The 240695-nt window shown below is 42.7% G+C and overlaps 2 protein-coding genes and 1 long non-coding RNA gene across 8 annotated transcripts; 1 reads left to right on the top strand and 2 right to left on the bottom strand.

The window, feature by feature from the left end:
- Window positions 1–64380: 64380 nt before the first annotated feature.
- Window positions 64381–143567, top strand: FANCL (FA complementation group L). The gene is made up of 14 exons (XM_034764287.1): window positions 64381–64584; window positions 67382–67440; window positions 68317–68377; window positions 69608–69664; window positions 76293–76390; window positions 94867–94963; window positions 109460–109528; window positions 120985–121135; window positions 122047–122130; window positions 122769–122814; window positions 122900–122981; window positions 142168–142284; window positions 142893–142964; window positions 143430–143567. Exons 1-14 carry the CDS (start codon window positions 64396–64398, stop codon window positions 143463–143465), a joined length of 1218 nt encoding a protein of 405 aa, XP_034620178.1. The 5' UTR covers window positions 64381–64395; the 3' UTR covers window positions 143466–143567.
- Window positions 125216–132521, bottom strand: LOC117874312. 3 transcript variants are annotated; one of them, XR_004644944.1, is made up of 5 exons: window positions 129599–132521; window positions 127444–128739; window positions 126770–126942; window positions 126387–126473; window positions 125216–125535 (listed from the first exon to the last, which is right to left on the bottom strand). It is a non-coding gene; the product is annotated as an uncharacterized LOC117874312 (long non-coding RNA). The 3 variants fall into 3 exon arrangements; XR_004644945.1 differs by having other exon boundaries at window positions 125219–125535; window positions 127243–132521; XR_004644943.1 differs by having other exon boundaries at window positions 125220–125535; window positions 127444–132520.
- VRK2 (VRK serine/threonine kinase 2) lies at window positions 143073–207413 on the bottom strand. 4 transcript variants are annotated; one of them, XM_034764284.1, is made up of 13 exons: window positions 207190–207413; window positions 205878–206018; window positions 195267–195322; window positions 194605–194674; window positions 193766–193853; window positions 193503–193611; window positions 190359–190451; window positions 180399–180531; window positions 166300–166420; window positions 162858–162916; window positions 154981–155162; window positions 147888–148061; window positions 143073–143776 (listed from the first exon to the last, which is right to left on the bottom strand). In XM_034764284.1, the coding sequence occupies exons 2-13, from the start codon at window positions 206011–206013 to the stop codon at window positions 143534–143536; spliced, it is 1464 nt and encodes a 487-aa protein (XP_034620175.1). In that variant the 5' UTR covers window positions 206014–206018; window positions 207190–207413; the 3' UTR covers window positions 143073–143533. The 4 variants fall into 4 exon arrangements, with proteins under 4 accessions (XP_034620175.1, XP_034620174.1, XP_034620176.1 ...); XM_034764283.1 differs by having other exon boundaries at window positions 207093–207413; XM_034764285.1 differs by lacking the exons at window positions 205878–206018; window positions 207190–207413 and adding an exon at window positions 205844–205862.
- Between the last annotated feature and the right edge of the window lie 33282 nt (window positions 207414–240695).

The following is a 240695-nucleotide window of genomic DNA, read 5'->3' on the forward strand; positions in this document are numbered from 1 at the left end:
CTGGTAACTCGTTCCCACGGCAGGTCATTCAGCAGGAATTTTAGATGTGCACAGAACACAGACAGGATTGGTTCCCATATGGTTACAGAACTGCAGTAAAGTGGATCAATTTTCAGCTTGTGTGATTGGAGGATATCTTGATGCATATTATAAGACTGTCCTACATAAATGAGGAAAAGTTGAGGTGCCTTTATTATTCTTTTGTTCCACTCTTTCTTTCTATGGGGATTGTCCCAGTGCAATATCACTGTCTTCCTTTTAAACAAACAAACAAACAAACAAACAAAAGGCAATGGCTGTTGAAAATAGCAATTCCAGTCCTAATAGCCACTGAGAAGCATTTCTTGCTCAATTTTATCCTACTTTTTCTACAGCAAGTTACAGTGGATCAGTATATTTGGTTTGGGAGAAATGAAGTAACAGCTGCCCAAACTGAGCTTGAGCACTCCTGAATTTTGAGGTGTTCAAATCTGAAAGGCAGGTGCTGGGCGGGAGGGGGAGCCTGTGGCTCCCCAGGGGAGCACGGCAGCATGTATGCAGCAGCGTGTCTGCCGCTGCACGAAGCGAGACACGGTGGTCGGAGTGGCACGGTAAGGGGGTTGGAGGGTTGGAGAACGGGTAGGAGGTTCCGGGGGGAGCAGTAAAGGGACAGGGATCAGTGGGGGTTGGATGGGGCGGAGGTTGGAGGGGGCAGTCAGGGGCAGGGAGAAGGGGGGGTTAGATGGGTCAGGGGTTTGGGGGGGCAGTTAGGGGACAGGCAGCAGTTGGATAGTCATGGGAGTCCCAGGGGGTTGTCAGGAGACAGGTAGGAGGTGGAGTCTTAGAGGGGAAGTTGCAGGGGGGTCTCAGGAAGGGGGAAGTTGGGTACAAGGACCAGTGGGGCTTAGATAGGAGGTGGAGTCCTGCGGGGCAGTTGGGGCAGGGGTCCCGGGAGGGGGTGATCAGCGGACAGGGAGCAGGGGGGTTGGATGGGTTGGGGTTTCTGTGGGGGGCAGTCGGAGGGAGTGGATGGGGGCAAGGTGGGGCTACCCCCCCTCCCCGTGGAGTGTCCTATTTTTTGAATGTTAAAATATGGAATCCCTACTCACAGCGCAGCTCTCCATTCACAGCAGGCTGCAGCATGAGGTCTCAGCTTCCTCACTCCCTCCCCGTCTTTCCTGTTGGTAGTGGCCAAGGGAATGCTGGGAAATGTAGTTCTTTCCCTGCTCCAGGGCTGGCTCTATAGGCAGGGAGCTAACCAACGAACTACAGCTCCCAGGGGCCACTGTTGGTTCTCAGCTCCCATGCTGGATCCCTGCCGCCCCTGCAAATGGGCTGCCCCAAGCACGTGCTTCCTTTGCTGGTGCCTAGAGCCTCCGCTGGCCCCAGCCCCCCAGGAGCTGGCAGGATTGGCTACCCTGGTCCAGGAAGGTGGACTGGAAGTTCCTCCCAGACGAGACACATGGGGTGGTCACGTGTCCTCCCCTTTACATTGTGCCTCCCCCCGCAGTATCACAAGTCATGAGTCATCTACGCCTATTGGGACCCAGTCTCTGTCACAGCCACCTCACCCTGGGCTTTACTCTCAGAAACCCCCATATTCCCAGGCACAGGGTCACCATTCCCAGGGGCAGCCTGCCTCCTCTTAGGGAACTGATTGACCAAATGTGTCCGATTCCTGCAATAAAAACAGGCCATGTCCTCCCTGGCAACAAGCACAATGTCGTCACACTCCCCAATCCTGTATTTCAGGGAAACTTTTAACACTTTGAAAACATTGTTTAATATTATATAAACCTGCCTACGAAAGGGCAAGACATGCCAAACTTCTGGTCCATTACAACCCAAAGGAATCCTCCTAATGGAGCTAGTGATCTCACCATAACTCGTCAGGTCTCTAGCCAGTTGCTCACATCTTAAAAAAGGAGGAACATTAAAGATAGTGACTTTAATAGCAGATGCAGAGAGGGCACTACAGTGACAAAAGCACCCCACACAACAATCCCCTCCACAACTACCTGCTCAACAAAGCTAAATGTGGCAACAATGCAATAACACCTTTGCTCATATGGGAGGGAGGCAAACCTCACATTTTTAAACCAGTCACCTTCCCCACAGAGGCAGAGTGTGGAGGCAAAATCCACAGCCCATGGCCATGGGTTAAACCCTCAGAATCCACAACAAACTGTGGTCTCTGCCCCCTGGACTGTCCAGAGAGCAGACAAAAGCCTGCAAAGACATCCTGAAATTTAACCCACAACAACCACAAATCTAAACACACAAGAAAGAAAACCCCATTTTCCCAACAGAAGGAAATGCAGAGAATAGCAAAGCACACTCACTCGCAGCCTCACTTCCAAAGTGTGTGTGTGCACGCATGTGCATGTGTGTCTGAGTCTGTGCAGTAGCTTGGTGCTTAGGGCTCTCATCTGGGATTTGGGAGACACAGGTTCAAGTGCCTGTTCTGAATTTCTCCAGTTGGAACTGTTCCATTAAATATTGAGAGAGAGAGAGTCTGGCTGTATAGCCTAGGGCACTCACATGGGATGTGGGAGATGCAGGGTCTCCCTTGGTCCAAGGTAGTGCCCTAACCACCAGGCTAATAGCTATTCTGGAGTGGGCCTCTTCTTGTGAAAAAAGTTCAAAAGGTCTTTGGTTTTGTTCTGCTGTGGAACAGGGAAATTTTGTGAAATCTCAAAAAAATTTGTGGGACAGGAATCTATTTCCTACCCAGCTCTAAAAGAAACAGTATCAGCTACTATGGTATTTTTAAACAGACTTAGGACTTGTACAGAGAACATGTTGTTTAGAGCAATTTTTCCCTTGCTCCTTCCTGCCATGTTCCCTGTTCACTCTGCCTCCTTCCCCAGTGTGGCCAATTGGGCTGCACAGGGTTTTTGCAGTGGGACTTGAAACCACTCATGATTTGGTGAAACATTCTACATAGCTGCTTTTTCCATGAGATTTTCTCTCCTCTCCATTGCACAGAGGGTGGAGCAAAGGGGCATATCTGATTAATCCTTTTCACACTTGAAAGCTGTGCAAGTTTATTACAGGATGACACTATTATGAATAGCTCATGTTAAAAATACTCTTTGATATGAAGAAATATATTTAAAAGTTTGCCTGCAATACAGGGTAAGAGGAAAGCTAGAATATTTGAATGAGCCCTTTGAAGCCTGCAATTGCCTGAGTTCATTGTCGTCCAAGGCTCTAGTTCAAGATGACTGGAGCTGCTCCAGGCTTTGCAAACTTATTTCAATCATAGGTGAGTTGCTATCATATTGAAATGTCCATTAAAACTTCAAAGGATAAGCTTGATCTGAGTTTTACTTGTCATAATGTAGAATACTTATTACAGGGAGATTTATTAAACTTTTCTCATTTTATGGTCTGAATCCCGTGTAAGGTCATGTACCATATTAAGGTTTTTGACCAGCAGTAAAGAGCTCCGATTTTCATATTTTACTATTAATGACCTTGGGACTACATAAAATGGCAGCCGCCTTTAATTCAATCCAGTTGTGCTTAAGCACAGCAGCACTTGTGCTCCACTGATGTTTCCATAGACAATAGGTACTATGGGCTAAAGCTAGGGCTGGTTTAGACGGTATTTTAGGAAGCTAGGCAATGTAACATTGGCACTGCTAGACAGAACAGAGCAAGATGTAATAGCGAAGATGGTAAGGCATTTTATGGTACAATAAATGGAGTAGAATTAGCCTCATTGCTCATGTGTGTGTGAGAAGTAGGAAGCATGGGCCTGATTTTCCTCTAAACTCTCACAGGAATAAACTAGTTAATGGAGATACACCAGTGTAAGTGAGAGGAGAATCAGGCCTCTTAAGACCAAAAAGTGGTATGCCAGTACAGACAAGGGAAATTCACCATGCAAAATAGACTTATTTACATCCTGCAGTCATATAAGTGGGGGAAAGGGCATCTAAATCAGAGATGTAAATTTGAGTATCTCTGCCCCTTCCTAAAATAAGCTTGGTTCACATGCACAGAAAAGAGCAATGCAGCCTACCAACCCAGCCTAATAGCAAAGTCTTCACTAAAACAGTGAGGACTGGCAAAGTCCGTGGATATCTCAGTTATTGTATTCCTAACTATGGTCAATGAGGTCACCTACTAGCACAGGCCCTCTGTGACGATGAGGCTAATAATAATAACAGATACTTTGCACTTATAGAGCACCTTCCCACTTAAGTATTCAGAGCACTTTACAAACATTACTAATTAATTAAGCCTTATAACATCCTTGTGAAATATAATTATAATTCCAAATATACAAATGGGGAAACAGGTAGAAAGAGGTTAAGTGACTTGCCCAAATTCACACAGCTAATCAGCTGCAAAAGTGAGACTACACCCCCCTGAGTGATGCAAGTTTCAGTGCTGTAAAGTGGCAGTGTAGATAGTGCTATAGTGCTGGGAGCCATGCTCCCAGTGCTGGTAGCTATTCCCCTGTGGAGATGGTTTTATTACAGCGCTGGGAGAGCTCTGTCTCAGTGCTGGAGCTGCAACTACACAGCCACGTTAAAGCTCTGTCAGCTGTGTAGACATACCCTATAACTCAGATTTCCTGGCTCCGAGTTGTGTACCATTACCAGAAAACTGTTTTGTTTTATATAAAACATGTGCCTGATACAGTATGGAGGTAACATGGAAATGGCTAAGGGCAAAATATAACACTGAAGGGTCAATTATTCACCCTAGCCTAGCAGGTCACCAGGGAACAAGGTCAAAAACTGAAGATTGGGAATCCAAACAAAGCCACAACACAGTGGACATCTGCCTCTGCAGGGAGAAGATGGCAATGGCAGGATGGCAAAGTGGTAGAAAATCATATTTGGCCCTATGGAAATCAAACAAATGCAACACCATTGCCCCACCATCACATCTAAAGCATGACATTAGATTTCAGTGCTATCCTCGTGATAGTTGCCTTTGCAGTCTCTTGATTACATTCTGCTGTCTGTTGTAGCAGTGTAAACCTGCAGTAACTCCATCAAGACATTGGAGACCAACATTATCAAAGACAGGCTAGTCAACATTTTCAAACATTTCATTCCTAGTTTCGGACTCACCGTTTGAGACAGTTAGGGCCTGGTTTTTATGGGTGATGCTGAGCACCCACAGCTCCCATTGACTTCAGATGGAATTGTTATTATTCAGCATATCTGAAAACTAGACCTCCGTTTCTCAAACTGGGCATCCAAAAACTGAGGAACCCTAACCTGATGGACACTTTTTAAAATTTGAGCCTAAATACATAATCCAGTGGATGGAGTTACTGTAGGGATATTAAAGAAGGTACTAACAGTGATTCCCCCAAGTGACAGTGACCCCCTCATAATTTGTCCCCCACACTTTAAAATCCAACAGTTTCACCAAGTACAAAAATCTCTTGGGTCTTCTGTTAAAACTTGTAAGCTACTATCTGTAGAAACCATTGATTATATCTATCCTGTGAAAGATACTTTATTACTATGTAAAACTTACAAACAAGTTAATTGACTTTGTTCTTGAAGTAATTGATACAATGTAAACAAACACTATAAGCTGTTAAATGACTTTCACTTCATTCAGCGGCTCCTAGGACAGACCCCTACCCTCTGTGATTAAAGGGCCGGGAGTCTCAAATAAATTAGCACACACCCCAAAAGTGGTGGAGACAGTAAATTAAAATATGGTTAAGATATGGAATGTATGCTGATGAATGCTTGATATACATGAATGGTTAGGGAGGTGCCAGCGTAGAAAGGGAGTATCCATTGGCCGAAGAATGTGTCAAGTGGATGACCAGACAACCCCTGGAGGGTAAACTGGGATCCACCCCATCACCTGGAAGGATGAGAAACACAAACTTTGGACAGTTTGGAGCCACCAGGAATGTGCCCAGGAATGTGTCCAGGAATGTACCATCTGCTGATTGAGTCAGCAACAGCAGAATGAAACAGCTCCCATAGACTAACATAGGAATTAAATCCTATAAGAATGGACTCTCAAGACTGAGGACTTTGAGTCTCTGGTTCTGCTACCAACCTCCAGGAGCATCAGGTGCATCTGACACAGACTCGGCTCCATCCTCATGACCAAGATACCTGGCCAGTAAGTTGGCATGAGCAACTTCTAGGCTGGTAACTATAACACCTATACAGAACTTGAATGAATGAACATATGTATATATATGTGTGTGTGTGTGTGTGTGTTTGTGTATAAGGAATAAGTAGTGATAGGAATAAGTAGTCAAAACAACGTTGTTTACTTTTATCTTTTGCTTTATCATTATATTTACAATAAATGTGGCATCTTTGCCTTATCCCTCTTAATAAGATCCTGGTTTTAATTCTATTGGTATAACATTACTCTTGATTTGTACTCATCCAAAGGTTAAGTGAAGGGGTGGGTGAGAATGGCCTTCTGCCATTTTTTGTTTCTTTATGTTGTATAAAACATGATAGAGATATATATAATAATTTGTTTGGTCTTTGACATCATCCTACAAGTATGCGGTCAGTCTTGTTAGTTAGCCCCTCTATTTGATTTGAGCCACCACTACACTCAGGGCAGTTTATTTTTACTTTATTGTAGGATATCTCTTCCAATTTATATAATTTAGGGAGTCAAGTTTACACTAACTAAATTCTGCAGTCTAAAATCCGTGGATTTACAAGAGTGTAACTGAGAGCAGAATTACAGCAGTGTCTTTACTTATACCATTTTTACATGGGATTTTCAGGATTTTATTCATTCATAATTTGCTACTGGGTAAATATTTAGACACATGGACTTCCTCTATGTATCTATACAGAATTATTTTTTTAAATTTTTCACTGCTTGTACTACTGTATTTTCTTCTTTTTTGTAAAGAGCAACCTTTTGTCTAGTGTCCTGAAGAATTTATTAGTTTTTGTGGGTTCATTTCAACCTTCAAGTCATTGTAACAGTTTTGTGTATTTAATATACAGTGAGTGTTAATATCATGGACAGTTTTATAATAACATTATAACATACACCATTCTCTCCAGATTTTTATGGACATCTAGGCATCTGCATTAAACTACTATAGCTTGAGAATTTACAGCAGAATTTGAAAATGAAACCTCATGAAATGCCTTTTAAATTGTGTTGTATACATCCACTGCTGTATATTTCTTGCAAAAAGACTAAAATGTAGGCAAGTCTTATGCGATAATTTCTAGCATCCTATCTATACAAGAGCATAGCATTATCATTCCGCTAGACAAACCATAAAGGAGAAAAAATTGCAGTACAGTAGAAAATCTAAATTCATCTTTTTATTTGAAAGTCAAACAATTACTTGATTTTCAGAAAAAAAGGTGAAAGACATGCATTGTTAGTTTAACAGAGGTAGCATTTCAGATTCTAATATAGACTAATACAGACCAGCTAGAAAAATAAAAGCTGAAGAGAGCCAGGAAACATCCTTTCTTTTAATGCAGACCTATGCCAGAAAATAGATCCAAGTGGTAGATAATTTTACCATCACAAAACAGCCTAATTAATCATTGTACACTGAAGACATGTAGAGAGTCTCAGATTGAGAATTAATATCATATTTTTAATGTCAGTTTAATGCAAGGGGCAGCATTTCTTGCTACATTTGTAACCAAACATTTTAAAAGCAGAAAAGTCTGGATTTGTCTTTTACCCTTAAAAACATACAGAATTTACACTGAAAAAAGTGATTTACAAAGATGACACAAGCTGTACTCCGTGTTATCAGAAAATAACACCATTGCATCACAGAGAGCCAACTCAAGTTGTCATTTCTGGTTACTATTATTTCTTAGGTAAAAAACCACTTCTAGTTATTGTGGGCTGATGTGACATGGCAGTGTAAAATCATATTCCAGGTTGTGTTGACCAAGATGATAACGTGTGTCACCACTGTACTAAACCTGTGAAAATCCCTTGGAATTCTTATTTGTTAAACCCCATGTTCACCACAGTAGCCAATGAAGAAGCCACAACAAGATGCTATGTGCTATAAATTGCTACCGTAGCTTCATGCAACAGCAGTCTGCCTTAAACAAGCTAATAAAAAACTTCACTTGAGGAAACACTAATGAGGATTTTTAAAAATTCCAGTATGTAAAACCAAGCTTACCAGGGGCAGCTCTGCAGTTGTGTGCCTTACATATTTGCTTATTACCAATTAAACTGAACTCCAACACAATGTAAACATTAGTTTTTTAAACACCTGTTGGCCCACACTAAAAGCAAATACATACAGGTACTGCTACATGACCTTTGTATTATATTTTATATTTTCAAACTCCTTTCCATACCCTTAATCCTTCTTGTCACTCATCCCTGAACTTCCTCTAATTTTGCAAAATCCTTTTGGGATGGAGTGACCAATACTGCACCAGATGATGGTGAACCATTGTTGTTATTGTTTTTTTATAAAGGCATTATAATGTTTTCTGTATTATTCTCCATCCCATTCCTCATGCATCCTAAAAAAAAAAAAAAAATTGACCTCAGGTGCACATTGGGCAGAGGTCTTCACTGAGCTGTCAACAATGGTGTCCATGGCCTTCTCCTAAGTTGATATAATTAATTTGGAACCCAGTATGGTCTATAAATAGATAAAAAATTTCTCTCCAAAGTGCATTAATTTGCATATATCAGCATTGAATTTCATCTGCCATGAAGTTGCTCATCCACCTAGCTTGTTTATTTCCTTATGATGTTCCATATAACCCTCTCTGGACTTGATTAACCTGAATAATTTTATGTCACCTGCATATTTTACTATATCAGTGTTCATCCCGTTTTCCAGATCATTAATAAATAAATAATGCCAGTCTTACTACAGAACATGTGGCACGTCAGAGTTGAACTTTTTGCCCGGATGAAAATTGAGTATTTATTCTTAGTATTTGTTTTCTGTCTTTTAGCCAAAGTAATCTGTAACAATACATGGATGAAATTTTGCCCCATTTGGGAGTTTTGCCAGGGGCCTACATCGCTCACCTCTTGGCTACTTAGTTTCTTTAGTATCCTCTTGTGGGAATCCTTGTCAAAGACAATATGGAGGTCTCAACTTTTGTCAAGTGATTCTCCTTTATCACCCACTTTACTGATGTGTTCAATGAAGTCTAGTAGATAGAGATGCATGATTTTTCTTTTTAGAAGCTACACTGATGTACCATATGTATTGTGATTTTATTTTAAATTATTTCGACCTGCTTACCGAGTATATAGGTAAAGCTTACTGGTCTGGTAATTCTTGAATCACCTTTAGAGTCTTTTCATAAATAGAGGTGCAACTTTTGTCACTCTCTGATCCTCTGACAAAATAGTTGCTTTTAATGTAACAATTTGCTCCAGCACTTTTTTTTGACACCTTAATCTCTGAAAGCTCTTCATCTTTGCTCCAGAAAAGAGCAATTCAGGGGTAGAAATCTCCACAACATCTTCTGTATCAAGACTGATACTAAAAAATCATTTAGCTTCTCAGCTGTGTCCTTATCTTCCTTAATTGCTCCCTTTAACTCCTGTTGATCGCAGACTTGACAATTCTTTTGCAGGCTTCTTGTTTCTGATATACGGTACTTAAAGAATTTCTTATTTGTTTTCATACCTTTAGCTATTTGCTCTTTGAAATCCATCTTAGCCCTTCTAATTTTCTTCTTACATAGTGCATGCTGCAGTTTATGCTTCTTTTATTGTCTTTACTAATTTAGATCCTGAAAGTTATTTATTTTTATTATAAGCATCCAAACTCTTGACCTTTTAAAAGTTTCCCTGCTAATAGATCTGCATGTAGTTTGGCTGATTTGCTGTGTGCATTTACATGTAGTTTGGCTATTTCATATAGGAGGGGGTATATGTTTTTAAATTTTGCTTCTTCGTTGGTCAAGTATATAAATCAGGAGAATCAGTTCTGCTTTAAGTACACTTTAGTCTTCTGATAGGAAAAAATCCAGTTAATCTGCTACACAGATTAGCTATTGGTTAATCATGGCAAAAATACCAACAACAATTATACTTCCAAATCTCTTCTTCGGCTCTGGATGTCCTAAATTTGAAGTCATATGGGCTTCATTCTTATTCAGATTAAGATCCTTAAGTAAGTTAAATCCATTTTTTTCATGTAAATATCACAGCAGAATTTTTAGAAGCAATCCATTGCTAGCTTGAAGCATGCAGCAGCTGATTTCCCAGTGGTATGTAGCACACCAGCTATCCATCTTCTTGCTGGTCATCCCCACTACAATGACCCCCTGCCATTGTTTCCATAACAACTTTCTAATATTATATCTGTCTCTACATCTAATGTGACCAAAGTACGTAAACTTGAGTATAATTTCCTTTAAGCACTAAACTGGCCTTAGTATAAATGAGAATCAGGTCATTATGACTCCAACTAGCATGTGCAAGATATACTAAAGAACCATGGTACTTCCGCATATATCCCTGCAAACTTCTATGTCCATCTGACCTGGTGTGTTTTTATGTGTATGCAGCTGTGTATATTATAAACATATGTGAGTTTATGTATACTGATCCATCACTCCTAATCTTCTCTTTACAAGCCAAAATGCCAGTGTTATCTATTAGGGGATTTTCTCAGTAAATGGGAAAATTGGACTTCTGATCTAGATGTATCTGAAGAAGTGGGTTTTTAACCAAGAAAGCTTATGCCCAAATAAATCTGTTAGTCTTTAAGGTGCCACCAGACTCCTCATTGTTTTTATGAATACAGACTAACACAGCTACCCCTCTGATACTCGATCTAGATGTAAATTTTGAAAGCTGATATGCAAAGCTTTTGAGGGAATTTTTGCGCACTTGACATTTTGTAACAAAGAAAGTTGATGTCTTGAAAATTATGCAAAATTAACTAGTGAATTGAAATTTTGCATGTTTTGTTTTATTTTAAAACAAGTTTTGATTACCCCAATTAGATAAAATACTTTATTTACATTCAAAAGGTCATTCCTCCTTTGTTACCTCCAAAATGTAAAGAGACCTTCTACATTTTATCAAACTAACCCCACTCACTATAATTATTTTCTGTAAACACTGCATTTTTTTGAACTGTTGGAAACCATACTCAAATCTTGGACTATGCCAAAATATATTTATTGTTTGTTTAGCTTTAGGGGTCAGTTAACTAACTAGTGCCTTGTCAGTTCCAGTGATTGTAGTTCTCCCCCAAAAGCAGTGATGTAAGAACCTCAAATAGTTCAGAATTCATATTCACTTTGAATGCTAATCTGAAGCTTAATTGAACCTTTGAGGACTCCACTAGAACTGGTGACCCTACAGGCCATGACTTCCCCTATCTGTTGTTTGTATCTGAGAGGAAACTCAGCAGCTTGGAACCTCTTTCTAGCATTACTTCCTCATTTTTAGGGGTAATCAAGCAACCTGTTTCCCTCTGTGACATCTGATTGCTCCACAGCAGGGGCGGCCCTAGACTAGCTGCCAGCAACTGGCGCCCTAGCCGAACCATGCATTCGGTGCCCACACCCCCAAACCTCAAGGGCAGATCTAGGCTGAGTTTTTTTGTAAACTGGGAAACATTTTGCCCCCTTTTTCCTTTTAATGTTTTTTAAGCTTTTTTTTTTTTTTTTTTTAAGCAGAGGCTTAATTATTCGGTTTGTCCATCTGTCCATCTGTCCAACCAATGTTTCCGAGATCAGATAAAATAAAGACACGAAAATTTTCAGAATAGATTTGTAAACGACAGCTAGGTGATATTTCAGTACGATTTCAAATAAAAATGCATTAAAATGTTAATTATAATTTTTATTATTACAAATCCAAAATTATCCATTATGCTATCCTGCTTTAACTGCCATTACCACCACATCCAATATAAAAAGAAATAAGAAAACTCTTCAATGAACTTTAACCTGTATTTACAAAACACTCTGAATAAAAAACATTCTGTGCTTTTAAAACATGACTTTTCTTGCTTTAAGTTTTGAAAATTAAGTCACTAGTTCTTCTAGATCTAGTTTTCCAGCTATTTCATGCTCTACTGACATTTTGGTAAGTCCAACAAGTCTCTATTGCACCATTGTTGAACACAGATATGTTTTTATCAATTTTAACTTTAAGAAGCTACATTCCCCACTAGCGTCAGAAACTAGCAACGTTAAAAGAATGCGTAGAGCTATAAAAATGTTTGGAAAACTGTCTGAGAGTTCATTTTCACAAACAAACTTCAGTACTTCTTCAGGAGTGGAATGTTTCTTAAATCATCTTGAAAAAGCCTGAAGCTCACTACACAAATCTGTAGCATCAATGTCTTTTGAATTTTCATGAGTCAATGCCGACTCCAGCTTTATACAAAATTCTCTTATCTGTTTTGCTGTTTTCTTTTGCAAGCTGTGGATATCGTATAGAAAGCCAAATACTGACTCTAGCTGCTGCATCTGTTGAAATATTTCGTCAACCGAATAAATAGCAGTATCAAGGACTGCAAAGTAGAAATTCACTTTGAATCTTTGTTTTGGGTTCTGAATGGGTGTGTCTCATCCTTCATACAAAAACTGCTGTTTCTTTTGCCGAATGCAAACCTTCTCTGGTTCAAATTCAGTTGGAAAGTCTATTTCTTCAGCAAGCTCAAGACAATCTATCAGTGTTCTTTTGAACCCTTCATCACTTCATAATTCCTCCAGAATATTTTTAGTTTGCTGCAGTTTTTGAATAGCAGAATGTATGTTCAAGTTCTTTTCCTGAAGCTGCTTACTAGTGAGGTTAATCTCGAAAAGGATATTATACCACAAAATGAGTGAAGTTACAAATTTGAACTTGGAAAGGCCATTTGCAATAGCTTCTGCATCTGAACGTGCCGTATTGCCAGATGATCCAGTAAAGGTAGTATCATCAGAAATTTCAATTAGGGCATCATAAATGTTTCCAAGTTCATAGGGAAGAGGCTTCAAAGCATCAATATGACTCTCCCATCTTGTCTGACTAAGTGGCTTCACAGTTAGAGAATTCACATGGCGAGTCAGAATTTCCCAACAGCGTGTTGAGCCTGAGAAAAACACATAAATACGTTGCACCAGGTCAAAGAAACTGCTTGCCTCCAAACAGTATCTAGCAGCATCATTGACAACCAAATTCAGAGAATGCACACTGCAAGGAACGAACAAGGCCCTAGGATTGATTTCCATCATTCTCCTTTGCACACTATTTTCTTTACCCTTCATATTACTCTCATTATCATAACCTTGGCCACGTAAGTTTTCAACAGATAATGGCATTGTTTCAAGCTCTTGTAGAATAGGTTCAGTCATAAATGCTCCGGTCATCTCCTTCAATGGTATGAAACCCCAAAAATGTTCCTTTATGAGCACTTCAACATTATCTTCATCTACAGACTTTTCTGTATCCACAAAACGTATGATTGTCATTTGTTCAACATGACTCACATCTGGTGTACAGTCCAGTATTATTGAAAAGTATTTTGCAGAATGGGCAGCTTCTACAATTTTCTTTTTAATGGCATTTGCTAGGATTTGAATCAGTTCATTCTACATATTTTTTCCAAAGTAATGAACCTGTGTTTTATGATCAGTTATTTTGATCAAACAAAGCTAGGCATTCAACTAATTTTAAAAAGTTTCTAGTACCTGGAGTGTATAATTTTTCATTTCTACCGCGGCCATGGAATGCTAAATTTTGCCCACCAAGAACTCGCACTAAAGCAATCAGATGCTCTAATATTTGTTGCCAATATTCTTCTTTTTCCTTGATCACATGTAAATTTTCTTCATCAATAGTTTTTCCTTTTTTCAATCATAATTCAAGTTCTTTCCAATTTTGAAAACATTCCAAATGTTCTGTACTTCTTTCATATGAAGAGAGAATTGAAGATATGTTTTTCCAGTCCTTTGAACCATTTTCGAAGTGTACCAATTGCTTGATTTTTAAACAACTTGCAGCAAAAGCGAAACACAGAGTCCTTCGACAATGAATATTATAACCAGTTTTCATGAATTTCTTCCCCATTAATGAGTTTCCTCTTGTAATGCTGAGCAGAGAATTTTCTTTTATTTCCATCCTTAGGGAAGGGAAATTCATGACGCCTTAGGGAAGGGAAATTCATGAACTTGTTCAGGTCCATGTTCCATGAGAATTTGCCGCACACTGTCATCACATCTAGGCCATGAAGTTGGGTCCTGATACTGTAACTTGTTTGTAACTTCCTCATCCTTTCTTCCTTCTACTTCATTTATTTCAATTTCTGCATGTGTCTCTGAAGGTGAATAAATTTTCTCCATTTCCATATGTCTGATGCTGTGAGTTCCCTTCATCTAGAAACAAGTTTCCATCATCTTGAGTTTCCAAACTGCTTTTTTGTGGATATGAGCTACCCTCATCTTGGTCCTTTTCCTTCTCAGCCTTTCATTTACGATACTCAGCTCCTTAGGGTTTTCTTTTTCCTCTTTCTGCCATGGGAAATTTGAATATTGTTACATACTGTGCTCCCAACTGCAAGAATTATAGCGTTAAGAATGGCTGACACACCACCACATGGTTGGCAATTTAAACCACATTGCAGCCATCCCAACACATCCTTTCACTGCTTAAAGATTTAATGATTAGTAACATACACTCACTTGCCTATTAAAACAGTTAGTTACAGAGTTTACATGGAAACAAAATGACCTTTTTCGACATTATAACCCGACACCGATTGTTTAGAAAATAATCCCCTTCCTCACAGTTACCCACTTGGAGTGTGACAGCATCACTTTCATAGTCTATTAAGCGTTAACGCTGTTACTTTTCTTTTATGGACCCTTATTTATTACATGTGAATCAGTTATAACAAAGAAAAATTCATAATTATACAGCCCAGTAATAACGCTAAGGTTTAATAACACTTAAAGATACTCACATTTTGGATTTATAATGCTGAAAGACATTATTCTTTATTCTTTGGCACCAGGAAACACAATTTTCCACCGTATTCACTTGATTCTTAACCATCTACTTGCAACATGTGTTAAAATGACCATTTGACATGTATCAACTCGCAATATCTCCGCTCTACATGAATTTCCGGCTATGCGACCTTGATGTATATTTGAGTTAGGTGTCACGAGCATTGCAGCTCTTGCTGCTGGTGGATGTATTTCATTGTGGCTGAGTTATTGCTTATCCAAATTGTTAAGTGGGTCATCTTGACCCTACATTGCAAATTTAATTTTTTTTTTGCTAAAATATTATTTATTTTTGCAGTAAATAAAAGATATGACATATTAATAAATTCTCAGAAATGTAGATAAATGAATTATAATTCATATTCCCTCCATATATGCACAGGAATTGAAATAATAACATCTTCATTATTTTATTTGTATTTTTTTTCATCTTTTTCATTTTTATCTTTTTTTTTAATTTGATTTTTCCCCTCAAATTTGGTGCCCCATTTAACTTGGCACCCCTACTCCACAGAGTGGCATGGCAAACCTACTCACTGCAGTAACAGAGAGGCGAACTTTCTTGTTCTTATGCACAGGGATCAGCATCCATTATTTCAAAATTAAAGTCTTTTACATTTTAAAAAGGCATTTCATGGAATTCAGATTACTTGGTCTATTGCACCAAATGAGATAGCAAGCCACATGGTTACTCCAGAAGATGCCTGAATGGACTGAAAAAAAGGGATCCATCAGGCTACCCCTGTATTCCAGGGGAATGTGTCTGGGTTACCTGACTGCCCTCTGAAGATGAGGGTCTGTTCTTGGAAAGACATCAAGGTTCCATTTCCTCTACATACTGTAAGAAGGGGGTGAAGGGAAAATGGTGGAAAAGTCTACGTACAATGTTGGAACCTCTTATATCTCCCTCTTTCTCCGAACAATGGGTTGGGGGGCTTAGTCTTAATTTCCCAAAGCTCAAAGAAGGTTTGGTTTGAGGAATGAAAAAAGGTTGGCAGGGAACAGGGAAGGATTTTTCACTGAACTGTTTCTCTCACCCCTACTGATAACCAACCAGCCAACATCAGCACAAGAGTCTACATGAGAGCGCTCCATGGGTACAATCAATATGTCCAAAATATTACAGACTACATTTTTTCAGTGTAGTATTAGTAACCTTATATACAGTACTTCCTTATTCAGATCTCCTCCAATAGATATTAGGATAATTTGTTGAGCTCTTTTTACAGAATACTAGATACCTACGTGTTTGGTGGAGAAATGTACTCAGAAGCTATGAACATCTCCAAAGAAAAATACAGATTTCACTGATGTTTCCCCAAACTAGCAATCAGTCCTCTAAGTTAAATTAATATTCAATGTCATTTTTTAAAAAGGAGTTTCTTACTTTTTCCCAGGAATATGGTCTTTTCTATACTATATGCAAGATCAATGTCTCTGTCTGGTAATTATATATCATCCATATAACACAGTTTATAGGGAGTTTTCCTCATGCCTCAGTGATTTCTGGATCTTCAGAAAAGCTGTGGAGAATTGCATCATGGTGAATCAAAATACTTTTACAGTGTGTCAAACATATAATGACTAGCTCTTTGGTGGACTACCTGCTTTTTGCAAGTTCATTAATGAAAAATACTGATGAATTTATATCTCACATCAAGTTGAATGATTAATATTTCAACTGTTTATACCCCTTAGCTTCTAAGCTAGATGAATTCAAACTGGAAATAAGGCTTACATTTTTAACAGTGAGAGTAATTAACCAAGGGTCATGGTGGATTTTCCAGCACTGTCGATTGTTAAATCAAGATTGGATTTTTTAAAGATTATGCTCTAGTTCAAAAGGAATTATTTTGGGGAAGTTCTATGGCCTGTGTTATACAGGAAATCGGACTAGATGATCACAATGGTGCCTTCTGGCCTTGGAATCTATAAAATTCCCTATTAAGCCAATATTAAAAATCTAGTAAACAGTCTCAACACACTTAAGTTGAGATAAACTTGAAAAAATATTTTGGGCTAAATTCTACTCATTTTATTCATATGAGACTAGCTTTAGTAAATTCCAATTGGACTGTTCAAAGGCTAGATGGTTCTCCTATTTACACTGATGTATCAGAGTATCTTCACTGAATTCAGTTGAATTACTCTGGAGTAACATTAGTGTAACTTAGAGCACAATTTTCATACATGTAAGTAAAGTGAGCAGGATTTAGAACAATGTGCTCATAATCTCTGTCTTTATAGTTCTATCATCAGTAGGTGCATTTAATGTAGACTAAAGTTCAGAGAAGCAACAGTAACAATCTAAATTACTTCTGCAGTCAATTACCTACTCCACAAATTTAAGTTAGCATATTTATGTATTTAAATATTAGTCTGCTGTGATCACATAGAGGAAAATAACATTTTAAGGATTGCCATGAAATATGTTTCACTACGCAGAAACAACAATGAACAATTCTCTTAACTGCAGAGAGAAATTGTCCAGAGGAGTTTGAGTGGGAATTTGCAAGGGGAGTTTGGGGGGAAGACTATGAGAACCAGGCAGAGGAACAGACAGGCTAGTGAAGGAGTGTGTGGTGTTCTGGCGGTGTTGTGGTGCTCACTGGGGGTTTGTTTTGCTATGGGTGGTGGTGTTTTGGTTTGGTTTGTGTTTTCCTGACTAACAGGACTTAGATGGGAAGGCTATTACAGATACAGAGGCAGCAGTGGTAGTGACCCCAGCAGTGGAAGACACAATGAAGATGACTGGATGTGGAAACTGTGGTATGTACATGATCCTGGAAAAGAGTTTCATCTGCATGAAGTGTCACCTGATAGAGCTGATGGAAGAAAAGATCCGAGATGCAGGTGGAAACTCTGGTTGAGTTTAGAAGGGGGTTTGAGCAGATAATGGAGCAAAGTCATGAGGAGGCTGAAGGGAAAAGCTCAGACTTCCAGATGGAAGCAGGACCAAAGAACTCTGAGGGGAGACTGTTGGGTGAGGAAAGTAGACAGCAGAAGCATGTGACTAAGAGGAAAAGATGGGCTAATGAAGGAGAAATAGAGCTTAGGAACAGGTTTGCGGAGTTGGAAAATGAAGAAGGGGCATGGCAGGTGGTCACTGAAGGTGAGAGGGCAAGGAAGAAGAGAAGAGCAGCTAGTTCTATAGGAAGAGGGGAAGAGTCAATGGAGATAACACCAAATATGAGTCCCAGGAGGATACGGGATGGGTTGCGGAGGATTACAAGGGACAATAGAAATCGAGAGGACTTGCACCCAGAGGGAGCAGGGGATAGACCGGAGAATCGCATTGTTACCAGGAAAAGTCTGGTTTACGTGATTGGGGACTCCTTACTGAGAAGAATAGACAGGCCTGTAACTAGACCTGATCGAGAGAACAGAAGGGTGTGCTGTCTGCCGGGTGCTAAGATACAGGTTGTGGACCTGAGGCTGAAGAGAATCCTAACAGGAGTGGGAAAGAATCCACTGATTGTCCTTCACGTGGGAACAAATGATATGGCTAGATTCTCACTAGACTGTATCAAGGGAGACTATGCCAGGCTGGGGAAGACTCTAAAGGAAATCGAGACTCAGGTGATCTTCAGTGGGATTCTGCCTGTTCCTAGAGAAGGGCAATAAAGGTGTGATAAGATTATGATGATCAACAGATGGCTCAGGCAGTGGTGCTATAAGGAAGGCTTTGGGATGTAAGGCCACTGGGAGGCACTCATGGACAGAGGACTGTTCTCTCCGGATGGACTTCACCTGAGTAGGGAGGGAAATAGACTTCTAGGATGGAGGCTGGTGTAACTGATTAAGAGAGCTTTAAACTAGGAATTGGGGGGAGATGGTTGGGAGATAGCCAGGTAATCTCCACTCCATATTTTAACATTGAGAGGGAAGAAAACAAAGTAAGAAAGGATACAGCCGTGGGTAGGAGAATGGACATAAGGAGGAAGGATAGTGTAAATACCAGTCTAATAGGTGATACTGGCAGTAGAAAGTCTATGCTTAATGGGGTAAAGAATGTGAGCAAAGCCAAACAGCAAAAATTAAGTTGTTTGTACACTAATGCGAGGAGCCTAGGTAACAAAATGGAGGAACTAGAGTTACTGGTGCAGGAAGTGAAACCAGATATTATAGGGATAACAGAAACATGGTGGAATAGTAGTCATGACTGGAGTACAGGTATTGAAGGGTATGTGCTGTTTAGGAAAGAAAGAAATAAAGGCAAAGGTGGTGGAATAGCATTGTATATCAATGATGAGGTAGACGGTAAAGAAATAAGAAGTGATGGGATGGATAAGACAAAGTCTGTCTGGGCAAAAATCACACTGGGGAAGAAAGCTACTAGAGCCTCCCCTATGATAGTGCTTGGGATGTGCTATAGAACACTGGGATCTGATTTGGATATGGATAGAGACCTCTTTAATGTTGTTAATGAAGTAAATACTAATGGGAATTGTGTGATCATGGGAGACTTTAACTTCCCAGATATAGATGGAGGACAAGAGCTAGTAATAATAATAGGGCTCAGATTTTCCTGGATGCTTTAGCAGATGGATTCCTTCACCAAGTAGTTGCTGAACCAACAAGAGGGGATGCCATTTTAGATTTGGTTTTGGTGAGTAGTGAAGACCTCATAGAAGAAATGGTTGTAGGGGACAACCTTGGTTCGAGCAATCATGAGCTAATTCAGTTCAAACTAAATGGAAGGATAAACAAAAATAGATCTGTGACTAGGTTTTTTGATTTCAAAAGGGCTAACTTTAAAAAATTAAGGAAATTAGTTAGGGAAGTGGATTGGACTGAAGAACTTGTGGGTCTAAAGGCGGAGGAGGCCTGGAATTACTTCAAGTCAAAGTTGCAGAAACTATCAGAAGCCTGCATCCCAAGAAAGGGGAAAAAATTCATAGGTAGGAGTTGTAGACCAAGCTGGATGAGCAAGCATCTGAGAGGTGATTAAGAAAAAGCAGAAAGCCTACAAGGAGTGGAAGATGGGAGGGATCAGCAAGGAAAACTATCTTATTGAGGTCAGAACATGTAGGGATAAAGTGAGAAAGGCCAAAAGCCATGTAGAGTTGGACCTTGCAAAGGGAATTAAAACCAACAGTAAAAGATTCCATAGCCAGATAAATAAGAAGAAAACAAAGAAAGAAGAAGTGGGATGGCTAAACACAGAGGATGGAGTGGAGGTTAAGGATAATCTAGGCATGGCCCAATATTTAAACAAATACTTTGCCTCAGTCTTTAATGAGGCTAATGAGGAGTTTAGGGATAATGACAGGATGACAAATGGGAATGAAGATATGGAGGTAGATATTACCACATCCGAGGTAGAAGCCAAACTCGAACAACTTAATGGGACTAAATTGGGGGGCCCAGATAATCTTCATCCAAGAATATTAAAGGAACTGGCACATGAAATTGCAAGCCCATTAGCAAAAAATTTTAATTAATCTGTAAACTCAGGGGTTGTACCGTATGACTGGGAATTGCTAACATAGTTCCTATTTTTAAGAAAGGGAAAAAAGGTGATCTGGGTAACTACAGGCCTGTTATTTTGACATTTGTAGTATGCAAGGTCTTGGAAAAAATTTTGAAGGTTAAAGCCGTTAAGGACATTGAAGTCAATGGTAATTGGGACAAAATACAACATGGTTTTACAAAAGGTAGATCATATCAAACCAACCTGATCTCCTTCTTTGAGAAGGTAACAGATTTTTTAGATAAAGGAAACACAGTGGATCTAATTTACCTCGATTTCAGTAAGGCATTTTATACGGTTCCACATGGGGAATTATTAGTTAAATTGGAAAAGATGGCGATCAATATGAAAATTGAAAGGTGGATAAGGAACTGGTTAAAGGGGAGACTACAACGGGTTATACAGAAAGGTGAACTGTCAGGCTGGAGGAAGGTTACTAGTGGAGTTCCTCAGGGATCGGTTTGGGGACCAATCTTATTTAATCTTTTTATTACTGACCTTGGCACAAAAAGTGGGAGTGTGCTAATAAAGTTTGTGGATGACACAAAGCTGGGAGGTATTGCCAATACAGAGAAGGACTGGGATATCATACAGGAAGATCTGGATGACCTTGTAAACTGGAGTATTAGTAATAGGATGAAATTTAATAGTGAAAAGTGCAAGGTCATGCATTTAGGGATTAATAACAAGAATTTTTGTTATAAGCTGGGGACTCACCAGTTGGAAGTAACAGAGGAGGAGAAAGACCTTAGAGTATTGGTTGATCACCGGATGACTATGAGCTGCCAATGTGATATGGCCGTGAAAAAAGCTAATGCGGTCTTGGGATATATTAGGCGAGGTATTTCCAGTAGAGATAAGGAGGTGTTAGTATGTTATACAAGGCACTGGTGAGACCTCATCTGGAATACTGTGTGCAGTTCTGGTCTCCCATGTTTAAGAAGGATGAATTCAAACTGGAACAGGTACAGAGAAGGGCTACAAGGTTGATCCGAGGAATGGAAAACCTGTCTTATGAAAGGAGACTCAAAGAGCTCGGCTTGTTTAGCCTAACCAAAAGAAGGCTGAGGGGAGATATGATTGCTCTTTATAAATATATTAGAGGGATAAATACCAGGGAGGGAGAGGAATTATTTAAGATCAGTATCAATGTGGACACAAGAACAAATGGATATAAACTGGCCATCAGGAAGTTTAGACTTGAAATTAGACGAAGGTTTCTAACCATTAGAGGAGTGAAGTTCTAGAACAGCCTTCCCAAGGGGAGCAGTGGGGGGAAAAGACATATCTGGCTTCAAGACTAAGCTTGATAAGTTTATGGAGGGGATGGTATGATGGGATAGCCTAATTTTGGCAATTAATTGATCTTTGACTATTAGCAGAAAATATGCCCAGTGGCCTGTGATGGGATGTTAGATGGGGTGGGATCTGAGTTACTACAGAGAATTCTTTCCTGGGTGTCTGGCTGGTGAGTCTTGCTCACTTGCTCAGGGTTTAGCTGATCGCTATATTTGGGGTCAGGAAGGAATTTTCCTCCAGGGCAGATTGGCAGAGGCCCTGGGGTTTTTTTGCCTTCCTCTGCAGCGTGGGGCACAGGTCACTTGCTGGAGGATTCTCTGCACCTTGAAGTCTTTAACCATGATTTGAGGACTTCAATAATTCAGGCGTAGGTTAGGTGTTTGTTGCGAGAGTGGGTGTGTGAGATTCTGTGGCCTGCGTTGTGCAGGAGGTCAGACTAGATGATAATAATGGTCCCTTCTGACCTTAAAGTCTATGTATACAACATAGTAATAGCCTCATTGATGCAACCGATGGCCCATCCAACTTAATATTCTGTCTGCAGCAGGAGAAAAATTCAAAACTTCTAGGATGCTTCTAACTTTGGGGGAAATTTCTTCCTGATGATTGGCTTAAGCACTGAATCATGAGGATCCTTAGCTCTTGTGATTTTACCTTAGCTAGTTTCACTTTTAAAGAAAACATGTGTGTGTAAATCTTTACACATCTTAACTATTCTTAGGCCTTATGATTTTATGTTAGTTAATTAAAACAGAGAACGAGTAAATGTGAGTGAATGTGTGTATAATATGTATGTTAAGGAGGAGAAGAAAAGCAGATCTGAATATTTAAGACTCTGATAAACATTTGGAAGGTTGGTGATCTGAACTTTGACTATCTACTTCCTCAGTAACAGGTCAAAACAAAGTCGTTAGTCCAAATTTACTTATATGTTTGGAAAGTTTGGATTCAGATCCAATATTTACAGCTTGGTCTTCTTCCTTCTGTATATATTTGGACCCAGGGTTTTGGCTCAGCCTATCATAGAGGCACGGGACAACTACAAAGTTTAGATGCGATGAAGTTTGGGAATTTTGGTGATCTATGTATCTTATGAAGGAGAGAGAAAAGAAAATTTGGTCATTTTGCTGATACAGCTGAAGTAAGCTTTCATTTTCTTGTCTCTATGTAGTTAAATTCCCAAGAATCCAATTTTGTTGGTGAGAACATGACAAATGGTTTAATAATGACTATTATTAAAGATAATTGGTAATGTCTGATTTATTTTTCTAGTAAATTCATTAAAATAAGTTATTAAAACCTTATGTTCTCTTGTAAAGACTGCCTTTGTCTGTAACACAAATATGTCATTTTCAAGAACAGCCAGATGAATATGTTGCAGTAGTGGTATTTAAAAATAATTTTGGAAGGAATTCTCAGCTCATTATTTAACATTAGATATGTTTTCCCCCCCATCTTCTGAATTACCAGTATTAAGAATAGGAAGACGAGACCTCTAGCTTCTATTTAAGCAACATGAGGGACATCTTGAAAATAGAACACAATCGAGAGAGGGAATGTTTATGAGTCAGAGAGGCATGTGCTACCAGAGCCAACATTAATAAGATGTATCAGATGTTTCTGGTGATGAAAACCTTTTTGTAAGGTGAAATGGGCCATATTCCATTCCTTTTATTTCAAAGATAAGAGGGAATTGTAAAATCTACCTGGCTCCTTGATGCAAGGACTCACCACATGAGATAATCTCCAGCATATTACTGTTGGCAAGCAGATCTTTCACCCTTTTTTCCTCCAGGCATTACAGAAAATATTAAATCAGTTTGGTGTCCATACAAACTTTTGATCCTAGAAACAGCCTAGGGTACTATCATTATCTTCAGGAGAATCATTTGTAGATCTTCAGTAAGTAGTACTAATTTAATTTCTTTGCTAGAGAAAAAGTGACTGATTTTCTAGATCAATATTTGATTGAATATGTTTGAAATGTTGGCAGATAAAGGCCCCTTTTTCTGGTCCAAAGACTTTTTGAACCACAGAGGTATACCGTTCTAGCTCCCCTGGGATCTAAGTGGAAGGAGGACTCAAAGATCTGTAAGAAACCTACCTGCTGTTCCTTGTGTTCTTCCAGCAAAACTTTCTAAAGGTTGAGATGAGAAGAAAAGAAGATCAAGAACCAAAATGTCCTTATATCAATTTTTAATCTTTCTTTGTGCCTTTCTCAACTAAAAATAATTGTTTATAACACCAGTTTACAAAAACTCCTGTAACAATATCATGTGAAAGGAGAAAAAATGTGAAGGCTAGTCCTTCATATTTGCTTTAAGGAGATGCTCCAACAACTTTTGCAATGCATTTGAGTGTTTTCCCCCCTTTCATGACACTAATTAAAGTGGCATGTCAATGTATCATCATGTTGAAAGAGATTCATTAAAGAGAGAGACTGAGAGTGGAAAAACTGGCATAATGGACATATACATTAGAACTTCAGAAGAAAAGTTGTCTAGTTATGCTAGAAAATTGCAGAATTTTAAAATAATTATTTCACAGAAATAATGTAAGAATACATTCTCTGATTCTTAAACAGTAGCTAGACATACCGATGAAAAAAATTGAGATGTGATATATCAACCAGCTTATATCATATTAAGACATACCGTACATACACTACATTGTAACAGTGGTATTCTTGTTTTTCAAATTAATGTTTCTTTAAATCTTCAGGAGTTTGATTAGCCATAAACATTTTTAGACTAAGGGTACGTCTTCACTACCCGCCGTATCGGTGGGTAGCAATCGATTTATCCGGGATCAATATATCGCGTCTAGTTAAGACGTGATATATCGATCCCCGAACACGCTCACCGTCGACTCCGGAACTCCACCAGAGCGAGCGGCAGTAGCACAGTCGACGGGGGAGCCGCGGCCATCGATCCCGCACCGTGTGAACCCCAGGTAATTCGATCTAAGATACTTCGACTTCAGCTACGCTATTTGCGTAGCTGAAGTTGCATATCTTAGATCAATTCCCCCCCCAGTGTAGACCAGCCATAAGACTTGATATAAAATCCTGGATTGAAATTTGACCTAGCACAAGAACAAATTATATTAAATTAGCCTAGAAGTTTTCATAATACACAATTTTAAAAAAATGCTTATTGGCTTTAAGATACTTTTGTGTGCTCAACATAAATAAGGTTTAATTTTTTTTTAAAATGAGAAATACTTGATCCATACTATTGTATTTAGAGTTTTATTTTTTTTTAAGTATTTACAGCTTATTGGCTGATGTTTATGCACTGTTTTTCAACAACAACAACAAAACACACAAGAACTTTTATTACTCAGATAGTGTGTGGTATCATATTAACTCTATAGACTACAGCAGCTTCCATGAAGCTACTACAACCTTTATAGTCAATTATCTGTCATCTTTGTAAGATCTACATTGTTACATTGGATTACATTAAAAATCTGCTTTATAAAGGGCCTTGATTTAATTAGCCAAAGTAGTTAAAATGTACAGTACTTCCACAGGCCAAGTATGTGTAAGCCACTCAAATAGCTCCAAAGGAGAACAGTATTTTAGTTTTATACTTTGTTTTGTTTGTTGTTTCAGTGAACTTGAGAGAGACTTTAAAGGAATTGTGGTAAAGCAACCATATTCCTGCCTTTTTGATCTCATGGGAAACAGAGAAAATCCCTAACACTCTTGTATTGACCATCTAATTTCAAGTGATGCTAGAATAACTCCAGTGTCCATTCTTGTATGTAAATTGAGTGTTGAATGCTTGTTAAATCTTGGGGGGAAAGTTTTAGCAGTATGCCACCAACTATTTCTGCAACATGCATAATTGCTACATTATTTCAGAAACATCTCATCCAGTTACCGTACCAGACACTACTAACTGAAACCATAAGCACCCAGCAGTGATGTTGGATAGGCAATAGACTCTGCAAGGATCAAAATAAGCCAAACAAAATCTATGTTTTGTACCTGCTTCCAATACGTTTGGGAAGCACTGATAATGAGAAATGAGGTTGATGTACCTATCACACATTTTTGGATTACTGTTCAGCACCATTAATCTGAAACCTAATGAAACTGAGACCACCTACAGTGGAGGGATATTGTGTCCATCTGACAAACTGCATCCAATTTACTAACTGATGGTATGACACAAGCTGCCACTGGTCATATGATTTTTCTGTTTTTGATTGGTCATACATTAAGCATTAGTAACAGGGCAGTGCCATTCCACTGTAGTTCTCTGGCAAGAGTAATAGTATTGCACAGTACACCGTAATTATGTGACAGTGATAACATGTAATGTGCAGTTTTCCACCCACCATGGACACAAAATTGTAGGAATCTTGGCTTCTCAAGACTGTATTTATGGAATTAGAAAAGAATAATTTGCTGGCCATGATGTATATTGAATCTTTTCAGTTCACTTTTGCGTAACTTTGTGAACATGTTTTATTTATGTCACAACAAAACACTGAAGGAAGAGATAAAATAATACATACATCACACAATGCACAACCTAGACTCCAACCTGCATTGCACAATGGGGTTTTTAAAAGAAAAATGCTGACTCTCCAAGTGGAAGATGCTTTTCTTTCTGCACCTGTTTTCGCTAGTAGCTGATGTTAGGGATTCCACTGCAGTATACACTTCTACTGTAGGTCAGTAGAAGCAAAATAGAGAGAAATTATGATAGATATTAGTGATCTTCTTGTGATTGGTAGATATGATTATTGCATTTTCCTGCTTGGGCTCCCTCAGTGTATTCATAACAGAGTGCAGCTTATTAAAAAGCACTGCTGTTAACATTTTACTGGCATAACTATCAGTGCTCACTTTATGGCTGTTCACAAGTCAATTCACTAGTCCCCTGTCAGATTAAATGTAAAGTTTTTTTTAATGAATTTTAAGGTTCTTCATGGGTTTGCTCCATCACTCTGAACTTGTCCACTTGTATGTTCATGCTCATTATTTATACTTAGCAGGTGTTGGTCTGTTATGGGTTTCTAAATGTTGGCTTCATACTGTAAGGAGGGCTGGGAAGATGTATTCTGGGTGTATTGTATTCTGTATATTGTTCCACAACTGTTAAATGGCTTTCCAGCTGACAGTCAATGTACTGCTATGTGTTAAATCACAATCCCCCATCCCTATATCTGGAAGTAAGGGTGAAGGATTGGGAGCACAGATGGTGTTCTCTTCAATCCTTCCACTCCAGAGTAGGGATCCAGGCAGAGACAGATGCATCCTGGAGGTGAATGCCTGGGTGCTAAGATGGTGTCACTGGAGGACTTTGGCTTCCTTGACCATGGGATGCTGTTCCAGGAAGAAGGACTGTTAAGCAGAGATAGGGTCCACCTATCGAGGAAGAGGAGGAGCAGATTTAGATACAGACTGGCTAACCTAGTGAGGAGGGATTTAAAATAAGTTTGAAGGGGGCAGGTAACCAAAGCCCACAGGTAAGTCAAAAACATGGAGACCTGGGAAATGGGTCAGACTTTGGGTGGAGCATGGGCTGTTATAGCAGGGATAAAGGAGAGAAAAGACAGAACTGGAAGGGGAGGAAATGAAATCAGTATCTTAGATGTCTGTATAGGGAATGAGCAGGAAGAACTCAAAATGCTAGTAAATAAACACAATTATGACATCGTTGGCATCACAGAGACTTGGTGGGATAATACACATGACTGGAATATTGGCATAGAAGGGTTCAGCTTGTTCAGGAAGGACAGGCAGGGAAAAAAGGGAGAAGGTGTTGCCTTATATTTTAAAAAAAGTACACTCTTGGACTGAGGTTGAGATGGAAATAGGAGGCAGACTTGTTGCAAGTCTCTGGGTAAAGATAAAAGGGGTAAAAACCAAGGGTGATGTCATGATAGGGGTCTACTACAGACTAACCAGGAAAAAGAGGTCGATGAGAATTTTTTTAAACAATTAACAAAATCACCCAAAGCACAGGACTTGGTGGTGATGGGGGACTTCAACTACCCAGATATCTGTTGGGAAAATAACACAGAAGGACGCAGATTATCCAACAAATTCTTGGAAGGTATTGGAGATCATTTTTATTTCAGAAGGTGGAGAAAGCTACTAGGGGAGAGGGTGTTCTAGATTTGATTTTGACAAATAGGGAGGAACTGGTTGAGAATTTGAAAGTGGAAGGCAGCTTGGGTGAAAGTGATCATGAAATGGTAGAGTTCATGATTCTAAGGAATGGTAGGAGGGAGAACAGCAAAATAAAGACAATGGATTTCAAAAAGGCAGACTTCAGCAAACTCAGGGAGCTGGTAGGTAAGATCCCATGGGAAGTAAGTCTAAGGGGAAAAACAATTGAAGACAGTTGGCAGTTTTTCAAAGAGACATTACTAAGGGCACAAGAGCAAACTATCCCTCTGCGTAGGAAAGATAGTAAGTATGGCAAGAGACCACCTTGGATTAGCCAGGAGATCTTCAGTGATCTAAAAATCAAAAAAGAGTCATACAAAAAGTGAAAACTAGGTCAAATTACAAAGAATGAATATAAACAAATAACATAAGTATGTAGGGACAAAATTAGAAAGGCCAAGGCACAAAACGAGATCAAACTAGCTAGAGACATAAAGGATAACAAGAAAACATTCTACAAATAAATTAGAAGCAAGAGGAAGACCAAGAACAGGGTAGGCCTGTTACTCAATGAGGGAGACAGGTTAAAACAATAATAGAAAATGTGGAAATGGCAGAGGTGCTTAATGACTTCTTTGTTTCGGTTTTCACCAAGAAGGCTGGTGGTGATTGGACATCTAACATCGTGAATGCCAGTGAAAATGAGGTAGGATTAGAAGCTAAAATAGGAAAAGCACAAGTTAAAAAATAAATGTCTTCAAGTCACCAGACCAGGGCCTGATGAAATGCATCCTAGAATACTCACGGTCTGACTGAGGAGTTCTCTGAGCCATTAGTGATTATCTTTGAAAAGTCATGGAAGATGGGAGAGATTCCAGAAGACTGGAAAAGGACAAATATAGTGCCCATCTATAAAAAGGGAAATAAGGACAACCCGTGGAATTACAGACCAATCAGCTTAACTTCTGTACCCGGAAAGATAATGGAGCAAATAATTAAGCAACCAATTTGCAAACATCTGGACGATAATAAGGTGATAGGTATGGATTTGTCAAGAACAGATCATGTCAAACCAACCTGATAGCTTTCTTTGACAGGGTAAAAAGCCTTGTGGATGGGGGGAAGTGGTAGACATTGTATATCTTGACTTTAGTAAAGCTTTTGATACTGTCTTGCATGACCTCCTCATAAAGAAACTAGGGAAATACAACCTAGATGGAGCTATAATAAGGTGGGTGCAAAACTGGTTGGAAAACCATTCCCAGGGAGTAATCATCAGTGGTTCACAGTCATGCTGGAAGGGCGTATCGAGTGGGATCAGTTCTGGGTCCGGTTCTGTTCAATATGTTCATCAATGATTTAGCTAATGGCATAGAAAGTACACTTATAAAGTTTGTGGACGATACCAAGTTGGGGTTGCAGGTGCTTTGGAGGATAGGATTAAAATTAAAAATGATCTGGTCAAACTGGAGAAATGGTCTGAAGTAATTAGGATGAAATTCAATAAGGACAAATGCAAAGTACTCCATTTAGGAAGGAACAGGCAGTTGCACACATACAAAATGGGAAATGACTGCCTAGGAAGGAGTACTGCGGAAAGGGATCTGGGTCATAGTGGACTACAAGCTAAATATGAGTCAACAGTATAACACTGTGCAAAAAAAAAAAAAGGAAAAATCATTCTGGGATGTATTAGCAGAGTGTTGTAAGCAAGACACGAGAAGTAATTCTGCTCTACTCTGCGCTGATTAGACCTCAACTGGAGTATTGTGTCCAGTTCTGGGCGCCACATTTCAGGAAAGATGTGAACAAATTGGAGAAAGTCCACGTAAGAGCAACAAAAATGATTAAAGGTCTAGAAAACATGACCTATTGAAAAAACTGGGTTTGTTTAGTCTGGAAAAGAGAAGGCTGAGAGGGGACGATAACAGTTTTCGAGTACATAAAAGGTTGTTACGAGGAGGAGGGAGAAGAATTGTTCTTCTTAACCTCTGAGGATAGGACAAGAAGCAATGGGCTTAAATTGCAGCAAAGGAGGTTTAGGTTGGACACTACGAAAAACCTCCTGTCAGGGTGGTTAAGCACTGGAATAAATTGCCTAGGGAGATTGTGGAATCTCCATCATTGGAGATTTTTAAGAGCAGATTAGATAAACACCTGTCAGGGATGGTCTAGATAATACTTAGTCCTGCCATGAGCATGGGACTGGACTAGATGATCTCTCGAGGTCCCTTCCAGGCCTATGATTCTGTGAATATACCTACTGATGCAAGGAAATTCAGTTAAGGATGATACTCCATTATTAACTCACTTGAGCTGTGCCTACATATACATTATATTATGTATACCAAGAATCCTGCAATAGGTAAACAAAAGCAGGATGCTTCAGCCTTCACTGTGAATGTCTTTTATGTTCTCTGAATTCGATCATTTGTGATTTTACTCTTTCCACTCTTAAAAAATGTTGTTATAAATGTTCACCGATAACAAGAATTGGTATTGAAATGCCTCCAGTGATCTCTTGTATAAATACACACAATTCGTGAAGAATTTGTAAAATGTGTGTTATTCACAATAAACTGCATTGGTCTATCATGCAAATAGGTACTGCAAATTTTAAAATGCACATTATTTACCTAAATGTAAAAACTCTGTCAAAGTTATGGTCTGTGTTATAAATATGTATTTTCTCTATTTTTATACACATTAACATGGTAGAGGATAAGCATTGCTGTGGAGTAGTGGATTGTTATGATTTAATCACAATATAGAGCCTATGGACGATAGTGTATCAATACAGAGTATAGGATATAATAATCAGCATATTTTTCCCCAGCCTGTTCTAGTTTCTGCTCCTTCTGCAATCTCCAGGGACATGATCCACAGCTTACTGAAGTCAATGGAAAGATTCCAATTAACTTAAGTGGGGTTTGGGTTAGGCTCCAGGTAGCCAAAATAGTGATTTCGGCCCATACTGTGCCTAGGGAGAGAGGAAAAGGAAACAGTACAGTTCCCTAGTCGTCCTGGATTCTCCTGTTGGTTCTGTGCAGACAGAGCAGGGGAAATGTGTGCAAGGAGCTACCCTTCAGGAATCCAGGAGCTGCCTAGAAAGCAGCTAAAATTTATGACTTCACAAAAAATCCACACAACTTGAGTGGTCTGGATACCATTATATTCTGGTAACTGCATTTGTTAGTGTCACCAGGTTCTATCTTAAAAACCCATTTTAAGGTTTTCTGTGATAACTCCACTGCACTAAGCTTTGCTTCAGACTGAAGCTTGAATACCAAGTCAAAGCCTAAAAGCAAATTTGGTTTCAGATTTTTCCAAAAAAAGGTCAGATCAGCAGTTTCAAATGAATACAAATTCAGAAATGTAAACATGCCATTTTAAGATGCTTTTTATGTTTGTGTAACTCATAAAAAGCTAAGCTTTAAAAATAATAAAGTATTACGGACTATACTAGCCTAATCACTTCTGAATGTCTGAAAACCATGTTTTTCAAAGAGGTGTTTTTATTTCTGTCTCTCTCTTTTTCCTCCAGAAATAGGTCTTACTTTGCCAATGGCACAGTAATTTATTCACATCCTCAAACATCTTTCCATCTCTCATTTTGGCCATATCGATTACTCAAGGATGGTGCTCATCTCTCCAGTGCTGCTTGCTGTGCTTTTCCCTGATGTTTCCTGATTCTAATTCTTATTACAGTCTCATATTGTCATTCATGCAAGGTCACTATTTACTGGCATATTCTGTGGGCAACTATTAGTGCTTTTTGTGGTTCCTACCTGTCTACATTGTGACACTGGAGAGCAGTGACATGCTCTAAAATGGAAAGAAGCCACAATGCAGCCCCCCCAAGAATCTGGGGGATATTGTTTACTATTCAGCTATTCAGACACATTGGGCCACTGCATTCTCTCTGTGTTATTTTATTTATCATGTTACTTTCCTTCTTATCATTGTGATATATACAAGAGCTGAGATTGGCTGTCATTTGCCAACAAGAGTTGTTGCATTTGTTGTCAATAGCCTACCTGCTGTTTTGACAATAACTGTCCTGCTTACTTGTCTTCTATGCTCACTCATAGCACATGATGGCTGATTTAAATGATCTTTCGAACAGTACTACTTACCAGTATCTGTTAGCTGAATTTGATAACTCCAGTTTGGAAAAGGTATTATTTATTTATTTGAATTTTTACTACATTGTAATAAAAGAGTACCAATTCAGTGCTCTGTGCTCCCATGACAACCTTTTGTTTTATAGTAGTAAAAATATAAAACAGATCTTCCACTTACCCCAGGATCAAGTGAAATAATCCAACAACATGAATATAACAGAAAATAGTTACTGCCACACACAGTGTTTTAGCCTGCTCCCCTGAAGTAAATGGCAACATTTCCTATTGACTTCAATGGGAGCAGGTTCAACCCCCAAATCCCCACCCAGGTCCCACTCTACCCAGCCCTATCAATCACCCATCTTCTTATAGGAAAGGCCTTTGTAATATATCTCGAAGGCTAAAAAACTTGGGCTCTTATGGACCAGGAGGAAAGCACTTTCTAACGGTCCAGGGCTATAAGGATTTAAATATCAAAAAGACTGGAGGCATCTGAAGATGAAGGATACTGGGGACCATCTGATAGTAGCGGTATCGGATACTTTGGTTTATCTAATTCCTTCCTCTCAGTGGATAGATATAGCTGGACAGCAGCTGGGTTGGAAAATCCAGGTGGAAATCCAGAACTGTGTCCTTCATTCTATTAATATGGCAACTCTCGGATTGTCAGAGAAAGAACTTTATGTCAAGGAGGCTCTCAGGGCCAAGCAAGCTGCTCCCTTTCTCTTCTCTACCCCTAGCTCAATATGTATAACATCTAGGCAACATTACTCTTTTAGGGATGTAGAATTACAAGGAAATCCCTTATTTTCTATGGTTCCTGTTTACATTAACTCTAGGATAAAGCTCAGTCACTACATAAGAGGTTACATTCTCCATGAACCTAGCCATCTCATCAGCTCAGTCCTATTTTAAAACTAGAGCTGGTTGGAAAACAGTATTTTCTGTGAAAAATTTCTAAAGAAACAAACAAACGAACAAAAAAGAGGAGGTCTCTAACTTTTTCATGACTCTTTTTTGGTTGTGTTTTACTTCAAAACAAAACAAAAATTGCTTTTGAAAACCAAAACTTTTTTCATTTCATTTTCAAAAACTGAAAAATATGATAATGTGGTTTATGAAAAAAAATGGAAAGTTTTAAAATAAAAAATTAAAACTGGAGAGAGACCATTTTTATTAAAAAATTGTTTTTGAATGTAAAATGTTTTATTCATAGACTCATAGACTCTAGGACTGGAAGGGATCTGGAGAGGTCATCGAGTCCAATCCCCTGCCCTCATAGCAGGAGGGAATACTGTCTAGACCATCCCTATGTTGACCACCTCTACTTTAAAACTCAGAAGTGGCTTCCTGTAGTGGTATGTCTACACTACCCACTGGATCGGTGGGCAGCGATCGATCCAGCGGGGGTTGATTAGACACAATAAATCGATGCCCGAGCGCTCTCCCATCAACTCCTGTACTCCACCGCTGCGAGAAGCACAGGCAGAGTTGACGGGGGTGCGGCAGCAGTCGACTCACCGCAGTTGAGTAAGTTGCGTAACTTAGATCGATCCCCTCCGCCCAGTGTAGACCAGGCCTAAGATAAGCAGAGTTGTGTAGAGATATTAAAAACTTATAAGAGTGGCACACCTAACTAGTTGCCTTCTTTCATAAGATGTTTCCAGGTCCATGTTAAAATCAGAACACATATTTAGTGTATCCCAGTTACAAACTTGGGGAAATGGGGTGCTACAGCATTTGGACTATGCCCTTGGACTAAAGAATTTTCTATCTATTATGTTCAGAATGTCAGTCAGTATTGACATTCAAAAGCAGATTGACCACATTCTCAGAGATTTGCAGCACACTTTTGGGGGTTGCCTGGAAATACCACATACTCTTGTTCTACTTTCTGAGGGCTGTTTGTGGCTTCCTGCTTCTTCAGCTGGGATGCACTGATAAAGAGAATGATATGGCCCATTTCCTACTTTACTTTCTATGCTTCTCAAACTTTCTGCGCTTACTTCCATGTACAATTATTATATGGCCATAGTCATGTAAGACCTGAAATAGGCCATTTTACCACCTAGATAGAGAATTAGGCATATATCAACAAATGGAGCACAGGCACACATAAATTCTTAAAAGGGTAATTCAAGCACAAATGAGGCTGCTGTGTGCACTTGGGTATGCTTAATATTTGAACATTGTGGCATGACCAAGGGTTTAGGTGTCCAATAGGGAGTTTATAAGAAGAAACACCATAACTAAAATTAGGCACTGAAAAGAGAAGTCCTTCCAACACACGCCTAAATTGTCAGAGCTGGACAGGAATTTTCTAAGCTTTTTTGTCAGAAAATGTCTATTCATCAAAACTGAAGCTGTTTGAGAGCCAGGATCTGTTCTGATGAATCTCCTGATTTGAAAAATTAAAGTTTCACAATTGTCAAACTTTCAATTTTTACATTTTTGAAATAAAAAGTTTCATTTGTCTTTTCAGAATAATTTGGTTAGAAATTTTAGTTAATGTATACCAAAAGTTTACAAATTAAAAAAAAAGGTTGAAGTGAAACATTTCAAAATTACCAAAATAAAACGTTTCAATTGACCTGAATTTTTGTGTTGTTTTTTTAAAATCGGTTCACGACAATGAGATTTTAACTTTTTGTCCTGTTTTGATATGGGAAAAAATCTTGAATTCTCAGACTCTTGCAGAATGGGAAAACAATTTCTCAGCCAGCTCTAGTCTTTAGGCACTGGCCCAAGTTTCTCCTTGGCAGCAGATCAGTGCTAGATAGGCTGTCTGATAGAGGGAAAGGGTCAGTGCCAGATAATGTGTTAGGTGTGCTATTTTAACGCAAAATTGAATTGAATCTAAAACTTTAACTTACATACTGAGGAGCCAGAAGAAAGTGTAAGCCACACTAGCATAGATTCTCATCCCATCAGTGAAATGCTTGTAAGGAGGAATCAGGGAGTTTTACTAAATGTAAGGGAGTTGGGTGCAAAAGAGCCCAATCTTACACAAAGTTGTTGAAGCTGGGCCATTCACTTTTGTGGATTTTCTTCTAATTTACACTCCTATAAAAATAGCCAAATCAGGCCCAATGTTCCAAAACACTAACATGGGACACCTGTCCACCAGCATCTGCCTGTGTTTTTGTAAAAATTGGGTTCTGGTACTGTATTGCAATAGAATCCTGCAAGTCTGCAGTAATGATGCACACAGATCATGAGGGGGGGCTTTTTCCTATGGTATTCGGAGTCACTTCACTTTTAAATGATGCTAAGTGGGAAATTAGCGTTGTCCCTCAAAGTGCATGAGATTAATTGTCACAGTTTGGGGGCTAATTATATAAAAATTGATATTAAAAGAATATTACTTGATTGAGTTTTGCAGTTCATATTTAATTTTCAAATTACTTGAGTTGAAAGGCAGTGGTAAGAAATAATAAAAAACCATTCAAAGCTGCTAAAGCAAATTAAGGTTTACTAGTCCTTTGAAAGACAAATAATCCAAATGTTGTAATGTAGGGAGGGCAGTAAAAATGTTCCTGACATTTACTACACATTTAAAATATCAATTGTTCTAGGATGCCATATATTGAACATAATTTTTTCTCCCAATTTCTGTTTAGGTGAGGGCTTTTTTTATTTTTAAGAAAGGTCTTTTTTTAGCTATATTTACGTTTTTGCAATATGAGAATTTCTAGATTACTGTAGAGAGGCTACTGGAGTCAGTGCATACTAACCCCTAAAATTTAACATGTGTATGTACCATGTAAACATGGCCTATGTCATGTGAATTGAGCCAGAAAATAAAAAAATCCATCTTTTTACCATCACTCTGGCACATCTAACTTTTATTTCATAGTATCAGAAGCCAAAAGAAAAGAAAGCAAACGAAGGCACCAGAATTACTCATAGTGGAAGGGAAAATGTCAGAGAACTAGAGGAGGCAGCAACATTCCCAAGTTTTCCTGGAAGTATTTCAGAGAAATCAAAGAGGTGCATATACTCTGTACAGTTGCAGGCCCAGAGGCTTCAGATATCTGCTATACCAGGTCTTCCAGTGGGACCCTGAAGAGGATTGCAAATTGCAAGATAATCATTTAAAATTTCATAAATACTCTGACATGCACATAAAGTCACTTGGGAAAAGCACTGGAAACCAGCAAGGTGAGATCATTGACCATGGTGTTACATAGATGTGTAACAAAACTAAACCCTTTAGATCTGAATAGTTAACATACAGACCAATTAGTAGAGCTGGCCAAAATTTTCAAATCAAAAGGTTTTTAGTCACAAAATGGTTCTAAAAAAAATTGATTATTTTTTGTGAAAAATTTACACCTTTTCTACAATATTTTGTTTTTTTAATTTATTTTATCAGTGTATAGAAAATATTATGGCAATGGTTAAATTTCTCTTTTACAAAACAAAAATAAATGGTAAACAAAGATAGTAATTTCAATAACTTTCAATTAAAATTGGATAAAATTTGATTAAAATGTGAAAAAAATTGAAAATGAAAAATGGGTGTTTTTTGAACCCTATGACTTAAAAACAAATTAGAAATTTCAAATATTTTTTAACCTGCTACACTAATTAGAGACTAAATTATATGTGGTGTAAGTAAAAACCACAAAGTTACTTTACTGGATGAAGTGGATTTGATGTGGCAAAGAACAGTGAATATTTGTAAGACTAATGAAAAATGATTTGCAAATGAAAGGGTGAAAGAACTGAATTGCAACTAAATGAAAATGCATACTACTGCATAGAAACAAAATTCATGGTTAAATAGAGGCCAGTTTTGTTTGTAACCGATGTGGGGGCAATCACAACATGATAGAAAGGTGTTGAGCACAAGGACTGACAACCTCAAACATTCAAAAAAATATGAATAAGGCAACAAAAAATCATGAAACTGGCACAAAAATCAGATTTTAAAATGAATAAATTTGGAGTTCTTGCTATTTATCTGCTAGCGTTGGAGATTTAGAATTAATGTTTTCAAGCTATTATCCACAACCACAAAAGCTAGCAACTTACTATTTTTAATGAATGCTATGATTCTCAGATAATAATCTTGATTCCAACAGCTAGGCCTTTAAAAATACATCAAAGTTGGCTGTTAATATCATGCATGCAATGAAAGCAACCTCTTAGCAAAATTGTTTTGCTGTGAGTAACAATTGCAGACATACTCATGAATGTATTTTGGTTTTGTATACAAGCAGGGGACAAAGCTATGATCATCATGCAGAAACAGAGTTAGTTGTTCTGTTTCTAAATAAGTGTACAATGCACGGCCCTGCAACAGAATGGTTGGTGACAATGGAAATAAACGAACAAAACACCAGTTTCACAATACATATTGGAGACAAGTACAATGTAATAATGGAAAATGTATACAGAAATAATAATGACTGTCCAGTGTTAAAATAGAAAACCAAGCTTGTTTCATACAATGGGCACAAGCTTGGGACGCAATGCCCCACTAGCATGTTTGTATAGACACCACTTGGTAGAGTTTGGAACAATGGAACAGGAAATTTTATTTGTGCTTGGGTCTAAGAGCAGTCTACAGATGCAGATGACCAACATTTTTGTTCACAGATATAGATGCAAAAGATGATAGTGAATTTGATGATATTTTTAAACAGATTGGGATGCATTAAGGATATTATACATCACACTGCTGTAGAAGGAAATGTGCTGTCAAAAGTATATGCACCACATAAAGTCCCATTAATATTGAGAGAGAGTAAAAGCTGAACTTCACTAGATGATAAAATTGGATGTTACGTGAGTGAATTCAGACAAAAACTGAATGGGGTAACAGTATGGTTACTACAAAGAAGTTAAAAATTTGTAGAGATCAGAAAGATATGAATAAGCCATTAATGAAAGCACTATCCCAGGAGAATAGTTAAGGTGATCTTGTCTAGACTTCAAAATGCAAGAGAGTTTTCCGTTTTGGACGCAAGCCAAGGGTTTTGGCAGGTCCAGTTCTACAGAGAATGTGCAAAATACTGCACCTTCAACTGTTTTGGCAGATATGAGTAAAAGTGAACATCTTTTCAGGATTCTCTCAGCACCTGAGTTTTAAGAACACATCATTTCTCAGATATTTGAGGATCTAGATGGGACGGAAGTAATTGCAGCTGATCTGAAGTTATAATGATCAACTCCACAATTAGAAGAAACCTAATATTCTCTATGCCAGAGAAAAGAACTTTAAATTGAACAGAAATAAATTCTAGATTAGGCTGAATGAGTTTAATTATATTGGACACAGTCAGTGACAAAGGAGTTTGACTTAACCTAATAAATGAGAATTGTAACAATGGAAAGACACAGAACCAAGGAGCCCTTTCAGAGATTCATGGCAAGTTAACTTACCTAAACAAATTCATCCTTATTTTGTCATGGTTAAGTGCTCCTCTGAGAACGTAGTTTGAGAACAGTACACAACAGCACTGGCTTGATTGGCAAGAGAAAAACCTTGAAAATGAAAAGAAGTTTACCAGAAGCATCTGTACTGAATACGTTGAGATTAACCAAAAGCTGATGATCCCAGTCAATGAAAGCTCACCAAGGCTTTCATTCATCCAATTGTGGAGGTAAATAGCATGCGTAGTTAAGCAGGTGGGGTCGGAGAGAGGGCTTTGGATTCTTCGACCATAGGATGTTGTTCTGGCAAGAAGGATTGCTAGGAACAGATGGTATCCACCTAACAAAGAGAGGAAAGAGTGTCTTCACAGGCAGGATTGCTAACCTAGTGAGGAGGGCTTTAAGCTAGTTTCGCACGGGGATGGTGACATAAGCCCTGAAGTAAGTGGGGAAGTGGGCTACCGGGAGGAAACACAAGGAGGAGGGTGCAACAGGGGGGCCTCCTGATTCATACTGAGAAAGCATAGCAATCAGCTAGTTATCTTAGGTGCATGTACATGAACGCAAGAAGCCTGGGAAACAAGCAGGAAGAATTGAAAATCCTGGCACAGTCAAAGAACTATAATGTGACTGGAATAACAGAGACTTGGTGGGGTAGCTCACATGACTGGAGCACTGTCATGGATGGGTATAAACTGTTCAGGAAGGACAGGCAGGGGAGGAAAGGTAGAGGAGTTGCACTGTATGTAAGAGAGCGGTATGATTGCTCAGAGCTCCAGTATAAAACTGAAGAAAAGCCTGATAAGAGTCTTTGGGTTAAGTTTAGAAACGAGAGCAACAAGGGTGATGTCATGGTGGGTGTGTACTATAGACACCGGACCAGGAGGATGAGGTAGATGAGGCTTTCTTCGGACAATTAACTGAAGTTTCCAGAACACAGGCGCCGGTTCTAATGGGGGACTTCAATCACCCTGACATCTGCTGGGAAAGCAATACAGCAGTGCACAGACAACCCAGGAAGTTTTTGGAGAATGTTGGGGACAACTTCCTGGTGCAACTACTGGAGGAACCAACTAGGGGCCGTTCTCCTCTTGACTTGCTACTTACAAACAGGGTAGAATTAGTAGGGGAAGTAGAAGTGGGTGGCAACCTGGGAAGCAGTGACCATGAGATGGTTGAGTTCAGGATCCTCACAAAAGGAAAAAAGGAGAGTAGCAAAATACGGACCCTGGACTTCAGAAAAGCAGACTTTGACTCCCTTAGGGAACTGATGGCCAGGATCCCCTGGGAGGGGGAAAGGAGTCCAGAAAAGCTGGCTGTATTTTAAAGAAGCCTTATTGAGGGCGCAGGAACAAACCATCCTGATGTGCAGAAAGAATAGCAAATAGTGAAATCTTCGGTGAGCTTAAAGACAAAAAGGAAGCTTACAAGAAGTGGAACTTTGGACAGATGACTAGGGAGGAGTATAAAAATATTGCTAGCGTATGCAGGAGTGTAAATCAGGAAGGCCAAAACGCAACTGGAGTTGCAGATAGCAAGGGATGTGAAGGGTAACAAGAAGGGTTTCTAAAGATACGATAGCAACAAGAAAAAGGTCAGGGAAAGTGTGGGACCCTTAATGAATTGGAGAAGCAACCTAGTGAAAAATGATGTGGAAAAAGCTGAAGTACTCAATGCTTTTTTTTTTTGCTTTCACAGACAAGGTCAGCTCCCACACTGCTGTCCAGAGAAACGCAGTATGGGGAGGAGGTGAACAGCTCTCAGTGGTGAAAGAACAGGTTAAGGACTATTTAGAAAAGCAGGACATGCACAGGTCCATGGTCCAGATCTAATGAATCTGAGGTTGCTCAGGGAATTGGCTGATGTGATTGCAGAGCCATTATCTTTGAAAACTTGTGGTGATTGGGGGAGGCCCCGGACGATTGGAAAAAGGCAAATATAGTGCCCATCTTTAAAAAAGGGAAGAAGGAGAACCTGGGGAATTACAGCCTCACCTCAGTCCCTGGAAAAATCATGAGCAGGTCCTCAAGGAAACCATTTTGAAGCACTTGGAGGAGAGGAAGGAGATCAGGAACAGTCAACATGGATTCACCAACGGCAAATCATGCCTGACCAACTTGATTGCCTTCTATGATGAGATAACTGGCGCTCTGGATATGGGGAAAGGAGCGGATGTGATATATCTTGACTTTAGCAAAGCTTTTGATACGGTCTCCCACAGTATTCTTACCAGCAAGTTAAAAAAGGTATGGATTGGATGAATGGACTATAAGGTGGATAGAAAGCTGGCTAGATTGTTGGGCTCAACGGCTCGATGTCTAGTTGGCAGCCGGTATCAAGTAGAGTGCCCCAGGGGTCGGTCCTGGGGCTGGTTTTGTTCAACATCTTTATTAATGATCTAGATGATGGGATGGATTGCACCCTCAGCAAGTTTGCAGATGACACTAAACTGGAGAGATTGAGGGAGCCCCACCTCAGAATATTTTATAGCTCAGTGGTTAGAGAACTCTCCTGAGAGTTCAGATCCTTTCTCCCTATCAGGCAGAGAGTGAGGAGTTGAACCTGGGTCTCACACATCCCAGGCAAGTGCTCTAACTACTGGGCTAAAAAAATTATAATGTGGGTGGCTCCTCCTCTGGTCGTTTTGAGTGGAGCAAAGCAGGTGCCTAACTCATTCTCTCAAAAAGCTGTTCAAGTGCCTAAGCCACCCGATTCTAAAGGCTGACTCTCGTGTAAGGATTGCTAAACTGACACAGGCACCTCTGTGCACAGGGGTGGCTCTAGGGACCGGCAAAGCAAGCATGTGCTTGGGCAGCCCATTTGCAGGGGCAGCAGGGATCCAGCATGGGAGCTGAGAACCAACGGGGGGCCCTGGGAGCTGTAGTTCCTTGGTTAGCTCCCTGCCTATAGAGCCAGCCCTGGAGTAGGGAAAGAACTACATTTCCCAGCATTCCCTTGGCCACTACCAACAGGAAAGAGGGGGAGTGAGGAAGCTGAGACCTCATGCTGCAGCTTGCTGTGAATGGAGAGCTGCACTGTGAGTAGGGATTCCATATTTTAACATTCAAAAAATAGGACACTCCACAGGGAGGGAGGGTAGCCCCACCCTGCCTCCATCCACTCCCTCCTACTGCCCCCCCCAGAAACCCCAACCCATCCAACCCCCCTGCTCCCTGTCCCCTGATCACCCCTGCCCCAACTGCCCCCCAGGACCCCACCCCCTATCTAAGCCCTACTGGTCCTTGTACCCAACTTCCCCCTTCCTGAGGACCCCCCCCCCAACTTCCCCTCTAGGATCCCACCTCCTACCTGTCCCCTGACAAACCCCTGGGACTCCCATGCCTATCCAACTGCTGCCTGTCCCCTGACTGTCCCCTCCAAACCCCTGACCCATCTAACCCCCCCTTCTCCCTGCCCCTGACTGCCCCCCCGATCCTCTGCCCCATCCAACCCCCTCTGCTCCCTGTCCCTTGACTGCCCCCACCCCAGAACCCCCTACCCCTTCTCCAACCCCCCAGCACCCTTACCGTGCCACTCAGACCAGTGTGTCTGGCTTCGCGCAGCGCCGGACACACTGCTGCATACATGCTGCCGTGCTCCCCTGCAGAGCCACAGCTCCCCCCCACCCCAGCACCTGCCTTCCAGATTTGAACACCTCAAAATTCAGGAGTGCTCAAGCTCAGTTTGGGCAGCTGTTACTTCATTTCTCTCAAATCAAATATACTGATTCACTGTAACTTGCTGTAGAAAAAGTAGGATAAAATTGAGCAAGAAATGCTTCCCAGTGGTTATTAGGACTGGAATTGCTATTTTCAACAGCCATTGCCTTTTTTTTGTTTGTTTGTTTAAAAGGAAGACAGTGATATTGCATTGGCAAATTCCCCACAGAAAGAGTGGAACAAAAGAATAATAAAGGCACCTCAACTTTTCCTCATTTACGTAGGACAGTCTTATAATATGCATCCAGATATCCTCCAATCACACAAGCTGAAAATTGTTCCACTTTACTGCAGTTCTGTAACCATATGGGAACCAATCCTGTCTATGTTCTGTGCACATCTAAAATTCCTGATGAATGACCCGCCCTGGGAGCGAGTTACTAGTGACCCAGGGCTGCGGCGGAAGGAGGGTGCAGGTTGGGGGGGGTGAGCCCAGGGCTGGGGCGGCAGGAGATGTGTGTGTGGGGGCAATGGTGGGGGAGTAGGGGGAACCCAGAGCTGGGGCGGCAGGGTGTGTGTGTGTGGCGGGGAGGGCCCAGGGCTGGGGCGGCAGGGGGGAGCTGGGGGGGGGCGGGGGGGAGAGCCCAGGGCGGGGGAGGCAGGGGGGTGCAGGTCGGTGGGGTGAGAGCCCAGGGCTGGGGCAGCAGGGGAGTGCGGTGAGGAGCCCAGGGCTGAGATGGGGGGCATCCAAAATTTTTTTTGCTTGGGGTGGCAAAAACCTAGAGCTGGTCCTGTCTGTGCAGCCTAGACTTAGGTGCCTATCTCTGAGAGGGGCAGAGCTTAGCACACCTCCTTCTTGGCGGCATCTCCCAATGACTAGCTTAAGCAGCTCCTCACCTAGTGCGCTGGCTTTTGTGGCTTGCATTCTTGGGCCCCTATCTCTCCCCATGCATTGTGTAGGGACCCTGGGAGCTAATTTCATTTTGTGGATCACAGTGTTGTTCCTGTGATTTTCTAGGTGCCATGACACTCAATGTTGCAACCCCCAAGTCCCTTTTTGGATCCTATCCCTAGAAGTGCAAGGTCATCCTAAAACCAGAACTTCTTTTATTTACAATCCTTCTTCTCATAGCTGCACTCATACACACCACCTAGTAATGCAAAGCCATTGCAATGTTGACCAGACCTCACCCAGGGGTTTTTGAGCTTCCACTTATACAACAGTTCTAGGGCGCTATGGTTTGAAGTGTGAGACTTCAGAGATCAGTCCCAAACAAAGGTCTTCCCATGTTGTTGCATTTTTAGCAAAGTGTCTCCCCCTTTTCTTTGTCTTTTCCATGAGTTAGTTAGAAAGATCTTTTTAAAAGGCTTATTTTACTATAGTAGTATCACATCTGCATTTTCAACAGTATGCTGTTTAATCACATTGGGTAATAAAAGTGAAACTCTCAGTACTTACTGTAATATCTAGTGAAACCCATACATTTGGTCTTTTAGTGTCCCTGACTCATCAGCTGATATTTGTTCATCAACACTTTAACAGCCACTCTTAAAAATGTGATTTAGTGGGTAGTTCTCTAAACCCCATTTAGTTTTGTTATTTCTTTAAAAAGTTCTCTCTGCATATGTCTTTCATTCTCTTATTGTTGCACCTGAAAATAATTCTCTACATTCAGATATACAGAACCAAACCCTTAGCTGGTTTAAGGTCAACATCAATGGAGCTGTCCCAATTTATATGACATAAAACGTGGACTCAGAATTTTAAAAAAATACACTTAATTCATAAATTCATAGGTTTTTAAGATCCCAGGGACTATCAGATCACTTAGTCTATTGTCCAGTATTTCACAGGGCATAAAATTGCAGCCAGGTACCCCTGTACTGAGCCCAGTAACTTTTGCGTTACTAACGCATCTTCCAGTCTTGATTTGAAGCCATGAAGAGATGGAGAATCTATCACTCCAATTGGAATTTGTTCCAGTGGTTACTTATGCTCACTGATAAAACCTGGTGCCTTATTTCTAAGTGGAACAATGTTTTTAGATACCAGGACTTTTTTTTTTTTAAACTTTGATCAGAGTGGATAAAATCAATGATTTTTTTTTAAATCAAAAAATTTGATTTTTTTGATAAAATGCTTTTTGAGGAAAAAACCTATTTAAGATAGTTTTAATTAAGATAAATTATAGCTCAAAGGTATCTCATCCTAGAATAGGAATTATAAATTCTAATTCTATAGTACGAGACAATATATTCATGTAATGTTTAATAAAAGTTTTGTAAATGAGTTTCAATAGTTCATGGATTAGGGACACCATTTTATGGAGTTCCAGGCGCTTCTGTATAGATTATTTAGCTTAATCTTTCTATCTACCCAATGGAACTCAGTGCTCAGTCTAGAAGATACCATCAGAGATGCTTAGTTTTGCAGTCCTCAAACTGTGGATTTGTGTGTCCAGAGATAATATGTTTGTTAACAGCAAAAATGTTTTAAAATAAATAAATAAATAATATATAGAGGTGAGAAATAACAGACCTCAATCCTACTGTCCCTCTGCAAATTTGTGTATACAGAGCCAATCCATTACCTCTCTCTAAAAGTGCAAAGTTTCAAATAGTTCAATGAATAGAAGATTGTTGGGGGCGGAATAGAACTGGACAAGGAGAAGAAGTCTGGTGATAAATGTGAGAAGGGAGGGACAGGCAATAGAAACAAAAGTGAAACTGTTTGAGCAGCATATTCCAGAAGTCTTGAGGTCTTTCTGAGTGTAGCCTTCATTGATTTGAGATCTACAATACCATTCTCTTACTAGAAGGGAAAACCTACAATGGCAGCAGTCCGTAAAAGAGACCCAGTTTGGGAATATTTTAACGAAGTTCCTCTACCTGTGGGTAAGGCAGGCATGCGTGTTGCAATGCAAACAGTGCAACAAAGAAATGCAAGGCCTATTTGCCTAAATGAAACAACATCATAAGAAGTGTTCCTTCTCAGGAGGAAGCTGCGTTGAAGATGATGAATGGAATATGTCTGAAAATGTGGGCTCTTCAGGTTGGTCAACTTTTTTATTTCATACTTCTTTCTTAAGGACTGCCTTTCTTCCTTCTGGACAATACTTGAATTCTCATGTTTGAGCAAAAAATATAGTTGTTACTCTATAGTACTATCATTTTAGATGCAGTTGTGATAAAAAAAATAAATATCTGAAATAGGCAGATCTTCCTTTTAGTTTCACCTTTAAAGTAGCATCGAGTGTCAGTGAATGCAATGAGTAATACTAAATGAGAAGGGTAATAATTTAATAACTGCACTGACTTATTTTGTTTAGGAGAATCCATCCTCAACATACAGGATTCTGAAGACTATCCACCTTGATTTTCTATAATTTCAGAGTTATTGCCAATGCTAGTGTTTCAGTCACACCATGTATGTCACATAGCCACAGTATATCACCTGTAGCAAAAAGAAAAAAAAATCTCCATCATCCGGAAACAACCATAGATAAGTTTGTGATAAAAACCAGCAGATTACAAAAAGAGGTAACTGATGAAAAAATTGCTTGGTTTGTTTATGCAACAAACTCTCCTTTCCGTGTGATTGAGAACCCACACTTCATTAACATGGTTCAGTTATTAAGACCAGGATACAGTCCACCCAACAGAGCAGATGTTGCAGGCAAATTGCTGGATAAAGTGTATGAAAGAGAAATTGAGCAGTGTGCAAAAGGTCTAGAGGGTAAAATTGTTAACCTGAGTCTTGATGGGTGGGGCAATGTCCGCAATGATCCTGTTGTATGTGATTGTGTGATGACAGAAGAAGGGAATGTCTTCCTTACAGAAACAATTAATATATCAGGAAATGCACACCCAGCACAATACTTACAAGAAGTAGCAGTAAAAGCTATAACAAACTGTGAAAAAAAATTAAAATGTCTAGTGCACAGCTTGGTCACAAACAATGCTCCAAATATATCCAAGATGAGAAGAAATTTAGAAGAGAGTGAAGAGTCCCAAGCTAATAACATACGGTTGCAGTGCTCATTTGATGCACTTCCTATCCAAAGACTACAGTGTTCCAGAAATAAAGGCTAATATTGTTGAAATTGCAAAATACTTCCATAACAACCACTTTACAGCAGCTGCTCTGCAAAAAGTGGGAGGAACCAAGCTAACTCTCCTAGAAGATGTGCAATGGAACTCAGTAGGGAACAGTTTTGAGCACTATATCAAGAACTGGCCTAATCTGATGATAGGTTGTGAACAAAATCATGAAAAAATAGATGGCACTGTCACAGCCAAAGTTCTCAACATTGGGTTAAGAGAAATGTTGAACACATGCTGAGTACCCTGAAGCCTATTTCTGTAGCCTTGAACAAAATGCAGGGAAACAGCTGTTTTATTGCTGACGCTGTTGAAATTTGGAAGGGACTGAGTGAGATCTTAAAAAGAGAAATATGCAATGACAGAGTTAAATTACAAGCATTTAAAAAACAAATGGGACAAGCACTGTCTCCAGCTCATTTTCTTGCAAATATTCTCAATACTCAGTACCATGGTCAAACCTTAACTGCTGAAGAAGAGGAGTTGGCTATGACATGGACATCCCTTCATAATGCCAACTATAATAAACTTCAGAGCTAAGGGTGAACTATTCAAGAAATATATATTTGCTGATGATGTTTTAAAGAAAGTCACACCAGTGAACTGGTGGAAGTCACTTAAGCACTTGGATTCAGAGACTGTTGAAGTGATAATCTCACTTTTAACAGCAGTAGCTTCTTCTGCCGGTGCAGAAAGAATATTTTCTTCCTTTGGACTAATTCATTCCAAACTGAGAAAACGTTTGGGACCTGAAAAAGCAGGAAAGCTTGTTTTTCTTTTTCAGATTATGAACAAACAGGAAAATGAAGGTGAAAATGACTGAGTTAGCTGCAGAAGCCAATATTTTAAGTTTCTCATGTTGACCTGGCTGACATAGTCAATTTAATGTGTGCTGTTTTTTTTAATTCATTTAACTATTTTATTAAAACAACTTTAACAAAAACAAACCTGATTTTAAAAAACTTGAATGTTTAACTAAATTAAAAAATTCATATGCTTGTTTTGTTAAAATATTATATGTTTGCTGTTAAAGGAAAAAAATCCAGAATACATAACATTGTTATTTTAGTTAAACAAAACAATTTAAATGTCTGTCTGGTGATGTTCTCCTCCTAATACAGCACGGCAAGAAAATCCTCTAAATATTAATGATTAACCTGTTGAATTGGAGATATTTATGAAGTCATTGGGAGGTGAACTATCTGCTTCAAGTATCAGAGGGGTAGCCGTGTTAGTCTGAATCTGTAAAAAGCAACAGAGGGTCCTGTGGCACCTTTGAGACTAACAAAGGTTTGTTAGTCTCAAAGGTGCCACAGGACCCTCTGTTGCTTTTTATCTGCTTCAGTTACCTTTGGTAAATGAAATAACCAATCGTTTATTTTCTGATATAGCTGTAAAACTAATCTGAAAAGTTTTCAAAATAAATCACTTTAAAAATGTATAGTGTGTACTTTCTAAAAATGAAACCTACATCTATCTCTGAGTTGTGAAGAATATGTATTAAGGTTATAACCAAGAAGAATGCACTTTTATGTAGAAATCCATGATTAAATTGAGTTTTCCTGACTAGTAATTTAAATCAAATCGACCCTGAGTTTGATACACATTGGTTTATTTAACGTATACATTTTAATACACAGTGTGGAATCAGCATGTCCGATTAGACCAGAAAACTAGCAGTCAAGCCTCCTGGTTTCTATTCCTGGCTCTGCCGTTGACTTTCCCTGCGAACTCAGGCTAACTTAAGTTAGGAATCTATAGCCATATTTGGATTCCTGAATAAGTGGTTTGATTTTCAAAGTTATTGAGCATCAGTAGCTGTTGAGGTTTGATTCATTTGATTTTATTGATTCACTTAAGCAGATGCTTAACTTTGATCATGTAAGTCCATACCTATTCAGCAAAGCAGCTAACTACATGGTTAACTTTGCTAACAATAGGCCTGATCCAAAGCTCATTGAAGTCAAATCAAGTTAACAGAGACTCCCAGAGACTTTGAATCAGGTCATGGGCCCTGATTCAGGAAAGCACATAATTAAATGCAGTGCAGTGGGGTGGCTGTTTACTGATCACCCCATTGTGGCCAGGGGTCCCTTTGCAGGCACCCTGCCCCTTTTAGCCCCTCTTGTGGATCCCTTAAGAACTGCACAGAGCTTTCATGGTGGATAACACCACCCCATAACATAAATGATTCTTAACAATCCTTAGGGTCACAAAATAAAGTTCATCACCACACAACAGCCCATACTTAGCTTTGATACAAAAGAATCAAAATACATTTTGGAGGGGAACCTTCCTTAAAGCAAGTTATTTAAAAAGAAAGAAACACTAATTGTAGCTTGTTCTTTTATTTAAGAACAACTGATTTTGGCTGACTCTATCCCTTTCCTCCGAGATGCAAAAGCAAGTAACTCAGCTGCATTTAGAAAAATGGCTTTAATGAACAGGAAAACGGCAGCATTTAATCTTTTTTGGTGCATCCTGCATTTTATGAGTAAATTCTGGAGGAAACTGTGTAAATGGAGCATAGTTATTTTTAAAATAGAAGCCTTTGTTATTAGTTGCATAACTATCATGTGAACATAAAGCACCCTGCTGTATAGACAAAAGACTGAAAAAGTTACCTGGAGAGTCTCTGCTATTGAAAGACTAAAAATTGAAGCAGTGGGATGAACTTTTGGTTCACAGACTCAAATACTGAATGTTAAACCTGGCTGAGAGAAAATCACTTTAGTCTGATAACCGGATTACTTAGAACAAAAATAGAGAAAATTAAGAACTGAAGAGCAGAAAATTAAGGTGGAATGCAATTTAAAGACTAAGTAGATGATGTAGGCTTTCATTTTCATCCCCCCCAGTGTCCAGCTAATTAAAATTATAATCAAAATGAAAGACTCCAAACTTGTAAATATCTTTAGCTAATGATTTTGTCTTTTTAATCATCTTCACATTCAAAGACTTTATTTTATTCATTTAGAGCTTTACAATAAAATAAAATTGTTTTTCTCTAGTAAAATCCTCTTAATTTTTTTATTTGTTTCCTTTTACATCATATTATATATTTCTATTTTGTCTAATTTCTGCACAATGTTGTCTGTACTCTTACAGTCTAAGCTCCTATTCCTATTTACTTTCTTGAAACTATTATAAAGTTATATATAATAAAGTGCTTTAGTTTCAACCTTTTATTTAATATACAGTCATAATGCTGCATCTATTGGTTTTAAAATGTAGTGTCCACAAATGCTCTAGCCCCATTATAAAGATATATAAAAACATACTATATTACCAAGACACTGGTCACATTAAACTCGGAAGTTTACATTGAATGTTTCCTCTTAAAGAAAAGGGTGAAGTTTCTGAGTATTTTCAAGTAAATCTGTTAAATAGTTCATGAGTTTAATTAAAAAAGGCCCTTTAACATACTGTCTCTCACCTTTTTTGTACTCCTTTGACTTAAAGATCCCCCATCCACAACCTGGGGCTCTTTCAGATAAATCTTTCAGATATCAGCCAATGTTCACATTTTAAAAATATAGTTGCCCTTATTTTTACTCCATTATGAAGTTCACAAATTAATAAAGTCAGTCCCAAATGGATGCTCCAGAATCTAATTGGTTAGTATATGAGTTTCTAGCTCTCATGGGTGTGCAGAAAACCTTGAAAATGTGAACTAAGCACTGCTCATTCCTATGGCTCTATGTCCTTGCTACATGCTGGTTATTCCTTCTGTTCACGCCAAACAGAGTATTTTTACATGGTAATTTTTTTATTACTTCGACAACATTGATTTACAATGGCTTAGCACTATAATTTCAAGATCATAACCTGGCTAATCACAGCATTATATTTTAGCACAGTATTAGTAAAATTTCTATATAGTAAAATAGCTTACTTAAATTTCATATTAATCTGTTTGACCTTGAATCTGAATTGTGTAATATGATTTGTGCACTTTAGCTCTAAAGTGTAATACTATTAAGTTTCCAAAAAGAAGTCCTTTGATCCATATCTTTCTGCCAATACAAATGATGTCTCCAACTGATTCAGTTGCTTTGATTGTACCCTGGACAAATGCAACTCACTAAGTACTCTACCATGATTATTGAACTTTCACAGACTCAATTACTTCTTCTCACCTGTAAAAACCCCAGGAACCATCTATTGTCCTCTTATATATGGCGCTTTTCTTCCAATGATTATAAAATGGTGTTAAAAAGTTATTGTAGATAAACTAATAAGCAATATAGGCCACACTGCAATTGTTTTAAATTAAATGTTTAAATTTTAAATTTGTATGCAAAAGTGCAAATGTAAAATACCCAATCCCTGTGCACACATAGGAGATGTGCATATGCATATACTTTTGCATAAAGGCAACTCCAACGTGTTCGCACTGAATGTTTGGTGTGCATAACTCATGTGTACAAAACTCCATGTGCAATATAAGAATTTAGGTCACTGTAGCGTTTATATTCTTTAAAACTATCTATGTATCTTAGAAAAAAGCAAAAGAGAGCCCTGTGGCACCTTTAAGACTAACAGATGTATTGGAGCATAAGCTTTCGTGGGTGAATACCCACATGTATCTTAGGGTTTTATACTGCTACCCATCACCATAGCATCTGATTTTACTTTCCACATAAAATCAATCTCTAGTCAACTTCACAGAGTCTTTTGCTCTTCTCTTTCTTGGGTTATAAAAACTCTGCAGAAGATTTTGGTTTGTTTGCTTGATTTGTGAGCTTGGGGTTGGTGTTTTTAGGGGTCAAGGATACAGAAGAAGTGGGTCTTACTGTTGTGAATGTACTCCTGTTATGGAGGAAAGGCTTTGTCAAAGAGGAAGGTTTTGTAGCATTTCCTAAATGACATCAGACTCCAGATATGTCTAGTCTCCTCTAATAGCTGTAGCAATATTTCCAGACAAGTACAAAGATGTGTAACTGGTGCAATATGATTATATATATTGGAAAGGATTCAAGTATCTGGTATAGAATTATCATATTCACTTAGGTACACATATGGACAAAACCATGGTGAATTCAGTAGATCTAAAACACCCACTGATGACACGTGTCAGAATTTGATGTTTACACAGCTGTAAATCCAAAATATTTCCATTAAAATTAGTTGAAATAATCTGGCTTTACACTGGTGTGATGTCAGATTTTGGCCTAATACTGTAGCTTCTTTTGGAATCTCAGAACAACACACATCCACTGGTTCTGAAAGGCAACTTTCAGCTGGCAGTTTGGAAGATCTCCAAGAGTTTGTGCTCTACAATGTTTGAAAGGGATTAACTGCATACTCTTGAGCCTTTAGAATCAATACAACATATGGATGGGCCAGGTCTTCTTGAATTACCAGTGTCTGTTAAGGGAATATTTATATAATTCGGGAAGATGTAAATTGGGTTTTAGAGCGCCTATCTTCTTTATGTCAAGAAGCTAATTTGTATGGATGCATCAGTGTTCATACAGCAGTCACTTCAGTGGGTCATCTGCCAAATAGAAGGGATGGGTTCCAACATCCTTTTGCATACATCTGCACAGACAAATGTAGGTTGGCAGATCCCTATAAACCAAAGTCTTAGAAATTTTAAAATGCTAAAAAACAAAGTTATTATGGTGAACTTTAGGACAGAAGAGATTGTCAACTAATTCATCAATGTGCTTGCTTTTGCTGCTGATACATTTACTTCTGATATTAAGCTCCTACATAAAACAAAAGAATCATAGACTCATAGACTTTAAGGTCAGAAGGGACCATTATGATCATCTGGTCTGACCCCCTGCATGCTGCAGGCCACAAAGCCGTCCCTACCCCTTCCCTCGACTCTGCTGTTGAAGTCCCCAAATCTTGTGGCTTAGTGACTTCAATTGGCAGAGAACCCTCCTGCTAGCGATCCCTGTCCCATGCTGCGGAGGAAGGCAAAAAACCTCCAGGGCCTCTGCCAATCTACCCTGGAGGAAAATTCCTTCCCGACCCCAAATATGGCGATCAGTAAAACCCCGAGCATGTAGGCAAGAGTCTCCAGCCTGACCCTTGTTAGCCATTATACTATTTATCTGCCATGGCACGGTATTCCTTTGGCTAAAATCATGTTTTTCCATTAAACCATTCCCTCCATAAACTTATCTAACTTAATCTTAAAACCAGACAGGTCCTTCGCCCCCACCGTTTCCCTCGGAAGGCTGTTCCAATATTTCACCCCTCTGACGGTCAGAACCTTCGTCTAATTTCAAGTCTAAACTTCCCCACGGCCAGTTTATATCCATTCGTTCTCGTGTCCACATTAGTACTGAGCTGGAATAATTCCTCTCCCTCCCTGGTATTTATTCATTTAAGATCGTTAGAACAAAGACACAACAGCAGTAGTGAAGTATTTGAAAACCTAGGGCCAGATTCTCTGGTCCACCAAGGCCACTTTGTGCCATATAAATGATGCAAAGTGGCCTTAAAATAGGTGGAGATAAAGAATTCCCATTGTGTAAGGGAACTCCTCACCAGTGAAAAGCCATGCCCTGCACTTGTTGCCCTAGTATAAAAAGACTGGGGGGAGGGCAGGAGAAGTGACTCTGGCATTCCAGTGGCAGGTCATGGGAGAGAGGGCCTATAGTAGAACTGAGCTCCACTATGCCTGATCTTTCCCTGGAATAGGGTCAGGGTGAAAGTTAGAACAGGCCCCCTGCTGCTCTAACTTCTACCAGGACCAGATGGTTGAGGATCACGGAGCTATATCTAGCTCCCTGAGACCTACACTCTCTACTATGCTTGAGCTGTGCTCAGATGTACAGAATCAGGCTTCCTGGCCCAAGAGAAGAAAATTGCTTACTTGTATTTAAACCAGGCTTATCTTTTTTAATTTTTTGTCTAAGTCCTAGAGAGAGAACGTAGGTGATATTTTGTCTGAGTCCTCACCTCTTCATGTTGTTAAAGTTACAGTCTGTCCTGATCAAACCTGCTTTTGGGGGTGATGATGTTCATAATTAAATGCCTCTGATTGGGCTTCATTTGAAACAAATCATTAAAACCACAGAATGCTCAAGGCATTCCTTCACTGTTATTTAATTACAGGCCATTAAAAAAAAAAAAGTTTTAGCCTCTTCAGACTTAACTAGGGTAGGAATTCTTAAACTGGTGCCGTACAGATTGCTGGCTGGTCGCACGCTGCCATCTCTCTTCCTTGTTTTTAGTTGTTACATTGCATTAAATACAGCTAAAAAGAAAAGGACACTTGGGAAAGATTAATAAGATGACACTGAGTTCTGATGAAGATCAGAAGTAACAGTGTTTATAATTTTGCATGTTTTTAATTGATAATTCTATTGTCTATTTGTAACTTTATGGTGGAGATACCAATACAGGCAATTAATGTTATAGTATTTCTACTTTCCTGTTTTTCACAAAATACTTTGATTATATTTTATTCCCTGTAGGCCTTTCTTGGTTACTGAATGGTTTTCAAATGAATCACAACTTTTGTAAACTTATTCATTGGTGGTAACTATGGCGGGGCAACGAATCACCGGTGCGGCACCTCCTGCTGGTCGTCTCAGGAATTAGTTCTTTTCCAGCTCTGGAGCACCCTCTGCCGGCTGATGTCTCACCTGCCACTGGCCCTCTATCCTTCCCAGACCCCGGTGCCCTTTGCCCAGGGGTTCTGCCCACCACAGTACCCCCTCTGTCTGGGTCTCCCCTCCCAGGGGAACCCCCAACCCCCACCTTGCCTCAATGACTACTGCCAGTCATCACCTCACCCCTGCTCCCTTGGGCAGACTACAGTTTGTAAACCACTCATCATCGACAAGGGGGGTTGGACCAGCTGCCTCTGCCTATATCTGGGTTACCCCTCTGCAGCCCTAGTACCCTTTTGTGGGCCGTTAGCTTGGCCTGCAGCCTGGGGCTTTGCTAGGCTGGAGCTCCCCAGCTCCCTCTGCCCTTCCCAAGCACTGCTCCACCCTAGATACCCTTCTCAGCTTCCCAGGAAGCCAGGTCCTTTTCCCTCAAAAACTAGAGAGCGACTTGTTCCTCAGTCTCTGGCCCTCAGCCCTCTTATAGGGCCAGCTGTGGCCTGATTGGGGCGTGGCCTTACCTATGGCTGCTTCCCCCAACCAGCCTAGCATTTTTTCCGCCACAGCCCTCTCCAGGGCTGCTTTAACCCCCTCAGGGCAGGAGCTGTGTGACCATCCCGCTACACTAACTGTTTACTGAAAAGTTTTGATGAATAATTCCCAACCTACTAGCCGTTTAAGAACTGTTCCTTTTGAGTATCTGGTCTTTATATTGTGTACTTTATCATCCAAGTCACAAAGTATTGTTTCTGCTCTTTAACTAGATGAATGAAAGATTTAAATGGGTAAATAATGAATAACAAACTTTTATAATGACTTTTCAGATAATTTATTTGTGATAAAATCTGTGAAATTTTGTAGGAGTCAAACATCCGAGTAAAAATTGAATAGTTATAAATAACATAACCCCACAAGTCAAAGCAAACAGAACTCAATGCTTTGCTCCCTCCCCTCCCACCGGGGGCTCAGGCAGGCGCAAGTTTCGGTCCCCCCTCTGGGGGTCAAGTAACTTTAGTAGGGGAAAGTATGATATCAAAAATTTCTGTATTGGAAATGAGAGAAGATGTTGCTATGGGACAGTGAAACAACTGGAAATTGCTACTTATTCAGTGAGTTATTTTCAGTGGCTGCACTAGCTTTCTTTGCTAGTATCATGGACTGTGGTCTGAGCCAGTTAATAGTTTTGGGTAGGCTGCGTGCTCACTCAGGGTTTTTATGATCTTAATTCATGAGTCTATTTAATTGGATCAAAGGGTGACCTATGGTTGTGAGATTGGCTCCCGATACCTATTTTGCTGTAAGAACCATCTTCTTTAGTACCATTTTTGGTTTATTTATTTAATGAACACTGAGTCTTTTATGCCAAATCAACCAGCATGATGTGAGATATCCTTATTCGGCATGTTCCAAACAAGCACACTAAAAATAAATTGTATTTTTGTATCAAGAAACTTGATGCTTAAACCTGTAAGGAGTAGATAAACAAATTATGTTTATAATAATGTTCACTAGGTAGAGTATAAAAAATTTCTTAGGCCTGGTCTACACTATGAATTTAATGCGAATTTAGCAGCGTTAAAACGAATTAACCCTGCACCCGTCCGCACAAAGCCATTTATTTTGAAATAAAGGGCTCTTAAAATCGATTTCTGTACTCCTCCCCGACGAGTGGAGTAGCGCCAAAATTGATATTGTCATTTTGAATTAGGGTTAGTGTGGCCGCAATTCGATGGTATTGGCCTCTGGGAGCTATCCCACAGTACACCATTGTGACCGCTCTGGACAGCAATCTGAACTCGGATGCACTGGCCAGGTAGACAGGAAAAGCCCCGCGAACATTTGAATTTCATTTCCTGTTTGCCCAGCACAGGAGAGCACAGGTGACCACAGAGAGCTCATCAGCACAGGTAACCATGCAGGTCGATAATTGAAAAAAGAACACCAACATGGACCGTACGGGAGGTACTGGATCTGATCGCTATATGGGGAGAGGATTCAGTGCTAGCAGAACTTCGTTCGAAAAGACGAAATGCCAAAATTTTTGAAAAAATCTCCAAGGGCATGATAGAGAGAGGCCACAATAGGGACTCAGATCAGTGCCACGTGAAAGTCAAGGAGCTCAGACAAGCCTATCAGAAAACAAAGGAGGCAAACGGTTGCTCCGGGTCAGAGCCGCAGACATGCCGCTTCTACGCTGAGCTGCATGCAATTCTAGGGGGGGCTGCCACCACTACCCCACCTCTGACCGTGGATTCCGAAGCGGGGGTAATTTTATCAGCCACACCTGAGGATTCTGCGGACGGGGAGGAGGAGGAGGAGGACGAGCTTGCGGAGAGCACACAGCACTCCATTCTCCCCAACAGCCAGGATCTTTTTCTCAGCCTGCCTGAAGTACCCTCCCACGCCTCCCAAGCCAGTACCCAAGACCATGACCCCATGGAAGGGACCTCAGGTGAGTTTACCTTTTAAAATATAAAACATGGTTTAAAAGCAAGCGTTTTTTAATTATTAATTTGCCCTGAGGACTTGGGATGCATTCGCGGCCAGTACAGCTCCTGGAAAAGTCTGTTAACGTGTCTGGGGATGGAGCGGAAATTCTCCAGGGACATCTCCATGAAGCTCTCCTGGAGGTACTCCAAAAACCTTTGCAGAAGGTTTATGGGCAGTGCAGCCTTATTCCGTCCTCTATGGTAGGACACTTGACCACGCCATGCTAGTAGCAAGTAATCTGGTATCATTGCATGACAAAGCCTGGCAGCGTATGGTCCCGGTGTTTGCTGGCATTTAAGCAACATCCGTTCTTTATCTCGCTGTGTAATTAAGGGGACAGAGATGGCCCTTCCTACTGGGCTGTTTGCCTGTGGCTGAAAAGAAATCCTTCCCTGTAGTAAGCCAAGCGCGGGGGAGGGGAGGGGAGGAGGGAATTGGCGCTGAGCTTTTCATGTGTGGTTAGCAGAGATCTTCCTGATACCAGCCACTCGGTGGGGGGAGGGATAAAGCGATCATCCAGAGAATTGGAGGGGGGCGTTAATTTGTTTTCTGCTTCTGAAGGTTAACAGGAAAACTGCAGCACTCAACGAGCTTTGCTTGGTATGTGGGAAAGGAGGGCGCAGAAGCCGAAAGACAATGGCTTACCATGACCGCATGCAAGCCGAATTCTGTTGCCTGGACCTGCGTCTGTGATCTTTAGCAGCAAAGCCACAGGCACTCAATATTAAGATGCAAAATGCGACCTTGCACAGAAATCACATGTGCTATGTAATGTGAATAGTGTTGTTCACCGTGAAAGAATATAAGCATTGTTCTGTAAAATGTATCTTTTTAAAAAATTATCTCCTTTTTTCCCCTCCCTCCAGCAGCTGCAATTTTTCAAGCCTCCCTCCTCCGTCCCGAAGGCTCTCTCAGATAAGGCGTCGGAAAAAGAGGATGCGAGACGAGATGTTTGCGGAAATCATGGAATCCACTCGCAATGAAAGAGCTCATCTGAATGAGTGGAAGGACACGGTTTCAAAGTATAGGAAAGATGCCAGTGAACGTGAGAACAGGAGGGACCAACGTGAGGATAGGAGAGACGCTCGAGCTGAGAGGTGGCAGCAGGAAGATCAGCGGAGGCAGGATGCAACGCTGGGTCTGCTGCGTGAGCAAACAGACATGCTCCGGCATCTGGTGGAGCTTCAGGAACGGCAGCAGGATCAGACTGCCGCTGCAGCCCCTGTATAACTAGCCTCCCCCCTCACCATGTTCCATAGTCTCCTCACCCAGACGTGTAAGAACGCGGGGGAGAGGGGAGGCTCCGTGCACCCTCCCATTCCACCCCAGTGGATAGCCCAAGCAAAGGGCTGTCATTATTTTAACCTTTTTTTAGTGGCCTTTTCCTTCCCTCCAATCCTCCTCCCAAACCCCACCCAGGCTACCTTCACAGTTCTCTCCCTCTTTTTATAATCAATTAATAAAGAATACATGATTTTTAAACTACAGTGACTTTATTTCCTTTGAAAGCAAGCTGTGATCGAAGGGGGAGGGTGGGTTCCTTACACAGAATGAATCAATAAAGGGGGCGGGTTTTCATCAAGGAGAAACAAACAGAAATTTCACACTGTAGCCTGGCCAGTCATGAAACTGGTTTTCAAAGCTTCTCTGATGCGCAGCGCTTCCTGGTGTGCTCTTCTAATCGCCCTGGGGTCTGGCTGCGCGTAATCAGCAGCCAGGCGATTTGCCTCAGCCTCCCACCCTGCCATAAAGGTCTCCCCCTTACTTTCACAGAGATTGTGGAGCACACAGCAAGCAGCAATAACAATGGGGATACTGGAGTCAGTAACGATCGCCAGCGACCTTTTAAATGGCTAAATGCACATTCTACCACCATTCTGTACTTGCTCAGCCTGTAGTTGAAGAGCTCCTGACTCCTGTCCAGGCTGCCTGTGTATGGCTTCATGAGCCATGGCATTAAGGGGTAGGCTGGGTCCCCAAGGATAACTATAGGCATTTCAACATCCCCAATGGTTATTTTCTGGTCCGGGAAGTAAGTCCCTTGCTGCAGCCGTTTAAACAGAGTAGTGTTCCTGAAGACGCGAGCATCATGAATCCTTCCCGGCCAGCCCACGTTGATGTTGGTGAAACGTCCCTTGTGATCCGCAAGTGCTTGCAGCACCACTGAAAAGTACCCCTTGCGGTTTATGTACTGGGTACCCTGGTGCTCCGGTGCCAAGATAGGAATATGGGTTCCATCTATCGCCCCACCACAGTTAGAGAATCCCATTGCAGCAAAGCCATCCACTATGACCTGCACATTTCCCAGAGTCACTACCTTTCGTAGCAGCAGCTCAGTGATAGCTTTGGCTACTTGCATCACAGCAGCCCCCACAGTAGATTTGCCCACTCCAAATTGATTCCCGACCGACCGGTAGCTGTCTGGCGCAAGCTTCCACAGGGCTATCGCCACTCGCTTCTCAACTGTGAGGGCTGCTCTCATCTTGGTATTCTGGCGCTTCAGGGCAGGGGACAGCAAGTCACAAAGTTCCATGAAAGAGCCATTACACATGCGAAAGTTTCACAGCCACTGGGAATCGTCCCACACCTGCAACACTATGTGGTCCCACCAGTCTGTGCTTGTTTCCTGGGCCCAAAATCGGCGTTCCACGGATAGAACCTGCCCCATTAACAATATGATCTATCAAAATTAAGAACTCAATAATAGCGGGGGGTTTCAATTATCCCCATATTGACTGGGAACATTTCACTTCAGGACGAAATGCAGAGATAAAATTTCTCGATACTTTAAATGACTGCTTCATGGAGCAGCTGGTACGGGAACCCACAAGGGGAGAGGCAACTCTAGGTTTAGTCCTGAGTGGAGCGCAGGAGCTGGTCCAAGAGATAAGTATAGCAGGACCGCTTGGAAATAGTGACCATAATACAATAGCATTCAACATCCCTGTGGTGGGAAGAACATCTCAACAGCCCAACACTGTGGCATTTAATTTCAAAAGAGGGAACTATGCAAAAATGAGGGGGTTAGTTAAACAGACGTTAAAAGGTACAGTGACTAAAGTGAAATCCCTGCAAGCTGCATGGGCGCTTTTTAAAGACACCATAATAGAGGCTCAACTTCAATGTATACCCCAAATTAAGAAACACAGTAAAAGAACTAAAAAAGAGCCACCGTGGCTTAACAACCATATAAAAGAAGCAGTGAGAGATAAAAAGACTTCCTTTAAAAAGCGGAAGTCAAATCCTAGTGAGGCAAATAGAAAGGAGCATAAACGCTGCCAAATTAAGTGCAAGAATGAAATAAGAAAAGCCAAAGAGGAGTTTGAAGAATGGCTAGCCAAAAACTCCACAGGTAATAACAAAATGTTTTTTAAATACATCAGAAGCAGGAAGCCTGCTAAACAACCAGTGGGGCCCCTTGATGATAGAGATACAAAAGGAGTGCCTAAAGACGATAAAGTCATTGCGGAGAAACTAAATGGATTCTTTGCTTCAGTCTTCACGGCTTAGGATGTTAGGGAGATTCCCAAACCTGAGCTGGCTTTTGTAGGTGACAAATCTGAGCAGGGCTGGCTCCAGGCACCAGTTTAACAAGCAGGTGCTTGGGGCGGCCAAGGGAGAGGGGTGGCACTTGCAGCAATTCAGGGGCGGCAGGTCCCTCACTCCCTCTAGGAGCAAAGGACCTGCCGCCGAACTGCTGCCAATCGCGGCTTTTTTTTTTTTTTGCTTGGGGCGGCAGAAATGCTGGAGCTGGCCCTGAATCTGAGGAACTGTCACGGATTGAAGTGTCATGAGAGGAGGTTTTGGAATTAATTGATAAACTTAACATTAACAAGTCACCGGGACCAGATGGGATTCACCCAAAAGTTCTGAAAGAACTCAAATGTGAAGTTGCGGAACTGTTAACTAAGGTTTGTAACCTGTCCTTTAAATCGGCTTCTGTACCCAATGACTGGAAGTTAGCTAATGTAACGCCAATATTTAAAAAGGGCTCTAGAGGTGATCCCGGCAATTACAGACCAGTAAGTCTAACGTCTGTACCGGGCAAATTAGTCGAAACAATAGTTAAGAATAAAATTGTCCGACACATAGAAAAACAAACTGTTGAGCAATAGTCAACATGGTTTCTGTAAAGGGAAATCGTTTCTTACTAATCTATTAGAATTCTTTGAAGGGGTCAACAAACATGTGGACAAGGGGGATCCAGTGGACATAGTGTACGTAGATTTCCAGAAAGCCTTTGACAAGCCCTCACCAAAGGCTCTTATGTAAATTAAGCTGCCATGGGATAAAAGGGAAGGTCCTTTCATGGACTGAGAACTGGTTAAAAGACAGGGAACAAAGGGTAGGAATTAATGGTAAATTCTCAGAATGGAGAGGGGTAACTAGTGGTGTTCCTCAAGGGTCAGTCTTCGGACCGGTCCTATTCAACTTATTCATAAATGATCTGGAGAAAGGGGTAAACAGTGAGGTGGCAAAGTTTGCAGATGATACTAAACTGCTCAAGATAGTTAAGACCAAAGCAGACTGTGAAGAACTTCAAAAAGATCTCACAAAACTAAGTGATTGGGCAACAAAACGGCAAATGAAATTTAATGTGGATAAATGTAAAGTAATGCACATTGGAAAAAATAACCCCAACTATACATACAATACGATGGGGGCTAATTTAGCTACAACAAGTCAGGAAAAAGGTCTTGGAATCATCGTGGATAGTTCTCTGATAATGTCCACGCAGTGTGCAGAGGCGGTCAAAAAAGCAAACAGGATGTTAGGAATCATTAAAAAGGGGATAGAGAAGAAGATTGAGAATATATTATTGCCCTTATATAAATTCGATGGTACGCCCTCATCTCGAATACTGCGTACAGATGTGGTCTCCTCATCTCAAAAAAGATATACTGGCACTAGAAAAGGTTCAGAAAAGGGCAACTAAAATGATTAAGGGTTTGGAATGGGTCCCATATAAGGAGAGATTAAAGAGGCTAGGACTCTTCAGCTTGGAAAAGAGGAGACTAAGGGGGGATATGACAGAGGTATATAAAATCATGAGTGATGTGGAGAAAGTGGATAAGAAAAAGTTATTTACTTATTCCCATAATACAAGAACTAGGGGTCACCAAATGAAATTAATAGGCAGCAGGTTTAAAACAAATAAAAGGAAATTCTTCTTCACGCAGCGCACAGTCAACTTGTGGAACTCCTTACCTGAGGAGGTTGTGAAGGCTAGGACTATAACAGAGTTTAAAAGAGAACTGGATAAATTCATGGTGGTTAAGTCCATTAATGGCTATTAGCCAGGACGGGTAAGGAATGGTGTCCCTAGCCTCTGTCAGAGGATGGAGATAGATGGCAGGAGAGAGATCACTTGATCATTGCCTGTTAGGTTCACTCCCTCTGGGGCACCTGGCATTGGCCACTGTCGATAGACAGGATACTGGGCTAGATGGACCTTTGGTCTGACCCGGTACGGCCTTTCTTATGATCTCCAAAGCACCAGGGCCCGCGGTTTAAGAGAATTCTGTGTCCGTGTCCATGTCCTCATCACTCTTGTCGCTGCGCTGCCATCGCCGCCTCTTCCTCGCCTCGTTTTTCTGGTCCTGGTTCAGCATAAACTGCATGAGAATGCGCGAGGTGTTTACAATGTTCATGACTGCTGTCTTGAGCTGAACGGGCTCCATGCTTGCCGTGGTATGGAGTCTGCAGTGTTCACCCAGGAAAAAAGGTGCGAAACAGTTGTCTGCTATTGCTTTTATGGAGGGAGGGGTGAGGCTGTACCCAGAACCACCTGCGACAATGTTTTTTTGTCCCCATCAGGCACTGGGATCTCAACCCAGAATTCCAATGGGTGGGGGAGACTGCGGGAACTATGGGATAGCTATGGGATAACTACCCACAGTGCAATGCTCCGGAAATTGACGCCAGCCCGGTACATGGACGCACACCACCGAATTAGTGTGCTTAGTGTGGCCGCAAACATTCGACTTTATAGAATCTGTTTCCAAAATTCAAATTCTGTAAATTCAGATTAATCCCATAGTGTAGACATACCCTTAGAAAGCTATTCATTTAAAGTTTCTTACTGTTAGAGTACTGTTTTTATTTATGAGTTTTACACAGTAACTATACAGGATTAGAGACACATGAATTAACATCTGCTGTAATACTGGAGACTAAAAGAACATGGCCAAAAGGAAGGATGGTGCTTCTTTAGTTTTGCATGAGATGCTATTAAGGCTAATGCCAACTCTGATAAGGTACACAGGAACCAAGTAATTAAATAAGGTAATTATTGGTGTAAGGTACACTTTGAGAGAAAATAGTTCAAGAGAATAAATGTTTTGATCCAAAGCACATTTTATTTATTAATTAAGGATGCAATTTACTGCGAAGCATCAGATTAACTGTTTGAGGTGAAATGTTGCATAATGAGATGCTCATAAACAGATGCAAATAGAAAGCATCTGTCACAAAGGTAAATTAAAGACAATATTACATCAATCTGTGGGGATCAGATGGCAAAAATGTTGCTTGAAATGGTTGGTAAAAATCTCACATTTTCAAGGATCATCTGAGGCAGGGGTTCCCAAACTTGGTTCGTGGCTTGTTCAGGGTAAGCCCCTGGTGGGCTGTGAGACGCTCCCAGTGGCCGTGGTTCGCCATTCCTGGCCACTGGGAACTGCGAGCGGCCGTACCTGCAGACGCTCCGGTAAATAAAGAGTCTTGCGGTCCGTGAGGGGCTTACCCTGAACAAGCCGTGAACCACGTTTGGGAACCCGTGCTCAGAGGCAAGGAAACTGAATAGTCTAAAGCAAACAAGCACCATCTGTAGAGAACTCAACTGCTACTACTATCATACTCAGTATCACCGATAAACTGAAGGTCTGGTGAGCTCCAATGACTTACCTATTTACATGTCAAAACACATTAACCAGCACCAAGAATATATGAAATCATAGACTGTTGTGACCACCAATTCTTGTAGAAGCTACCATAGGATCTTACAACAAGTCTTAAGACATAGGTATTACCTCTCATTTGAAATTCACCTAATATCCTGCTGGGGCTCTGCTTCAATATTTCCTCAGTGAGTTAGTGGCAGAATGGGAACAAAACACCAGAACCATGACACTAGTAGATTAGCTCTGTGCATTGGCCAGAGTGCAGGTGTCCCCATATTTGTTGTGCAGGAGGAAAGGCTGGTTTTGTTGTTAAAGCACTAGACTGTGAGTGAAGAGATCTAGGTTCAATTCCTGGCTTTGCAATAGCCCTCCTGAGTGACCTTGAAAAAAATCACTTAATCTCTGTCCTAATCCTAAAACTGTGCCTCAGTTCTCCATCAGAAAAATGGGAATACTACTACTCCCCTCCCCCCCCCCACCCGCACACACTTGCTCTTTGATTGTTTTGTCCATTTAGATTGTAATTTCTTGGAGACAAGGACTTCCTCTTCGTTGGTACAGTGCCTAGCACAATCGAGCCTCAAGGAGCTACTGTAATATAACAAATCAAAAAACTTAAGGAGCTATCCTATCCCTATCTTTGGTGCCCTACGCAGGCGCCAGGAACAACTGCATTTCTACTCTCCCAAGTGCACCTACTGGCTCCTTTCTAGTTACCCCTGCGTGCTACTGGTACCAAAGAGGTAGCGAGGGCTTAGCAAGAGCCTGTCTAGCCCAGCCAGCAGAGCTCGACTACCGGGGGGAGACGGGAATGCATTGCTAGTTTGCTACGCTCTGCTGAGGGGGGAAAGCCCTGGCTCTGCAGTGCAGTCAGCGTGCGCCCCCGGCCATGCACTGCTGCTGAATCGCTGACTGAACTGGACAATGGCTGAGTTGCACTGCCTGGGCCGGGCTCTCCCTCTCACCTTTCCCAGCTCTGATCAGCTCACCGGAGCCCACTGCAGCTGAGGCGCGCCGAAGGCCCATGGAGAGACCTGAGGGCATTGGCTCCGCAGCAGGGAGCGCAGGGGCACGCACAGGAGAAAGCTCTGAACGCCTTGCCTGGGTCTCACCCGCGGGGCGAGGGTCCGCCTTAAAGCCCAACACACTGCCTTGCATCAGGTCTCAGCTCAGCCCTACAGCGCGAGCCCGGGCAGCAGCGGCCTCGCGCAAACCTATAACCCGCCCCCGAACACAGCCACGCCCCCCCACCGCCCCTACTGCCCTCAAGCGCCGTACGCGCCACTTTGCCCAGCCAGAGCCCGCCGGCTCCCCGCGGCAGAAACTGGGCGCATGCGCGTAACCCGTGAAGAGGCGGGTTTTGGTGTGGCGCGTGGGATTCGATTCGATCAGGAGAACTGCGCCGTCAGCCCGCGCGCGCGGCGGGAGATGGCTGGCTCCGGGGCGCTGCTGCGCCACTGCCCGCTACTCCTGCCTCAGAACCGCGAGGGGACCGTCTACGAGGGGTTTGTCACCGTGCAGGTACCGGCAGCACCGCCCTAAGGGCGTGTCGTCCCCCTAGCGAGACGGGGGAGGCTTGTGAGGGAGTCTCCCCCTCCCCCAGTGAGCGGGGCGGGGTCAGTGTCGGCGCGGGGGTCCGTGCCCTGCAGTAGACATCATTACAAAATCTGGTCACTTTTGCTTCCTCTGCAGGTCTCTTACTTGACATGAGTAAACACTGACATGTGATACTGAGTACATACAACATACTGTAACTGCACAAAGAAAAGGAGCTCATGTCCCTTCCCTTCCTCCCACCTCCTCTCCTTGCTACCCCCAATATCTTTTCTATCTGAATAGCCTAAGTAGGTGTTTATATTTCTTTAATATGTGAAATCTTTAGCCAGAAATGTGACTTCCAAATTGACCATGTCCCTTTTAAAGTTAGTTACTTCTTGCTACCTTTCTGTACTTTAATGAAACAGTGTATCATAGTTATTTGACCTTTGAAAAGGTCAGAATTACCTTTGCTTTTTTCTTGGGGGAAAAAAGGACATTTAAGTTAGGGTTACCATATTTCCACAATCAAAAAAGAGGACACTGGGGGGAGGAGCCCTGCTCTAGCCCCGCCCCTGCCCTGCTGCCATCCACTCCCTCCCATTTCCCATTCCCTGACTGCCCCCTCAGAACCCCCAACCCCTCTTGCTCCTTGACCCCTGACTGCCCCCTCCTGAGAACCCCCCACCCTAACTGCCCCTCTAGGACCCTACCTGTCCCCTGAGTACCCTGACCCTGATCCACACCTGCACCCCATATTCACCCCCCCCACCCCAGACAGACCCCCAGGACTCCCCTGCCAACTGCTCCCTGACAGGACCCCTAGAACTCCCAACCCATCCAACTTCCTCTGCTCCCTGCCTGCCTCGACCCCTCTCCACACCTCCGCCCCATATCCACACGCCCTCCCCCAGACAGACCTCCGGGACTCCCACGCCCTATCCAACCACTCCCCATCCCCTGACAGGACCCCCGGAACACTTGACCCATCCAACGCTCCCTGTCTGTCCCACCCCCCTCTGCATCCCTGCCTCTCTGAAAGCCCCACCCCCACGAACTCCCGACCCATCCAACCCCCGCCCTTCCCTGTCCCCTGGTCTGATGCAACCCTTGATTCAAACCAGTGTGAATTTGTAGATCGGACTTAAGTCTTAATGACAAATTAAGATTTTAGGATGGCCTGTAATTATCCTTTTATAAAACATGAGCTTACATTAGGGTTTTGCAATGAATTCTACAGTAGCAAGGGGAAAGGAGACATTCAGCATGGAAGTATGTGGGTTTTTTGTTTTGTTTTAATCTTGGCTTTGTTCCAGATCTTCAGCAATGTCATTACTATGCAAGTTTTCTAGGTAGTTGCTTTCTTTCAAATGCATATTATTGTTTATAAAGTAGATTTTTTTTATGTTTAAGGTAAAATAAAGCCTGATATTTCAAAGACCGTGTTACTGTGTTTAACCTCACTAGGACTACTTACATGCATAAAACTAAACCTGACAATGTAAGTCTTTATAGGATGAGCTTCTACAGTTTGCAAAACTGTGTATTTACACACACACACACACACACACACACACACATTCTTGTGGACACAAAAATGATTCCCTACAAACTGGTTCCATTTTCCCGTGAAGCTGTGTGTTAGCTGGGATATCTCAGAGTGCAGCAGCTATTAGTTCATAACTGTGGGGGACCTAAAACAAAAATAAAAGCTAAAATTTTAAAATAGCTTGCATGCTAGATGCCTTTCATTTTGTACTGTTTGGAGTCTTTGGTGTGTAACTAATTGTAGAATTAACTTAAGAGTTGTAGGTTGCTTTTAAAAACAAAAATAAGGTGTCCTGTAAGAATTTTGTAAGAGCTTGCATTTCTCTTAGTGTACCTGTTTTGTTCAACACCTTTATTGCACCCTCAGCAAGTTGGCAGATGACACTAAGCTGTGGGGGAGAGGTAGATACGCTGCAGGGTAGGGATAGGGTCCAGAGTGATCTAGACAAATTGGAGGATTGGGCCAACAGAAATCTTATGAGGTTCAACAAGGATAAATGCAGAGTCCTGCACTTAGGAAGGAAGAATCCCATGCACCGCTACAGGCTGGGGACCGACTGGCTAAGCAGCAGTTCTGCAGAAAAGGACCTGGGGATTACAGTGGACGAGAATCTGGATATGAGTCAGCAGTGTGCCCTGGAGTATTGCGTCTAGTTTTGGTCCCCCCACTACAGAAGGGATGTGGACACATTGGAGAGAGTCCAGCGGAGGGCAATGAAAATGAGGGGGCTGAAGCACATGACTTACGAGGAGAGGCTGAGGGAACTGGGCTTGTTTACTCTGCAGAAGAGAAGAGTGAGGGGGGATTTGATAGCGGCTTTCAGCTACCTGAAGGGGGTTTCCAAAGAGGGTGGAGCTCGGCTGTTCTCAGTAGTGGTAGATGACAGAACAAGATGCAATGGTCTCAAGTTGCAGCGGGGGAGGTCTAGGTTGGATATTAGGAAACACTATTTCACTAGGAGGGTGAACTGAGAAAGTTTCAGAGATCTCTTACCTAAAGATTTTCTTCCTCTATCAATTTTGTTCATCTGAAAGATAACATACTGTACTGTACTGTATGATTAAAGAAACAATGTTTGGAATAATGCAGTCTCTGATGCAGAAAAAAAATCCGCATAAGATAAGTTTATTCCTCCATTTTTCTCATAGCAGCTTCCCTTTATGAGTTGTTTCTGTATTTTCTCTATTTGATACATCTGCAAACTTGCATTTTAACTAAACACTTATTTTCTAGGATAGAGACTTCCATATAAGGATACTGTTACCATCAGATTTTCAGCTTAAAAATGCAAGGTGAGGTAATATTTCATAATAAATACACTTACATTTGTTCTGACTTACAGTGGGGATGTATGAGTTTGTGTACATATATGAATACTAGTGTCACAGAGTAGCTGGCCTCAGGCTTCTTTTGCTCATTGTCTGATAAATATGTGAAAATTCTATCCAAATAATACTGTTTTCATTGAGTTGTAAGTACCTGAAAAAAAGTGTGTTTAAGAATGGTGGCGATTTAATATTCATATTGTAGTGTCCGGGAATCCAAATAGGTTGCATGCCCTTTGTCCTAGGAGTTATACAAATATATCCAAGTAATAGACCGAAAGAGCATACGGTGTAAGATGGAAAGTTTTTTCGACCATGTTGCTTTGATCAATATTGCAGTTAATATTCTTCTCTGAAGATTAGTAAAATAAGAAAATAATTTAACTTTCATGAGTTTACAATGCAATAACTAATTAGCTCTTGTAAGCTATTAATGCTTATTTCTTATATATATACTTTTGTCGTCATCTTCAATATCCCCACTAAAATGTGTGGCAGTTAACTCTGAAATTTTCAGGATTTTTTTTTTTTAATTCTAGTATCTGTTACGAAGCCATATTAACTTGTAAGAATTATGTTGTTGTTTTCAACCTAGAATAGAGACTGGCTTATAGGTAAATATCTACTTATTAATTTTGGCTAGAGAAAGTGACATTTAAAAATATAAGTAACTCATCTTAGTATAAAAAATTCAAAGTTGGAAAATATATTTTTTTCTTCTTTTTCTGGGAGGTGGGTGAGAGAGAACTTTGTAAATAGTAAGATGGACTTTTGTTTCATATGTTGTTTCCTTGTTTAAAGATCACTTGAATCAAGTTAAAATTATGAAAACTGTATTTCTAGGATACACTGTAGCTGGCGTCTAAAGAAGGTATTGCATGGGTATCACCAGATTGTGAAACAGGTATATTATTCTTATAAAACCATTGTGAGCTTGAAAAATATGAATATTAAATCTGAAAAGCTTTTACTCATCCACACCATTCTAAAAGTATTTAAGAAAAAAATCCATTAACTGTACAGTAAAGATGTATTGTTTTGCAGTGCTTAGGGAATTATAACTTACCCCGAAGAAAGATAAGTGAAGTCTTGTAAATAACTTTTTCATTTTCCTGCAAACTTCAGTCTTTGAAGACTATTAAGATGTACCAATGCTTTATATTAAAGCAGCTGACATCTTATGGGAAACTATTTTTAAGAAGCCCACAACTGAGAACAATTATGCTGTTGTCTTTTTCCTCTTGTTTTTTCTTATGCTCTTTATTACTAATAGTACTTAAATATAAAAGAGAGTTTAAAAGAACTGTCATAATAGGAGGGTTATATAGTTGCTTGTGTAGTCTGAACTTACCCTTATTGGCCCTATCTGGAAGAATAGTGGGCAGTCCACAGAAACTCTGTGGGGCCATCCTGGCTACAGAATTGTGATGGCTACTTCCATTTCCAAGATGGTATTACCCAGTCAGTCATGGTTTAAAAAAAAAAAAAAAAAAAAAAAAAAAGCTAGTCTACGGCTGTGTCTAAACTACGGACCTTACAGTGGTATAGCTGTACTGCTACAAATGCACCGCTGTAAGGTCTCCCGTGTAGCTGCTCTGTGCCCACTGGAGAGAGCTCTCCTGCCGGCATAATTAAACCAACTTCGACAAGAAGCACTAGCTATGTTGGTGGGAGACGCTCTCCCACTGACATAGGGTTGTCCACAACAGCGCTTTTGACAATGAAACTTTTGTCGATCAAGGCGGCTCCCAGCGCTGGGAGGGCACTGTTTACACTGGCACTTTACAGCACTGCAACTTGCTGCACTCAGGGGTGTGAAAAAACACACCCCTGAACGAAAAAGTTGCAGCACTGTTAATTGCCAGTGTAGACAAGCCCGAAGACTACTTGTTCTCATTGGCTGTCAGTTTCAGTTACATTATATGAAAAAAGTACTTAATTTATTCAGAAAAATTTTTGACATTGAAATTGGTTTGTTCTATTTTTTAACTGAAATATAGTTCAAATCTGTTGCATTTCCCCCATTTTACATTATCTTTGATTTATTACAATATCAGAAAATGGATAATGAAATTAAAATTGTTACTAAAACATACTGGATGGAGGAAATTAATTGATAACGTTTTCTCCCCAGAGGTTGCAACACTGTTCTGATCTGGTCAGTTTTATGGTGGAGCTTAAAACTATTTTGGTGAGTAATATATCCCAAGGAGATGTTCAAGTGGTCTTAATTTTCACTTTCTCATTACTTGCCTTTTTTTAGAAAGCTATGAATGAATGTTAGCTTTTTAAAGTTTAAAATGAACCTTATTAGAATATTTCAGTTTTAGGGCTATAGACAGCTAGTTGATATTTATTTAGTAATTATGGTATTTGGCATTAGTTCTTATTCATTGGACTACTTAGAGTGTTCCAGAAGTAATAACCCAGCACTTCAGCAAGTGGCCCTGTTATATTAAGCATCATATAGAAGGTACTTCCCTGATTGTGTGTTTACCTCAGGTTTTGGTTTGTATGGATGATACCCATCTCATACCCATGTAAAGGGATCATTCTCTTGATATTGTCTTCACAGGGGTTTTTCTACATTTAAAAACAAACAACTAAAAAACCCCATCATACTGGAGTAATGTGTTCCGTGTATTGTGATTTGGGAACACAATTCAAAATATAGTTCCATCCTGTCTGAGGTAGGACTGAACCATGATTAACTAAATTTTAAACAAGTCTACTGACTGACTGTGTTATGGGGTTTTTTACAGTGTAGAGTCAACCTTTGGGAGAGGTTTTTTTTGTGTGTGTGTGTGTGTGTGTATTTGTTTTATTCATAATTTGCGTTGTCTTGGGATACCAAAAGTATTTCTAATTAAGGTGATTTAACAAAATTGCTGACCTCATTTCAAAACATCCACTGATCCATTTCTCATTCAATGGCAATATCAAAATGTTAAAAGGAACATAAAAACAAACATGCACACAATTGTACAGTTTTCATAAAGGTCTGTTGGCAGATATCTACGCTACACTATTTTTTCTCCCCCCAGAATCTTCCTATTGTTGCTGCTACTAAGGCCTTGTCTATGCTACACAGTTTTGTCTGCAAAAGGCAGCTTTTGCTGACAAAACAGTGGAGGTGTACACACTACAATACGCCTCCCACTGGCAAGACTCTCTTACTTTGCCGACAAAATAAAACCACCTTGATGAGAGGCATAGAGCTTTTTGCGGCAAAGTTAGATCAGCAAAGCGTCAGTGTGGACGCTGCATTTGTTAGGTTGCCATAACTGGCCTCCAAGAGATATCACACCGTGACTGCTCTGCTCACTGTTTTGAACTCTGCTGCCCTACATCCAGCTACACAGGCATGTGCCCCTCCCCTTTCAAAGCCTCAGGAAGTTTTGAAATTCCTCAGCATGAAGAGCTCACATAACTACTGCCCAGCTGAGCATGCCCGCTCCAGCAACAAACACACTCCTGCCTGGACTACAGGGGAGGGGGTGGATCTCCTTGGTCTGTGGGGAGAGGAGGCTGTGATGGGAGAACTTGGATGGGAATCATGGTATCAGAACATTAACCAGAAACCCGCTCTCCCCAGCATTAGGATCACAGCAGCAGGCAGGCAGGCCGGGCTGCTGCTGGTGGGTGGGGAGAAGAGAGATTGCTGTGCTGTGCAGAGTCGGGGAGCGAGTGGGGGCTGATGTCAGGGTGTCCCCTCCCCCTTGCCAGTATACTATTCTCTGCTGAGCTGGGGTGGGGAGACCAGGGGATACCAGCTCTCTGTGCACCAGCTTTTGCCTCAGGATTGATTGCTTCTGGCTGGTGTCTGAACTTAGAGGCAGCATGCTGAACCATGCACAGTCCCCCCCCAACACACATACTTCCCATACACCAGGGATCCCCAAACTTTTCAGCGTCTTTACTCCTGTCCATGCCCCCTGGCCAGAGCTAGGAGTGGGGCTGCAGCTCCCGGGGCGGGGAGAAGGAGGACACAGGGACAGGAGTACAGGGGCTGCAGCTGGGGCGGGTCTGGGGCCGGGAGTGGGGCTGTGGCTGAGAGCGGGGCCACACCCGGGGCCGAAGCTGGGGATAGGCCCGGGAGCCAGGGCCGTGGCTGGGGGCGGGGCTGGTGAAGAGCTAGGAGCGGAGAGGGACTGGCTGGCACTCCCTTCCCTACCCCCCCGGGGGGGCTGGCCCAGGCCTGGCCGTGTCTCCCAATGTTCCTCCGCGCCTCACACTTTGGGGACCTCTGCCCTATACACATTCTGTCTCTGACTCTCTCTCACACTCACACTTCTGTCTTCCCAGCACACTTCTGTGGGTGTCTTGTTTTAGTGTTCAGCAATGTCAGTTTGGTCTTATTACCGAGTGCTACTTTAAAAAGTGATTCAGGCATACACAGCAGTCATTGCAAGGTTCATAGCACGGTGCAAACAAACAATGCCAGGTTCAGCATACTATAGCAACACACATTTCTGTGGCTCAATATTAATATGCTCCTTCAAGGCATTCCCCAGCCAAATAGTCCCCATGCCCCATTGGGATCCTCTTATAGCCTTGTGTTCATAATGCATAGCACCATACTAAAGAGCAGTGCAGGATCCATGCTTTCTGACAGATGGCTAGGTTGCAGGTTACCATGGCAGCTGAAAAGCTGCTGGCAATGTAGTAGGATGCCCATGGAATGATGGGATTGAGACCCTGTACCTGCCCCTGTGAGGCATTGCAAACCCTTCCCAAAGCACCCGGCAGTCAGTTGCACAGTTGGATAGCTACCCACAGTGCACTGCTTTCTCTGTCAGTGCAAGAGCTGCTATTGTGGATGCGCTCCCCCGACACAAGGAGATAGTGTGGACATCCAACAGTGGTTTAATTACAGGGGTGGCTGTATGTCAGCATAACTTGCATTGGCAAAACTCTTTTTAGTGTAGACAAAGCCTAATGCTACTAATCCATTGATGGTAGCAGCAGTGGAAATATTACCTTAGATGTGGTTCAAGCAATTTAACAACAGTGTTGTGGCTGATCAGATGACATGGAGGTTTAAAGATGCTGGTGACTGCTGGCACCTTGTTTACACCAGTACTTCCACTGGTGATGCTGCACTAGTGGTAGCAAGGATGGGAAATTAAGGAAATAAGTCTAGTGTAGAGAAAGTTTTGTTCTTTGCCATGGCTAGAACACAATTCCTTATCATGGTTATAAACCTATTTGGTCAAATAGGCAGGACACTCTTGTATTTAAGCATATTACTTAAACATAGGTAACAATTATAGTGCACACAAGGCCTTAGCAGACATATAATCAGAATTGTTTGATAAATGCAAAATTAAACTCCAGAGTGTACATTGGGTTGTCTGTATCTCTCGAATGAAAACAAATACTCTACAAACTTGTTAAATTTGGTAATAAAGAACCAAATGTCAATAGACAAATGGCTCAACTCTTTGTCTATACTGGAAGGTAAGTGGACAGTTGTTATACATCTTTGTCAGAAGAAGACTGAGAAGAAATATAGCAGAATGTCAAACAAATGGTTCATCTGACTTTTCTGAAACAATAGTAAACAGATTTTACTGGATAGTGTATACATAAAGCAGATATAGTTGCTAGAGTAAAGATTCTGCGACCATATTACCAAAATTGGAGCAATATACAAAAGTCATTTCACAATTCTGAATAAAAGTATCTGCCCCTCACCAGGCATTAATATACTGGAATTAGCAGATCAGATAAATTAACTCCAAGAAATAGAAACTGTACTATGTCTGAAAGCAAAACATTTTTTTTATTCAAAATGGAAATCTAACGGGCCTCTAGCTTATCTAGAAAGCTTTGTATGTATTGTGTCATACACAGTTTTGATGGAGAAAATAACTACTGGAGACAACAGAAAACAAAGGGACAATAAAATCTGATGTCATGGATTGTTTAATGCTGTTGTGATTGATATAAACATAGTTACAAATTTAATAACAGTTTGTTTTAACATACACTGATCATATGGGAAGTATTTATATATAAAATGGGCAGAATAGAATATTTTTCAGCCCATGTTTAGGTGTTCTTTCATTTATGCTGGATTAATTCATTTAAAATGAAATTAAGATGGAGAGAGCAATGCTTGAAAAATTGAGGTTAAATGATATCTTGTAAAGATTTGATCTCTTGAATCAAGTATTCTAAAATACTTTTGGGTCTTGGTGCATCTGAGGATTGGCTATACGAATCTGCTCCATTTTCATCAAAGTAAAGTAACTCTAATTTCTGAAGCAATGTGTTCAGTGGTATTTATTGCTTATCTAAGACCTAGCAGAGTTATTAGCCAAGGCAATGATGAGGGAGGACTGTGAGTGTGTTGTATGAGAAAACAAGTGTTGTGGTAACTGGGAAAAATTGTTCACAAAGAAATTCTGAAGAGCAGTTGACAGTTTGAGCACTGTTTTTGCACATTGCTGTATTACTCAATTGTACTCTTTCAGTCTTTGCCTGGCTGGACAACAGGGCAACTGTAGCCCATTTCTTTCTACTCTGTAAAAGGGCTGCTGCTCTTCTGTGAAACAGAGCAAAATGTTAACGAATCTGTTTCATGAATATTCTGTAGATTGGCTCAGCAGACTCTTCCTTCATCCAAAGTAGTAATAACTTAAATTGAGAATATTGCAACAAAATATGTGGAAATACTAACCAGAATTTATTATGTGGAACTGCTCTTTAAAGCCTTCCACTGGTTTTATTTTAAACTTCTTTGGGAAAAATCTCTTTGATGTCGATGTTGTATTTCTGTTATTTTATCAGTAAAATTACTATTTTTAATGGAAAATATGTCATTAAGTATCCCAGAATTTTTCTTCGTGATGCCAAAATTTCATTTATTCTAGCTAATAATGAATTTTATACAGAATCTATATTTACTTTAAATATAATCTATTAGTAAATGTTCTGTCTGGAAACTAATAAGGAGGACCTTGTTTGTTACATGATTCTCCACCCCTTTTTGCAAAATTGTGCTCCACTATCTGTTTTAATTTTGAAGTTTCTAGCTCTTGTTACAAAGAGACATCTAAAATAGAAATAGATGCAAACTGCTGCCAAATCCAGGAATCTTGCTGCACACTTTCGTTTTAGGTTGCTATGGAGTACACTGGGGTATGCTAATAAACACTACTTGTAGGGCTTTTGGGGAAGTCTTTGATAGTATTTTGAAGAAGGCATTTATTAACCAACTTAGAGCCAGAGTGAAAGAGTTATAAGACAATCTCCTAACTGTAATGGGCAGTTTTCCTGAGAAAATATGGCATTGTTGACTGAAGTCTTTGATCACAGCTTTTCATCCACAATTGCATTATTGAATGTCTAATTAATGGCTTGAAAATCCCCACCATATGACTAAGACATCTATTCCAAATTGGCATAGTATCTCTCCGCCAAAAAAACAAAACCTGGGACTCATTGCACACTTGTAGGAGTGTTTTTCCATTTGATAGGGGTAGGGGCATTCGTCCTTTCATTTCCCCCAATCCACCATTTAGTAGTCTTCATTTGAGTGGATTCTTTGTGTCTTTCTAATTGAGGTCTGTTAAAGTTAACTAGTGATATGGCTTTGGATTGCCTGGTGCCTTTAATAAAACTTTTTTGTTTCACTCTGAACTGAAGAGAGTTTGGGTACAATATATAGCAACAAACAATTGAGAAGATGAACAGTTTCTTTTACCGAAACTTCACCTGGTGCATTCATAACTTTCCTGAAGGGTGCTGCTTTCTGTACAAATCTGTTCTGAAACTTGATTGCCTTGGTCTTCCTTCGAACTGGGCTTTTTCTGCCTGTCCTATAGCCAATTCCCATTCATGATAAAGGCTTCAGTTATGTTTTCACATCTGCACTAATCCCCACCTCTTTCCTCCTCACCTCTCTTTCCTGGATTCTCATTTCAGTCCCTGACTACTTTCATACTTTGTGAGTGGGACTACCAGTCTTCCTGAGAAGAGAGTCAATGAACACCTCCAATCAGTGGTTTTAGATTGGAAATATACCTCCAATTTTATTTTTCTTTAAAATAATTTAACATTATTTTAAACATGCTTCTAGGAAATGAGTATCACTGTGAATGAACACAATATGGAACATATGGCCTGATTTTTCTATGGCCCTAGACTTCGTTGTCAGGGGAGATCGCTTACTAGGACATTTTTCAGAGTAGCAGCCGTGTTAGTCTGTATCCGCAAAAGGAACAGGAGTACTTGTGGCACCTTAGTATTCCTGTTCTTTTTACTAGGACATTGGAGACAAGCACTTGAGCAGCTCTTCCTCAACTTCATCCCCAAGGACTACGTGGTATTAACATCAGGAAATGGAATAGGGTTGGGTTGCTATATAAAGCCTTATGTACTAAGTTGTAAAGAAGACAGGGAGGATTTCATAAAGTAGTAAGGACTTGCCTTTGTGGCTTTGGAGCCCAGGAAGCAGCTGTGTGCTTAACAGAACCTTTTACTTTTTAAGTGAAGTGTTCTTTCAGTCAAGATGCCTGACTTCAAATTTATTAACTTTTTTAAAAAGCACACCTGATATTTACATGTGAAGACTACAGTGTCAACATCTGTTAAAAAAAATGTTTTGATCATCATTATCTGAAGCACTTTACCAAACTGCTTCTTTGTCTGCTTCATCTGGAGGCTAAAACAAAAGCAAATGTAATGTACAGTTAATTTTACTTAAACTTAATATTTTTGAATGAATTTTAAAATTGTATGACTGAACAGATGCAAAAATACTGAAATTGTGTGCCATTTATGATGGTGTGTTTTAATATTATTTTAAACAGGAAGCTGCTTTAAAGAATACACAAGAGCTGCATGAACCCCCGCCTCCAGAATACTACTCATACCTTGTCAGAGATATAGAAACATTGGGTTGGAATAAGTATGTTTGGTTTTCATTACTTAATAGAGGTTATCTTTAGAATATGTGCTGCAAAGTATCTTTGGTCAGTTAATTTAGTCTGTCCAGGTCAAACAGTTTGGTAGTGAGAACATCAGTCTACTGCTTTTGCTTTTCTGAAACTATTATATGAACCAAAAGGCCTATCACACTATTAAAAAAAAATGACCTTAAGGGTAAGATGCTACATATTACTACAAAGAAATCAATTTTTATGTGTGCTATAAACTGTCAGCATAGACAATATTTTTAATACAACTTCTTCTTTCTCCTTTTCTCTCCTGCTTTTTCCCTGAGTTGTATATCATTTGATTGTGACACTTTTCATTAAATAGTGAAAGATAAGTGATGTCACCATATCTGAGTTACATGTAGTAGGTAAAGCTACTGTTGCACCAGCAAATGGGTTTATCCTTTCATAAAAGCCTAGATGACACACAGTTGTTCTAACAAACTAGCACATAAAAGTACATTACAGTGTCTGAGGGCTGAATCTAACTCCTCCTTTGCAGCCATAAAGGGCTTCTGTGCAGGGAGGCATTGTGGCTCCACTGTGTAAAAGAGGAAGTGTGTGGATTTAGGGAGCCTGCTTGGGGTTGCAAACTGTCTGGGTCCATTCCAGCTCTTTCTGAGCACTGTGTGGCAGATGTTCATATTGCTGTGACAACATGGCAGGTCATTGGCAGCTCAATGGCAGGGGAACTCATAGAAGGGAATCAACACCAGGGAATTTGGTCTCTCCATGCTCAACTATTGCACATCAGTTCTCTGGAGATGAGGTTGGTCAAGTAGTATCCTATAAGGTCTTCATTCAACTGGCAATCAAGCCACCATTTCTTATAACATATTTTTAATGTAACTATACTGGACAGGGAGACAGCTGGGTATGCTTTCTATGTGAAGAAAGCTCTCCAGGTGGGGGAGTGGGCTCTTATCCATAAGACGTTCCTGCTTACTGCATATATAGGAACAAAGATGAAATGACACAAGAGCAGATGGATATAAACTGGCAATCAACAAGTTTAGGCTTGAAATTAGACAAAGGTTTCTAACCATCAGAAGAGTAGTCCTGGAACAGCCTTCTAAGGGGAGCAGTGGGGGTTAAAAACCTAACTGGCTTCAAGACTGAGCTTGGTAAATTTATGGCGGGAAGTGTCTGATGAGACTGCGTACAATTGCATGTGGCCCATCTGTGCTAGTAGCAGATATCTCCAACAGCTGGAGATGGGACACTAGATGGGGGAGGGCTCTGAGTTACTATGAGAATTTTTTCCCAGATGTGTCTGGTGGATCTTGCTGACATGCTCAGGGTCTAAATGACCGCTATACTTGGAGTTGGGAAGAAATTTCCTCCTAGGTCAGATTGGCAGAAACCCTGGGGTTTTCTCAACTTCCTCTGCAGCACGGAGCATGGGTCAGTTTCAGGTTTAAACTAGAGTAAATGATGGATTCTTTGTAACTTGAAGTCCTTAAATCATAATTTGAGGACTCCAGTACGCAGCCAGAGGTTATGGGTCTAATGCAGGAGTGAGTGGGTGAGGGTCTGTGGCCTGCAGTGTGCAGGAGATCAGAGTAGATGATCATGATGCTCCTTTCTGGCCGTAAAGTCTATGAATCTAATAGCATGTAGACCACTTTAGATCCCAGGGCTCTCAAGTTTATAAGGAAATCAATATTCCAGGTGGAAATACTGAAATCCATCATTACAGCATTATCATCCCAAAATTTCAGAATATGAAAATAAATCTCCTAGAGATACTGGTCATCAGTGTAGATACTGTACCCCATATATGGGAACATATTTGAACTCCTATAAGACTTGAAGGCAATGTCATCCAAGGAGGAGATATGTAGCATAACCTGTCTCATGTTATGACCCATCAAGTTGGTTAGTTAATTCAAGCAAATGCTTTTGCAGAAAAATGGTGTATATATAATTGCTAAAAGGCAAAAAACATTCAGGGTTCTACACTAAGAAAGAAAATCAGTTTTGGCTGTTTCAGGAAGACACATTAAGAACTAAGGGAGTGCAGTCTAGCCAATTTAGCCTTTCAGTGCATCATAGGTCAGAGTGGAAGCTTATTGATGAACCTATCTGTATTCAAGCTTGGAAAACTAAAAGAAGTACTACGTAAGGGAGAGACACTCGCATGCAAAGGTTGTGGCATCCTTATCTCAGAAGTGGGCTAAGTGGCTTCCTTTATTTCTTTCACTCCTCAGCCACTGAGAGTAAAGATTGTGAAGCAACAGGCCACAGTAATTATAATTATCTTCTCATTGAGCTTTAGGTCTTTTGTTCTCAAACCTGATTTAAATGCATCTGGAACCTCCTCTCCAACTCCTGCTCACATACAACCCCTCCCCACATAGTGTAGTCAGGGGCCTATCCTAATCAATATCCAGCGCTGCCTGGCTTGTCATCACCTGGGATGCTGAGAGGAAGAAACTACAGTTACTTATTCTAAGGTGACAAACATCTTGCCATGTTGGAGGACGTTTACAAATGATGTCTATGTATTGCTTGAAGTTTAGAGCTTGGTATTACAAGGGACACACATCAGGGCAAAGTCAGCTGAAGCAAAGGATATTCTAGTGTCTTTACAAGAGGTCTTGACAATGAGGCTCAAGGCCAATATTTCTGGGAAAGATGAGTAGCAACTGCAAGCGTATTGCACTTTAAAAAACCCATGAGAAACTCATCACCATTATATAAGATTCCTGAGTACCACCAATCTTATCGGTCCTCTGGCTATATGCAGATTCCGGTCATGATTTTGATCTGTGTGCTATGAGTCCTAATACCATCTATCAGCTTCACATTTGGTAGATCTCTTTGCCTTTTCACTGAAAGTATCTTTCCTATTCCCCATTTCTTGGTGCAACGGGGTTTCAGAGCTTGGTATGCTCTCCGTGAAACATCAGTTACACGTTCTAACAAATCTGGTGGTTCTGTAAAATAAAAGGGCTTCCATCCCCCAGTGTCACTGTGATGGGGTGTATTAACCCCACACCAGTGAAGCAGGGGTTAAGGAGCTGCTCTGTATGCATGAAGCCATACCCCCTTGCCTCTGCTGGGCATGCTTTCAGTGGTGGGAGCATTCAAAAGGGAGCAGTTTAGCTCAGTCTGGGCTGACCAAGGAGGAGAGCAGTTGGGTGCAGCTGCATCCTGCTGAGACTCCAGACAGTTGGGACCGAGCCTCCTAGCCAAGCCACTGGAATCCCATTAACCATAGGAACTGAGGATGACGACTCGCTGTCACCAGGGAGAAGGAGCTCTAGAGACAAACCAGGAAGGAAGCCAGGAGGAGGGATCCCAAGACTGATCCATGATGCCAACGGAGGTACAGGAAACAGGGATAGGAAGTGACCCGGGGGCGTGAGTAAGGGTACCAGACCCCAGGCCACCTATATGGTCTTCTGCTTTGCAGGGTCCTGTGCTGGAACCCAGTGGAGTAGGGTGGGCCTGGGTTGTTCGACACACACACACATTGGGACTATAGCTGCTATGCAGAGCGCTCCTTGACTCTCACCATTGGATGATGCTACTGTGGACCATAGTCAATAGGCAGAGTGGCCTTTGATTATCACCACTGGCAATGCTACTCTGGACTACAGCTGCTAGGCAGAGTGTCCCTGGAGATTCATCACTAGGTAGTACTGCCAGCCTGGGGCACCCAGGCAGCTCCCAACAGTCACCACACTCTTCATAGGATAGGAAGTGGTGTTATTGTCTTTCTGTATGAATCCAAATATACTGAGGAAGTAAAATGCATGTGAGATGTTTACAGAACCTACAAAGGAACAAAGGTGTATATAGGAGAGGCATTCAAAACCTCAGGTACAACTCCTCTGACTAAAATGCACTAGTGATTTTTGTGGGTGAAGAAATAACACACATCTTATGAGGCGGTCTCTAAGGCTGCTACAGGGCCTTTCATCTACACTTCTCAAACACTATACAATAGAAATTCAGAGTTACAAAGTGACCAGTCAATTGCAGAGACCAAAACATAACCAACCCAATGTGGTACAGTACTGTGTTAAATATAAACTACTAAAAAAAAAGATTTGACCAAGTAAGGAAACTGTTTCTGTGCTTGTTTCATTTAAATTAAGATGGTTAAAAGCTGCATTTTATTCTGTATAGTAACGTTTCAAAGCTGTATTAAGTCAATGTTCAGTTGTAAACTTCTGAAAGAACAACCAAAACGTTTTGTTCAGAGTTATGAACATTTCAGAATTAAGAACAACCTCCATTCCTGAGATGTTCATCACTCAGAGGTTCTACTGTAGAATCAATATCCTCACTCTTACTGATGCAGTGTTGGTAGAAGGGTGTTATCGAACAGAGTTCCCAACAATACCTAAGTTCCTTTTTCTTCTCAATTCTCCAACAGTAAGTTGAATCCTCTCTCTTCTCCTAGGGATGAATTACTGTTTTTTACAGCCCATTTTGAAGACTGTCTGACATGGAGAACACAGAGAGGGAAAATTCTACTCTAGGACATGCCATGTTAGACACTCTGCCCCTCCCTCCCTGCATTATATCCAAGGTAATTTTTTCCCCTTGCTGTTTACTTGTTAAGTAGTTTGAAAGGGAAGAGGATATTCCTCCAGGAAATTTCTAAATTCTTCTTCGAGTGATTGCTCCCGTGTATTCCACAGTAGGTGTGCATGCTTGCCATGGTGCCGGAAGTTTTTCCCTTAGCAGTACTCGTACTGGGGGAGCACCATGGCAACCCCTGGAGTGGTGCCTGTCTATCGCGCTATAAGGGGAGCCATGGGCTCCCCCCACCCTCATTTCCTTCTTGCCACCAGTGAAGGTAGTCGGAACTTTTGTGCTCCAGCTCTGCTGCAGCCCTTCTTTTCTACCTTAGTGGTACCGTTGTAGATTGTTCTTCAGTGGATAGAGCAGGCCTGGGGCATGCCCCGTGCCCCAGGCTTCAAGTCGTGCGATTCCTGTCGCCGTTCTATGCCAAGGAGCGACCCTCACATTGAGTGTCTTCGCTGCCTGGGTGAGACTCTCATCAGCGACCATTGCAAGATCTGCAGGTCGTTCAAGCCAAGAACCAAGAAGAAGAGAGACTTCAGACTTGGAGCTGTCCTGATGGAGTCAGCGCTGACTCAGACGCTGGTGCGCAGATTGGACTCCGGCATTGGCCACTGCGTCATCAGTACATAGCGAGGCCCCTTCGACCAGTTGGTGCCACTCTACCGCCACAAAGCAAGGAAAGAGCTCAGCCTTGCAACGCCGCCGCGATAAGGACACAGGGGAGACTGGTCCTGCGCTGGGCAGCCTCGATCCCCCGGGCTCTAAGGCTCCGACTCTTGTGGAGTGGAGCAGCCTGGTACCGTCAACCCAGGCATTCCCACCGGTACAGATGCCGTTGACGCCGGAGGCGGTGCAGGCTGCAAAGGACATTATGTCCCTGCCCGTCCCGAGCTCGCAATCGGGCATGGGCCCTAGGTCACGAAGCAAGCCCACCAGACTTCTCCGAGCAGCCGCAGTTCCTGCTCCGATGATCGCTCCCTGCACTGCTTGGCGCGCAGCAGCCGCTCTTCCGACAGCTCCCGGCCACCCTAGACGCCGCCAGACCGTCCGGGCCGCCGTCAGGACGGGAGTTGCGAGGACCCTCCATGCTGCTTGCCAGCGAGCGGAGGCACCGGGAATGCAGTTCGTCGTGTGGGTACCGTTCGTCGTCAAGATCCAGATTCCGAGTGAGACGACGCCACAGATGCCACTCCTACTGCTCCTGCGGCACTGAGCGTTCTTCAGCGGCCTCGGCCTCGGCACACGTCCACCCACCCTCGGCACGTGCCATTCCGCCGGGACACACATTGCCATCCCATGCTCTGCCGAACCAATAGCAAGGGACTCCGTGGCAAGGACAGTGATGCCAGTGGGCACTGTGGCCATTGGTGCCAGCCCAAGCGGAGGCCCGTTCAGTTGCTGGAGCGTCCCGGGCTCCATCGGCCTCCTCTGGCCGTTCACAAGACAAGTCGGCGGGTCATGAGTCGGTGGATCCGCGCCAGGACTCTGACCTTGGTATCGATGCCCTGGCACCGACCGAGGCGCCTGGCTCCGTACAGGCCCTCTCTCCGGTACCGGACGACACCATAGCGGCGCTTCCGCCATCAGTCCCGCAGGAGGACTTCAGGGTGCACCGGGACCTGCTAAAGTGGGTGGCTTCCAACCTCCAGCTGCAGGCCAACGAGATGGAGGGTCTGTCCGATTCCCTCTTTAATGTCCTGTCTCCTTCGGCGGGCCACATGGTCCTGCCTCTGCACCAGGGTACTGCCAACATTTCAAACTCCTTGGCCCCAATATCGAAAAAGGCCGAGAGGAAATACTTTATGCTGGCGAAGGACCATGAATACCTGTATTCACACCTGGCACCCAACTCGCTCGTTATGGAATCGGTAAACCACAGAGAGCGTCAGGGCCAGCCTGCGCCCACCCCAAAAAACAAAGACGCCAGGAGACTGGACTCCTTTGGCAGAAAATTTTATTCGTTGGCTAGCTTGCAGCTTCGCGTAGCCAACCATCAGGCCTTACTGAACAGGTACAACTTCAGCCTGTGGGAGTCCCTGCCTAAATTTGAGCCCCTCCTCTCAGACTGGGACAGGAAGGACTTCAAGGCCCTGGTGGAAGAGGGGTTGGCAGCGGCAAAAGTGGTCCTGCAAGTGGAATCCGATGCGGCGGACACGGCGGCCCGCTCAATGGCTTCTGCGATCACCATGCGCAGGGCGTCGTGGCTCTTGTTGTCCGGGTCGTCGACGGAGGCACAATCACTGATGCAGGACCTTCCGTTGGATGGCAAGGCGTTCTTTGCATCCAGACGGACGTCAGGCTGCATGGGATGAAAGATTACTGCACCACCTTGCAGACCTTGGGCCTTTATGTCCGTCCGGCTAAGGACAAGGCCAAATCGCTCCCGGCGGCTCAGCCTGCGAGGAGCAGATATGAGCCCCCATACAAAAGGCCCAGAGACCAGAAGCGTCGGTCTCAGAGGCAGTCCCACTCTGTGCTGCAGCCTGGTCCCTCTAAGGGGAAGAGGCAGGGCAAGAGGTGGTTTTGACTATCTGCAGGGGGACACCGGGCCGGTTGCCAGGGAGACCCCTCGATTAATAAAGTTTGTGTTCTGCAACTGATTGTTTGCCTTCCTCAGGGCGTGGTCCTGCATAACTTCGAACCAATGGGTCCTCAGTACCATCTCCAAGGGCTACATGTTGCAGTTCACCTCACCCCCACCAAATCACCCGCCACGCACGATGGCCCCGGGGGACCCGGAACGTGTCCGCCTCCTGCATCAGGAGGTGGACCAGTTGCTCCACCTAGGGACTATGGAAAGGGTACCGGTTCAGTTCCAGGGCAAAGGGTTCTACTCCTGGTACTTCCTGATCCTGAAGGCGAAAGGGGGTCTCAGGCCTATTCTGGACCTGCGCGACCTGAACAGGTTTCTAACCCGTTCCAAATTCCGCATGGTGTCCCTGGCCTCTATTATCTCCTCCCTGGACTCGGGAGGACTGGAACGCGACCGTAGATCTCCAGGATGCGTACTTTCATGTCCATCTTTTCGAGGGACACAGACGCTTCCTCCGATTCATGGTGGGGATGGACCACTACCAATTCATGGTCCTCCCCTTTGGCCTATCCACGGCTCCCAGGGTTTTCACGAAATGTATGTCTGTGGTGGCGGCCTACCTCAGGTGGGAGGGCATACAAATCTTCCCTTACCTGGACGACTGGCTTCTCAAGGGGGAGTCGCGTTTTGAAGTGGAGACCCACGTAGAGCTGCTCCTCTTGATATGTGCCGATCTAGGCCTGGTTGTGAACGAGACCAAATCAACATTAGTGCCTGTTCAGCACACAGAGTTCATTGGGGCCCTGCTGGACTCCTCCAGGGCCACAGTCTCTCTCCCCCTGGACAGGTTCGAGACCCTCAGGGATCTCATCGTCTCAGTCATGGCCTTCCTGGTGACCACGGCGAGGGCCTGTTTTCGGATCCTGGGACACATGGCGGCGTGCACTTACGTGGTCCGCCATGCCAGGCTGCATATGAGGCCTCTCCAATTATGGCTGGCGTCCCAGTTCTCCCAGGCTCGGGACAGTCTGGAAAAGGTTCTCACGGTCCCGTCCCCAATACTCGCTTACCTCCTATGGTGGTCCTGCCCAAGCAATATGTTGCAAGGGGCTCCCTTCACGGAGGCTAACCCGTCCATAGACCTGATGTCCGATGCTTTGGACCTGGGCTGGGGAGCCCACACGGGAGACGTGCAAACTCAGGGAACGTGGTCAGCCCCGGACTTGCCTTTTCACATAAATGTCAAGGAGCTCAAGGCGGTTCAGTTGGCATGCGTGGTGTTCCTCACGCACCTCTGCGGCAAGATGGTCAGAGTCCTCACGGACAGCACTGCCGTCGTGTACGATATCAACAGGTAAGGCGGGACTCGCTCCCTAGCCCTCTACCGGAAAGACCTGATATAGGGAGCCCACAATATCTTCCTGAGGGCAGCTCACCTCTCGGGCGTTCGCAATACGCTATGGACCGCCTCAGCAGGGTCTTCTCCCCCCAGTACGAGTGGTCGCTCCATTTGGAGGTTGCTCACTGGCTCTTCCAAGAGTGGGGAGCTCCCCAGATCGACCTGTTTGCAACCCGTCAGAACTGGCGTTGCCCCGGGTTCTGCTCCAGGGGAGGGATAGGGGAAGGCGCGATCTCCGATGCGTTCCTCCTGAGCTGGTCGGGCCAGCTCCTCTATGCCCTTCCTCCGTTCCCCCCCATGGCCAAGGTCCTTCAGAAGGTGAAAGCGGACAAGGTGAGAGTAATTCTCATAGCCCCAGCGTGGGCCCGCCAGCACTGGTACGGGCCCCTCCTACGCCTCTTAGCGGCCCCCCCGAGGGCGCTGCTGCTCCGCCTGGACCTCCTCTCCCAGGACAGGGAGCGCCTTCTCCATCCCAATCTGGCTGCGCTTCACCTGTCAGCATGGCTGCTCCGTGGTTGAATGAGGAGGAGAATCGGTGTTTGGAGCAGGTAAGGCGAGTCCTATGTGAAAGCAGGAAGCTGTCCACGCGTCAGACGTAAGTGGTGAAGTGGTCCAGGTTCGCCAGGTGGGCGAGTGAGCGGGGAGTGACCCCTTCCGCCGCACCTCTCCAGTTTATCCTGGACTACCTCTTATCCCTTAGGGCCCAGGGACTGGCACTTGCCTCAGTTAGGGTGCACCTGGCGGCCATATCAGCTTTTCACCCGCCAGTGCAAGCCCACTCGGTCTTCTCTCACTCGATGACCTCCTGTTTCCTGAAGGGCCTTGACCATTCGTTCCCGTACGCTAGGGCCCCCCATGCTGCAATGGGACCTCAACCTGGTCTTGTCCCGTCTCACGGGACCCCCCTTTGAACCCTTGGCCACGTGTTTCTGGTCACACCTCTTGTGGAAGGTGGCCTTCCTAGTGGTGATCACGTCGGCCCGACATGTCTCGGAGCTCAGGGTCTTAACCTCAGAACCCCCCTATACAGTTTTCCATAGGGATAAAGTCCAGCTCCGCCCACACCCGACATTCCTCCCGAAGGTGGTCTCCGCCTTCCATATGGAGCAGAGCATCTTCCTCCCCGTGCTCTGTCCTAAGCCCCACTCCCCTAACGAGGAACGCTCGTTGTGCATAGGGCGTTGGCTTTTTATCTGAATTGGACTAAGCTGTTCCGGAAATTCTCTCAACTCTTTTTTGCCTCGGCCGAACGGGCTAAGGGGCAACCCATCTCCACCCAGTGGCTTTCCCACTGGATCACCTCGTGCATACGCACGTGTTATGATATGGCAGGGATTCCCCCGCCACCGATTGTAAGGGCACACTCTACGAGGGCTTAGGCCTCATCAGCTGCCTATGTCGCCCATGTCCCCATCCAGGACATTTGTAGGGCGGCCACGTGGGCTCAGTTCACACATTTGCTTGGCATTACGCGATCATCTCCCAGTCTAGGGATGGCTCCGGGTTTGGCAGGGCAGTACTTCGTCCCGAACCATCATGAACTCCTCCCCACCTCCAACAGATATTGCTTGGAATCACCTACTGTAGAATACACAGGAGCAATCACTTGAAGAAGAAAGGACAGTTACCTGTTCCGTAATTTCAAGATGTTTTGCTCCTGTCTATTCCACACCCCGCCCTCTTTCCCCTCTGTCGGAGTTGTCTGGCAAGAAGGAACTGAGCCCGTGGCTCCCCTTATAGCACGATATACAGGTGCAACTCCAGGGGTCGCTGCGGTGCTCCCCCAGTATGGGTACTGCTCAGGGAAAAACTTACAGCACTGGTGCACATGGCGAGCACGCACATCTACTGTGGAATAGACAGGAGCAACACATCTCGAAGAACGCCAGTTACAGAACAGGTAACTGTTCTTTTTATGTCAAGGAGCTGCTGCAAATGGTTTGAGTTGAATACTCTTTTATATGGCATTTTTTCAGCTTTGGAAGCTATTGTTCTGGAGAGTTCTTCCAGAGGGGAGTTCCTAAATCCAGGCTCAGAGCAAACATCTGGCCTGCCCCCGTTGCCACTGAGATGGGTAATGCTCACCTTAGAAACTGTCTGACATGGAGGGTCCAAGAATGAATATTCACTTAAAACAGAATTTTCCCTTTCTGTTATTGTACCTAAATAGGTGGTCTGTGGAAATCTAAACGCACTGATGTCAAATATTTCTGGAAAGATGTACCCAATAACAATCGGTCAAATTTTGTATCCGCTTCAACTTCCGGATAGAAATAAGATGTAGCCCTATGTAGGGCACATTGCAGTAGTTTAGTTTGGCGTTAACAAGGCAAGGTTTGGTTTTGAGGAAAAACTGGCACGCTCTTCTGGTAGCACCAATCAGACTCTTAAATTCTGCACCTTGCCCTGTGATGCTACTTGAGCCCCTGAAGTAGATGAAGTGATATCATCTCTACCATCTCTTACATTTGTTTTCATCACCATCTGTGTGGGGGTGGGGGAGGGACAAAGAGGCCATACTTTCACAACGGGGGACTCTATCCTGGGAAGCAATGACTCTGACAAAGATTTAGGGATCATGGTGGATAATCAGCTGAACATGAGCTCCCAGTGCAATGCTGTAGCCAAAAGGGCTAATGTAGTCCTTGAATGCATAAACATGGGTATATTGAGTAGGAGTAGAGGGGTTATTTTATCTCTCCATTTGGCACTGGTATGACTGCTGCTGGAATACTGCTGGAATACAGCTGAGATATTGACAATCTGGCCAAGTAAAACTGTCAAGTGGTGATTTCTTCAGCAGATGCCATTCTAATACTTTCTTATGAGAAGTCATAATCTGCCCTCCCTTAAGCAGAGATGGGCAATTTCTATTGACAAAAGACCCAGTTCTTTTGTACAAGCCTTTTACTAGCCAAAAAGAACATGGTTCCTGCTTGTAATTCATAGGATGAAGTTTCCCCTGTATCTAAGTGAGTCCACTGGCTGAAATGCAGGCAAAGACGACCTAGGTAGAGTGAGTGTGTGTGTGTGTGTGTATATATATATATATATATATATATATATATATATATATATATATATATATATATATATATATATATAAACAAGATTTATATATATAACAACAAAACAACCTTAGAACTCTCCAATGCTGTGAACTCTCAGACAATACATTTAGTCTTCTTTTCCCATCTACTGCAATCATCATAATTTGGGAAGAGCCACATTTCTAGAAGCTAACAGTTCATGGTTGATGGAATGTACCTGAGATCAAACTCCATGTTCTGGAACTGAGAGCTACAAGCTGGGTTATAAATTTTTTTCTACGACTGTTCAAGACACTGACAAGAAGACAGTCAGGTGTTACATCAACAAACAAGGTGTGCAGTCCCAACAGCTGTGCGAGGGCATGGCTGTGTGGAACTGATGCCTAGTTCATCAAGTGCATCTTATGTTTGTATTTGGCAAGCATAGGTAGTGCACTAACAGAGAACACTGTGGACACAGTCTTCAAAGACAACATGACTAGTGATATGTCTACGCTACGGAGACTTTACCAGCATAGTTATGTCAGCATAAGTATGCTGGCTTAACCTTGTAGTGTAGATGCAACCTATGCTAATGGAAGGTTTTTTTCCATCAGTATAGGAACACCAGCTCCCTAAATGAAGTTAGCTACATCGGTGGTAGCATTCTTCCATCAACATAGCTATTTCTATGCCTACATCAACCAAACTTTTAAGTTTAGACCAAAGTTTGGGTCTGGGATCAACTGTGATAGATCTCTTATTCAAGAGATTTGTCATCAGACCTCTTTGACAAGTGTGCTGTGTCCTCATTTCTGCTCCAGAGCAGGTCTGGATACAAACAGTTAAACGAAAGGCACCACAACCCCCCCCATCTCCTCACTAAACCTTTACACTTTTCCACTAATCCCACTGGTGAGCAAAAATATGCCAGAAGAGCGCATGGATCATAGTAATTGCTCCAGCATCTAGACCAGGGTTCTCAACCCACAGCCCTCTTCTGGCTCAATCAGCACATAGCTGCGGCCATCGTGACTCCTCAGGGCCATACAGGTAGTATATACATTGTGTGGATGTGGCCCAAGTAACACACAGAGAGCCACATACGCAGCCCACAATGGTAAACAGGTTGAGAATCACTGGTCTAGGTTGTATTTCTATATGAATTTTGTGGGACCCTCTGTATCTCCTACTAATGTCATTGCACCTGCTGACTCCCAATCTGTAACTGTTCCACTTCACAGCCTATATCCTGGGAGATTGATTATTTCTGATTTGGCATGTTCTGAAGTGCAAAAGATTCTGCTGGAATCCGAAAAGCCATTTATGGTGAAATACTAAACTCAGAAATGGAAAAAAGTTTTCACTAGGGCTGTTGATTAATCGCAGTTAACTCATGCAATTAACTCAAAAAAATTAATCATGATTAATTGCAGTTTTAATCGCACTGTTAAGCAATAGAATACCAATTGACATTTATTAAATATTTTTGGATGTTTTTCTACATTTTCAAATATATTGATTTCAGTTACAACACAGAATACAAAGTGTACAGTGCTCACTTTATATTATGTTTATTATAAATATTTGCAATGAAAAAATGATAAACAAAAGAAATAGTATTTTTCAATTCACCTAATACAATACCATAATAGTCTTTTTCGTGAAAATGCAACTTACAAATGTAGATTTTTTTTTGTTACATAACTGCACTCAAAAACAAAACAATGTAAAACTTTAGAGCCTACGAGTCCACTCAGTCCTACTTTTTGTTCGTCAATCACTAAGACAAAAAAGTTTGTTTACATTTACGGGAGATAATGCTGCCGGCTTCTTATTTACAATGTCACCTGAAAGTGAGAACAAGCGTTCGCATGGCACTTTTGTAGCTGGCATTGCAAGGTATTTACATGCCATATATGCTAAACATTCATATGCCCCTTTATGCTTAGGCCACCATTTCAGAGGACATGCTTCCATGCTGATGACGCTTGTTAAAAAAATAATGCTTTAATTAAATTTGTGATTGAACTCCTTGGGGGAGAATAGTATGTCTCTTGCTGTTTTACCCACATTCTGTCACATATTTCATGTAATAGCAGTCTCGGATGATGACAGCACATGTTGTTTGTTTTAAGAACGCTTTCACTGCAGATTTGACAAAACGCGAAGACTGTACCAATGTGAGATTTCTAAAGATAGCTACAGCACTCGATCCAAGGTTTAAGAATCTGAAGTGCCTTCCAAAATCTGAGAGGGATGAAGTATGGAGCATGCTTTCAGAAGTCTTAAAAAGAGCATCACTCTGATGCGGAAACTACAGAACCCAAACCACTAAAAAAAGAAAATCAACCTTCTGCTGGTGGCATCTGACTCATATGACGAAAGTGAACATGCATCGGTCTGCACTGCTTTGGATTGTTATCTAGCAGAACCCCTCATTAGCATGGACGCATGTCCTTTGGAATGGTGGTTGAAGCATGAAGGGACATATGAATCTTTAACAGCTCTGGCACATAAATATCTTGTGGCACCGGCTACATCAGTGCCATGTGAACACCTGTTCTCATTTTCATATGACATTGTAAACAAGAAGCGGGCAGTATTATCTGTTGCAAATGTAAACAAACTTGCTTGTCTGAGTGACCGATTGAACAAAAAGTAGGACTGAATGGACTTGTAGGCTCTAAAGTTTTACATTGTTTTATTTTTGAATGCAGTTATTTTTTTGTACGTAATTCTACATTTGTAAGTTCAACTTTCATGATAAAGAAATTGTATTACAGTACTTTTATTAGGTGAATTGAAAAATACTATTTCTTTTGTTTTTATAGCACAAATATTTATAGTAAAAAATAAATATGTGAGCACTGTACACTGTTCTGTGTTGTAATTGAAAATGTTAGAACACATCCAAAAATATTTAATTAAATGGTATTCTATTATTTAACAATGCTATTAATCGTGTTTAATTTTTTTAATTGTATGATTAATCGTGATTCATTTTTTAATTGCTTGATGGCCCTAGTTTTCACTGTAGGTAGTGTATAACAACTAGCCTCCAAGCTCTGCTTCTCTGTTGTGGATTATTTAATATTAAAGTCTTAGGCTCTCTATCTCTAATCAAGGTGTATCTTTGTACTCTTTCAGTCTGTCATCCACCAGGGGAGAGTTCTAGAGGTCAAAGTTCATTATTTTCCCCCTTCCCAAGCTCTAAGGGGTAAGGATTTTCAGATTGGCTTTAAGTTCAATAGTACATCATAGAGGATTAGCATGGAAGATCTTTTCCAGCATTTCAAACTGTTAAGATGACAATTTAATTTTTTTAAAAAACAATTTTTTGCAAAGATACTTTTTTGTTCTAGAATTTATTGACAATATATGTGTGGAAAAGTGGGAGATGAGAGTTACTTTCTCTTGGATTTTTTTATATGGTAGGTGTATAAAGGTGTATTATTGCACAAATACACATGGTTTTCTCCATCATAGCACTCTTTCTGAAGACATTTCAAACTTTTGTAGTTTTTGCAGTGTGCCTAGTTTCCAACATTCAGGAAATTGACTGGAGGGTCTTTCCAAGCTAAGGTCTTGAATGTGATCATACTGCTGGTATGAAACTATTTATTTATAATCATTTTATATGTATTTTTTTAATTTTTAAAGGCACACTAAGGGTTGTTAGGCCTTTACAATTGCCCTACTTTGATGTTAATCATTTATTGGACTTACCGTAAGGATTCCAGTATTTTAAAATAAAACTTTGTCACAGCACTAAAGACTTATTTCCTTTGTAAACAACTGTTTGAGAGATAGAATATGTCCATCAGTTTCCAGTGAAGAGTAAACCAGTTTTGGATCTTGTTCTGAAATATACAAGGCAACTGTCAAGGTAGGTTAATCTTAAATCCTAACAACCTTGACAGCGTCTCTTTAATTTTTTTCTCTACTTTTTTGCTATCTGATCTGGTGATGCTTTATGGCAGGCACCAGTTATACTACATATTGGGCATGACACTATACATTTTTCTCTAGTATCCATTTCGTGGTTTAACTATATGAAATCATGTTTTGTTTTTCTCAGCAACTGCAAGTGAAGGATGGATTTAGAATCTCTTAATCTTCACTTTATAAAATCTTGCTATGGGGATCTGGTGCAAGGTTTTTGAAAAAGATGGGATTAATGATTTTCTGATTTAAAATGGATACGTAGACTCAGGGCCGGCTCTAGGTTTTTTGCCCCCCAAGCAAAAAAAAAAATGTTGGCTGCCACCCACCCCAGCCCTGGGATCCCCCCTGCTGCCCCAGCCCTGGGATCCCCCCCACCCCATGCCGCCCCAGCCCTGGGCTCTCCCCCGCAACCTGCACCCTCCTGCAGTCCCAGGCCTGGGTCACTGGTAACTTGCTGCCAGGGCAGGTCTTTCAGCAGGAATTTTGGATGTGCACAAAACATAGACAGGATTGGTTCCCATATGGTTACAGAACTGCAGTAAAGTGGAACAATTTTCAGCTTGTGTGATTGGAGGATATCTGGATACATATTATAAGACTGTCCTACATAAATGAGTAAAAGTTGAGGTGCCTTTATTATTCTTTTGTTCCACTCTTTCTTTCTATGGGGAATTTGCCAATGCAATATCACTGTCTTCCTTTTAAACAAATAAAACTCAAACAAACAAACAAAAAAAGGCAATGGCTGTTGAAAATAGCAATTCCACACCTAATAACCACTGGGAAGCATTTCTTGCTCAATTTTATCCTACTTTTTCTATAGCAAGTTAAAGTGGATCAGTATATTTGATTTGGGAGAAATGAAGTAACAGCTGCGCAAATGAGCTTTAGCACTCCTGAATTTTGAGGGTGTTCAAATCTGGAAGGCAGGTGCTAGATTCCCTTTCTGAATATTGGCTAAATCTGGAAAGGAAAAGTCAATTTCTGCTTCCATGGCTCACAAGTGGAAATCGACCTAAGTTCCTGGTACTGATCTAAAGCTGCCCAAGTACTCTAGCAGAGCCTCCCGACACTTACTTTTCATTTTAAATTCTAGTGGGATCCACGTACCTCCCTTGCTAGGCTTCAGATGGAGAGGTGCATTGTCCATTTAGTCCACCCAATTCCTTCTTTGGGGGCTGCAAGGTGAGGTCACACCAGTATCCCTAATCCAGTCTGGGGAAGTCTTCTACTCTTTGGGCATACTTGTTCCCCATTCACAGTGCCATCCCTTTCGACTCACAGCAAGCTGCAGCATGGCTCAGCTACCTCACTCCCTACCCCTCCCTTTCCTGTTGATAGCTGCCAAGGGATTGCTGGGAAACGTAGTTCTTTCCCTGCTCCAGGGCTGGCTCTATAGGCAGGGAGCTAGCCAAGGAACTACAGCTCCCAGGGTCCTGTGGGTTCTCCACTTCTGCACCATTGCGAGAGGGGATGAAGTAAGTGTTATGGGGCTCTACGGCGGGCCACCAAGCAAATAAAAACAAAACAAAACAAAAAAGGATGGCCCGAATGCTGCCCCCTGCAAATGTGCTGCCCCAAGCATCTGCTTGCTTTGCTGGTGACTAGAGCCAAATTTATACCGGGTTTAAATTAATGCAGCTCGATTGACTTAAGCTTAATCACACCTTCTCATATAAGTCCTGAATTCAACTCTTAAATTTTCTAGGGAAAATATTAGTGTCAAATTATCCAAAAGAACTTTGAGTCATTTGATATCGTACAAGAAAATTAGATGTCATTATTTCATGATTCATCCTTTTTCATATCCCCAACTTCTACCACTTTTTATATTTATTTTTTCCCAATGCCTGCATATTTGATTGTGCTGTGGAGTACAAATGTTTTCCTTATTTTTTTCTTTTCACTATTTTCTTCTGCTTCCAATCCAAGAGCATGCATATCCTTTAGTTCAGACCTATTTTTTTCTGCTTTAATAAGGCTTCCTCTGGCCTGCTTCTCCTGAAAGAGCCATTTTCCCAGTGTGCTGACTTCAGTGACTGGACTAGCATGTAATGGTTTTTATTTAAAAAACTGTTAGGCAGGTCAGCAGGCAGAAGATAGTTTTGAACTCTAATGGACCTTGTCATCAGTATAGGTGATAAGTTGTGCAATACACTTAGACTGCTTTGTATCTTTACAAGAGAATGGTATTGTAAAAGTGTCAAAGTATCCACATGCCCAGTTCACTAGTAAATATACAGCAAAGTTAGAACCTCTTTGGAAATAATTTAAACTACTCAGGGGACCTTATTTCCAAAGAATGCTGTTTTTAAAAATTTATTGGTCTCCATTGTAGTAGGAAACTTAAATCTGTGGCATCTTGAACAAAACTCCTGTATTTGTTACATGTTTAAAATCTTAGCAACCTTCAGTATGCACTTAACACTTGCTTGGGTACATGTATACTGTATAAAAAACTGTCATAACATGAAAGAAAATTATTGTAAATGACTTTATACCTGTTCTAATACTATATTTTCTTTAGAAAATTGATTTGAGTATATAAACCAATACCAACTGAATTTTCTAAAATAACAGTATTGATGATAATAAAAGAGAAGTTCATTGAGGAGAAAAGCAAACAGAGAACATAAGTCTTATACTGTAAGAAACTGCAGAAATGGATTAAGGAACTTGATAGAAAGTTTAATGTGTACATAAGTAGAGGCTGACAGGAACATGCTGTGTGTGTCAAAGGTTCCAGTGATGGAAAACTGAAACATAGTGCTCACTGACCACAGCATGAGCCTTGACACACATTGTAAATAACCCAGAGATATATGACTGCATTAAGCAGTAGACTGATGTATTAACAGCAGTAAATCTACAACAACAGAAATGTCTGGCATGCAGGACTTCCACTGATTAATATTTGTAACAGACTAATTAGGAATATAGCAAAGATTACGAGTTATAATTCCCTCTTATACTACCAGAGTTTTCTTTTCCTTTCAGAGTCGTATATGTAGATACTGGTCTTAATACCATCAAGCTAAAAGGAGAAGACTCGTGTGGTCGACAGCATCTAATCACACTGAAGTTAAATGCAAAGGTGAATTTATTTGTGGGAAAATACTTTAAGAAAATAAGACCAAAAATAATGGATTCCTCTCTTTTGTCTTTTATACTGAAGTTAGCGAACTGGTTTCTTTCCAAAATGTCTTGCGTGCTTGTCCTTTATCTTCAGGTGGTTTGAACAATGATTAAACCAGTGAATGTTGTTCCGAAGACTTTTTTTTAAGACCAGTTTAAAACTCTCAGTGCCTAATAGTAATCTATAAGTATCTTTTGTTATCAAGTTATACACCACTTGCAAAAACCTTCCGTTACAGGTTAGCATCCAGTGCCATTTTGGAAACCTTCACTCTTCAAGTGCTTGCTCATGTTCATTCCAATGTAGGTGTGCATGTGCCACATGCACTGACGCTGGAAAGCTTTTCCCTCAGTGGTATCCGTCAGGTCAGCTCTGGTGCCCTCTGGAGTCGTGCCCTCATGGTCTGCTGCCCCACTGCTCCCTCAGTTCCTTTTTACCACCCATGACAGTTGCTGGAACATACTCGTCTATTGCGTCTCGCAAGTGTTGCTCTCAGTGGACTTTATCTGTAAATAGTTAAGTAAGTATAATATAGTTAGCAGTGTTCCTCACCTTGTGGGGTAGCCTGCACTGGGCACCGGGATGTGCTTCGGTCCCAGGGTTTCAAACAGCGTGTGGTGTGCCACAAACTGATAGCGGTGAGTGACCTGCATGATAACTGTCTTAAGTGCCTGTGAGAGGCCCACATTCAAGAATGGTGCAAGATCTGTAGAGGTTTCAAACCCAGGATTAAAAAGGACAGGGACAACAGACTTAAGTTCCTCCTGATGGAGGTGGCTCTTCGTCCCACCTCGGAGCTTCAAGTGGAATTGGCACAGAGCACTTCGATGTTGGTCAGAAGTGCTCTGGCATCCTTGAAAAGAGGTATAGTGCCCTTCCTCCTCACCAGCATCAGGAAAGGATTGTGCGCTGGTGACCGGGACTCCTGGCACCGTCATTCATCCCTGGTTCACAGGAAACTGACATCAGCCTCTTCGCACTACTTGTCATCACTGGTGCCAAAGAAAAAACACAGGAAGACAGACTGGGGGCGCTCCCTGACCCCGAGACCTGTGAGCAATAGGAACTCAGAAAGAGTGCAGCCCATGTTGGGCCACTCTGAGGTGCTGACAGGGTGTGCGGCTCCGTCGACTTTTGGCCCTGGGAAGGGTGCCGTTGAGTCCAGTGCCAATGGATTTCCCCACCTAGGGAGAGCCACTGTGCCGCGTTGGCCCTGTCTTTACCATCAATGCCAGAGACCTTTGAGGCTGTGAGGAACTTTCTTTCACTCACGATGCCACCATCCCTGGCTGGTTGTGAACTGTCTGTTGCAGATCCGACATCACGGGACGCCAGGGCACCAAGGCAGGTGACTTCGAAGGGCAAGCCTGCAATGATGGCGTGGCACTGCTCTCCAGTGCCGGTCAGCACTGCACCACCATGGTCACCCAGGAGTGAGTCCTACGGCTTGGTTTTGGAGGCAGAATTCTATGCCTCGCCCAGGAGCAGACATTGCTCCGACCAGAGACGCCCAGCGTTGGACATGGGACAGGGTATAGCCAGAGGAGGAATAGGGGCTACAAGAGAAGGCCTACATCTCAACCCTCATTTGCCCAGATATCTGTCCCCTTGAGACACTTGGCGGGGTCCAAACAGACCTTTTGAGGGTACACATGAGGATGGTGTACCAGGACAGCCTTTAGATCCTATTTCCCCTATGTTTGTGGACCGGTTGTCCCACTTCCACCGGGCATGGACCTGCATTACCATGGGCTGTTGGGTATTGTGCATGGTGAAAGTGGGATATACCCTGCAATTCAGTTGTTCGCCTCCTTACCTTCCTCCCTATTCCTTTTCAGGGACCTTTCTCAGGAGAGACTTTTAGCCTAGAAGGTGCAGTCGCTCCTAAGGGAGGGAGCAGTGAAAGAGGTTCCAACGGCGCTAAGGGGATGGTGTTTCTGCTCCTGTTACTTTCTGATCCTAAAGGCCAACACACTGATTTTTAATCTGCGAAACCTCAACAGATTCATGAAGAAGCTGAAGTTCCGCATGGTCTCTCTGGCTTCAATTATCCCCTCTCTGGATCCAGGGGACTGGTGTACTTTGACTTAAAGGATGCGTATTTTCACATTGCTATCTCTCAAGGTCTCAGAAGATACATAAAATTTATGGTAGACCACAAGCATTATCAGTTCATAGTGCTACCCTTTGGTCTGTCAGCAACTCCTTGGGTGTTCATGAAGTGCATGGCAGTCTTTCTGAGGAGGAGAGGGGTGCAAGTATACCTCTATCTGAACGACTGGCTGATCAAAGGTCGATCCAGAGACCAGGTGGAGGTGCATGTCATAGATTCATTCATAGATTCATAGATTATAGGACTGGAAGGGACCTCGAGAGGTCATCGATTGATACAGTCAACTTTCCAGGATCTGGGACTGTTGATAAACATGCAAAAATCAACACTTTCCCCAGTTCAGAGAATAGAATTGATTGGGGGCAATCCTTGACTTGAAGTGGGCCAGAGTGTTTCTTCCAGAGAGCTGATTTATAGCTGTAGAGGCACTCATACGAAGTCTAAGGAGTCACCTCATCACAACAGCGAGGAACTGCTTGAAGCTTCTGGGACACATGGCATCCTGTACCTATGTGGAACATGCACGTCTAAATCCCCTTCAGTCATGGCTGGCATTGATATATACATACTAGGACGACACCATCTGAACAAAGTGGTCTTTCTTCCACCGTCGGTGATTTCTGCCCTCCTGTGGTGGTGGCTGGATCCGGAGATGCTGTGTGCAGGCATTCCCTTCTCAAGACCCTACTCTGCAAAGTCCCTGGTCACGGATGCTTCGAAGATGGGATGGGGAACCCACTTGGGGACCCTCAGGACCCAGTGTCTCTGGTCATCGGAGGAGCTAGAGTTACATATCAACGTGAGAGAGTTAAGGGCCATGCGTGTAGCCTCCCAAATGTTCTTACCCCACCTGGAGTGCAAGTGCGTAGTGGTCCTCACAGACAACACAACAGTAAGGTTTTACATAAACAAGCAAGGGAGAGCTCACTCCTCTCCATTATGTTAGGAGGACTTCTGTATGGCCCATTCCATTAACCTTGAAGCCTCATACCTACCGGGGTCGCAGAACGAGTTAGTGGATATCTCAGCAGATCCTTTTCCATCCATCACAACTGGTACATTCGCCCAGACATCTTGAACACTGTTTTCCAGAAGTAGGGATTTCCCCAGCTGGATCTATTTGCAATAAGGCAAAACAGGAAGTGCCCTCAATTTTGCTCTTTCGTAGGACACAGTCCAGGTTCACTCATGGATGCTTTTCTCCTTCCCTGGATGGGATGGCTCTTCTATGCATTCCCTTCCACTGGCCCTGTTCAAAGTCAGAAGGGATGGAATGCGACTGATCCTTGTAGCTCTGGTTTGGCCACGCCAGCACTAGTTCACTACTCTGCTGGGCCTCTTGGTAAACACACCAGTCTGCCTGCCACTGTTCCCAGACTTGATCTCTCGGGATCATGGTCACCTGTTCTACCCGAACCTCAAATCGTTTCACCTGACAGCATGGAAGCTCCATGGCTGAACCCAGCAGAATGGTCCTGTTCAGTATAGGTTCATGAGGTGCTCTTGGGGAGCAGAAAACTGTTGACTAGAGTCACTTACCTGGCAAAATGGAAGAGGTTGATGCGTAAAGGTGTTTCACCTACTGAGCCCTCACTGCACTTTATTTTGGATTACCTGCTTCATTTAAAGCAGTAAGGCCCAATTGTGTCCTCCATAAGAGTCCATCTAGCTGCGATCTCTGCATTTCACCCCGGATGGGTGGCCATCGCCTTGGCTAGATGGGTTTCAGAGATCCAGACCCTTACCTTTGAACCACCATACACAGTCTTCTTCAAGGACAAGGTGCAGTTGCAGCCACACTCATCCTTTCTTCCGAAGGTGGTCTCACAATTTCATAGTAATCAGGACATCTTTCTCCCAGTTTTCTATCCTAAGCCGCATGCAAGCAGGGAGGAACAGAAGTTCCACTCGCTGGATGTGAGACGTGCACTTGCTTTCTATATAGAGAGAACCAACCCCTTTAGAAAGACCACTAAACTGTCTATAGCCATTACGAATGGGATGAAAGCAGTCCAGTCTCAGCCCAGGGAATCTCATCATGGATCATGTTGTGTATTCTCACTTGTTATGACCTGGCAAAAGTCCAAGCTTCTCGTTTGAAGGCTTACTCTATGAGAGTGCAGGCGTCATCGGTGGCATTTGTGGTGCAGGTTCCAGTTGAAGATATCTGCAGAGTGGCGACCTGGTCCTCAGTCCACACGTTTGCGTCACACTACGCCATCACCCAACAAGCCAGAGATGATGCAGGCTTTGGCCGAGCGGTGCTGCAATCAGCATATCCATGAATTCCAAAACCCCCAGTTGCTTAACTGCTTGGGAGTCACCTAAATTGGAATGGACATAAGCAAGCACTTGAAGTAAAAACTGTTACTAACCTTTCCATAATTGTTCTTCAAGATGTGTTGCTCATGTCCATTCCAAAACCTGCCCACCTACCCCTCTGTCAGAGTTGCTGGCAAGAAGGAACTAAGGGGGTGGCGGGTTGGCAAGTCACTATACACTGCCATGAAGGTGCGATGCCAGCGGGCACTAGATCTTACCTGATGGATACTACTGAAGGGAAAACTTTCCGCCGGCGGTGCACGTGGCATGAGCATACCTGCATTGGAATGGACATGAGAAATGCATCTTGAAGAACAACAGTTATGGAAAGGTTAGTAGCCGTTTTTCATGATCACTCAGTCAGAAGACTAAGCCTGTAACAGCTGTTAAAAATGTTAGGTTGCTTCTTTAGCCACTTACTTTGTAATGTGTGGAGATGAAGAGTAGGTATGGGAGACTACAGTGGGGTCTTTGGGTAAAAAGAGAACTTTCAGCCTTTCTAGGCTAAATAATTGGTCTGTTTGACAGCATTCCCTTCTACATATTCTTACCTTCAGTAATTTATCCTTGTATCTTGTACTTGAGTGGCAAAAATTTCTGACTCTGACTGAATTTCATTATTTGAACGTTTTTGCAGAACAGCTATTTCTTGGAACAAGGTTGGGGAAAAGACTGTTCCTTCTTTCTGTTTAAAAACAAAACAAAACAACAACCTGGAAATTTTGAAGAGGAATTTTCAAATCTGAGATGGCAGAATAGCTGTTAAGTTCTACGTAAATAGCAAACAAGATTTTTGAGTTGTTGCAAAAACTGTTTATTTGAAGGACCCAGAAGATGCGAGACCTAGAAAACTCAATTATCCATGTAGATCAAATTCCTGTCGTACTCTGGTTCACCCCATCCCATTTTCCACCAGAGTGTTGTCACCTTCTTTCTAGGAAGCAGTGCTTCTCTAAAGCTGATGATAAACAATATTTCACACTTACCTTTTCTAGGCAGGTACCTTTTTGTCACCATAACTTGTCTCCAATGTTCTATCTTCTGTGTTTGTGAAATAATCCTGCCTTAATGTTCATAGAGGAATTGCTACATGAATCTCATCAAGTTAGAGACAGAGATTTTGCATTTGAATAAGAGACAACTTTTCGTACCTGTAAACGAGGGGTGGGCAAACTACGGCCACGGGCCACATCCCGCCCGTCAGACCTTTTAATCAGGCCCTCCAGCTCCAGCCGGGGAGCAGGTTTGGGGGCTTGCCCCGTTCCGCACGGCTCCCAGAAGCAGTGGCATGTACCCCCTCCAGCTCCTATGTGTAGGGGCAGCCAGGGAGCTGCTCAAGTGCCGGCTCTGCAGCTCCCATTGGCTGGGAACTGTGGCCAATGGGAGCTGCAGGGGCAGTGCCTGCGGACTGGGGAAGTGTGTGGAACCCCCTGGCTGCCCTTCCGCGTAGGAGCTGGACGGGGGACATGCCACTGCTTCCAGGAGCTGCTTGAGGTAAGCGCCACCTGGAGCCTGTACCCCGACCTCCTTCCGTGCCCTGACCTCCTGCCCCAGCTCGGAGCCCCCTCCTGTATCCTGATGACCCCCTCGTTTCTGGCCCCACCCTGGAACCTGCACCCCCAGCCCAGAGCCTGTACCCCCTCCCACACCCTAACCCCCTGCCTCAGTCCAGAGCCCCTTCCCATACTCCAAACCCCTCTGCTCCACCCCCAGCCTTGAGCCTCCTCCCACACCTTGAACTCTTCATTTCTGACCTCACCCCAGAGCCTGCACCCCCAGCCGGAGCCCTCACCCTCCTCCGCACTCCAACCCCCAATTTCGTGAGCGTTCATGGCCCGCCATACAATTTCCATACCCAGATGTGGCCCTAAGGCCAAAAAATTTGCCCACCACTGCTGTAAACAGTATTTCTGTGATTGAGAAGTCAATTTCTAACAACTATGCCATTTTAAAAATAATTTTCTGCTTTTACAGCTGTCTAAGAGGCCATCTAAGTTGTAGCAGTCTTTCCCCAGCTTCAGTAGTGCTGCTCAGAATCTTGGCCCCTCCCCCAATATGCACCTCTCTGCCCCTGGTATGTCCCCTTACACCAAGGTTTGTGAGGGGGTCTTAGGAAGACAGCCACAGGCTGTTCTCTGCAGTCCCAGCCCTGGGGAATTCTGGGGATTTTAGAGCTTTTATGTTGCTCGGTCTCTTTATTTAGTGTAAAAGGGCTGGAGCAAGGGTGAGGATCTGATGATCAGAATAGAGAATGCACGGGAATCCAATCCTGCATCAATGAGCATAGCTAAGTATCTACCAAGTTGCTCCTGTTGAGTAGATTAGGTACACATACTCCCTTTGGTATTTGGTATTATCTAAGTATCGCATTCGGATACTGAAGACCACATTTTAGCCCATGTGTCCTCAGATGTACCCTATCACTGTTCTGTATGATTACTTTGAGGATCAAGGCCATCATGTTAATGGACTACAGAGTATCTGATTAATTTTGTATACTCTTTTTAGTACAGTAATTTAAAAATCCCTGAGACTTCTAGTAGGAAAAGGAAGTTTTAGTATTTCAGTAGTTTCATATGCTGCTAACTGAGAACATAGTGCAATCACACCAGATTGTAATTCATAGCCATCAATCAACTCTTTTTCAGAAGATTATAGTGGTGAAATGATCAATTGTGTTTGTCCTTTTTAAAAATGTGTCTGACATTTAAACTTGCCACAAAAGAAAATTTATATATAAAACATGGTTGGTGACATAGGAATTTTGATTTTTCACTAGTACACGTTGAAAAAGAATGCTCATTAAGTTTTAAGGAAAGCTTTGTGATAGTCATTCATATCATCTTCTTTGAGAAATATCTTCTGCTTAATTTTTGCTATGTTGTCTCTATTGATAACATCAGTACTTGGGTTAAAAGCTTTTTACCTTTGTATTTGTTCCCTGAGCACATACTGCCTGTTCTCTTGTATGCTCTATCAAAGTGTTTAGTTGGCCAATCTTGTCTTCAGAGGCCATACAGAGAAATGGGTTTGTGTACTCCTTTTGTGCACACCCAATCAAATATTGGTTTGTACTGTAAATACAAATATTGTAAATAGCTGAATTAACTTGCCATGTTGAAGAAGAAATTGTATGAAGTGTAAGATGAAAATCTTCCAACACTTGTCTGGTCATTGCCTTTTTTCCCCTGGGATTCCTTGCTATTTGTCCCACATGGTACGCTTCATCTGCACAAACTTTAACTGAAGTAGCAGTCTCACTCTTTATACTCCATTCCCCACTACTGATTTCTTTTGCTACTTATGTTGGTAAGTATGATAAAGATTGGGGGGAGGGATAGCTCAGTGGTTTGAGCATTGGCCTGCTAAACCCAGGATTGCGAGTTCAGTCCTTGAGGGGGCCATTTAGGGATCTGGGGCAAAAATCTGCCTGGGGATTGGTCCTGTTTTGAGCAGGGGGTTGGACTAGATGACCTCCTGAGGTCCATTCCAACCCTGATATTCTATGAAGTTCTAGCATTGACCACATTGTCAACATTCTTTGGGTTTGTCTACACATCATAAAATGCTACCGCAGCACAACTGCTGATGCTGTGGCACTTCAGTATACAAACTACCTATGCTGATGGGAGGGGTTCTCCTGTCAGTGTAGGTAATCCACCTCCCCAAGAGGCAGTAGCTAGGTTGATGGAAGAATTCTTCTGTCAATGTAGCACTGTGTGCAAGGGGACTTAGATCACCTTAACTACTCCAGTCAGTGAGGTGGATTTTTCATACCCCTGATGGACCTAGTCAAACTGACCTAATTTTCTAGACCAGGCTCTATACTTTTTCAGGTACTGCTGATGTTCTCAAAAGAAAGAGAATTGGTTTTGAGGCATGGTGTGGGGTAGGCATGGAAATTAGGAAACAATTTATTTTCCTTTCTGTAGAGTGAAAGGAGAAAGGCAAAATGCAAATGAAACCAGACTTTTGCTGGTAAGAAGAATGATTTATTAAGAGTTTGGGGGCTCAGTTTAATTCAGCTTTAAAGGCTGAAAGTAATTGTCAGTATGTGTTGGTTTCTTGTGTGGGGATGTTTGGGTTCGGGAGGGTCAGTAACAGATATAGACCAGGGTATTTAGAGAATAGTTCTCCTTCATCAATTGTAAGTTGATATCTAAATAATAGATTTTAAACAGGTAGGAGAAAAGAAATTTCAGAAGACCAGGAGTACATATTTACATTAATATTCAGTACTTGTTTTTTTTGTTTGTTTTTTTATTGGCATATAAGTCACACAAGACTGAGTTGGATTGCTTTTTAATAGTCTTCAAGACCGCTAGAAATTATACAATTTTGTATCTAGTATTCTTGGATTGGATGTTCACTTTAAGATTAGAAGAGTAAAATTTTCAGGGGACAAGTTCTATCGTAGATGATTGAAGTACTGTGTTGTGTTAAATATTTTTTCATAAGGTCAGCAAGTGCCTTAGAAGAAATACCTAAATATTTTCTTATCCATCTTTTTTACAGTTTGAAAAAGTCCTCAAAATGCATCCATATCTCATTATCAGATAAACTGATGATTTCTAAATTACTATATCATCGCCTCGAGGAATTTTTTTAGTTAACATCTACAATAAACTAGCTGATTAAGTCATATATTTACTTAAGTATTTATCCTATGAGCTAGCTAGTCATTTATGTGGTTGAAAGAGGTGGAATGTTGTGAGGGTAGTGTATAAAGACACTAGAATTGAACCTGAGGTTGCTATTTGGAAGACAGAGTGTAGTTCAGTCAAAAACAAAGAACTGTGCACCAAAACTTGTAACAAATATTTGGTGTATGCCGGGGTGGGCAAACTTGTAATAGAAATTGTATGGGGGACCATGAATACTCACAAAATTGGGGTTGGGGTGTGGGAGGGGGTGAGGGCTCTGGTTGGGGGGGTAGGATCCGAGGTGGAGCCAGAAATGAGGAGTTCAGGGTGCGGGAGAGGGGTCTTAGGCTGGGGTGGGTTGCTGGGTAGGGGAATGAGGGCTCCAGCAGGGGGTGCGGTCTCTGGGGTGGTGCTGGGGATGAGGAGTTTGGGGTGTAGGAGGGTGCTCCGGGCTGGGACTGAGGGGTTCAGAGGGTGGAAGGAGGATCAGGGCTGGGGCAGGGGGTTGGGGTGCGAGAAGGGGTGCAGGCTCTGACTGGGGATGTGGGCTCTGGGGTGGGGCTGGGGATGAGGGGCTTGGGGTGCAGGAGGCTGCGCCGGACTGGGACCAAGGGGTTCAGAGGGCAGGAGGGGGATCAGGGCTGGGCCAGGGGTTTAGGGCATGGAGGGGTGCTTTGGGCTGGGATCGAGGGGTGGGAGGGCAGGAGGGGTTTCAGGGCTGGGGCAGGGTGTTGGGGCGCGGGGGGTGGTGCTTACCTCAAGCAACTCCTGGAAGCAGCAGCATGTGCCTTCTTCGGTTCTTAGAGGTGGGAGGGATAGCTCACTGGTTTGAGCATTGGCCTGCTAAACCCAGGGTTGTGAGTTCAGTCCTTGACGGGGCCACTTGGGGATCTGGGGCAAAATCAGTACTTGGTCCTGCTAGTGAAGGCAGGGGGCTGGACTCGATGACCTTTCAAGGTCCCTTCCAGTTCTAGGAGATAGGATATCTCCATTAATTATTATTATTATTATTATGTGCAGGCGTGGCTAGGCAGCTATGCGCGCTGTCCCGTCTGGAGGCACCGCCCCTGCAGCTCCTATTGGTCATGGTTCCTGGCCAATGGGAGATGCGTGGGTGGGGGCAGCATGCAGAGCGGAGCCCTCTGGCTTCCCCTACGTGTATGAGCGGAGGGGGGCCATGCCACTGCTTCCGGAAGCCATGTGGAGCAGCCCCCGACCCTGCTCCACAGCAGGAGCTCGAGGGCCAGATTAAAACGGCTGGTGGGCCAGATGTGGCCCGCAGTTTGCCCAAACCCTGGTGTATGCTATATCCCTTTTCATGCCCCTTATCTCTATCTTTTTTTAGGTTGCACGCCCCTGGCACATGTTGAAGCTCACTGAAAACTGAAGCAAAATTAGAAGTATTCAGTAATGCAGAGCTAGATGCTAAATCTTGTGTTACGGAACTTGATTTAGTTCTGTTGAAATAATAGGCCTTATGTCTCTCATTTAGCTTTTAGACAGTTTGGGTACATTTTTGAGGTTCTAGATAACTATTCTACAAAATGTAATCAGACTAGTCTTTTACTTCAGAAAATACTTGCTTTAGTTTATCTTACTCAAAAGTTACTTATTTGCATATTTAATTTGTATTTCAGAGGAGAAGGTGCTTTTCTGAGTTCAAAACACACCTTAGTCATGAATAAAACATTAAAAAAATTGATTTGATTTCTGTCAATATTTATTTTCGTCCTGTGATGGGCTGATGTCTGGATCAGCTACTTGTGAAGTTTTGAAGTGATATGCAAAAATTCTATCCTTACAGCAGGCACTTGTGGATAAAATGAAGAGTCTTCCGGCAGTAGTTTGTGGTAGGTTGGTTGTGGCTCCAAATATATTTTTTATATATAAATTGTTAGGCAAATACTCAAATATTCAATTAAAGCTTTTCTAAATTGGTAATTTAATTTGACTTGTAATACAAGGTGGTAGGGCTGTCAAACGATTACAAAATTAATCATGAGATTAAAAAATAATTGCAATTAATCACAGTTTTAATGGCACGGTTAATAATAGAATACCAGTTACTTAAATATTTTTGGATATTTTCTACATTTTCAAATCTATTGATTTCAATTACTACACAGAATACGAAGTGTACAGTGAACACTTTATATTATTTTTATACAAATATTTGCACTGTAATAAAGATAAAAGAAATATTTTTCAATTCACCTTATAAAAGTATTGTAGTGCAATCTCGTTATTGTGCAAGTGCATTAAAGGGGAGAGAATTACAGGTAGGACCCCATAAAGGTAAACAAACTTGTTTGTCTTAGCAATTGGCTGAAAAGAAGTAGGATGGAGTGGGCTTGTAGGCGCTAAAGTTTTACATTTGTTTTATTTTTGAGTGCAGGTATGTAATGAAAACCAATCTACATTTGTAAATTGCACTTTCACGATAGAGATTACACTACAGTACTTGAATGAGGTGAATTGAAAAATACTATTTCTTTTATCTTTATTACAGTGCAAACATTCGCAATAAAAATATAAAGTGAGCAGTGTACACTGTATTCTGTTGTAATTGAAATCAATTGATTTGAAAATGTAGAAAAACATCCAAAATATTTATAATAAATTGGTATTCTGTTATTGTTTAACACTGCGATTAATCACAGTTAATTTGTTTTGAGTTAATTGCTTGAGTTAACTGCTATTGACAGCCCTACAGTGTGGTGATCTCTAACTTGTATTTACTATTTATAAATGTAACTTTAACGTAAAGTGTGACTGAATTTATGTTCTTTATTATTTTGACAAGGTCTGTGGCCTCTGGATCCTTATAATTTACTTTTATATAGAGCCTCATACAACATGCTTTCCTAAATGATGTACCTTGGAAAAATGGTTCTGTTTAGTAGAAGTGTATAAGGTAGAGGCTGATAATTAGCATGATACTATGAGGTGAGAAAAGTTTGGCCAAGATATTTAGGGCAAAAAGTGCCATAGGAACTTTTTTAGTTCGCATAAAGCAAGTAGGAACCCAGTTTTCACCATCGCATCTGAAAGACCCCCGAAAAATGCATAGAATTCATTTTACGTACCTATAAAAGACAACACTAAAACTGCTGGGATTTTAACTTGTGCTCCCAACATTGATGCTGGTCCCTAGCATGGAAAACTTGTGTTGGCTTAGTTTGTTCATAATTTCAGGTATTGTGATCAAATTTCTTACCCTTGTAGGACAGCAAGTATACTTTTATACAAGCAATGAAATATTTAATGAAAAATGTAATGCCAAATTGCTAGGTTAAATGGCAAAATATATTGCTTCTGCAGGTGAAAGAACCCTGTACATGTTTCTTGCCCAGTTGTTTCAGTTCCCTTTCCCCGTGCTCATTTTTTAACTTGTCTGCAAGTCATGACTGTGACTGAAACCAGTGTGATTAAAATGGAAAAAGGCAAAAGCTTATTCAAGCAATAAGTTTCCTTTACAAAGTGGAAATCCAACAAGGAACTTACCTTTTCTGACTTAGTTTAACAGTTAGAAGAGCTAAGTGGAAATTTAAACAGTAAACTGATATATACTTGTTTATTTTTTTAATAAAAAATATAGCATGCATCAGTCAGTAGCCCAATAGACTAAAAGGGAGTCAGGAGAATGATCAAAGAGGATATGGATATTGCAGAGAAACAAAGTTTCTATACACTATTCTTTACCATAGAGGATAATGGGAAGCTACCTGGAGCAAGTCTAAAATTTGCAGATAATACAATGAGGTTTTCAGTTAAATTTCAGATGTCAGAAAAGGGGTTCTAACAAACTGATGATCAAAATTTCAGTTAGTCACCAGGACTAGTGATAAATTTATGGGGAAGATGGGAGAAGACTTGTATCATCTTTATAAGGCTGAACTATACTTTTTAACCAGTTAATTAGGGTCTCACTTTTTAAAGAAAAGTCTTATAAAATGAATACACCATTTCATTAATGAGGAAAACAGTTGTCCTCTTCTTTTGGTCTCTGCTCCTATTCCTCCCTCATCCATACCTTCTGTTTCCTTTTCAACTAATCATTGTCCTTTCTCCTAAAGTGCTGAGGAGCTATCCTCATACCTCTAGTAGTTTCCGATACTGCCTGTTCTTCCTGTAGCATATAATGGGACTTGGGTAGGGGTAAGGTGGAGGAAGAGAAACATGCTGATTGGGGTCATTGCTGCATTGGATGCAGTTGTAGGAGCATTCAGACCAACAATCACATACCTCACGTGGGCTCTGGTAGGGGCCAGAGTATTGTCCCCTCAAGAAAAAGCCCCACTACACACTTGCTTATCATGATGGGGATATTTTTTTTTTTTGTATACGTAATATGTTTATATTCTCTGAAGAATTAGTAGGTGGAACTGGAAAAGTTGTATTGGAGTGAGCCATGTAACTTTTTAGGTCACAAAGGTCATGACATTTTTGATAGTGGGTGCCTTTGAAATGGGCGTATTTCTGTGAAATTAATTATTTTTTTCCTTGTATTTGTGTAGAAAATGGAGATGCCTAGTTTCTCTTTCACAGATTTCATAGTGTAATGCTTACAAAAAGCAATAGATTGGGATAGTGTAAAGAATGACTAAGTAAAGAATTAAACTTTGAAATTGAATCAGCTTTCATATTTGTATATAGCCTGTTGATTTTTGTTCTGGCTATTTTTTCCTTCCCTTGGCATTCTTTCTTTTAATGTCAGTTTTTTTGTTTTTTAAACAATGTTAATCAGATGCCCAAGTTTTATCAATTTTTGAAGAAGCGGTACACAGTTGCAATTTAGTTTCACCACTGGACGGTTTTGAATATTTGATAGTACTGCTTTTCATATATTGGTGAGTATCACAGCAAATTGGAAATTGAATCCTAGACTTGGGAAGAGTTGTTAAACATTTCTAAACCTGGAAAAATAACTTAAGAATGCAAATGTAGGTTCTTCCATTCATTGGGCCTATATTAATATGAAAAGTATTAACCTTTCTTTAAACAGGATGAAGAAAAGATGGGAAGAAACATCCTTCCTCCGTCTTGACTTCTCCCCATTTGTCTTTTCAAACATACATATATTTTTTAAAAACATTGTACACTTTACAAACTGATAGCTCTCTGGCTTCAATAAAATCTGCTATACTGAAATTTTCTGTAAATGAAGGTTTCTTGTTTAAATGATAACTGCTAACATTTTATTACTGTCTGGGGAAATAGTTTACATATTTTCATTGGTATTCAAGGTATCTGAGGCTCTCAAATTTCATTATCAAATTCTCTCATCTGATACCAAGTTTTCCCCAACAATGCATCAGCTTGAATGGCAAATCACATAAAAGAGCAAAAAATGATTAAAGTATTTTTCCCCCACAGTATCCTGCAGAACTGCCAGATTGCTGTGTAGACTTCCCTGTTGAATTTGCTATCTCTTGGATTCCACAGGTAAAATCCATACTGTGTCCTTTTCTAATAACTAAGATTATATTTATTTACCAGCTTAAAGATATATTTACACTGTGTTTCTGATATGACAGGTGTGTGGTAATGGTATATTTAAAAAGAAAAACAGGTCTGACAATTTTGAACCCTCTTCCCATTTGTTTTCTTTGGTATTTTTTCCTTCACACATGCTTGGGAGAATGCTATATTTAGTGTATTCATATTTAATTCTCCAACATTTACAGTTTTAAATTAATTTGCTTTCATCAGTTTTTCAATTTTTAAAATGTTTCCTCAACCTTGTAGAGCTACTGTGTCAACACTAAATCCCTACCCCATCTCTTACACACTGGACTGCTGAGACTCCAAATATTTATGAATGATACTGGGAAATATATACATGAGAAAGTAATTACTGATAACAGGGGGGAAAGCTCCCTCTAAACCGTGATGAATATTTTTTTTAAAACACTGACCAGCAACAAACAGCAATCCTTTATAATATATGTAGCTTAATAAGAGCACTTGAGTCTGATATAGTATTGTAAGTTTAATGATTTGTTCTAATTAAGAACCAAATGCCATTGCTTTCCTTTTTTGTGGAAGGCCTGATGTTTCTCATGCATTATTTCTTACATCTCTCCCTTCAATAGCAGTGCATGTTCTTGCTAAGGGATTTACAGACAAATTAACTGGAACACACTGTGGAAAATATTTAATGTTAGTTCCTGAATTAAATAAAACTAAACATCATTTTTTGTAAATATTACATATTTAAAAAATCTTGTCCTTGTCAGATTGTTAGGCTTTCCACCTATTAATAAAAAGTGTGCAAGTGTATGTAAAACATTAATTTCTTGTGGTGTGGCATAAAGATTGTATCAGTATGAGTTTGGGATGGCTGCATAACTTCTGAGTGGCAAAACTCTGAGTCTTGTCACTTTCAGGATGACACACTTATTGCATTGGAAGTTTGATGAAGGAACAACTGCAGATCTGGGCAAGATTATATATAGGAAATAATAAATATATTTTGACATTTCACAGTTTTGTTTTCGCTTTCAGAGCTTTGGTTGATTCCATACATGTTTTGGAAAAACTTATATGTGTATTGTTTATTCTGTAAATTGTAGTGGCTTTGTTGCTCTTGTTATAAACACTGATTTTATGTTGTGTATGCATATATCACTTTCAAAACCTTTTTTAAAGCCACTTATAGGCTGTGTAAATTCATGTTTGTTTAATTTTTGAAAATATTTGAGTTGATTGTTTTTGATTGACAGACTGAAAAATACAAGCTGACTTAAGTTAAAAGCATCACAAATATTCTCAGTCAATTTCAGCTCTGATAGTTTGCTGCTGATAACCTTAAGAACTACCATCTGGAGTAACTTTTTTTTTTTTTTTTGAAGTGGTTTTAAACAAACCTCCCAAGAATCAACCTTGTTTGACAAGTTAAAATTGATAATGTTTACATTCATGTTGCAAGCAGGTGAAAGTCTGGCATTGTCAATGTGACCTACAAAAATCTTAAAGTGGAAAAATTTATTGAGATTAGAATTAGATACTGAATATTCCAAGCCCCTGGGATAAGAGAGACTATTCACAGTGTAATTATCTAGAGACTTATCCTTTTTTTTGTCTTTGCAACCAGTGACAATTCATTCCAACTGCAGATAGTCTGCTCTAATTCTGAATGAAGCTCCCAACACACTGCAGTATGCTGGTACATTCACATCAGTTGTAGAGCCCTGCTGGAGAATGGAGTCTGCTTATATCGATCAGAGTGTCAATTTTTTGCAAAAATGTGTTTGGGGGTTGGAAGCAGGATATAACACTTCTTAGAAAAATAGAAAATCACCCATTTTTTCAGAATGTATGGAATTAACCCTTGTAGGCCTAATTCAGGCTCCAGCAAATTGGTAATTTAGCATAGGACTTGTTGGGATATTGCCTGGAGCAGTATCCAGCAATTCCTGGTATGGCTGAATATTTTGCTACCTAAGACGACTAAAAAGGAAGACATACAGAATGTGACTCTTGCCCTGCCCTAGATATTTTGGGTATTCAACATGCAGTTCTAATCCTGATAGGTTTTTAATTTTAACATGTGTAGGTCACCTTTAATGGAAACACTGACAAGACCCTTAACTGAAGCAATGGAAATGTCCCTGTTATAATACAAATACAAACTCCTGTTAAAGGGAATATAAATAGATTTCAGGTAATTGTCCCCCTCCCCCCCCCTCCTGTCAGCTTTTGCCTATTTCAAGTTGTGTTTTAGTGCTTCTGGACTTGAAACTTGGAAGATCTTTATTTTCCTTTTTTGAATAATAATAGACATGGCTTTATGGCGTCCATATTAAAAATGGGTAATTTTCCTTATGGTCCCTGTCTTCCTGCTGGGTTGATAATGTTTTGATGTATTTTTCTTTCTCTCTGATGAGAGGTCTGCTGCTGCTGCTTTGACATATTCATTTGGATGAATAATTATAACTTGCACAATGTCAAGCTGAAGATGGTAGGGTTTTGTGCGTCATGACAAGCCTAGTAGCCAGTGCAGGTGTCTCACAGCATGATCAGCAACAGCTAGTGTATTCTAGCTCAGAGGAGACATTTTAGAGTAGGCAGAAATCAGCACCAAGGGCAAGTTGCTGCTGCTACTACTGTTATATGTGCCAAATAAATGCAAAGTGCTTCTCAATGACAAGTGCAAGAACATCTATTTATTTCAGTTATATACTTTTTCTAATTAACCAGATAAATTTACAGTCTGCACATTTTAGCATACACTATAAGAATGGTTCTACAGTTATGGATTCTTGTGTCCTCACATTAGATTACTATCCCTATATTGACCACTACCCACCTGGATTCATTCATGAAGGTCATGAAAATGGAAATTAATGACTAATGAGGTCATGCAGCTAACAGTGAAACATAATACAAGATCTGGGAAAGTATATTGGTGTGAATGGCATTATTCTTTAGAATTTTGAAGGAATAGTTCCCATAGTAAAATAATATTGATCATAATTGTGGTATTTCTAGTATAGGAGCTTTACAGAACTCAACTTTCTACATATCCATGAGGTAGTGACTCTCTAACACAATACAAAAGCCTGGAATGGTTGACAACATTTTTCTAAAGATATTAGCATGTTCGCTCAGTTTTAGATTTAGTTTTGGTGGATGTGTGTGAGAGAGCAGGAGGGAAGTATTCATTTTCAGTAAATGACATGGAATAACAAATTACAGATGAAAAAGGTCATCTAATCCCTTCTATTACCAGTCCAGAATTGTTCATTAAATTTTCTCGTGTTTAGTCCTACCTACAACACTGGAAAGACTGTTCCACAGATATTGTGTTTTCTCTGGTATTCAGCTGAAACATATTCTTGATATTAGTCTTTTGGTGGAGTGTTGAATATACTACCTTCTAGTTTCACAATTGAGACTTGCACCTGGGCACTGCAACTCTTGGAGCCATCTAGAAAGCAGTGAATGTTTGGTGCAGGCGTACATCAGTAGTTGTGTCCCCAAATATTTTGATTTAATTCTGCCATTTGAAATATTGTGTGGATCCTATAGAAGCAAGGATCCCTTCAGAGTTAATGTAACATTCTTTTCTTAACTGAGAACTGTTTTTGTGGAATTTCACTCTTGGAAGACGTGGCTTTCTGGTGGAGGGTTGAATATTTCAATACGAAAGAACTGCTCTCAAAACAAATATCTGGCTGGGATCTTGTGTTGAAAGAGAGGTGAGAAGTAAGTACAGGTTTCAATAGAGCTTTATGTGGCAGCTCTACATATTTCAGAGATGGAGAAGTTACTCGAGCATGCCTCAGCCCTAGACAAATGGCCTGGTGGGATCTGGTACTGGAATACTCATTTGGTCATACCAGGAGTGAATATTGTAAGCTATTCTGACAGTGTGAATAAACTAATTAGTCCCTTGGATTTGTCCCTCAATGTCACATTCTTAGAAACCTTTGAAGGGGGTTCATTTTATCCAAGCAATAACTCATTACTTTTTAAAACCTAACTAATGTAGTTTATCCTCCACTTGTATATTATGGGATTTTGGAGATGATATGTTTGAGATAGAATTCAGGAATTCCCTTAGAGAAGAGACCAGGGTGTGGATGCAGCCACCCACTTATCTAAGTGAAACATTGCGAAAGGAAGATCAGCCATGCATTTCTGCAGAACTACTAATACTATTAATATTCGAGAGGTAGTAAAGGAACAGAGAATGTAGGTAGGCTAATGCTTAATACTTTAGCACTACTGTTTGAATGTGTAAGATACAAGCAGTCATGCTTTTCAGGTGCCTCCAAACTCGTAGGATGAAAACCTGGCCCCTCTGAAATCAATGTGAGTTTTTCCATTGACTTCACTGGAGTTAGGATATTGCCAGTGGTGTTTAGATGTTTAATCCCAAATATAAGGTTCTGCCCAAGCAAGTCACCCTGGATAAATTTCCCCTATTCCTATTTTACCTTCTCATATCACCTATGTAGTTCTTCTTTCCTTGTGTTTTGAACCATTCATATAATTTAGACTGCTAAGAAGAAGTTCTTTAACACATACTCTTTCTACATGAATAGTTAATACCCAGCAAGCTGGGGTGTAAGCCCATGATCTGTGCCTCTTTTAAAACCATATCGAGAAAGAATAGAGAAATCAAGTTTAGGCTCCTGATGATGGAGTAGGCTCTGTGACCAACCTCAGGCCCTTTCCCCACCTCCCCCCGACATCAGTCTCCAAGCACTCTTTGTTTCCTGTTTGGAGACCAAGAAGCAGAGGAGGTCAGAGATCCTCATCAGAGAAAAGTATAGGCAGTATCAACAAGCCTCCTAAGAAAATGTCTAGCTGTAGTAGAGCCTTCATCCAGAAAAAAAAAAAAAAGAGCCTGGTCACCTCAGAGACACTGTGGTCCTGTGACCTTAGGTCCCACAGAGAGTTCTGTGGAGGCTCCAAGCTGCTCCTGTACCTGGAGCTCTTTGAAATTCTTCAAAACACCATGGGCACCATTTATATCTCAGTGCTGAAACCAACCCGAATACTGTTGAAGCATGACAGACTTAGCAGAGACTCCAAACACATTATTTAATGGAAGCCTTTGCCATCTTCAGACTCCTTGGTTCTGGTATGTGAGTAGCCAGACATCTGCAACAACAGAGGCTATCCACATCCTCAGTAACGGAGTCATCTAACAGACCTGTGTCTCAACTACCAGTGCCTTTGGACCTGCCCTATTTTCTAGATAGGCCCACCGAAGTAGACCGTTCCCTCGGTATTGACACATTTGGCTCATTTACACCTACTGCAAGAATTTAGATGTTCTAGAGACTTGATCGTGTCAGATAAGCTGGAATCCCCCTTGTTAATGGGCACCATGCAATTGTCAGTCCCAACAGCTGTAGGGTCATCGAGACCATATCTTTCTCTAGTACCTCCTAACTTTCTGACTATGTTGAGGATGTCCTCAAACTCCCAGATCTTTGTACAGTGGATCCCCTAACAGTGCTACGCAGAGAGTTTCGTTGTATGATTGTATGCTACCCATACCTCGACAACTGGCTCATAAAGGGCTGCTCCAGAGTCCAGGTCCAGTGCAGCGAGACATTGTAAGCGACCTGTCAAGCTCTGAGCCTGTTGATTAAAAACAAAAATCAACATTGGTTCCTGTTGAAAGGATAGAGTTTATTAGAACGATCTTCGACTACCTGAGCCAGAGCCTTTCTGCCAGAGGTCAGGTTCAGGGCAATGTCAGATCTGATTGCCAGCATCACTGCCAACCCGTTCACCATCAGGTCTCCCTGATATCAGATACATCCAACCCTGAATGAGGAGCACATCTCGGTACACTGCAAATGCAGGGGATATGGTCAAGAGAGGAGCTCACACTTAATTTAAATGTCAGGGAGCTCAGACCCATCTGTCTAGCTTGTGTGGTGTTCTTTCCCCACTTACCCCGTCGGGTAGTGCAGATATTGACAGACAACATGGCCTCCGTGTTCTATGTCAACAGTCGGGGGGGTAGGGAGGAGAGGCTCATTCGTCAGATCTGTGCCAGGAAGCCCTTTGCTTGTGGGACTTCTGCATCTGACATGATCCATCTGGAAGCCTTGCACCTCCCCGGCATCCAGAACATGCTAGCGGATCGCCTCAGCAGGTTCTTCTCTCACCATGAGCAGTCTCTCCACTCAGAGGTTATCAGGATGCTGTTCCAGAAGTGGGGAACTCCCCGAGTGGACCTGTTCACCACCAGACAGAATAGAAAGTGTCATCAGTTCTGCTCCCTGCAAGGCCTCGGCCAGGAGACCTGATGCCTTCCTGCCAATCCCACTCGTCAGCAAAGTCCTCTTAAAAATCAAGAGGAACAAGGCACGGGACATTGATTTGCCCCAGCATGGCCTCGCTAGCATTGGTTTGGCATGCTCATGGACCTGGCTATAGCAGCCCCGTGGGTGCTTCCCAGCCTCCAGACCTGCTCTCGCAGGATCACGGTCAGCTGCTGCAACACGAACCGAACCCCACTCCACCTTACAGGTTGGATGCTGCATGGTTGAATCCAGAGGAACAAGCCCGCTCTAGTCAGGTATAGCAGGTTCTCTTGGAGAGCAGGAAGCCCTCCACCAGAGCAACTTACCGGGCAAAGTGGAAGCATTTCTCCTGCTGGGTAGCGGAGCAGGGTATCTCCGCAAACCGATTGTCTCTGCAGTCCATTCTGGATTACCTGCTTCACTTAAAGCACCAGGGCCTCACCTTCTCTTCGATCAAAGTTTACCTGGCGGCTAATTCAGCCTTTCACCCTCATCTCCAGGGTAGATCGATACTCTCTTATGACATGACTATTAGGTTCCTGAAAGGCCTTGAAAGACTCTTTCAGGTGGTCCGGGACCCAGTCCCCCAATGGGACCTCAACCTGGTCCTCTCCAGGCTCATGGGCCCGCCCTTTGAGCATTTGGCTTCTTGTTACCTTTCCTACGTGTTGTGGAAGGTCGCATTCCTTGTAGCTGTGACCTCAGTGAGATGAGTGTCCGAGATTAGAGCTCCTACTTCGGAACTCCGTACACCATGTTCTACGAGGACAAGGTTCAGCTGCAGCCCCACTCTACCTTTCTGCCAAAGGTGGCATCGCACTTCCACATCAACCAGGATATTTTTCTTCTGGTGTTCTGTCCAAAGCCACACTTGACCAGCGAGGAGAGGTGTCTGCATACTCTAGATGTCAGGCATTGCAGTGGCTTTCTACTTAGAGCGCACCAAGCCCTTCCGTAGATCGACTAAGCTCCTTATTGTGATAGCCGACAGGATGAAGGGTCTCCTGGTGTCCTCACAGAGGATTTAAATCTGGATCACCATGTGCATCTGTATCTGTTACGAGATACCATAGACTGTGCCTCCTCCAATAGTGAAGGCTCATTTGAGAAGGGCACAAGCTTCTTCGGCTGCTTTCTTGGCACAAGTCCCTATCCAGGACATACGCACTCAAAGAAGAAAAGGTGGTTATCTTCAGGAACTGTTGTTCTTCGAGATGTGTTGCTCATGTCCATTCCATGACCCGCCCTCCTTCCCCTCTGTTGGAGTTCCAGCAAGAAGGAACTGAGGGAGTGGGGAGCCGGCAGCGCCCCTTATACTGGTGCATACGCGCGCCACTCCTGAGGGTGCCAGAGCTGGTCCCCTATGGATACCACTGAGGGAAAAACTTCTGCATTTGACCGGTGCATTTGACGAGCACACACACCAACAATGGAATGGACATGAACAACATCTCGAAGAACAGTAGTTACGGAAGGTAACCGTCTTTTATTTGACCACATGAGCAAGTACCTTGTTGGCACAGCCCAAAATAGTATCAGCAGCACTGTTTTAAAAGAACAGTGGTCAAAAATAAACTGGTTAATGAAGTATAAAGGAATGATACATTTTTCATGGTTGCATGACAAAGTAGTATGATGGATTTAAATAGATATAGATGTAGATAGGCATACAGAAAAAGCCAGTTGGCAACATCAATGAAGCATGCAAATAAGATCAAATAAACAGAGCATTTAAAAAAAAAAAACAAAGGGGAGGAATGTAACTATCTTTTTAAGGAACATCATTGAAAAATTACAATTAGTATTAAAATTAATTGGATTTTAAAATTTATCTGTGGGTTGTAGTCCCTTGATGTTGCTTTTTTCTATTGAAATCATTTGAATTCCCCAAAGATAAAGATAGCAATGATTATTAGAAGATTTATCTGTGTATGATGTAGGAAAATGTAAAAAAAAAAAATAAAAAAAAATAAAAAAAAATGGAAAGCAACTGTTGCAAGTACCAGAAAATTATGCTATTAATTTAAGTGTCATCAGAGCACAAAAGATCACATTCCAGGACTGTATGAAAATTATTAAAATACTGGAAATAATAGTACTTAAGATGAAGATATTATATTCTAAGATCTGGTTAAGTGACTGACATTATTATATCACTTCAGGTATTATAAAAGTAACAAAATGCTTTTAAAGATAATAAGAGTTAGGTTTTTAGATTGGCAGTATTCACACTTTTCTGCTTAAGTGCTTTCCTACTTTAATATAATTTAATAACAGCGGAAAAAACTCCAACATTTTATTTCCAACCTATACCTTTTCTTTTTACAATATTTTCTCAGATACAAAAAACAATGAAATATCATGCTCCAAGAAAAAATTCAGCAACCCTTATAATTTTGCTTCCTTTTGTCCAGTTGACCGAGAGAAAAAAATGGTAGATAAAGGTTACAATAAACAGATTTTCTATATAATATATTCCTAAAAGGATTACTTTTGTAAATAATTATCACTATTTATTTGTTAATTTGATTTTTTTCTGTGAGACCCCAAGAACTTCCAGGCCAAAATGATATGTGAGATTTCAAATCATGTGGCCTTTTTTACATATTATTTTCTTCCAAAATATGTAATGGCTCCTCGTCCTCCATCTAGGGACACCTTTAGCATTGCTGTTCTTTTCTCCATTTACTCCTCTTCCTTCTCTTGTTTCCCCCATCCACTTCTATTGTTTGAATAACCACTCCATCCAGATGATTCCCAAATCTACCTCCAAACTATTCCCCTCTCTTCAGTCTCAAAAGTGCCACTGCCTCTCTAAATTTGAGATGGCAGCAGGGTATCCCAGAGAAGTCTCTAAAACTGAATTCTATGGGTATCTCTACACAGCAAAGAAAACCTGTGGCTGGCCTGTGCCAGCTGACTCGGGCTCACGGGGTTCAGGCTATGGGGCGGTTTCACTGTTGTGTAGACTTCTGGCTTCGGCTGGAGTCTGGGCTCTGGGATCACCCCACCCTGCAGGTTCATAGAGCCTGGGCTCAAACCTGAGCTTGGAAGTCTACACAGCAATGTGTAGCTCACAGCCCAAGACCCATGAGCCCAAGTCTGCTGGCATGGGCCAGCCACAGGTTTTTCTTTGCTGTGTAGACGTACCTTATATCTTTCCACCTGATTCGTTTCCAATAGTCTCTCTAATTTTTTTGACAACTTTTGCTATTTTTCCTGTCTCCTAGGCTTGCAAGCTCATTATCATCTTTGAATCTCTCCCCACCCCTTTCCCCATATCCAGTCACCATCTAGGTTTCTTTGTTTCCTCTTTTAATATAGACAAAGTACATTTCTTAGGCCTTGGCTACACTTACCAGCTAGTTCGACGGCTGGAAATCGAAGTTCTGGGTTCGACTTATCGCGTCTAGTCTGGACGCGATAAGTCGAACCCGGAAGTGCTTGCCGTCGACTGCGGTACTCCAGCTTGGCGAGAGGAGTACCGCGGAGTCGACGGGGGAGCCTGCCTGCCGCGTGTGGACCAAGGTAAGTTCGAACTAAGGTACTTCGACTTCAGCTACGTTATTCACGTAGCTGAAGTTGCGTACCTTAGTTCGAATTGGGGGGGGTAGTGTAGACCAAGCCTTACTCTCGAGCTCTACTCCAAAATTTGTATCCATGCCTTGATTCTCTCATATGGACTTTTGCAACCTTCTGCTCTCTGACTTGCCCATCTCTTTCCCTCTTTCTCTTCTTTCCTCTTTGTATTACATCCCTGTCATCTTAGTGGTCAGCCAAAGTGGAGATACAGAGACCAGCTTTTGCATTTATCTAGTATGTGTTATATATAATTTCACAAGATAAATATTTTCATTAGAGTGATTGCACTTGAAGATGAAAGAAAAAAAAATCTGCATTTTGTGTCTGAAATCATACCCAGACTGGACGTAGAAGAGCCATTCTTTTAAACTATTTAATTAAAATTTGCTAAATAATCTACGAAGTTTTTTTTTCCCTGATGGACTTTTGATCAACATTATAAAATCCTTATGAAGAAATAGTTCTTTTCAAAGCCAAATTTATTTTTCTAAAGTTGTCTAGGACCAAACTACTCTAGCAATATCTATTTGACTGAAACAATGAAATATAAAAAAAAAGTGTGTGTTGAAAATGCATATGCTATGTTCGAAATGAAGTTGTATAATAGAGTTTAAGGGTGTAATTCTCTTAAAATCAACTGGAATTACAAACTCAGATCTGTACATTTAATTCTTTATCAATCTCTTGAAATTAAATATTTTAACGTTTACATTCTCTTTGAAGGGGTTGAGGGCTGAATTCTCTGGTCTGTTAAGCAGTGGAAATTGAATTTGCTATGCCTCTTCTGCAACTTTAATTTACCCAGGACTAGATAACTAAGCATCACTCCCTTTCTCATAGACACAAACAGTGGAGAATTGAGTCCTGAAACCATACTAGCGGGTCAGACTTTTTTAAAAGTAAATAATTCCTTCTAGAAATCACATTCTGGGACTGAAATAAGCAAGTTTCTGGCCACACAATTGTTTTTGAGATGCAGAGGATGCCTTTTTTATATGAAATCCATCTACAAAAGACTCTGACTACTATTTGACTCTGAATAAAATCTTTTGAAAAGTTTAGTTTGGAGTGGGAATCGCTGCATAGGAGTCAAGAAGGCAAACTCAAACAGCCAGCAGATTATGCTGAATTTTACTCACTGCTTACTTAGAATGCAGTTGTTATGAATATGTAATAACAATATTTCTAGGTCTTAACAGTGATTTCTGAAATTATTAGGTTTGAGAATGGCTATTAACGTCAAGAATGCTGTACTTTAGATACATTAGAATATAACAAAAACGTGTTAGAAAATTTAGCTGTACTTTTTGAGTACATTACAGTTATCGGTAGTTAATATTTGTGTGGTCCATTAACAAATGAAAAAAGCGTTTTGAGTACTAACAGGAAAAATGTTGACCCTAGCACACTGCAGTATATTTTACAGCGGGATGTGTGCTAGATTTAAAAACTTTGAAATGCTGTAGTTTTTTTTAAAAAAAAAATCATTCTATATTGCTATTGGTAGAGTGCCATGTAACTTTTTAAAATGTCCTCTTTTCTTAGAGCTCCTTAGTAGACATTTATAACCAGTTCTTGGCAGCGTTAGAATCACTGAAAGAATTCTGGAATGCTATGGATGAAATTGATGAGAAGACTTGGGTACTTGAGCCAGAAAACCCCACACGGAGTGCCACAATGAGAAGAATTGCACTAGGTAGGAAAACAGGAGAAGGAATAAAGTATTTTTTTTTAAACAGAAGTGAAGTTGATTGTTTTGCTTTACTTAATAAAGAACAAGGAATAGGAAAACAAAGGTTACACTTAAAAAAACCAAACAATTACATGTTCGTTATTGTACAAAACTAACCTGAGGCAGAATATTGAATTTGTTTGGGGGAAAGTATAATTTTGTATTTTTAGTTTTACATTTAAAGTTCTGATATAAATATTTATAAATTACAAACATAAGCATTGATTAATTCAAAACTGTGGACACATTTGTGATAATCGTATATAAGAAGTATTTCCGTATAGGATTTTTAAATAAAAGAAAAATGAGTTTACTTTTTAAAAAGTAATTCACTACTAATTGTAATGAGAAACCCCTGTCAGAAAACTAAATTTTGGAATACATTTTAGGTTATACTGTAAATATTTTTTTAGTATGAAACTGTTTTTGGAAGGATGAAAGAACTGAAAATGCAATTCCTCTCCCCTGCCTTTTCTTGATTCCTGAGGGTATGTCTATGCTGCAGTAAAACACCTGCAGCCGTCCTGTGTCAACTGACTTCGGCTTCAAGGCTATAAAACTGCAGTGTAAATGTTTAGGCTCTGGCTGGAGCTGGGACTCTGGCACCCTCCCCACTTGCGGTTTATCAGAGGACTTTAACTCACTGCCTAGATAAAACTTGTTCATACTGAACTGAAATTTGTAGTCATGAACACCATCAGTTCAGAATTCTAAGCCAAATAGCTTATTTTAGCCATCTAAAAGCTGTAACAATGTTCATAAAACGACAGGTGTGCTCAAAACAACTCATTTGAAAAACATAAGTACTTTCTCTATTTGCGGTTATAAAGGAAAGCTTTACACCGTTCATTTACATGCATTCTCTCTCATTTCAGGAAACAATGTTTCCATAAACTTAGAGGTAGATCCCAGGCATCCAACTATGCTTCCTGAGTGTTACTTTCTTGGAGCAGACCATGGTAAGGGTCACATCCTGTCCTGATTTTTTCCCACATTTTATATGGGGATGATACACAAGCTGGGAAAAAAACAGCTTACCTGTCAGATGCCAGGCTGAGTTTGCAGGGATAACAAAAACACAAAACATCTAATTCTTTTAAGTGTTGATTGAGCAAATTTGTTCTGCAAGTTACTGAGAGAAAGGTGGAACGCTACACTTTTTTTTTTTTAGTCCTTTTCCAGCAGAATCACAATTCAGAAGATGCCCTGTGTCCTGTAGAGAATTATTCCTAAAGATAATTTATCTGACCATATCTATGATTATTTTGCCTGGTTTTTTTGTTTGTCATAAATAATCCACTGCAAATTTCCTAATGTCTTTTCCTCTATTTTCTATAGCTCCTTGCCATGTTTTGAGGGGAGATCATACCTTTGGTGTACAATGTCCCAAAACTTAGCGCAATTATCATTCAAATATGATAACTGGGGGCCAGATTTGTAAATGTATTAAGATGCCTAGTGGGATTTCAAATGCATAGGCACCTATCTGCATATTTAGGTGTCTAAATACCTTTAAAAAATCTCTAGTTGTAAGTGCTGGAATGTGGGGGAAGTCTCTTCCTGCGAGTAATATAAATATCTATGTATAACTTTGTAGTGGTAAATCCTCTGAGAACTAAGCTGAACAACAATATGCACTTGTGGTAAGTGTTTTCACTCATACAATTTTAGTTTAAAATCTGCATTTTGCAGTTCCATGTGTTGAAGTCTATTTTCTTCTACTTGCAGGGATCCAGATATCACCCTACTACAAAATTTGAAAGAAGTTTTAGAAACCGATTTTCCTTCTCGTGCTGTGCTAGAAAAGACTGTAAGTATTGCTTTTTGTTGATGCTCAGTCTTTGTTTCTGAATACTATAGACTGATGAAAATGAAATTGTCACCTTATAACTGCCAGCAAAAATAAGAGTCAGAAAGGATGTAATTGGATTAATAATTTGTGTAAAAAAAAAAAAAAAAAAAAAAAAAAAAAAAAAAGGCTTCTGAACATCAAGCAACAATTGTTAGCTTATTAACATAGTTATAAGAGCACACTTTTCTATGGTCTCTACAGCATTAAGGTGATTAATTACTGGCATCAACATTAAAAGGGGAGGAGGAAATTCCATAGTATTAATAAAGTGGAAAATCCAAACATTCTGTTATGGCTATAGATGATTTAGAATGCTAATTATGTAGGTAGATCTGCTTAGAGGGAACAAGAGGCCATGCAAATAATGGTGCTGCATCTTCAAGTCATGTCCCTGTGGATGCTCCTCTGTTGGTGTGCTTGTGTCCCTGTGCTGCTGATCAGAGAACTTTGGTAGTAGTCAGTTTCACCCGCGCATGTGCTGCTCCCCACCTGCCACAAGGCTAGCCAGCATGTGTGGGTAATGCCTCCTCAGTTCCTTCTCAATCATCCTTGGCTAAAGACAGAACTAGAGCTGTCCGTTCATGGATTGTTCTCTCTCTTAGAATTGCTAATTTTAACTTCTTTTGAAGCCCATTTTCTTTCTTTGCTTCATTATATTTTATTTTGGCCATTGCCTAGAAGAAAAGAAAAGGACTTTGTCTTCTGTTGCCCCCCAGTCGGGGGGGGGGGAGGGGGGGGCCCTGGACAAGGATATGCCTGATTCTCTGGGGCTTCAAAAAGTGCCTCAATTACAAGGGATCTATCCCAGTTACCAATGGACACTCACAGTGCATTTGCTGTCTGGGGAGAGAAACACATTCCACAGAAGTGTGCAGCAACTGAATCCCAGATCCAGGAAGGACAGAGGCTCAAACTCCTACTCATGGAGTCGGTCATTTAACCTCTGGAGTCTTGGTGGTAACCCTCAGTATAACCCTCTACTTCGAAGGGAGGTGAGCTCAGAGAGATGCCTGCGAGCCACTCATGTAAGGCCTCTTAGAAAAGATCTGTGAGTCCCCATAGCGAGTACTGATCGAGCCAAAAATTATCCCTGTCTCGGTCAGTATCAGTACCGATGGCACCAAACCTGTCTAAATCTGGTACCCATAGCATGCATGGTACTGAACTGACAGGGCAATTTGGAATGCGTAGAGACTCAACGGGTGCAGGCAAAGAAGCATCAGTACCATGGGGGCATGAGAAACATACAAGATCTGCCCCAGGGAAGGCTCTGTCAGTACAGTCATCAACATCCGTACTGCCACAATACTGAGTTCACCCAGAGTCCTTTCCGTTGTCTGAATCAGAAAGTGAGCAAGAGGACCTAGCTTCCCAACACCCTTCTCACCCACCATACAGAGCCCAGTTTCACTATGGACACCGGGCATACCACCCTTCTGACCCACAACGTCCCTGGTATGGGCAACTGTGGTACCAACCACTGTGCCCCTTCCCATCAGAGTGGCCATACTGGGAACCTGGCAGGCCCAAAGGCAACAAGCCTCCATCACTGCTAGTATGGCATACCAACAGCTGAGGAAGTACCCTCCTTCAGCCGCTGCCTCAAGGGCCTCTGAACTCCCCAAGCAGGCTAGGGAGGAACCGGAGGCCAAAGTCAAAGAGGAAGTTACTCCTCCAGCCCACTTCTCATCATTATCACCAGATGAGACTGTGATGCCCCCTCCACCATCTTTAAGCTGTTCCAGGTCTTGGCACAGAGGGTGGCAGAGGCCTTTACAAGCAGTGTCTGAGTTGCACTCTGGAGGAGCTGGAGGAATGTAGAATGTCCACCACCTAGCGGTGGTGGACATTCTACATTCCTCCAGCTCCTCCAGAGTGCCCCTATTAATGAGGCTAATGAATTCTGCCAAGGTGATATAGCAGGCCTCCGCATCCATCCCACCAACTTGCAAGAGGGCGGACAAGACATATCATGTGCCAGCAAAGGACACAGAATTCCTATTCTCACACCTGCCTCCCAATTCGATCATTGTGAATGCAGTTAACTCTAAAGGCTGCCAACACCACTTTAAGTCCACCCCTTATAACTGGGACTGGGAGCACCTGGACCTGTTTGGCAGTAAGGCCTATTTCTAAGCCACCCTTCAATTCAAAGTGGTGAACTATCAAGCCTTGTGGGCTAAATATGACTCTCAGAACTATGTGAAATTTAGTTCTTTTATTGAACAGCTTCCCCATCCTCACAAGGACCAATTTAAGGCCTTGGTTAATGAGAGCCAGTTGGTGGCAAAAAATCGCTCCAGTATGCATTTGACGGTGGCACGTTCTATTTTGACTGCGTTGTGATGAGACAGGCCTCATGGCTTCATCTCTGACTTCCTCAAGGAGGTCCAAACGACGGTGGAGAACTACCCCTTTTAGGGGACAAAATTATTTGCTGAAAAGACAGATGCCTCCCTCCATCTGTTAAAAGATTTGAGGGTCACTCTTCGATCCCTTGGGATCTATATACCTGGGTACAAAAGAAAGTACAGCCCTCAGCCACCATTCAAGCCTTGCTCACAATACTCATCTCAGTAGTCACAATATCCATCTCAATATACACAGAGATTGTATGAACCTCAGAGGAAGAATCCCAGGTTCTCCAGATGGAAGATGTTGGGATCTCAGCAAACTTCCTCTCAGCCCTCCACCTCGAAGAAATAGTTTTGACGGGTTGATTGAGGTGCCCGTAGAATTCTCTCATTTCACGATGGAAAACACCCATCCCTTCAGAGATCATCTCGCCCCGTTCCACAGAACCTGGGAACAGATAACCTCCAACAAATGGGTGTTGGAGATCATCTGAGATGGCTACTCCACCTATTTCTCCTCCCTCTCCCCCTCCCAAACACCCCTCCCCATCCCTCTTCAGGGACTCTTCTCATGAGAGCCTGCTATGTCAGGAGATAAAGTCTCTCTTCAGTGTAGCAGCCATGTTGCAAGTATCCACACATGTAAGGGGCAGAGGCTTCTAATTTTTTACTTACTGGAGACCCATACAGGACCTCAGAGCGCTCAAAAAGTTGATCAAGGCTCAGAAGTTCAAGATGGTCATGTTATCTATTATAATTCATTATCGTTAGAAAAAGGAGACTGGTTCTCGGTCCTTAACCTCAAAGATGCTTATTTTCACATCTTGATCATATCGAGCCACAGATGTTACTTCAGGTTCGTGCTAGGCCAAGACCACTACCAATATGGAGTACTCCCTTTCGGCCTTTCATTGGCCCCCAGAGTATTCTTCAAGATCCTTTTGGTAGTGGCGGCCTGTGACGTTATGAGGCCCACTTACGCTCTTAAGGCATCATGATTTATCCTCACCTGGACGACTGCCTTCTCAGGGTATGGTCCTTTGCAGAGTCCCAGCAAGTCACTCAGACCACACTGGACCTGTTTCAGAATCTGGGCCTACAGATAGATAAACAAAAATAGACATTAACACCCGTAGAGGGACTACAATTCATAGGAGCCAATCTCGACTCCATTCTTCCCACATCAGATTTCTCAGTCTCTCTTCGTTAGAGACAGTACAATCCAGCCCCCAAATTTTGGCCAAACATTGCCTCCAGTTCCTGGGCCACATGGCGATGGGCACATGGATTATTGCTCATTCCAGACTATGCATGAGATGTCTCAGAACATGCTTTTGGTTCAGTTTAGAGGCCAAACAAAGACAATGTAGGCAAACTACTATCAGTGCCCACCAGGGTCAAGCGATCCTCTGATTGGTAGAAGGACCCGGTAAACGTCTGTACGGGAATCCTGTTTGTTCAGTCTTCCTGATCTCTACTCCTAACCGCATGGATCTCAATGGTCGCACAATACAGGACAAATGGTCTCCAGGCGAGAGATCAACACGTGCACTTGCTTCCTCCTGCTGATCAAAAACATGCACAAAAGGGTCATGACAGATAATATGGCCTGCATGTATTACACAAACCATCATGTAGGCAAAAGGTCTCATTCCCTGTGCGTAGAAGCACTAAAACTGTGGAACTGGTACATCTCCCACAGTATCTTAATATCAGCTGCCTACTTACCAGGAATACACAACATGACGGCAGGCAGTCTCATCCACAAATTCCCACATGACCACGAATGGGAGATAGATTTGGTGGTACTCCACAACATATTCTGACAATGGGGGATACTGGTAATAGACCTATTCACTACTTACCAGAACAAGCAGTGTCCACAGTACTGCTCTAGAGTGGGGATCGGACGACATTCCATGGGAAATGCCCTCCTCCTTCCATGGGACAAAGGCCTCCTTTATGCTTTTCCCCCATTCCCTCTAATATTGAAAGTCCTGTTGAAAGTGAAGAGAGCAAACATACTGATTTCTCCCACCTGGCCCAGACAGACGTGGTACCCTTACCTGTCACAGCTGGCACTGTGGCCACCGATGACTCTTCCAATCACTCCTTATCTTATGTCGCTGAAAGAGAGAGACACTCTCCATCCCAACCTGTGGATTCTGTGTCTCGAAGTCTGGCTCCTTCATGGTTCCAGCACATAGAGACATCTTGCTCTGAGGTGGTATAGGATGTGTTATTGCTCAGTAGGAAAGGAGCTACTTGCCATAACTATCTACAAAAATGAAAGAGATTCCAGATCTGGTGCCATCCCAAACGTGTCATCCCTAATACATCCACCCTACCAGTGATCATAGACTACCTGTTGACTCTCAAGAAATCGGGACTCTCTATTGTTTCACCTAGCAGCAATTGCAACCTTCCCTCAGCAGACAAGGATATTCAATCTTCTCCCATCCGCCTATGAAGAAGTTTATTAAATGCATAGCAAACTTTTTCCCACAACCCAGACTTCCCATGCCTCAACAGGATCGCAACCTACTATTAAAAGGTCTGACTAGGCCACCATTTGAACCCGTGGCCACTTGTTCGTTAACTCACCTTACCATGAGGATGGTGTTTCTTATCGTCATTACCACTGCAAGAAGGATTGGGGAAATAGAAGCTCCAATGGCACATTCCCCTTTCACTGGGTTCTTCCCTGACAAGGTCACGCTTAGACAACATCTGAAATTCATTCCCAACATGACTTCTGCCTTCACATAAATTAGCTTATTCAGTTTCCAGCCTTTTATCCCAAACCTCATAAGGATAATAGGGAAGCTATCCTCTATTTGCTCGGCGTGAGAAGAACCTTCAGAAAATCTTCAAAACTCCTCCTCTCCATTGCAGATAGGTCAAAAGGCACGGTGATTTCATCTCACTGTCTCTCTAAGTGGGTCTTGGGCTGTATTAAATTCTGTTACCAATTGCATAATGTAACCCGCCCCTCCCCCCTATCTTCAATACGCACGCATTCTACGAGATTGGTCTCCTCATCCTTTGTCCAGGGTATTCCTATATCAGAAATCTGCAGAGCAGTTACCTGGGCATCTGCACATACCTTTGCAGAACACTATGGCATCCTGGGGATTTGGCTTCAGACTCCAAATTTGGTGCCATAGTACTATCGTCCATATCCGACTCGACTCCAAAGTCACAATCTCCAGTGGTGGGCACTGCTCAGGAGTCACCTACAGTGGAGCCATCCATATGGACACCATTTGAAGAAGTTACTCACCTTGTGCAATAATGATTGTTCTTCGAGCTGTGTGTCCCAATGGGAATTCCCCTCTACTTTGGAGTCCTAGTAGTTGACTCTGCAGTAGAGAAGTAACTGAGGAGGAATTGCCCATGCATGCTGCCTAGCCTAGTGGCAGGCGGGGAGCAACGCATGTGCGGGTGGGACAGACTGCTACCAAAGTTCTCTGATCAGCAGCGCAGGGACATAGACAACCTACAGTGGAGCATCCGTAGGGGTGCACATCTCAAGGAAGCAACATTACTGCACAAGATGAGTACTTTCTTTATTGGAATTAACTTTTTCACCATACTATAACACAGGATTGAGTGTGGCTCTCACATGAAATTTTAAAGTTCTTAAGTTAAAAACTAATATCTTACTGAGGCCTTCTGTCTAATACAGTGAAAGTTCACTGTAGTTAAAAGCATGAAGACCATATGAAATAATGTAGTTAAACTGCATGTCAATCAAGACTGGACATTGTTTTTAGGTGCATGAAATCATACTAGGACAAAAATGAGCCTTTTGCTGAATTATTATCAAATCTCTTGGGACAGATAGGGCTCCTCAGTCTGGATGGGTAGCCTATTTAGGAGAAGGAAAACTCTGATCTGAAACCCTCATCTATGGGATAAATAAAGCATGGTGTTGGGCAGCAGCAACAGCAGTACCGCCTCTTATTGATCCATCTGGTCTATAGCAACAAGATGGGGAGAGTTTGGGCATGTACTTAGTTCAACTGGGGAAAGGCCTTCTCACTGCAGTGTATGTCAGGGACACCAATTAATACACTATAGTTTCTGGCACAAGGCGATTAGCTGGTGCAAGCAATGTTTTTCTTTTTGGTGAGTTACCAAAGGGCAGTAGTAGATATTAGCAAGGGATAATGCTAATGGTGAGAGGGCGTCTTAGCCTTATGCCAGAAGTTCACCCACCTCAAGCCTGGCAGCCCCAGCATCTGAGCTGGGGATTTCTGGCAGTCAGTGTCTGAACAGTCCTGTAGAAGGTCAGGGTAGAATGAAGAGTCAGATGAATCGCAACGACCTGCACAGCCAAAGAATTCCCATATAAGTAGCAATATTGAATGTACCCCATTTGACTGACGAAGGTGTGAAAGTAGCTGATATGAAGGTACGGAGAGGTATTTGTATTCTATACCTGCAGAAAACACAGTGAATGGGGAATGCAGTGAGGGAGCTGGGCTTAAATTGTAAACTCTTCTGTGGTAACAAAAGCAGATGTAATGGAGTCAGGATGGTAGTGAGAGGAGAGCTGAGAAAGAACAATAATTGAAATTATTAGAGTAAGTGACCGAGTGATGGCTGTATGGGTCCAAATTAAGGAGCATGTTCTGTTTGTGATATCAGCATATGCACCTCAAGAAAGATGCAATGAAGCAGAGTTTCCACCAAGATTTGAAAGCACTAGCGGACAGAACCATGCCAAAGGAGATGTTGGATGACTTGAGATATGGAAGAGACAGGCAAAAACAGAAGGGGTAATATAATGTGTTTAGGAAATTCCAGTCTAGGTACTATGGAATGAGGAAGGAAATTATTACTAAACCATATGTAATAGCCAATCCATGGTTTCAAAAGAAGGTGAATCATTTGGACACGTACATCAGTAGTGGAAATAAATTTGGTATTGGCTGAAGAATGGAACTACCTCAAAAGAACATGGATTGCAGCAGCGGAAGAGATTTGTGGCTGATGCAGATGGGGAAAACAGAGGGAAAGAGAAGAGTGGTGATAGACTGAAGCACAGGTAGTTACCCAAAACAAGAAAATAGAGCCTAAAGAAATACACTGAGTATAAATGAAAGTGAATAGAAGGAAGGAAAGTGAGCTGCCAAGCAGACAATGAAGAAGGCAAAAAGAATGCCACACATGACCAAGCTTGTATGCCAACCTTGTAAACTATCCACTACTGGCTGGCAAAAAGATCTATAGCTTGACAAAAATGACCACACTCCACATTAAGTGTGGAGAGAGGGATTGTTGTGTGCCTTGCTGGAGGAACCACTGGCAAAAATATCTACAGCATGGCAAAAATGGCCACACCACACATTAAGCAGGTATATGTGTGTCGGGGGGGAAACGGACTGTTGTTTGGCTGCAGGAAGGTGTGTACCTCTTTAAAGGATAGCAAGGCAAGGAGTGAGGTTGCAGCAATGGCAGAGCAGGTCAACGTGAGGATGCTGACCCATCCTCTTAGGTGACTGGAAGAGAGGAGAGGTTACGCCAAGCAGGAAAAGCCCTCTTTTACCTGTACCAGGCAGAACAGCAAGGACTCAAGCTCTGCAATCTCCATGGTGCCATGTGGTAGCATGATGGTGAGAGCAGGGGAAGGGGTAGGAATGCTTCCCACACACACTTCAGCCCACAGAGGGAAAAGCTGGCATTTAGTAACAGAAGGGGAGCAAATTTTAGGCATAGCTCAGAACCTTCTGTATGGAGGGGATCAGATAAATGGATTGGTAAAGAATTCAAAGGAGGTATTTGTTAAAGGACTGGAAACTGGGAAGTTCAGGGCTCCTATTTCTGACATGGCAGGAAGCCAACTGCCCCTCTTAGAGCCCACCTTATCCCACATGGGGGAGATGGAAGGTCCCAGCAATAGGTGGGCTGGGGACTAGGATGGGAAAGAGGGTTGGCTGATGGAAGCCCCCCAGTATATATTGAAATAATGCCATTACCAGCATTATACACTTTTATCTGTGGGGAGCTCCCAGATAGTTAATAAAATGGTAGCCTAATTAAACCACATGCAGTTTCTCCTGTCTTTCCGGCATAGCTGGACAATGAGATTCAAAAGGAAGGATGGTTTTGCAATGCCATTCGTAAAGAATGACCAGAGGAGGCTATTAGTAACACATGAATAAGCAAAGGAGAGGTGGAAACAGTAGTTTGAGGGGCAAAACGGCCTTTTTGGCAGAGTTGCCAACATGTGAGCCTAATGTCAGATCTGAGTCTGACATAATGGAGGATAAGGTGAGAAAACCTAGTCCAGAAAATGAAGAATGGTAAGGCATTGGGATCTGAGAAAATGATGGCAGACCTGGTGAAAATCCTGGGCAAGAGAGGTATGAAGTGGATGAGCAGAATAGTTAAAAGCCGTAGAGTGAATCAAGAGAATTCCTGAAGACTGATGAGAATCTATTTTGGTATCAATACAGGGAAGCATCCATGAATGCAGACACTATCAAGGGATAAAGTTACCAGAACACACATTGGATGCTAGGATTGGGAGAAAGGTGGACAGGACAAGTGAACAAGAACAGTTCTGCTTTAGGAAAAGCCAAGCAACCATAGATTCCATGTTCGTAATTCGGCAAGTGACAGAGAAGCAGCTAGAATATCAACAGGATAGCTTCTGGGCTGTCATAGACCCTAGAAAAAGCATATGTTAAAATGAACAGAAGGATGCTCGCACCAGTACTGAAATATTATCTGAGAATGTAATAACTATGGGGAATGCAGGATATAGATCTAAAACAGTGATCTGAATGTGTTTTGGAACAGCAAGCCTCTTGGTATTAGAAATCAGATTGCATCAGGGGTTGGCCCTCAGTCCATTGCTGTTTATCATATTTATGGACTATGTCAGCAGGATGATCACAATGGGAAAACGTCAAAACCTGCAATATAGAGATGAAATAGCAATAAGGGCATCTTCAAAAGAAGACTTGTAGAAAATAGTAAACCAATGGTAGACCAGCTAAGCAGCCATGGGATGACAATGAACATGACTAAGACAGAGGTCACAGGGAACAGTAGAGGTGCCACAGGGAAACTGGTGTAGCCTAAAGGATTAATCTGCTTGCTTGCATAGATAAATTTATAAGAAAAGATATAAGTATTTGATTTATTGTAATAGGTTTATAAATTACTGAAAATAGGTTTGGCTGTAATGCAAGGGACCTACAGGCCAAAACCTGTATGTTAAGCTGAGGCAAAGTTAGTATATTTATATTACAACCTTTTACCCAGATAGCAAAGTTAACCTACATATTAAGATTTGTTACCTAAATAGATACCCACACATACGTCTAAGACCTTTTATCTAGAGCAACAGAAAATGGAAGAATGGAATAGGGTTTTTTCAATTTTGTACCCACAGACTTAACAGGTACACCATAAGGAAACTTGTGTGTATGTTCATGTCATCAATACACACAAACATACTAGCCTATGGGGTAAATGTACCCTAACATTTCTGTGGGGGAGAAATGAAATTTGCTATAAGAGAGGATTTCTGGCACTTCCGCCCTATAAAAGAGGTGACCCACCTCGCTAGCATATGCTATCTATCCATGACAACTACTATTAGTAGGCCATACTCATTTTCTTTTCAAACTTTAAGTTCTTAGGGGACAAGGCTAAGTTTGGTTTCCCTAAACTTTTGTTCTTAGTTTTGTTTATTAGGTTTTAATTTTAACTTTAATTTAGTTAAGTAAACTGTAAGTTAGCTTCAATAGTTCTTAGCATTAGCTTCGTCTAAGCTCTGCACCTCTCACTCAAGAATTGAAAAACCTGAACTGCCAGAGGCGAGGTCCTGGGTCTTTTACCACTAGGTTATCAAAAAAGGGTGTAAGTATATTAACCAAAGCTTTGTAGCATACAATACTGTATTGCCATATGTATCTCTTAAATAGCAGCAATACAATTGTAACGTTGGAACTCTGATTATTTTACCATTTAATTACTATTTAATTAATTTTAATAAAAAGTCGTTATGGCTATATCTGTCTCAGTGTGAGCTTCCTGTCACACCCCCGAGGGTCCTTTGTAAATTCTGTGAATCCTAATTTGGGACAAAAACTTTTATCTTCTAATCAAACAGATTGGCAAGCCTAAAACCCATACTATCCAAATTAATATTATTAACACACCCTAAATCAGGCTACACTGGGGATAGAGATGAATTGAGTACAACTAAACCAGACTGACTGGTTCAATTACCTGAATGGCTGGATTACAGAAGACGGTGTTTGAACATGAGCCAAAAGCTAGGTTTGAGTGCTGGAAGTGTATAGAATAACATCCCAGGTGTTGCACATCAGAAGTGTATGCCACTGAGACTGAAAGCCCAATTATATAGAACAATGGTGCACCCTGTAACGCTGGCAGACCAGTGGACTAGAATGTATTCACTTGTGTATTAGTATAGATCAAAATGAGTATAAATTTAAGAGTGTATTCAGGAATTTAATCTTCATGAAAACTAGTGGAATGTTACTTGTACTGTTTTCACTTATCAGTTTCTGTTATTATGTAATAGCGAACATCTACATTGTGCATAACCCTATAACTAAATAATCCATCAACGAAATTTTGTGAAATGCTAATAAAGGACTTTAACAGAAAATGCTAATTTCAAAGCAAGTGTCCATTACGTATGATGGTCAGGCATCAAAAAGCTAAATGCATTCCTCACTCACTGACAAAGGAAAAAGCCCACGAGGGTAGAAAGACTGTCAGCTTGCTTTCTGTCATAAGAAAAATATAAATATGGATTCTCAGAAAAATCCTTCATTTCTGAACTGTTTAGACCGGTCAGCCTCACCTCAGTCCCCAGAAAAATTATGGAGAAGCTCCTCAAGGATTCCATTTTGAAGCACTTGGAGGAGAGGAAGGTGATCAGGATGATGGGATGGATTGCACCCTCAGCAAGTTGGTGAATGACACTAAGCTGGTGGGAGAGGTAGATATGCTGGAGGGTAGGGATAGGGGCCAGAGTCACCAAGACAAATTGGAGGATTGGGCCAAAAAAAAAATCTGATGAGGTCCAACAGGGACAAGTGCAGAGTCCTGCACTTAGGATGGAAGAATCCCAGGCACTGCTACAAGCTGGGGACCGACTGGCTAAGCGGCAGTTCTGCAGAAAAGGACCTGGGGATTACAGTTGATGAGAAGCTGGATATGAGTCAACAGTGTACCCTTGTTGCCAAGAAGGGCATATTGGGTTGCATCAGTAGGAGCATTGCCAGCAGATTAAGGGAAGTGATTATTCCCCTCTATTCGGCACTGGTGAGGCCACATCTGGAGTATTGTGTCCAGTTTTGGGCCCCCTACTATGGAAAGGATGTGGACAAATTGGAGAGAGTCCAGCGGAGGGCAATGAAAATGATTAGGGGCTTGGGGCACATGACTTATGAGGAGAGGCTGAGGGAAGTGGGCTTATTTAGTCTGCAGAGGAGAAGAATGAGGGGGGATTTGATAGCTTCAACTACTCTGAAAGGGGGTTCCAAAGAGGATGGAGCTAGGCTGTTCTCAGTAGTGGCAGATGACAGAACAAGGAACAATGGTCTCAAGTTGCAGTGGGGGGAGGTTGAGGTTGGATATTAGGAAAAACTATTACACTGGGAGGGTGAAGCACTTGAATGTGTTACCTAGGGCGGTGGTGGAACCTCCATCCTTAGAGGTTATTAAAGCCTGGCTTGACAAAGCCCTGCCTGGGATGATTTAGTTGGGGTTGGTTCTGGTTTGAGCAGGGGGTTGGACTATGTGACCTCCTGAGGTCTCGTCCAACCCTAATCTTCTATGACGCTTGTAAGGAAGTATACCAGATGCAAAGCGGAGATCCCCAGAGACAATCTGGGTACCTGAAAAACTTCTGTGAAACTGGCAATTTATTACATTACTGCTACAAACTGTGACTCACCTGTTAATATATTTTACCTGCTTTAACCTCTTAATAACTGTTGTTTCTTTGCTAATAAACCTTCAGTTAGTTTACTATAGAATTGGATGCCAGTGTTGTCTTTGGCATAAGATCTGGCATGCCAGTTGATCTGGGGTAAGTGAAACCTGATGTGGTGTGATTTTTGGGTTTAAGTGACCATTATCACAAAGTCCAGTTCTTCTTTGAGTGATTGTTCATGTCCATTCCAAGCAGGTGTGTGCACGCCAGACGGAAGATTTTCCCATAGCAGCGTCCGTAGGGTCGGCTCCGGTGACGGCTAGCTGGAACTTCTCTTGCTCTTTAGCAATCGTGGCAGTGTTCTATAGTTCTTGTACATAGTTTATTAGTTAGTAGTTAGTGTTACTGTTAGATAGTTAGGTGTCAGTTGGGGGGGGTTTCCCCAACTTTTCGTCGCCCCGCTGGGGCATGCCCAGGTCTCCAGGGTTTAAACTCTGTCGGGACTGCGGGAAGTTTATGCCAAAAAGTGATCCGCACTCTTCCTGCTTGCGGTGCCTTGGGGAGACCCATCAAAGGGACAGGTGTCCTATTTGCAGGGCTTTTCGCCCCAGGACTCTCAAGGATAGAGAGCAGAGACTTAAAGTCATCCTAATGGAGGCGGCACTGCGGCCGCAATCGGATCCCGGACACTTCATCCTCGGTGCGCAGTGCCCCGGCACCGGAGATAGGTCGTGAGGCCAAGGCCCCAAGACCCTGGCACCACAGAAAGTCTGCACATAAGAAATGGTCTTCGAGAAGACGCCGCTCTCCTTCGCCGGTGCCGGCTAAAAAAAACAGGCCGTGGACCGAACAATCTCCCACGGGGACTCTAAAGGTTGGGCGCAGTCCACGATTGTTACGGGGCAACCCGCGCCGCAGACCGATCCGGCCATCCCATTGACTCCCGCCCCGTCGAGTCCGGAACGCCATAGATCCCCGGACATTATGGAGGAGGTCCGCCTCCCATCGACACCTGAGGCGTTCGAGGCCGCCTCAGACCTCTTGAACGTTCCAGTGCCGGCGTCACCGCACCGGTGCAGTCAACCTCCGGCTGCCGCCGGGCCCCAGTATCACTCTAAGGGTAAACCGGCGATATGCTCACCGCACTCTCCACGCAGCGCCATGGTAGCGGCACCGGCGCGAGCACCCCAGCCAGCAACTGTGGGCACCGCTCCTCCGATGTCCTCCTATTCAGAGACTTCTGACTCCTACCGTTCTAACAGATCGAGGAGCAGATCGTCCTCGCGTAGGAGTGCCCAACCATACCCGCCACAGTGGCATCAGCAGGAGTGGCAACCACCTCCACAGTGGCCATTCTGGATGCCATGGGCCTACCATCAGTCCGTGGGTCAGGCGTATGGGCCCCGCTCACAAACCGCTTCCGTCTCCTCAGCGTCTGGGGCACCGCCGCTAATGCCACCGCCACCAGCACTGCCGTCTGACAGGAGTGTGCCACAAGGCATTATAGCACCCCCAGGTCAAATAGTGGCACCGACAGGGGCTTTGCTTCCTTCAGCGCAGGCACCGCCCAGCACTCCTCGGCGTTTGGTGGCGACCCCTGTACCGCCCGCGGTGCCGCATCTTGAGCCCGCACTGGCTGTGCAGCCTGAGTACCGTGTGCCGCAGGCCCTTACACAGGGAGACGTGCTAGATGAAGGCCAGATACATGGAACATCTTCCTCTTCATCTCCGGATGAGGCAGTAGCGGGAACTTCTGCTGCTCCGGCTTTAGAGGATAATAGACTCCTCCAACATCTCCTTACTCGAGCGGCCCAGAGCCTCTTGATACAGACAGAGCAGATTGAGGTGGACACCGATCCTGTAATTGATATCCTGGCCCCATTGGGCCCATCTAGGGTGGCCCTACCCCTCATAAAAAATATTGCGGACACAACCTGCACTTTGTGGCAAACTCCAGCCTCATTGGCCCCTACAGCCAAAAAGACTGAGAGGCGATATTTTGTCCCAACCAAGGGCTATGAACATCTTTACACGCACGCCCCGCCGGACTCCCTGGTGGTGGATGTAGCCAACCAGAGGGAGCGACAAGATTTTCCAGGATCCACTCCTAAAAATAGAGAGGCTAAAAAGTTGGACCTCTTCAGACGTAAGGTCTATTCAACGGGGGGCCTACAGTTGCGTATTGCCTATCAGCAGGCCATAGTGAGCCGGTATGGACACAACACGTGCTCAGCTTTGTCTAGGTTTACGGACCTCCTCCTGCAGGATTCACGAACCGAGTTTTCAGCCCTGGTTGAGGAGGGAAGATTGATTACTTGAGCTTCCCTTCAGGCAGCCTTGGACGCAGCCAATTCGGCCTTGCGCACGTTGGCTACTGGCCTCTTCATGAGGCACGTAGCCTGGCTTCAAGTTTCCGGCCTTCCTCATGAAGTCCAAAAGACTATACAGGACTTACCTTTCGAAGGGCCCACGCTTTTCTCAGAAAAGACGGACAAACAGCTCCATAGCCTAAAGGACTCGCCGACCACCCTCCGTTCTTTAGGCTTACACACCCCTGTTACTCAGCGTAGGCAGTTTAGGCCGCAACAGGCCCCGCGTCCATATCAACTTCAAAATCGAGGTGATGCTGTGTGCAGGACACCGCGAACTGGCAGGAGGAGGCAGCAACAGCAGCCCTTCGGACAGTCTTCTACCCAACCAAGGCCTCCGCAGGGGCCTAGGCCACCATTTTGAGGGTTCGGTCGAGGACGGCCTACTGGACAGATCTCTGGATCCTCCCAACCTTACCTTTTCATCACGTCTGTCCCCCTTCTATCGTGCGTGGGCCCAGATCACGTCAGACGCTTGGGTGCTTCGCATAGTAGAGGAGAGATATTCTATCCAGTTTTCCTCTCTCCCACCCCACCAGCCCCCCTCACCGTCCCTCTTCAGGGACCCCTCTCACGAGCAACTTCTCCTTCAAGAAGTTCAGTCCCTCCTTACAGCAGGGGCAGTGGAGGAGGTGCCTCCAGAACTACGGGGCAAGGGCTTTTATTATCGATATTTCCTAATTCCGAAAGTGAAAGGGGGCCTCAGACCTATTCTGGACTTGTGGTGTCTCAACAAGTTTGTCAAGAAGCTCAAGTTCTGCATGGTCTTCCTGTCCTCCATCATTCCTTCCCTGGATCCAGGAGACTGGTATGCCGCCCTCGACTTAAAGGATGCATACTTCCATATCGCGATAATCCCTCGCCACAGGCGTTACCTCAGGTTTCTCGTCGGCGACGTTCATCTACAGTTCACGGTCCTACCCTTCGGTCTATCAGCAGCCCCAAGGGTCTTCACGAAGTGCATGGCAGTCGTGGCAGCCTTCCTCCGCAGGCCAGGGATCCAGGTATTCCCTTACCTGGACGATTGGCTCATCAAGGGCAGGACCAAGGCACTCGTGGAGGCTCAGGTGGTCTTCATCAGGCACACCTTCAGCTCCCTCGGCCTCTTACTGAACGAGGCCAAGTCCACTCTTTCTCCAACACAAAGAATCGAATTCATAGGAGCAGTTCTGGACTTGACACAAGCCAGAGCATATCTCCCAGAGGCGAGATTCCGAACTTTGTCCAACATCATTCTCTGCCTCCAAAGTTACCCTACCATCACAGTTGAAGCTGCCTCAAATTATTAGGGCACATGGCAGCATGTACCTATGTCGTCAGACATGCCAGGCTCAGACTGCGCCCTCTCCAATCTTGGTTGGGAGGGGTTTATCAGCCAGTCAGGGACTCCCTACACTCAGTGGTGACGTTACCTCGTCCGGTGTTGGACTCCCTCCAATGGTGGCTCGACCCACGGGTGGTCTGCGCGGGGGTACCTTTCCTCGAACCAGAGCCCTCCCTGACCCTGGTAATGGACGCGTCGGATCAGGGATGGGGTGCACATCTGGGACACCTCCGGACCCAAGGTCTTTGGTCAAGGGAGGATCTTTCATCGCACATCAATGTCAGGGAATTACGAGTGGTACGTCTCATATGCATGGCATTCAAGTCCCAGCTCGCGGGCAAGTGTGTTTCTGTCCTCAAAGACAATACTCCAACGATATTTTATATCAACAAACAGGGTGGTGCTCGCTCCTCTCCCCTTTGCCAGGAGGCCCAAGCATTATGGGACTTTTGCATACAGAACGTAATTCACCTGATAGCATCCTACCTCCCCGGCACGCACAACGTGCTCGCGGACACACTCAGCCGTTCGTTCTAGGGTCACGAATGGTCTATCCGCTGGGATGTAGTTCTCTCAATTTTCCGACTCTGGGGTCATCCCCGGGTGGACTTGTTTGCTTCCAACGAGAACAGGAAGTGTCGTCAATTCTGCTCCCTCATGGGACGCAGTCAGGGATCCCTATCAGACGCGTTTCTCCTCTCTTGGGCAGACAGGCTTCTTTACGCCTTCCCCCCGATTCCCTTGATTCCCAAGGTGATCCTCAAGGCCCGCAGAGATCACGCTCGACTCATCCTCATAGCTCCTGCGCGGCCATGCCAGCATTAGTACGCGTCTCTCCTACACGTGTCTATGAAGGTTCCGCTCAGGTTGCCCCTACTACTGGACTTGATCACGCAGGATCGCGGTCGCCTCCTTCATCCGAACCTGGAGTCGCTCCACCTTACAGCTTGGATGCTCCATGGCTAAACCCACTGGAGTTACAATGCTCCTATCAGGTCAGACAGGTCCTGTTGGGCAGCAGGAAGCCGTCAACAAGGTCTACGTATTTGGCCAAGTGGAAGCGCTTCTCCCTCTGGGTTACACAGCACGGTCAGGGCCCCTTGCTCGCCCCAATCCCTCTCATCTTGGACTATTTGCTACATCTGAGACACCTGGGACTAACTCTCTCATCGATGCGAGTCCACCTTGCTGCAGTCTTCGCATTCCACCCTGGAGGGACCTCAGTGTTTACAAACCCACTTGTTGGACGGTTCCTTAAGGGTCTTGACAGATTGTTCCCACATCTCCGTCAACCTGTCCCTGCTTGGGACCTCAATTTGGTCCTGTCTGTCCTCACGGGGGCCCCGTTCGAGCTGCTGGCTTCATGCTCGCTGTTGTACCTCTCATATAAGGTCGCGTTCTTGGTGGCTATCACATCAGCATGGAGGGTATCGGAACTCAGAGCTCTGACATCCGAGCCTCCATACACCGTCTTCCACAAGGACAAGGTCCAACTCAGGCCGCATCCTGCGTTCCTACCTAAGGTGGTTTCCCCGTTTCACATGGGTCAAGACATTTATCTCCCTGTGTTTTATCCAAAAACCGCACTCCTCTGCTAAGGAGCACAGGCTGCATTCTCTGGATGTTCGCAGGGCTCTCGTGTTTTATATAGAAAGGACGAGACCTTCAGGAAGTCGACCCAACTTTTCGTAGCTGTGGCTGACAGTAGGAAGGGGCTCCTGGTCACGTCACAGAGGATCTTGGCTTAGATCAGAACCTGTATCCAGGAGTGCTACAGTCGGGCCAATATACCAGCCCCGCCTATCACGGCCCACTCCACAAGAGCACAGGCCTCTTCAGCTGCGTTACTGACCCACATCCCAACACAGGAAATTTGTAGAGTGGCCACCTGGTCCTCAATCCACACCTTTACGGCTCACTTCGCCATTACGCACCAGGCTAGGGAGGATGCTGCATTTGGCCGTGCAGTCCTCCAGTCTGCAGTGACCTCCGACCCCACCACCTAGACTTGGGCTTGTGAGTCACCTGCTTGGAATGGACATGAACAATCACTCGAAGAAGAAGAAGAAACGGTTACTCACCTTCTCGTAACTGTTGTTCTTCAAGATGTGTTGTTCATGTCCATTCCAATACCCACCCTCCTATCCCTCTGTCAGAGTATCGGCAAGAAGGAACTGAGACGGTGGGGGGTCGGCTGGCCCCTATATACAGCGCCATAAAGGCACCACTCCAGGGGGCGCCGGAGCCGACCCTACGGACGTTGCTATGGGAAAATCTTCCGGCTGGCGTGCACGCGGCGCACACACACCTGCTTTGAATGGACATGAACAACACATCTCGAAGAACAACAGTTACGAGAAGGTGAGTAACCGTTTCTTTGTCTGGGTGGCAAGACAGGCTGGAGAATCTAAGGGGATTCCATGGTAAGACAGGTACAGTGATCCAGCTGTTCAAATTTGTTGCTGGCATGGTGAAATCTAATTATAGAACATAGCATCAGTTTGGGGTATCGTCCCTTGTTTTCTGATAGTCTGCCCTGAAGTAAGCACTCTGTTGTTAGCCACTCCACACAGCGTGACACACTCCACAATGTGATATAGTGCAGAAGCCTGGGTGGTAGAGACTCAAGGTCAGTGCCTACAGGTGTTTGAAACAAGATGTCTTTGCACAATAAAGGATTACCGAAAGGGACAGACAGTGAAATGAAAGCATTAAGATGGAAGTCAGTCTGTGATGTGTCTGACAAAATCCAGGAAGCACAACTTTGCTGGTTTGGACACATACAGAGGATGAACAAAGAGGGTCTGGTGAAGATAGCATGGAGAGTATGGTAGGAAAGAGATCCTGAGGAAGCAATAGATGGATTACATCAAAGATGGTACGCAGGTGGACGTTAGTTTTGCTTTGGACAGACAAAGATGATGGATGCTTGTACAACAACTCATAGACTCATGACGGGGTGTGGGGTGGGGAGAAGATGATCACATCTATTGGCGGTAAATAGAACTAGTTCCAGTCTTGGAACAGATTACACGGACCTCTGAAGGAAGAAATACACAATAATTAGAAAGTGATGTATTTTATTTCTTCTTCATTTCCACCCTGAGATATGTTAATGTACAAAAAAGTTAACTTGTCTGAAATACTTTGTTTTTTATTTTTAAAGGACTTCACTATGGACTGTGGTATCTGTTATGCTTACCGACTTGATGGTGCTATTCCAGACCAAGTGTGTGGTGATTCCCGATGTGGACAACCTTTCCATCAGGCTTGCTTGTTTGAGGTAAAATTTTTATTAATGTAACAAATCCACTTGTCTCCAATTCATGGATCCCAGATATGGGCTTCTGTATGAGAAGATTATGGAAGCAGTAGAAATAGCTAGTTAGGTGACGGGTAAAGGACTGGTGAGAGAGAACTGTATCAGCAATGAAGCAGAACCACTAAGCCTTCTTAATTACATGTTCTTATTGCTGCTTCCCTAGTGTTCTCTTCCACTCACTCACTTATGTCTTATAAGCTCTTGGGGGGCAAGGAACCTGCCTTACTGTGTGTGTACAGGCAAAAGTCTAACCAAGACAGGAGCTTCTAGGTGCTACAAAAGTAGAACAATTTAGGAATACTGCTCTGAAAACCTCAGAAGGGAGTGTGGGGAAAGTCAGAGAGGATCACTTTAGAGTACTTTCAGTAAGTGAAACCAGTTAATCATTATAGGTAGATTGTACAGAAAACTAATCCAGCGAAATTGCATGCTCCTAATCCAGTGTGAAAACACTACAAATCAGGGATTTATCAGCTACTATGGTGAAGAGCACTGTTTATAAGAACTTTAGACTCATTCCTAAATTGGGCATAAAATAAATATTAAGTTTTCATTATCTTATCTTGCAGTGGTTACAAGGTCTTCCTTCTAGCAGACAAAGTTTTAATGTCATCTTTGGTGAATGTCCATATTGTAATAAGGTAAGGAAATATTTTAGGAAGTCTAATGGAAATGTAAAATTGAATAAAGTACAGTACTGGAGCTTAGGAAAAGTGGAAAAAAATAAGAGCAGCAGACAGTTTATCAAATTAACATTAACACTTGTGGATTTTATATTTTATTCCACTGTAAAAATTACAGCATGGAGTTACTAATTACATGCACCAGTATTTAAAACTATTTGTTGAAGCAAGTGAAAAAGTAAAATGTAACAATGTCTATATATCAAACATATACCAGAGTCCTTTATCATGAAAGACACAGGATATTTAATTCTTCTACGATTTTTAGTATTACTCTATGAAAGGACTAGTTCTGGGAAGCATGCCTAATGTTCAGAATAGAAACAACCAAATACACTATTTTTAACACACATGTAGCCTTGTACATTGTAGATGTTAAAACGTATCTATTTACAGTATGTTACTTCACAAATCTTTTTTAAGCCAATCTCGGTGAAAATGTCTATGAAGAAACTTTGAAAAAATAACTTGTACAGCTTTGGGCTAATGACACTGCACATAAACTCAAGACATTTTAAATGGTGACATCAAAGAAAATACAACACAAGGAATATTAATATCAGAAGTACAAGTATGGTCATGGTGTATCGGTACCTCTCTTCAGTAAATGCAAGCTTAAAAATACTGGATACAGAAGGACAAGTAAAATCTCTATTGGGTTCTTGCAAAGATACTGGAAAATATGTATTGCTGTTTTGGTGGTGTTTCTTTTTAACTTCCCAGAAAACTGTTTGGGGATAGTGCCTGTGTAGTTGTCTTACGGTGTTTTCCTGCAAGGGAGAAAAAAATATTGAAATGTTTCCAGCATTAAACCGAGTGGAAATCTGAATCAGAAGAACAAAGATTAAAATATTCTGTTGCCCTGCTTTCTGGGGGAAACTTATATGCAAATGTCAAAGATCTACAGTGAAAGAACACATTCTGACAAGCTTTTAGCAAGATTTGCTAGTAACATTTGCTGAGTTACTAGGAGTAGAGATTTAACTCCTCTAGATTTTGTGAACATTCTGTCAGATGCAGCTAGCATTTAAAGCCTTATAAATGTACAAATACAGCAGTGTTCATATCTTCAAATTAATGGGGGGGGGGTTGGTTTTATAACATGTAGACTAAATGCTTTGCAAAAAAATATTTAGAATTCCATTTTTAAAAGCAACATCTAAAGGGCTCTAATACCTTTATCTTTGTCCTCAAAATTGTGAAAATCTGTAACATTTACAATATTCTTGCTAATAAAGCTATTATATACACATTCTAAACTTCTGATTGTCAAATCTGCTATTCCTATTTATTTAGATTTAATTTTATATCTCCACAGTACAGCAAAACTTGTCATGATTCTTCAAAGGTGTAGGTGGTTTTTAATTTCCAGAAGCATCAACTTTATGGCTTCTTTGTCCTGCTTTGATCTTCACCTCGGATCTGACTCCTGCACCCACAGTCCTTATTGCAAAACTTTCTTCAACGCACAGTTGTGTGTCTTGTATTTCAGTCCTGAAGTTTCTTTTGACAATCATCTCTTCCTTTAATGTTGCTATCTTCCCATCCCACTTTCCTTCTGCAAACTTCTGTCCGTAAATATCCTGTTCGGACTATAGTTTTCATATTCCATCCCACTCATTTCCACACTCGTTTCTTTTGCTAAATCCATCCCACTTATCCTATATCCTGGCATTGTAGTCCTTTGGATGAAAAATTTGTAGTGGAGAAAGTCAACATGAACCCTGAATTATCTACCATTTGGCTTGCCAACTGATTCTCCTTCCTAATTAGATACAGAAGTAGTTCTTTGACACTTCAACTCAGTCCAGTTTTCACCACAAAAAGATAAGAACTACCTCATGAACTATTTTTCTCTATGGTCTCCAATACAGGTGATGTTCTACTCTGATCCTCTGTCATTTGCCTTCATGCCTACTCTCATGCTCTTCCTTCCCCGGCTGGTGGTTTTTCCTCTGCCTTCACACATACCACTGTTTCCTGTACCCTAAAAGCCCTTCTGGCTCGCCAACTATCACCCATTTCACTTCCAAGTCCTTGAGCAAGCTCTGAACTCTGGTTTTCTTGTCAGTTCACTCTCCTCGACTCTTCTCCAATCTATTCACTATATTTTCCAAGTGTCTAATGACACCTTTCTTGCATCTTTTCTCCATATTCATTCAATAGTCTGTTACACTGCTAACCACACCATCCTTTTATACCCCCTACCACTATAGTCTCCTTCAACTGTTCTACTTCCCTCCACTCTTGGTGAACTGCAGGGTTCTGGTTCTTGTTCCTCTTTTCTTCCTTCTTTTCCTGAGGTTAAGGTCATATCTTCATTCACGCCTACCAACTTACACATAACACTCCCAATTCTACTATTTCCACTCCTGATCAGTGGCATAGAGATATGGCAATTTTCTGATGTATTGCCTCCAAAAAAACTAAATGGCTAAAAAAAGATCTCTCCCTACTTATTCCACGTCCCGGCCTTGGGGTTGCAGTGTCATAAATGACTCCACCTCTCACAATTAGGCTGCTACTGAATTCTGTAACAACTTCAATGTTTTCCAGTAAATGTCACTCTCCCTCCATAAATACAACTCTTCTCCTGCCTTAATACGTTGATGACTAGACTCTTGCAAACTCCTTTGCTCTGTCAAACCTGGCTTCCATCTTCCAATCCATTCAAAATGCCACCATCAAACTCATCTTCCTTTCCTGCTGTTATAACCATGTCATATACTGAGTCCTTTCTCTGACTCTTCATCATATTCAGCTTCCTCATCATCATGGCTGTGCCTAGACTAGAATAAGGGTATATAAAATCTTGCCTTTCCAACATTCTTTTGCTTGGACCATGCAGCCTTTGTTTCTTTTTATCTATGCCTGAAATATCCTTCCTAATTTTGTACATCACAACCTCTCTCTCTCTCAAATGCACCCAAAACCATTTCTGCAATCCCAATATTACACTCCTACACCAACTTTCCAAATCAGTTAAATAAAAGGAAGTAGCAGGAAGCATACCATCCAAACATATTCCCATGGCTTCATTTTGTATATTCTTTCTCCAACTTCTCTCCCCTTAATTCTTCATCTGAATATTTTAACATGCTGACATCCATATTTAAACTTGATTCTCTTGTTAGTGATAATGTGCCGTGAGTACTAAGGAACAACTATAGTGGAATAGCCAGATTAATAGACATATTTCCCAATTACTTTTTCCTCCTAGGGAAAAATAACTCAAAAATACTAATGGCAACCAAATATTATGCAAAAGGCTGGTTTAGATCTTATTGTTCTTGATACCTGATCCTTCTCACTGGTTGCTGCTTCTATTGCTTATTCCCTCTTTCAGTCACCCAGGTACATATATTCCACAACTCCTCTCCTCCAGCTGTACTAAATGTACCCTTGTCTTCCAGCTAAGTACAGCTTCTGATATCACCACAAAGCAGGAAAAAAAAAAAAAAAGAGCACAAATACCCATACTGCTTCACAAAACCATGATTTACAGTGAAGGTGGCACCACTGTCACTGGCAGTTTCCACTAATACACATGATCAATGTCAGGGACCAGTCTCTATCATTCAAAACCCAGGTGATAGACTACCTAGGTGGAGAACCAAAAGCTGCTGCTTACAGGTAAGAGGCAGGTACACAGGGGGTTGAGGATCTGTGGGAGAGGAGGGATTTGGAGGGAAGCAAGTTGGGGACGGTCCAATTGGCTATTTATATTCTAGCATCCAAAACAGAATTTCTGCATAAAAATAGCATCTTAATTGCTACTTCCAACTCCTTCTCTGCATTCCCTCCTTAATAGGGAAGGTGATGTAAAAAATTCAGGGCTGTTTCGGCAGGACTCAGGAGCCTTTTTTAGTCTAACCCTTTTCCTATTAGCTGTGGCCCTCTATCCGAATTGTTCTGCTCACCACTTGCCTGACAGAAGCCCTGGGGCAGTTTTGCTGTTTCTTCTTCACTTTGATGCCTTGTACTGGAGTCTCCATGCAGCAGACTGCTTGAAGCAAAGATTTTTTTTAATAAAGCTGCTTTTAAAGTCTCATTCTGGTGCTTCATAAATTAGTTTGATTTCCTTATCCAGTAAGAAGGGCACAAACTGAGTAAATAGTTATTGTTAAATTAACTTAAAACCAAAGGGGAAGGGGGAGAGAGAGGTTTCTTTTTCTAAGATGCCTTCTATTCTGAACTATTCTTACTCACAAATAGCACTGAAGCCTTTACGGAATGATTCTTTGCACTCTAGAAGCGTGAAGCTGAGCAGTACAGATCCACTTCGGCATCCAAAGCATACAAGTTGAAGATAATGAGGGCATTCAAACCTTTTATATAATAGAGCAGCTAATGCTATTGAGCTTTGATCAGTTAAATACTGACTCTTCAAGGCCTGAAACCAAGATTTTATTATTGGTTAATAATAAATGCAGTTATTGAAGACCCAACTATTACCAAACAGTGCTATCAGAGCAGTTTCCCCGCTGTAAATTAGAAGAGGAAACTATTATTGACTTGCAAATGTTTACTTTAATGACAACCACTACACAAAAATGTTATCATGGGTACCATTCTTAATACCTGTGACTGTAGAGCTAATGTTAAAGGTACTATTGGAAGTGCAGCACTACTTTTGCACCTAATGCACAATGATGACAGAACATTTTTTGAACTTCATTATATTTTTGGAATAATGTCATCCAATGGTGTCTAAGCATATACCAAATTCTAGTGTTACTGTGACTAATATCTAGCTTGCTGTTTGCACACATCTATTGTGCCAATCTTTCAGTAGAAAGAAATACAGAACTATTAAAGCAGAACTTTTTACAGGGTTTCAAATATACCATTTATGTTCTACCGTAATGTCAAAAATCTCACCAGCAGTGGTTCATTATGCTGACACATCTGGTTCAATCCACCTGGTTTCTCTTGTTCTTGTAATTGTCTGTGTGTTACCTGAATATTAGCTTTTCTCAGACAATTATGTTCTTCATCATCCAGCTTGCTTTCTTTTTGTTTAAACTGTTTTGGTGTAGGCTTTGGTAAATCAGCCTGTTAACATAGAGTTAATAACATGATATAATGAAAACATTCAACAATTCAGAAAGAAAAGTGCTTAAATACAGAACTAAGCGTGCTGGGCTGGGGGTGAGTGGCCCCTCTCCCTGGCTGCAGAAGCTCCAGGGCTGGGGGAGAGCATCTCTCCCTGCTGCGGCAGCTCCAGAGCTAGAGGAGATTATCTCCCCGCTATAGCCCTGAGCGCCTGCGCAGCCCTTGATAGTAGTTCAAGAATGGGAATTACACAAAGAAATAATAAAAGGAGAGTATTGTACCAAAGTGGATTATAGGAGAGCTACTCCATTAGCCGCCAAGCAAGAGCTGAAACACAAAACCTCTAACTATTGCAGGTCTAATTCCAAAAAATTAACAAGTATTATTTTCAAAAGTACCTACGGTCCGGTTTTTGAAAGGTGGTTAGGTACTGAAAGATGCAGATAGGCACCTAGTGTGATTTTTTTCAAAGATAATTATCTAAATACTTTTTAAAATCTGATGCTTAGATTCTCTCTCTGAAGTTCACTAGGAGTTCAGCTCCCAAGTGCCCAATCCACTTTTCAAATGGGACTTAATTTCTGAAAAATGTTAGCCCATACCCATTTTTCTCTTCCCCACTTAAATGAAGTGCATCATGTTTTGTGCATGTCAAAAAAAATAAAGTAGTATATTACCTTAAATCTATCAGATAGGACCTCTGATTATGCTTGGGCTATTCAGCTATAACCCTAACATCCCAGATAGATATGAGAGAGCTAAAAATATTTATCTGATGCCCAGAAGTATAGAAAGCAAATAGACATGGCTTCTATCCCAATTATCCATTCTAAGATGATAGAGATGGAAGGAAATAGGAGGACAAGGTTAACATTAATAAGAGTAAGGAGGCATGGAGTGCAGTATTCTCAGTCAGCTGATGACACTGTATGTCAGTCTCATCTGACTTGGACAAGGTGGTTCAGTGCCTCAGCCAGTGTATAGATGAGAACAAGCTGGCTGAAGCTCAGCCCAGACAAGATTGAGGTGAGGGTGGTGTGGAGCAAGCAGCTGGAGATGGCAGATACAATATCAGTTCCTTTGAGCGTGTACATCCACCATTAGTTACTAGGGATTTCAAGGTAGGGGTGACTTTAGATCCCTCCCTGCCTTTGACAATCTTTACAGCAGTAACCCAATCATCCTACCACCATCTGCATCTGGGTAAGAGACTGGGATCTTTTAGTTGCAAACAGTGCCACTGTTATCCATACTTGTTACCTCAAGATTAGTCTACTGAAATGTGCTCTCCCTTAAAACTATTCAGAGACTACAGCTGGTGCAGAATACAGCTGCTCACTTATTGAGACTGGGGCACCTTGCTGGGAGCACATGACACCAGTGCTCTGGCCTCTGCACTGGCTGCCTACGGATCTCTAGGGAGAGTTTAAGTTGTTGGTTATGACCTATTGTGACAGAATACACCCCTGTATTCACCCTATAGTCTATTGCAATAATCTTTGTACAAAGTATGCCTCATAAGGAATCACTTAAATTCATAATTTGCTGGTCAGTATTGTCCTGGTAAAGCTTGTGGCAACACTACATGTGAAGTTATAGGATTCCCCTCTATGTTATTAACATGTTCCAAACCCCACAGCCCTGCCCGAACTGAAGTTGGCAAACAGGTCTGTCCTAAACAAAGGGGTGTGTGCTTTGCTTAATTTGCATTTAAGCAGTAAACAGAGTCACCAAGCAGGAAGGGAGAACAAAGGAAGCTAAAACAGCTAAGAAAAAGACAGCAGGGAACATCCTTCCACATGGACTTTGTCTCCTAAATGCACAGCTGAAAACGGTTTTTCAAGAGGGGTACTGAAACTATAAAAAGGAGGAACACCCACGGGACCCTTCTCTTCTCCCCCTGTCCATCACATTCACTGCATCTGAAGAGGTAAAGGAAGGATTCATTGGACTTAAGGGAGGAGTCCTGCCCTGAGAGTTTGGTCAATAATCTGCTGGAGCATGTGGTTATTTTTCTTGTAACCATTTCTGACTTTAATGCCTCATTATTTGTACTCCCATAAAATCTCTTTGTAGTTAATAAACTTGTTTTACTGTTTTATCTAATCCAATATATTTATCTCAAATAGTTATTCAGACACTTCAACTTAAACTGGCATATTATTCCCTGAAAGGAATAACGAACTTAAAATATTTGTACTGTCTAGGAGAGGGCTGGGCAGTAACAGGACATATATTTCTGGGGGACATCTGGGACTGCAATATAACCAAGGCTAGTGAGAGCCAGAGTGTAACCCAAGTGTGGCTGGCAGGCTGCAGTTACACAGAGACACTGAGGGTGTGGTTTGCATACTGGAAAACTGTTTGTGACCAGCCCAGATGGGAGCGATTTCAGCAAGGCACTGTAAGGCGTGGGTGACACAGACCCCACTGGTCTGGACTATACGCTGGTACGTTACACCTATAAAGCCCTCAATGGCATCCCCTCCCTGAATCATATCGCCATAGCTGCAATCAGAAAGGACACCTTAGTTGGATCACCTGCCTAAGAGAGTGGAGCTGCCAGCATATTCTCTTTGTATGCTCAAGACTCTTGAGCTACTCCCCAACTTGTCTGAAATAACAGAATTTGGTGACCACATGGATATTCTGCAAAAGCCATCTGTAAAGTGTTTTGTTTTTATTTTTTTTCCAGGGAGGGCTGAGGGTATGCTTCCCATAATGAATGAAAGAGATTCTTTAGGTGCCTGAATGGCTGAGTTTCTATTAAATGATTAATGCTAGTGAGATTTTATTTATCTTGTAATCATGTTAGGGCATGCAGAGTCTTGGATAGGTGTCTATCTTAATGAAAGATGACAAGTTATTCAACTGTAACAGGAGTTTGAGTAGCTTCAGTATAGATCCATGTGGCTGGACCCAATCCAGAACCTTCTAGAAAGCTTTGACTGCTGGGGACTGTGGCAACTTTGCCTGAAGTCACAGAATTCTCCACGTAAGATTGGGGCTGTGGCTCATTACATCCTCAGTTTCTTCCACATATCACAATCTAATATACATTCCCAAGAAGGGGGTTGGAGGTTGTGGATCTGTATTTACACTCGTCCCTTATGAAATCAAGTTACATGTCAATTTTTCTTTCTCCAAACGTTGTCATTATTGATCTGCTGCAGCCAGTTGACTTTACAGCAGCCCTATGGCACACCTCAGCAGCCAAGTCAGCCATTTAACCTTTGGCACTGGGGATATGATTCCTGTCAGTGGCAAGGACTCCCTGGGACAGCACCATTACCGCTAGATCCTTTTTTTTTTTTTATTAAATATAGTATGAGCAAGTAGGATTAATAATTTATGGCGTGGTGGTGCTTCCTCTCTGTCCCTGGCTATTGAAAAAGAAAAGCATAGAACAAAGATAACAAGTTCTTTGGCTTTAGACTTAAAGACCTCTAGAGTCAGTATGGTGTAAAGATACTGGAACAGGTTCTGGCTCTTGGTCTACCCAGGATGCCCTCAGGGCATACATACATTTCATCAAACATCAACTAGGCACTTCATATTTCCAAATGGGACTAAAAATTAACTAATGCTAAAAAAATTAGCTGCTTCCAACAGCTATCTTGAATTGGGGGTAAGAGAAAATGGCTATGGAGCTATCATAACGGACCTTAGGAAGTTCGAGCTGGAAGGAAGTGAAGGGTCACTTCTACTTATACAGTCTCACATGGAGCACTGCATGGCTCAAGGCAGGTTCCATATGACCCCAAAACAGGTTTCTAGAGAATTCTGGATTTGGTGTGGCGTGTGCAGGCAAGAATGAAGCGTTACTGACAATACTCAGAGAATGTTGTTACACTGAGAGATTGTAAATGCTTTATAGTTATTGAATTACTCCAATTAGTAAGTTTTATGTTTGTTTTTAATGGGAGGAGAGAGGTGTGGGGCGAGTAGGAGTAGAAGTGTAAAAGGGCAGAAAATGCAGAGGAGGTAAGATTGCAGGAGTTGAAAGGAAGGAGGAGATAGATGGGCTGAGGGCAATGAACAGTACATTGCGTTTTAAGGCATTCCACACTATCAGCAGTGTAGCCAGAATGCATCAGCCCTGGAAAAGCACACTCTGGGCCCCTCCAGGAGCACACACCCCAAAATCTCTTAATCTTCCCCAAATGGGGTGTGTCTCTTATAACTTGGGGGAGGGGAGGATATGATACAACCAGTCAGCCCCAGCAACTGTAGGTTAAAACCTAGTTTTCTGAAAATCTTACGTTCTCTGCTTGTATTCTCTGTTCTCACACAAATGGTAACTTAGATTTGGTAAACTAAAACATTTCTTAAACTTCATGGGAAATACCAGAAACCTCCTTTAACCATTCAGAAAATAAATCTCCTGTCTTATGTCCATTTTTCAGTAAATTAGATTACATTAATTTGTTCTGCCCTTAAGTACATCTTGCTAGAGAAATACCCTTGAGGAAAGAAGAGCTCTAGTTTGAGGTGGCACATGCATGCATATTTTTCAAAGAGGCAAGGCAGGAGAAATTTGAAGTCCCTCTGAAAACTTAAGTGATGATAGGTACTAGGATCAAGTCATCTGCAAACAGCAGAACCCTGTCTCTGACCTTGTTATTGACCATTCAAATAATTCTGCCTGTGTCCAACGAACAGAAGCACTGGTAATTGACACTTCTCAGTTATGGACTTGTAATGGGGTTGTGCACTTGCAAATAGCAAGTGCTGTAGCCACTCTTCAATCTCTCATAATCAGAACAAGTTCAGCAACATCTTTCATTCTACTTTAGTATCAAACTTTTAGGCTAAGTATAAAACTGAATAATAGATTTTGTACTTTCAGCTGAAGGAAAAAAGTTAAAAACAAAACCTGAAAACCCCTTACGCAGGCCAACTGCTTAGATTTGCAAAGCAAATCTTCATGCATCTAGCATCTGGCTGTTCAGTTTTTTTACCGTAACACAAAATTACATTTACAGAAAAACTGCTGATTTATAACGTAAACTGAATTAGGAACACTGGGAACAAAAACTTGAGAAATAACACATTAAAGTATCTTTCTCAGAATGCTTTCCGTCTTGAATCTGATGTTGCTTTGGTTTCATATCATATACAAATTTTCACTAAGATAATATTTTTTGATCTTTATACATCTGATTTTCCTCTGACCCACTATTCTTCCTATTGCAATTAATTATTGAATGTCTGCTTAAAGCTGACAGGACAAAGTGTAAGCTTCACACCATTGGTTCAGCTTCCATTCTATGAAGAGAGGGGTCTGCATTTTGCTGTGTACACATAAAGAACGCATAAAGACCCATAGTTTGGCTTTACTAGTCAATGTCTAATATGTAAAAATTTAAGATTCTGGTGAAGCAGAGATCTAAACATAGATCAGTAAAGGAGATGCCTTTTTTTAAAAACTGCTGTTTTATATTTCAATTAAGTTTAGAAAACTATACAAACTACAAAAATGAAATAAGATACTCAAATTAGTGTAGATTAATTGGTGAACATTATTGCAAGGGAAATACTGTCACCGAAATAGCTTTGTTTTGTTGTAAAAATGATAAAAACACAAAAGTCAATAAAACTGCTAAAATAAGTCTCTGTAATTACCAAGATCAAAATACAGTGGCTTTTTATTAAACATGAACTTTTGTTCTGCCTTCTGCAATACGTAAATAGTGCTGACAATTGGTTTGTGAGCCACTTGCTACAATAAAATGTAATTGTATCATGAGAGAAAGGTGACAATCAGGAGATCATGAAAAAATTACATATTCTCACTGGTAGTTAATTAGCCATGCAAAACCCCCTCAAACAGATATTCTCGTCTATTAGGAATGATTACTATGCAGGCCTACAGATGTCAATACCACAGTCATTCAAATACTTCTTTCCCTACTAATTGAAGGTTGTAAAGCTCTGGTGCCAAGGTTTTGCTTCCAAAGAGCTAATTTATGACTAGAAGGATATTTTATGTCTTCAGTTGCAGCAGCTACAAAACTCAGCAAATCAGAACCATCTGTGCACTGATACTTGAATCACCATTCATCTAGCAGCCTATCAGTCACATTAGTTTGCATCCTGCATTCTTGGCTCATGTACACTTCTGATGGTCCAAAGTTCACAAGAAATATTAAAAATGAATGATATCCTGACCCTGCCTTATTGCACACGCATCAGAGAAGAAATAGGGCTTTTGCATATGGGTAGTTTCAAGGCAGAGATATCGTGGGGCTGACATTTCATATCAGGTCCAGTAAGGCTTCTAATTACATCAATCTAAATTTATTAAACGTAAAGGTTTTATTAAATGTATAGTTTCAGACTTAAAATACAGGGGGGAAATAACATGATAGCTGTCATCTTTAAATCTGTGTGCTAAAAAAGCACTATGCAGCACTACATACAAATAAACTACTTAAATCCAAGGATGAAATATCCCCTTCAGATTGGTGGCTGTAGGAATGCAATGACAAAAGACAAAAAAAAATGGAAGGACAGAAAATGAATTAAATGCTTTCACTGATCAAGACAACTTTGCTTTTAATCTGGCCAGAAAGAAAAACCTGGCATTCAAGCTGGTCTTCAAGATGTTAGTGAACAAAGTCCTTGACTTCCCCATTATCCTGAAAGTAAATGATTCTCCACAGACATACTACTTTGAAGTGAGAGGCTGTAGGTCAAAAGGACTCATGACAGTTTTTCCTCCTTAAGGGTTGACATCCCACTTTTTAGCAAAGCCAGGGGAAACAGAAATTACCAAATGTGATGTATTTAAAGCAAAACAATTGCTGTGTCAGTCTCATTTTGAGAGCTTAAACTACTTCATCTCGTGCAAAAGAAAAAAACAATCAAACAGGTTTCACAAAATAATTGCTGAACTGCAAGGGATTGTGTTACTTACTTTCAGATCTTTAGAAGCACACAGATTTAGTGCACATCCAGCAGTGGAAAATTCCAGAGGGCCATCGTAAAAAGTTCCACTTGATTTGAGTCCATCCACCAGGATTTTCTTTAGCACTTGATACTTCGGCTTTTCCTCATAAGTTAAACCATAAACACATGCCAAAAACTTAGCTATTTCACCTGTGGAGTATATTTTAAAAGTGAATTTTATTTGATGTGGACCCTACAACTTTGAAAAAGTTTTAAATCCAAGATGACAAAAATCTCTGGAACGACAACCAAGATACAACAGAACCAAAAGGCAATAGCCACAACAAAGAACTATCAAAATACAAAGATTTTTTCTTCTTGGGATGGGAAAAGGAAAGAATAGACTTTGATAAACTTGCTGTTCATTATGTTACAATTGTTGCACAAAACTACACTAACTAGCATTAAAAAACTACTCCTAAAGTGTCTCTTTTTAGTCCAAAGATGCTGATAATTTGGCAACTAAAAGGATTTTCTTGATATTTGGATCATAACAGGACCTTTAAAATGCTGTTGCTATGTATACTGAATGCTAATTTGCAGACATTTTATAATTTGAACACCTACTGGGAAAGCAAAATGCTTTGATTTACAGGGTCTTGACAATCCCTGTGTTATGCAAATATCCTATAAGGTCACTAGACAGTGGTTGATTTTGTTGGAAATAGGTCTTAATAATGCAACCCAGCAATAACATTATTTTACCAACACTACCATCACCAGCTAATATCTCTGGAGGTGTTAAGATGCCTTCAGGAGTGTGAGAATACTTTTCTTGCAGTTATTTTAGTGTAATCCTAAAACTAAACTGCAGTATGTATTGACATTCATCTCTTCTGATCCCCAAGGTAAAATGTTAAAACAGATCCACTGAAGGCGTACTACACTGTAGAAGGAGGAGAAGGGAAAGCGAAGTTTTAAAGTGAAGTATTTTATACTCCACAATTTCAATGTCATATAATACACATTAAGTTTGGGAATTCTGTGGGGGAAAGAATAGTATGAGCAAATGCCTCATAGCCACCCCACCCTACATGCCCCGCAAAGGCCATTGTTTGCCCTATACCGAGAGCTTCCTGTTGGGTTACCTTTACACTGTTTCTGTGAAGAAAATACAGAACTAGCCAAGCCACACATTCATTAGCTGCTTCAAACTCATAAAATACTAAGCAATAAAACCTTTTGTAGACCTGCTGCTTACATTTCCATACTAACAGTACCCATATTCCTTAACACATTCACTGGTTCCTAACAACCTGGATTGCATGTGGCCAAGATGTCACAGGCAATTACTAGGCACAAGTCTGTCATACAGGGACAGAATTCCTATTTGGTAATTTCCTTTATTAAAGTCAAAATAAGTTCATAGCATTTACACAAAGACACTGGTTCCAGGAGGACCTACTGCTAGCAGTTTGCTTTTGCAGAATTCTCATAGAGGTTAGAATAGCTTTGACGATCAGAGGTATTTGTCTTTGTAGCCTAAACAAAAGATTTCATGTTGAACTCAACAGGTCTAATGGCCTGATTTGTAGCTGGGACTCAATGTGGCCTACAATTTTGCGACTACAATGGATTGTGCATCAATAAGTTCCAGGTGGAATTGGTAGCACTCAGATGTGTACCTACCTGGCTTGCATTGCAAAGGAGTTAGATCTAGGTCTCTGTGCTACCAGGTGCACCCAAAAAATGGCAGGACATAGATAATAAGGGCTTGATTTTCAGCAAAGACATCTACTTGATTTTTGTTTTATGGATAATGAGGGAAGGAAACGGGAACAGATTTTAAACCATTCCATCATTTATAAAGCTATGTTTTAGTCTTATATTTCTGTCATGTTAACATAAAGCAAGAAAATCTTCCTGTCGAAGCAGGACATCTACAACAACGCTAGAGGCTAACTTGGTCATAATTCTAGGATTGTCCGGTAGGAGTGCACAAATGCAGTAGAACTTCTCCTCACTATCTCACTTTTTATAGAAGCAATCCTGCAAGCTACAATTTTTACAGGATTATCTGTAAATTAAGGACCTGATCTCGCATTAAAGTTGAATTCAATGGGTGTTGGAGAATATCCTGTTCGTACAGTATACACTAGAATACAGAGAATTGTAAAGAAATAAGACAATTGTTTAATACTGATTGTTACCAACTAAAGAATCAAAACCCTAGAATAGATGCACCTTGAAATGTAGTGGGTCTGATTTTTCTTTCAGTTATACCGCTGTAAAGCAAGAGTAACTCTGCTGAACTATTAGAGTTACACTGACACCAGGGAGAGGAAAATCAGTCTCAATGCACGCAACTCCACTACATTTACCAAGCACATGCATTTTTAGCTCTAATTGTACTATTATTTATATATTAAATAAAGCACATTACACTGTCAGTAACATGGGTTTTCTGTACTTTTACTGCAGTAACTGCAAACAGCATGCAGGTGAAAGTTTGCTAAGAGCCCAAATACTAAATTTCTCTACAGACAAAATATTATACTTACAATGAAACATTAAGAAACGTAGATGCAAAAGAAACACGCATAAATGCATATACTTTGAACTTAAAACATGTTTGGTTTCTAAATCTTTAAAGAAAGGGTCCAAGAAGTGGAGCGAGAAAGCAAATAAGCACCAGACACTGCAACAGAAGCACTGGTAGCATTACCGTCAGAAAAAGCTAAGAAAAAAAGAGAGCTTTTGGGTTAAGTGCTGGTGAAAGAGGCTTGAAACTGTGAACACAGAAAATACACCTTGTTTGATTCCTCCTGTGTTCCAGGAAACAGAACTATGTAGATTCTTGTAAAACAGGAATAACATCAAAGAAATAATGGACTCATCAATTTCTCCCCCTAATGGAAACAATATACAGACCCTGAATTCTGGCTAAGTGCATAGCTCAGGATGTTCCAGTGGTTAAAGCACTAGCCTAGGACTTCAAATACCTGGGTTTAATTCTCTGTTCTGCCAGAGACTTGTGTGTGACAGGCCCAAATCCACAAAGATGTTTAGGCTCCTAACTTCCATTTATTTCAGGAATAGGTCAGAGCAGGAATGAAGAATGGGTTGGGAACGAGGCTGGAGCAGGCACAGGCTGGGGCTGAAAACAGTCTATCAGAACTACTAAGCAACAAGGGATACTCCTGGCGAGATAGTGACATTGAGCAAGTGTAGTGGCTGCTCTCAGTGGGAGCCTATATACCTGGCTTTGGGGTCACATGATTAGACCTGTGCCTGTGGAATGGCTGAGCTCTGGTTGATTGACGTGGAGCCCTCAGGTAATATCAAGCTCAGGAATGACTCAATAGGCACAGCAACACTTATCAGGCCCAGAGATTATTGATTACATTACTCCCCCTGCCCAAAAAGATGCCTACCAGAGATCTTCTGACCAGGCTTATTGGTGTGCAACTGATGGAATTCTCGAAGCTGATTGGGTGCATGTATTTTTTCAGATGGCTCTCACAAATGATCAGCTGGACCATAACCCTCCCAATCAACATGAACTTTCCTTGGAGAATTTTGGCATCCAGGATCTGCATGGAATCATAGGGTTAGAAGAGTAGTTCTTTGTCACAGATTTCATAGTTTTGTCCTAGGGGCATCGGTTGCCGAGAATAAAATGCACAAGGTTGGAGCATGTATTGGGGACCATGCTGCTGTGACAACACTGCTCTGATCGCATAATCAGAGACATCCACTTTGACAATGAAGTGGCCAACACAGAAGTGCCGATGTAAATGCTTCCTTTAATAGATCAAAGGCAGGTTAGGCTTCCTGCGTCCAAGTAAATGTCGTGTTCTTCCAGAGCAGTTGGATAATTGGGTTCACCATCTTCAAAAAGTCCTTGAATTAATTTTCAGTTAAAAACTGTCAAACCACAGGAAGCACTGGACATTGTGGTCATTCCTTGGCGCTGTCTAGTCTACAATCTCTGGGGGGTTCATATCTATTTCATCAGAAGGGCGATCAAATTCACACTTTTCAGGTTTTCTATACAGGCCACTTGCTTGGAGGCGCTCAAATATCAGACAATCAGGAAGGTTTTGACTTGAGATGAGGACATCATCTCAGTGGATTGCCATGAACTAGTCTAAAACATCCCTGAAAATGTCATTGACAAAGTGCTGGAATATGACTGGGGTAGTGGAGAGAACAGGCATAACCAGATATTTAAAATGGCTATATGGACTGCAAAATGCGGTTTTCCTCCCAAATAAGGACTAACTAAACCCCGTGAAGATCAAGCTTGGTAAATACCTTGGCAGAACCGATAATTTCCAACAGCTCATTGATCAAAGGCAAAACATACAAGATTCTGTTCAAGGTACACAAACAAAATCGAGTCCTAGTGGGAGATGTGGATGGATGGCTGAAGATCTTTGCAGGACTGTCATCAAGGCATTCTTGTAGGGCTTTGAGTTCTGAGTCTGATAGGAGTAAATCCAACCAAATGGAATTTTAGTTCTTAGTTTGAGACCAATGGAGCAATTGTTGGGTCTATGCAGGTGTAAAATATCAGCAAATTCTTGATAATTTGCAGAGATTAATTATCTGCTGGGCACAAAAGGCAGTGGATTTCTCAGTGCTGGTCCTGGTTTCCTTGGCCTGTGATTTAACTAGACACAACTGTTGGTAGTAGATCAACTCAAATTGTACCTCAAGCATCTTCCATAAGATGTGTGGATCATGCCTTGAAAGCCAGGGAATATCGAGCCTGATCAGGAAGTTTGCTGACTGAAGAGTCTCTAAAAAATCTTGGATTTCAACCTGGAGGAGCAGGATTTCACAGGACAGCATGCTACCATTGATCATTTACACTAGATCGGGGGTGCACTTCCTGTGCACTGGAACTTTAGCAAATTCAGTATCCATTAAATTGCTAGCAGCAACACAATCCACTTGCACAAGCTGGGTGTAGTTTGCCTCATGTACAGTTGAGACTCTCTAGGTGCAGCAGACAACAGTCTGAGGTTACCAGGATACATGTGGGCAGAAAAGGGGGCCTCGTTGGAGAACTCAACTCCAAGGAGCTGGAGCAGTCTGTCAGAACTACCAAGTGGCAGGGGATACTCCTAGTGAGATAACAATGCTGAGCAGACTGGAGTAGCTACTCTCACTGGAAGCTTATATTCTGAGCGTTAGGGTCATCTGGTTAGACCTGTGCCTGTGGATTGACTGAATCCTCGTTGATTAACATGGAGCCCTCAGGTAATCAGGCTAAAGGGGCTCAGAGAGCACTCATAGATAACTTATAACATTAAATACCTTTGTGGAACTTGGCCTCTGTCTCTTGGGCCCAGATCCACAAAAGGACTTAGATGTTGTAGTGCTGACTGACCCAGCATCTAACTTCTAAATCCCTGGAAAATCACAGTAGCATCACTGTGATCCAGAAAGCCTGAGTCAGGCACCTAGGCTACTATACAATAAATGGGGAAAGACAGGTGCCTTTGAATGTAATGCACAAAGCCAGCACACTAGGCAAGGAGCCACCTAAACTAGACAATGGGAGTGGAGACAAAAGGGGTATGTGCTAAGCTCTGCCCCCTTACAGAATTTAGCACTTAAGTCTGGGCTACAGGGAGGTGTCTATCTCTTCTTAGCAATCCACTAATTGATGGAAGATAGATGTTCTTCCACCTAAGTGACATGTGGGTCCCAATCAAGTAGGCGTGCTTCAAGGCCACCTACCGGACTGGGCCCCTCAGTCAAGCTCTCACAGCTGGGGACAGACTTCCCTTATAACCCAGCAGCTAGGGTACTCACACAGAATGTGGGAAACTCCCAGTTCCAGTCCCAGTCCCCCCGTCTCATCAGGGGAAGAAGGGATTTGAACAGGGATCTGCCACCATTCAAGTGAATGCCCCAGCCACTAGGCTGCAGAATTATTCTAATTCTCTGACCCAAAAATATTTATTCAACTATTTAATTAAAATAGAACAACTTCACTAGAAGAATTGAGAGAGCCCCACAGCAGAATATTCCATAGCCTAGTGGTTAAAACATTCATCTGAGATGGAACCTAAGTCCCATTTTTAGGAGCCTAGGTACCTTCGTGGATCACACCCATCTGTAAAAACAGGGATAATAGCATGTCCTTACCTCACAGGGCTGCTATGAGGATAAACAGATTAAAGATTGTGAGGTGCTCCATGCTGCTCGGTGATGGGGGTGATACAAGGGTGAGATTTTTTTTACCTTCTGCTACCAAAAAACATTTTTACTACTGGCATGAAGACCCTGGTCATCTTTGCTCTGTAAGCAACAGGGACCCTACACTGGGAGGTGTGGAAGGGATTAGCACCAATGCCACTGCATCATCCCCTCTCTGTGTCTGAATGGAAGCCCCTTCATTCGAGCTCTGGGGGGTATACAAGACAGGAGAAGCTGCCGTCCATAGCATTTTCATATCTCTAGGGAGATGATCTAAAGTATTATTAGGATGTCAATCATTGTAGCATCTACCTGTCAAATACAGCGTTAACATTAGCGTAACATTTAATTTGAAGTGGACCCTTCTCTTGCCATCTTAAAAGGGATGAAATTCTTCACACATCTGGCAAGCACTGTATCGTGGAAGGCACCCCTTCTTTGGCCTCTTGCAAAGGGAACAGAACAGCACCTATTACCTGGCTGCTCCACCTTCTAGGTCTCTAGGTTTGGACAATTTAGCATGCAGTAGGAGTAAAGAAATGGCAGCCAGCCTTGCATTCCATGGAAGGGGCCAGCCCCTGTCCGTTTTGATTTCATATGGTTGGAGGTAGGGAGATTTGCAGTAGGGCAGAGGAAAGGGAGAATTATAGGGAATTTTAGGTGGGGAGAGGGAAAGAAAGGGGAGGGGAGACGGTGGAGGTAGCGGGTGGGGGGAAAAGGGTGATGAGCAAAGAGAGAACTAAGAAGAGAAAGGAGGAAACAAAAATTGAGGATGAGCAAGAAATTGAGAGGTGGGGGAAGAGCAGAATGGAGAGATTGAAAGAGTAGAGTGGACTGGAAAAAATGTATATGTGAAACACGAAAGGAAATGCAGGGGGAAGTAGGATCATAGGGTTAGAAGAGACCATAAGGGTCATCTAGTCTAACCCCCTGCCAAGATGCAGGATTTGTTGTGTCTAAACCGTCCAACCCAGTTCCAGCCTCCTTTTTGAAAGCCTTCACTGAAGAAGCTTCCACAACCTCCTGAGACAGTCTGTTCCACTGTCCTGCTGTTCTTACAGTTAGGAAATTTTTCCTGAGATTTAATCTAAATCATGAAAGACTGGGAACATTAATGACAACTATGGAAAAACTTTTTTTTAAAGTATCTCCTGATCTCCTGAGTGGCTAGCTTGGGGAGAGAGTGGGAGAACACAGGCAAATGGACGCGGGCGCCGGCACGCACACGCGCGCACACACAGGAATGCTGTAATTTGAGGGGTGTCTGACAGCTATGAGCTACTCAGAAGATACTGCCTGATCTGCTCTTGCTTACCAGTCTGATCCTGATGGTCAAACTCAAGCTCATTCTGATCTCTGGTCAAATATTTATGCTGAAGGCCCCAATCCTGCAAAGTTTAGTATGTGGGTATAATTTCAAAGAGTTACCACACAGGGGGACTGCTGGGCCCACACACTACAATTCACAGGATCAGGGCCATGAGGGGATAATGCTGCATTAAATCATGCTTGCCTTAGGGGGAGTGGAATTGGTAATTTAATTTAAAATATTAAATTTCAGGGTTCCCTTTGTTTACTTTGTTCTTCTTGTCTTTTTGCCCAAAAGTTATAAAAATATTTAAAAGCCTTATTCTAATAAACAGACTAAGACGGAATGATAAAATACACAGTATATGTTCTAATCACGCTTACAGCAACTGCTTCCAGCCGGACCCCACTTCATCACTGAATCTGGGAGCTCGTCCATCAGTCTGAAACAACACAAGAATGCAACAGGTGAAATGTGAATTTTTAGGAGGTGATCCTTCACTTGGAATTCTGGATACGGTAAAACTTAATTCCAAAAGGAGGAGATCTCAAGGATAACTAACACTTAAAAAGACTCCTCTTCAAACAAAATCTCTACCTACCAGATACCTATTTTTAACCATCTAAACACTGGGGAAGCATCTTCACTTCAAGCCTCTTTGCAGGGATTTATACATGTTCTGGGAGTAAATAAATATACCTTGGGATGAAATCTCACTTTGCTCTCACCCCAAAGATTAATTTTTGTGTTTTGAAAGTTGGGAACAGTTTTGTCTCACTTTCTCTAATCATTTAGCACCAGATCCTTCCTGCCCTAATGCAGTGAAGTAGGGACAACTGTGTGAGGACTGCCAGGATTACAGCTACAAACTATTTCACTAGGAGGGTGGTGAAACACTGGAATGCGTTACCTAGGGAGGTGGTGGAGTCTCCTCCTTGGAGGTTTTTAAGGCCCGGCTTGACAAAGCCCTGGCTGGGATGATTTAGCTGGGAATTGGTCCTGCTTTGAGCAGGGGGTTGGACTAGATGACCTCTTGAGGTCCCTTCCAACTCTGATATTAGAATCATAGAATCATAGATTCTATGATTCTATGAGTTACCACAGAGTTGAGCCTTGTGGAACAGGTGCATGTCCCACTTGAAGTTGCCCTTCTATCTCAAAATCCTGAATCTCCTTTGTTCGGAGAAACCACAAGGGACCCAACAGAGCTTCAGGTGCAGGATTTGCCCCTAAATTCATAAAGGCAGAGTACAAGGGCTTTGCTCAGAGAATCTAGAAGAGGATAAACCCATCAGGTCCTCATCCACCCGGGGTGATTTTGTATGGAGTGGCTTCACATGAGCCATAACTACAGCTAGCATTCTGCTATGATCCCTGTACAGCCGTGGGATGGGCATGTGAATCTGTGAAGCACTGGATGAAATGGCTACATCATGCCCCAAGACCTACTCTCCACACCAGTAGAGACTGGCACTGCAGAGCAGAGTTCCACAGCATGCAGATGGGAGGGTCCCCAGAGGGCCTGTCCTTTAAGGCTGTCAGTAGCTGCCATCATATTTAGAGGCAACGGGAGGTGTGATTTTCTTAGCCATCTCTTTACAAAACCATACATGTTTAAAAAAAAATGAACTTTCCAAACAGCATCCATCATTGTTTCACTCTCACCATGTAATGGACACAGCAGCAGTTTCAATGGGTGGCACATTAAAAGAGGAGAATTCAGGTCTGACTAGAAAGCATCAGAAATCAGAATTCCAGAACTAAATTAAGGAAAATTCTATGTGTGTGTTTGTTTAAATGTCGTTAATTTCCCAAAACTTACACTTGGAAATTCTATGATTTCTGGCTGAATTCCCTCATGAGGCTGCCATGCCACAGTTTCCATTTGATTGTTAATTATTCTTTTATTTCAGTCACTTAGTATTTCACTCTTTTTTTGTAATTAGAGATAGTGATTAGAAGATTTTTATATTACACTGGAGTTTTCCTTTTTGAAGTTTTCAGATGCTTTTATTTGTGATCTGATAACTCAAGACCAGTTTAGTTTTTAAAAGTTCATAGTTTGGTGAAAAGCACAAGCCATGCCAAGGCTGAGTGACACTGGTAGAGAAAAAGGGAAGCTCAGCAAGTGAGAGCACACTGCATCATCTCCCTTACCTATTTAAGTGGGCACACAGCGGCAAATCCAGCACCTGGCCTAAACAGTGGAGATAGGTGCTGGGGAGGAGAAATCCTTTCCCCCAGGCCACAGCATGGCTGCAGAGCAGCCCTGCACAAGTCATCTGTTACTGGACTGGAGTATACAAGATGAAGCACTTACTTCTCCCCCCACCTTCACAACTATAACTCAGCTACCCCTACTTCCCTGCACTAGGGCTAACACTAGATTCTTCCTAAATGACTAGAGAAACGAGGCGAAGGGAAGACAACGGGACTCTGCTGCTGCAGAGATAATCCCAAGTCCTGCCTCTGTGTCTTGTACTACTTCAACTGCACTCCCATATTCAGGTCCCCAAGCTCTGCTCTCAGCAGAACCACACTGGTTCCACTGCAAAGGGTCTCTGAGCAGAGAAGGAGGCTGGATTTGTCCATCACATACCCATCAACTTGCTGATATAACTGAATATCGACATGTACATACACCCATCTCCTCTGGTCTTCCACAACATTACAGGGGCATCAAAAACATTCAGACAATTAAGGGACCTATTAAGTTGTACCATATTTTATGTATTTCCTCCTAAGAAATTTTTTGGCTGCCAGTCTGGAAGATACCAGTGCTTGAAGGGTTAACTGTAAGTAAAGAATTAGTGAAGCAACTTGATCGATTAAATTGATTTAGCAGAATTGTGTAAGTGTTAGTTTGGGTTCTGTACCGATCAGAACTTCCAAAGCAGAAATATTAAACATAACATACGATGTCAACATTTACAGATGCAATCCGTATTATCCGCAGTCTGCAGGCTAACCTTTTTCTCTGCTGAGAGCCGATGTCATACTGAATTTGCAGATTGATTTCTGTGGCTCAGCTATCCCTATTGTGTACCTCTGTTGTGACTTGCCCTACTTAAAAGTTTGCGGCCTTCACCAATTGTGATGCTACATCTATGGAAAACTACTGTTCAGCATATCCTTGTACTGAAGAACAGGCTATATTGTACCACATGCAATTAACTCTCTCAAGTCCCATCAGTGAGAGCACTGAAAAAATGGTAATAAACTCTGTTGCTTTAATATTATCTAATGAGCTATTCGTTATTCGGGGGGCGGGGGAGGAGACAGATTCTAACACAAAGTTTTTTACTTGGTATTTTAAATGTTTATATAACATTGAAACCCTAAACCAAAAGATTTAATTCTTAAAAAAAAAAAATCTACATAACTGAAAGCGAAAGAAATAGAATGAAACAATACATGAAAAATAAGGACAGCTTGCTTAAATTTTCATCTCCGTCTCTGTGAAGCAGTTACATAGTTCATTCTACAAAATCATTCTGAATGTGCAGCAAGCATACTGGCACACAGGATTTGCAAATGCAACTTCTTAAAAAAATTAAGAGAATTAAAAAAATCTGAGAAATTGTTCTGCATCACACATTTGTGTACATTAAATCTCCACAGCCGCATGCACATAAATGTATGCAGGAGATATATGCACACTCCCAGAGTTCACATCTTTTAAATACTTCTGACACACCTTTAATTAAGGGGAAATTTTTTAGCTTTCAGATAAGGCAATATTCTACAGGATGTGAGCTCCCTTTGAAGTTCACTTTCAGATCTGTTTTGGTAAATGATGGAGTATTTGAAATTATTATTATTTACTTTATTTTAGCAGTCTGGACAGATACAGGGTCCTTCAGGTTCTGTTCCCAGGGTAGTTTCCCACATAACCACTGTAGCATGCAGTAGCCAAGGATTTGAAGGTCACCTCTTCTGGATGGGGCTAAAGGGGGGAGAGAGAAAGAGAGAGAGAGAGATGAAGAATACGACCCATAAGAAATAGAAAAGCTTTGACTGAACTACTGTTGATGAAATATGAAAAAACCAAATGGGCAAAGTGTTTTGTTTGTTCAGCTGTATTAAAACTAGAACGCCCTGGATTTTGGCCTCAGTCCACAGACAGGCAGTGACTTGTTGCTGCTGAAAGTAAGGGTCAGTTTCCTCACCTCCTCCAACTTCATCCTTCCTTAGTCTAGCCTGTCACATGAACTTGATCCCCATGGCCTCTGACATGATCCAGACAGCCCAAAACCCAGTACCAACACTTTCTCAAAGAGCCAAGCAGTAAAACAAAGAAATAAATGTCTGCTGCTAAATTGCTAACACATGTTCCAGGAAGTCCATGGGGTCCACATTGGTCATGCAGAGACCCTTTCAGTGCAGACTAAATACTGATGGCCTTTCCTGTTCTACTACAGAACTATTTGAAGTTGGAAGATATGACAAAACTGCCATCTAGTGTACATTTACCCACCAAATCGGTTTGCTTATAAGTTCCATGAACTGTTTGTTTAAAGAGAGCGTTGTAGCACAGGTTAAAATACACTGGCTCTTTAGTAAATCATTCATACATTTATCACAATTTTGCTTGCCAATAAGAAAAGCACCGAGTTATTTCACGAACACCAAACCCCCCAACCCCAAATGAAAAAGCGGACTTTAAAATGAAAACACATACTAATTTTGTTTCTTCACTACTGGTGACAAAAAACAAACATCTTATACACAGGGAGACAGATGGTACTTGAATTCATACAAAGATTGACTGTTCCCAGGAAAGAAACCCACTGCAATGTAATCTAAGAACTAACATTGTTGGTTGCTATTTTAAGTAACATTTTTTTAAAAAAGGTTAAACAAGCAGGGGCAGATCCCTCATTTCTTTGTATGAAGCTGAAGCATATCCTGTAGTTCACAATATAACATGGTAGGCTGAAGTACACTAACAAACAGTTAATCAACTAAAATTAATAGGTAGAAAAATAGCAAGTACTTTTGAAAATAAATTACACATTTTCCAAATTCATTTGAAACCTGCATAAAAACTGAGGGCAACTGTGAGTTTATATTTGCCTGGTACCCCACGTCTAAAGTAGAGAGACAGACACAAGTAGTAGAGTATGTGGCTGTTAATCCAGCTGTAAACAGGTATATTTTATGAGCTTTCATTAAATAAATTCCAAAAAGTTACTCAGCAAACGTATTTTTTTCATTTAAAAAGTCATCTACTGAAAGCTACAGTGCCTACACTTCGTAACTGTTTCTTGTTACCATACATGGTTGTTTTAAAAGCAGAAGACCAGATTAGTTCTTACATATTCTCTATCTTTACCACTATTAGACTATCAGATTATTAAAGGCCCTTCAATCTAACAGAATGCTACGCTATCCCTTGGGTGTCATTTATTTTCTGCACTAGATTCAACAATGTCCTAATGCAAGACTTGGCTCTCGTATTAAAATAAAAACAATCTATACCACTTGCTGTTCTGTAGCGATTTCTTCAGTCATAAATCTCCCGTTAACTGTGGAATGATTCCATTCATACACATGTGTTCACAACTCCTTTTTCCATTATGGCAATTCCAGATTACAACCATATAAACCAGCACTTTTGATGGCAGAGCCTCTAATTTTCACAAAATGCTATTCTGGCACCTGTTTGTGTGACACAGGCTACATACAACCAGCCCTTTGAGAAAAATTGTCAGAATTACAATGGAGTACTTTTTTCACTGAGGGAGTAATTGATATGAAGCTGTAAGTAATGGCAAGTCATTTAGATTTCAGAAGCTAACCTAACATAACTGCTCTTCAGATTAAATAGTCCTCAGAGAGTAAAATTTATTCCATTGTTGTAGTTTGGCCACGTCTAATTACCTTTGAATTCACATTTTAGATCTTTCACCCATTTCTTGTTCTGCTACTTCATTTGTACAGCAAAGTCATGTTGTGAGTAGGCAGCGTGTGTATAAGAGTTTTACCAATGTGTTAAGAAAGCTGTGGCGTCCCACAGAATAAACCCTACATATATGTAATTAAACTAAATGCTGCAACAATTAAAAAGAAAGTGAAAAGGAATACAAAGAGATGATGAATTACAAAAGCTGTTTATTTATCTACGTTTGCAAATCAGTGTTAAAACACAAGTAGATTTACGCATCTTTTTCGAGATTAATTCAAAAGTATCAACATTTCATTATCGACTTGATTGTGTATTGTTCTATCCTCTCTCCCAACTCTCTCATCTGTTCATTATTAGCGATCTTAACTTCCAGAAATGATTATATTTATATCACCATGATCTTTAATATTTTTATACATTTATTTGGCTAATAATTACTCTACTCTTTAGTGAAACAATGGTGTGGTTTATGGTAGTAACCAGTTGAATTCATTACAAATGTAAACTCTCTATTTTCTAAATAATCCCAATTTTTATTTCAATTATATTTTTAACCAGAAAAATAAGTTTGCTAATAAAATCTAAAATGAGATTATTAGAGTCCTTGATGATTTAAAAAATAAATCTGGGTTTAAAGAACTTCAAAGCCTGCTTTACTTTAAGATGTAATAAAACAAGTGAAAATTCATAAAATTTTGACTTAAAATACAGCAATTCTGCTTGATAATTTGTCACTTTTGCAAGACTATATTTTAAAAAGAATCCTTATTTTAAAACAAATTACATTTGATTTCTCTGTAGACTAAGAATTTCTGTTCTTTTTAAATAGACATTTTAAATTTGATTTTCCATTAGCAACTACAATACTATGGTATTACAGTTTTTAGCCCAATATTAAATGCTATCTGATTAAAACATTTCAGTAGTAATATTATATTCCACACTACTTCACAGTTTAACTTTTTCACTTGACCATTTAAGGCCTGATTCTGTACTCACTTGTGCCAAGATAAATCAGAAGATACTCCACTGAAGTCACTGGAGTAACACCCCCAGCAGTGAAATCAGAGTCAGGCCCTTAGAATATATTCTCAACTCAACATATAGGGACAGCGCTGGAAAATTCACTCTAACACAGAGTAGCATAACTGAAGCAACTCATACGGAGATGAGAATGTTTTATGCTTCTGTGTTTGTACCACATTTTGAAGTTAGTTGATATCTAATATGAATTCGGATTATTATTTCAGAACAGTAAGTAAATTATATCATACCAGCCACTTTTATGGTCTTGAACCTCCAACGTTCCCAAGAATTCATCTTAAAGACATCTGCTAACCAGAATTCATGTGTGGAACTCTCCAGCAATATAAAATGGGAGTTTTCCACTATGGCTCTTATTTTGCTAACTATTTCTCCTGCCACTCAGAGTGAGCTAGAAGGCTGATCAATGACAGAGATAATGTGTTTTTCTATGACATTTTCAATACTACTATCGTGTTATAATTTCATCATTAGTCTTTATTTAGCGTGTAAGCTCTTCAAGGCAAGGATTATTTTATAAGTTTATAGCGTCTTACACAATGGGACCACCAATCCTAACTGGGGCTTCTAGGGGCTACCATAATATGAAAAAACACTGTTATTATTTATAACACATAAAGCCTAGAAAGAAAAAAAGTGTGTCAAACTGACTGTGGAGTTAGAAATATAATTTTAAAAATATATTACCCCATGGAGTTATATCTTATGAGATGAGTGTTGTCATCTGTAGGGCACTATAAAGTAACAGAACAGTTCAGCTTGGGGTTGAGAATAAGACAAAGAAGATAAACGAGACTGTAATATGAGACTCGAGAAAATTAATAGCTGACATATTTCCAAGAAACATAATGAAGTACTGCCTCATTGAGGGTATGGTCAGCCTGAGGAATTTACTGCAGCAGGAGGGCAGAGTCAAATATGGTGCATTGTTTTTAAAAAGAAGGCTGGATAGTTTTAAGCAACACTTGTAGGCAGCGTACGCAAAATACACAGAACTCTGTGAACATCAGATTTTTCAGCTTGCTAGCAGTTCTGGAGGGGAGAAAGAAGGAGAAGCATTCTCAGTCAAGCTGACACTGAAAATTTTCAAAATTATCAGCAAATCAAAAAGTAATTGATTTGGATAGAACAAAAACAAAACACTGTTTCAATTTAGGGCATTTAAACCTTTTTTTTTTTTTTTTTTTTTAAATAAAAGCAAAGGAAATTTGGAAACAAATGGCTAGATTTGCAAAATCAGGGTGGTGGTGATCCCCCTTCTACCAATAGCCCAGAGGTTAGGGCACTGACTTGAGATGTTGGGGCACCCGGCTGCAGCCCATGTTCCAATGAATAATTATTTATACAAAGTGGAACAGCTGCCAAATAAGAGACAGAGAGAGACCTACCCCAGCCACCGTATCCTACAGCCTGGTGTTCAGGGCCCTAACCTGGCAGGGGCGAAACCTAAGTTCAAGTCCCTGCTCCAGAACAGGGATTTGAACCTTAGGTGCCCACATCCCAACCAAGTGCCCTAACGAATAGACATGGGTGTAAGAAAAGAGGTGGTACTTGAACTGACAGAGCAACAGTTCATAGATTCCAAAATACTTCCTTTTGAACTAGACAACATCTTTCAAAGGAACACCCGATCTTCATTTCAAAATTGTTCCACTGGTTAACCACTTTCACTATTAAGAAAATTAGGCCTTATTTCTAATCTAAATTTGCCTAGCCTCCACTTCCAGCCATTCAACCTTGTTCCCCACGTAGGTACTTTGTTGAAGTCACTCCTTAACCTTCTTTTTGTTAAACTAAAAAGACTGAGGTCCTTGCATCTATCACTATAAGACATGTTTTCTAATCCCTTCTGATCTCATGGCTCTGCACCCTCTCCAATTTATCAAGATCGTTCATGAACAAGATCGTGGGCACAAGAACTGGACACAATATTTCAGCATTGGTCACACCAGTGCCAAATACAGCAGTAAAATAACCTCTCTGCTCTTACTCAATATTCCCCCATTAATGGAGCCAATAATTGCAGGATCATCAGGTTGAGTATGGCAAATCCAATGTTAATAGCCAAGAACAGGGGGATGAGAGTGTAACAAGAAAAGAGAAGAGAATCCAGAGAATTTGGCTTGGGGTTTTGGTAATGAATGATTTCCCCTAGGCATGGAGCTTAACGGAGTTGTAGTGCCTTTGCATTTGTGGGCCTATTGGTCCTTCAAAGGAAGGTGTTAGTCTAATTAGAAATGCCAACTTCAGGCCTCCTTCTCCTCCTCCCTTTCCTTTTCCTCCTCCCTGCCATAGCCACAGTTAATTCCAGTTTTCTCTTACTTACACTACTCTGACTTCCTGCTCCCTGGCCTCCTTGATGTTCCTCTCCTGTCTATCCAATGTTCGGTAGCTCAGAATTACTTCTACTCTCCAGTAAAGCTATGTCTTGCTTACACCTCATCTCACCCCCTTGCACTGCCCAGTCATTTCACCTTGTTCCTCCCTTTGACTCCTCCTCCCACACTTGGCTGCACATCTCTTTTCCTAGTGTTCTCTGTATCTAATATGACATTCTTCTGTGCCTAGCACATTCACTTTTACACTGCAAGTCCCTCCTTGAAATCTACCCCAGACTTTTATTCCTGGGCTGCCTGCTATTGCTCAATCTCTCCTTACAAATATTAGACTTTACTTGATTCACTTGCTATACAATGCCCCACATTTTTTATTTTAACCTCACTCCCCCTTCCCCAACACCCTGTTTCACGTTCTATATTTGTCTTATTGAAAATGAAAATTCTTTGAGGCAGGGGCCATATGTTTATGTCTTTTAATCTCTTAAGTGCTATCCAAAGATATAGTGATTATTTATATTATATACACACCACATGTTTTTGTTAAACTACATAAGCACTATTCAAAGTTATAGTGCCAAACACATGCACACAGCATATAGAATTATATATGTATGTATACACATAAGGCACTGTAACTTTGATAGCACTTATGCAGTTTATTAATAAAAACAAACCACCAGAACAACAAACTCAAAAATTGCTAGAAAAAGTACACAACAAGGAAAGGTGGTGAGGAGTGCCAGAATTTTTAGTGAAAGCAGTAGTGAAACCTACAGTGTTGGCCCCAGGTTTTGTGGATAGCATGTAAATTTCCCCACTGCCCATCAATAGTCTGAATACATGAATATCATCTCACTTATGATGGGTGCAGCATAAATGACTGATGCCTCCTGATACTGGGGTGCGGGGGAAGGGGGACACACACTATGTAAAGGGAAGGACACGTGATTGCAGCTAATCTGGGCGGCTTGGGCCAGAGGAGTGGGGAGCATGTGCCTCTGGGCCCAGCTGAGGCCAGCCCTAGCCTAGGGAGACTCACAGCACCAGTGTCTCCCTGGAGTTTGCGGACACCTCAGTAGGGGAGGCACGGGCAACGCCCCTTTCTTCGGCTAAGCAGATGCCAGGGAACCTGCTATCAGCATCTTCCCCAGCACCCCCCACCCTGCACCCAGCCCGGGGCCATTGTGCTTTCCCCGCCTCACCAGAGTTGCCTGGGGGCGGGGGCCCCCTGTCTTTCTCCCATTGGGCCCCTTCCCCCGGCACGTTCCTGGCAGCTGAGGAGCGAGAGGGAGCTGCTTCTCATGCTGGCTGAAGCAGGTTGCTCCAGGTCACTGTTTTGTGCAGCGCAGCAGCTGCTTAAGAGCTCGGCTGGGGAGGTGGCAGCGACTCGCCCCGCTGCTCCCCTTCTGGGCCCGACTGCCAGGGACAGGGGCTGAGTAAGCTAGAAACATGCCGGGGGGTAGAGGGGCCTCTGGCTTACTTGGCCCCTATCTGCAGCAGCCGGGCCCAGGTGGGGAGCCGAGGGGGTGAGCCGCTGGCGTCTCCTCAGCCGGGCTCTCACAGGCAACCGCCACACTGCACAGAGCAGAGACCCGGGGTGGTCCTGCCCCTTCCACTCCCTGCCTGGGCCTGGCTGCCGGGGACAGGGACTGAGCATGCCAGGGAGAAGGGAGCCTCCCCCAGCCCAGCAGGCCAAGCAGAATTTTGCGCGGGGGGGAGGGAAACAACTCCACATGTGTTGCGTATGGAGTGCTGTAAAATCTGGTATGTCTAAAAGTAGAAATAATTAACAGCATGTTATTTGGCTTGTGGCAGCGTAAACACTGCATGCTGATAACTTGTTGCCATGTATTGTTACCTGAATAAATACTTTCAATGAAACAGGTTTTAATTTTTTGATTCTCCAAACTAGTAGGGGGCCTAAATCTTCTGTAAACTTGACAAAACCCATAAAGAGTACATTTTTATTTACTGTATTTTTAGGTTTAGAACGCACCCATTATGTAATCCCTAGGAACACATACAAATTACTACAATTCATTGATCAACATTAATAAAAATAATGCTCACCACTAACCAGCCATACACAGACCCCAAATAAATTAAATACCTATACAGAATCAACTTCCTCAAGCAAAAGCCTGAGAAAACAGATACTAGTGCACTACTCCCTACAGATTCAAAGACACAGTCTCTGTCAGACCAGTGGAGAAAGCAAGTAACCCCAAGGGCCATTCACTAAGAACAACGCAGTGCCAGCTCCCTAATATGTTAACTTAGGGAGCACACATTCTAACAGACTTGATGCAGGATGAATTGCATTAACCCAATCTGGAGGATACAAAGGCATGGATAACTCTGGCAAGGCCCACATCAGAGATAGTTGCAGCTGCCAAATCAGACACAGACTACACAAGACACTTCGTAGTGATGCCATATAAGAATCCAGAAGTAAAAAGCACTGAGAAACTACAAAAATTTGACAACAACTGGGTATAACTGGGGACAGGTACCACCTTTTGCTGTAGGCTCTGGGTACCCTGAACCTAACACATCATCTCTGTCTGCAACATCCTTCCTATTTCATACGTTTTTAAATCATTCTAGGTGCTTGAGTGAAGATACATTAAAGAAAAGCTTTGTTAAACTAATAACATATTTAGAGGTGTCTCTGCCACTGAAACAAAAGGGAAAGTAATTAATATTAATTATGTAAAGTGTTGGCTTGGAAAAGGAAAAGAAACAGGAGAATAATCCTGAAATTCACTGCACACACAAATATACATTGGAGGGAATTCAACTTAGACAGTTCATACTCTTATGTTCATCTATGATGGCAAATTAAAACTGGTCTTACACACTCAATGCACGGGTCTGGAGTATTTAAAAAAAGCTCAATATGTTAAGCGCAGTATATCTCCAGAGAAATTAGATATTGACTGCATGCCTCAGTGAGTAGAAAATCTACAAAAATCCATATGATGCATTGATCCAAATGTTAAAAAGTAACAATTCTAACTATGTAACAAATTTTTAAAACATACATTTGATGCAGATATAATTCACTTTAATTATCAAGTAACAAAAATGTAATACTATTTATACAGCATGAACTTTCAAAATGAATGCAAGACTATGTTCAATATGGTCCCTCAAATTCTACGCAAAAACTAACAAACACTGCAGTCTTGTAGACCGTGCCTTTGAAAAACGATAGGGGATTTAATTTGGGGAATAATCTCCAATTTAAAAAAGCCATCCTATAACCTCTCTTTCTTACAACACCAGAGCAAACAAGTAGCCAAGATGACTAAAGTCTGTCAAGTTAGTTTAGAAACTAGCCCAGAAGCTCAAATGAAAATTAAGCACAGAGCAATTCATGTTCCATACTGAATGATATTGGTCAGGAGGGCAGATCTTAGGTTCACAAAAGACCGTCACAAAAATGCAGACTAGTAATGGAAACTGATACCATGCAATGGTTGTTTGGTGTCCAATGCTAAATAACATCCAGGATCTCAGTATGATTCCCAGTGGGTAACATCATAACAGCCACCATAACTAGGAAGCTTAGCAAAGAGTACAGGGAATGAATGTGCATGAAGCTGTATTGCTCTCTCTATCCTACCTGTGATAGTGATGTTCATTTAAGTTAGTGGGAAGCTTGCAATGAAACTGTGTGGTACTTGCTTTGTGGAAAGGGGCAATCAGTTTCAAGGACTGTCAAGAGGCACTTTCAAAAGCCACAAATTCATATTTTTTGGAAGTCTAAGCCAGACATCTCAATCAAACCACTGCACACTTTTGTATAGCTAATTCATAAATAAGAATAAGTGGAAGTTTGAAGGTTTCCATCTGTGTAACTCAATATAACAAGTTCTACCACTCAGGCCTTTTGAAAACAAGCACATAAAAAACCCTTGATAAATATTTTTGTTGTTGAAATATTTGGCATTAAAAATACATATTTTTTTAAATCAACTATGTTCAAAGAACATCATTAAGGCTGCACATCAAGCACTCAGAAGTTAGGAAGAGCCAGAATCATGGTTGCCTGTGCAACCTTAATTTGCCCCCCTTCTGCATACGCATTATGATAGTCTGGGGGGAGCGATAGCTCAGTGGTTTGAGCATTAGCCTAGTAAAGCCAGGGTTGGGAGCTCAATCCTTGAGGGGGCCATTTAGGGAACTGGGGTAAAAATCTATCTGGGGATTAGTCCTGCTTTGAGCAGGGGGTTGGACTAGATGACCTCCCGAGGTCCCTTCCAACCCTGATATTCTATGATTCTCACCACATACTGCTTTTTCCACAAGAGGCCTGCCTCATTCCCTGCACTGGACAGTATATGCTCCAGGAATGAATGAGGATGTTGTCTGTAGGTCCTATGCCCCATTTGTTTCTGAAGCTGGAAGTTTTGTAGTGAATGAGATAGAGGACTGCAGGAAGAGTAAGGATGGTGTCGTGCTTAAGACAGTTGAATGCCACCATAGCTAACAGGATTCTATCCCTGCCTTTGCCATGTACTTCTTATGATACTGGGCAAGCCACTTAAACTAAGCTTTTCACAGGGGCCACTAATTTTGTGTTCCTTGTTTTCTAGGTGCCGTATCTGAGACACTGGGGATCAGATTTGCAGACATGCGGACAACTGCAGCTCAAGTCAATGAAAGCTGTGCACAGAATGTGTTATAAAATGTTACGGAATGCTAAACTCCCTGAAAAAAAATCAAGCTCCGGTTTTCTCAAGTTGGGCACCCAAAATCCATGGACATTTGAAAATTCTGGCCTTAATCTCTCTCTGCTTCAGTTTCTGATTTTAAAACGGGATAATACTTCCCTATTTCACAGGCATGTCAGGAAAATATTCATTTCTTTAATGTTTGTGAATCACTCAGATTCTAAGGAATGTAATACTTCTGTATTCAGAGCAGGGTTTGAAAAGTGTGCAGGATATATGGCATGGGAGCACAAACTGAACAATGAAGATGAAAAGAAATACTACACAGCTGCCCATTCAGGGAGCACCATCCATCCTATGAGCGCTGAATGAGGCTGGGGGTTCTGTTGAAAAAAAAAATAGTATTTGATCATGTAATTAAAGACTGTGTCATGACAAATGCACAAGGGGACCAAATTAAGGTTGCACAGACCATCATAAAGCTGGCATTTCCTATCTTTCAAGTGTTTGATTTTGAAACCTTAATGTTTTTAACATGGGCTTTTTGGTGGTTGTTTTATTTTTAATGTAATACTTGTGTGTATATATAGAGAGAGCCTTATCTCACCATCAGCTATAATGACAATAGGCCAGATCCTCAGGGGAGGCCAGGATTGTTCACATCAACCTGGCACACTCCCCCCCACCTCAATGGCAGCCCAGATCCATTGATACAATTACATTAGAGACTCCCCTTAGCAGTGGGTGCCTTCACAACCCCCTTGGAAAAGATAACATGGTCCCAGTCTATATTAACTTCCATGGGAAATGCACAGGGTTGGAGGGGAGATGTGCCCTCTGATGTTGCCTGGACTCTGCTCCCTTCCCCACGTGGAACCTAGACCTGCAGCATGTGCTCTGCAGGTTCTAGAAGAGACGGAAGTTGCCATAAGGGTCTTTTCTTAGAACATGCAGTTAGAAGTGGAAAAGTCCAAATCCTTCACAACAACTAGCTGCCGCAAATGAATCCTCGACTGGTGTAAATCTTCATTTTTTTTTATAGCAGCTCAGGGTCTGGCCCCCTATCCTTATACGGTCTGGTGTCAGGCCCTGTAGACTTTTCTCTTGGGGCAAACCCTGCCCCTCACACACGACACTGAGACGAAATGGCAGTGAAGGGATCTTTGTGAAGAGTTCCTTTTCCACAGCCCTCCCCATCTCACCCACCACCACCACCACCGTGGCTTTTGATTTTACCACAGAAAGGGATGATCTGACCACTGATTTTGCTGGGGTGAGGAATGAAGAATTCACCCACCTACACCCTATCATGACTGCCCTGTTCAAAAGGTGGAGGGAAATAAAAGATGCATCCCGTCCCCAGTACCAAGACTCTCAACTGCCTCCTGTTCGCCAGAAAACTAAACCAACTGTTATGCCTGCCCAGGTGCTCAGTCCCAACTGCCCCAACTTCCAGTTTCTCTCTTCAACAACATTCACACAGATCTCCAAGGGACAGTTTTCAGAGTGGTGCTCATGCATCTAGTCACACAGCTCACACTGTCGATGGAAGTAACAAGAGTTAGATCTTTCTGTGCTGGGTGGGTCGGGAAGGGACTGGAGCATATGCTCTTCACCACAAAATGTTTTCAGCAGGTGAAGCTGTGCAATTGTCTGAGCAGCATATACTTGACAGTCTTATTTCATTTTTCCTAATGACCAGCGTTAAACGACTGCAGGTTTTAACAGCGCTGGCAAATTATCAAGACCCTCTACATTACATGGTCAATGGTCCTTTTAATAGAAAAAGCAATAATATACAGTTGTTTGTGCCAACTAAAACTCATTAGAAAGTATTAGTTTAAGGTAACAGTTCAGCAGCTATTAACAAGCACAAATTTCTACAGTTATCATTTGTGACACTGTGGTCCTAGCATAGCTAGCAATAGAAAGCCAGTCCATTCTTTCAGGTTTAGAAAATTTGAGGGGGTGGAAATACTTAACAAAAATATTGTTTTGCAGCAAGAGTCAAAGTTTTTCAATAATCTCTATTTTTCACTAGCATAATATTAGAATTGACTTTTTGTCTTGCTGACATAGCAACTAAGAAAGTTGTGTTGCATTGACCATATTGATTGTGAACAATGCAGCCATCAGTGGGACTTTGCAACATATATTTTCAATATTGACCTCCCACTCCCTTTTTCCATGGCTCTGTGGGTCTGCTATTGAATTTGGACTGCAGTGTAATAAACAGCTAAGGTTTAATTAATGGTAAATGAATACAAGACATAGGTTATGACTTTAACTAATTAGGGAATTGTTGAATTAAGTCTGCCTTGGAATGCAAGGCAGTACAATCAATATCCAATAAAAGGACTATGTATGTAATTTACCTGCAAATGTGTTTCCAATACCATCAAATTGAGTTTAAATAAGTAAGATATATGAAAGGCTACTGGAAAAGATTTCAAAAAGTTAACACTTTGTAGCTTTAAAAAAGGATTCTCTTTCTGTAGGAGGATGTCTTGAAATGGTCTGACACACAGACTGAAAAACAGGTGTAGATCTGCATAAAGGCATATTTATCAGGGCACAGAAATTCTTCTTAGGTAATGTGAAACTGCCAAACATCTCCCCCATCTCTATGTTCAGAGCAGGGATTCTCAAACTTCATTGCACCGCAACCCAGTTCTGACAACAAAAATTACTACTACAAAGCTGAAGCCCAAGCCCCACCACACCAGGGGGGAAGGGGGTCATCAAGCTGAAGCCCAAGGGATTCAGCCCCAGGTGGGGGACCTGTAACCAGAAGTCCTTGGGCTTCGGCCCCAGGCAGTGGGGCTCAGACTACGGCTTCAGCCCCAGGCCCTAGCAAGTCTAATGCCAACCCTTAAAATGGGATTGAGACCCACTCTGGGGTCCCGACCCACAGTTTGAGAACCGTTGTTCTAGAGCACTAACAAAACAAACCACTGTATGATAGTATTATCAATATAAACAAACGACCAAGTTTAAAGGCAAGTTTCTTTTGTAGCTTCTTCCTCCATCTTCCAGCCCACCCCACCCATTATTCTCTAAAGGCTTCGCTACACATGCAGTTGTAGAGCGCTTTGGGTACCAGCCTTCGTAGAGCGCAGTAGAGAAAGCACTGCAATCTGTCCACACTGACAGCGCAGTGGCGTGGCCACATTTGCGGCACTTGCAGCTGCATTGGGAGCAGTGCATTACGGACAGCTATCCCAGCATTCAAGTGGCTGCAATGTGCTTTTCAAATGACGGGGATGAGGTGGAGTGTATTGTGTGTATGTGGAGGGGGGGGGGGAGAGAGAGAGAGAGAGTGGGGTTTTGGAGTGCTGAGAGTGTGTCAGCACACTGTCTTGTAAGTTCAGACCCCCCTCCCCCCGCCTCTCACTCACTCACAGCAAACATTTACTGTTGCAGATAAGCAGCCGACTGTTTGAAACGGAGCTTTGAAACAGCACTTCCGCATTCCTCAGCCGATTTCACAACAAAGAGAAGAGAGGCCACTTGACTTAAGGGGATTATGGGACTTTTCTGGAGGTCAATCAGAGTGCTGTAATGTAACTCCTCGTTCACACTGGCCCTGGGGCATCTCAGCCAATGTGCAAAAGCTGTTATCCCTCTCGTGGAGGTGCAGTACCAGGAATGCTCTAGCCAGGGAGTCAGAGCACTCTATGTGCCTTGCACGTAGTGTGGACGGGGAGTAAGGTAGCGCGTTCTAGGAGGCTTTATTGTGGTATAAAGTGCAAGTGTAGCCAAGCCCTAAGTGTTAACACATTCCCCTTTCCATGGCACCTGAAGCAACACTACCTGGTGTGACAGGTCACCACATAAGAGCTTCTTCTGATCAACCATCACCAATACCCACCACTGCTCCTTAATGTACACCGGTTCACACAGCCTGATTACTTATTCTGTAATCACTCTTCTGAAATAAAAGAAGAAACCTACCTACTCCCTTGTGGGCATCTAAGCTGGTAAACTCTATTGTCCCATTATGGCCCTTTTTAGGATTTTCCTTATACTGTTTGTGGTTCCCTTTGGGACAATATCTGTAGGAAAGTCCATAATCTGCAAGATAAACCTGGAAGACATGAACAGACAAATGAATAATGCTTTTGTCCTTTGAAAGTATAACCTTTATAATTAAGTCTTAAGAAACTGATAGGTTAAGGACAGTCTTAGACCTACATTTTATTAAACCAAATGGTGTCTCAGGATAAAATATGTACAACTGGGTGCTGTAACAGCTGCCCTCCTCATTTAAATCCTTCTTCTACCATGCTCTTCTCTTATTTCAGAGTCGAGTAGGATTTCCGTCTTTTTATTTTGTTCTTAAGCTCTCTTCTCTCCAGGTGGGCATCTAAACATCATAAACCATTATATGTCTTATCTGTCCTCATAAAGCTTATGGGACCCCTTTCTCTCCTTCCTAAAAACACACACACCGGATCAAATCTTTCAACAATTAAGATTTACAAGTTCATAATGGCAAGGCCTATAAAAGTGTAGAAAAAGAGTGAAAGTCACCTAGTTTCTCTAAAACACAAAATCCCAGTTTGCATATAGAACATACCATGGTATTGCCAGTCATTAGATTGGTAGTAGCTACATCATCATCATCACTGCTGGTAACTCAGTACTGGAAACAGTTTTTTAAACAGAATATAGAAAATTTAAGAAAAACGCAGAAAGCAATCAGAAAAAAATGTTCCTCCGTTATGTTGAAACATTTATGTTGAAAATTTTTAAAAAGTTTTACAAGCACAGAATCAAACTGTATTGAGAGTTACACTGGGGCAGACCCAATGGGGTTCAAAGGACTTGCATCGGTTATAACAAAGAACAGATTTTGGACCCCACTGTGAACTCCAGGAAGAGTTCATTTATTATGATACATTTATCTTGAAATACAAAGCTAGCACATTCTTCAAGATTTGTGGCTATGTGCACCCAAGTACCCAAAGAGAGTACATACCCCCAAGGGGTTGAATACTATACCTGATATGTACTTTTTAAAAAAAAATTCTGAATGCTTATCCATGTGAATATTAATAATAGAGCAGACTGAAGATAGAACTACTGCAGCAAGCCTCACATTTTAAAGCAATCTCTATTAAGCAGTATTGTTTAATGGTTAGACCAGCAGACAGTCAGGAGAACGGTGTTCTGCTCTCAACTCTGCTACAGTCAGTGTCACCCTCAGCAAGTAATTTGACCTCAGTGTGCCTCAGTTTCCCCATCTGTGCAACGCAGGTAAGATTACAGAAAAATGTCTATTCTATCACTTATATACTTTAGACTAGGGTTGGTTTTGTGGTACCTCATTTTTGCATGCTTGCCTGACCATTGCTCTTCACTTATTACTAGAACTGGTCAACCTAAATTATGTTGTGTAAATATTCGTAGTGCTTCTTACCACGTAATATGCTGCAAGTTCACAGAAGAAGGGTTTTGGATCTGGCCTGTACTACCTATTGAAGTCAATGCACAGACTCTCTAAATAGGTATTATAATGTAAGAATATAAGAAACTAGTTTTCTTACTATAATCTTTAGTAACTTTTGTTTCCCTTTAGTTTTAATAGGAATAAGTTTATCTGGTAACAGAAGAGTTTTCTGTGCTTTTAATTTAATTGTAGCGCTGTTTGTGGGTTTCAGGTCCTTCCCACGTCCCTCCCCAGGAAAAAAACCACCACCACTATTTTGTAACACACACTGTTAAATGACTGATTCCTGTTTGTGCTCCAGGCAGCTTCAGATTTTGGGCTGCTGGCATCATGGTTTTACAGTTTCTGCTGCAGGATCTGTGCTTATTTGGAGCGTGTAAGCTGGGATGTAGCACTCTCTTCCTGCAGGGTGATGTGTTTAAGATTACTGATTATGTTTTTCACCTGACGGACTGTACAAACTGTGATACAAGATTAAAGACTGTAGGCACCATTAGGAAATCTGGGACAAGGCACAAGCTTTGCTGGGTCGACCCAATGATTTTCTCCCGTGTTCTCCAGTGTATTCTAGATGCTCTGGTACCCGCCCTAATTGAGCCTGAAGTCAATAATGCACTGAGTCAGCGTGGCAGAGAACGGATTTAAACTACCATATCATCAAGCTTAGTGATGTGGAGAGAAGACTTCCACATATCGTGTGGGCTGTGGTGGAAAGATGCTGCAAGGTATGTTCTTCCCTGGCTAAATAGCAGCATTTGGATTTTGCCTGACTGTAGGTCTTGGGCAGGGATAGCTGGGCAGGTATAGATAAAATGACACCAAACTGAACCAGACCCTAAAAAGCATGGCCAACTTTTATATTAAATTTAACTGGTTCTTGACATGTTAGAGAAACGACAGAGCAGTGTGAGTGAAGGACATCAAGACATCTCCACACTTCCTGCCCTGCTGGAACCACAAGATATGTCTACATCGCAATTAAACAAACAGCTGGCCGGTGTCAGCTGACTCTGGCTTGCAGGACTGCAAAACTGTGGTGCACAGGACCAGGCTTAGGCTAGAGCCAAGGCTCTGGGACCCTCCAAATTTATTTGAGCATAAGCTTTTGCGGGCTAAAACCCACTTCATCAGATGTATGCAGTGGAAAATACAGTAGGAAGCTATATATACACACAGAGGACATGAAAAAATGGGTGTTGCCATACTAACTATAATGAGAGTAATCAATTAAGGTGGGCTATTATCAGTAGGAGAAAAAAAAAACGTTTGTAGTGATAATCAGGATGCTCCATTTCCAACAGGTTTCTCCATGAAGATGGGATTGAGCCCATACCAGTGAAGTCAAACAGCAAAACTCCCTTTGATTGCAATGGAGATAGGATTTCACCCTGAAAGCTTCATCACCAACTTCAATGAGAGCAGGAGCAGGTCCATGTAGTCTAAATGATCCTTTTCTTAATTTCATCTCATTAGTTGCAATTACACCCCTTTTCTCAGGCTAAATAACACCTCTTCCAACCTGGTTTTCAGCTTTTGATATTGCAGATCAGGGTATCCTTTTAACTCACTATATACATTATTGGGGTTTTTAATTAAATGTTTTTCATTATAGGAAGGGGAGAAAAAGCCACTGACTGTAACAAAGAAAGTAAAATAAATACAAAACTTAAGTACAATGTTAGCCCATACTCAACATGTCATAAAGTAACAATTTACATCTGTTCACTTCTTTACATTGCAAGAAACAAAGAAAACAGGAACAAGCCATAGGAAATGAGAAAAAGAGAATATGTAGGACAGTATGTCAGACTGAAGAAATACCATGGAAAGCTAGGAAGTTGTCCCTAGACAGCCAATCTGCTTGCTTGGCAAGGGGTTGAACTTGGTTGGTTTGGTTTAGTTTTTGTTTTGTTTTTCATGTAATTATGCACTGGACCCAGCAGTTCTTAGCAATGCCTGTTATGGATTATGGACCAGATTTTCCAAGTCTGGCACACTTAATTTAATGCATAAGTGTGCCTATCACACACGCAAATACCAGATATGCATGCACAGATAAGGCCAGTTATGTACCCAACAGACGTAGGTGCTCATTTGTATGCATGAACACTTGATCATAGTGCTTATATTTAAGTACTTTAAACAAATGTTAAATAACAAAGTAAACAGGAGACTTATGCTACCCTAGACCAATTATTTAAGATATTCCACAGCGCTCTCTTTTAGACGTGTGATGGGGTGTACCAACCCCACTCTGGGCTAGAATGGGTTAATAAGAGCCTATAGGCCTTGCCCTGATACACCTACTAAAGGGGTCAAGCCTGGAAGGAAGAGTTAAAAGGGCCTGGGAGCTGACCAGAAAGGAGAGCAGCTCACTGGCTCTCACTCAATGAGAGAACTCTGGCTGGAGCCGGGGAGCAGAGTAGAACTGCTGATGGGACAGTCTTCCCAAAGAAAGGTAGGCTTGCAAGGAGCAACCAGACTCCTGTAACAGAACCTCCTGGGTGACAGAAAGTGCTAAGAAGCTCTGCAGTGAGCTTGGGGCAGAGGCTTGGAGAGGGAGGAGCTGAAACCCTCTGAGCCCAGGAAGAGGCTGTAGGAAAGACTCAAGACAGGGTAAGGTAGGAAGTGTCCCAGGAAGGCAGTAAAGAGTTGGCACAGCCACCACTTGACTGCTTATTAAAGGATCCCTGGACTGGAACCCAGTAGAGAGGGAGGACCAGTATTTCCCTACCAACCACCAAGGAAGGTGGAGTGGAAACTCTTCCTGACAAGGGGTAAGGAGTACTGAAACCGCCTAATAGCTGGGATATGGACTAGTAAGTCTGGACTTGGACTAAGCTGAAGGGCTGATAGTTGTTGGACTATTGGTTTACCCTTGAAGGGGTGGGACTGTGTGTGTCCTGGCCAAAGGGCTGAGTTGCAAGAAGAAGCAGACCGCCGCTGTGCCTGGGCTGTCAGTAGGAAGTGCTATAGGAGAGCCTGCTAAACCGCAACCAGAGTGTACACCGGCTAGTAAGTCACATGCTTACAATACTCCATGGTATTATATTTTTAGATGCACACATCTGGTGATGGTTATTGAGCTTATGATGATGCCCAGATTTTCTGGTTTGTTTTCCATTTGGCCCTGTGAATAATTACTATTTATTAGCACCATAAGTGTACATGGTACTGTACTAGTAAGGTCAAAGGCGATCAACGTGAGGGCATGAGTTTATTTATTTTATAGAAGAGGCTTGGTATACAGTCACTGGTTAAACCATGGAGACCAGAGATGGAGCTCTCACAGCAGCCAAGGTGAAGGGTGGAGCAGCTGGGCAGAAGGGCCTACCCAAGCCAAAGAAAAGAGGAGATGCTCTTCCTCTGCTTTTAGCAGTAGGAGCTGTGCTCCCCACTTCTGCCCCTTACTTCAACACCTGGGTACAGTGCCTGCGAGGATGCTCGGTGTAGCTGGAATGGTGTGGGATTTTCCCCTCCTACAAAGACTGCACCATATCTTGCCAATACCAAAAATCAGCACTTTTATCTCCGTAAGATTTTATTCACTGTAAATGAAAGGAAAGGGAACTTTCCCAGACTCAATAACCACTTAACTTTGGAAATCCAAATATTTTAACTTTTCTGTTATTAATTGCTGTGCACTTAATCAGCATATGAGAAGATTTCTGTACCGTAGCTGCCCAGGGAAAGCAGGCCGTAACACAATCTACTGTTAACTTTTCAATATTGTAACAGTAACGTGAGGGTTCTAGTAACACTTTTAAGCCACAAACTATATCATTATCAGAGAGGGGAAGTATTTTGGAGAAAAAGTCGATTAGGGAGGGCTCTGAAGAGTATTGCCAACTCTAAGCATTCAAAAACCATAAGTCAGGAAACAGAAGTCCTGACTGGCTTAAAAATAATGAGATTTTAAAAAGCATGTTTGGGGTTCTCTTTATTTGCCATCTTGTGTTAGAATATGTAAGAATCATGTTTGCAAGGTTTCTTCAGCAGCCACCTGGGCTAGAAACTTTTTTTTAAATGAAAGCAAAGATTCTCAAGTAAAAACCTCATTCCAGCAGCTGGGGCTTTAAGAAAAAAACAAATATTGCGAGACTTGCAATACAATCTTGAGAGTTGGCAAGGCTGCAGATGTGAAATGTATGGATGCCTACCCCCGTAATCCATAAAAATAATGATAAAAGTAAAGTGTTTTAAACAGACACCCTCCCAAGGCTTGTTTCACTTAAATCAATCTCTCTCGGATTTTAAAGCGTTTGTTTAATGGCAGTCAATCAGCTGTCCCTTTTAATAGCACCAGGATTTGAGGAGGTTAATTGATTCAGTTTTGTCATTCGGGGTCTATATTAATAATGCTCACTCTGCATTACCATCTAAAAAGCTATTGCCGTGTAGTGAATTGTCTTTAGACCCTGCACAATACTGAAATAGTGGTTTGTTCTCTCTTTGAATTTATAGGACTGATAACTGCAAGTCTGCTTGCATGCCTCTCCTGGTTCTATGGGCTAAGTTCTTCCCCCAACGCATCACTCCCGCTCTGTCAATCATTATGCTTGCTCCATGTTAAGAAACATATAGACTACAGAATTGCTCTTTTGACCTCTAACCCATTGTATCGCCTTGCTCCCTCCTATTGAATGGATCTGCAGCAAGCTGCTCTTGGGTCAGTGGATTCTGATTTTCTGGCCATCTCTAAACATCATTTGGACGCCTCACAGTGATAGAACCTGTGCTTTATTTGTTTCTCTGCCTTGCCAGAAGAGGTAAGAGACATGAATATGAATTTTAAAAGTTATTTGTCTTATTGTTCATTTTAAAAAGGGGATTATGAATTCTGTTGGTCAGAGTGCTAGTTTGTATTTTACAAGGGTGCTTTAGAAGAAAAGCATTTCAGAAATGCAAGATCTAATGTAATGACCCCTGTAAAATAAAAACAGGAAAGATTCCCACTCAAAGTACTATAATGCAGAACAGCAGAACTTTCCAAAATGGAATTTGGGGAATGAGAAAGAATCAGACTAGGTTTTCTCAGTACACTAACACGGCTGCTACTCTGAAACCTCTCAGTACAAAAGTTATACATTTAAAAGGTTTCAGAGTAACAGCTGTGTTAGTCTGTATCCGCAAAAAGAAGAACAGGAGTACTTGTGGCACCTTAGAGACTAACAAATTTATTAGAGCATAAGCTTTCGTGGACTACAGCCCACTTCTTCGGATGCATATAGAAGGTTCTCATAATACTGTAATAAGCTAAAGGATACATTTTTGGAACTGTGTATGCAGATATGCATGCCAAATATGCATGCACAAATCCTAATAATTGCATGTTCAACGATAAATGCAAATAATGGGTGTAAATGTACATACATAGTTCTGAAAGCCTAGACCTGTCTATGTCTCTGAAACATAACATGGAATAAGAAAATAAACTTTTTTAAAACTGATATCATGTCTCCTAACATTACTGTACTTTCTGGCCTGCCTAATGTGATTTTTAAATAAATTTGTTTTACACATAAGTGACAATGCATCTTGACTGATATTGATAAAACTAGCTTAATTTGGACTTTTAAAAAATACTTAAACCTTAAAATTTTGACACATTAACCCCCCTTCCATAACAAAAACAAATCCCACACGGTAATTATTTGGTAGCAAAGCCTCCCACGTGCTTCGAGCGTGGAGCTAGAAGTCAGTCAATATGAGTTCTATTCCTTACTGTGCCTACTCCTGACTTGCATTAGCCCAGCACTTAACAACCCTGTGTTTCAGTTCTGTCAATTTAAAAACAGGGATGACGTCACCTACCTTTTTAACTCACTGCAAAGGTTGGATGAAATTCCATCCTCAGCACAAAAGACCTAGAGTCAAATTTCACATGAACAGTGCTGGGAGATTCATGTGGGATTATCAAATTAAGAATAAAACAGTACAACTAACGGTGCTACAAAACATGTGACGTGGGGTGAAAGATCACTGTCTTCCTTGTTTGTCAATAGAGCTGCCATATGAAATCTCATGATATATTGCTTTGTTAGTTGGATAATACATTTGGATCACCAGCATATTAGAAAGCTGACTTAATTAGGCCCAGAACTCAGTGATGCTATTGTTAGTGCAAGAAGCAATAAACTACTGTGTGAAACACAAGGCCTGATCCTGTAAGGCCCCCGAGCACTGAACTCTTACTGATATCAGTTCAAGTTGTGGAAGCAGACAGCTTTCAGGATCAGGTCGCTGGTGATGATTCCAGGTGAAGAATTATTCAGTTATGCAGTGTATGTACAGCTGCTCATTTGAAAATATTAGATATAATGCTGTCAAGATGTTACTCTCTGTTTCTCACACACCGCAAATAGCGCTGTATAAATATTTTAAGATATACAGGAAACTACCTATGGAAGATTTCCTTTACATTCTAGTGAACAATAGTCCCATCGCTGGCACAGGTACTGGGCCATCTGCCATCTGCTAGGTATAGTAAACATCTTAAAATGTGTTTATAACTTTCAATCACTACACATGCACCCAGAGATTTTTGAGATGTTGTGCATCAGATCCTTGGCTGGTGTAAATTATTACACCAAATTACTACAGTAGTTCCACTGAAGTCAATGTACACCAATTGAGGATTGGACACCGTGACTCATAAATTTGATTCTTTTTGAACTCCTTATTTTATTACAAGCACTCGATGCCTCTTCATTTGCCTGGGAATCCACAAATAAAGTTCAATCCCCATTCTACCGTTATCTAGTACAGGCAGGTATTGTAAGTCCCTCCCCTTTCTAAAATGGAAGTTACATTTTAAGTTATCTATAGAAAAATATTTGAGTGCTTCTACAGGAAAAAAAAAAAGTCATTCAATGCAACTAGATCTGTCATCAATAAACATGCACATCATGCACCCTGAGTTATATAGCCAAATTATTTTTTTATTGGTACAAACTAAATTAAACTTCCATTCAGACTTCTGCCCACTGACCCAGTCACCTTGTTTTCAATTTGAGTGAATTTAATACTCGTAAAAGTGAAGGATTAATACCAAACAGAATGAGGCACGAATCACAAACCGGCTAACATATAAGTAACTAATCGAAGTCCATTAAGCGACTCAAAACCTTTTGCAATCACTAAACTGACTCAACAGCACAAAGTGATTGCAACATGAAAAATCATTGCATTTTAGCATTATCGTAATAAAACATGGAAAGCTAAGATGGAAAACAATCTGTGTTGTGTTAATAAGCTTAGGTAGCAATTAACTTGTTTCTCCAAAACTGTATCCCAGACTCATTAGTCTGGTAAACACCATAAGCTGACAATGGACTATTACAGATGTCTACAAGAAGTTGTTTCAAACAACCATGATAACTTTTAAGACCTATGTTTAACATTAATTTTTCTGCTTTCTTTAAACAATCATATGAGCTTAATATTTCTGAATGCTGAAATACAGAAAGGGAACTGGGAAATAAAGTAAGCTTTTGGAGTGGTTCTTGAGTCGTTCAATGGTAAACATCTCCAAACAAAGTGAAATAACACTTTGGCAACATCTGTCTGTCACAGAGTGTGTCAGAGATGTTGGAAGAAAAATCAAATTGTCCGTTAGAGCTGGCTGAAATTTTTCAAAGGAAAAACTCACATAAAAATGGCCTTCATTCAAAAATGAAATTTTGTCCAGAACAGTCAACATTGTCAAAAAATTTCCCCATGCTCTTTTGGTAAGTTTTTCAATTTTTTTATAAAAGACATAACCAAAATGGTTTTTATTTAAAAATGAAAAGTGTGAAAAACAAAAATGGATCCATTTCAAACACTATGAAATGAAAACAACTCCAAAAATTTCAATATGTTTCTTGAAAATGGGTTTTCACTTTTTGGCCACTCTACTCCCTTAGTAATAGCATCACCTAGTTCTTTCATCAGTAGATCTCAAAGCACTTCACAATCTGCTGTATGCTAAAAGCATATAGTAGTCTTCATGTTACTTACCTACTATCCTGTCCTGTGCATTGTAGAGAGGTAAAGTAAAAGCCACACAGCCACAGTGCTTATAACAATACCAGAAAGCCAGGAATATCTTGAGAAACTGAATACAATGGGCCACATCCTTAACCCTTGTGAAGTCCCTTTGCACCAGGCCAGATGACATAATACAGAAGAGCCACTAGGCTTCTTCAAGTTACTCTATGGGTCATTTTGACCCCTGGCAGCCACAGGATCAGGGGACCTGAAAGGTGGGTTAGCAATGCCTTTCCTTGCTTCTCTCCTTAGCCATACCGAGCATAAGCTTAATAGAATGGAGGATCGAGTCCAAAGATGGTGTCCATACTGTAAGATCTCTTCCTTTAATATGTGGACTCAATGCAAAAACTGCATAGGACAGAATGAACATCAACAGTGAAAGTGTTACGGCAACATTATACAGTAAGTGTAAAAGATACTGTGTTTACCTCATGTGGATTTGTGTAGCCCAGAAGTAGATTTGCTGCTTTAATGTCACCATGAACATACTCATTTTCATGCATATATTCCAAGGCATCCAACTAGGAAAGAAGTCCAAAAGGGAATGTTTATTAATTATTATTCTCATTATCACCTAAATGTGCTTCACTCATTCAATGAGCCTCAACTGCCACATTATGGGCTGGAATGTGAGGTAATGATCTGCCCTGCATTAGCTGAAGCCCTCCTGGTTCCCCTGGGACCAGGGATAGATTATATTGTTCTGGATCTATGCCCATCCCAGTGTACACTGCCAGATGCATAGGGAAGGAAAGCAAAGCCAAGACTCCATCCATTTCCTGCCCCATTCTATCCACTTCCTTCCACTGCTATAATACAGGTAGCTGATGCAGGGATGTAAGGGCGTGCCAGCTGGGCCACATTTTATCCCTATACATCTGCCCTATACATCTTTGAAATTTCTAAAATATCTTTAAATGTGATGTTAAGGTCTTTTCTCTCATGATCCATTAATGAAACTAATACTTTATAATACTGGAAGGGCAGGGGGAATTCCTAACTCTCCAAAAGTGAAAACATATCTGGTCCTGATAGTTCACAAGATATTGGACCTTAAGACTGTTAATAGACTAATTGTTGCTCACCCTGCACTTCAGATCAGGAGGGGTCCTTTCATATTTGATGAGACGAGAAACATGTTTATAGCAGGCTGATTTACACAAAGAAAAAAAAATGGCTGTTTGAGAGGCACCCAGTTTTGGAATGTTAAAACCACTGGTCCATCAGTGAAAAGGCATTAGTGACAGACTGCAGGCAAGATGGTAAAGGGGCAATATAAATGCATTTTATTGCATTTGTTTGATAATACAGTAGACCCTTGCTATAATGCCCTTTACAATAGCAAACCTTAAGCTATAGCGAATGTGGTCCCTGGATCCTGCCTCCAGCCCTGCCTGCTGTGGTGGGAGATTGAGAGCTCCTATGGCCCCAAGACTGCAAGTGTGTGTGGGGGGAGGGGGCACAAAGGGTTCCTTTGGCCCCAGGACCACCAGAGGAGCACTCCCTCACCCGCTTGCTATACCGCACAAATGACTTGGGTCCCCAGGGGTTTGTTATAGCAAGGGGTACTGTGCCACTCTCCCACAAACCAAATGGCATTCCCAAACGACAGCATACAATCTCCCAGTAATCTATGCTAATTTAAAGGAATTTGAAAACAAGATTGATACATGTACAATCCTACAGGCTTATTTTGGCCTGCACAATGATGTGAAATCAGACTAAATATCCTTCCGCATAACAAAGATGGCAGTGCTGAAAGCACTGTGGCCAAAATTGTCTAACCTACATGGCTCACATGGATAGTGTTCCAAGAAGGAGGATTGCTAGGCAGAGACGGGCTTCACCTAATGAAGAGAGGGAAGAGCATCTTCGCAAAGTAGGCTGGCTAATCTAGTGAGGAGGGCTTTAAACTAGGTTCACCCGGGGAAGGAGACCAAAGCCCTGAGGTAAGTGGGGAAGTGGGATACCAGGAGGAAGCACGACTACAGGAGAGCGCAAGAGGCGAGAGCTCCTGCCTCATACTGAGAAAGCAGGACAATCAGCGAGTTATCTTAAGTGCCTATACACAAATGCAAGACGCCTGGGAAACAAGCAGGGAGAACTGGAAGTCCTGGCACAGTCAAGGAATTATGATGCGATTGGAATAACAGAGAGTTGGTGGGGTAACTCACATGACTGGAATACTGTCATGGATGGATATAAACTGTTCAGGAAGGACAGACAGGGCAGAAAAGGTGGGGGAGTTGCATTGTATGTAAGAGAGCAGTATGACTGCTCAGAGCTCCAGCATGAAACTGCAGAAAAACCTGAGAGTCTCTGGATTAAGTTTAGAAGTGTGAGCAACAAGGGTGATGTTGTGGTTGGAGTCTGCTATAGACCACCAGACCAGGGGGATGAGATGGATGAGGTTTTCTTCAGGCAACTAACAGCAGTTATTAGATCACAGGCCCTGGTTCTCATGGAGGACTTCAATCACCCTGATATCTGCTAGGAGAGCAATACAGCAATGTACATACAATCCAGGAAATTTTTGGAAAGTGTAGGGGACAATTTCCTTGTGCAAGTGCTGGATGAATCAACTAGGGGCTCTTCTTGACCTGCTGCTAACAAACAGGGAAGCATTAGTGGGGGAAGCAAAAGTGGATGGAAACCTGGGAGGCAGTGACTATGAGATGGTCGAGTTCAGGATCCTGACACAAGGAAGAAAGGAGAGCAGCAGAATACGTACCCTGGACTTCAGAAAAGCAGACTGACTCCCTCAGGGAACGGATGGGCAGGATCCCCTGGGAGAATAACATGAGGGGGAAAGGAGTCCAGGAGAGCTGGCTGTATTTTAAAGAATCCTTGTTGAGGTTGCAGGAACAAACCATCCCGATGTGTAGAAAGAATAGTAAATATGGCAGGCAACCAGCTTGGCATAACAGTGAAATCCTTGCTGATCTTAAACACAAAAAAGACGCTTACAAGAAGTGGAAGATTGGACAAATGACCAGGGAGGAGTATAAAAATATTGTTCAAGCATGCAGGAGTGAAATCAGGAAGGCCAAATCACCCTTGTTGTTGCAGCTAGCAAGGGATGTTAAAAGTATCAAGAAGGGTTTCTTCAGGTATGTTAGCAACAAAAAGGTGGTCAGGGAAAGTGTGGGCCCCTTACTGAATGGTGGAGGCAACCTAATGACAGAGGATGTACTCAATGCTTTTTTTGCCCCTGTCTTCACGAACAAGGTCAGCTCCCAGACTACTGCACAGGGCAGCACAGCATGGGGAGGATGCGACCAGCCCTCTGTGGAGAAAGAAGTGGTTCAGGACTATTTAGAAAAGCTGGACAAGCACAAGTCCCTGGGGGTCAGATGCACTCCATCCGAGGGTGCTAAAGGAGTTGGCGGATGTGACTGCAGAGCCACTGGCCATTATTTTTGAAAACTCATGGTGATTGGAGGAGGTCCCGGATGACTGGAAAAAGGCAAATATAGTGCCCAAAATAGATGTCAGCATTTCACAAAGAGCAGATGCATTAGAAGAGTTCAATACATTAAAAACAGGCCCATTTCCTTCCCCTCTGCACTTACCACTCGGGCCCCAAGTTGCAGAACTGTTTCTTTTTTAAACCGGTGTCCATCATTGTCCAAGATTCTTTGCAGGTCTACCCCTAATCTTTCCATGACCATGAATCTATACCTATTAGAAAATGCACAAGTGAGGAATCTTTGTAAGACGGGGGACACAGATAGCTTTATATCAACAAGCTCAAAACATCCTTCATTTAATTGAAAATAGATCTTCGGGCAACTATGAGCCCAACAGTGTTGACTCCAATTCACCTTGTTATTACCTTTTTCCATTGTATTCAGCCGAGCCTGTTCCCCAGAATACCGGAATTCCTAAAAATCCTATTTGTCTGAGCTTCATCCACGTTTTGACTGTCAAAATAATAATAGATAAGCCAGAATTTAAGGTAGTTTGAAAAATCTACAGTTTAACTTTAGTAATTGAACTATCATTAGAATCTTTGTTGTTAAAATGAAAACACATACAGGTAACTATTTTACCAGAGCCCAATTAAAAAGTTCACCAAGTAACTTTCTGCAAAAATAAAGCTCTGTGTTCCTTTAATATACGCTTCTCTGAGTCATAACAACACAATAGGAATCCAATCAGTAGCTGAGAAAAACTAGTTCCTTTAAAAACTTTACTTTTTGAATTTACCCTCTAGAGTAAACCGTAGATCAACAGAGTATGCAATTAGGCCTCAATCGAGCAGAATACTTAAGTACATGTGCAATTTTTGCTCATTTGAAATAATTGGGACTGCTATTATGAGTAAAGAGCTTGCAGGTTCAGTGCCTAAATTACTACTAAATCTTGCAAACACTTAAACATGTGAGTAACTTCATTCCTGAAATACTAGCCTTACTATCTAGTCCTTGCAATGCCTCTGTCCATATCCTAAAAAATGGACTATGGAGAGAGGCTAGTTCTCCCTCAGGTTTGTCACCCTACTAGTCCTGATTCTATTTTCACTTACACCAGTGAGAATAAAATTAGTGTAAACCAGATCAGAATCAGTCCCACTGTCTGAATTATGCTTGATATAAAAGCTTCAAGATATCAATTGCTCTAATTGGAAAAAATTACCTTTTCATTTTATTTTGTTTTGCTGATATTACTTACTGTGCTCTTGTTTTGCAGCTCTCTGGTAAAACTTTAATTCAGAAAACAAAGGCCCATTTTCATGATATTCCTATAAAGGAACAAATAAATTTGGTGTGAAAAAGTGAGTTCGGGGGGGGGGGGGGGGGGGGGAGGGAGTTCCTAAATTGGAAGTTAAATTCCAATCTAAATTCCTAGATTGGAAGTTCCAATTGGGTTAAAATCCACTTTTTAAAAAAAGATACAGTATGACATTTGACAAAAAAAAGTTATTTTACATAAAATATAGCCAGTATATTGCTTTAAAAACCAATAACTTCTGTTGGTAATAAAAGCTGTTCACTGCAAATACCCAAAAAAAAACATGTAATACAGACTGACGCAAGTACTATTTAGGAAATTAAATTAATACATTTTAACTTCAATCACTGTATATTCTTAAATACGCAGTCTGATTTTCCCCCCCTCCTCATTGTGATGTCCATGGTTAGTAATGGAAGCAAAGAAACAGCAAGCATTAAGGAATCACAAAACATTCCTCCCGCAGACAAATTATGCTATGATGGAAGAATGGCACACAAAAAACATGCAATGCAACTCAATGCTCAAAATAAGAATAAATAGAAAATGCAAGTGAAAATGCTAGTACTTTAAATAATTTAGAAGTGAGATATGAACATTACCACTTTAATTACATGCACAGCATCATCTTCTACAGGAATATGAACATGAGAGGAAGCTGTAAAATCAGAGAGATGGTGATGAAACTTCCCCCAACAGTCAATATAATTGCAACTAAAGAGCAAAACATGTAGTCTTAGTCAAAACAAAACAAAAAAAAGGGGGGGTGGGTGGGAGGAGAGGGGAAGGGAACATTTCTCAAAACTGTTAGAAATGTTTTCCTTTTGAAATTTTGTCCAAATTTCAAAATTAAAAAAAAACTTCAACCTATTTTGATAATACTCGTATGTATTAATCCTACAGGAGAACCTCAGAGTTACGAACACCAGAGTTACGAACTGACTGGTCAACCACACACCTCATTTGGAACCAGAATATGCGATCAGGCAGTGGCAGAGACCAAAAAAAGGGCAAATATAGTATAGTACTGTGTTAAAGACTAAAAGAAAGGGAAAGTTTAAATAAAAGATTGACCAGGAAACTCTTTCTGTGCTTATTTCATTTAAATTAAGATGGTTAAAAGCAGCATTTTTTTCAGCATAGTAAAGTTTCAAAGCTGTATTAAGTCAATGTTCAGTTGTAAACTTTGGAAAGAACCATAAAGTTTTGTTCAGAGTTACAAACATTTCAGAGTGACAAATAACCTCCATTCCTGTGTCTGTAACTCTGAGGTTCTACTGTACTTTCAATGGAATGTGTGAACCCAATCTTAACTACAGAGCCACTAGAGCACCTCTACTACACACTCACACCAAACTTTGGTGAAAATATGTTACATTAAAATAGACTAATTTTTTCACTTTTTCTGCAGCATGGTGCACAAGTCACTTGCTCGCTTGAACCAGGGTAAACTTGAAGTCTCTGTAACTTGAAGTCTTTAAATCAAGATTTGAGGACTTCAGTAACTCAGCCAAAGTTTATGGGCCTATTACAGGAATGGGTGGGTTACGTTCTGTGACCTGCAATGTGCAGGTGGTCAGAATACATGATCATGATGGTCCCTTCTGGCCTTAAAGTCTATGAGGGAAAGAGAAGCTAAATTTAAAAATATATATATTATACATGGCAAAGTATTACAATGTCCACTCCAATATCCTACACAGTCAATAACAGGCGGAATGTTTAAAGCAATTACTTGTAAATACTGATATACCCAAAGTTGCTCACGTTAGCACTGTGATAGGCATATCACTGTATTGCTTTTTATTAACCACTTATATATTGAATATGCAATGTTGTAGCTATGTTGATCCCAGGATATTAGGGAGACAAGATGGGTGAAGGAATATCTTTTATTGGACCAACTTCTGTTGTGAGAGAGACAAGCTTTTGAGCTTACATAGAGCTCTTCTTCAGGGCTTGTGTGTAAGCTCCAAATCTTGTCTCTCTCACCAATAGAAGTTGGTCCAGTAAAAGATACTACTTCACCCACCTTTTCTCTTTATGTTGGGAGGCACTTGGATACTATATTCATCCACGTAGAGTTACTTAGACTGGAAAGGCTCCAAAGGTTTAACGAACAGTCTGATTACATACCTCACAGACCAGCACTACATACTCGCCTGCGAGTTTAGCCCATAGTTACTCTATACTACATGTAATTAGCCATGTGCTATGCTCATTCTATTTGGTAGCACATGGCTATACATAATACTACAATCAGTTAAATGCTAGACTATGGGCTAAGCAGAGACCCTGTATGAGAGCAGTGCTGGAATGCAGCAGCCAAGGCCGGCTCTAACTTTTTTGCTGCCCCAAGCAGCAAAAAAAAGCGCCGCCCCCCCAGGCGGAGCCCCCCCCCCGCCGAGCACCACGCCGCCGGAGTGCCCCCCACCCGCAGAATGCCGCGCCGCGCTCCCCCCGCCACCCCTTACCAGGTGCCACCCCAAGCATGTGCTTGGTTGCCTGGTGCCGACCCTGGCAGCAGCACTCTTATGGCATATAAGTACATACAGAGTACCAGGCGCACTATATGGTTAGACTATTCTAGCAACAGTACTCCAAAATAATATGGCAACTGTGTAATCCAGATTCTGGTTATGGCATGCACATTTTACCTACACTAGCTGCAAAAAAAAGGAATGCATTGTATTCCAAGAATTATTTTTGAAATGTATCCTCGCACCTCTAGAACTTTTGTTTTCAGCGTTAGTGGAAATATTGTCATAAGTTACAACTACTGTACCAGAGAAAAGTAACTGAAGAATTACATTAAAAATACAAGTTGAAATAAGGTCTACATTCTTCACCACAATTTCCAATTACTGTGTCTAGGCAATGCAGAAAATAAGATATCAAATTAACTCATGGCCAGAATTTCCTAGCTTTGCCCAGCGACAGCAGGCTGGGCTAAGATCTCAACATCAGCCTTAACTATGAATTCATAGAGTTTGCACCACAATCTTAATTAATCAGTCTTTCTGTGTTTAAATATGACAAGGTAACAACAGAATTTCTGGATGAACTGCGATTCCCTAGGACTGCATAGCACAAACTGCATTCAGTGACACAAAGAAACATGCCAGTTTCATTTGCCAGTTCAAATGTGCCAGCTTTAGTTTTAGCAGTTTAATTTGTGGTAGTCATGTTCAGAATATTGTGAAGTATTCACAATGGTTCTCATAAAATCAGTTTGTAGACAAAGTTTACACAGTGGAAAAGAAAAGCAGTGTATTTGGCAGTTAGAAAAAATATCCCTGTTCCTGTCCACAGCTGGTCTCTATGCTGCTGCTGGATATTTGGGAGATAAAAAGCTCATTTTGGAAACATGAATAAGCTCAAGAAGCCTTTTTATTATCTTTTGCCTAGTTTTCCAGAGGATATGAAAATGTTTAGTGGTATTGTCCTCTCAGCTCTGTTTACGCAGGAATAAAACAAAACCTATGATTCAAAAATTAACATGGTACTCAAAAGCTAGGGCTAAGAACTGCAAATTAGTTTATGTAAAAGTAATGAAAAGACTAGTGAAATCCTGGCCCCACTGAAGTAAATGAGAGTTTAGCCATTTACTTCAACAGGGCCAGGATTTCACCCACTGTGTTTAATGTAAAGAAAGTTTTGATTTATATAAACATTCTAAAGAATCATTTTCAGAACACTGGCTTGGTAATAAATAAAAGCAATCAATGGTGGCAATCATTAAAAAGATTGGTTTCAGAGTAGCAGCCGTGTTAGTCTGTATCCGCAAAAAGAAGAACAGGAGTACTTGTGGCACCTTAGAGACTAACAAATTTATTAGAGCATAAGCTTTCGTGGACTACAGCCCACTTCTTTGGATGCATAAAAAGATTAAATATTTACCATCTACAGTTGTTAAATTATTGTGGTATTACCTATCAAAATACCATGCAGAAACAACATCTAGTTTTAATAGAGCCCTTTGTATTTTTCCCCTTTTGTTTTCTTTCAGTATCTCATGGAATTGATCATTTCAGTTCTTCAAGTCCTTACACTCTAAGTTTCCTGAGGAAGGATTTCTCTGTTCGGTGATCATGATTTTATCCCATACTCTACTATTTTCTGGCTAGACTAATTTCTGAGGAAGCCTTTGGAAATGGTCTCTCTCAAATCTTCCTTTCTGAATTTGGGGTTCTATTAAGCAGATATTGTATCCACTGGCCTTTAAAGTAGAATCTTGTGGATTTGGCTTTCATAGCACCTGGCTAAACTATTCAGCAGAAAACTGAGCACCACTGCAAAATGATTTTTGGGGTATCTGCAAATGCCTCCAGTACAGCACAGTTCTGGTGAAAATTTTATTATAATTTCTGTCATTTTTTCATGAAACTTTAATCCTAATTCACCAGAGCCAAAATTTTGCCTTCCAGAGCTATGAAAGACACTGACTGACTTTCAAAGTTAATCTAGCTCTGAGCTGAAGGAGATACGACATACCCTTTAACCTAAGGAACAAAAGCCGTTTTAGCATTCTTGAATGGGAATCCAGGCTCTTAAACTTGATGCATGCATTGGTTTATGGAATGCCTGCACTCCTGCTCATCTGCAAGCCTGACACTGTGACCGCTCAGAAGGTACTATGCCAGTTTCAATAGGGAATAGGTGCCAATCAAAAATGTGTTTAGAGGGGCAGCCTGCATATTGCAGCAAATGCCATATCTTAGGGCAGAAGTTCCTCTTGTTATCATGTAATGCCAAATTAGGGACACATGCTTCATGGCATGATATCACATTGCATCTGTAAATGCTCATGGTCATCAAAGAACGCAGTTCTGCTGATTCTTCTCTTTCTCCTTACTTTGTATACATCTTTCTCATGATTTGCTACAAACTCAACATATCCCCGGCAATCTCTGTCATAAGAATCTCAATAGTAGAGTATTATACCTTTAGGAAATCATGTGGGAAGTAGCCTATAACTGGACCTCTTTTCTACCCATATCTTAACACATACAAAAAAAGCTATACCTACAGTAACATCTGACCTCCCTACTCCTACCTTCTACCATCTAGAAATGGACCAGAAATCTCTATGCCTTCACCCCTCATCTTGGGAGTGAAGACTTATGTTATGATGTAACCATCTAATGAATATGTGCAAAGGAAGTACGAGCACTGGCAGTGGTGAGGAAGGAAATTTCTAGCTTGTACATGGATGGTGAAATGCAAAGCAGACTTAACAATGATGTTGGAACCTTAAACTTAACTGAGTATTGTGTGATGTTTCTGCATTTAAATTTTAAGCCCTAACTGTGTATTAAAGGAGTCATTGCCATTGGAAATAAAGAATGATTTATGTAAAGACCAGCATCAATCACTAGCCATGATAAGGAAGATAAATGAATATCTGGTATTCTCTCTCACTTGCATCCTTCTAAACTCTTGTTTAATTCTCCCATGTACTGCCACTATTCCCTAAAGGACTTTAAATTGGGCACTGTATCATGAAAACGCTGTTTTGTTCCCTGTTTGCTTTGCTTTTCTCCCTCCCATTAAATGAATAGGAATATTCTGTGTGAGCTCTATCATAGTAACCCATTGGTAGAGTATAGGTAACAGAAGGAAAGCTCTAATATGGAGCAGCCTAGGCAGGACAGGCTCGTGAACCATAGCATTCTCCCTCAGCATAAGCAGTAGCTTGAAACTAATTGAGCAGAGCACTTCTAGACAGTTTCAAATTGCTTCAGGAGCATAGGGAGGAACCACATTGCTGGTAAGCCTTCTGCTGTTAAGAGGGATTCTAGAGAGACGTGAAAATTAAGAGGAAGAGGCAAGACAATGAAGGAAGAGAAGGTGCAGAGCAAAGAGGACACTTAAAAGTGAAGACAGAAATATTTAAAAAGGAGAGCATAAAGGGCAAACACTGGCACTTTTCTACTTAGAAAAGATTAGGTGCCATATTCCTGAACGGCTGAATCCAAGTGCATCATTGAATCCAAGAGCTCAGGGACAGTAAATAGCTTTCCACAGCTTTGATTTAGTGAACAAAGCCTTCCAGGAAATGCATCTTTGGTAAATATGTTGCAGAAGTAGTATAAAATTTTTCAAGTACATTGTTAAAGCTTAATGGAGTATGGCGTACACTTAATGGGGAATTAAGCTGTAACAATGCACATCAAAAACTTTATACTACTGCTGTAAAACTACTTATTAAAAGATACAGCCAGCAAAATTAACCTTCATTTTTATAAAATAGCTGTGCTGTTCACATTTTGCAGACATTCAAACCTAGCATATCCCACTGTGTGGCCCATTTTGTTCAGTTCTCTAGAATTTCCTTTGGGTTAGCTCCACATTTCAAGTATAGTAGTCATTCCACAACATAGAGCAATATATATATGAACAGAACTCTATTCCTCTCAAGAAGGGGGTGAAAAAAACATCTCTCAGACACAGGACTACCTAAAAGAGACCTAATACTTATTCATTAGTATATCCTTCTAAGGAACTGACCATGTGAAGTGTTCAGAACTCCTGAACACCACAAAGACAATGGGATTAAAGAGTGCTCAAATCTTTGCAGAATCAGGCCCAAACTGAGCAGCTGGCTGGCGTTATTTCAGACAGAATGCCTGTCCATTTTGGTCAATTTCACAGTCATAGGATTTTAAAAATCATAAATTTCCCATGATTTCAACTATTTAAATCTGAAATTTCATGGTGTTGTAATTGTAGGGGTCCTGACCCAAAAACAAGTTGGGGGGGGTTGCAAGGTTATTGTAAGGGGGGTTGTGGTACTGCTACCCTTACTTCTGTGCTGCTTCTGGCAGCGGCACTGCCTTCAGAGCCAGGTAGCCAGAGAGCGGCAGCTGCTGGCCAGGAGCCCAACTCTGAAGGCAGAGCCACCACCAGCAGCAGTGCAGAAGTCAGGATGGCATGGTATGATATTGCCCCCCTTACTTCTGCACTGCTGCCTGCAGAGCTTGGCCTTCAGTCAGCAGCCACCACTCTCTCGCTGCCCAGCTCTGAAGGCAGCAACACAGAAGTAAGGGTGGCATAGTATAGTATTGCCACTCTTAATTCTGTGCTGCTGCTGGTGAGGTGCTGCCTTCAGAGCTGGGTGCACAGCCAACAGCCGCCGCTCTCCAACTACCTAGCTCTGAAGGCAGAGCAGAAGTAAGGGTGGCAATACTGCAAGCCCTCTAAAATAACCTTATGACACCCCCCCTCCTGCAACTCCCTTTTGGGTCAGGACCCCCAATTTGAGTAACACTGGTCTCCCCCATGAAATCTGTATAGTATAGGGTAAAAGCACACAAAAGACCAGATTTCACAATCCGCGACACATTTTTCCATGGCCGTGAATTTGATAGGGGCCTAGTCATAATGAATAAGAAATAAGCTTTCTTGTTTTGGACCTTTCTTTACAGCACAGAGTCAATCTTTGCTGATAAGTCTGATCCATTTCCTATTTCAGATGAGTTAGTTATGCACTGCTGAGTCAATCTGTTATGTTCCTCTTTCTAATTTCTGTGTTACAAGGGGAACCAAGCCTCCAATTTAGTGCCATATCCAGTACCAGGTCTCCCTTCTGAGAGAAAGCAGAGATAAACAACAACAACTTTTGCAAAAATTCTAACAAACAGTTGTATTTTTTCCGGCTATTCCTGCTATACTCATCAGGAACACAAAACTGAAATATACAAGGGCCCTAGATTGCACTATCATTCCATACTACTCCTCTGGCTGCTCTCTGCCTCAGCGTGGTGGGATTCAAACAACAATACACCACAATAGTTGAAGTCTTCTGTGGTCTGTGTGGTCAGAAAGAAAACCAATAAAAACTGCATGAAACATGTACCAATCTCCATGCGATATACCATTTACAAGGTCTTGTACGGTTTTCCGGTAACAGGAAATACCCTAGTAGATTTGGTACACAATTAATGTTTTTTTGTTTTAGACTGAGAATTACTTACACTGAATTATTCCTTGTTCACTGTTGCACCAGATGTTCTAAACATGTGCCCTACGAGAATAATCTGGGTTCCATTGGAGAAAAGTGTTGTTATAACAAATGAAACCACATTTTCACTTCAGTTTCCCCTCATCACTACATCAGAGTTCCATGAATCATTCTCACTTCTCTGTGGGAACTTTTGTAAGTTTCCATTTCCACCCTCCTTCCATTACTTTCTTTTTCCTCCCCTCCCAACAAATAATCCTTGACTAACAATTTCAGGAGGCACCTTGACTTCATTCCATTGCTCATGCTGGGGTATATTTTCTCTGGTAATGCTTCCTATATATGCTCTAGATCAGGGGTCGGCAACCTTTTAGAAGTGGTGTGCCAAGCCCTCTAAAATAACCTTCATTTATTCACTCTAATTTAAGGTTTCATATGTCAGTAATACATTTTAACGTTTTTATAAGGTCTCTTTCTAAAAGCCTATAATATATAACTAAACTATTGTTGTATGTAAAGTAAATAAGGTTTTTAAAATGTTTAAGAAGCTTCATTTAAAATTAAATTAAAATGCAGAGCCCCCCGGACCAGTGGCCAGGACCCAGGCAGTGAGAGTGCCACTGAAAATTCAGCTTGCGTGCCGCCTTTGGCACGCGTGCCATAGGTTGCCTACCTCTGGCTCTAGACATAGGATCTCTCCAAGGCAACTGACTGATGTTTAAGAGAAGGCCGTAAAACATATCACGTACATCAAAAGAAAAATATAAATATCAGAACTGCTCTGTCCCTCACCTCTTCTGTGATTGCACATTTCTGAGGGGCCTTGGTTATTGATCTCACCCTATGAATAGAATTCTATAGAATGGAATGAGACAGAGAGATGACAACTAGGATTTTTTTTCTTTTCTTGGCCTTGAGCAACAGATGCTGATCAAGCACCTCCCAAAAACGTGTATTAAGAAAGATTAATATTTAGAGAGAATATTATTGGACACTGGTGGATTAAAGCAGAGTTTGCCTGCTTCTTCTTTTACTAATGGAATACACAGGGAAGCAAAGGACTGGGATGAAATGTGTCTTAATATGGATTAAACTGGGCATCTTTTGGAGAAGCGTCAAGCACATATTAGTTTGTCTCTGTATGCTTAAATGATTGGCAAGTGGTACAGGACTGACTGTACGGAGAGCAATCAGAAGCAGTGGTATTTAGGTTGCTAATGAAATCATCTTTCTCTCCTCCTCTCGTCTATGGAGCCATACAGTGGAATGGATGCCATCCTCTTTTCCATTCTAGAAAGCAGGACATCTTGGTTAATGGCAGTCTTGTTCATAGTTTTTCTTTTCAGTTTCTTGTGACTGAAATTGTAGATATCAGAGTGTGCAGATCAGATTGATGATTGCTATAATTTACAACCACCATTGCTGATGGTACAGTAGGGTTTGAAGGCATCCATTTTATTTAGAGCACTAACATACCAGTCCTCAGGTAGAACCAGTCTCCAAGAAGTAAAATATGGGTTTTCATGACTGTGCACAGTCACTATTCAGCTCTGTGCTTCACCACACCAAACACAAGGAAAATATGGAGGAATTCAGCTCAGTCCCAGCTGTTCCTGAGCAGCAAAGGAAATAAATGGAACAAGGACATTGCCTGACAGATGGAACAGAAAAAATGCAAGAGACAGTACTGCATCTATCATCAAGAAAACAGTGGCACATCAAATGCCTATATTTATGGCTGAATAGGATGCAACAAACACCCATACGTCCTTCTACAGAAAGTAAAAACTTGTTCCACATTCACCAAGGCTCCAGTCCTGCAATTTTCTCCATGTGGGCAAACTCCTATGCTTCTGCTTCCAGTGTAGCTCTGCATGGGCAGAGAGGATCCACCCATGCACAAGAAGTTGCAGTTAAAAAGACAAAAGAACTGAGAAATAAGTCATTTTGTATATGGTGCTTGTTCTAATGAAAAACTGACTTGTTCCAGTGGTCTAGAAACCATGCAACAAGGAAAGCTTGTGCTGTCCCCAAACGTATTAGCATATCGTCTTCTGACAAAGCAATTTGTATGAGCTAAATGTCATAGCACATAAACAAAAAGAGTGGAAAATAGAAAATAAAGAGGTGACACAAAGAACGGATGCCAAAAAAACCCCAAACAATTACACTTTCCATGTCAAAATAAATGGATAAAAATTAAAAAGTTACAACAGATCTTTTTATGTGCAATGCACATTCAATCCATGTATTGAAGTGGCTTGATAAGCAGGTTTTGAATATTAATACCCCAAGTCTGGAAACACTAGTTAACATATCGCTATCTAACTTAAGAAGAGCATGTTTGCCTTTAGGGATGATGGGTTGTACTGATGTTGCTATTCAGGACTAATTCTTCACTGCTGTCTCAGTACAAGCTCAATGTAGTTCCTGACAGATTTTCATTGTAGACTAGTTCCCATATTTATTCTGCATGTGCGTGGTACAGGAAAAGTCCATCATGCTGCCTTGTAAACAGATTTTTCTCTTTTATAGAGACCAACATTAGTAATTTACACGTATATATAAATGATCCCAAAGTGTTTTACAAACTATTTATCAGACTCACTTATTCCCCGCTGAAAAGCGGCTACCTCTGGATAGAATATAGCATCTGTTGAAGAGCATGCAGCTATACTATGCAATTTTGGACAAGTGAAGAATACCATTTTCAGCTGAAACTCTGGAAAAAGTGTGGCTTTAATTCATACATAGCACCAAAGTTAATACTACTATTGTTATAAAATGTGTAATTGGTTATTTAATGACCAAAAGCTCTGTATCTTGATTTTATGTCTCAGCTGAAAGATGGCACCTTCAACAGCCAATGCCCCCAACAGCACTTTGGAGCACTGGATCAGTACGGACTCAAGAGAGTTACTGCCACATACTGAATCACCATATCCTACAGCACTTACTACTGGTGCTCTCTGGCAATCTTCTACTCAAGTATTGCCCCACATGTGCCCAAGGTATATCCTTCACTCTGCAGGTTATACAAACAGTACTCTGAACAATCTAGGAAAGAATCATGCAGTTCCTTCAGCAAAACTTCTCAATAACCTGAGCGCTGTTTAAGATAGTGAAACACATTCTGGCATCTCTTGCTGTTTCTTTTTCTTTTTTCTTTTTTTTTAACCATTTTGTTTTAAAGGATAAAGTAGTACAGACACTCACAGAAATACTCTTGTCATTAACACTCGTGCTTTACCTAAATAGATCAATCCAAATCCTCCCTGGCCAATTATATTGCCCAACCTCCACTCCTTTCCTTCAGTGTCTTTCATTATCATTCCTTTGGGAAGAGGAACAGGGAGTTTGCTTTTTCCACGCCCTTTAGGTGGCATCACACCTTTGAAAGAAAAGAAAATGAAACAATTATGAAAGAAAATGAAACCTTCCAATTCTCTCGTTCCAAAACGGAAATCATAGTTAAGTCCTTCACAGCCTGGTACCTGGGTAATACCTTCCACTGTGCAAAGAGGGTTTAAAATGCTACCAAATGAGAATGGTAGTATTTTATTCCAGTTCAAAATGAAAGCAAATGACTACATGGAGTCAACGCTTAGACAATGAGGGGGATAGTCCCATTCAAGCAACGACATTATTACTCGGTAAGTGGCTAAGACAGAGGGATGGAAGAAAAGTTGCACTGCAAGAATTTATAAACATGCAACCTGGCATGAGTCCACAGTAAAACCTTTAAACAATGCATTGGTAGTTTAGGAATATGCACCATTATAAAAATAATCAATGGACGACAGAACAACTACCTGAGTCTGCACTCCATTCTTTATTGAGCTCAGTAAGTTGAGATGCATCAGCAGGGGTGGCTTTGGGGATCTAAACATCTGGTTTCACATACCAACACCCAGCTCTGGAACCACGTGTTCAAAGGTTGGCAGGCCTGACTGAGTGGGAGCCCTTTATCCTTTTGAGCTAGATAAACTGGATTTGGTGCAATTTACAGGAAAGTGGACTTTCACACAAGCCCTGAGTGCTGTAAGTGGGATTTTTCTGACATCACTCTCAAAGCACTTTACACAGGTGGCTGGTGCTATCTGCACTGCACGGGCCTCTTGCACCTTTTTCCGGGGCTGACTTTGGCCTGAGTGGTCTCTTAGGCCACACCCACAGTTGCACGGGATGGCGAGCGCAGCCGGGGAGACTAACAGCTGCTGAGGCAGACAGATCGGCTAAAGGAGATGGCAGCAGACTGGGGAAGGCTACCCAGGTGCTCCTACTCCCCGCTCTGCTCCAGCCGATTTCCCACCAACTCCCCCCGCTTCCCTCCCCCTTGCAGCCTTACTCAGGCCGCCCCAGGCTCCCTCCGACAACCTGCCCCCTCACCCCCGGCTCTCCCAACTCGTTTCGGAGGGTTGCTCCTGCTCTCCGCCCCCGCCCCCCACACAATCGCTGCACCTACTGGGGGAGCCCTCGCGGGCTCTCTTCTCCGGGGCGCCGCAGCAGCCACGGACTCTTCCCAGGCCGGTCCGATCCGCGCAGCTCCCCGAGACACTAACCGGCCTAGGCTCCCGCCGCGAGCCCGGCCCCTCCTCAGGCGGCGGCGCGTCTCGCCGGCCGCGGAGCGAAGGAGCAGCGGCTGGAGGAGCCCAGGAACTGGCGCGCGGGCAGCCCCGCGGCCCGGCAGTCTCATGGGGATGAATGACAGCAGGAGGAGGCGTGGGTGGGAAGAGCCGCCTGCCCGGGCCGAAGAGCTGTGCTGGGTGTGGCTCGGAGAGAGCGGGCACGGCTTCCTGTGGGAGAGCCCCAGTGCCCGGCGATGGCAGGCAAGGGAAGTGCATGTAAAAGAGAAGCCGCGTTTCAGCGGGAGAGACTCAGGCTCAGCTCCGCACAAGAGCCTGTGCGAGGTGCCCGCCCAAGAGGAGTTAAAGGGGCTTGATTGTCAAATAATGGGTGTCGTACCTCAGATTGAACATGCCCCACTTCAGCTTGAAGTAGTCGAAGTATTAAACAGGAGTACTTGTGGCACCTTAGAGACTAACAAATTTATTAGAGCATAAGCTTTCGTGGGCTACAGCCCACTTCTTCGGATGCATATAGAGTGGAATAAATATTGAGGAGATATATATACACATACAGAGAAACTTAAGTATTAAACCAATATTAAAGAATGAAATAAAATGCCTGACTGTTTGGGCCACATGTTCCCTGCCCATGGAAACCCTGGGAGGATCCTTATAGAAACCAAAGAGTAACAGTGTAAATTAGCAGAAACTACACGACAAAATCTTGTTAAATCTGAATACAGAGGAATGATATGTTTTCCCAAGAAACAAAACTTGTGGTTGTGTTGCTGATTTTTTCCTCTTATGAAAAAAAATGAGAACTGGGGGTGGATATAACAATTTTATGAGCGTCGTGAAATCAGTGAATTAGTGGAAAGTTGGGGTTTAATGTAAAACTCTGAACTCCAAAAATATCTGTAAACTCTCTTGAGCTTTTGACTCATGAACAAGGATAATGTCACAAAATGAAAACAGGTTCTGCAAAAGAAGAGCTATATTTAAAATAGTCATTGGAAAGCAAAAGTGAAACTACAAGTAAAGACACAAGGATCTGATTCATTGCTAATGAAGACTCTGGCATATGCAGCCTGCACCTATTTTTGTACGTTCAAGTCAGACTGCATAGACTCTTGAAGTGGCTCATTTAGCCACATAGAGGCTTGCCTAGCTGCATATGTAGCTGAGGTTTAGGGTCTTCATTGGTTTCAAATGAAAAGCTTGCTATATAATTTTCTTATGTAACTAAAAAACTGCAGATTTGTGGATACAACTCCATCCAAAGCCAAGATCATTTGAAATCACTCCCAGTGTTGGTATCATGTAAACATTTATTTGACTTGTACAATTTAAGATTACAGTGAAGTATAACAAAGGATAGAATATACTTACAAGACAGAGAAGAGATCCCAATGGAAAATGTTATGGTTTTTTTTTCTTTTTAAACAGGGAATAGGGCTGAATTTGGTTTTAAATGAGGCATATGGCTGAAGTTGATTTTAAATAGGGAACAGACCAAATTTTAAGTATGTTTTTATGTGTTTATCTTTTGACAGTGCTAAAATAGTCCATTCACTACAGCAAGATAGTGCATTTGTGGCATTTTTAAAGATAGCATGTGCCCCCATTAATAGCACTTCAAGACATACAAGGTCTTATTGAAAAATTCACGTTCCTGCTAGAGTTGCCAACTTTCTAATTGCATAAAACTGAACACCCTGGCCCTGCCCCCTACTCACTACATTCCCCCTCCCTCAGTGGCTCACTCTTCCCAATCCTCACTCACTTTCACTGGGCTGGGGCAGGGGGTTAGGCTGCAAGAGGAGATGAGGGCTCCGGCTGGGGATGCGGGCTCTGGGGTACAGCTTGGGACGAGGGCTTTGGGATACAGGAGGAGGCTCCACACTGGGGGGTGGGGCTGAGGGATTCAGAATGTGGGAGGGGGCTCAGGGCTGGGGCAGAGGGTTGGGGTGTGTAGGGGGGTGAGGTCTCTGGTTGGGGGGCAGGCTCTGGGCTGGGGCAGTGGCTGGGGATGAGGGCTTTAGGGTGCAGGAGGAGGCTCCAGGTTTGGGGGGAGCTCAGGGCTGGGGCAGGGGGTTGGGGCACAGGCTTACCCTGGGCGGCTCCCGGTCAGTGGCACAGCAGGGCTAAGGTAGGCTTCCTGCCTGTCCTGACACCGCGTTGCGCGTGCCCTGGAAGTGGCCAGCAGGTCCGGCGCTAGTAGGCGGGGGTGGGGAGGTGCAGGAGGCTCTTAATGCTGCTTTTGCCCACAGGCACCACCCCTCACCCAGCTCCCATTGGCTGGGAGCCAGCCAATGGGAGTGCTGAGCCAGTGCTTGGGGCAGTTGGCAGTGCACGGAGCCCCGTGGCCTCCTGCTGAGGAGCCGGACCTGCTGGGCGCTTCCAGGGCACAGCACAATGCCTGGACAGGTAGGGACTAGCCCACCTTAGCACTGCAGCACCGCTGACCAGACCTTTAATGGCCCAGTCAGCAGTGCTCACCGGAGCCGCCAATGTTCCTTTTCGACCGGGTGTTCTGGTTGAAAACCGGACACATGGTCATCCTAGTTCCTGGACATACCAGCCTATTCCTCAAAGGGGTTAACATTAATATGTTCATTTCAGATTCACCCATGATTGAATGGCTATTACTATATTGCACCATAATATTGGTGTCTTAAAGAAGTGCATTCCATGGTGCTCCTCCAAAGAATGAGGGATTTCACAAACATGTTTGCTTGATAGGGAGAAAAGGGGGAAAGACTAAAAATAAGCATATGTATATTTATAAACAGACAACTGAAGAAATAAAAAATGGATTTTATCTCATGGTAGCTCTGCTTAAATGGGAAGCTAATGTAAGGCTCCACACCCAGTAAGTGGTTCTTTGCTCTGCTATGTGGAAAGAAGAGGCAAAGAAAAAGTTCTTCCCTGGCTGCACTAGACTGGAGACAACTCACTCTTTGACTGCCAGGATCATGATCCTATTAACAAGCTCCCACCCTGGTATTATCCTGTCTCTTAAGAAACTTGATCTACCAACAGTCAAGTCAAGGGTGTCTACCCCTTTTCCTCTAAGCTGTTGTTACAGAGAGACAGTGGCCAGCTGTTCAAAAAGGAGGTCTGATGTTATCCTAGACATGTTTCTTCAGAGAAAGCTAATTATGAAGGAATCTGCCTCCCTCTCAAGAGAACTGAGGCAGGGAGGCTACCATGTATGAGTGTCCCTACAGGAGAAGAGGTGTGCACAGGTGAGAAAGTGAAAATATCTGCTGCTTGGATTTTCTCTTATAATCAGAATTTACTAAGAACAAATCATCCCAAGCCAGCTTGAGTTCCTTCTTTGACTGGTAACTGGTTTGGTGGATAGGGGAATGCGGTGGACATAATATACCTGGACTGAAGCAAGGCTTTTGACACAGTCCCACATGACATTCTCATAAGTAAGCTGGAGAAATGTGGGCTTGGTAGAACCACCATTAAATGGATACATAATTGGTTAAACAACCAGAAAGAGTAATTATTAATGGAATGTCAGATTGAAAGGAGGTCGCAAGTGGGGTTCCACTTGGATCTGTTCTGGGTCCAGTGTTATTTAACATATTTATTAATGACTTGGATGCAGGGCCGGTGTAACCACTAGGTGAACTAGGTGGCCGCCTAGGGTGCCAAGATTTGGGGACACCAAAAAGCGGTGTCCAGTGTCACGGGAGTCAGCTGAGCGGGGCAGGGTGGGAAGTGAGGCCTCCATAACAAACCTGCTCCCGCAGTGAGGGGCGCCACGCAGGATGGTCAGTGGGAGCCTGTGGCGGAGCAAGGAGGAGACAGCCGGCCAGGCGCGTCAACCAGCGTGGTCGAGGGACGGAGCCGTTGGAGGAGGCAGTGGTGCTGAACAGCTTCGCCCTCCAACACGCCGCACCTGGGGCCGGGCACAGCCGCCTCCTGGGGTGAGGGAAAGTGAAACTAAACCCCGCAGCACAACGGAGAGGAAAGGACTGGCGCAGGTGCCGCTTCCAAACACCAACACCCCCCCCCCAGTGGCACTGTGCCAATGCGGGGAGCCATCCCTGATCCCCAGGGAGATCCTCATCTGCTCTCTGGGAGAGCCTGGCTCTGCCCTCCTTGCCCCTGGGTCCACCCTCGGAGGGCGAAGTACTCAGAGCCTGGGAACCTTTAGAGACCCTGCGAGCAGGGGGCATTCTCAGCCTCCTCCTTGCTCATAGGTTCCCCAGGGCCAGAAGGGACCGTTGTGATCATCTCCTCTGACCCCCTTGTATTAATTCTAATGAACAATGCCACATTATGCAGCATTCATTTTTGAAAATTTATAATAAGCAATGCTCCGGGGGGAAGGGAGAGAAAGAGGGAAGGGGGACACAAAGTGGAAGTTTCGCCTAGGGCGCAAAATATCCTTGCACCAGTCCTGCTTGGATGTAGGACTAGAGAGCATACTGATCAAATTTGCAGATGACACAAAGCTAGGGGGAGTTGCAAATACTTTTGAGGATAAAGCTAAAATTCAAAGGGATCTTGATAAATTGGGGAACTGGGCTGTAGACAACAAAATGAAATTCAGCTAAGATAAATGTCAGGTGCAACACTTAGGGAAGAAAAACCAAATGCACAAATACAGAATGGGGGATAATTGGTTTGGCAGCAGCACTGCTGAGAAGGATCTGGTGGATCACAACCTCAACATGAGTCAACAATGCGATGTTGCAAAAAAAAAAATGGAATTTGGGGATGCATTAACAGAGGCCTAACATGCAAGTCACGTGAGGCGATATTGCCACTCTACTTAGGTATCAGCTGTGTCCAGTTTTGGTCACTGCTGTATAGAAAGGATGTAGAGAAACTGGAAAGGATCTAGAGGCAAGTGACAAAGATGATCAAAGGGATGGGATGCAAGTCATGTGAGCAAAGACTGAAGGAGCTGGGTATGTTTAGTTTGGAAAAGAAGAGATTTAAGAGGGGACATGATAGCCATTTTCAAATACTTGAAAGGCTGCCATAAAAAGATGGAGAAAAAATATTTTGTCTTGCCACAGAGGGCAGGACAAGAGGCGATGGGTTCAAACTACAGCATAGCAGATTTAGATTAAATCTCAGAAAAAACTTCCTAACGAAAAACAGTAGGACAATGGAACAAACTGCTTAGGGAAGTTGTGGACGCTCCTTCAATGGAGGTTTTCAAGAAGAGGCTGGATAGCCATCTGTCTTGGATGTTTTAGACACAACAAATCCTGCATCTTGGCATGGGGTTAGACTAGATGTCTCTTGTGGTCCCTTCTATGGTTCTATGATTTTATGAGTCTATCACAAATATTTGCTTTTCATGTTTTATTAGTTGGAGGTAGGGGAGCAACCATCCATTTTAGGATTCAATTTATAGCAGCATCTGCACTATAACTGGAGGTTCCTTATGCTAGACCTGTCAGTCATTCAATGTACCAAGAGTGCTATCTGTTGTGGTGTGACTTTCCCCTTTGCTTTAGTTGCATAGATTTAACATCCAACTGGAGTGAGATACTGAGGCTCTGACTGAATATGGGGTGTGGTGGGTAGAGGCGGGGAGGAGAAGGATAGGCTATTGTCTATTTGCTGTATACCTTCACCTATTGTCTACTTATTGTTCCTGAGGTTATTGATTACCTAGAGTTTTTGTAAATCTGCACTTTTTAGAGGTGTCGCCCTCTGCTACCCCACACATGTAGAGGCAAGAAGCATCATCTGGTGCTTTTTAGTTTACTTATCTAGAGTGCACCACTTTTGGCTAACTGTTTACAGGTTAAGTACTTAGGATGTCCTACTGAAGACCCGATTCTGTAGTATCTGTATTCTTCAAATAGTACCCATTCATTTCAAAGAGTCCCGGTGAGATGGGACCTGGGCTTGGTATATCTCTGCAATTGATTCCAATGAGACTACTTACAGAATAAATTACTGCTGAACATGTGGTAATCCATGTCATTGGTTTTTAAGAAGAGATTAACATCAGGGGTGATCGAGGTATACTTAAAAGTGCCTTGATGCAGGATCATGGACTAGATGACTTTTTGAGGTCCCTTCCAGCCCTATATTTGTATGATTCTCTAAGAAAGAATGTCAGAATTGGGACCTGAATTAGAAAGTATTGTTAGATCATGGGCATAGAAATGTTGGTGATGCCCTAGTAGATCTTTCCACAGCTCAAAACTCCTGACAAAAGGTTTTATTATGTGTTTTAAATTGTCTATTGTGGCATTTTCCATCTGCGTGGCATTGCCAAACAGTGGTATGCAGCCCAGAAGATAGCTTTTCAGCATTACATGTTAGGGATGATCCATCAGACCAACGTTTGGATATTTGCTTTTGGGAGTCCTAGTATATTCAAACCCCAAATATGGGTGTCATTCAACAATCCCCACCCCACGTTGCCCTCTTTAGGCCTACCTGCCCTGTCTGATGCAAGGGTGAGTGGCTCTCACCAGCTCCTCTGTAGGCCCAATGCTGGGATAATCGCTTTTGTATCACCAGAGAAAGGAAATGATGGTCTTAGACTCATAGACTTTGAGGTGAGAAGGGACAATCATGATCATCTAGTCTGACATCCTGCACCTTGCAGGCCACAGAACCTCATGTACCCACTCCTGAAATAGTCCCATAACCTCTGGCTGTGTTACTGAAGTCTCCAAAACATGATTTAAAGACTTCAAGTTACAGAGAATCCACCAAGCGGCCCATGCCCCATGCTGCAGAGGAAGGCAAAAAAACCCTCGGGTCTTGTAAAAAGCACAGGACTGTGAGTCAAAAAAATATTTTCTATTTGTTATTCTGTCACAGATAACCTTGGGCAAATCACTTAATTTTTCTGTGGCTCATTTTCCCTTCTGTAAAATGAGAATGCTAATATCCACCTCACAGAACATTAATTAATTAATGTTTATGTAACGACTCCCTTGACTGGGTTGTCTGCAAAGGGAAAACCCAGAACTGGACTGCTGGATCTAAAGGCATGAACATTTACCAATTGAATGAAAGGACCCGGGTAAACTTTCTGAAAGTCACCTAAGTAATTTATGAGCCTAATCCCATTGACTTTCAAACTCCCATGGGAGTTAGGTGGCTAGGCACTTTTGAAAATGGGACTTAGGCTCATAAGTCACTTACAAACTTTCGAAATTTTATGCCTGATCCTTTAGCTTAGAGGCAGTAGTATCCTCAGAAACCTCTGTTCATGGTGTAGCTACTCACAGGTGACAAAGAGCCACATTTATGTTTGCATGGGTTACATTTATAAAGTGCTTTGACATTCTCAGGGAGCAAGTGCTATATATAAATGTAACCCCCCTGCCCTGCTTCTATATTTGTTTCTCACTTTGTTTTAAAGTACTGTACATTACAACTTAGATCAATTTTCCATTTATTTTAATTCTTTCTTTCTTAAAATACTTGCTCAAACCTAATCTGAAAATAAAAGATTTCAATCAATTATCTGAAATCTTTCAGTTTCACACACAAAGCCCCTTAAATTTACTGCACTATATGAACAATTTATAACTTCTCACACTGTTGCATTGTGACACCTTTGTGGTATTTAACACTGACATTTTAGCACTTCCTCTTTTAATTCTGCCTTCCTCCCCCTTCTCCCCACTGCTCCTCCTGCTTAAAATATCATGGCTAGATTTACACTAGAGCCATCTATGTATAAAGAATATCAGCAACAAGGCATCAAGTTTCTCAGTTTCTGCTGAGAAATTTATTCATGTTCGTGCACAGCTATAGCATTTCATGCACTGCTGTGAGCTTACTCAGTTGTCACTGCGCTGTCTTGCCAGGTTCTCAGAACTTCTCAGGTAATTACTTTTTGGGGTATTAAGGGAGATGCAACATTCAGGAAGCATGTCGCTCATCTCAGTCATTGTCTGGGTGCATTGACACTCATTTTAAAGTCTGTGACATTACTCTGTGTGACTGGCCCCATGATTGAGATCACATAATTACAATAATTAGGAAGCTCACCTCAGGATATTATCAAACTGACCCACCCAAACCCAAGTCCATATGGTTTGAAATAGCTAATGAGTCAGTTAATGTGCTATGTCCAGGAGTAATGGATACTCAATAAGGATGGCATGAAGGTATAATTGACCAACTTTCTGACTGATTAAGGTTTTTCACGTAGACAATTTTAGCATTTTGCAACTTGCAATGAGTTCAAAGTATTAAAGGCTTTTATATGTTAAACAAAGCAGAAGAAGGCAGCTGAGATTGCTAAAAGACAGACAAGAAAGCAGGCCTCTCTTTAAACAAAATATAAAAATTGGGGATCTCAGGGCTTTCATCTTCTTAACGATAACTGCAAATGAATTGGTTTTAAAGCTCTATTAAAATGCAAGAGTTGGCAACAGCAGCATATGTGCTTCTCATTAGCTCTGAGCAGCCTGACTGAATGAATGACTATTGGACTGCCATTTGCCAGACCAACAAAGGAGCCTGTAGCGAGGCCTTATTGGAAACAACTGTGAGGCCCTCCCCCAGACTAGCGGGAGGGACCACTGGACCCAGGAACCAACTAATCTCTTGGGACAACTAATGAAAAAACAGGGAGTGGAGTGACGGTCAAAGGTTCAAAATCAGGGTGCCGGATGGGGACACCGAGCAGAGAACCCCGGACAGTGCCCACTGCTCCTCAAAGGTGTCAAGGGAGCCAGCGGACGCTGCCGAGTGGAACTCTGCCCGGAGACGTGAGACCAGGGATGTACAGAAATAGGCCCCACAGTTGCAGAACACCCCCTCGTCCAACATCCTCTCCCTAGTATTGTAGATGGTGAGTTTGGCCAAAGCCAGGAGGAGGTTGACGAGGAGGTCTCGCGACTTTGTGGGGCCACGGATAGGGTGTGCGTAAATGAACAGGTGTGGGGAAAAGTGCAGCCAGAACCTCAACAAGAGGTTCTGGAAAAGCCGGAACAGGGGCTGCAACCTGGCGCACTCGAGGTAGGCATGCACCAGGGTCTCCCTCACGCCACAGAATGGGCAGGCCTCGGGAATAGGGGTGAACCGCGCCAGGTACAAGCCCATGCTCACGGCTCCGTGAAGGAGCCGCCAACCGATGTCCCCGGCGAGCCGTGGGACTAAGGTAAAATAAAGGCTGGCTCACTGGGGCTCCTCATGCAGTGTGTGGCAGTAAGTAGTCCTGCCATTTGGTGTCGGGGCGGGATGCGAGGGTGAGGAGATGCAGTGTGTGGAGCACGAGCGTGTACAGGTGGTCTCTGGGCGCAATTCGGAACCGGACCGGCTGCAGGGCGTGCAGCCGGCTCGGAGTATGGGAGCGGGGAAGCCGGGGGGGCTCGCGGAACAGGGGCCCGAGAAAAAGGTCTGGAGGGCCCAGGGTGAGGGGTGGGCGGGGAGCGCCCTCTCACAGGGCCCGCCATAGGAATCTGAGAGAAGGGGGTGACAAGGCAGCGCCCACCTCCTGGAGTACACCCAGAGGGGTTGAAAGGGTGGAGAGCCCCATGCGCCGGCTGAGCACACGGGGATCCGCCCAGTCCCCCCGGCATAGTCCAGGAGGTCTCCGACCCTGGTGGTTTCTGCCAGGACCAACCTCCAGCTCACCGAGGGAGACTCCGCCACCTGCACACGGAGATCGGGGTTGTGCAGCAGGAGCTCCGCGAGGAGGTCCGCGCCCTTGGTGGCCACAATGGACCTGGTCGCTGAAAAAAGCTTCCAGGTCCGGAGGAAGTCCTGGTAGAAGACCGGCAGCTCCGAGAGGTCTTGCGGAAGACCTCTCGGGTGAAGAAAAAGGAGCTGCCGGTTGTATTGGAGCCCTCGGAGGCGGCGGAGGAAGGCGTGCACTAACGTGCTCCACGCTGGACTACCTGCACCATAAAGGAGCCTCTGCAGGGCCTGGAGGCGGAAGACATGGACCTGGCTATGAAGGCAGACCAGGCCCTGTCCTCCCTCCTCCAGGGGAAGATTCAGAACCCCTGCAGAGACCCAGTGCAGTCCCGGCCAGAAAAACTCCATGGCCGTCCTCTGGAGCCTGGCCAGGAGCCCCGGGGCCGGGCTCAGGGTGTTGAGCCGGTGCCAGAGCATGGACAGGACGAGCTGATTCAGCACCAGTGCCCTTCCTCGCAGGGAGACACCGGAGCAGTCCTGTCCATCTCCGCAGCCGCTCACCCACCCTGGCCTCCAAATCCTGCCAGTTCTCCGGCGGAGAAGGATGCATGGCGGAAAGGTAAACGCCGAGATAGAGCAGCGGACCCGCGCTCCACCGAATGGCTTGAAGCGCGGGTGGGAGGGAGCCCGCCTGCCAACCGTCCCCGACCACCAGGCCAGAGCTCTTGACCCAGTTGACCCGGGCGGAGGAGGCGGCCGAATAAACGGCCTGGCAGGCCTCCACCCGCACCAGATCCTCTGGGTCCTGGACCACGAGGAGCACGTCGTCGGCGTACGCCGACGGGACCAGCCACAGCTCCGGCTCCCGAAGTACCAACCCCGCCAACCTCCGGCGGAGGAGGCAGAGGACAGGGCTCGATCGCCAGAGCGTACAGCTGGCCCGAGAGGGGGCACCCCTGCCGTACTCCCCGCCCGAAGCTGACCGGCTCGGTCAGGGTCCAGTTGAGCCTGACCAGACACTCCGCCTCAGCGTACAGCACCCGGAGAAAACTGACAAACTGGGGCCCGAAGCCGAATGCCCGCAGAGTGCCCAGGAGGTACCCGTGGTCCATCCTGTCGAACGCCTTCTCCTGGTCCAGAGACAGGAGGGCGAACAACAGACCATCCCTACGTCCCAGCTCTAATAGGTCCCGGACCAAGTACAGGTTGTTAAAGATGCTCCGGCCCGGGACGGTGTAGGTCTGGTCAGGATGGACCACGTCCGCCAGCACGGACCCCAGCTGCAGCGAGATGGCCTTTGCTACGACCTTATAGTCCGTGCTGAGGAGTGAGACAGGACGCCAGTTCCGTAAATCGCGGAGGTCCCCCTTCTTCGGCAACAGGGCGAGCACGGCTCGCCTGCACGAGAGAGGGAGGACCCCGCTTTGCAAGGACTCGGCCCAGACGGTGACGAGGTCCGGGCCGAGGACGTCCCAGAACACGCGGTAGAACTCCACGGTCAGCCCGTCCATGCCCGGAGATTTGTTAGTGGGCATGAGCCGGAGGGCTTCCGAGAACTCGGCCAGAGAGAGAGGCAGCTCCAGCCGGTCTCGGTCACCCGCGCTGACCGTCGGGAGCCCGGTCCAGAGCACCCTGCGGGCCTCGGCGTTGGTCGGATCCGGGGAGAAAAGAGCGGCGTAGAAGGCCCTTGCCCTTCCACGCATCTCCTCCGGATCCATGAGGGGGGCGCCGTCCTCCGCCAGGAGGCAGGTGACATGCTTTTTGGCCCCCCTCTTATTCTCCTGGGCGTAGAAGAAGCGGGAGCCGCGATCCATCTCCCGAAGGAGACGGATGCGGGATCGAACGAACGCGCCCCGGGCCCGGTGGTCTTCCAGGGCCCGGAGCTCCTCCCGCTTCTCCCGGTACGCCGTGCAGAGGGGTTGATCCTCGGGGCCGGAGGCCAGACGCCTCTCTAGCTCTAAGACCTCCTGCTCCAACTGCTCTATCAACGCATCCCTCCGCCGGCTGGCGCCCCGGGCGTAGTTCCGGCAGAAGAGCCATGCGCGGACCTTCCCCACGTCCCACCACCGCCGCGCCGAGGGAAAGGCACGCCGCTGCCCCCGCCAGGCCAGCCAGAACTCCCGGAAGGACGCCACGAAGCCCACGTCCTCCAGCAAACTATTATTAAAATGCCAATAGGCTGGCCCCGGCCTCTCAGAACTGAGAGAGGCCATCACGGTCACCAGATGGTGATCCGTGAACGGGGCCGGCCGGACGCCAGAGGCGTGGGCCCAGGCCAGATGAAAACGTGACAGATAGATACAGTCCAACCGGGAGTGGCGCGACCAGTTGACCTCCACCCGGACATAGGTGAAGGTGGTGTCGTCGTCCGTGTGGTAGTCGCGCCAGACGTCCACCAGGGAGTGATGGTCCACGATCTCCCTGAGGACGCCTGCGGCTGCCTGGGAAGTCTCAAGCCCTGAGCGGTCCCGGTCCTCGAGGGTGGTGTTGAAGTCCCCGCCCAGGACCAGGCACTAGTGATGATCCGGAGTGCCGAGGAAGGCCGCCGCCCGCCGGTAAAAAGGCGCTCGTTCCGGGCCCGTGTTCGGGGCATAGACGTTGACTAAGTTGAGAAGCAGCCCCTCCACACGGGCCCGGACGTGCAGCAAGCGGCCTGGCACGACCTCGGCGACCCCCAGCACCTTGGGCCGTAGCTTGGGGGAGAACAGGGTGGCCACCCCAGCCGAATGGGCGCTGAGGTGGCTAAAATAAACCCCGTCTCCCCACTCCAGCCGCCAGCTAGCCTTGACGGCTGGAGCCGTGTGGGTCTCCTGCAGGAAGATCACAGAGTATCCCCCCTCCCGAAGGAAGGAGAGCACCTGGCTCCTGCAGAGACCCACCCTACAGTCCTGGGTGTTCAATGATGCAAAGACGGTGACAGTCATAGCGAGGGCTGGGGCAGATCCTCACAGGCGGGGGGGATCGACGGCCTCCAGCAGGCCCCGCAAGAGCCTGCTCTCGACCCCAGAGGTCAAGAGGGAGTCGCGGAACTTGCGGGCCCGCCGATAGGCCGCAATGTCCCGCCGCCCGGTCCCTCTCCCCTCCCCCAAAAGCGCCTTCACAGCCCGGAGGACACGATGGAAATCCCCCCAGTGCTGAAGGGCGAGCTGCACCTTGCCCTTTGAGCCGCGGGTGTCCGAGAGAAAGAGGCGCAGCTCATCCTTCAGCGCAGGGGGGGAGGCAGTGGCCAAGTCGCCACCGTCCTCCAGTGGGGCCCCTGAAAGATCCTTGTGGCCCACGGAGACGGGCAAACAAGGGGCCGAGCTCCGGCGCTGCTGTGCCGGGCAGCCCATCCCCATCCCCGGCAAAGGAAAGGGCGGCGGAGGGAACAATGCAGCCCCTACAGTGATGGGAAGGGGAGACACGAAAACCACCCCCTGAGGGTTGTCTGCAGGCAACGGGAATGCGACAACCCCGGGGGTGGCAGTTGAACTGGAGGTGGAAGGGAGAGAGATAGGTAAGACTTCAGGGGCAGGATCGGGGGCAGCAGCGGGATCAAGGACAGGGCTCAAAGCGGGAAGTAGGACAGGGGCAGGAGAAGGGACAGGATCGGAGACAGGGGCAGGGATGGGAACAGGCTCTCCGTCTCCTGCAGCCGAGCCGCTGGGATGCGGCTCCTCTCGGCCAGGGTCTTGGGTCGAGAGAACGGAGGCAGCAGGGACAGAGGAAGCCTCAAGTGAAGGAACCGGAGGAAGGGGCGGGATGAAGGGCAGGAACCGGCCGCTCAACGTTGGCCGTCGCCCCAAGGGGCTCGGCGGCTTCACATGAGGTGGTATTTGCGGCTGGGCTGACGGGTAGGGCCAAGGTTCCCCAAGGACCAGATCGGGGGCGGCAGAATGGGGCGAGGGACAGGAAACAGGAGGGGGCGGCGGAACCAAGCCGCCGCCCAGATCGAGGCCCGCTGGCGGAGGGTCGTCCTCCCCCTGGGTGACTGGGGTCAGACCCAGGGCCTCGCTCTCATCGAATATGGAGGTGAAAGTGGTCCCCTCGGCCCCAGCAACCTCCCCGCCAGTCACATACACAACAACCGCCCCAACATCGGCAGCGGCGGGGGGCACAGGCGGAATAAGGGCCGGGAGAACTGCCACCGGAGCCTCCTCAGAGGGAGGCTTGACAAGGGGGGCAGGAGTTCCTCCGTCCGCTACCACAGCGTCCATGGCCGGCACCTCCTGCTGGGCACCATCCGGGGGCACGGTAGAAGAGCTAACAACCTCAGGCCCCTGCAGCATCTTTCGGGGGGCCTGCTCTCACTCCTCATCGGAGGGGAGGGATCGAGCCCGCGACCTGCGGGTGCCACGCTTCACCCGGACGGTCACCCAGCCCTCCGAGGTGGAAATGGAGGTGGAGGGCCGGTCAGCAGGGGCAGGGCCAGAGGGCAAAGACGATGGTTTCGGGGCGGCAAGGGCGGGACAGCGGGGGGAAGGGAAACCTCCCCGTGGGGCGGGCCCTCTCCTATGGCCGGCAGAAGCCTCCCCGCCCTCTCCTCCACAGGCCCCGCCGAACTAGACTCGATGGAGGCGAGGCCCGCCCGCTCGGCCATCCCCGCGGCCCGAGCGGAAGTCACGGCAGGAGGAGGAGGGGCGGCGGCAACAGTGGTAGCCGAGCCGCCAGGGTCGCCGGTGATGACAGGGCTGGTACCCTCCCGGGCCTCGGGGATCCCGGATGCCCCTCCGGGCTGGGCCAGGGGACAGTCCCTCCGGACGTGCCCCGTCGCCCGGCAGAGGAAGCACTGCCCCCCCGTCGAATAATGGACCCGGTAGTGGGCCCCCTGGTAGGGCAGCAGGAAGGACCCCTCAAGCGCCACTCCGTCACGCGCCGCCAGCGGCAGTTGGAGTTGGACCTGCTGGCGGAAGGACAGGATGTGATGAAGGGCGGGGTCCTTACAGCCCAGCGAAAGAGGGCTGAGAATGGAGATGGGCTTCCCCAGGGTGGAAAGGGCAGGCAACAGGGCGGCGTTGGGGAGGTAGGGCGGGACGGAGGTCAAGACCACCCATACGCCCACATCCTCCAGGGGTTCTAAGGGCACAAACATGCCCCCCACCGCCAGGCCCCTTTCCACCGCCTCCTGCACGGCGGCCTGCAACGCCAGGAAGAACACAGCCTTCCCGTACATTTTGGAGGCCGCCACGATGGCCATGGGCCCCACCACCCTCACCAACGCCCGCACATAGGTCTCGATGTGGGGCGAGGCAGGCACCAGGTGGCAGCAGACGCCATGCCTCCGGGTCAGCGAGGGGAAGGGGCCTCGGCCACCAGGGATGGGTCCGGAGGCGGCGGTCGGGATGGATAGTGCGGCGGCACGTGGAGGGGCGGCGGCCACCTGGGCGTACACTCTGGGGGCCTGAGATGGAGCACTCCCAGAGCTGGTGGAAGGGACGGCAGGAGAGGGAGGGGCCGCAGCAGGTGTCGGGGCCGCGGCGGGGAGGGCAGCCCTGCCCGCAGGAGGTTTGGCTGTACGGGCGGGGCCCTTGCCCTTCTTTTTTCCTTGGCCCTTCCTGCTGGTGGAAGGGGCAGCCATGGCAGCGGTGGAGTCTAGGCCAGGGGCAACCAAGGGGTCAGCCACTGGGGCAGGCGGGGGTAACGGGGAAACCACAGGGGCAGCAGAGGCAGGGGCAGCAGCGGGGGAAGGGGTCAAAGCAGGGGCAGGAGCAGAGGGAGGAGCAGGGTCCTCTGCCATGATGGCCTTATATGGGGGGGGGAGGTAACAGGCAGCCGCTCCTCCCCTCGAGGCAAGATGCAGGGGAGGAGGGTCCAGCAGGAGGGGCGGGGGTATATGGGGGACAAGGGGAAGGGGCTAACCACTCCTCCCTGTTAGGCTGCGGGAAGGGAAGGAGGGCGCCCCTGGGGTGGGTGGCAGGGGAACAAAGAAAAAGCAACCCTCCCCGCTAGGCTGCAAGCTGGGGAGGAGGGTGCCAACAGTGGGGCACACAGGGGCAAAAATGGGGGGACAGGTGCTAGAAAGGGATGCCGGCTCCTCTGGCTGCACTGGGTTGGGGGGGGGGGGGGGGCCTACAACATCAGGGGGAAGGCTGTGAAAGGGGCGAGGGGGGAAACCGAAAAGGGACACAGGCGCTTAGGGGGGGGAGCATGGGCACACAGGCAAAATACACCAAACTGGGAAGGGGGACAATCCAGGGGGGAAACTACAAGGGCTAGGGCGGGGCAAACAACCAAACTAACAGGGAGGCTTGAAGCAGGCAACGGGCAGGGCAGGGGAGGGCCAACTAACACAGGGGGACCACAGGGAGGGGACCCCACCAGCCAAACGCAGCTGGGGGGCAGGATAAGTCCAAGGTGGGGAGATAGGTCCGCCCACGCCGCTCGTGTAACTCAGTCTCTGCTGCTCACTGCTACAAACAAACAGTCCCGGATGGCAGAACAGGGTGGGGGGAGCAAACAGCCCCGGCGAGGGGCAAAGAGCAGGTCCAGGTGGTACATGGGGTGGTGGAGGGGGTGGCAGTAGGGGCGGTGGCAGAGGAGGAGCAGATGGACGAGGGGGAGGGCTCCGCGCCCCACCCCCTCGCTCCCTTCAACAGCAACAGGAGTCACCACCAACACCCCAGGAGCGGAGATGTTCAAAGTCACTCAATGCTCAGTTCTTAAACAAACCCCCTCCACAATATCCCTCAACAGGAACCCGGTCTCTTCTTACTCCTCGACGGCGGCAGCAGCTCCAACACAGCAGCAGTCAGCCGGCTGGCCAGGCAGGAGGGACCCCTAGATGGTGTTGGGGCCCGTGCGACTCCCTCCAGAGGCGGGGGGGGGGCAGGCCGCCAAAGCCGCCCCCCCCCCCAACTCACTCAGCAGCAGCAGTAGTCGTCCAGGGAGGGAGGGAGACTCCAACCAGCAGCAGCCCAGGAAAGGGGTAGGAGCTCCAGCCAGCAGCAACTCAAGAAGGGGGTGGGAGGAAGAGCTCCAGCCAGCAGCAGCAGCCCAGGAGAAGAGAAAGAGGGAGAGCACCAGCCAGCCACAGCAGAGTGATCCCTCCCTGTAGCGAGGCGGTGTGGTCCCCCACCACCCTGGAGAGGGACGAGCCCCTCCCAAAACCAGAGTGGGCGGAGCCAGCGAGTCCTGCACCTGCCCCCCAGAGGTCAAGGCACAGGACAGGAAGTATAAAAGCCCAACTCCAGAGCTCACTCAGGCAGCAGTTATCTCCGGCTCAGCTCCCAGTTGTGAGACCCCGGCAACCTACAGCAGACCAAGGATTGGCCTGGCCTGTTGACGCCCAACGCCAACCAGAGCCCAGAGGAGCTGCCCAGCCTGCCCCTCGCCAGTTACCCAGAGGACCCCATGGTGCTTTACCCCATGGGAGGACACCGTCTGGACCTAGCTACCGCCAGATGGGCAATTCGGAAGTAGCCCAGTGGCAGTCTTCCCCTCTCCCAGGCCCCTCTGAGCCAAGGGCCTGGGCTTGATGTTTACCTGCCTTTGCTCAGCCCCTGCCTGAGCCCTTGACTCTCTGTTGCCCGCTGACCACGGGCTGGCGTGAATAAACTGTCTGTGTTTGCCTCTACTGCTGCCGTGGCAAGAGATTCGTGCTGCCAGGCTAATTCCCCATCAACAACTGGAAGGAAGTAGCGAGACGGTGTGGTCTCCTGCCGCCCTGGAGAGGGATGAGCCCTGGCCAACCCCTCTACAGAGCCCTATCAAGAAGGGTGTAATGCCAGCTAGCTCACCTATGGAACTGTTTTAAAAGTAACTTCTGAGAAATGTGTACTTCCCAATTTCCCTGTCAGAGTGCCAGTTTGCTAACAATGCCAGAGAGATGAAGTATAAAATAATTAAGAAAAAATGGAGAAATGACTGTGTGCAAAATCAGTTCTGTATCCTGAACTAGCTGGAACAGGGGATTAACACACTGAGGTCAAGGCTTCTGTCAACAAACGCTGAAAGAAAGAGGAATCATGGATATTCTTTGATTATCCTGGAGAACCTATGTGAAAGAGCCAGAATGGGATTCCCCTCTCTCCAGACATCTAAGGCCTGACCCACCCCGCCCGCCCCCCCCCCCATCAGTAATATCTGTGTGACATTGCACTCGATATGATTTTATAAAAATATGCTAATGAGTGAATATAATGTAACTGGAATATGCTTCATGCAAAAAGTCTCTTGTAAGGTATCATTACAAAGTTTATAATCTACTGAGTGTGATCATCCTATTTGTATAAATGTACCACTCTTGCATCTGAAACTAGAAATAAGATATATAACTCTGAGGGCCTATTGTAATTATGCAAAGTGTGGGCCATTAATGGTGGTTTGGAATCTTGACTCCCATTAACCAGGACAATTGACTGCAGATGGCTCTGTTTTACCTGTAAGTCTTCCTGTATGTGTGTGTGCTGGCAAGTGGGTAATGAAGTCTTGCAGTGACGTGATCATGTCACCTGAACTGGAATCCATCTTTAACCTGGTGTCTTTCCATTGAGAAGGAGGGGGTGGGAACCCAGAGAGGGACAAAGGATTTCCACCTTATGCAAAAGATATATACATGTGTGGAACAGAACAAAGGGGAGAGAGCCATCATGAGGAATCCCCTAGCTACCACCTGAGCTGGAACAAGAGCTGTACCGGGGAAAGAATTGTGCCCAGGCCTGGAAGGTGTCCAGTCTGAGGGGAAAAAAAAAAACTTACTGAAACATCGCTAAGGGTGAGATTATCTGTATTCAGTTTGATTAGACATAGATTTGCGTGTTTTATTTTATTTTGCTTGGTGACTTACTTTTTTCTGTCTATTACTACTTGGAACCACTTAAATCCTACTTTCTGTATTTAATAATCACTTTTTACTTATTAACTCAGTATGTATTTAATACCTGCAGGGAGGCAAACAGCCGTGCTTCTCTCTCTATCAGTGTTATAGAGGGCGAACAATTTATGAGTTTACCCTGTATAAGCTTTATACAGGGCAAAACAGATTCATTTGGGTTTAGAACCCATTGGGAGTTGGGCATCTGAGTGTTTAAAGGCAGGAACACTTCTGTAAGCTGCTTTCAGTTAAGTCTGCAGCTTTGGGGCAAGTAATTCAGACCCTGGGTCTGTGTTGGAGCAGACAGCCGTGTCTGGCTCAGCAAGACAGGATGCTGGTGTCCCAAGTTGGCAGAGTAAGCAGGGGTAGAAGTAGTCTTGGCACATCAGGTGGCAGCTCCCAAGAGGGTTTCTGTGATCCAACTCGTCACAATTTGTGTAATTTCATTTGCATTACATTACTCCTAGTTTACATCATTGTAATAGAGGAGAAGCAGGCACTTAGTGTACACTCTATTTTGTGTGTATTTGCACATGTAGTTTTCCAGTGTACATACATGTATATAATAACTACATATCAGCATGGAAAAATTTTCCCTCATTCATCTGCTTTCAAAAATGTAGAAAATGATAACACAGAGCTATTGTTGTCATTGGGCAGGGCATCTTTTATTGCAGCTGCAGGGAGGGGATGTTGTCTAGTGGTTAGAGCAACAGCCTTGGGATTGAGAGTTATTTTCACTGTGGGAATAACTCTATGAGTCCTAATTCTGGTTCTTCCACTAACTAACTGACGTTATACAAGTCACTTCTTAGCTATCATTTTATGCATGGGGAATGACAAGACTTGTTTCAGGCACTTTGAGATCCTCAGATGAGAGGTAGTATGTAAGGATTATTACTGTTGCTATGATCTGATTGGCTGGTATTATCTGTTACCTTATAATGGAATGTTTGATGAATTAGAACTAGTTTCCCATGTAAGCAGTTAAAAAGTATGTTGTTCCTCATTGGCATCCATTGCACATTATAAGCTAGGAGTAAAATTAAATAAATTACTGGAAAGCAAGAGGCACATTGCTAAGCTTCCATGATGTCCAAGCAATATCTACCATAACAGTCATTTGAAAGGGCAGCCAAGAAAGGAAAGGAAGGAACAGCAAGAGTCGCAGTAATAGCACACTGCTGTTCTGGGTCTACAAGAAGCAATGGCTTCCAATTTTCCAATATTGTAGTATTGCTAGCAAAGAGTTTTAGGGTCACAAGGAAGAACTTGTCAAAGTGCTCAGAAAGAAAGGTCTTTTAATTTCCCATATTATCCATCTATTTGAGAGACAAAACCCATCTGTCATAGCATTCATTGTTCACATATCAATGCTACTTTTTATACATAAACTTAATTATTGTGATGGGATCTATTAAATATGACTCATTTTACTGCAGGATTGATTTTTTTCCCCTGACCTCAGAATAAATATTGATCTTCATGATCATTAAATGTAGTGCAAAGGTCATTATATTAATAGCATATTAATAAAAAGTAGCCCTGACTATGCAATATTAATATATTTGCATTGTTATTTCTCAGATCTTGTCCAGAAGGAAAGAAGGTGGACTCCATCTTCTCTTCTCCCAGGAGAAATTAGGAAACTCCTGCATGTTAATGAAAATTCAGGCCACTTTCATTTTGGTGAACATTAAAACTGTGTAGCTAATTTTTAAAATAGCCTGTATATTATGTCCAGTGTTCTGGTTTCTAGAGTGCACATGAATGCAGTGCACAAGTTGATAATTTAGGCCCCCATCCTGCAACTGACTGTTCAGTGCAGTGCACCCACATGGAGTCAGTAGCAGAAGAAGAGCCACAAGTTATGTAAAGAAGGATAATGAAGAGTTTTGTTTGGTATTAAGGGTAATAGTAGCTGATAGTTTGCTTTCTTTAGTAATTCATTATTGATAGTATCTTTAATAATTTATTTTAAAAACACTAATTTACTCAACTGACTGTCACACCACTCTCTGCTAGGACATCATGTGATTTTTCTAATATAGGGAATCTTGGAAACCTAGTTTTAAAGCTGCAGTTCCAATGACTGATTACACCAAGATCGGTCTGTTTTTAAATGTTCCTCCAGCAGTAACTGAATGTTATGTCCCTATGACAAGCAGGGACACAGGAGTCACAAATCTGAGGCAGCATTTAAATAATACTGTACAGTAACCAAAGGTCCTGAGATAATAAAGTGCCCATTTTAAAAGAGAATGAATGTTTGTTTGCCTTTTAGAAATGTAGTTTTACATAGGGCACTTTTTTTTAACATATATTGTTAGTGCATTGTGGCAGGAGGTGAGTGTGAAGAAAGCAGCCTCGCTTCCAAGAATACAATTAATTAGAGTGCTCCTGGGGGTCATTCAGTAGGTGCCACTGTTACTGCAAAAGGACTCCCACTGACAGAAGAAAAACTGCAAACAGCAAGAAAGTGATGAGTAAACTCGGTTAAATGAAGAAGAAATTACCTCATCTGCTTACCACTTCTCAAGTAAAGGTCTCTGTCATAATACACACATGATCACCATTTAAAAAAAAGTGGCATTTGGCAAAAGTTAGCACACAGGGTTAGCTGAGTTTACTACAGAATTTCCAAATAGCCACCAGGTTTTGAGCAGCTCCATGTATGACATTTCATGCAAATCATTTAATGAGTTACTTTGCATATTTTTCAAGTAAGTAGCACATAGCTATACACTACACAACCTGACCCCACCAATGGGAGGAAGTAGGATATGGAGCTGTACAAAACTTGATAGCTGTAGCTGAGCTTGGGGAGGAATGTGTTTGTTGGTGCTGGAGTGGGTCCTGGAGGGTGTCGGGCATTGATTGGGAGGGCCCCCTGGAAAGGGTCTCTTTAGAAGGTGTCTGGGGTAGTTTAAGGAGAAGCTGGATGGTGCTGTTGGGGGTGGCGAACTTGGGGGTAGCTGGAGCGGGATGGCTGGGAGAGCCTGTGGCTAGTGCCAGACACGCCTCACTTTCTGCCCCCACCACTGCTGGCTGCTCAATCCCCAAATCCCCATTCAGAGCCAGCAGGGGAGCTGCGAGACAGGAGTCAGCCTGGCTGGCTGTAGAGAAGTCTCTAACAGGGTCAGTAGCAGCACCTCTAGGCCATTCCAGCAGCCCAAAGCCAGTCTGTGGGGATACTGGATGGGGCTGCAAGATGTCTGCCACTTGGCAGCCCTGTAAGGTGCAGCTCCCATTGATAATAGTGATTGCTCAGTACCTCTGAAAATCAAACCACTTTTGAGCAGGTGCCTGAATATGGTTTTAGGTGCTTCACAAGGCACCCAGGTTTGAAAATATTGGCCTAGTTGCCCCATTCTTACTAAATGTTTAAGAATAAAAAAAATTCCATACCCCCAGTGTTGCCTATGTCGACCAGTAATGGAGATGCAAATTAAACCAAAACATTTGCAAAAATTTACAGACCAGAATCTGAGACCACTCTATAAAGACTGACCCAATTTATGTCAGTCTATCTCAGTCACTATTTTATTTAAATTCTACCTTCATTATGGAATCCTGGAATTAAGTTTTTGGTAATCTTCCAATGGGAATTTGTCAGTGATGAGCTGCCAAAATGTTAACAACTGGTTCCCTATAAAAAATTCTGATTTAAGGGATGTGCCACAGTATGTATTTTTTGTACCAATAGGATTACCTACATCCATATTTTAAAAATTCCTCCCAGATGGCGATTTAAGAACCAAAAAGCCTGACACATCCGGGAAAATATGGATGCATGTTAACCCCTACCTAAAGTTCTTTTTTAAAGAGATGGGTCTGAACTAGAAATGAGCTCCGTTTCACATGTGTGGGTCCCTGCTACTCCCTGGGGATGTGCTAGGGTGACCAGATATCCCAATTTTATAGGGACAGTCCCAATTTTTGGGTCTCTCTCTTATATAGGCTCCTATTACCCCCCACCCCCATCCTGATTTTTCACACTTGCTGTCTGGTCACCCTAGAGTGTGCACATGTGTGGGTCCCAGCTGCTCCCTGACCACCTCATTGAAGCAGGGTTACTGCCCTGGAAACTGCAGGGCACCAGTGGACATGGGGCTGGTTGCAGACAGGGGCGTGGGGCAGGGCAGGGGGTGCAGCAGGGGCTGGCTGCAGGCAGGGCAGGGGGTGTGGCTCTGAGCAGCAGGATGCAGCCCAGGCCCAGCAGAGCAGTCAGGGACCCACCAGGCAGCAGCGGGAGCCCCAGGGCCAGGGATCGGGGCAGCGCAGCGCCCCCAGCAGCTGGAGGAGGAATTACATTACTTCTCAGCCAGAGCCCATCAAAGCCACAGCGCCCCCTCCTCGCAGGAAAGCAGGTTAACAACCGGTTCCAAAACTGCTTCAAAACTTAACAACTGGTTTGTGCGAACCGGCTCCAGCTCACCACTGGAATTCTTAAGTATGTAATCATGGACTTGACAATTGATTTCATGTCTAAAACAATTTAGGTAGCATTGGATGCTTTTATCCAATTCTGCTGTAGCAAGCTCAGTTAGCTTATCAAAATGGAGTGAGTCTAAATAATGGTACCCCTCTGCTGCACAGTGGCCAAGGGATAGAAAAGGCCCCTAAAACTGAACAAAGTAGGACACAAAATCAAAGTGGTTCCCAAACAACTGTTTACCCCAACATCCATAAAAAAAAAAAAGTATCCTGTATAGCCCTTCTACAAATCAATAACTGGGAACTGACATGTAAGATATTGGCTTAAAAGAAGATGTGGAGAAGAATTCTTCTTCCTAGAGGTGGAGTAATGGAGCTACTTTAATTTTGTAGGGTGTCCTTTGACATTTTTGAACCCATATGTAAGACTCACCCCCTCCAGCACCTCCTGCTGGTCATCCAGGGAATTAGCTCACCAGCCTCTGGAGCACCCTCTGCAGGCCAGTGATCCACCTTATCCTCTGCACTGGCCCCTGTGTCCCTCCCAGGACCCCGGTTGCCCCTTGCTCTGGGTGCTACCCCCTGGCAATACCCATACACACTAGGTCTCCCCTCCCTGGGGAACCCTCACCCACTATCTCCACCTTGCCTCAGCACTAGGCCATTGCCAGTCACCAACTAGCCCCCGCTCCCTGGGGCAGACTGCAGTATAGGCCACTCATCACTGGCAAGGAGGGTTTGGACCTGCTGCCTTGGCCTAGCCCTGGGCTGCCCTCTGCAACCCCCAGTACCCCTTGGCCTACTACCAGGCCGCAGCCTAGGGCTATCCAGGCTGGAGCTCCTCAGCCTTTCCCCAGTCCTGCTCCACTACAGGTGCTGTGCCCCACCCTTCTCTCTCTGAAAGCAGAGAGACTCTACTAAGCTCCTAGCTCCCAGCCTCTTATATAGGCCATCTGATATAGGCTCTGATTAGGATGTGGCCTAGCTGCAGCCACTTCCCCCAATCAGCCAGGGTTTTACCTTGCCCTGCCCCAGCCCTCTGCAGGGCCTTTTCAACCCCTCAGGGCAGGAGTGGGTGTCTACCCCGCTAGACCATAGAAGCCCTTTCATGTGAAGAGTGAACATTTGAGGGGTTTAGTGTGTGTGAGGGGTGTCTGGGAAGACAGAACTGCTCTACATGCCCTGCTCCTTTGTATGCATGGAAAAATGGAATAAGAAAAAATGATGGAAATTAATTTTGCTCTTGTCTTTCTGCTTCTTGGGGGCAAGGAGGGAAAATGCATTGTAACAGCACCTGAATAAATTATGCTGCTAGGAGCAGCAGGGTCCAGGGCAACTTCATATGCACTGTCTGAGGATATGCAAGGCTGAGACTTGGAAACCACCTGCTCCTGAATTCCTAGGCTCTGCAGGGTCTCAAGATCTCCAGCTATCTCAGTGGAGCCATAAACCCCGTCATCCATGAGGGGTGAAGTAGGCAAGAACTCAGGATGTTTTGAATCACTTTTTCCCCTCTCCTGTGGGTCTTTTACACAGGAAGGGGATAGTTAGCCCAATAGCATCATAATCAGTAAGTCAATTTTGATACAATTAAAGTATGAACATATAGTAGCAGCAATATAGTGTTAATATAAATGAATGTAATGGCATTTAAGAAGAACAATTTAAGTAAATTCCTGGGGTCAGATTCTACCTGGGGGGGATTGGAGGGGGGGCTTGCTTGCAATAACCAAGGGGAAATTTTATCCTTTGTTTATTTAACCTGATATTTTAAAGAAAACATACCTTTTAATTTTTGTTTTTCATTCTGAATCTCTAAATTAATAGATATTTTAATTTGTATATTGGAAATACTACCAGCTTGGAACATTACTTCAATCACTGAAGTGTCTGTGTGCGTGCGCGCGTGTGTATATACAATATGCTGCATGTAGTCTAATAATTTTCATCTGTTCATCTGCCGTTCACATTTACCTACATATACAAATATATATATATGTGTGTAATATTTTATGAGAATGTATATAGTGCTTGAAAAAATTGATTGCCTGCTGTGTTTATTTATCCTATACAAATTCTACATTAAATGACATACATTTTAGAACCATCAGTGAGGCAAGTGTAAGTCCATCCTTTGAATTCCTATTTGTATTATTACTTTGTAATGAATTCTGTACTACAGCAGGTGTCAAATCATATCTCTTGTTTTGCAATCGAGTATGAATGGAAGATGTATTGCTATTGCAAATGAATCTAATATGAATCTAATGAGCAGTAATGAGCAACTGTTTTGTCATTATTGAGGCAACCACTGTGATGCTAATAAACTCTCATTTCTGCTCTTTAGAAAAAACACTGACCAGGATTTATAACATGGCCTTAATGTCCCAAAAAGCCTGAGGCAAAAAAGAGAAGTGAAACCCCTAAACTGAGCATAATTTAGTCATTTTCTATATGGCAGTCTTCTTATTTTCTCTTATTAAAATGAACCTGTTTTATGCCTTTCAAACATTCTTATATTTGAAAGGAAAATATGAAGAATGAATGCCTATTAAAGGAACATAAAGTTAAAAAGATGGGCATTCTGCCTTAATTTTCTTTAATGTAAGTACAATAATTCCATACTTCCACACTTGACAGTTCTTTTGTAGTAATAAAGCCAACTATGTACAACTCTTTAAAAACAGTCACTTTAAAAGTAACAGCCCATTAAATCAATAAAAATTCTAATATTTTTGGGAAGGGAGATATCTCAACAATATTAATTGAAGGTCTGATTTTGTTATCCTTCGATTACAGAGAAGCCCACTAATGAAACTAATTTTTTTGACACAATAGCACTGATATCTCACTTCATAAACAATATGTAAGTGAGTTCTGACTTTTGTGCTACTCTCTCCTTTACAGGTATAAATAATACATTCGGTGATACATAAAGCCGTGTAAAAGAGACAGCTGGGTACATGCTATTGTAGCCTACAAGTAGAGCACAGAAAACCAACCACAACTGCTTCCTGAAATCTAAGTATTATGCTTCCATCAAAAAATAATGCTTTTGTGTGTACAGTCTTCCTGGAGTCATCTCTCTATGCAATAAAGCTAGACTCACTATAGAGATTCATTTTAGTATTTCATTCTGAGGTTTGAATTATTCTGGTTAGGGTACAGCTGTTTGTTTTACTACAGTATGCTACATAGACGCTTTAACTACTGAATTGAGAGTATATTGCTGGGATTTAAGGGATGATGTATACACAATAGTATAATCATGGATGCAGGTGCCAGGGGAAGGGAACTGGGAGGACTTGCAGCAGCCACCTCCCAGTATTGTAAATGAGGGCATCAGTGGGCTGTATGAAAACTGTAAGCTATTCCTGCTATGCTCATTCCAGCCCACTGACCAGTTGCCTGCTGAAGAACTGGCTCAGCTGCTGACCTGCCAGTTCACTTACCCTCATTTTCTTGCATCAAGTATGTCTACATTGGAATAAAAGATCCGTGGCACGGCCACAGCTGGCCCGGGGTCAGCTAACTCAGACTCAGCACATTCATGCTCAGGCTGGAGCCTAGGCTCTAGAACCCTCCCCCTCCTGGGGTCCCGGAGCGCTGGCTCTAGCCTGAGCCCAGACATCTACACTGCAATTTTATAGCCCAGCAGCCTGAGCCCCACAAGCCTGAGCCAGCCGACCTGGGCCAGCCATAGGTGTTTAATTGCTGTGTAAACATACCTTTGAGATCATGCACTAGCTGCTAGAGCAGGGACTAGGAGTTCGAAATATAAGATTCTATTCCTAGTTCTGCCATGGACATGCTGTGTAATCCAGGGCAAGTCATTATGACACACTGTGCCTCAGTTTCATCATCAGTAAAATGGGATCATGCTTTCTCACCTGACAGTTGTGTTGTGAGGTTTGTTCTAATAATGTCCGAGATCCTAGGTTGAAAAGCACAGCAAAGTTTCAGAGTAAAAGCATTATTAACTTAGAATTCACCAGAGTGCACTGAAGGTCCCCTGAGAGATGGGACCCTAAGAGTCCCAAGACTTCTGGGTTGAAATCATGTCCCATTGAAGTCAGTGGGAGCTTTGCTTCAGTGTAGCCAAGATTTTATACCTAGCATACAGAATGGTCCCTTGGAAATGTTTTTGAGGCACAGACTCCCAACGCAAGAAGCTGAGCTCCACTTCTCCCACAGCAGAGGCCCAAATGTGTGTCTCTCTCCCTTTTCCTTAATTTAAAGTGAGTGCATTTATGCATGGGGGGTGCGGGGAGCAAAGAATGATCTCAATGGCCCTCCAAAGCCATCTTAAAGCAAAAAAGACTAATTAGACAGACTAATGGAGTCAGCAGCAGGGAGAAACATGTAGTGGGGAGCATGAGAGGCATGCAGAGGGCAGGAATAGAAACTTGGTCTCCTCCCAGTCCTGTGCACAACTCACTGGACCACACTCATCTCTCCACTTTTAACATGAAAATCTGCAAGTTATGAATCAATCATCATGATAATATATGTCTTTGCTGATTATGAATAGATATCTTACAATATATTTCTGACGTATTGGGGTTGGCTGGCACCAGCCCAGAATATACATAATAACTGTATTATTCAGATCCAAGAATTTCTGTAAAATGCTCATATGACACATAAGCTCTAGATATGCATCTAGGCATCTATTAATTAACACACTATAAAATATCCCAACAGCGTATTTAATTTTGATAACTATGATTTCCTGCCATTTAAAAGCCTTTCAAAAGTGAGTGGTACTACTAGATAGATTGTACTAGCGTTTACATTTATTTCTATTTATTCTGACCTTCCACATACATATTATATGTATAATGGTAGCAGCCAGAGGCCCAACCAGGGCTGGGACCTGCTCAGTACACAGTTACCTATCCCATATAGAACCTATAATCACAAGAAACAAAACTCTTTTGAGACAGGGATAGTCTTTTTGTTTTGTTTGTACAGCCTGTAGCACAATAGGGTCCTGGTTTAAGTCTAGGGCTCCTAATTCTAATTCAGGTCTAGCTACCTATTGGCATGGCATTTGAACACTGTCCATAACACACTCTAGATTCCCATACTTCAGCTGCAATCCTGCAAAGAGCGCCACAAGAGTTAGCCTATCCAGAACTCCTTACAGAGGTCCCAGGTACCTAAATATAAATATCCACATCTAAACCCTCAAATCCATGTGACATTATTTTGCCATTTTAACTACAGATATGAAGTAACATATTCCGCATTAGGTTATTGAATCATCCACATGCAATCTATTACATTTTGGATATCATCAGGATATTATATGTATGATTTTGTTTAAGTAATAATGACCAATATGCAGCTAACAACTGGATTGTGGAATTTAATGCCAGAGGCACAAACTGTGTGTTGACTACAAACTTCTTCCAACGTAGCTTTGTTGGTTAAGGGAGTGAAGGGGTGTGAACCCCAACTGACATAGCTGGGTAGACACAGTTCTATGGGCAAATGGTGTTTTTGCCCAGGGCCCCTGGAATACGCTATCCTGGCCAAAGTGCAATTTTGTCAGTATAAGCTGTGTCCACACAAGGACTAATTCACCAGTATACTGACATAGCGATACTGGTAAAGCACTCCTAGTGTAGACATGGCCTAAAAGCAAGATGTGTTCAAGCTGAAGGTCATATTTGCTCTTATAAATGTTGGTAAACTTAGCAAAATGAAATAATTGTATCTTTGTAGCCACCTTTTCATGTGTTGTGTTGAAGAGTAAAAAGTTGAACTGTATGTTGTCCTAGAAACAATAATCTGTCTACAATGCTAGTCTTGTTTTACTTAAAGGAACAGTACAGTAGTAATCACTAGGAAAGCAGGACTTCATTTTGAACATTCTGAGTGAACGGGTGCTGCAGGATCAGGGCCGTATTTTATAAAGCTGTCATAGTATTTAGAGATGGAAACAATGTATTAAGTGATCCAGTGCATCTCAAATTTAAATATGCATATATAGAGTTCTGGGTCAATTCTGTCCCCACTAGGGCACCTAGATGCTGCTCTGACAACGTACAGGGGCTATAAAGAACCACAAGTAGCAGAGGGAGACTTCCCCTGTCACAGGAGCTGCAGAGAGCTGATGTAAATGTCCCTACATAATCCACCCTTTCAGCCCCCAGTGTTTGGGGCCCCTGACGGTGGGAGATGAGGGTGAAAAGGGGTTATGCCTGGGACAGGTTGCAGAGAAGTGCAATTTACAGATTTTGGGCTCTTCTGTAGCTCCTATATAGCCTGGAAGACTTCTGTAAGTTAGATCAGCATCTTTGACTCCTTTGACTTAAGCTGAGGGCTGCTCTGTCCATGGTAGAAACCACCTATGCCCCTCTCTTCCTGAGCTGCACAGAATCAGTTTCAATTAGTGTCCCATATACGAGTGGCTGGGACATCGGTTGGTAAATTGCACAAGGGTGATAAAATCAGTCTAAAATTAAAACATTGTAACTAAAGTAACTGGAAATTCCACTGAGCTCATTAGAATTTTTCTGTTTGTATCAGATGATAGAACAATCTTGTTGCCTTATATAAGTGTGTATGTCCCTGACACTGTCATTATATCACTACACTGACACACTATAGTTGAGTAGTTCATCAAATTGAGCCTTTGTGGGGAAAAAGTTGGCACAGGAGGGTATTTCATAAAATTCCTTAAGGATACAAATATCACTTACAGTAATCCAGAGACATGTCTTCCTTTTTGCCTATTTTCTGTTACTTAAGGAACAAAGGTTACATCTTCACTACGGGGGTCGATTTAAGATACGCAAATTCAACTACGCGAATAGCGTAGCTGAATTCGACGTATCCGAGTCGACTTACCCTGCTGTGAGGATGGTGGCAAATCGACCTCCGCGGCTCCCTCATCGACGGTGCTTACTCCTACCTGCACTGGTGGAGTACAAGCGTCGATTCGGAGATCGATTGTCGCATCCTGACGAGACGTGATAATTCGATTCCTGAGAGATCGATTTCTACCCGCCGATTCAGGCGGGTAGTGAAGATGTAGCCTCAGTCTTTACATACTACTGCTTTTAACATAGATAATGGGACAACTGTTCTGCACAAATGTTGCTGACCTACAGCAGCTTCATTTATACACACACCAACCCCAGACTATCCCTGGAGGTGCCTCCTCTCCTTGCTCTTGTCTCTGTTTGCTCTCTTATTTACCCTATCACCTCTCCTCACTAAATGCCAACAGCAAATGAATCAGTTGGTCAGTGGGTTCCAACAGTCACTCTTGGTCCTTGCCCTAATTCACATTACCCAGGGCTCTATTATCTTTTTGTGTGGTTGGTTAAGCTCCATGAGGCTAGTGGAGGGATAAAGTACAGCCCTCCTTACACACTCCATGCCACCCCAGCCTGCCTCTCCCACCGCTCCCCATAGAACCTCTCTTTAAGTTTTGGGAAATGGTGCCAGGGAAGTAGCTGAGATCTTATCCCTTCCGGTGGAGAGATCTATGTGGGGAGTAGACTTGCAGTTCAGCGGGGTAGGCACGATTCCCTGTTATTGGCAGAAAAAGACAGTAGCTTTATTTATATAGCATAACATTATCACATTGACTTGACTTAGATTTAATCCATCAAACCATCATAAGCAATGTGAGGACAACATAATATCCATGTGTGTACACTATGCGGTAGAAGCAATGACTTCACCATATAGATATAGCATCCTATGTCAATGGAGGGTGACCATCTGGCACTCCCCCTGTGTTAAGGTAGAGCTGACCTTCCAGTTCAAGAGTGAAAGATATCTGAATCCAAATGAGAGACACAATAAACGTAAAGAAGATGGAGTTACACTCCATATTCTCATAGATGGCAGAAAATCCATACAGAAGCTCCTTGTAAATTTGTTAACAAGACATGTAAAAATGCAATAAGCCACCAAGGTGAACAATTCTGGTAAAGAAGTTAAATCTGCAATGGGCTAGCCGTATTGCAAGAAGGACTACTCTTACAGGACATCATAACATAGACCAATGGATGATAGGCACAGCAAGTCAGTGACAAAGTTACAGCATTTACAGGATCTCTGCTGTCAGCTTTGGCTCAAGATAAGGACGACTGGATATTCTTGGGTGCCAAATCTTGTTATTCAAGAGGTCAGACTAGATTCAGGAGGCTCTCCTGGCCTTAAATGCTCTGAATCCATGAAACTTGCTGACCTTTCAGCTGTATTATCTGTCAAGTCTTTGTGTGTTCTCTAGATGTATCTGGATCCCAGGTTACCACAACAGTTCTATTTAAAATTAACACAAGTCCCCACCTCAAAACATGTGCTTATCTTTTCCTACTCCTAAACTTTGAAACAGGTGACATTATCTGCTGATTTTAATAGTTCAGATAGAGCATAGTTGCCCAAATGTATACAACATTTCAAGTTTAATCCAACACACCTTTGCAACCCATATAACTCACATTCGGACTCTAAACCTCTGCTGTCCTGCATAAGGCACTCACTGACCAGAATTAGTTGCATTAGAAATGCTTACTTTTCATGCTGACATTTTTCTAAGTTCTCAGAGTTCCCCAAAAGATATATGGGATCTTCTCATACTTCAGTTCTTATGGTGCTATGTTCCTTTGGCTGTGCAGCAGAGTTTCACAGTGCCTTTAGAAGTCTCTTTCTTACCACTTAAATGCATAAGGGAAGATACTAATTCTAGTCCTTTGGGGACATTTCTTTTCTCCAGTTCCTAAATAGTATTCTGAGAATTAAGCTTCATTCTGGCAAAGAAAGAGTGAGCCAATCTAGAATCAACTCCCTGAGATTCCTGCTATATTTCTTGACTCCTCAGTACTTTGTTTCTTTCTTTGGCTAATGTGAGGCTTTATTTCAAGAACCTCACAACTTTAAGGATATGCTTCAGAACACTGACTCTCTCTTCCACCCTGTAGTGCTTTCTGTAAGACTCTTCTTTCACCCTTTCACAAAATACAAATTCCCACTGAGCAAGTCTTTCACTGGTTGGGCTGTAGTTTCCAGCAATCTCAGGCCATCTTGATCAAACAAAGAAGATGGGAGGCTCCCTATTAATGCACTGCCTGGCCTTTCAATCCCTCTGAGAAAGGCATGTATACAAAATGCTAATAGTGCTGCCCATATATCTGGTATCATTCCATACTTGAAAAGTAGCCTGGCTCCTCTCAAACGCTCCTCCTCTCTTGTTTTCTCTCACCTCCTTTAGAGAGCAATTGCTCTCAGGAGCAGCCATTGTTTATGCATACAGTCCTAATGCAACTGTACTTGTGATTCCTGATCAGCTTCACTAGGGACTAAACTGCAGCCCTCGAAGGAATTAGATTATTCGTTGGAGCTCTATCATTTTGAGCACCATGCTGCCCTAGATGACACTGTGTTGTCAATGCTCGATGTTGTTATAATGTAGCAGTCAGAGAGAGATTGACAAAAAATAGTCATTATAAGTCTCAGTAAGACAAAGCAGAATTTAGACAAGTGTCTAAATGTTAAAGGATGGATGTTCTTCTCAACTGCCAGACTGAGGCATGTTGCCCAAAGCCATTAGGTAAAGTGCAAAAATACTCTGGGTTTGAAATATTTGCTTGTAGAGAAAAGAGAGCATGTATATCCTGATCAGTTGACTGGCAATGGTAGGAGTGTTCTTGTGAAAAAATTATAATGGGGACGAGGACTTAAACAAAGTGTTAATTTCTAACTAAGGCAAATACAAAATCACCTCTTCTCAACACCTTCCTGTTGATCTCTGGTGGTTTTGAGTATATATGTTTATGGGAGACTATTGCAAATTCTGTCTATGCTAATGACCCTGACGATGAATACAAACTATGCTGCTGCAGACTTGCAATTGGTGCTACTTATTTTGCTTCTGCCAATGGTCTAGCCCTCTGGAGAATCACCTGACATAGGGAAGTATGTTTACCCTGTATAATTCTTTTCTTACAGCTATACATGACATGCTGGTGCCTAACAAAAGACAGGTCATGTTTATCAGTTGCACTGACTCTGGTTCACTGATTTCTTTTGCAGTCTAAGGGGAACCAGGCAAAAGAAAACAAAACATGTGTGTAAAAGCCTGGCTGTTAAAGTTCATTGTCAGATTTGGATGGGCCATCAGAGAAAACAGATTATTCTGAACTGAATTTAGTTTTGAATTATTCACTATGGACATGGAAATCTCAAAGTTGCTTTTTCTCAGAAACATTTGTTTGGATGTGTGTGAACATATGCATTCTTCATAATGTTTTATATTTTATTTGAAGCAATGACAGTTTATCCTATTGTCTAAATTCTACATACTTCTTTGGTCCTGTTAGATCCAGTGGGAACATTAGGCCTGTGCTACTATGTATTGTCACAAGGCACCTGTCCCAAGAATATGCATGTGACAAGCTACCATAGTGTCTTTAACACCACTATCTATCACCTCTAACTGTTGTCTCATGCTGCTTTCCTCTCTTTGTTCACTCAGTGCATGGGTAACCCTATATGGATTCCTTTCATACCTACATTTTGGCATGATCTTAGGTTTAACCACTGCAGTAATCCTTGAAAGACCTTCCTTGAAACATCTTGTTGAGATTATATCTTTCTAATCAGGGCCGGCTCTAGGATTTTTGCCGCCCCAAGCAAAAACAATTTTGGCCGC

The sequence above is a fragment of the Trachemys scripta genome, chromosome 3 (genome assembly GCF_013100865.1).
Source record: "Trachemys scripta elegans isolate TJP31775 chromosome 3, CAS_Tse_1.0, whole genome shotgun sequence".
In the NCBI taxonomy this organism is placed as follows: Eukaryota; Metazoa; Chordata; order Testudines; family Emydidae; genus Trachemys; species Trachemys scripta.

What these genes read in the sequence shown, in the direction of transcription:
- VRK2 (XM_034764284.1), bottom strand. Translation starts at nt 206,013, where the DNA reads ATGCCACCTAAAGGGCGTGGAAAAAGCAAACTCCCTGTTCCTCTTCCC. An exon ending in GCTGAATACAATGGAAAAAG is followed by an intron (nt 193,612 to 193,765) that starts GTAATAACAAGG and finishes ATTTTCTAATAG; the next exon opens with GTATAGATTCATGGTCATGG. An exon ending in GCTACACAAATCCACATGAG is followed by an intron (nt 180,532 to 190,358) that starts GTAAACACAGTA and finishes CATGTCTTCCAG; the next exon opens with GTTTATCTTGCAGATTATGG.
- FANCL (XM_034764287.1), top strand. Translation starts at nt 64,396, where the DNA reads ATGCGCGTAACCCGTGAAGAGGCGGGTTTTGGTGTGGCGCGTGGGATT. An exon ending in TTTCAGCTTAAAAATGCAAG is followed by an intron (nt 67,441 to 68,316) that starts GTGAGGTAATAT and finishes CTGTATTTCTAG; the next exon opens with GATACACTGTAGCTGGCGTC. An exon ending in GAAACATTGGGTTGGAATAA is followed by an intron (nt 76,391 to 94,866) that starts GTATGTTTGGTT and finishes TTTTCCTTTCAG; the next exon opens with AGTCGTATATGTAGATACTG.